Genomic DNA, 288,358 nt, shown 5'->3' on the forward strand with positions numbered 1-288,358 from the left:
CAACCTGGGTTTGATTCCCAGCATCCCATATGGTCCCCCGAGCACCGGCAGGAGTAATTCCTGAGTGCAGAACCAGGAGTGACCCCTGAGCATCGCCAGGTGTAACCCAAAAAGAAAAAAAAAAAGATCCAGAAACCGAGACCTGGTGGTGTGTGTGGGTGTGTGTCTGTGTGTCTCTGTGTGTGTGTGTGTGTGTGTGCGTGTGTCTGTGTGTGTCACCCATCTATAAACAGACGTCTATAGTCAAATTGTCTGTTTTCTGTGTGTGGAACACTGGGATGTTAGAGCCAGGTTGAAAAGTTTGGGTGTTTGGACCTTGTTAGATCAGGTTTAAACTGAAAGGCCTCTAAAATGAGTGTTGAGTACAAGGAGAAACTGAAATTCTCAATCTAGATGTTACTGGAAAAGGTTACTGGGTTCCTGAGGTAGGCAGGCAGGTAGACAGGGAAGCCCCGCCCCCCTCGTGCCCCCCAAGGCTATGGCAATGAATTTCCTGGGAAATAACAGTATCAATAGCCCTGAAATTGCAAAGAGTCAACTTTGCAGAAAACAAGAACTAAGATCCGAAAAGACTTTTCACTTGGCACCAGTAACATACCTAGAGAAGTCTGGACACCACCCTTCCACCCCCCACCCCACCCCCAAGAAGTTCCAGGGAACAACAAGCAACAAGCCAGGAAAGGAATTTCAAAGAAGGCCAGGGACCACTCCCAACTCCACCCCCTTGGCCACCTCCCTTGCTAAAGACTTGTACCTAGCTAGAAGCCTCAAGTGGGGGCAGCTTGGGAAAACCCTATAAAAACCACCTTGAACAAAGGATGCCGCACAAAATGCTGCCTGAGTCAATGTGATGCTTGTGCCCACATGGCCAAGCACATGTGTCACCCACATCTCCCCTCTGGAGATGTGTAACTTCCATGCTTCCGTAAATGCTGGGATGTGCATAAGGGTTCTCTCCACCTTTGGAAAAGCCTGTGTTCTCTCTTGAATGTGTTACTCTCTTTCTCTCCTTCCTTCCCTCCTAAAAGCCTCCAAATAAAATATAATTTTACTTCACAGCTCGTGTACTCCTGGAATTCTTTTCTGCGAGGCTAGACAAGAACCCAAAATCCTGGGTCCCGGGTGGCGGAGGTGGTTTGGGAGAAAGTGACCATCTCTCTCCTCCCCCTCACAGAAGCCACGTGTGGGGGCCCCCTGACTTCACTGATCCCTGAAATCCTCTCCGCTTTAGAAAGGGCTAGGGCCAAAGCAGGAGAAGTAAGTAAGAGCTTTGTGAGGCAGTGAAGATATAGTTTCGACAAGAAATTAAGCTGTTTTACAAATAACAGAGGTACAGAAGCCATCAAAAGTAAATCAAAGAAAGTTTTCTCATGTTTTTATGAACATGAGCAGTTGAAGTGTTTTCTGCTGATATCTAAGTTTGGTAGGAACCTAGGGCCTTTTCCTGTGTCTGAAAGCATATGGTTGTATTTTCCTGTGTGGAATTGTTAAAATATCTGGTGTAAAAAGCTCACGATTCGAAATGACTAAGGTACAAAGAACTACTGAAATTAAGTCAAAGATGGCTTTTTCGTGTTTCATAAAAATTCATACCTCCGAGTGCCATTTAAGTGCATCAATGGCACTTTATAATCGAGAAACTCAGCAATGAATTCTGGAAGGCAGCAGCTCCCCAGAGACATCTCCAGACCCCTTGGCAAGCCGATTTCACCGGGGCACCTCAGACAAAGCGGGGGGTCCCTTCTCCGCTCATTCCAAATGAACCCCCAGTGGCCGCAAACTTCCAGAAGAAAAACCCAGGTCTGTGGGATCAGGGACTGAAGATTCCAGACCACATGGCCGCAGGGACAGGGACAGGCGTCCCTTCCCATCTCCCTGCCCCTTCAGGGTCCTGGCTGTCACACACACAAACTGCCGTTTAAGCGCATTAAAGGCCATGATCCAGACTCATAAATGGAATGGATTAGATGGAATAGATTAGCTCCCTGCAGAGATGTCTCCTGACCCCATTCATTTACAGTTTGAGAATTCCAGAAGCACGCAGTCACTTTTGCAGGCGCGTGACCTCTCATGATATTCATAATAAGCAGTAGAAAATAAATTACCTAGGGGCTGGAGCAATAGCACAGTGGGTAGGGCATTTGCCTTGCACGCAGCCAACCCGAATTCAATTCCCAGCATCCCATATGGTCCCCCGAGCACCGCCAGGAGTAATTCCTGAGTGCAGAGCCAGGAGTAACCCCTGTGCATCACTAGGTGTGACCCAAAATTCAAAAAAAGAAAAAAAAAGAAATTATCTAGCACCTGCCTCTGGCGGGCAGGCTTGAGTGGTGGTGGGAAAATTCGAAATAATGGTGGTGGGAAAGCGTAATGGTGGTGGGGTTGGTGTTGAAATGTTGAATGTAATCAATTAATGTGAACCTTATGAAAATAAAATTTTAAAATTATAAAAAAAATTGCTAGAGCGGGCTGGAGCAATAGCACAGCGGTAGGGCGTTTGCCTTGCACGCAGCCAACACGGCCACCCCGAATTCGATTCCTCCGCCCACCTCGGAGAGCTCGGCAAGCTACCGAGAGTATCTCGCCTGCACAGCAGAGCCTGGCAAGCTACCCGTGATGTATTCGATATGCCAAACACAGTAACAACAAAGTCTCCAACGGAGACGTTACTGGGCCCGCTCGAGCAAATCGATGAACAACGGGAGGACACAGGACACAGGAAAAAAATTGATGATTCAAAAGTTTTTTTTTATGCTGGTATGTCTAAATGTACATATTTGTTTGGTATCTGCATTGGATTGTTAGAATATCTGACCTAGAAAATTTTGTGAGTTGAAATAATTGTGGTACATAAAAACAGATTCAAAAAGTAATGGTTTGGAGCTTACAGTGGGTAGGGCTTTTGCCTTGCACGCGGCCAACCTGGGTTCGATTCCCAGCATCCCATATGGTCCCCCGAGCACTGCCAGGAGTAATTCCTGAGTGAGGAGTTAGGAGTAAGCCCCTGTAGATTGCCAGGTATGACCCAAAAAGCAAAAAAAAAAAAGAGAGTAATGGTTTAGTTTAAAACATGAGTTTCTACAGTTATAAAATTGGCTATAAAACTTTTATCCTTACCAGTGTTTTATCTGATCTCAGATGTCAACCTGATAGTCCGAAGCCACAACATTGTGCCTCGGTAAAAGTTTTAAAGATAACCAGACTTTCCTCCTAGAATTCTAGACCAGCCTCACAACTTCTTACTGAAGGGGAAACAGAGGGGGTAGGAGCAGTGAGCCACTGAAGTGGCTAAGTACAGACCCTTGAAATAGGATAGTAAATTCTGAATATGGATAACTGGGTCAAAAATGCAGAGAATAACTAGTCAACAGTTCCAGACTATACTGTTAGTTGGCACAATACATGAAAATGCACGCTATTATTAAGATAATGTTATATCATGTAAGCTATGTCACCTTGACCTGACCTTAAGAGAGCTTTATGGAGAGGTGTGAAATGCTTACTGTTTCTTAGTAATCTTTATTTTAACCCCTTTATATCTGTTTTCCTAGAAATCGAAATTTTAAAGATAAAACTTGTTCATATATGTTGTCTAGTTAATTCCTAATATGAAGTGAACTTTTGCCAAGAGTAATATGTCATAAGATCCTCAATTGTGGTCACTGTAAACCTTTTGAGAATCTATAGAATTCATTAAATACTTTTGAAATAGTACTGCAGAGTACAGTTTTGTCATGCTAAATAAGGTATGATTAGCAACTTGTTTCCAAATTTTTTTGGACATCAAACTGTATTAAAGGTTAGTAAGATAAAGAAGTTAAAACCTATAGGATGTGACTATAAGGAGACTAGATGTACATTTTAGGTAAGAAAAATAATGATATTATCATGGGGAGGGAGGGAATCCTACTGTAGTGAAACTGTTTTTGAAATGAAAGAAGAAAAGTTACAGGACAGAATGAATGTAAAGGAACGTGTAGAAACTTTGAGGTTGTGTTTTAAGGAAAGAAACTATGATCAAACAGTATTGTTATATGAAACTCTTTAAATTATATCTGCAGAATTGTTCTAGTACCTTTTTGGTAAGATCTATGGAGAAGATATTAGATGATTTGGACTCCTGTTACAGTGCTCTTAGATAATTGGAAATCAAGGTTAATATAGGATTAAATGAATTAGATATGATGTTAAATTCTGTCCTTATCTTAATGCTCAGATCATAATGCTGGACTCCTGTAACAGTGCTCTTAGATAATTGGAGTTCAAGGTTTTCAACATGGGACTAAATGAATTAGACAAGATATTTAACTCTATGCTCTATCTCTATAGATCTTAATGCTGGACTCCTTTTACAGTGCTCTTAGGTAATTGAAGATCAAGACTTTCCAGCTGGAACTAATTAGACATTATATTGTTAGACTATATAATCTATCTCTACAGATCTTAATGCTTCTTTTGACTAGGACCCACAGCAAATGGGTATACTGCATCACACTGTGAGTAAAGTGAAATATTTGCTTTTCTCTCTCAGCCCCTTCCTTATGTTTTTGATACTTCCTGGCACTATGTTGATTTGCATAAATCCAGATAAAAGTCTTTCCTCTCTGTAACAGGGCCTAATCCTCATGCAGACAGAAAAACAGTTAAAGGAACTGGTCTAAAAAAACAGGAACAGATACTCTGCAAGAACCTGATCTTCACAGCTTCACAATGGCTAAGCCTAGGTAACTCTGAGGTGACAGGTAAACATTAATGGCATTATCGCTGTACCTCCTGTCTTTAGCCAACCCCCAGGACCTCTCAGTAAATAATAGGGAATCCTAAATGGAGAGTTCTCCAGTCTTGCTGTGTTTATTTAAAAGAACAAACTAGGTTTGTTAAGCCCTCTGGCAAACTTAAAGTGATGTTAGAGAGAAAACCATGTTTTTGTTAACTTGCCCTCTGTAGAAATCAAACTATAGTCCTACAATGTGACTGAACAAATGTCTTCTAATGGGCTTGATTAAAATAGGGTTTAAGGGGCTGGAGCAATAGCACAGCAGGGTGGGCATTTGCCTTGCACGCTGCCGACCTGGGTTCGATTCCTAGCATCCCATATGCTCCCCTGAGCACCGCCAGGAGTAATTCCTGAGTGCAGGGCGAGGAGTAACTCCTGAGCATCTCCTGGTGTGATCAAAAAAAAAAAAAAAGCAAAATAAAATAAAATAGGGTTTAATAAGCCTGTCTGAATTGTACCCCCACCCATCGGGCCGTTAATTTTAATAAGGGTATCTTTTCACTTAGTATCTGCTTGGTGTTTTTTTTTTTTCTTCTCTTAGCACCCAGCTGCTGAAATTCACCCAGGAGCCAGTGAGGGAAATCTCCAGATCCACCTTCAACAATTGCTCCTCTACCCTTCCTCCCAGTTGCCAATGTGAATAAACTGAGAAACTTCAAATGTGCGCAGAAACATTTACAATATTGAAAGTTAACTGTAACTTGATAATAACTCTGAGGTTATATAAAAACAGAACCCTTACTGCCAGTTGCCTCCCAAGCGAACCACCCCTGAAAATGGGACATTCTTCTTGCCACCAGAAGCAGTTAAGAGGGATCTCGCCGGACCCTTTTATCTAGCCCAAACCACTGGGATGCAAGGTTTGCCCCGGACCCGGGTCTCCGCACAGGGCAGTATCCCGCAGGCTGAATTCCCTCCACTCCTGTGCATAGAGGGATGCGGGAATAACCACACTCCTCCACTTCCCTCCTGCCAGAGAGCAGCTGTCCCGTCCTCCACTGAGAAACGACGTTGCTTTTGCCCCTTCGCCGCCAAAGAGACCTTAAAACCCGGCTGAGACCCTCCCCAGGCACAGCTCTAGCCAGACCTCGCTGGAGGTGATGCAGAGCCCGCCGGGGGCCGCCCGGAAATAAACCTGTCCAGTCTCGTCCCCTCCCTGGCCTCTGCCCCCTCGGTCAGCGATCTTCTACCTGCCGGTCTGCTTCGGGGTCCAGCAGGGGGGTGGCAGCACCCTCCGCCCTCCTCCCCTGGTATCAGCTCTGCCGCACCCGCTTTGCAACCCCTCCGTTCTCTGCGCTCCAGCCCAGCGCCTCCCCCAGCCTCCCAGCGGCACTCGGGCCCGTCACTCACCTCTCCGCGTCTCCCACACAGTCCCCAGCTCGTTAAAATCCTCCCTCAGCACCCCGAGGAGTTTCAGCCCACGTGGAGCCAGAGCAGGAAGAAAAGCAGCCAAGGGGGCGGTTTCCTTCCCCAGCGGAAGTAACTGGATGACGTCCCGAAGGTCCTTGGGAATTGTAGTGTGGGCGGAGCACCTTTCCCACAGCCTCTGCGCCCATCTAGAAGGGTCTTGGGGTTTGTAATGACTTGGACTTTTGCTAAGCTGAGTCCAGGGAGTCCAGGTGAAAATGCGGCAGCAGGTGCCAAAAAATGAACATGAGTTGGAGCCAGAATGATAGCACAGTGGGTAGGGTGTTTGCCTTGGATGCGGATGACCTGGGTTTGATCTGCATCTAACATGGTCCCCAGAGCACTGCCAGGAGTGATTCCTGAGCACAGAGCCAGGAGTAACCCCTGAGTGTTGCCGCCAGGTATAACCCAAAAACCAAAAAATTTTTTAAATAATAATAATAATTTAAAGGAAACTCAAGGGGCTGGAGCGATAGCACAGCGGGTAGGGCGTTTGCCTTGCACGCGGCCAACCTGGGTTCGATTCCCAGCATCCCATATGGTCCCCTGAGCACCGCCAGGGGTAATTCCTGAGCGTTGAGCCAGGAGTGACCCCTGTGCATTGCCGGGGGTGACCCAAAAAGCAAAAAAATAAATAAATAAATAAATAAATAAAATAAAAATAAAGGAAACTCAAAAATCAAATAAGAATATGTATTATTCAGTGAAGGTCACCAGGGATTCGGGCTCATTGTGAAACCCTCGTCTGCCCAATTTAAAAGGAATGTGAATGAACTGAGAAACTTCAAATGTGGGCAGAAACGTTTACAATATTGAAAGTTAACTGTAACATGATAATAGCACTGAGGTTGTATAAACACAGAACCTTTGTCTGTTTTTTCCAGTTGCATGCAAAGTGAAATAGGATGCCCTTATTTATGATCACCAATATGCCAGCATGTGAATTTATTTAAATTATTGGGTGGTGGAGGGGACAAACCCAGCAGTGCTCAGTATTTAGTCTTTTTTTTAAATTTTTTTTTGGGGGGGGGTCACGCCTGGCAATGCACAAGGGTTACTCCTGGCTCTGCACTCAGGAATTACTCCTGGTGGTACTCAGGGGACTATATGGGATGCTGAGAATTGAACCCAGGTCGGCCGCATGCAAGGCAAGCCCCCTACCTGCTGTGCTATCGCTCCAGCCCCTCAGTGTTTAGCCTTGCTCTTTCGTTGGGAATCACTCCTGGTAGTGCTCAGGGGAGCATATGCAGGGCCAAGATGGAACTAGTATCATGTGCAAGGCAAGTGCCTTACACCCATGCCTTACAGAAGCTGTTGTCTTCTCTGTACCTCTCTCCTGTGAGGCTGCTGCTGTTCATAAGTGCCATGAGACTGGGTGACACTGTGCCTTCTAGTTCTGGAGGTTTGGAGTCAAATGCACTGAGCGCACTCGGAGACTCTCGTGGAGCCCCTTCCTTGCCTCTTGTAAAGCCTGGTGTTTGCTGTATGAGCTCTGGCCCGTTGGCTTAGAGACGGTCCCTACGGTTGCAATACCCACTTCTCCCTGGAGTTCCCATCAGCATCCAATGTCCCCTTTGCAAAAGGACCCTGGTACATCTGGATTAGACCCACTCTAGCTGCCTCATTTTTTTTGGTTGTTAATACTTTTAATTACATGATTATAATTATACAATTTTCACTAGTCATATTTGTATAAAACCAGTTACAATACACAAAATGTCAGTGCAATAACTCTTTTGCTAAGTTGCTCATCGGTTTTGCCTGATCGATGTCGTTGTTGTCCCAAAATTCCAAACGGGAGTGGACCACAGTCTCCTTCGTGCAAAATTCTACTTCACAGAGCGGGGAGAAAGGGCTGCAAAGTTTAAGAAGAGAACTCCCAGAACGACCACCAACTGGGAGCTCTTTGGCACTATAGCGGCAACATGGGAAGATGACATTGTTGACAACATTGCGAGGAATATGATCGACTGGTTCAGCACCTCCATGATTGTGCGAGGAACACCAAGAGAGAGATAGCCACAAAAAAAAAAAAAAAAAAAAAAAAAGCTTGTCTTCGAAAACTCTTGAGCTTATTCGCCAACGTGGTTTGGCGCATGCCTCAGGCAACTGCAAGAGAACGTCGGAGCTCGCAAAGCAGTGCAGAGATGCGATCAAGGAAGACCTCAAAGAGAGAAGAGCAGAAGTGCCGGTAGATGCGGCAGAAGCCAGGGAATGTATTCGTAACGCCCGCCTGTCCTTCGCCAACTACAAGACCAAGATGACTGCCCTCTGACGTCCTGATGGATCTATCACATCTTCCAGAACGGCAATGGAGAAGATTATCCATGACTTCTACTCAAATCTCTTCGATAGCCATGTCCACCTGCCGACATACCAAATTCCACAGGATGGATATGTCATTCCCAATGTTCTCCCTTCTGAAATCCAACACACCATTTCGTCAGTAAAGAAACGAACAGCACCCGGCCCAGACAAGGTCAGACCTGAACACCTGAAGAATCTGCCGTCAGTACTCATCAATACGCTGGCTCGGCTCTTCACATGCACCTGTCTGAATGCAAGGTTCCATCCCAATGGAAAACCAGAAGGACTGTACTACTGTTCAAGAAGGGAGATATCCATGACATTGGCAACTATCGCCCGATCTGCCTATTGTCTGTCATCTACAAGTTGTTCACTCGAGTCATCCTTAATAGGATTAGCAGAACACTAGATGAAGGACAACCATGCGAGCAAGCTGGGTTCCGCAAAGGTTTCAGTACCATTGACCATATCCACACGATAACCAACTCACTGAGGTTTCTCGGGAGTTCAAGATGCCGCTCTGTCTAACGTTCATTGATTTAAAGAAGGCCTTTGATTCTGTTGAGACAGAAGCGGTCATTGAAGCCCTAGCCAATCAGGGCATTCAAACTCAATACATCAGGATCCTCCGTGAGCTGAAATACTGATTCACTACCAGGATCTCACCATTCTACAAAGAAGTGATCATCAAGAGAGGTGTTCAGCAGGGAGATATCATTTCACCGAAACTCTTCAGTGTCACCCTCGAGAACATCATGCGACGACTGGAATGGAAAGGAATGGGAGTGAAGATAGATGGTTGGCAACTACACCACTTCCGCTTTGCTGATGACATTGTTTTAATAACACCAAACATCAGCCAATCGGCACAAATGCTGGCCGACTTTGACCGTGAGTGTGGAAAGGTAGGACTACAGCTGAATCTTACGAAGACAATGTTTATGAGAAACAGCCTCGTTCCTGATATTCCATTTGCTCTCAATGGAACGACCATCTCCGAATGCAACAGCTTTGTGTACCTAGGTCTAGAAGTCAACATGACAAATGACCTGGCACCCGAGCTGCGCAGGAGGAAGAGAGCAGCTTGGAACGCCTTCAAGAGCCTTGAAGAAATAGCTAAGAGGATGAAGAACCTCCGGCTCCGGGCACATCTCTTTGATTCCACTGTTCTTCCTGCATTAACATATGCCTCAGAGACCTGGGCCCTATGCAAACAGGATAAGAACGCTGTTCAGGTCTCCCAAAGAGGAATTGAAAGAGCTATGCTTGGAATATCACGTTTCACTCAAATGAGAGAAAGAATCCAGAGTTCCGACCTCTGTCGACGATCAAGAATCAGGAACGCTGTCTCATTTGCCAAGGCATCAAAAATCAGATGGGCTGGTCATGTAATGAGATTTAGAGACGACCACTGGACTAGAGCCGTTACCGACTGGATTCCACGGGATGTCAAAAGACCACGTGACCACCCACCTACCAGATGGTCAGACTTCTTCATCAAGACCATGAACGATCGGTTTGAGGCTCTTCGTGTTCCTAGAACAAACAGACGCCATTGGGCTACACTAGACACGACAGGGACAAATGGAGATGTTACTGGCACCTGCTCAAGCAAATCGACAATTAACGGGAAGTCAAGTGATCAAGTGATCAAGTTGCTCTAGAAATTTAATTTACCAAAAATTGGGGGCTGAAGTGATAGCACAGCGGGTATGGCGTTTGCCTTGCATGCAGCCAACCCGGGTTCAATTCCCAGTATCCCATATGGTCCCCCGAGCACTGCCAGGAGTAGTTCCTGAGTGAAGAGCCAGGAATATCCACTGTGCATCGCCGGGTGTAACCCAAAAAGCAAAAAAAAAAAAAAATTTACCAAAACTTTTAGAGATCAGATAAAACAGTGGTAGGATAAAAGTTTTACAGTCAATTTTATAACTCTAGAAACTCATGTTTTGAACTAGACTCTAGACTATTACTCTTTGAACCTGTGTTTATGTACCACAATTATTTCAGCTCACAAAATTTTCTAGGTCAGATGTTCTAACAATCCAATGCAGACACCAAACAAATATGTACATTTAGACATACCAGTATAAAAACTTTTGAATCTTCAATATTTTTATAATTTAAAAACTTTATTTTCATAAGATTCACATTACTTGATTACATTCAATATTTCAACACCAATCTCACCATCATTACCCCTTCCCACCACCATTATTTCTAATTTTCCCACCACCACTCAAGCTTGCTTGCCACCGGCAGATGCTAGGTAATTTACTTTCTATTATGAATATCATGAATATCATGAGAGGTCACGTGCCTGCAAAAGTGGCTGCTTGCTTCTGGAATTCTCAAACTGTAAATGAATGGGGTCAGGAGACATCTCTGCTGCGAGCTAATCCAGTCCAGCTAATTCATTCCATTCAGTCCAGCTAATTCATTCCATTTATGAGTCTGGATCATGGCCTTTAATGCGCTTAAACGCATTAGTGTTTGTGTGTGTGACAGCCAGAATCCTGAAGGGGCAGGGAGATGGGAAGGGATGCCTGTCCCTGTCCCTGCGGGCATGTGGCCTTGAGTCTTCAATCTCTGGTCCCACAGACCTGGGTTTTTCTTCTGGAAGTTTGCAGCCACTGGGGGTTCATTTGGAATGGGTGGAGAGGGGACCCCCCGCTTTGTCTGAGGTGCCCTGGTGAAATCGGCGTGGCAAGGGGTCTGGAGAAGTCTCTGGGGAGCTGCTGCTTTCCAGAATTCATTGCTGAGATCATTAAGTGCCGTTGATGCACTTAAATGGCACTCGGAGGCATGAACCATCAATTTTTATGAAACATGAGAATGCCATCTTTGCCTTAATTTCAATAGTTCTTTGTACCTTAGTCATTTTGAATCGTGAGCTTTTTACACCAGATATTTTAACAATTTCACACAGAAAAATACAACCATATGCTTTCAGACTCAGAAAAAGGCCCTCGGTTCTTATCAAATTTAGATATCACCAGAAGAAAACATTTGAACTACTAATGCTTATGAAAACAAGAGAAAACTTTTTCTGTTTTATAAAATGATTAGAAATAAACATTTTTATTTTAAAAATCAGGACAATGATAGATCAAAATCTGCCTCATTTTAATTTAATTTCTCCATTAAGACCCTCTAAGGCCCTGGGGACTGGGACTGTCCTATCTTTCTGTTTTGTGGGGTCATCAGCCATGACTCAAGAAAGACCACAAGGAGAAGGGAAATAGAAATGTTTATTAGTCATAAGTCAAAGAGGTAGTGAGGATTCAAGGAGAGAAAACAGTGACATCTTAGAAAAGCACATGGTCAACCATGGAATTTCTTTTCCATGAGAAATAATCTGAGTGGTGACTAATGCTTTCATTTTGGTTGGGTTTAGCGGCCACACTCATCTGTGCTCAAGACTTACTTCTGGTGGCGTGCTTGGACATGACTCCTGGAAGGACTCCAGGAACATTATGCAGTGCCTGGAATTTTATTTCTTCTTTTGGGCCACACCCAGTGATGCTCAGGGGTTATTCCTGGTGGTGCTTACGGGATCATATGGGATGCTGGGGATTGAACCCGGGTCAGCTGCGTGTAAGGCAAATGCCATACTGTACTATTGCTTCGGCCCCGAGCATGAATTTTTATTATGAAAGATCCTGGGATGAACTTACATTTTGGGGGGGGTCTCTGCAGACTGCTATTTTGGCCGAATGCTTTTGAAAAGAACTGTCCATTCCAGTTCCTGGCAGCCCCTTAGACACATTCAATGGACGCCAGTAAGCAGTAACATGGAACCATTTAGCTAGTTCTTGACATTCACTCTTTCAGAACTTATTTAGAAGGTGTCAGTTCTATGAGTTAGAGAAATTGTATAGGAGGCAACTTGTTTCCCTAGTATGTAGCTAACTCAATTTTGATCCCCACGCACGTCTCCCCATCCCACCCCAAGCACTGCTAAGAATACACTTAAGCAGGACCAGCAGTAATCCCTGAGCACTGCTGTGTGACCCTAATTCCACAACCCCGCAAAAACACAATGTGTTAACTCTTCAGGCCTGAGAGATGGTTCAACAGGCTCCAAAAACTGCTTTTCAGTTGGAGGTTTGGGTTTGATCTCCTGTGGTGCATGGTCTCCTGAGTACTGCCAGCAGTGTCTCCCAAGCAGTGAGCCTCACACTGAGACTGTGGTGCTAATACATAAACCAAGAATGTCACCTGTTGGGGCTGGAGCGATAGCACAGTGGGTAGGGTGTTTGCCTTGCACGTGGCCAACCCAGGTTCGATTCCTAGCATCCCATATGGTCCCCTGAGCACTGCCAGGAGTGACTCCTGAGTGCAGAACCAGGAGTAACTTCTGAGATTCACCGGGTGTGACCCCCTCCCCCCCAAAAATGTTTTCTAGAGCCCTCTAAAGATCTGGGAACATTAATGGGCATACACAAGCACCCTGAAATTCTGGGAGCGAGAAAGGAGGCTCCTGACACACCATTAATTTCTGAGGACAAAAGAATTAACTACTGGAGCACCCTTAAAGTATGGAGATGACAAAATAACCTCCAGCACTGAGAAAATTGGGAGATGTCGGGGATGTCAAACAGGCCTCCAGGGGCACTCTGAGGGTCTGGGGATGAAAAAAACAGGCATCCTAGAGCACTCTCATGTTCTGGCTATGAACAATGAACATGAATGTCTGGGGACAACAAACAGGCTTTTTAGAGCTCTCTGAAATTATGGGCATTACAAAATGGCCTCCTGTCGCATACTGATGGGCTAAAGAGGACATCTGGGGCTCGAGGAGCACCCGGAAAGTCTGTTAAAACAAACAGACCTCTTGGAGCACTCTGAAGTTCTGGTGATGACAATTGGATCCTTCTGGAGCACTTGAAAGTTCTAAAGATGACAAACACTTCACTTTGAAGTTCTAGGGATGAATAAGGGGCCTCCAGGAGTACCCTGAAATTCTGAAGGCATAAAACGAGCCTCCTGGTGTACCCAGAGTATCTGGGCATGACAAAATGTCATCTTGGAACATCTGAAAGGTCTGGAGATAAAAAAAAAAAAAAAGACCCTAAATGTCTGGCAAAGTCAAACAGACAGTGGAGGATCCTGAATGTCTAGGGATGGAAAAACTGGCTTCCTAGTGCATTCTAGGAAGCCAGTTTTTGTGAAGAAAAATGGGTCTCTACGACCACACTGACAGTCTGGAGCAAGGAATGAGCCTCCTGGCAAACCCTGAAACTCTAAAGAGAAAAAATGAGCTCAGGGAAGATCCGGACATTAAGCCAGACTCCCAGAGCACCGTGAATGTCCAGGGGCAAAAATATGGACCCGAGTGTTGGATAACATTGGTTTGTCTTTTTTCTCCCCTCAGGAAGCTTAGGTTTATAGGGTTACCTCACCAGGTGCTCCTAAGGCACACCCAATTCCATCAGGCACTCCCCAATTCTCTGCATTTATCTTTAACTTCTCCTTCTCCTGTTAATCACTAACATCCCCAAATCAGACTCTGTGATTTGTAAAGTCAAATTCTTTTGAGGATTCTGAATGTTGTATATGTAAGTGAAATATTCCTTTTCTCTTTCCTTTATGTCCTTTGCATAGTTTACTTTAGAGCAATGTCCTTTATGTATAGACACAGGAAGACAATTAATGGTATGCCTTTGTTTGTAACTTGGGAGTTGACTCCGAATATTTATTCAGGGATATATTTACCTGACTTAAGCCCCGGTTGCCCTTAGTTCCTAACACCCCCAAACAGGGGTCCCTCGAAGAGAAAAGGATGGACCCAGGGCAAGCCTCAAGCTAAGTTCTAGAGATGACAAACACTTCACTTTGAAGTTCTGGGGATGAACAAGGGGCCTCCAGGAGCACCCTGAAATTTTGAAGGCATAAAACGAGCCTCCTGGTGTACCCAGAGTATCTGGGCACGACAAAATGTCTTCTTGGAACATCCGAAAGGTCTGGAGATAATAAAAAAGAGCCTAAATGTTTGGCAAAAAGGGACAGGCTAAGCACCATAAAACATGCAAGAGCATCATCATGGAATAAACTGTCATGACCCAAAAAGAACTAAGGACCCTGGTGGAGTTAGGAAAGACTAACCTGGTTTGAGGGTCGTAGCCTGGGATACAAAGGGATATGTCCCCAAGAAGAGCAACCCTTTAAGCTTATCTCTTACTGTTTCCATACATATGACTAGAAATATTAAGAAGTAAATTTCAGATGACTGTTTAAATGGATACAGGCTAAGAAAGGTAAAGGTAAAGGTAAAGGTAAAGGCCCTCCCGTTGATCGTCGATTTGCTCGAGCGGGCCCAGTAACGTCTCCATTGGAGACTTTGTTGTTACTGTGTCTGGCATATCGAATACTCTCAGTAGCTTGCCGGGCTCTCCGAGAGGGGCGGAGGAATCGAACTCGGGTCGGCCATGTTGGCCGCTTGTAAGGTGAACACCCTACCGCTGTGCTATCGCTCCAGGCTAAGAAAAGGAGAAAGTAATACACTTAGATGGAATTCTGCCCTGGGGCAGATCTCCTTACAGGCTGTGATTCTGTCCTTGAGTTAATCTCCTGGAACTTCCCCTGAAGGGAGGGCTTTAACATCTGTTCACTGTTTCTGGTAACATTCAACCACACCTTTGTGTACCCCCAACCCTTATGTGATTTTTCTCTTAACACTCTGAGACTTGAATAAACGGCAACTGATTACCAACCAGCCTGGTGGCCCCCATTCCTTCCATCCAATGTCCGGCTGGGGTGGGGAGGCGGCTCTTGACCACCAGATACACGCGTCACACACCCAGTTTGAACTCACATTCGTGGGGCTGGAGTGATAGCACAGCGGGTAGGGCATTTGCCTTGCACGTGGCCAACCCGGGTTCGATTCCAAGCATCCCATATGGTCCCTGAGCACCGCCAGGAGTAATTCCTAAGTGCGTGAGCCAGGGGTAACCCCTGTGCATCGCCGGGTGTGACCCAAAAAGTCAACAACAACAAAAAACTCACAGTTGAGGAGAGGCTGGAGCGATAGTACAGCGTAGAGCATTTGCCTTGCATGCGGCCAACCCAGCCGACCCAGGTTCTATTCCTCCACCCCTCTCGTAGAGCTTGGCAAGCTACAGAGAATAAAGCATGGCAAGCTACCCATGATGTATTCGATATGCCAAGCACAGTAACAAGTGTCACAATGGGGACATTAACTGGGCCCGCTAGAGCAAATCGATGAACAATGGGAGGACAGTTACAGTGACAGTTGAAGAGCACCAAATGTCAACTAAGACAAAAGAGCCTCCGGGAGCACCCTGGATTTCTGTGGAGGACACCTGGGCCTCCTAGAGTACCCTAAGGTTGTGGGGAAAGAAATCAGGCCTCCAGGGACACCTGAAGGTCTGGGAATGAGAAACAAGTCTCTTATTGCATGCTTGTTGAAGTCTGGGGATACAAAATAGCCTCCACAGGACTTGGTCTACTGATAACAGTTGGGAGTGATGGAGCACCCCGAGCGTCTGATGACAAACGGGCCTCTTTGATGGGGGGGGAGGGGTCTCCTTGCGTTAGAGTCCTGAGGTGGTAAGAGTCCTATAGGCTGTACCTGGGGTTGGAGGGTTAGCGAACACCTGGGTGACCTGGAACAAAGCCCTCTTAATTGCATCGGACCTGCTCCAAAGTCATTATTTTGCATTACCAAGAATAATATGCAAACTTGGGGCTGGAGCAATAGTATAGTGGGTAGGGTGTTTGCCTTGCACACAGCAAAGCCGGGTTCGATTCCCAGAATCCCATACGGTCCCCCAAGCATCACCAGGAGTAATTCCTGAGTGCATGAGCCAGGACTTAAACCCTGTGCATGGCCAGGTAGGACCCAAAAAGCAAAAAACATGCAAGCTTGGGGCTGGAGTGATGGTACAGTGGGGAGGGCATTTGCCTTGCATGTGGACAACCCAGGTTTGATCTCCAGCATCCCATAGGGTCCACGGAGCAATGCCAGGAGTAATTCCTTTCCTGCGTGCAGAGCCAGGAATAACCCCTGAACATCGCTGGATGTGATCCAAAAAAAAAAAAAATGCAAGCTTGAAAACCATGAGAAGGCAGATTGTTCTAAAAAAGTCAACCGTGGGCTGGAGATAATATAGTGGGTAAGGCATTTGGCTGAGCTGGGTTCAATCCTGGCACCACATAAGGTTCCCAAGCACCACCAGGAGTGATTCCTGAGTACAGAGCCAGGAATAGGCCCTCAGCACCGCTAGGGTTATGGCCCCAAAATAAACAAGTATTAAAAGAATGCAGAGGGGGCTGGAACTAGAGCACGAGCCAGGAGTAACCCCTGAGCATCGTCGGGTGTGACCCAAAAAGCAAAAAAATAAATAAATAAAAAGAATGCAGAAATGGGCCATCCACGTCTTAACAGTGGCACTTGAAGCTTCAGTATCTGTGCTCTCTGCTGTTTTTCCCTACAGATCCTGACAATGGCAGATTTGGGGTTTTCTGGAGCCACACACTTATTTCCAAGGAATGAGACTATTGGGACAAGAGGGACAGTTCAGGGCCAGAGGGGTCTTCTTCAGAGCCCAGGGTCTTCCAGTCCCTTCCAGACCCCGATGGCGTGGCTGATGTCATGGCAAGCCTAGTGAGGATATCTCAGCTGTTATCAGAGATTCTCCCAGTACTGATCTGGTATCACCATTCTCTTTATCAGAGTTGTCACTCCAGGACACACAAATCCATATAACAGAGCCTCTCTGGAGAACTTATATTGGGCTCAAAGCTTTCAAGGATGCCTCAAAAGTAAACTGTTCACTGCTTCCCGTGATATTTTCAGGATAGAAGTATCCCAGTTATAAAGGGGGATCCTGAGTTCAGAAGAAAAAAGAGGTACAGCTTACACTTTATTTTTTTTCTGATGTAAAGAAGCCGTATTTACACAATACATTCAGATTTTTAAATATGTTACAGTTCTCTGTAGAAAATCATTCCATTTCAACAGCAACATATGTGATCTAGATTCAATCTTTAAAACAGGAAGTCAAGTGAACATACTCTAATCAGGACTCCAATTTAATTTCACAGCCTTTCCTCAGAGGGGAACTCCAGGGGACCCAGGAATGAAGGGTGGGCGGGGCAGGAGGAGGGAGCCTACCTGTCCCAGGCAGGCAGCCTGGAGTCTCCACCATGGACTCGGCAGCTGGCTCTAAGGCTCTTGGGCCCTTAGGCCTTGGGGGAGGGGGGGGAGCAGCACGCTGGGCTGGCCCTACTTGCCACCTGCTTCCCAGGAGTCCACATCAGTACTCTCCCCGGGAGCCACCCTCCCAGGTCTTCTCAGACAGAGGACTAAGTTGGCTCCTCACCACTTCAACTAGGTGAGTGTCTGGCCAAGATCAACTGGCTGGTGTTTTCACTGTCCCGTGAAAGCCAGAGCTCAGAGCAATGTGCAAACTGGAACGCCCCTCGGACCAGCTAGAACGGTCTTCCTCCTCGGATCTGGTTGGCAATTTTCTCCTCTGGCGTCTCCTCTTTCTCTTTCTCCTTCTCCTTTTCCCTCTCTTTGTTCCAGTCCTTGAGGCCCTCGGGTAGCGAAGTGTCTTCGTCCAAGCTGCCGGTGCCTTCCACAAATTCCTCATAGGTAGATTTTTCTGCGAATGGTCGGGGTCCCAAAAGTTCCACCATATCATTCTTATCTAATACTTCTTTTTCTAATAATAGAAGAGCAACCTGAAATATGACAGACTCCCATTAGTTACTCAGGAAAGCCTACACGCTGCTAATAATGGTTTATTTAGAGCCTACTTGAGACCAAAAAATTATTTAAGACCACTGAAATACATAATACAAGGTCTCACCTAATTTTGGAGTAAAACAAATGCCCATCAGGAAGAGAACACACATAAGCAGAGAAAATCAATAACTCACATAACCATCAATGAGTATCAGGTCATGCTAAAGCTTCTGCCTTTTTTTTTGCAGTGCTGGAGACTGAACCCAGGATGACCGACAAGTAAGGCAAGGGCTCTACTGCTAAAACCCATCCCAGCAGAGAGCAATTTTCAGCTTAATCCCTTGCTGGGATTATGTAAACAATCCCAGATGCCACATAATTGTATTCACATATAGGTTTACCTTTATCTCTACAAGATAAAGGCCCTTTGTGTGTGCTAATCTTGCCACTGAAATTTTATTTGAGCACCAAGATTTAGTTTTAGGAATTCAACTTCTAGTTCCAAACCCACTACCAGTGATGTTCAGTGTCCCTCTACTGCATGGCCCCAGGATCCCCTCAGCAAATTTAAAAAAAATTAACCACTATGGTTTAGGTCACAAGCTTACACTGCTGATTCTAAGGTTTGATGTACATAAGTTACCCCTACCCCCACAGTGTCCAAGACCTTTGGCAAGGCCTTTGTGTTCTCACCAGCCCAACCAACTACTCCTTCCTTGCATTCTCATTTCCGTAATTCAGGGCCAAACGTTTGCTATCACTTGCTATGAAAGATAAGAGTTAAAAAAACAAAACAAAACACAACACCCAAACAAAAAAAGTGCTGGATAGGAAAGCAGGTAGTGCACTTGCCCTGAATGTGGCAGACACAGGTGTGATCCCCGCACCACAAAGCATCCTCCCATAGAGTATCACCATGAATGATCCCTGAGTACAGACTCAGGAGTAAGCCCTGAGCACAGCTGGGTGAAGCCAGGAAACACACACACACACACACACACACACACACACACACACACACACACACACACACACGGCTTGAGAATATATGTTGAGCAATGAAAGCTTGAGGATTATATTAGACTCATCTTTAATTTTCAATCTATTGCACAGATGTGGGTAACCACCTATATTTATTCAAGAAAATTACATCAACATTTTTGCTTTTTGGGTCACACCCGGCAATGCACAGGGATTACTCCTGGCTCTGCACTCAAGAAATTACTCCTAGTGGTGCTTGGGGGACCATATGGGATGATGAAAATCGAACCCGGGTTGGCCATGTGCAAGGCAAACGCCCCACCTGCTGTGCTATTGCTCTAGCCCCTCAACTTCAAAAAAATATTCATTATGAATATATGCCCCCATAGGAAATTTTCAAAGCCCCACCGATCTTGACCCTAGACTGAGCCTCTGGCCCTTGTGCTGTGACTCCATCTTCCAGCAGAGGCTGTGTCTGGAATCACCCGGGACAGTCCTCTCACTTCTCCCCATGGAATCCTTTGGAACCCTTGCAGGACTACCTTCACTGCTCTTTGTCCCCTGCCACCAGCTACACTGAGTCAGCTGCATTCATGATGGCTACTGAGGGCCCAACAACAAAACTAGTGGCTGTGGGCTGGGGCGGGACAAGGCCCAGCACTGGCCCGGAGCTCTGCTCTCCAGGCGTCCACGTGTATGTCCGCTCACCTGCTCCTCCCCCGCTGTACACAGACCACCCTCCAGCCCTCTCCTGCCTTAGAGCTGACTGCTCGGCCTCTCCTTTCCCAGAGCTCCTGCTGCTCTCCGCGTACCCCATGCCCATCCGGTGGGTTCTGCAAGTTCTTCCCCAGCAGGCTTGAGGACAGTGAAGCTTCCATCCAACTGTCCCAGGCTTCAGTGCTTTCATGCACTGTCCTCGTCTTGCTAGCAGGGATGCTGAGCTCGGCTCTACTGCACTGGCCTTTAATTACGAAGGACTAATATATAAGGAAATTTTCATTTCTATTTTTCTTGAGTATGGAATATCCAGAGACAAAATAAATAAATAAATACAATTTCTAATGTGGGTATTATGGATTCTGAGTCAATCCAGCGCATTAAGAACGGATCCCTCCCTCTGCAGGCACCAGAAATAAGATATAGGGGAAATCACACAGCAGCTCATCCCTAGATGCTCCTAACCGAGGAAAAGGCATCTCCCGGCGTAGGGGCGACCCACTCAGGGCCTTACTCTATGTTTTTGTCTTTGCCTGCCACTGTTGGCTACTCCAGATGTGAGAAATCGACAGTCCAATCAGTCCCCGTGCGCCTTAAAGGTACTTCCAGAAGTCCTGGAAACATACTTGGTGGGAAGAACATTCCGATCCAATGATGTTTTTTGCAGGTTTCCATGGGCTTATTTTTTCCATGGTGCCAGCAATGGAACCAAAGGCCCCAGGTCTGTGCTCGGCCACTGAGTCACCTCCTGGCCTCACCTAAGACACCTCTGATTCTGCGATTATATTTCTCAGGGCTGAGGATAGCATTCATGTATGTTCTCCATTTCCTCACTGCCTCAGAGAGGCAGCACCCAGAAACGTTAATGAATGAATGAATGAATGAATGCAGGGACCCAGGAGTAAATCCGGATGCTCCACATTTGGCCTGCTGCCCCCTGTCCCCCGCCATCATAAGAAAATCCCTCAGCACACCCCAGAACATCTGCTTTTATAAGCTTTGAAGAAAGATGAACCCAACTGCACCAGGAGTTAGCCCTGACGCCCCCGCCCCCCGCCATTGTTCCGGTAGCCTCTGGTGAGAAGGCTGTCTCTAAAACACAGCCCACCCCTTTCACGCTTTTGACACCACCCTCCCCCTTTCAGCCTTCTTAACATCTTGCAGCTTAAAAAGTTAGACTCATTTCTACAGCTGGTACTCACTTTCTCCACATCTGCTTTCTTCTCTGTGAGAAGTGCTACTGTTCTTTTATGAGCTTCATTGATAAGTATCCGAACTTCGTCATCAATCAGCCTGGCAGTGGCTTCGCTGTAAGGCTTCTCTAACACCATGTCCCCCTGACGGGGGAGGTCAAAGGAGATTTGCCCCACCTTCTCATTCATGCCAAACTGAACAATCTGAAAATAAATACAACATAGAGGTAGACATTCACTGAGACAAGGCCACCATATTTTGATAAAATGGCGATGTACTGACAATGACACTAAACTCACAAACTTCACTGTAATAATCTTTTTTACCTGAGCAGCTTTCTATGGCCACATAAATATGTTAGTTATTCTCTTTTCTAGTCCAGATGGTAGTAAAATCCATCCAAACTAGAAAAGTAAAGACCCATGTGAATGTGGGGAGCATGAGAGCTCAGGAAACTAACAAGTTGCATTTTATGAAGTTCATGGAATGAACTTCGGGCAGTGGAAGTAACTGAAAGACTGGAGCATGAGTTTTGCACAGGGGAGGTCTGGGGGCGCCACTGCACTATTTGGCCCCTGAGTACCAATGGGGAAAGGTCCCAATATTTAAAAAATATTTTCATGAAGATTCAGAAAAGGGAACTGTGAAACAACAAAAATTAAGAAAGTTATTCTAATTCCAACTCGGATGCTAAGGGAAACAGGTTTCAATAGAATCAGACAAACTTAGATAAGGTATTAAAATAGAGAGAAGGTAGACGTAAAAGAACTATTATTTTAAAAAGAAAATTACAGTAGAAAGAACACAAGAGCAAACAGGCACAACTAACAATGCCCTGCCAGAAAGAGCAGGCCAAGAAGCAGGTCACAAAGGAAACATCTGGGGACAGAGCGATAGCACAGTGGGAAGGGCATTTGCCTTGCACGTGGCTAACCTAGGTTCAATCCCCAGCACCCCATAGCACTGCCAGCAGTAATTCCTGAGTGCAAAGCCAGGAGTAACCACTGTGCCTCGCTGGGTGTGACCCAAAAAGCCAAACAAAACAAAACAAAACAAAACCCAAAATACATTTAAAAAAAAAAAAAAAGAGAAACAAAACCAAAACCAAAACCAAAAATGAAAGAGTGTGGGGAGCCAGTGAACAGAAGAGAGCTCAGGGAATCCATACCACCAGGTTGAGGACAGCCCGGCATATTGTCTGGGGGTACACCCAGCAGGGGAACAAGAAAGTGCAGGAGTGAGTATGGCTGCCATGCAGGAAAGGAGATAGCCTAGCTGCTCCCCTGGTTGAGTCCAAGGCCAGGTGCCTCATATGGGAGGAACCCCACGAGCTGACAACTGATCTCCCACCTAAATAGAGGCCTTCAGACACTCATAGGAAATAAGTATTAAATACCACCCGACTTCTGAAAACACCTTTTTGTTTGGGGCTCCCAGCCATTCCCAGCCCTCCCTACCCCCAACTCCTGGCAACTTGGCCTCACAATGCAATCCTAACAGGCGCCTCTCAGGCCTGTGGTGCTTGGGGCAACCTGGGTCATGACAATGTTCTGGGGAGCAAGAGAGGGGCCTGCATGAACCCACTGGACTGTTTTCTTTAAATTTTGAGACTGCTTTAAAAAGAGGTGTTTTGGTTTGTTTTTGTTTTGGGGTACACTTGGCAGGGCTCAGGATTTACTTCTGGCTCTGAGCTCAGGAATCATTCCTGGTAGGCTCAGGGACCAAATGGGATGCCAAGGATGAAATCTCGGTCAGCCATGTGTAAGGAAAATAACCTAACACTGTACCAATATTCTAGCCTCTATAATGGAATTTTAAAAAGAATGATTTGTCTTTGATGGTGGTATAAGTGCACCAACTTTGTCCATCAAAAGCTGAACCATTTGGGGCTAGAGAGATAGCGCAGCAGACAGGGCACTCGCCTTGGACACAACCAACAGGAATTTGATTACAGCATCCCATAGGATTTCCTAAGCAGTGCCAAGGACAATTCCTGAATGCAGAGCCAGGAGTAAGCACTGAGCATTTCTAGATGTTGCCCCAAGACAACACAAAATTGCAGGACCATTTAAATCATCTCAAAACTAAACATTTAAGCACATTGTTTTTCAAATAACAACTGTGCCCAAAAAATAGAAACATGTCAAAATAGCCTCATTTCAAAGTCACCAACAAATGTGCATTCCTGTATGAATACACCAAGAAGGGCAGTCAGGAGGGTTAAGGCACTGATCCCCAGCACAGCATGGCCCTCCACACTGAGAACGACCCCTGAAAACAGAGCCAGGAGTAGTCCCCCAGCATCATCACCTATAGTGGCGCACACCCTTCACACAGGACGCACCCTTCCTCTGAGCAGACATACCTGTGCATATGCACTCTGAGTGACCTTCCTCAAGTCATCCTGGGCGCCAGTTGTGATCCTCCCAAAGAAGATCTCCTCGGCCACCCGGCCACCCAGCGTCATGCACATCCGGTCCAGCAGCTGCTCCTTGGTGTACAGGTACTGCTCCTTGGGGAGGTACTGAGCATAGCCCAGGCCTTTGCCCCGCGGGATGATGGAGACCTGGCAAGCAGGAAACATGCAGAATGTCGAGGAGCTTTGAGCACCAGGTCTATCCTTTCCTAAACAGAAACACCGAAGAAAAGGAAGCAAGACAGCAGGAGGTACACTAGCCTTGGGAGGGAAGCCAGCAGGAGGCGCCGCGCAGGAGGAATTGCTCCTCTAAAGATAGCTTCACCCTGACACCAGGACCGTGCACACTGACACTCCTGCAGGCATGTAACCTAAACCCTAAGCTACAAAAAATATAGACACCTATCTAGCTTTCTTATGGAAAATTTTTTAAAAAGATGGAACTTCTCTTAGGTTCTACAAAGTCTACCACTGGGTGCGGCCCCAAAACAACACCAAAAACCAAAAAGGAAACCACACATCCCTGGCAACTTCCAAAGCTATCCAACTGTGTTCAGTGTACATCTTCTTTGTTACTGCTTCTACATCAGTTACTAAAACATGAGGTTACACATACCCTATTCCTATAGCTCTCTGTGATCATTTATTACTCCATATAAGCCTTACTACTTCTCGTTATGTTTCCTTCAGCCAACATCCTGCTTCCGGTGAAATGGACATTTTAACTAAGATTCGTAAGTTTTGATTGTACGGGTGTTTTATCTTCCCTGATTTTTGGCTCACACCTTGCAGAGCTCAGGACTTACTCGGCTCTGCCTCAGGGATCACTCCTACTGGCACTCAGGGGACAATGAGGTGTCAGGGACCAAATTCAGGACGGGTGCTTGTAAGGCATGAGTCTTACTCACTGTATCATCATCTTCCATTAGATTTATTCTTCAGTGTTTAATCTTTTGACCTACATAATTTTTGTTAGATCAACTTGTTAGCTGCTACTCCAAAAAACATGCTATAATTAGGAGAGGTTACATGAAACCTGCATACCAATTTGGGAATACTAGCCCAACATTCCATGAACATGATATATCTCTTATCGAGGTTCTATTATTTCAACATATAGGTTCTTCATAAGGTTTGAAAAATTTATTCCTATTATTTTATGGTTTGGATGCTGTCATAAAGGAAACTGAAAACAAATTCATTTTTAATGTTCCATGCTACTATTTACAAAAATACAACTGAGCGTCCAGAAGGATTTACAGTGAGAGCAGGGAGTGTGCCTTGCATGGTCGATCTGGGTTTAAGGTTCAATCCCTAGTACCCACTATGGTCATCCGGCATAGTCAGGAGTAACCCACGGGCATTGCCAGGTGTGGCCCAAACACACAAAAAAAGAATACACAATTGATCCTTATATACTGACACTGAACTGTACTGCTGAGTTCATGCACAGGCTTCTCTGCAGCTGTTCCATTTCCGCCCTCAAATCCCTGCTCATACAACCTACTGCCTCGCCATCCCTCCATCTCCCTGCAAAACTCCTTACCTTTAAGAGCGGGTCCGCATGTTCTAGGTACCAGCCAGCCACCGCATGACCCGCTTCGTGGTAGGCTACTGTCTTTTTCTCTTCGGGCTGCAAAACCTGGGTTTTCTTCTCCAAGCCTGTCAAATAACAAAACCTCTATAGCCGGCACTCTTTTTTTATTTTTTTCTTTCTGGGTCACATCCAGCGATGCCCAGGGGTTACGCCTGGCTCTGCACTCTGGAATGACTCCTGGTGGCACTTCGGGGACTACATGGGGTGCTGGGATTGGACCTGAGGCGGCCGAGTGCAAGGTATTCACCCTACCTGCTGTACTATCGCTCTGGCCCCAATATAGCCAGTACTTTTAATGAAACCGAAGAGTTATGTAATTCTACACATTATCTTACCTAAAATACAACTTCTTTTGTTATTTTTTTACTTTTCTTTTGGCTTTTTGGGTCACACCCGGCGATGCACAGGGGTTACTCCTTGCTCTGCAGTCAGGAATTACTTCTGGGGTGGGATGCGAGGATCAAACCGAGGTTGCTCACGTGCAAGGCAAACACTCTACCCACTGTACTATTGCTCCAGCTGCAAGTTACAATTTCAAGATGCCTAAGACCATAAAAAAATTCTGCCAATTGAAGTCAAGGGAAAAAAGGCGAAGAAACAACTTCAAAATATATCTATTCAATAGAAGGGCTGGAGTGAATGTACAGAAGGTAGGGTGTTTGCCTTGCACATGGCTGACCTGGGTTCAATCCCAGGCACCCCAAATGGTCTCCTGCGATTGCCAGGACTGAGTGATTTCTGAGTGCTGAGCCAGGAGCAACCCCTAAGGACTTATAGGTGTCAGTTCAAAAGGAACAGAACATAATACTTCATTTTTACCCCCCTTCTTGGTGTGAGGGTTTCCAAGCAGTGCTTAATGAACTATCTTAAGATATACTTTGCATCATATGGGAGGCCTATGGTACCATGTGGTTCTTCGGCATTGCTAGGGGTGACCACGGAGTAAGGCCGGAACAACACCCTCACCCACCACCAAAGAAAAATATATACATATGTATCCAATTGAGCAAACATACTTTCACTCTGCCTACTCTCAGGCTTCCTCTCCTCTTAACTCTTATTTCTGAGTCAAACGCGAAATAAAAAATACCTACGTCAATGTGAAGTACAGTTTACAGAAAATAAATCTGGAAAGAATCTGGAATGTACCTACATGGAATAAACAAAAATGCTGCAATAAGGGAGTTGTCGTGGGGGCTGGAGCAACAGCACAGTGAGTAGGGTGTTTGCCTTGCACGCAGCTGACCTGGGTTTGATTCTCAGCATCCCATATGGTCCCCCAAGCACCGCCAGGAGTAATTCCTGAGTGCATGAGCCAGGAGTAACACCCCTGAACATCACCAGATGTGATGCAAAAAAAAAAAAAAAGGAGAGTTGTCATGTATGTTCCTAACAATGAGAATGAAGCGGCAGGTCTGGAAACACCAGAGCAGCCAATAGCCCAGTGGCCCTCAAGAGCCAGGGAGAGCACAGCAGGGCAGAGACGGGGACAATAACCCCAGGAACACACATGCCGGGCTCACGGGGTATCACGGAGCTGAAGGGGCCCTACTCCAAGCGCATCTTCTCTGGCCTGTACACACGTAGGCAGTGTCCTTTGTTGACCCCTCGGTACCACGAGAGACACCTGGGGAGTCTGCAGGCACACTGGGACACGTGGGTGTGCTGCCGAATCATCTGAGAGAAGCTCCACTGATGACAGTGCATTAAGGAGCATGGAAGTCTTTAAAAAAAAAAAAAAGGAGGCCCAGGGGCCCATTTGATTTTGGCTGGTGGTTCAATGCAAGGACCCGAAGAAAGGAGGCAGCTCGGAGGGTCTCCTGGGCAGAACGTGGCTCAGGGGACCATGTGGATACTGCCCCTTGATCTGTACCTTATCAGAGAAACTTAGCTTGTGGCTTGTTTGCAGTGGCTGAACTGTGAACAGGAAGTGTTCATTCACCTTACTGCAAGGGCCTGCTGCCCTGCTCTCTCCCCCGCTCACCCTCACACTCCTCCCTGTGTCCCCCGGACTGAATATGGCACTGACAAGTTGCTTCTGCCTCCACACTGAATTACTTTAATGCTCTCCACAACGCTATCATCTGAAACACTTCTTTACTGGTGGGGGAGGGAACACCCAGCTGTGCTCAGGGCTTATTCCTTGCGCTGTACCCAGGAATCACCCCTGGCAGTGCTCGGGTGACCCTATGGAATGCTGGGATAGGCATTTGATAACCCAGATCAACTGTGTACCAGGCAAATGCCCTAACAGCCCTACCATTGCTCCGACCCCCTCAAAAGCTTTCCTTTGCCTAAAAGGCCGTTGGGGACACATTCACTAGGCACTTTTCCAGCTGGACACAGGCATCAGAGTCCCAGAGCCTCAGGGGAAACTTGAGGAATTGAATTTGTTACTTCCTATTCCACTGAAATGGTTGTGTCCAAGATTACAAACAACACACTCTGCTAAGACCAGAGGGATTTTTTTTTTCTTTTTTGGCCACACCCGCTGTGCTCAGGGATTACTCCTGGCCATGCTGGGGCGCCACATGGAATCAGAATTGAACCCAGGTCCTTTTGTTTTTGTTTTTTTGTTTAATTTTTTTATTAGTGAAACACCATGAGGTACAGTTATAGGCTTATAAATTTTTGTGCTTGGGTTTCAGTTATACAATGATCGAGTACCCATCCCTCCACCAGTGCCCATCCTCCACCACCACGGGTCCCAGCATCCCCCCCCCCCCCCGTCCCACCCTGCCTCTGTGGCAGGGCATTTCCCCTTTGAACCCAGGTCTTTTTGGGCCTAGAGATCATTCTCTCGAACACCCCTACAGCTCCTGATTCTACTGCAATTCCTTCAACACGTCCCTGCCCATCTCCATGACCTCCACTTGCCTGAGTCTCCATTACCACCACCTGTCTGGTCCTTGCTTACCCGTGAAGCACCCTGCAGGAATGTGGCCCACAGGCTCTGGGGACTGCACTAAGTGTGGGCTCCTCCTCTTCCAAGACTCCCCGCCCCCACTGCCCCCCCACTGACTGTACTGTCGCGGGCTGCACAGCCCGTTTGTTTCGCTGTCTGTGGGTGCACTCCCCGCGGCCCCTCACGCTGTCCTTTCCCTGCCCGCCCCCACTAGACATCTAGCCTAAAGGCTGGTATCTCACATTTACGACCATCTTCTCCCTTTCAAAGCTGGCTTTGCTAGATCACTCTATCATGCTATTTGGTGGCTTTGGAGAAAAAAAAACATAAACCACTTTAGTCCAAGACTAGTTAGAGAACATTAAGTCTAAATAACATTCACGGTTAAAATCTATAGATTCAGGCGCTTTTTCATTCTGCCTGACTCCTCACAGGAACTTGAGTCTGACTGACTTGACTTCCTCTTCCAGAGACCGTGGGAGAAACATTCCCACCTCCAAACCAACACCTGTCTACCCAGGCTCCATCCACACAGCAATCCTCTGCCTACTGATCCGGGATTCAAACCCACTTCTGCGGAGCCCCCACACAGATGGCTCTAACCTCCCTCATTAGTGACCAGTATCCTGAGTCGCCAGATATCTTGCTGTGACCACTACACTACATGATAAGTGCTCTAAGCAAGGGAAACACTGGATGGGTATCCCTCGGTGGGCTCTGCGGTGAGCATTTCTGGCTACACAGTTGCTACAGCTCTTTATATCTCCCTCCATCCAGCACAGACTCTCAGATACTCCTACATGAAATTTTTGGAAACTAGGATGTGAGGGCTTTTGAAAAAACCAAGCTAGTGTGGACTGTGGGCTGCCACCTTGGGCTCCCCCACACCCTTCACCCCTACTCACAGAAGGTGGCAGGGCCCAAGCAGAAATGGTGAGCCCCTAGGGATAAGTGGATACACCCTTCTTGGCTTGTAGATGGTGGCAAAAAGAGAAATCCCAGGTCACAATCATTCCATCAGCCTCTCGGCCGAGTACAGATAGTTGCCTTACCCCCAATCACCCGCTCGATTGCTTGTTCAAAGTGTTTCTCATTGATGGCATCTGCGAGGTGTCTCGCAGCAATCAAAGCAGCTTCATTACAGACATTAGCGACATCAGCGCCTGTGAAGAAACATAAGAACAGCGCACCTGTCAAATACTCACATTCATCACACATTCTGGTGACCAAACCCACAACCAACTTCTCATCTGGACCACTAAAGAGATTTTTGGTTTTAAATAAAAATAGTTTGGTTAGGAGCCTTCTAGCATTCAATAAGAGCCTGGTACAATCCTCAGAACTGACATGTTAGTATAGTAATTCACCGAAAACTACAGGAAGCTATTTACCTTTGGAAACAATACAGTTCTCGTAACAACAGACTAAGGGAGTATTTGAATATGTCCACTATTAAAGGAATTCTACCATGTCAGGAAATGACTTATATGTAACTGTATATTTAAGGGGTATGCTAAATATAATAAAAAATCTAAACATTTATATTACCTAGGTCATTGAATTGAACAACGAAATTAACCATGTGGGTGACTTAATAACTTTGAAGGACCGTGTAACTTTTTTCTCCTTAAATTAACTTTTGAGTTAAAGCATGCTGTAACAAAAATAAGCTACAATAGATGTACACAATCAATAAACAGGTACTGAAATGCCCAAGGACAACAAGTAAGAACTGAAGAAACTCAGGTACTAGCTGGGCCTTATGGGCTGTCACGATTCAAGAGCTGACATTTCCCGCGCTTCCCTTCTTTCAGCAGAGCAGCTATGGCTGCCAGCCCTAAGGGACACACTGGGTGACCAGCTTTTTCTTTTTTTTTTTAATTTTAGCAAAATAAGGCAAAGACTTTATTGCGCTTAATCACACATTCCATAAAATAGTATACATAAACAAATTCATTATTGGACCAAAGATACAAAAACAATCATCTACATATAATAAACATTAATAATTCAAGAAATGTTTATGGACTGAGGCAGTGAACTGTGGGTCACTGGTGGAGGGATGCTGACACTGGTGGTGGCTGAGAATTTAAACACTGAATGCCTAAAACCCTGTTATTAACAGTTTTGAAAACCAGGGTGCCAAAAACAAAATTTTTTTTAAAGAAAGAAATGGCTGGAGAGGTAACTCAGAGAGCTGGAATATTGGAGGCCTAGATTTTTCTCTGGTGCCACATGGTTCCCTAAACTGCTGTAGGTGACTCTGAAGCACTTGGTTAGTATCTCCAAAGCCAGAAAAAACTAACCCAAAAAAGGCCCGAGAGTTCAACAGGCTAAAGGCATGCACTGCATGTAGGAGGTCCAGTCTGATCTCTGATACTATATAGTACTGCAAGGGAATAGCCCAAAAATGGGGGGGGAAAAAAATAGGATTTAAAATTGAATAGTTATTTAGTTATTTAGTTATTACTATCACAGGTAACTGTACTAACATGGTACCTCAAAAATTTATAGGAAATATTAATATTCAATAAATAATAGGGTTGTTTCCATTGTATCCTAAGTTCAAATTTTATCTCCATGCAGATTTCAATAAAAAATATAAATTAAAACTTGGGGTAAGTTCCTACTCTCATTTTTGTCCTTTTATTATAGTAACATACTAAGATATTAAAACATTTAAAAACATGAAAGAGCTTATAGATTTCCTGAAGAATTACTGTTAATACTGGCGGTTTTCTTGTTCAGTATGCAAAATAGAAATCGTTTGGGCTTAAGGGACACACTGGGTGGTAGCCCGGAACCATGCAGTGGCAGGGATGGAACAAGGGGCTCTGCATGCCAACCAGAGACTCCAGCCTCTAGTCATCTCCCCAGCCCCAAATGATCCTTTTATTTCCCCAAATTTGATTGTGGAAAAAGCAAGACAGGGGCTGACAGAAAATGGCCAGATTTCACATGCAAAAATTCCGGAAATAAGTCCATAAAAGAGACTCAACATCACTAAATCACTTAGCACCCAAGGCTGACAGGAGCAGGGTTGGCAAGGATGTGAAGAGACTGGAACCCTCACACATTGCCGTGGAATGTAAAGTGGCACAGTCACTTTGGAGAGGAGCGATAGCACAGTGGGTAAGGCGTTTGCCTTGCACACGGCCAACCCGGGTTTGGTTCCTCGGCCCCTCTCGGAGAGCCCGGCAAGCTACCAAGGGTATCTTGTCCGCACAGCAAAGCCTGGCGAGATCCCTGTGACATATTCAATGTTTCAAAAACAGTAACAAGTCTCACAATTTGTTGTGAGATGTTACTGGTGTCCACTCGAGCAAATCGATGAACAACAGGAAGACAGTGCTACAGCACACTTTGGAGAACAGTTTGGCAGTACTTCAAAAAGCAACAAAGCAGGGCCAGAGATGCAAGTGGGTGGGATATCTGTCTTGCATGCCGCTGGTCTGAGTACGATTCCCAGCACCACATGTGGTCCCGAGCCCCTTCAGGCATGAAGCCTGAACAGAGACAGAAGTAAGTCCTAAGCATTGCTGGGACAAAAAGGTCAAACTATGCAATCAGCAACCTTCATGCTAGAGAGAAATAAGTGAAGCTAGTACCTGAAATTTGCCACTGTTTTAAGGAACTTAAAAACAGAATAGTAGGTGATGTGTGACTCACCTGAAAATCCAGGAGTTAAGGATGCAAGTTTTCTGGCGAGCTTCTCCTTTTCCAGGGCACTGTCCAATTTTAGTGGTCTGAGATGAACTTTGAAAATAGAGGCTCTTCCCTTTATGTCTGGTGGTCCTAGAGAAGTCAATTTTAAGAGCGGAGAGAAAAAAAAAAAATCAGCCGAACAATAGTTATAGCTTTTCTCAGGAGAACTACACTGGCCCCATGGAAATTATCTTACCAATAAATATCTGCCTATCGAAGCGCCCCGGCCTCATTAGTGCAGGGTCTAGGATATCTGGTCGGTTGGTGCCTGCTAGAATGACGACGTTTGTTGTTGTATTAAAACCTGGAAAGATAATGACAAGGCAATCATAATCACGTAACAGGAGACAGTAAGCAAGAGTGTTTCTGTCACGAATGTCCAGCACAGGGTCTGGAGTGACAGGACAGTGGGGAGGGCGCTTGCCGTGCACATGGCTGACCCAGCTTTGACCATCGACACCCCTGAACCCCACCATGGTGATCCTTGAGCACAGTGTTAGGAGTAAGCCCTGAGCACTGCCAGACATGGCTCACGAAAACAAACCAAAAAAGAAAGATGACAGGAATGTGGTCTGTGGCCAGAGACGTGACTCAGTGGGAGAGCACAGTTTTTGCATGCAGGAGAAGCATGGGTTCAATTCCAGCACCATACAAAAATATTTTTTGCTTACAATTTACATTTAATGCTTTTGGCGGGGAAGGGGGTTGGCCCACTCAGGGATCCCTCCTGAAGGAGCTCAGGGGACGATATACAGGGCCAAGGAACAAACCAGGGTCAGCCTTGTGCAAGGCAAGTGGCAAACGCTGTAACCTGTGTACTACTTATCCAGCCCCCACCTGGTGCATTCTAAGATAGAAACTTCCACAATTTTTCCCTTTGGTCATTAATTAGGACCTCCCTAACTATAGTTAGGCATATCTCACATTACAGATTTTTACTTTATTACAGTGTACAGACACTGCCTTTTGGGGGGGAGGTTGGGGGAGAGAGAAAGGGGTTGGGTCATACTAGTCAGCAGTGATCAGGGCTCAGGGGACCATGTGGAATGACAGGAACTGAAAATAAAATGGCCGTGTGCACGGCAAATGCCCTAACTGCTATACTCTCTCTCTTCACTACCCCCACTTTCTAAAACTGGAGGTCTGTCAACCCCTGTGCCTAACAAAATTAGAGGAGCAAATCTATCAGCACTCTTCCAGCTCAGCTCCTGTCTGTCCTAATTAATTATGCTATTGCTCCTTACAGCATTACTGCAGTTCACAGATACAGGATAACAGAAACACGTTACGCAACACCAGGAATGCACCCAGATTAATTTTCAGTGAAGTATCTGGAACTAAACCCACTGTATCTCATAGTAAGCCCTAGATGAGATAAAACCTTCGGGAGTCAATTTTCAAAAGACCAATGACTCCAATTTCACTAGAAATTCAGAACATTTTCAAGGCCAGAACCATAGTACAAGGGGTAGTGTCCTTGCCTTGCACGTGGTCCAGCCAGATTCGATCCCCAGCATCTCATATGTCCCCTGAGAACCGCCAGGAGTAACTCCTTAACTCAGAGCCAGGAGTAAGACCTGAGCACTGCTGGGTATGGCCAACCCACACACACACACTCAAACACACACAAAAAAGAAAAAACAAAGGAACTCAGAACGTTTTCAGTTTACAACATGTCTTAAGATCAGGTTAATTTTGTAAAAGAAGTTTCTAAACATTCTGGGTGGCAGGACAAACTGCTCATTGCATATTTGAAGACAAGTATCGACATCCTCCATCTTCAACCTTTTTTCAGTCTCAATTTGCTGTCTAAATTGAGCCTTTGTTGGACATCAATGCTAAGTGCCACAGAGCCTCCCACCCCAGGACCCTGACACAGATAGGTCCTGGTTTTCCCAACACAGCTATCCATGAATCATGGAGGGGAAGGAAGCTGACTTCTTTTTTGCTTTTTGGGTCACACTCAGTGATGCTCAGGGGTTACTCCTGACTCTGCACTCAGAAATCTCTCCTGGTGGTGCTTGGGGGACCATACGAAATGCCGGGGATCAAACCCAGGCCAGCTGCGTATAAGACAAATGCCCTACCTGTTGTGCTATCATTCTGGCCTGCTAATTTCTTTTCTTTTTAAACTTTTTTTTTTTTGCTTTTTGGGTCATACCCAGCGATGCACAGGGGTTACTCCTGGCTCAAGCACTCAGGAATAACTCCTGTCGGTGCTCGGGGACCATATGGGATGCTGGGGATCGAATAGGGTCAGCTGCGTGCAAGGCAAACACCCTACCCGCTGTGCTGTCACTCCAGCCCGATTTATTTTCTTGACAGTGCTTCCTGCCATGGTGCACACAGATTATAATTCAGCTCTGCTTTGCTTTCCAAAAACACGAGAGCATTCAGGGGTCTTACATGGGAAGGACACAGCCTGCCCTAAGAACTGGTTTTCTGAAATAAAGGGAAAAACCCAACAATTGCTGCTCTCTTAGTGAAAAAGTACTTGAGGGGCAAGAAAGATAGGACTGGGCTTATGCAACATGCTTTGCTTGCGCCTGAGCCGGGCTTGATCCCTGGCACCATAAGGTTCCCTGAACATCACCAGGTGTCGCCCCTAGCACCATCAGGGGTGGCTGTGGTGGCCCCCAGCACTGCAGGGCCCAAGTAACACCACATCCTAGACCCTAGCGTAGAGCCCAAAGTAACACCACATCCTAGACCCTAGTGTAGAGCCCAGTTGGCCAAGAACTGCCAAGAGAGGCCCCAGGACCTTCTGAACACTGCTTGGGAGAGTACCCTCCTCCCCATCAGTAGCAGTATTTGTATCCGTCAAATCCATTCTTAGTCTCCTGGTTTCCTTGGTTCTCCAGAAGCAGAAATCATGTTGAAAATAAGACACTAATTTTTCTGTGAACATTTCACCATTTCTTTTCTTATCCAGTATCACCTCAAAACACCAGCATTAAATTAAGACAGACTGCCTGGAAAAAAACTTTTGTTATTACTCGTACTCGTGTAAAGTCTTCAAAAAAAGGGTTGTTCCAAAGAATGCTTTTGGGGGCGGAGGGAGGGGTGTGTGTGTTTATTCAGTATCAACACAAGAATGCTCATTTGGGGTCATTTAAAATTAGAAACTATAGTTTAAACTACCAAAGACTTGAATGCTCACCATCCATTTCCACAAGCAACTGATTGAGCGTGTTCTCCTGCTCACTCTGACCCCCAAAGTTGCCTCTTCCTCTCTTTCTTCCTACGGCGTCTATTTCGTCAATGAAGAGAATGCAAGGGGCATTCTTCCGGGCAAGGGAAAACAAGTCTCGCACCTGGATAAAACGATAACCATTTGAGTCACCTGAAAATGAAATATTATTTGTCCTCTAAATACAAGTCAAGTTTTATCCCTTAGGAAGATGATTTTTTAAAGGAAAACAACGTCCTGTCCTCCCGTTGTTCATCGATTTTCTCGAGCGGGCCCAGTAACGTCTCCATCATGAGACTGTTGTTACTGTGTTTTGCATATCGAATATGTCACGGGTAGCTTGCCAGGCTTTTCCGTGCGGGTGAGATTATTTTGCCACACCCAGGGTTCTCAGGGCTGACTCTTGGCTCTGCTCAGGGGTCACTTCTGGCAGGTGTCAGGAGAAAATACAAGGTGCCGGGGATCGAATCCAGTCTGGCCATGTGCTAGGCAAGCAACCCCCCCCTCCTGTAATGTCTTTCTGGCCCTAATATGTGTGTGTGTGTGTGTGTGTGTAAATATATATATTTAAATGTCAAAAAATACTATATATTTTGGCTCAAAAAAACAGTCATACTGTAGGACTGTAAATTGTAACAGTTTAAATATTTAAACTAGTCTGTGAGTCACAATTCATGTCTGAGGCAGCTAACATACTAACAGGTTTAGACAACACTTAAACCAGCAAAGGCAATGTCCCACCCATCCAAGCCCCCACTGACTGCCCCAGAGAGGAGCATGGTACCCTACCCCCAGCCCCATGGCAGCAGCAGTTGCTAAGGTCACTTTATCCATATCTCAACCACCAGTCCATGTGGGTTTATGGAGCGGCAGTCAGAACCAGCATCACAGTAACTATTACTTGAGCATCTCATCCTCTCGACTACTCCTTTCATCCTATAGTGCTCTGAGGATGAGTATACACAGGATTCTCTATGATCTCACCCTCTTCAACAAATGCTTACCTCAATCCCTTGCCTGAGCTGACATTTGGCTAGCTCTAGAGGGGATTTCAGCTCTCCTGCCCCACCAACCCCAGGAACTGGGGCCCTCCTAGCACATGATTACCAGAGCCAACACAATTCTGGTTAGTTATTTTTATTTTGGGTTTTGAGCCTCACTCAGCAGTGCTCAGGGATAATCCTGGTTCTACATGAGTGGGGGGGGGAAGGGAGAGTGCAGTTGGGTAAGCCTCTTCTTTGTTCTGATTCGACAGTTCAAAGTGGTGACAGGGAAGAGTCTTAGAACAGAACAAAATACTTACTCTAGCTGGACCAACACCAACAAACATCTCTAAGAACTCAGAGCCACTGACGGTGATGAAGGGGACATTGGCTTCTCCAGCCGTGGCCTTCGCGAGCAGAGTTTTCCCAGTGCCTGGAGGACCAGTGAGAATGGCACCCTGCCGATACAAAGCAGAGAATAAATTTTACCTCAATTTCAGAAAGGCAAACCTGTGTGTCCACTGATATTTTACAGTATAAATCTTTCTTTAAATTTTACTGACATTTAGTAAATATCTCTTAAAACGTTTCAAGTGTAGTAGAACCTTTTCATATAACAACGGTAAAAAACAAAAGGTTTATTCATACAATCCCACTAGGATATGATATCTTAAATACTTTTCTCATTTTATTTTTACTGCTGTCTTTTTCAGACCTTTACCCCAAAATATATAGTAGGTAACTTATACTGGGTAATCTATTAATAAAACAGCTGAAGTTCAGCCGAAGTTTATGCTAACAATTCAAGGAGGCATAAAAACATAACACAACTTACGCTCTCCTTATTTTCTTCTTTCCCCTAAAATTTCACTAACGAAATAAAAATGACTAAAAACCTTAGTAAAAAGGATAATGTGCTTGCTTAAATACTTTTGGTATGCAAATGACGTAAAAGCAACACAAATTAAAAAATTACAAAATATGGACGTTATGGGGCTGGAACGATAGGACAGTGGGTAGGGTGTTTGCCTTGCACGCAGCCAACATGGCTGACACAGGTTCGATTCCCAGCATCCCATATGGTCCCCTGAGCACCGCCAGGAGCAATTCCTGAGTGCATGAGCCAGGAGTAACCCCTGAGCATCGCCGGGTGTGACCCAAAAAACAAACAAACAAACAAAAAAACACAAAAGTTTAAAAAAACATATGGACGTTATCTGTAGAGCAGTATATAAAAATGAAGGGGAAGATTCCCGGAAGAAGGGTATCACTATAGCAGCTCCGTGGGCGGGTTCCTAAAGCATTAGGCATTTCTGCCTCATTTGCTTCAAGACTGAGATATGTGAAAGGTTCAGGAAGGCTGGTCCACTTGCAGGAGTGGACGGGACGTTTACTGGGATGGCACGATGATAATGAATGGTGTACCATCTGTCTCTCCCCTGAAATCCAGCACTAGAAATTCCCGTGCCACTCCCAGTCCCTCCATTCCTGTGGTGGGGTGGGACAACTGGGTGGCAAGAGGGTGCTACAGCTCCTGAGAGATAGGGTATTTACCTCCGAATGAAGGAAGGAGGAAGGTGAACTGGGAGAGGCATCCAAAAAACACAAACCTCTTCAGAAACAGGTAGGTCTGGAGCAATAGTACTGCGGGCAGGGTGCTTGCCTTGCATGCAGCTGACCTGAGTTGAATCCCCGGCATCCCATATGGTCCCCCAAGCACCGCCAGGAGTGATCCTGAGCACAGAGCCAGGAGTAAGCCCTGAGCACCACTGGGGGTAGCCCAAAAACCAAAACCAAAACCAGGAGCATACACACCAGGTACACACAGAACACACATCTCCCATCACTCAGAACTGACCCAGCAGACTCACGTTCATCAGAGAGTAAGAGGTGAAGATACAGAAAGGAGAGAAAAGATCACCTGAGAGTAACCAAATTTCATAAAATGCAGATCCAGAAATAACTTCAAAAGACTTCAGTTATTGTTGCTAAACATGACCTTCCAAAATGTCCACGTACCTTTGGGATCTTTGCTCCAAGGTCTTGATACTGCTTTGGGTTTTTCAAGAAATTCACAAATTCCATTATCTCGAGCTTGGCCTCTTCACAGCCAGCCACATCTTTGAACTTCACATCTATCTCGTCTTTTAGGACCTTGGCAGTAGTTTCTCCAACGCTGAAGAGGCCCCCCATGCCCCGGCCTGATCGCCCAATACCAGCTGGCCCTCGCCGGATGGTGTAGAGTAAGAAAGCGATGATGAGCACCGTGGGCAACATACTCAGGAGAAACGAACTAGAGGGAGGGAAGCACACACAACGTGAAAGTGTTTTGAAGACTGACCACTATACTCTGACTTATTTCAAAATCCTGCAAGATTAAGATTTTTTGATAACTGCTTGGGATATACACACATAAATTTCTATTTAAAAAAAAAAACACACCTCTCGAGGGGCTGGAGCAATAGTACAGTGGGTAGGACATTTGCCTTGCACGCAGCCTACCTGGGTTCAATCCCCAGCAACCCATATGGTCCCCTGAGCACTGCCAGGAGTAATTTCTGAGTGCAGAGCCAGGAGTAACCCCTGAGCACTGCTAGTGTGACCCAAAAAGCAAAAAAAAAAAAAAAAAAAAAAAAACTCTCAACATTCTAACATTTGATTCAAAGGCCCAGAGTAATCTTTGATCTTTGTATGTATTGCTGAAAGAAAAACCTATTCTAAACATGTGTATATAAACTAACAATAGCCAACAATAACCTCTACTTATGAACAGGATAGAATCAGGATTCATTACTTACTGTACCTGAGTCTCATAGAAATTTCTTTCAAATTAAATTTTAACATAATCCTGGTATTAGCCTAAGTAGAAAGTTCTCTCGTTGGAATATATCGACTTACTCTGAAGAATGTTTCCAAAGCTGACGTTCAAAAGTGTCATAAACAGGTGCCAGAGAAACAGTACACGTGTTAAGCGCTTGCCTTACATGTGGCCAACCCATTTCATTCCCTAGCACCCTCAACACCTCTAGAAGTGATTCCTGGGCAGAGTAAAGAATAAGTCCTTGGGGGGGGGGGGGGGGGGACTGGAGCAATAACACAGCGGGTAGGGCATTTGCCTTGCTCGCTGCCGACCCGAGTTCAATTCCCAGCATCCCATATGGTCCCCCGAGCACTGCCAGGAGTGACCCAAAAAGAAAAAAGAAAAAAAAAAGTCTTTGGGGCTGGAGTGATAGTACAGAGGGTAGGGCACCTGCTTTGTATGCGGCTGACCTGGGTTGGATCCCCAGAACCACATATGGCCCCCCCAAAGCCCTCACCATAAGTGATCCCTGAGCAGAGTCAGGAATAAGCCCCGAACACAGCCAGGTGTGGCCCAAAAATAAAACAACAAGAAAAGAGTAAGTCCTGAGAATACAACAGGTACAAGAGGGTCCAACAGGTAGGGTGGCTAGAGAGATAATATAGCAGATAGGGGATACCTAAACAATCTCCTCACCAAAAACAAACAAGAACAAAAGATTACATTCTGAGCACTGCCTAGTGTGGTCCCCACAACCAAAAGTACATACACACATATACAAACATACAATGGAACTTTCTCTAATTTTTTATAACCTACAAAGTTAAATTATGACTCAGGGTCAAAAGATATATCATATATAATTTTATCACTATGGTTGTATGCATTTAAATACTGTAGCAAGATAGCTGACCAGCACAAATAAAGAGTAAGGAAGACACTATGTAAGTCATTTTCTTTTTTCTTCCTTTTGTACTTGGGCCACACACAGCTGTCCTCTGGGCTTACTCCTGCTCTGCACTTAGGATAACTTCTGGCAGGGGTTGGGGGACTACATGTGGCTCCAGGATAAAACCTGGGTTGGCTGTATGCAAGGCAATGAATAACTCTTATTGTCAACTATTTTTCTACTCTTCTTATAGAGACAATAAAATTAAGATATATTTCGGTAATAAAAAAGGTAAAGGTAAAGGCCCTCCCGTTGATCGTCAATTTGCTCGAGCGGGCCCAGTAACGTCTCCATTGGAGACTTTTGTTGTTACTGTGTCTGGCATATCAAATACTCTTGGCAGCTTGCCGGGCTCTCCGAGAGGGGCGGAGGAATCGAACTCGGTTCGGACATGTTGGCCGCTTGTAAGGCTAACGCCCTACCCGCTGTGCTATCGCTCCAGCCCAAGCTCCAATATTAAAATCAGTAAGCATAAAAAAAGATTTTGGAGATTGGAGACAGTGAAGCAGGGAGGATGCTTGTCTTACATGTGGCCAACTCAGGTTCAATCCCCAACACCCTTTATGATCACCAAGTCCCAACAGGAGTAATTTCTGAGCTCAGAGCAAGGAGAAAGCCCTGAGCACCACTGGTATGACACAAAAACCAAAACTAGAAATTTATTTCTTTCACCCTAGAACTAATAAAAAACTACAGCAGGCATAGTTCTGCACTCAATGCAAATAAATGAGAGATTTAATGTCGAAGATAAATACAATTTCAAATATAACCTATTCAAATCAATAGGCCGCTCTTAAAGACTCAGATTTGCAAGTGACCTTGTTAAATAAAGATACATGAATGGCAGCCATAGAACAGCAGGCAGGGTTCTTGCCTTGCATGCAGTCAGCCAAGAATCAAACTCTAGTACCACTATATGGTCCAATCCGGTCAGGGGCTATCCCTGAACATAGTGTCAGGAGTAAGCCCTGAACACTGCTGGGTGTTGCTCAAAAACAACAAAATAATAATAAAAAATATATATCCCTCAGGGATGAAGCAAGACTGCAGAGAGAGAAAAAAAAATTACTTGATGTCCTAAAAACCTGTGAAATAGAAATAGTAGTTAAAAGATATAACATTCTTTCAGGACAGAGAATTAACGATAAAATCAATACTACTAAAAAAACAGTAAAATCAAAGCATTGCTTATTGAAGCTAACTAACTAGATTGCAGAAAATAGTCCACAAGAAAAACTAGTAAATTACTATTGGGGAGGAAAATCATTTTTCCCTCTACCTGTAAAATCTTATCACGCCGAAGGTTGTGTGTTCACGGGCTCACTGGATGGCTCTTTCTCACTGCCTGCGTTCGGTGCTCTTGAGCCCTGTGTGTGGCCTGGATCAGGACGGCTGTTCTTTCTCTCAAGCTTGAGCCCCTCTCGCTCTGACTCTCCCTTCCCCAAGCTTACAGTCTTAGTTTATATAGCAATCACGTAAGGCGGTGACATAAAGGTGGGTTGAACATTGACAAATCAACAAAGAGAGGTAAGACCACTCCTCCAGGAGATTAACTCAAGGATAAAATCTCATCTAAAGAGATTACTCCAGATTACTAGGAGATCCACTCAAGGGTGGGATCCCAACAAGGGTGTGTTCTTCCCTCAGTTAGTAATCTACTTAAATAGTTGTAGTAAATCTACTTCTAATATTTCTAGCAATGTCATTTTGTATGAGCACAGTAAGAGATATAAACTTAGTTTGGTTCTTCCTGAGAATATCTCATTATACATTCCGCAGTCCTCAGGCCAGGTTAATCTTCCTAGCTCCAGCAGGGTCCTAGTCTCATCGTTACTTACTTTTGGATCATGACAGCATTTGTTCATGATCATGCCCTCAACTTATAGTTGAGTATCGTGGCATTTTGGCCTGGCCCATTTCGATGCCAGGGTAGCTCACAGCTTGCCCTGGGTCCATTCAGTCCCTCGTTGGGACCCTGCTTTTGGGGTGCTAGGAACTAAGGGCAACTGAGTCAAGAAATCAGATGCCCAGGAGTAAATATGATTCGGAGTCAATCAACTCCCAAGTTACAAAGCATAATATTAACTGTCTTCCTGTGTCCATACAGAACGGACATTGCTTACAATACAAGTTCAGTGTCCTTAGATGGGTGTGACCCAATAAACCTAAGCTACCTGAGGAGGGACAAAACAGTGTTATCCTACATCTACCTTCCTAGGTTCTTGGCTGAACCACCTCCTATAATAAGAGAAAAGTTCAACATAGTAGGTTCAAGGGTTCTCAAGATATGAAACAAAGAATCAGCCAAGGCAGGTGGTTTTATGCCTTTGTGGAACTTTCTTCTCAGTGTTGGGGATTAATCCTGGGATCTCACACACGAACCAAGTTTGCTTAGTCAGTCTTTCAGCTCAGCCCCCTCTATCTCTGGTGGTAAGAATGTCTCTTTAGGGCCTGGAGCAATAGCACAGCGGGTAGGGCATCCGCCTTGCATGCGGCCGACCCGGGTTTGATTCCCAGTATCCCTGATGGTCCCCTGAGCACCACAGGGGGTAATTCCTGAATGCAGAGCCAGGAGTAATCCCTGTGCATCACTAGGTATGACCCAAAAAGCAAAATAATAATAATAATAATAAAAATAATATCTCTAATAAAAGAAAAAGAATCTCTCTATGCCTCCCCCTCCCAAGGGAGGTACTTTTTCACTCAGGTCATCATGTCCTCGTATGTCCTTATATGTAATAATCCAAATTAATCAATATGCCAAATATCCTGATCTGGGAATATCTTATCTGAGGCTTCCCTGGACTCCAATATTAATGTGGTCTTTGGAAAAAAACCCTGCTCAACCGAGATGCCTGCTTGGGGTTGTAAGGTGAAACTTGCCACCTAGTGCCGGAACACACAGAGTGAGTTGAGTGCAAAGTGCAGACTTCCTCGCTGTGCTCAACCCCTCCCCCCCAGCACCCCCCCTTTTTTTAACGGAATTACCGTAAGATATTTACAAGCTTTCATGTTGGGTTACAATCACACAATGATCAAACACCCTTCACTCCACCAGTACACATTCCCCATCACCAATACCCCCGGTATACTCCCCCGCCTTTCCCACCCTCTCCCTGCCTCCATGGCAGACACCATTCCCCATAATCTCTCTCTACTCTTGGGCATTATGGTTTGCAATACAGACTCTGAGAGGTTACCATGCTTGGTCCTTTATCTACTTTCAGCACACATCTCCCATCTGACTGGTTCCTCCAATCATCATTTTCTTAGTGATCCCTTCTCTATTTCAGCTACCTTCTCCCCTTTGCTCATGAGACAGGCTTCCAGCTATGGAGCAATCTATCTGTCCCAGGTATCTACTGTCCTTAGGTGTCAGCCTCATGTTATGTTGTTTTATACTCCACAAATGAGTGCAGTCCTTCTATGTCTGTCCCTCTCTTTCTGACTCATTTCAAAACCTCTTACCCATCACTTTCAGCGATGTAGACAACGGGGACCCGGTTCTCCCCTTCGATGCCCAATTCCTGCTGCAAAGTTTCCAGATTTCGCTCAAAGGTGTCCACGCTGCCAATATTAAACCAGACATATTGCTATCAAAACAGAAAAACAAAATATTCTAAGAATAAAAAGGAAACAATGAATTCGCTGTTTTAATAATTTTGTTTTTTCAGAAATAAAGGCTTAAAACAAACAACAGTAAAAAGACTGGTTTTAGTGATATGGTGATATAAAATTTCATTCTGCAACACACATGGCATTACTTAGTAAGTAAGCATTTCTTTAGGAAGATTTTTCATCTAGATTATACAAACTCAAAACAAACACTGTCCTCCCGTTGCTCATCAATTTGCTCGAGCGGGCCCAGTAACGTCTCCATTTTGAGACTTGTTGTTACTGTGTTTGGCATATTGAATACGTCACGGGGAGCTTGCCAGGCTTTGCCATGCGAGTGAGATACTCTCGGTAGCTTGCCGGGCTCTCTGAGAGAGGCGGAGGAATCAAACCTGGCTCGGCCAGGCTGGCTGCGCACAAGGCAAAAGCCTACCGCTCTGCTATCGCACCATACAAACTCAAAAGAATTAAATATCACTTTTAAAAAGGTAATCTTGGGGGCTGGGGAGATAGCACAGCGGGTAGGGCGTTTGCCTTGCACGCGGCTGACCCGGGTTTGATTCCCAGCATCCCATACGGTCCCCCGAGCACCGCCAGGAGTTAACTCCTGAGCGCAGAGCCAGGAGTAACCCCTGTGCATCGCCTGGTGTGACCCAAAAAGCAAAAAATAAAAATAAATAAGTAAATAAAAAGGTAATCTTTTTCATAAATAACTACGGCGCTTTTCACACCCCAGGTACATTTCAGGTGCCTACTCTCAAACCACAGGTGAGTGCTAGGGAGCACCTAGGTCGCCCTGGTGGTGCCTGGGTGTCTCAAGGCCACACCAGTGACTCTTAGAAGCATGTGGCACACAGAACAGAACCCAGATTGAGCACATGTCCAACACTGTACTAACTTCTAGTCCCCCGTGATTCCCATTTTAAAAACTAAAACACTGGGGCAATTAAGGCACTTGCATTATACCAAGCTGACTAGGTTTGATCCCCAGCACTCTGCTGAGGCCGGCAAGAGTGAATCCTCAGCACAGAGCCCTGAGTACCACTGGGTGTGGCCCCAAAACAAACAAAAATATTGACAACTCTGAGGCCTAAAGGAGTTCACACACAAACCAATATAATATAGCTACTTTAAAGTCAAATCTGTCAGCTGGCAAGTGGGGGCGCACACACACACACACACACACACACACACACACACACGCACGCATGTGCCAAGTACAGCAGGTAAAGGTCTTGCTTTGCATACTGCTGACACAGGTTTGCTCCCCAACCAGGAGTAAGCCCTGAGCACAGCTAGGGAGAAAAAATTTTCACTATCTTTCAAGATCTCAAAAACACCCTTTTTTTTGAGACCATTTTTTTTTTTGAGATCATGAACCATTTTGAAATCAATATTAAACCTTAACTGTAAAGGAGAAATAAAAAATAAGGTGATGGGCATTGGTGGTAGGAAATGCACACTGGTGAAGGGTTGGGTGTTGGATGGAACATTGTATGACTGAAACCCAATCAAGAACAACTCTGTAATGATGATTCAATAAAAAATATAAAAATTAAAAAGAAATAAAAATTATACTGAACACTAGGTTTTGGTAAAACTAAAATCTAATTGTAAAAATAAGTGACGGACCAGAGAGATACTACGGGGGTTAAGGTGTCTGCCTTGTTCACAGCAGATCTCAGGTGGATCCCTGGCCCCAGACAGGGTCTCCCAGAGCACTGCCAGGGATAATCTCTGAGCACAGAGCCAGGTATAAGCCTTGAGCACCGCTGGTTGTGGTTCAAGCCCACTTATAAAGGTAAAGGCCCTCCCGTTGATCATTGATTTGCTCGAGCGGGCCCAGTAACGTCTCCATTGGAGACTTTGTTGTTACTGTGTCTGGCATATCGAATACTCTCGGTAGCTTGCCGGGCTCTCCGAGAGGGGCGGAGGAATCGAACTCGGGTCGGCCATGTTGGCCGCTTGTAAGGCGAACGCCCTACCCGCTGTGCTATCACTCCAGCCCACTTATAAAATAATCAAAAACATTAAGCTATAATGAACTGGTTCAAATTTCAACACATAAATGCCCATGCATACCAACACAAATGTAGAATGACTCCCTCGCAGCAGGAAGCTTTTCATCATAAGGCAAAGAGAAGGGGGCGGAAGGGGGAGGGAAGGAACTAAGACAATGAAAATAACTTTCTTAAGACTGAAATAACAGACCCCTATGGCTCTAGGGAGAGAATATTTCCTATGTTATCAGACAAGAGGCGGTCACCATGAAATCTAGTTTTCCTACACTGCTGCCCATGGTTAAACAAGTCCTAAGGAAGGATGAAGCCTGGGAAAGAGAACTGGTCCTGGGACCAGTATCTGTGGAGAGACTGAGGGTGCCCCGGGGTCAGCATGCAGCCCCGCCAGGTGGGGGAAGGCTGGGAGTACTTGACAACCACAACAGCCAGGTACCTCGTTCCCAGGGGATGCTGGAGCAGGGCTCCAACTGACTGGGCAGGGGAAAAAAGCAATTATTTCAAAATAGGAAAAAGAAATGGAAATGGATAAAATCTGTCATAGGGCTGGAGAGAAAGAGGCTGGTGTGAGCCTTAAACTAATGAGAAAAGACATCTCAAGACAAAAAGCAATTCAGATGCAAAGGCTTTTCCTAGGCAAATTACTGCTCTCCAGACCGGAAACAGGGATTTCACTCCATTCACTGTTTCCTAAGTGTTCAAACAACAATAAGGATTACCAAATCAGAACAAAAGCCACAAACTGGATCCTCCTGTAACAAATATACAGGTCAGTCACCTCGCTCTACCACCGTCTTGGTCTCCCAGTGGAGAGAGTTACGGAGGTCAGCTTCCAGCAGGGAAAGCTACAGGACAGTGAATTCATCAGTATCAGTTCACAAACTCACTTACCCCATCCACAGGGGTTTTTCCTGGTGTGAAAGTCACTCGAACAAAACGCTTGTTGACCACTTCCAGTCTGTCCACCTGAAATTGTAAAGTGAAACATGAAAACGTCAATTCACAGAAAACACTTGAGCTGTTCTGAAAAATTAATTAAAACATACAAAAAGAAATCCCAATACACACACACACACACACACACACACACACACACACACACACACCTGGTCTGCTTTGACAAACAAACTATGGGGCTGGCGAAACTGTGACAGTGGGTAGGACACTTGCCTTGAATGTGGCTAACCTGAATTCGGCCTCAAATACGGTCAACATGACACTCCATAGGGTTCTCTGAGCCCACTAAGAGTCATCTCTCAACAGAGGCAGGAAGTAGCCCTGAGCACCACCAGGTGTGGCCCGCCCTTCCCCCCCAAATCCAATATGAAAAAATGAAAAGCGTGTTTGATTTGTTAACTGTGTCTCACTTTGTTGATAGAAACTACTACATTTGACCTCTGGACCACTGTAGCTACCAATTCCATAAAAATACTTACGACGCCTTTGGAAAGATAGTTATTGACAAAGTCCTTCCACGTGATTTCTCTCCCAGAGCTCCTGAACAGGAAGTAAAACATGACTCCGCCCCAGAAGAGAGCAGTCCAGAGAAAGTACATCCTGAATTCCTTGTCATCCCATGGAAAGTCACCCTGGGCAAAGAAGGAAACAGTTGTAAATGAATGATATGTCACAATATGACCTATGCTATACCAGACACAAATCACTCCCAACACCATTAATGCCTCCCAATTTTTCCTGGGACCACCCCAGAGACTCAAAATACAGTTTGGGATCGAACCTTCTGGAACCTGGACCACCAATGAGAATCATCTTTCTTGCCACCTCGTTTTCCACCACCCCCAGCTCCTCCTCCAGAAGGGCGTGAGGTACCGGATGGCTTTGATTCTGTTCATAAGCAAAAAACATATAGCAACATAGCAGGATTTTATATCTCGTAATAAGGTTCTCGTCAATATGTTCTAATACTCATTGAAGAATACATTAGAGTACCTGATGAACAGATGACAATAATACACAGAGTTATTGTTCAGAGATGTACCAGTGCGTTACATACATATCCCAAGAAATCTCTGTAACAATCCAGCAAGTATACTAGTATTGCCCCATTTTACAAAGACACAGATATTGTGGTTAAATAACTTGTTGAATAACTTGCTGTTAAATAATTGTTGTAGCCTTTTGACAAAAACAGATAAGTCAATTTCTGAGTTTGCACTTCAAGGTAAATATTAAGTGTTCATAACACATATTCTCTTCTCTCTCTCTTCCTCCCTACTTCCTTCCCCCTCTCCTCCTCTCTCTTTTTCTCTCACCCCTTCTCTCCTCTCTTCTACTTTCCCCCACTTCTGGAAAAAAAGAAAAAGAAAAAAAAAAATAGGAAGTCTGTCCTCCCTGTCTGGTGTCTAAGAAATGAACACCGGGGGCCGGAGATAGCACAGCAAGTAGGGCATTTGCCTTGCACACAGTCAACCTGTGTTTGATCTCCACTATCCCATACAGTGCCTTGAGAATCACCAGGAGTGATTCCTGCGCACAGAACCAGGAGTAACCCCTGAGCACCGCTGTGACCCAAAAAAAGAAAAGAAAATAAAAAATGAACACAATTATTATCTTCTGTAAGGAGTCCAAGACGGAAAGTGCTATTAACAATCTCTTCTATACCCCCAGCAGCCACTTATTTCTTCAATCCAAAATCGTCGCCATACTCCCAGTCTGACTCCACTGTCTCGGAACGGACCTCACCAAGATAGAATCTGAAAATTTTGGGATGCGGGTTTTGTGACTGAACTCTCCAGGTTTTTTCGGGGTCAGGAAGGGCTACCTCCCCCCACCTCCCTGTACTTCTGGAAGCCTCAGCAGTCACATCTACTCCCCAAAGCTGTCACCCAATTGAAAAGCTACTCCAACCTTACTGTCCAAATACAAATACTGAATGCCCTGAACAAACACCATGACCTCTTAGCACCTGTACTGCAAACCATAATGCATAAAAGAAAAAGGAGAGGGAGAGAACAAGAAGGAACGTGCTTCCCATAGAGGGAGGCTGGAGGGAGGGAGGGGATGGGGGTTTGGGGGTTGGGGGATGGTGGTGGGGAAAAGGGGGACACTGGTGGTGAGAGGTGTGCATTAGTGGAGGGACGGGTACTGGATCATCGTATGACTGAAATCCAATTATGAACAGCTTTGTAATGGTCTACCTCACAGATATCTGATTAAAAAAAATTTTTTTTTAAAAATGTGGAGTTCATGTCCAGCTCAATCAGCTTAATCAATGGCTAAATAAATAGCAGTACACCTATATTAAAACAACAACAACAACAACAAACCCAATTATCTTCTATAAGGGGGCCAAGAGGGAAAGTGCTTGCCTAGCCTGCAGCCAATCCAAGTTCAAACCCCAATTCAATTCTCAGCACCAAATGAGGACCCCCCCCAAGTACTGCCAGGGGTCACTCCTGAGCACAGACAGTGAGGAACATCCCCTAAGCACCATCAAAGTTGATCAGAACTCCCCCACAAAGATTTCTTCTGTAGGAAATACATGATTTTGGTACTTGACTTGAATAACTCCTGAGCATCGCTGGGTGAGGCCCCAAAACCAAACCAAAATACAGCGGGAGAGCAAGAGAGTGTGAGAGTATCTGTAGGGTGAATTATGTCCCCTCTCCCAAATTCTGATGCTGGAGCCCTACCTTCCAATGATCTTAATGGGGGATGGGGTCTTTACAGAAAAGTCATGAGGGCATAGGAGTAGATCCTAACATTGTATTATTATACTGTGTACATATAAACATATTTGATGTATCTTTGCATCCAGGAGGGGAATTTGGATACAGACTCATGTAGAGAAAAATCAGCAACATAAGGAGATAGGGCAGAAGACTGCAAGCCAGTCGAGAGCCTGGAAGAGCTGCTTCCACCACAAACATCCCTGACACTGGACAGCTGCCCACCGGGGTCTGTGTGGCAGGCAGTATCCACTGCTAGACTGTGCTCTGGTAGGTTCAGGAAACAAGCAGCCTCTAACATGGATCCTTTGCTCCCCTCGCACACCCACCGTCACTGTACTGTCTTCAACTACTGAGAAGCCACTTCCACCAGGCGTGAGCAACCCCAGCAAACCATCACCCTCTGTGACCACACAAGGCTGGCTGATTTCCTGCTATGCTCCAACCAAAGTGGCAGGGCTAGGAAGATAACATATTTCTAAGGAGTTCCGAAGCACTCCAGACTCCTCACTCTCCATTCCTTCTCAGGGGACAAAGGAACACAGACACAAAATGACATAAAGGTGAACTGTTACAGTCTGCCTCAAGCCAAGCCTGAAAGCCCAGAGCCACAACCCTAGGCAACACTGGGGAGTTATATTCTCGGGGTCCATTTAGCCACTTTGGCCCTTCTCCACATGGTCCTGGCTTTTCTTTAATTCCCGGGGCATATGTCTCTCCAGCTAGATCCTACTTCACTTTAAGCAAGTGTTACAATCATGTGTTACATTAAATTTCCCCCACACCTCCCTAAAACAGAAAGAATGCCATGTGAATTCCAACAAGTGAAAGCACCGTGTTGACTGCCGTCACACTGGTGAGCAGGGGACAGGAGCCAGAGCCCATCCCCACAAGTCATTTTGCTCTAAGAAACCCTCTCTGAATCCCAGAGATAAGGCTCTGAGGAGAAACTGCACTCCGTATCATGAAATATGTGTCATGCCCCCATGGCACAGACTGCTTCTGAAGCAAGGTGACGTGTCATGGGCGAGGTGATGTGTCAACTCTGCTTTGGCTTTATCAGTTTATATCTACAGGATGACCTGAATTCAATTTGGAAAATGAAAAAAGCAAATATAAGAAAAAACTTCAGGAATGAAACAAGACCTGAAGAATCAAAATACTTGTACCCTACATTTTCAGAACTGACTCTGTACACTTTCTTTGTACAGTGAAAACTACCACCAACACATATTAGGGGAAAACAATAAACTCATAATTTTTTTTAAAGGTACCTTTTTTATCTGCTGTAACTTCTTTAGGCTCGCTAGGCTTTTTTCCATTTTTCCCATTAGGAAAATATTTTTCAAATCCTGTTTTTAAAAAAGGGGGAAAAAAAGAAAACATTAAAATTAAAATTCATCAGGACTTGAGGATGGACAATACAGCAGGTAGGGCACTTGCTTTGCAAGCAGCCAACTCAGGTTCAATCCCTGACACCCCATATGATCCCCTGAGCCCCGCCAGGAGTTATCCCTGAGGAAAGAGACAGAAGTATCACCAGGTGTGGTCCAAAAACAAAATAAAATAAAATATATAATAATAAATAAAATTCACCAGGATTTATGTTTTCTTAGTTTTAAATTAGCTTGAGACAGGGGCTGGACCAATGGTACAAGAGGTAGGACACTTGCCATCCAGGCTTTTTTTTTTTTCTCTTTCTGGGTCACACCCGGTGATGCACAGGGGTTACTCCTGGCTCTGCACTCAGGAGTTACTTCTGGCGGTGCTCAGGGGACCATATGGATGCTGGGAATCGAACCCGGGTCAGCCGCGTGCAAGGCAAACGCCCTACCTGCTGTGCTATCTCTCCAGACCCCATCCATGCTTCTAACCCAGGTTCAATCCCCAACACCCACTCAGGTCCCCCTGCAACCTGCCAGGAGAGATCCCTGAGTGCAGTGTCAGGAGTAAATCTTGAGTACCACTGAGTGAGGTTCCCCCCAAAAATAACCAAAACAAACCAAAAAAGTTGCTGACAACTCATTGAAAAGCATAAGCTAAGTATCTTATACAGGAATAAGTCAAAGTTCTAATACACAAACCAGAGTTCACAAATCAGAACAGTTAAAGTTTCATTTGTATGCCAATTTCATGACTTACAAAAGTGTTTCAGACTAAAGGTGACAAACTTTCTTGCCATCAAACAAAAGCTGGAGGTAGACTGTTACTGTCTCATCCAGGGCAACCCGGAGGGCAGGTGATTCCCACCATCCTTCCCAACAGAACATTGGCAGCCAAAAGCCTCCAGAACTCAATCACCACCATGCTCAGAGCCGACTTTTGTAGACTCGGACTAGCCTCATCCATGAGTGAACTTGATAAAACACCCAAGTATGTGGGACTTGTGAGAGAAATCTCCAGGCTCGTACGGAGTTGGAGATGGGTGACCTCCGCACATCTCCCTGTGCTTCCCGTAACCTGGCAGTCATGCCCACGAACTGTCTCTGGCACCATATAAGCTCATTAAGGCCATGATCCAGAGACAAATGAATCTCTCAGAAGAGAGCAACATGAGAGCATCACGCCACTGTGATGCCTCTGGACCCCAAAACTACCATCCAGTTAAAAAAAATTAAATTAACCTCAGCTGTATTTAAAATTTTAGAATTTCTGAAGTGACATTTCATACTCTACACCACTGATGTACCAAGACAAGGGCCTGATGGCTCCAGGGTGCAAAACAACAATCTTCACATACTTTCCTCTAAAGAAACTTTTTTGGATCATTTTTGGTGGATTATTCCTAACAAGCAATACAAAATAAATTATTTAGGCCCCACTATGGGGGTCAGGGTGTAAAGATTCAAATTATGGTGGTGGAATTGGTGTTAGAATATTAAATGTTATAAGTTATTGTACAGAAAAACCTGGAGGTAGAGGATGGATTAGAGGAGATGAAAAGACACCTAAAACAAACGCTACCACCTTGGTTCTCTGTGACCATCTGTGAGGGCATACCTCTCCTAACGAGAATGTACAGCATCAGTCTTTCTGAAAGGTTTACCTTTTGGAGGTCGAGAACAGAATCTTCGGTAAACAGCAATTACATCTGACAAAAGAGAGTTTCTGCTGGTTGTTGCTTGAGTCGTAGCATACTGATACAGCTGCAACATATGAAAGAAAGCAAGAAAAATATATTAAGATAAAGAATGTCAAAGAGGGCCAGAGCAAGAGTACGCTTGCCTTGAATCCAGGATTGGGTTCAATTCCTGGCATCCCACGTGGTTGCCCCAAGTGCCAAAAGAAATGATCCCCGACATCACATATGGTGCCCTGAGCATAACCAGGAGTGATTTCTGAGCACAGAACCAGGAGCATCAATGGGTTTGGCCCCAAAACAAAGCAAAAAAAAAAAAGAACCTTCGAGAAGCTTCATATCCTAATACCTATCACAAAGTGAATGTTACTCCCTTAAGAATGACCTCTTCAAGGAAGAATTAGAACCAGAAGACAAAAAGTATAATCCAGGAACAAGAACACTTTAAATTACACATAAAGAAAGAATTGCAGAATAGACCCCTGAGCACTGCTGGGTTCCTCTCCACTCACCACCATCAAGAATTGCAGACTAGTTCTGTCTCTACTAAGTAAACACTCATTTTGGCATTGTTTATTTCGTAATAGGAAAATCTGCTGTTTTCAGGCTTTTAATACTGCACAATAACTTACCTAAAGTGACAAAATGACATTGCTTGTAAATACAAAAATTATTTCAAAGGTAAGAAAATTAGGGCCAGAAAAATACTGGAGCTTGCCTCGAATGTGGCCAACCCAGATCGGTCCTGTATACCTGATACAGTCCCGCAAGGCCCACCAGGCGTGAACCCTGAACTCAGAGCCAAGAGCAAGCCCTGAGCATCAACAGGTGTGGCCCAAAACACAAAAAAGAAAGAAAAGACCCTGCTTTATAATCATCAAGTGATAATCATCAAGTACATAACTGGGCATACAGCATGTACTACACAAACATTTGCCAGTAAGTCCCCTGTAGATTCGACTTTCAAATCACATTGACCTGGAGGACCTGCAGCAGAAATCCTTGTGACTACTTTTAACAGTGGGGCTGTTTTCTATTAAAAAAAAAAAAATCCATGGTAACATTCTTTTCTACATATCTAATTCAAACCCATCCCATCAAGAATACAGGAGCCGGGGTTGGAGCAATAGTACAGCAGGTAGGGTGTTAGCTTTGCACATGGTCGACCTTGGTTAGATTCGGGCATCCCCATATGGTACCCTGAGCATCGCGAGGAACAATTCCTGAGTACAGAGCCAGGAGTTACCCCTGAGCATCACTGGGTATAAGGCCCCTCCCCACCCCAAAAAAGAAAAAAAATTAAACAGGAGCCGAAGATAGCACAGAGGGCACTTGCCTTGCACATAATTGACCTGGGGATCCCCAGCATCACAAGTGGTCCCCTGAGCACGGTCAGGAGTGATCCTAAGCACAGAACCAGGAGTAAGTCCTGTGCACAGCCAGTTATGACTCCCAAACAAATAAGAAAAATATATAAAAGAGAAGATCTATAAAGATTTAAGTTCAGGGACCTGAATATAGAGAAGTAGCCTTTATGTTTGACAATATGAGCACTTTAGGCTGCTTTGCCATCCACCTTCTTCTTGACATCTCACATGTCCATTCATTTCTCCCCTGGAAACTAATGTGCAACGTCTCTGATTTCTTTTTTCTTTTTCAGTTAGGCTTTGTGGCCTCTCTAATTAGCAGCAGCTGCAGCAGCACACACCTAAAAGGAAATCTGTGACATCAGATTTTGCCTAGATCTTCAGAGCAGGTCCAGGGAATATATGTCACAGATCTGCAAATTAGCTGGCCCTGGGAGCACAAAGGATTTCCTCAACCTTAGCGCCGATGATTCATAGCCACACTTTTAGATAATATTCCTGACATAAAAGCAAACTCCTTACAAGGAACATCACTATCCGCACAGTTTATGTCTGAGTCCAATATTCATAACAGGGCAAAAGGAGAAAGATTAGGGCAAGGCGAAATAGAAAAATAGATGCAATGCAATAAAAACATAAAATAAGACTTAGACGAAGACCTGAGGAAGGGCTTCCATGACAGGGAAAATCGCAATACTCGTTCTTGGGGCAAGAGACAGAACAGCATTTAGGGGACATGTTCCCCCAAGCATCTGCAGGGGCACAATCACATCCTCTAGTGCTTGCAAGCTTGGCAGAGACTCACCAGCTTCCTGAGGAGCCCAGGGTTTCCTGAGCACGGCTTGGTGCTACCCAAACCGTGACAGCAGGCAGACACTTGTTCCTCCCTTTCAAGGGGAGAAGCAGCACTAACTTCAAGGGCAAGGGGCTAATAAATGGCCAGGCCAGATACCTGGGACTGACCCCGGGCTCCAAACTATCCAGCAATCTTGATCTCGCCTCTGGATAAACGAGCTGCAAGGCTGGAATCTAAAGGGCCTGGAACAGGAAACTCAAAGAGGCCAGAGCAACAATAGGGTGCTCGCCTTGCATGAGGGCGATCCGGGTTCGATCCCGGCATCCCCAACTATGGCTCCCTGAGCACTGCCAGGAGTGAGCCCTGAGCTCAAAGTCCTGAGCTTCACCGTGGGTAGCTCTAGGGGCTCCGATACCTGTTTGCCACGGTTCTAGAAGACCCCAAGTCCTTGCGGGGCGGAGCTGGCTGTTTCCAAGAGAAAGCCCGGCACTGAGGTCCCTGCTCTCAGGAGGGGGCGTCACTCAGAACCCACGCGACCACACGCTGGTGCCCAGCAGGTGCCGGTCCAGCCGCAGCAGACACCCGGCCACAGCCCCACCCAACACACGGGGCCACGGCGACCCGGCGGGACCCCAAGGCCGGCCCCTCGGTGCCCCCCGCCCCCGCCGCCCACTCCCGACACACACACGCGCATGCGCGTCCACCTATCACGCGCGTTCGATTTCCCAAAGTCACGAAAAGGAGGCCACAGCCGCCCCACCCGCAAAAGGGGTTCGGTCCGAATCCCGTCCCACCCCGCCCCTCACCCCCCCCCCAAGTCCCGGGCCCCATTTTGGAGTTCCTGCCGCACACAGTTCCCGCCCGGGAGACGCGCGTCCCGAGCCGCCGGGCGCGCCGGGCGGGAGCGGGCGGCGCACGCGGGCCCCGAGGCCCGGCCCGAGCGCGGCGGGCGCCGGGGCAAGTGACCTTGACGCCCGGAAGCGGCCGGGGCCGGGGTCGGCGTGGGCACGGGGACGTGCGCCGGGACTCACCGTGCGGAGGCAGGGCCGCCAGTGCGGGCCCGCGCCGCCGCCAGGCACGAGCAGCGGGGGCAGGCGGCGGGGCCGGCAGCCGGCGCGGCCCCACAGCAGCAGGCAGCGGTGCGCCATGGCGGCCGGCGCGGCCCACCCCGGGCGCTGCGCAGGCGCGGCGGGCGGGCGCGGGCGGCGGGCGGCAGCGGCCGGCTCCGGGCAGCGCAGCGAAGGAGCGGCGCGAGCGGACGGCGACGGCGGCGGCGGCGGCGGCGGCGGCGGCGGCGTATCCCGAGGAGGCTACGCTCGGGACGCGCGCGTCCCCCTCACGCCCCGCCCCGGTCGGTGCCGGCGCGCTGAGCTCAGCCGTAGGGGCGGGCCCCGGGACCCCGCGCCGCCGCTCCCGCTCCGCGGTGCCCCCTCTCGGCCGGGACCGACGCGGCGTCCCGGGCGCGCTTCCGTGGAGGGCAAGGCGAGGGCGGTGGGCGGGGCCAGCGGGGCGGAAGGGCGGCCGGAGGGAGGTGGGCCTATGGGGTGGAAGTGTAAGAGGCCTGTGGGCGGGGAGTGGGGCGTGGCCCAGGGGCGGGGCGGGGCCTAGGGGCGGGGCATTGGCGGGAACGCTGGACCAACCCTTACAGGCGACGCAAACGCGTCGGGTCCCCAGGCAAATGAACTTTCTACCCGCTTAGAGTGAAAGGCCGCCTTCGACATTTTGGGCGTGTGTTCTAAATCGTGACTCATCAAGTATTTTATTACGTGTCTCTCCAGTTTGGGGCCTCCTTCGAGGTCCTGGAGACGCCAGAACGTATCTCCCCAACCCTTAGGAAAGGAAGACAAAGGATTCCAAACGGGCAGGAGGTGCTGGACCCATCAGGAACCGTTTTAGAAAGCAAGGATCCAGGGCCAGCAGTGATAGTACAGCGGGTAGGTGCTTGCCCTTGCACGTGGCTGGCCGGGTTTGATCCTCGGCATCCCTTATGGTATGATTCCTGAGCACCACCGGGTGTGGCCCAGAAACCTAGAAATTGAAACTAAAATCAAGGAGTAAGGTGAGTTCTCTAGGCAGTTGTTTCCCTTCAGTACCGTGGGCAAGAGAGGAGAGGCTCTTTGTGGTGAAATGGATGTTCTAAATGGTGGTTGATGCTATCTGTGGTACCCATGGGTACTGTAGAGGGGAATGGGAAAGACAGGAGATAAAGCTAAAGGATGAGTAAGAGATGGTATTAGAGGGGCCCAGGTTCCATACCCTGCAAACCTTGTCCAGAGCTCAGGAATGATCCCTGAGCACAGAGCCAAGAGTTAGCCCTGATCGTGGCTGTGTTTGGCCCCAAAACAAAACAAAACAAAACCATTTTTTAAATGGTATTAGAAATTTATTCACACATACACGTAGGGAAAAAAAGTGGAAAATTAGACAATTAAATGTTAGTGAAAAATTACCAGTCATAATGGCAAAAATCCAAAACTTTGACAAATTACCCTATTTCTCAGGTATTATCAGATGCAAGTTATGGATGCCCAGAATGGGACACACCTATGGAAGGGAATTTGCTGTGCCTACGTGAATGTTAAATGCATGCACTCTTTGCAACAAATATGCCCTTTATGGAAATATCCAGGGGCAAACCTGCACACATAATTGTGAGCTCCTCCCTTCCTGAGTTGTGTATGCACCAGCTCCAGTACATCATTTCTCTCCCTTTCCTCAATGGGATTCTTTCTCCGTCCTCTATTTCCTGAATAAAAGTATTTACCTCACATAAAATTGAGTAGAAAGTCAATATTGGTAGCAGCTTGCCTTAATCATAGAAATAAATCAATTGTCCTTCTATAAGGAACCAAGTTAAACTGCAGTTGATCAACACCATATGAAACTATACAGAAAAATATATATATATATATATGAGATACACTTCTGCACCCAAACAAAATAGTAACAGGAACTAAAATATCTGTGGGGGTAGTGGAGAAGACAAGATACATTGAGATACAATTCTCAAGATGGTTGAACACTGGGCAATGATACGAATCTCCCAGAGACAGGAGACAAATAAGAAATGATAAGGAATCTCCGAGAGACAGAAGAAACCTATTGAAGTCAGTGAGGCCCCACAAGTGGCTTATGTGAGGCAGAGGGGAGAGAGACAGCCACTTTCTCCTGATTCACCTCTGCCACCCTGGGACTGGCTAGGAAGGCTAGGACGGATAAAGTCTGCAGATGAGCCACTGCAGAGCATGGCCCAGAGCCCTGCGAGCTTGGTCTTGACATCTGCTTGGTCTTCTCAGCATGGGAGTTCATCCCCACCATTGGATCTCTTGGGTAGCTATGGACTCAGGCTAGAGCGAGAAATTGTTCTTTGCAGGGAAGGAGAGTGAGTCCTAGGCCTTACCCAGGTCTTTAGGGTCCTTGTCTTTCTCACAGAAAGGAATTTCAGGAGTAGAAAAGCAGTAAAGTAAAAACAGATTTTATTTGGAGGCTTTTAGGAAGAGGAAGGAGGGAAAGAAAAGGGAGAAACTAACGAATTTGAGGGAAAATGCAGGCTTCTCCAAAGACTGAGAGCCCCAGTACATATCTCAAGAGTGTAGATGTGGGTGACTCATGTGCTTAGGTGCAACGTGATGTACCTGGTCACTTGGGCACAAGCAACACATTGGGTTTGAGCGGCATGTGTGTGCCCTTTGTTCAATGTGACTTTTACAGGGTTTTTCCCAAGCTGTCCCATGCAGGGCTTCTACCTAGATGAGTCTGTTGCTAGGATGGTTGCCAAAGGGGTAAAGTTGGGAGTGGTCTTTTCTGAATTTTTTTTCCCTTGGCCTTTGTTCCTGCTGGACCCCCTTCTCTCTGAGAGGGTCCAGCCATCTCTTGGTCTCTTGGTGGCAAGTGAAGGTCTTATCAGACCTTAGTTCATGTAGCCACAGGTGGGTCCTGACAACTTTAGGACTAAGTGGCAATGATTCCATTGCCATGCTTTCCTGTCTACCTGACTATGCCACTATGATTTAGTGCAATACTCAGCCCTGTGGTTGAGCTATCGTTGATTCCTATGGCTAAGCTCAGAATATTGCAAGAGTATTTTCCAGACTATGGTGCATAGAGAGGGACCCAGGGACAGTCTGACAATATAGTTGTGACGAGTTAAGAGATGGATTGAATTGAAGATCTGAGAAGAAAAACTGGAAAACCAGAAGTGACCCAGCAATGACTCTGATAATAAAATGAGCAGGCAGGGACAATTCTTTTTTTTTTCTTTTTGGGTCACACCTGGTGATGCACAGGGTTTAATCCTTGCTCATGCACTTAGGAATTACTCCTGGTGGTGCTCAGGGAACCATAGGGGATGCTGGGAATCGAATCCAGGTCGGTTGCATGCAAGGCAAATGCCCTACCCACTGTACTATCACTCCAGCCCCAACACTTCTTAAAAGTAACTTTTTTCAGTATGTGCAAATAAAACTAAACCTAGTGAGTGGAAGTGTGAAACACAGGCAACAAATAATTGAACATCTAGAGATGAAAGGGCCACTGAATGGAATTAGTGGCATTACATTATAGAAGCAATAGCACAGCGGGTAGGGCGTTTGCCTTGCACGCAGCCAACATGGCCCGAGTTCAATTCCTCTGCCCCTCTCGGAGAGCCCAACAAGCTACAGAGAGTATCTCGCCCGCACAGCAAAGCCTGGCAAGCTGCCTGTGACGTGTTCGATATGCCAAACACAGTAACGAGTCTCACAGTGTTACTGGGCCTGCTTGAGCAAATCAATGAACAACGGGAGGACAGTGACAGTGACGGTGACGTTATAGAAGAAAAACTTAATGAATTTAAACACATAACAATAGAAAAGATTCAATTTAAAGAAAGGAAAAAATAGCTGAACAACCAAAATTAAGCACTGGGGATTTTTGATCTAATAGTGGTGTAGGTAATTAGATAGAGAAGGGCCCTTATAGCATTGGAATTCCTAGGAAGTGATAAAACCAATAGCCCCATGGCTACAGAGAACCCACCTTGTGAGCTCAGGAGCCTGGTTAGACTTCACCTGGTGCCAACAAACTCAGAGGAGGCTAGACCCCCACTTTGAAAGAAGCTCCAGCAGGAACAAAGGCCAGGAAAGGAATTTCAAAGAGCACCATCTACCACTTGCAACTCTAACCCCCTTGGCAACCACCTTAGCAATGAACTCTTACCTAGGTAGAAGCCCCATGTGAAAGAGCTTGGGAAAAAAAACGTATAAAAGGCACCTTGAGCAAAGGAAGTTTGCATATGCTGTCTGAGCCCATGTGCTGCTTGTGTCCAGGTGACCAAACATATGTGGTGCCTGAAACATGTCTCACCTTCATCTTCCCTCCTAAAATGTGTACTGGGGCTCTCTTTGTCTTTGGAGAAGTCCGATATCTCTCTCTCTCTGTCTCTCTCTCTCTGTCTCTATATCTTTCTCTCTCATTACTCTCCCTCCTTTTCTCTCCATCTTTCCCTTCCTCAAAACCTCCAAATAAAATTGTTACTTCACTGCTCATCTTCTCTTGAAATTCTTTCTTTTTTTTTTTTGGCTTTTTGGGTCACACCCATTGATGTTCAGGGGTTACTCCTGGCTCTGCACTCAGAAATTACTCCTGACCATATTGGGTAACCATATGGAATGCCGGGGATCGAACCTGGGTCTGCCACGTGCAAGGCAAATGCCCTACCCACTGTACTATTGCTTCTGCCCCTTCTCTTGAAATTCTTTTCTGTGAGAAGGATAAAGGCCTGGAAGGCCTTTGGCTAACTTTCCTTTTTGGCAAAGAACAATTCCTCACATGAACCTGAGTCCACAGCTCCTGGGTCTGTCAGGTCAAGTGGGCATCAGGTGTGGTTTGACCACCAACTAATGGGCCCATGTCATGCAGGGGCTCATTCCAGCCCATCCCAGGGTGGCAGAGACACGTTGAAAGAACAGTCTGTCTCTCTCTTCTCCGCCTCATGAAAATCAGTTGTGGGGAACCCCTAACTTCAGAAGGGACCTTACAGAGATATCTTGAGAACTCCCACAACTGTAAAAGTTAATGGAATTTCTAGTTGGGGTCATCTTTCCAGATAAAAAAAGTTTCATTCATACCAAGCAGTCATGAAACTCTGACAGAGAGCAGGGGACTTAATCCTGTGAATCTGCCAAAGATCTAAAACTTTTAAAGAAAAACTACAGAATACTTCTCTTATCAAAAGCTAAGTATTATGTCTTTTTATCTGAAACTGATTCTCGTAATAATGATTGGTGTGCAGCCAACAGAAACACATTCCTACAGTGGGCCCACCAGTATGCATGAAAAAGAAAGCAGAGTGCATGCTGGGTATGTGGGCTCATGCCCTTGTCTAGCACTTTGGGGTTATCCTGATGGGTGTCCCCATTACAAGGAACAGACTGGGCAGCTCTTCAGGATCTCATAAACCTTTATAAGAAAGTATTTCTTCAAACATCTCTATTACCAGATCCAATGAAAATGAATGGCCTGGTGTTTCTATGTCCATAAGAAAGCCTAGATTCAATAAATCCTTTTCTGTTAGCTAAGCTAAGTAGAGGCCAATGCCTATTCTGAACTGCAACCAAACGAGTCAAAACTTTTTTTGAAATTTTTATTAGTGAAACACCATGAGGTACAGTTGTAGACTTACAAATTTTTGTGTTTGGGTTTCAGTTATACAATGATCGAGTACCCATCCATCCTTTTAACTCTTCCCAAGAGAGTTAGATATACTGAAGAAGGGCTTTACCAGGTCGGATCAATTTATGTGGATGACTCCCTCTACAGGGACCCTAAGTAAAATAGCTTCAGTACGTTGGGAACAAAATTGGCCATCAACTTTCAAATACTATACCTGTTCCCTAGACATAGGGTGGCTCCAGCCATTCAAGTGCTACAAGCCACTGACTGGTTTGCAACAGATTGGACAAGAAGGTCAGAAATTAGATGGGTGGCACGAATGAACTCATTGTGTGGACAGAATCTGTGGTCCTGGTTTTCCTCATGGCTGGAGCGGCAAATGCAATTTAGGCTTTGCCTGGATGCAGGGAAGACACGCATTTGCTCCATCCCCATGAACCTGCCAGTTACTGGCAAATGGTTCATGACTGAATTAGGTCAGTTTTTCACTGGTATGATCATTTGAGCTTTTTCTTTGCCCCACAAATAGGAATAGAAGATATTGTTGAGCATAATGAGATCCTGACTAAGTGCATGCAAAAAGCACTGAGTGATACCTATGATGGTCTCATTAATTCAGAAATGTCTCAAATGAGAAAGGCTATCCTTGAAAAACCAAATGGCCTTAGACATACTCACTACCACTCAGGGAGGAACTTATCCTCTCATAAAGACCGCTACGTGTCCAGACTATACTGCACACATGTCTAACTTTCTATATATATGAAAGCACATATACAAGCTTTTGAGGACTACTCTCCAAGTTTATGGGATTGGATCAATTTCTGGTTTGGAGGAGGAGGACATGGTTAAAGAAATTATTTCTTTTTACTTTCATCATCATAGATTTTTATATTCCCTTCTGGGAGGAGCATCCTGAGTTCTGCAGCTGTGGCCAATGAGGAGATTATCTGGTGCCGGCAGGGTGTGGCTTATGGGTATGACTCCTGAGTCACCAGAGACTGGAGGAAGGAGGCAGAAGATCTTTGTTCCGGGGTCCCGTTGAGTCCATAAATGAGTCCATAAAATGAGGCTCCCAGAACCATGCCACTGGTCTCCGCGCCAGATTGTGGGGCAGGTGAGAGCCCTCCCTGTCCCAAGGGACCCAGTCCTGGCAGCCGACCTCCACTACCCAACCACTGCCACACTCCAGGCCACTTTCCAGACCATGGGGCCATGAAGCGGCCACACATTATAAGACACTTCCTACCCATTTTCCACTATTACTACACCATATCTGATGGGTTTCAGACAGTAGGCAACAAATCATAGAGAAAAATACATAAATATATGCCTCTCAGAGAGCCTGGCAAGCTACCAAGAGTATCCCGTTCACACGGGCAGAGCCTGACAAGTTCCCCGTGGCATATTCGATATGCCAAATACAGTAATGACAACAGGTCTCATTCCCCTGACCCTGAAAGAGCCTCCAATCGTTGGGAAAAGACGAGTAAGAAGAGGCTGCTAAAATGTCAGGGCTGGGAGGAATAGAGACATTACTGGTGCCCACTCGAATAATTCAATGATCAACTGGATGATGGTGATACAGTGACACATCATAGGAATAGTATGGAGTTATGTTGCTTTGGTTTTTGTTGCCTCAACTTTTGTCTAACCATATCAGAAATACTGTTTTCTAAAACAGCAAACCACTCTGTCCTTAATTGGTCAGAGAGGGACTCTTACACCTCCAGGGTCTAATCATTTCAAAGTGACATTCCTCAGCCCAATTGATCTAATCTTTCTCCTTCAGATGTTCATAACTTCAAAAACCCAACCAATTCATTGTCTGGGACCCATAAAAAATTAGGTAGCAAAAATTGGGTAGCATGAGATTTCACCCCTTTGGCCGTCAGGGTCTGCAGCCCTCTGTCAGCAGGAAGAAGCTACAGAAGATGTACTTTCACCCAATTTTCCCTCTAAAGATTTAAGGTGGTGAAATCCCTAGGGGGAGAGGTGGCAAGTCTATATCAATAGTATATTTGTATACCTGGAGTTCCAAATTAGAGGTTGGAAAGAGACATAAAATATATTAGGAGAAATAATGACTGAAAACATTTTCATATTTGATGGAAAGTATGAACCTACAGATCTAACATCAATCAATCACAAATCACAAGAAACAGGGAGAAAGCTACAGAAAAATACAACATAATCAGGAGCTGGAGCAATAGTATAGCAGGTAGGGTGTTTGCCTTACACAAGGCTGACAAGATTGGATCTTCAGCACCATGTATGATCCCCAGAGCCCTGTCAGGAGTGATTGCTGAGTGCAGAGACAGGAATAAGTTCTTAGCACTGCTGGATGTGACCTCCAAACAAAATAAAAATACAAAATAATCAAACAGGTTAAAAGGAGAGATTTTAAAAAATCCTGAAAGCAAATCAAACAGGAAAACATAGGTATAGAGTAACAAAAGTAAAGATGAAAGCTTTTATTTATTTATTTATTTATTTATTTTACCTGAGGATCTGTCTAAAGATGAAAGCTTTTAGAAAATAACAAAATCCAGAATATAGGGGCTAGAGAGATAGTACAGCAGGTAAGGTGCTTGTCTTTTTTTTTTTTTTATTGAATCACTGTGGGGAAAGTTACAAAGCTTTCAGGTTTAAGTCTCGGTCATGCAATCATCAAACACATTTCCCTTCACCAGTACTTTTTTGTCACAACCAAGAACCCCAATATACCCTCCCTCCCACCCTTCCCAAAGCCTGTGAGGCAGATGAATTCTAGTTAACACTCTATCTACTTTGATTAGATTCATTGTTTCGACAAAAGATGAGGTGCTTGTCTTCATGTGTCCAACTTGGGTTCAATCCTTGGCACCCCATATGGTATCCTGAGCCCAGTAGGAGTAATCTTTGAGCACAGAACCAGGAAAAGGCCCTGAACACAGTCAGGTGTGACCCCAAAATAAGTAAAGACAAAATATAGTAAAACATATTTTTTATTTGTAAGGAACTTTGGTTTATATCAATATATGTTTTAGGTATATACAAGGACCATAGGTTCTGTCCACACAACCAGTTAAAACCATTTGGCGCCAACCCAGCAAGGCAGATGCCCTCCCCACTGTACTATCACTCCAGCCCCTCTTTGTAGCTCTGTTTATCTCTGTAAGGCTGATAAAGTGGAGCTCTCTTTCTGATTCCAGCAATTTTTTTTTCTTTTCGTTTTGCGTCACACCCAGAGATGTTCAGGGGTTACTCCTAGCTCTGCACTCAGCAATTACTCCTGGCAGTGCTCGGTGAAACTGAGTCCAGCAAATTTGAATATCTGTATATTTATTTACATGTGTACATGTTTACTTGCTTTATACTTTTTAGGTTGTTTCCAGAGACTAGATCATATTCGGTGTTGGGCTTTTATCATTTTCACCAGTTTCATTGGTGAACTTCCATGGAAGTTCTCATTCTATCTTCCCTGACTGTGAAATTCTGCACTTTATACTTTGAAATTGGAGGGGGTATGGTGCTGCCAGCAGGTCAATCTGTACCTGTAGGGCGAGTACATCAGCATCCTGATGGCACCTTCTGACTTCCAGATACCCCAAAATTGCTGCTGTGCCTTTGGCCAGACCCCAAAAACTTGGGGCAGTTTACCAAGAAAGTAAATGGCCAAAAGGTAGGCATGTGGGAAACATACCCACAAACCACCTCCGGCTCAGCTATATAATTGAAAGCATGGCCTCTCTGGTTCCTGATTGAACTGCTTAATGGCCATGATCCCAGAGACTCAGAAACAAATCTCAGAACCCAAAGGCTTTTGGCAGAAATGCTTCTGGTCCCTGCAGTAGATTACTGGGTCACCATAGGTGGGAATAGGTTTCGTTCCTTGGCCTGTTCCCCCTGGAGGCCCGGTGGTCATCATCCTCCAGAGGCCACTGGACAGTCAGGTTTGGGCCTGCAGTGACGAGACACATGGGGCCTCACGGGATGGGGGTGGAGCTGGCCCTTTCCTTCCCCCGTCCCAACAAGACCCCAAGTCGCTCTCTGGCTCCTGATCAAGCTGCTTAATGGCCATGATCCCAGAGACTCAGAAACAAATCTCAGAACCCAGCGGCTTTTGGCAGAAATCTGTCTGGTCCCTGCAGTAGGTTACCAAAGCTGGGTCACCCTAGGTGGGAATAGGTTTCATGCCTTGGCCTGTTCCCCCTGGTGGTGCAGACAGCTGTGCAGTTGTTGAACAGCCATTGCACATATGCTCACAAGTGTCCTCCAACTGCACACAGGAAATGAACCCCATAATACCTCTGTTCATCCAATGTGCAGGGGACAGAACAAAAAGGACTTAGGATGATCTGTGATTGTACCATCCAATTCTTGAACTAAAAAGTAAAAGGAAGGGGGTTGGAGCAATAGCACAGTGGATATGGCATTTGCCTTGCACGCAATTGACCCGGGTTTGATTCCTAGCATCCCATATGGTCCGCTGAGCACCGCCAGGAGTAATTCCTGACTGCAGAGCCAGCAGTAACCCCTGTGTATCACCGGGTATGACCCCAAAAGCAAATAAATAAATAAATAAAATATCTGTTAAAAAAGAAAGAAAGAATATTTTCTAGCATACTATTGACTATCTCATGTAACTTATCAAAAGCTATACCTAAAATGAAAAACAGACAGTATGGGCTCTCACCATTTATGTATACATCTAAAAGTTCCCTGGATCCTAAGAGTGTTTGAAGGCTTGAACTAAAATTATTGCTACATGATCAATTGAGTTTTTTTCTCCTTAAGGGAAAAAGGCTTGAGAATCACTGATTTTAATACACTGTTGAGTATGTTTGTTTGCTCTCATGATGATGGAGGTTACTGGAAGCTGCAGCTAACTACAGTGAGAGTATATCACATAGTGCTAGCCTCGGAATAGATAAAATAGAAAAGTTAATAATTTCTACTAATTGAATAATCATTTTTACACCATTGTAAAGTAAAAATTCACCTATGTTACTAGCCTTTTAACTTTGTACCATATTTTGACAAATGAGAGGTTTTATTTTATTATTTTTTTTTACCTGCTATGGCTGGAGTGATAGCACAGTGGGTAGGGTGTTTGCCTTGCAAGTGGCCAACATGGCCGACCTGAGTTCGATCCCTTCGCCCCTCTCAGAGAGCCTGGAAAGCTACCGAGAGTATCTCACCCACATGGCAAAGCCTTGCAAGCTACCCGTGACGTATTCGATATGCCAAACATAGTAACAATTGTCACAGTGGAGACGTTACTGGGCCCGCTTGAGCAAATCAATGAACAACGGGAGGACGGTGACAGTGACAGTGATGCTTCTTTTATTCACTCCCAGAGATATACTTTAAAATCATGTATACAACAATATGAGCAGAAAGTACCATGAAGAATATTTCCATAGAAATAAGTTCTTAAGAAATGAACTACAAAGTACCTAGAAAGCAATGAACAAAATGATAAGTCCCTATCTTTCAATAACTCCTTTAAATATAATAGGCTAAATTCTCTGGTCAAAACAGAGTGGGGGCTGGAGTGGATAGTACAGTAGTTAAGGGGTTCTTGCATGCAACTGGTTTAGAATTTAAGGTTGTGGGTTTTTTTTTCTTTTTGGGTCACACCCAGTGATGCTCAGGGGTTACTTCTGGCTCTGCACTCAGGAATCACTCCTGACGGTGCTTGGGGGACCATATGGGATGCTGGGGATCAAACCCGGGTCAGCTGCATGCAAAGCAAAGACTCTACCCACTGTACTATCACTCCGGACCCTAGAATTAAAGGTTCTGAATTAGATTTCCTTTCTGAGTATCTTAATCTTATATCTTTTTATTGATTGATTGATTGATTCACCATGAGAGCAGTTAGAAATTTTTCAGTTTAAGTCTCAGTCATACAATGATGAAACACCCATCCTTTCAGCAGTGCACGTTTTCCACTACCAAAAACCCCAGAATACCCCCCATCTCACACCCTCCTCCTACCTGTGGGGCAGATGATTTCCACATTACTCTCTCTCTACTTTGATTATGGGCTGGAGCGATAGCACAGCGGTAGGGTGTTTGCCTTGCACACAGCCAACATGGCCGACCCGAGTTCGATTCCTCCGCCCCTCTCGGAGAGCCCAGCAAGCTACCCGTGACGTATTCCATATGCCAAACACAGTAACAATAATGTCTCCAATGGAGACGTTACTGGGCCCCCGCTGGAGCATGAAACTAACCCAGGTTGGATTCCCAGCATCCCATATGGTCTGCCAAGTTTACCTGAGTGCGGAACCTGAAGTAGCCCCTGAACATTGCCAGTGCCCAGAAACAAAGAAGACAAATAAGAGTTTTACAATGTATTTAGTCAAACCTAAGTTTTTTTAAATTAAGTTCTGCTCTAGGATTGTAATTTTTTGTATGTTTTTAAAACCTCATAAAAGCCAGTTTTTGAAACCCTATAAAAGCCACCTTGAACAAGGGAAGAGTGCACATATACTGCCCTAGCACATGTACTAGTGGTGCTAAGGGCTTACTCCTTGCTCTGAGCTAGGATTACTTCTAGTGAGTCCCAGAGGATCATATCTGGTACTGGAGATTGAACCCAGGTCCCCTGCTATACTAATACTCTGGCCTCAAGGCGAAATGTTTTCATAAAGGTGTTTTTCTAATGACTTCACTTTTTTTTTAAAGTTTGATTTGTAGTCTAGACTTTTTTTTGCAAATAAAATGAGGTCTTTTTAACTTAAAATTTAAAATTTTTTGCTTTTTATGTCACACCTGGCAAAGCACAGGGGTTACTCCTGGCTCTGCACTCAGGAATTAATCCTGGCAGTGCTTGGGGGAACATATGGGATGCTGGGAATCAACACGGGTTGGCAGCGTGCAAGACAAACACCTTACCCACTGTGCTATTGCTCCAGCCCCAAGGTCATTTTCTTTTTCTTCCATGTTTAAACCTATTTTCGGGGCTGGAGTGATAGTACAGTGGGTAGGGTGTTTGCCTTGCACGCGACTGACCCAGGTTAGATTCTCAGCATCCCATATGGTCCCCCGGACACTGTCAGGAGTAATTCCTGAGTGCAAAGCCAGGAGTAACACGTATGCATCGCCAGGTGTGACCCAAAAACCAAAGAAAAAAAAGCTATTTCTTTTACTAGGGATAAGTCTGAGACCCCACCTGACACAGAGGGACAGAGACAAGTACAGTGAAGAAATTTACTGGGGCTCTGCTGAGGTTGGGTATAGCTGTTCCCCGGGAGAAACTAAGCAGGATTTTAAATTGTGTGGGGTGGGAAAAGAACAAAGACCACTGGGATTGTTATGTTTGCTAAGAAAGCAGGTAGATAGGAAAGAACCCATGACAATGGAGTTGCTGGGAAATAATAAAATCAATAGCCCTGAAGATGCAAAAACCTTGCCTGTGAACGTAGGAACCAAGCTGATAGGACCTTCCTGGTGCTGCCACCCAGAGAAGAATGGACCCCCCTCTGAGAGACGCTCCAGCAGGAACACAGGACAGGAAAGGAATTTCAAAGATGACCATTGCCCACTCTCAACTCTGCCCCTTTGGTAACTACTCTAGTAACAGAAATATCACCTAGATAGAAGCCCCGCGTGAGGGCAGGTTAGAGAAACCCTATAAAAGCCACCTTGAACAAAGAAAGAGCGCATATATGCTGCCTGAGCCCGTGTGCTACTTGTGCCCACATGTCTGAGCACATATGGCGCTCCAGCACATGTGGTGCCAGCATCTCCCCTCTTTTGATGTGTCCTGGGGCTCTCTTCATCTCTGGAGAAGTCCCTATTCTCCCTTGAGTTTGTTTCTTTTTCTCCTTTGCTCTCCCTCCTTCCCCTTCCTAAAAGCCTCCAAATCAGATCTGTTATTACTTTGCTTCTTGTCTACTTCTGAAATTCTTTTCTATGAGACAGGACAAAGTACCCGGAAACCGTGGATAAGGCCTAGGACTGACTTTCTTTTCCTGCAAAGAGCAGTTGCTTGCTCCAGCCTGAGTCCATGGCTCCCTGAGGGGTTGGGTGGTGGAGATCCACCCCCCTGCTGAGAAGACCAAGCGGACACCAGATGTGGCTTGGCCGTCACCTGGCGGAGCTGGCGGGCCCCTGGCCCTAGGCGTGCAGGGGCTCAATGCAGACGTTACCATCCCAACTTCCCAGCCGGTCTCATGGTGACAGAGGTGGATAGGGAGAGAGTGACTGTCTTTCTGCTCCCCGTCTCACAGAAGCACCCATGGGTGCCCAACAACTTCATGTTGATAGGAGAGTTTCTTTCTTTCTTTCTCTCTCTCTTTCTTTCTTTCTTTCTTTCTTTCTTTCTTTCTTCTCTCTCTCTCTCTCTCTCTTTCTTTCTTTCTTTCTTTCTCTCTCTCTCTTTCTTTCTCTTTCTCCTTCCTTCCTTCCTTCCTTCCTTCCTTCCTTCCTTCCTTCCTTCCTTCCTTCCTTCCTTCCTGTCTTTCTGTCTCTGTCTTTCTTGTTGCTTTTTTGTCTTAGACTACTGGACCTCTCTATTTAGAATATGTCTGATAAACCTTTGGGACTCAATATTTAATTTTCTTTAATAAACATGTGCTGCCTTACTGCACCTTAATTCCTAGAGTCTGAAAACTTTTCTTTTTTATATGCTTTTCCCACTTTTCTGGTGCCTTTCAGGGTGAATTTTTGAAGCTTACCATCTTCACTGATTTATTCTTTGTTTGTTTGTTTATTGCTTTTTCCCTTTATGTTTCCAAAGAATTATAAGGTACAGGGAGAGAGAATTGAGTTCTTTTTGTGATATGTTGAGTGATGTTGTATGACACACTAGGACATCGGGAATCTTACACTGCATTTAGGAACCTAGGTCTTGATATAGTTACCGACTTAGAAATGGTAGTTTAAACTATTAGAGTAGGTAAAGTTGTCTAACAGAAGCATTTATATAATTAAATGACCAAAGAGATTCTATATTTGAAAAGATAATTGGCGAGGGGAAAAGGTCTTTAAAAATCACATTGTGCAAATTAATATCCTAACTAATCTCTGATATCAGCTAGACTGAGAGCAGTCTATCAATTCTGTCCTTTTTGTTCATTTCTTCAGTTCCTTAATATATAGTTTAATCTTCAGAGGTCAGAGTTATAGTACAGCAGGGAGGGCACTTGCCTTTCATGTGGCTGACCTAGGTTTTATCTCCAGTACCCCACATGGTTCCCTGAGCAACACCAGGAGTAATTTCTGAGTGCAGAGCCAGGAGTAACCTCTGAGCATCAACGGGTATGGCCAAAAATAAATAAATACATAAATAAATAAATAAATTCTTTAACTTACTTAAGTCTTTTTACCCTCTCACTTAAACTCCCAAGTCAGTATTACTCCTACTTTTCTATTTAAAGAAAATTTAAGCCTTGTGACTTTAAGATTAAATAAATAAACTGTCTTCCCCGTTGTTCATCGATTTGCTCAAGTGGGCCCAGTAATGTTTCTATTGTGAGACTTCCCGTTACTGTGTATGGCATATTGAATATATACTCTCAGTAGCTTGCCAGGCTTTCCGAGAGAGACGGAGAAATCGAACCCAGCTCAGCTGGGCTGGCTGCACGCAAGGCATGTGCCCTACCACTGTGCTATTGCTCCAGCCCTGACTTTAAGATTGTCAACCCTAATTTACTTTTATCCAGAAGTTACAATAGTGATTTTAGAATCCTCATGCAAAGATTCGTTTAGATATTATAGGCTGGCTGGTAAATAAGAATGTCCATGAGAGAGGAGGGAAGAATTAGAGGAATCTAGGGACTGTATTTGAATAACTGTTTTTTAGAACAAATCTAAAATAGATTTTGTAAAGAGAATTATACAGAAAGTTTCGTTATATTTACTTAGACAGTTTATATGTACTGGGACATTTGGTGGAAGTTATTCATTGAAACTGGATGTGTTTTTGACCTAGTCTTAGGGAGTGCCAGACATTTAAAATGGTCTCAGTAATGGATGGAATTGTCCCCTAGAAAGATGATGTTCAACTTCTCATTTCTAGTATCTGTCAGTATCATCTTTTGTGGGGAAATCTTTTTTGCAGAGTGAATGAAATGAAAAGGTTGAACTATACTAGTTTCTAGGAGTTAGGACCTAGTGGACACTGAATCTAATCTTTTATATCTTTCTAAGGAGAGACACAGATATAAAGAAGAAAATCTCTGTGAAGACAGAGGCAGAGACTGAAGAGATGTGTGAGGGGTGTCGGAAGTCTCCAGAAGCCAGGATTGGGCAAGAGATTCTACTCTGGAGACTTTGGTGGAAGTATTTTCTATCGCTAGATATATAATGTTCTATCTCTAGAACTGAGAGAAATGATAATGTTATTTTAAGTCATCTTGTTTGTGATATTTTCTTAAGAAAGCTCTAAGAAATAATATTCTTTTTGATCCTGAAACTAATCTTAGGTTGTAAGTATGAAGGTATGCTATCAAAGGGTAAATTTAGAAATAAAGTACATTTTATACAATTTATTTTAAGCTTAAGTTTGAGGGTAACAATTTTTTCCATGTAATGAACTTAAAAAAAGTTTATTTTATCAAGTAGTTCACAATATTTGATTACATTTAATATTCGAACACCAATCCCACCACCATTACAACTTCCCACCACCATATTTCAGATGTTTCCATCCCGAACGCCAACCGCTGCCCCAAAGCAGCACTGTAGCAGTCTCTGTAGCACTGTCCTCCCGTTGTTCATCAATTTGCTTGAGCGGGCCCAGTAATGTCTCCATTGTGAGACTTGTTGTTACTGTGTTTAGCATATCAAATACATCGCGGGGAGCTTGCCAGGCTTTGCCATGCTGGCGAGATATTCTCAGTAGTTTGCTGGGCCCTCCGAGAGGGGCAGAGGAATTGAACTTGGGTCGGCCAGGCCGGCCTTGTGCAAAGCAAATGCCTTACCGCTGTGCTATCGCCCCAAAGAAGAACCGAAATAATTTGTTTTGTATTGTTTGTTTTGAAAAACCACTAAAAATGCTCCAAAAAAGTTTCCTTAGAGGAAAGAGTGTGAAGATTGTTGTATTTCACCCAGGGGCCATTAAGCCCTTCTATAAAATATCATGAACATGTTGTTAAGAGTTGAGCCTTGTGTGCCTTTATATATATATATAGATAGATATGTATATATGTACATAAGTATCTACATGTATATGTATATATCTGGATTCCACGGGACGTCAAAAGACCGCGTGACCACCCACCTACCAGATGGTCAGACTTCTTCATCGAGATCATGAATGATTGGTTTGAGGCTCTTTGTGTTCCTAGAAAGAACAGACACCATTGGCACTACACTAGCACACAACAGGAACAAATAGAGATGTTACTGGTGCCTGCTCGAGCAAATCGATGATTAACAGGAAGTCAAGTGATCAAGTATATATGTCTGTAAAAAAATGTTTCCCTTTAAGATTGGTTGCCTCCTGCTTTAAACCCCATCAAATGTGGTGTGGAACTCTTGGAGTATGGATGTGTGAGGTATGAGTTGTTGCGCAGCCTCGAATATGGCCATGTGGTCCAGAAATACATTTACTTCTGGATGAGGCTCGGCCCCAGTGTGTGGAGAGTGGCTGTGAGCATGGTGCCCGATGGTGCCACAAATGAAACTGCCTGGCGTGGGGCCTGGCGGCATGTTATGGCGTGTGTCGTGTCATGTTCCTTTCTGGGAGAGAAGGAAAATGCGACTCTGGATTGTGGCTGATGATGAAATTATCTGGTACCACCAGAGGTGGCTTATGGGTGTGACTGGTGAGATGCTGTAAGCAGGGGGATACGGGTGGAGCATCCCATTCCTGGTTCCGTTCAACCAGAGTTTTCAGTCACAAAGTCCAGCATACCTGGGTTTTCTGTGGATTCACTTGTGGATGAGTCTCAGCCTGAATGTGTAGAGAGTGGCCACGAGCATGGCCACGGTTGAGTTTTGGAGGTTTTTGGCTGCTGAGGCTGAGTCCCTTGGGGCAGGAAGGAGTCTTACCTGCCCCTCAGGGTAACATTTTGAAGACAGAATTATAAGTAAACATATGACAGCAAGATAACTGGTTCTTGAGGGGTACTTCAGATAAATAAAAATGTTCTATTTATTCCAGTCATCCACCTAGATCTATGATTTCATTTGAATCTCGGTATTTTTTTTCTGAAAGTTACTGTTAATATCATGGTAGCAAGTCATTTAATACAGCTTCTACTTACATCCTTGTAAGGGTTGATTCATTTTTATCCTATAATATTTCATGGCTTTATTTTAGACAATATAGGCAAAAGAAGACACAATTTTTCTTAATTTATTAAAATAGTTTGGGTTATGTTCTTGAGATTTTCTTGAAAAAATGTTTGGAATTTGTCCTTGACATGCTTGGATACTTATAATAAAGATATATCGCGGAGTTTCAACCATACAATAAACTATGATTATTTTTCATTAACTGAATTTTTCAAGATTATCTCTTATGTAACTATTAACTTTCTGTTGCTGTCGTAATACATTACCACAAATGCTTAAAATAGCACATTTATTATGTCAAATTTTCTCTAAGAAATACTGCCATGGGTACTTTGCGTGGCATCTCACAAAGTTAAAATTGACCGGGTTTGTTTCTTATTGCATACTCTGGAGGAAGAATCTGCTTCCAAACTCCTCCTCCATGTTGTCAACCAGATTCTGTTCTTGCTATTTTAAGATTTAGATCCCTTTTTCCCCCGCTAGCTGTCAGCTTGTTGCCAGTGTTTGTTCTTCGAGTCTGCCACATTCCTTCTTACACTCCCTATGTGGGCCTACTAGCTACATCAGTTCAAGTCTCTTTCACACTTAAAAAAATTATTAAAACACCATGATTTACAAAATTATTCATCTTTGAGTTCTAAATATACAATATTTCAGCTTTGATCCCACCACCAGTGTCAGCCTCCCTCCATGAGTGTTCCCAGATTCCCTCCCTCCCTGAGAGGGAATCTTTTGCATTTTTTTTTTTTTTTTTTGCTTTTTGGGTCACACCCAGCAATGCACAGGGGTTTCTCCTGGTTCATGCACTCAGGAATTACTCTTAGCCATGCTCAGGGGACCATATGGGATGCTGGAAATCCAACCCGGGTCAGACCACATGCAAAGCAAATGCCCTATCCCCTGTGCTGTCACTCCAGCCCCCAATCTTTTATATTTATTAATCTCTGGTTTCTTCTTGTGCCGAATTACAGAAATTACATAAATCGGAAGCTTATAGAAGCTCTCCGCTTTTAAAAACCCTTTAGATTAGGTCAGACCAGGCACACCTAGATAATTGAAAATTATCCCTAAGATCTTAGAATGTCTTTGCCATGTAATATATTTTAAAAATTCCAGGAATTAAGACATGGGCCTCTTAGAGGTGTCTGCCCCCCATAGTAACTAATACCAGCTCTTTTGATAATTAGTTGTGTTCGTTATGAAAGGTGTTAATCTACCAAGAACAAATATAAATATGAAAAGTACCATTATATAGCCCGACCACTGTACCTCCTTGAGATAAATTTTAATGTTTTCTAATGATAAAAAAATTTAGGAATTGACACCACAGAAATATACTTCTCTATGAGAAAAAGTAGCACTGTTGTACTGTCCTCCCCTTGTTCGTCGATTTGCTTGAACGGGCGGGCCCAGCGATGTCTCCATTGTGAGACTTGTTATTACTGTGTTTGGCATATCGAATATGTCATGGGTAGCTTGCTAGGCTTTGCCGTGCAAGCAAGATATTCTTGGTAGCTTGCCAGGCTCTACAAGAGGGGTAGAGTATGCAAGGCAAAAGCCCTACCACTGTGCTATCTCTCCAGCCCATGTAATGAACAGAAATATCATTTCCCTAATGGCAGTTTAATTGTACAATGCAATTTATTTGGAGAGTTTAGCTAACATTTTTTTATTTTTTATAATTTTTTTTTTTTGCTTTTTGCTTTTTGGGTCACACCTGGCGATGCACAGGGGTTACTCCTGGTTCTGCACTCAGGAGTTACTCCTGGCGGTGCTCAAGGGACCATATGGGATGCTGGGAATCAAACCCACGTCGGCCGCGTGCAAGGCAAACGCCCTACCTGCTGTGCTATCTCTCCAGCCCCTAGCTAACTTTTATTGGTTGAAATTAATTGGACATAGACACCACTTAGGAGTAGACCATTTAGAAAATCCATTCATAAACTATGTGATCATTGTTTTCCATTTACCTAGTTTGACACTGAGTCGCTGGGAACTCTGATTTCTTTTTTATTGGAACAGATAACTTCAGATGCTTAGAAATAAATGTTTTTGGAGAATGAAAGTTTCTTAAAGTTACACTTGCTCATGTTTGTATCATGAGTACAGAACTTACTGTACTTATTTCACAAATACTTGAAGAATGATGGAGTTTATGAACATCACACTTAACAAATATTTATTGAATAACTACTATGTGAACAGACTGCTTATCTTTGAGTTAGTGCTAACTGAATGATCTCATGCCTTCAGGTTCTCATCACCTGACTTCTTTCTCTGGCAATTGCTGACCTTCTAGCTATACAAGGACAGATTACACTTCGTTAGAGAACATAAAAAGCCCAAGTTAGAAATAAGTGTCTTGAATCCTGCTATGACATTAATAAGTTGTTTGATCCTGAGGCAAATTAATTTTTGATAAAAATAAAATTTGATCAAAATTTTAATTTTATGTTAAAAATAAAATTGCAAAATAAGATAAGATTTTGCTTAACTTAAACTTGTGAACTGAGAATTATTTTTTTTTAATTTTTTATTTATTGAATCACTGTGAGAACAATCACAAAGCCTTCCAGTTTAAGTCTTGGTCAGTCATACAATGATCAAATACTCATTCCTTCACCAGTGCACATTTTCCACCACCAAGAACCCCAGTAAACCCCCCCCAACCCACCCCTGCCTGTGTGGCAGATTTCCACTTTATGCTGTCTCTACGTTGATCACATTTAATATTACGATTAAAAAAAAACCCACCATTATTATTTGGAATTTCCCAAACAATTAGACCTGCCAAAAAGACATCATTAGATAACTTGTTTTCTATTGTTGATTATGAAGAGCATATGATGCTGTGCAGTCGCTACCATGGCCATGCAATTTTGAATTTCTGATATTTTAGTAATAAGTCTGGAGGGATTACTGCCAAAAGCCACTGGTTTCTGAGATTGGTTTGTGTGCCTCTGGGATCATGGTCGTTCAGGAGCCGGAGGAGGCATTCATGGGTGGCAACTTGGGGCTCGTCAGGGAGGGGAGAAGGGCCGGTTCCACCCCACATTCCATGAGGTCCTGTGTTCTTCGTCACTGCAGTCTCATACCTGGCTGTCCATTAGGCTCTGAAAGATGGTGGCCACCATGCTGCTGCTGCCAAAGGGAAAAGGCAGAGGGACAAACACCCTTCCCCTCCTGGGGTGGCATGGTGCTGTAGTTTAATGCACAGTCCAGATGTATTTCTGTTGGGCATTATATTTTGCTCAAATTTTCCCACCACCATTCAAGCCTGCTTTCCAGGGACAGACGCTAGATCATTTACATTCCATTACTCACTTTGCATATCAGGAAAGGTCGTGCGGCCACATAAGTGGCCGCAAAAAAATAGTCCTGGTGCCCACATACCAGAGCTATGCTTGTAGGAGCTCATGGCTTCCATCTGGAGAAGGCGGGGAGACTGCACCTGTCCCATCTGGGACCTCCAGGTGATTTCGGCTCGATATGGGGCCCGGAGAATTCTTCGGGTGTTGTGGTGCCCGCTGGCCAGGTTTCTTCACTCAAGAATTAAAAGGTAAAGGCCCTCCCGTTGATCGTCGATTTGCTCGAGCGGGCCCAGTAACGTCTCCATTGGAGACTTTGTTGTTACTGTGTCTGGCATATCGAATACTCTCGGTAGCTTGCCGGGCTCTCCGAGAGGGGCGGAGGAATCGAACTCGGGTCGGCCATGTTGGCCGCGTGTAAGGCGAACGCCCAACCCGCTGTGCTATCGCTCCAGCCCCACTCAAGAATTATTTTTAAAATAACATGATGCTGTTTAAAGCTGGAAGGTAAAGGAGTTCGAAATTGGTCTTAAACTTAAAAGCATATTTAATGTACTTTGCTTTTACCAGGGTGACAGAATTCATGAAACTCACTTTATCTTTAAAAAAATTTTTTTTACTTTATTTAAATATCCTGATTGACAAAGTTGTTCATAATACAACTGTTTCAGGCATTCAGTGTTCCAACACCAATCCTATCATCAGTGTGACCTTCCCTTCACCATTGTCCCCAGTTTCCCACCTATCCCCAAGTCTGTCCCCCTTGGCAGGCACAAGACTTTAGTTGCTTGCTACAACACTCACTAAAAAAATTACTCTTATTTAATAATTCCCTTTGTTGTTACTTAGATGTGTGGGTTGGCACCTGCATGCTGGCTCTCTGAGGTTATACAGGTGCTGACTCTCTGAAACTCACTTTATCTTAATTGTCTTTACTTTTAATATTTTTGAGAATTCTGCCTAAATCATTTATTTGTGTGTTCATGTAATATTTCAAGATTGAAAGAGGAAAAAAAGACCCAGAAAGATACTGAAAATGCATAAAAAAAAACCCAAACAACTAAAAGCAAGCACATAAAGAAGGAAAATATCTGTAGTGGACAAACTTAAGCTTATAGATTTCTTATTTGTAAGTCAAAAGCAAGGGCCTGTAAGGAAATCAGCCAGATTCTTCTTACCCAAGATTCATTATCAAATTGGGAAAGTATTATTTCCTTACATAACAGTTTCAGAGAGAAGGACTGAAGTGAAGAGTTCATACATGGCAAACGTTATGTTATTCTAGTTAACCAAATTTTTATGTGTCCTATCTTTTATGCAGAAGAATGAATTACATTTTTTTCTTTAGACTGACTTTTATCTACTTTTTATTCTAACACATAGAGTTGTATTTTACCCAGTAGAATTTCTTTTTATCTTAGCGAAGCATGTCTAAGATTTGCTTATTATAACAGCCCATAGTTTGATCTATAAGACCTAAAAGTCCTATTAAATTAGAAATGTAGTAATTTACCTGACTGTCTCACCTTATGAAGAAATTCAATGCATTATTAAATAATTAACTTATTTTATTAAAATTAATTCTAAGATATTTTATGTCTCTATGCATTATAACCAGAACAACAGAGATATTTTGGTGGGATTGTTGGCTTTTGGTTTTGTTTTGTGTATGTATTAGAGGGTGAGGGGCACTAGGAACCATGCGGTGCTGGAGCTCAAACCAGGACCAGCAGCATGTAAGACAAGCACCTTAACCCCTTTCTATCCCTCGAGCCCCAGGTACGTAATCTTAAGGAAGACTGGACATGATCCTTGAACACATTATATATTATTATACTTGGAAGAGATTTTTTTTTCTTTTTGGATCACATCCGGCGATGCACAGGGGTTACCCCTGGCTCATGCACTCAGGAATTACTTCTGGCAGTGCTCGGAGGACCATATGGGATGCTGGGAGTCAAACCCGTGTTGGCTGCATGCAAGGCAAATGCCCTACCCACTGTGCTATCACTCCAGTCCCAGAAGAGATTTTTAAGATCATCAATTAGAAACTACTCTTATTTCTAGCCAGGGAAACTGAAACCAGAGTTGTGATTTTATTTGCTTTAGTTTTTATTTCTAGTTAGTTGTGTAGAATCAGGACTTTTAATTAGGACTTTTATTTTCGATAACATTGCTTTGCTCCTTCCTCCAATGTTTGAGTTATTTTGCCATAGTCACAAGTTAAAAGTATATATGCACTGTAGCACTGTCCTCCCTTTTTCATTGATTTGCTTGAGGGGGCACGAGTAATGTCTCCATTTTGAGACTTGCTGTTACTGTTTTTGGAAAATCGAATACGCCACGGGAAGCTTGCCAGGCTCTGCCGTGAGGGCTGGATACTCTCGGTAGCTTGCCAGGCTCTCTGAGAGAGGCAGAGGAATCGAACTCGGATCAGCTGCGTGCAAGGCAAACACCCTACTTGCTGTGCTATCGCTCCAACCCAAAAGTATATATGATAAAAAAAATTAGAAATTTAAAATATGTATATAAATAACTTGTTAACTATTTTTCTGGCTGAAAAGGGATTTGGATGTTCAGAATGTTCTAAAGGGTTATGAGGGGTTATCATCTTTCCAGACATATCAAAACACACCAGAATTAGAAGGGTGGTGGGACAGCTCTAGTCATTGTTACTTCCAGAGAATGGAATTTATCTGCTACAGAGGTTGCTTGGCTCCCTGAGAATTGTCACAGTTGCAGCCATTTCTCAAGATTCAAACCTAGCAACTCCCAATGTTTCCACCAATGTGGAAGAATTCTGAAAAATATCTGTACTAGAGACCTCTAGAGCTGCACTTAAGTTACACACCTTTGAAAATCTAGAAATGGGCTGGTCAAGTAGATTATAGAGTAGGAAATCATGTTTTCATTCTTGAGTTCTTTAAGTATTCCAGGGTTATGGGTCAGCATGTGAAGTGTTAAGTTTTTAAAAACACACACACACAAAACTGATGTACTGGAAACAGAAACGTAGTTATTTGGAAATATACTATATTATCTTATTATTATTATTATTATTATTTTGCTTTTTGTGTCACACCCAGCAATGCACAGGTGTTGCTCCTGGCTCTGCACTCAGGAATTACTCCTGGCGGTGCTCAGGGGACCATATGGGATGCTGGGAATCAAAACCGTGTCAGCTCCTCATGGTGTCTCACTAATAAATTAAAAAAAAAAAAACAGGTCAGCTACGTGCAAGGCAAATGACCTACCTGCTGTGCTATCGCTCCAGCCCCTACTATATTATCTTTAAACTGAATTTTTTGCTCTCTTTACATCATAAGCTAACATATTTAAAGATCTTAGCAGTTTGAGGCTGGACCTTATTTAGATTTATTTTCTTTGAAAATACTTTGTTATAAATTCAATCAGTAACAGCTTAAATAGATTTTTTGTGTTGTTTATGTTATTGTCCTATTGAAAGTAGTTTACTAAAAATAGGTATTGTGCTTTATTTCATGAGTTTAATTTCTGGAAAATGAGGTAAAAGTAGTTTGGGTCATCTTTTCTAAATGTTAGTAATTCTTCAGCAATTGTTGTAAGTTCCAAAAAGGGAATCTGAGACTCATCTCTAACATCTGCTGAGGCAGATGTTAGAGATAAACCAAGTGAAATGGCAATTACCAGTACATTATAGAAGTGTGTATGTAGACAGTCAATGAAGTTCAATTACTTTTCTCCATTTGAAGACACAGAGGAACTTAAAGATAAATCTTAGGTTAAATTTTAGATTGAAACCTTAGGAAAATAATGAGAGAAAAGTGATTAAAACAAAACTCATAATAGCTTCATAAAAATGAAATAAAACAATATAGAAAGTTTTAAAGTTAAGATTGATTGTATTATAGCTAGAATCCGGAAAAAAACGTGAATGCCCAAGAACAGATGACTGGTTAAAGAAACTTTGGAACATCTACACAATGGAGTACTATGTAGCTGTTAGAAAAAATGAAGTCATGAAATTTATATACAAGTGGTACTACATGGAAAGTATCATGCTAAGCGAAATCAGTCAGAAAGAGAGGGACAGACATAGAAAGATTGCATTCATCTGGGGAACATAAAGTAACAAAATAGGAGATGGACACCCAAGAATAGCAGAGATAAGTACCAGGAGGTTTACTCCATGGCTTGGAGGCCAGCCACACATGCTAGGGGAAAAGGCAGCTCAGATAGAGAAGGGAGCACCAAATAAAGGGTGTTGGGAGAATCCTTCCAGGATGGGAGATGCATGCTAAGGCTAGAATTTAGACCGAACATGATTGCCACTCAATGCCTCTTTTGCAAACCACAGCACCCAAAAGGAGAGAGAGAACAAAGGGGAGTGCCCTGCCACAGAGGCAGGGTGAGGTGGGGGGGACAGGGGGGTGGGAGGGATCACTACTGGGATCAGTAGTGGTGGAGAATGGGCACTGGTGGAGGGATGGGTATTCGATCATTGTATAACTGAAACCCAAGCACAAAAATTTGTATATCTACAACTGTCTCTCATGGTGTTTCACTAATAAAAATGTTTCTGGATGTTAACTTGATCTGGGACTTGATAGCAATGGATATTTTGAATCTCCACTTATTAAATGATGCTGGCATGTAGCATTGTTGATTCACGCTTGGCTATTACTTAATACAATTGCAGCATTGGCATTGAGGTATTAAATGCTGAGGCAGATGTTAGAGATAAACCAAGTGAAATGGCAAATGAAAAGCCTTATCCTTGCCTTCATATACTTGATGCATACTTAAAAATTGGTGGGGGGCGGGGCTGCAGTGGTAGCACAGTGGGTAGGGCGTTTGCCTTGCATGAGGCCAACCTGGGTTCGATTCCCAGCTTCCCATATGGTCCCCCAAGGACCGCCAGGAGTAATTCCTGAGTGCATAAGCCAGGAGTAACCCCTGTGCATCGCTGGTTGTGACCCAAAAAGAAAAAAAATTGGTGACGGACCAGGAAGGCATTGAGGGGATGCAGAGTGTGGAGGCTGCACTGAAACGTTTTTTGTTTTTTTTTTTTTTTGGTGAGAGCAAAAACATACAACTTTATTCATAAATGAAACATAAACAAACAAAGCATGTGCATAAATGAAATAAAAAAAAAGTCAAATTTCAGAATCTCAGGCCAAATTAGCCGTTTCCAGAATGGAAGAAGAAAAAGGGTGATTATATTTGATAAAAAGTGATTAATTGGTGAAAGTTGGAATGAAACTTTTAGTGGGGAATGTAATGTAACACATATCGATAATTTATAATGATGCATGATTGAAATATATATTGTGATGCATAATATCAATAAAATTTTTTTAGTAATTAGTATGTGAATCTTATATGTGGGTTCCTGGTATTATACAGTTGATACTTTATGAAATCCTTATTCATTATATTATCTTTTTTTTTCTTTTTTAAATTTTATTTGGGCATGCAATAAGCCAAGAATATTATCATTTATTGATTCTGGTTATTTCTCACACTGAAAGCTTCCTGAAAGTGACATCTGAACAAACCCTGAGGCAAGGAGGCAGGCCTTTCAAATAAGTGTCTCAAAGAAGTTGTGGGAGGAGGAATCCAGCAGAAAGGATGTGCCCCAGGACGACAATGAGGGCCCAAGCACAATCTTCTGCAGGACCCAAAGAAGGAGGAGCAAAGGAGGAGGTCAGAGCTGCATCCTGTCGTGCCTGAAGTCCTTGCCGCTGAAGTGTCAGGGTCGTCTCCCTACAATAGCAAAGGCCTGTCTCAGAGGTCACCAGCTGGAAAGGCAGAGGAGACCTTGACTCCTGGCTCAATCACTTGGTAAAAGCCACACAATCTTGAATGCAAAAGACACAGGGGCCTCAGAAGAGTGTAATTTGGGGCTACTTCTCCAGGTCTTTTTCAGTTTGTCTGAATGAGATAAATAAGAAACAAACACGTCGGTAGTGGATTGAAAATATTGGTATTGGGCTGGAGTGACAGCACAGTGAGGAGGGCACTTGGCTTGCAAGCAGCAGATCCAGGTTTGATCCTCAGCAACACTGAGATCCTGGAATCACATTCCTGGGATCACTATTCCAGGCACCGAGAATAGTGATTCCTGAGAACTGGATCAGGAGTAAGCCCTGAGCACTTCCAGGTCTGGCCCAAACCAGTAGAAGAAAAGAAAAGAATGGCATTACTTTCTTATTAAGTGTAAATTGTCTATATATTCCAGTTTAAAAGAAGCAATGTTCATTACAGCTAAAACAGAAAACCCCAGCTATATTCTGCTAACGAAAGTCGACTTCAGGGACTGGAGAGAGAGTAGGATATTTGCCTTATACACAGCCAACTAGGGATTGATCCCCAGTAACCCATATGTTTCCCTGCCAGGAGTGATCACTAAGCACAGAGCTAGAAGTAAGCCCTGGGCACTGTCAGAGGTAGCGTTGTGCCCAAAACAAAACAAAAATCCCACTTCAAATACAAAGTAAATAAATAGGCTTAAAGCTTGCCTTGCAGACACAGCCAACCCAAATGTCCAACGAAGGAACTAGTACAGCAGGTAGGGCACTTGCTTTGCATGTAACTGACCCGGGTTCGATCCCCATCATTCCATATGGTCCCCCAACCCCTGCCAGGAGTGATCTCTGAGCACAGAACTAGGAGTAAGTCCTAAGCACCACTGGTTATCACCAAAAAACAAAACAAGCAAAACCCGAGTAGAAAAAGAAATACCATGTTCACAATGACGAAAGGGAAGAGACTAAGCAAATTTCAAAGCAAGGAAATATAATACAGAGTTAAGTTCAGAACAAGGTATATTACCAGAGAAAAAGAGGCTTATTTTGTATGATAAGTAGGTAAATTCATCAAAAGGACATTGTAAACCTAAATATCACACTTATTTTTTGTTTGTTTTTGTGGCCAAACCCAGCAATGCTAGGGTTTACTCATGACTCTGCACTCAGAGGGGGTCACTACTGGTGAGCTTGGAGAACCATATGGGATGTTGGGGATCAAACCCAAGTCAGCCGTGTACAAGGGCAAGTGCTGCCCTACCCACTGTACTAACGTGCAATTTTCAAAAATGTTTAAATTTATTCAGTGATGTGCACTGCTGAAAGTAGAGTTTTAGGCACTCTGTGTCCCAACTCCAAACCAGCCACCAGTGCCAGCATCCAGCTGCCACTAAACCCCAGTTCCCTCCTCCCCACCCTGCCTCCTTAGCAAACTCTCTTATTTTTATTTTTTCACTTCCTTATTATAGTTTGGGTCACAGGCTCACACCAGTGTTGACTCTCGTGATGCTGATGTACATAGTTACTTCCGCATCCCTGAAATTGCTCAGAACCTTGAACAGTGCACTCTGTTTTTGCCAGCCCACTCCCTCACTGTCTCCTTTCCTTGGCATTCTCATTTCTATAGTTCAGGGCTAAAGGCTTGCCATCATTTAATACCCTTAACCCCTTGTGTTATTATTCTCTGTGCCACAGATAAGTGTGAGCATCTGGTGTTTGTTCCTCTCCCTCTGGTGACGTTGCTCAACGTGACACCCTCCAATCCCATCCAAGTTGCAATGAACAGCTTGGCTTCATCTTTTCTTATGGCTCCATATGATTCCATTCTATATAAATATAGCAACTTCATTTCGTGTAAATACCACAGCCGAGGTCATCCATATAGAAGGCAAATGCCTTACCTGTTGTTTTATTTCCCTGACCCTTATTTCCTTAAGTCTTGATATATGCCATTCTCACCTGTATGAGATCTCATTATTATTTTGATTTTGATTTTCCTAATAGTAAGTGATGATGGACTAGAGTGAGTACAGAGGTTAAGGCACCTGCCTTGTACATAGCCAATATGGTTTGGCTCTGGCTCCTAATTTGGTTCCCTGAGTACTACCAGGCAGACAGATCCAGGAGAAAGCCCTCTCTTTAACTCTTTGAAGCCTCTATAACTCTTTGCTTTTTGGTGTGACCCCAAAAAACAAAGAGTTATAGAGGCCAGAGAGATAGTACAAGAGGTAGGGCATTTGTCTTTCATGCGGCTAACCCTGATTTGATACCTGGCACTACATCTGGTCCCCAAAGACTGCCAGGGGTCACTCCTGAGCACAGAGACTAAGGACTGTCAGATGCGGCCCAGCATCTCCCAAGCTATATTATAGTTATTATAGTTATAGGTATATGGAGTATTGGTGGCTGGAGCGATAGCACAACGGTAGGGCGTTTGCCTTGCACGCAGCCAACATGGCCGACCCGGGTTCGTTTCCTCCGCCCCTCTCGGAGAGCCCGGCAAGCTACTGAGAGTATCTCGCCCGCACGGCAGAGCCTGGCAAGTTACCCGTGACGTATTTGATATGCCAAACACAGTAACAACAAAGTCTCCAATGGAGACGTTACTGGGCCCGCTTGAGCAAATCAATGAACAATGGGAGGACAGTGACAGTAACAGTGACAGGAGTATTGGTGGCACAAGAGACAAATAGATCCATAAGATGAAATATAGATTTCAGAAATGTATCCCACGGGTAGTGGTAAATCTAAAGACCACACACACACACACACACACACACACACACACACATACACAGACACACACACACACTACTTCCAAAACAAACCAATAACAAATAAAATCAGGTTGCCAGTTATAAAATCAACACAAAACTTTGTTGAACGTCTGGACTACAAAGAAATCTTAACTTGAGCACATGCTTTGCATGAGGGAGACCCAGGTTTGATTCCTGGTACTTGGTACTGCTTTGTTCCCTGAGAACTGCTGGACGAGACTATGATCACTAAGCCTGGAGCAATCCCTAAGTACTGGCATATGTGAGCCCAAATTACTGTCACTGTCACTGTCCTCCCATTGTTCATCGATTTGCTCGAGCAGGTCCAGTAACGTCTCCATTGTGAGACTTTGTTGTTACTGTGTTTGGCATATTCAGTACGTCACGGGTGGCTTGTCGTGCAGGTGAGATACTCTCGGTAGCTTGCCGGGCTCTCCGAGAGGGGCGGAGGAATCGAACTCGGGTCAGCCATGTTGGCTGTGTGCAAGGCAAATGACCTACCCACTGGGCTATCGCTCCAGCCCTACTTTTGTGAGACATATATACATATATACGAATCCTGGCAAGCTACCCGTGACGTATTCAATATGCCAAACACAGTAACAACAAGTCTCAAAATGGAGACGTTACTGGGCCCACTCGAGCAAATCGATAAACAATGGGAGGATAGTGACAGTGATAAAACATTGAGTTCAGCAATAACAAATCAATTACAAAATAACCCCATTAGAAAAGGAGACAGGGGGCTGGAGGGATAGCACAACGGGTCGGGCATTTGCTTTGCATGCGTCGGTTCCAGGTTTAATTCCCAGCATCCTGTATGGCCCCCTGAGCACCACCAAGAGTAATTCCTGAGTGCAGAGCCAGGAGTAACCCCTGTGTGCATCACCGGGTGTGACCCTCCCTGCCCCCCAAAAATGGAGAGAGGATGGGTTGAAGAGATAGTACAGTGGGTCAGGTTCTTGCCCTGCACGTGGTATGGTCCCCTGAACCCCACCAGGAGTGATCCCTGAACATTTCAGGGTGTGGCCCCAAAATAAAATAAAAAAAAAAGAAAACGTCAATCAAAAGTATAATTAAATACCACTTATGACTACTAGAGTGGAAGAGTAACTTTTTCCTTTTTAAACGAGGATGCAGAAAAACCAGAAGCGTCAATTAACTGCTAGTGGGAATGTAAAGTGGGGTCGCTATCATGGAAAATACTGGTGTTATGTCAAAAAGTAAAACATCAAATTAGCACAAAACTCAAAAATGTGACTATAAGCGAATTATGACAGTGGGCAGGGCTTATTCCTGGATCTGCACTCAGGGATTACTCCTGGGAGGGCGTGGGCGACCTTATCCAATGCTGGGAATCAAACCCGAGCCAATAGTGTGCAAAACAAGCACACTATTCATTGTAATATCTCTTCAGCACAGAGCTTTTACTTATTTATTTTTTACTTTTTTATTTTTTTTTTATGTAGGAGTACTGCTATTTATTCAGCCACTGATTAGCTGATTGAATTGTGCATGAACTCCACCTTACTTTTTTTTTTTCATCTTTTACAATTTTATTTATTGAATCACACCGTGAGAGCAGTTACAAAGTTTTCGGGTCTAAGTCTTGGTCATACAATGAAACACCCATACCTTCACCAGTGCCCATTCTCCACCCACAACAACCCCAGTATACCCCCATCCCACACCCTCCCACTACCTGTGGGGCAGACGATTTCCACATTACTCTCTCTTTACTTTGATCACATTCAATATTTTGACACCAGACCCACCATTATTATTTTTTTTAATTTTTATTAGTGAAACACCATGAGGTACAGTTGTAGATTTACAAATTTTTGTGCTTGGGTTTTGATTATACAATGATCAAATACCCATCCCTCCACCAGTGCCCATTTTCCACCACCATGGATCCCAATATCCCTCCCACGCCCATTCCCCCCATCCCACCCTGCCTCTGTGGCAGGGCATTCCCTTTTGTTCTCTCTCTCCAGACCCACCATTATTATTTGAGATTTTACCCCAACACTTAGATCTGCTGAAAAGGCAACTGTAGACAATTTGTTTTCTATTGCTGGTTATGAATAACATATGGTGTTGTGTGGCTGCAGTAGTGGCTGCGCGACTTTGAAATTCCAAAATTTTAACACTTAAATTTGGAGGGATATCTGCTAAAACCTGCTGGGTTCCGAGATTTGCTCCTGAGTCTCTGGGATCATGGCCGTTAAGCAGCTTGATCAGGAGTCAGAAAGGCCGTTCGTGGGCGATGACTTGGAGTCTCATTGCGGTAGGGAGGACAGGACCGGCTCCACCCCCATCCCATGAGGCCCAACAAGTTTCGTCACTACAGGCCCAACCTGACTGTCCAATGGTCTCTGGAGGATGGCGACCACTGAGCCACCAAGGGGGAGCAGGCGGAGGGACAGCACCCTTTCCCCCCTGGGGTGGCTTGGCGACAGTAACCTACTGTGGGGTCCGGACACATTTCTGCCAAAAGCCGCTGGGTTTTGAGATTTGTTTCTGAGTCTTTGGGATTGTGGCCGTTAAGCAGCTTGATCAGGAGCCAGAGAGGCCGTTCGTAGGCGATGACTTGGGGTCTCATGGGGGTGGGGAGGACAGGACCGGCTCCACCCCCATCCTGTGAGGCCTCATGTGTCTCCTCACTGTGGGCCCAAGCCTGACTGCCCAGTGGCCTCTCGAGGATGGTGGCCACTGAGCCGCCAGGGGGAACAGGCCAAGGCACGAAACCTATTCCCAACTGGGGTGGCCCAGCACCTGTAACTTACTGCAGAGACTGGAGGCATTTCTGCCAAAAGCCTCTGGATTTCAAGATTTGTTTCTGAGTCTCTGAGGTCCGGGCCATTAAGCGGCTTGGTCAGGAGCCAGAGAGGCCATGCCTCCAGTTATATAGCTGAGCCAGAGGTATTTTGTGGATGTGTTTCCCACATACCTAACTTTTGGCCGTTTATTTTCTTGGTAAACTTTGCCCCAAGTTTTTGGGGTCTGGCCAAAGGCACAGCAGCAATTTTGGGGTATCTGGAAGTCTAAAGGCACCATTAGGCTGCTGATGCACTCGCCTCACAGGTACAGATTGACCTGCTGGCGGCACCATACCCCCGATTATTTATTTTTTTTTCCCCAAAGTTTCCCTTTTTCATGCTGTAGAAAGCATACAGTGGGTAGGGTGCTTGCCTTACATACTGCTATTCGGGATTCGATCCCCAACATCCTATATTGTTTCCTGAACACCTCCAGGAATGATCCCTGAGCACAGAGTCACAAGTGAGGGCAGAGACAGGGGTAAACCCTGTGTGGCCCCCAAACAAAAAGAACTAACAAAAAGACATTTATAAGCAGAGTCCTGGATCTTGGGCAGTCGCTCAGTACTGTTTTGCACATATTTTACCACTAGGTGGCAGGAGAGGTCTATAAATCTCCACAACTGCCGAATTTAAAAACCCTTAAAATGTTTTTTAAGAAATGTTTTTAAAGGCACATGAGAAAATGCGCCACATCATTAATCATCAGGGAGATGCAGATCAAAACCACAATGAGATATCATTTCACACCACAGAGACTGGCCCATATCCACAAGAACAAAAGCAACCGGTGCTGGCGCGGATGTGGCGAGAAAGGGACCCTCTTTCACTGCTGGTGGGAATGCCAACTGGTTCAGCTCTTTTGGAAAACAGTATGGACAATTCTCAAAAAATTAGAAGTTGAGCTCCCATTTGACCCAGCAATACCACTCCTGGGATATATCCCAGAGAGGCAAAAAAGTATAGTCAAAGTGACATCTGCAATTGTTTGTTCATTGCAGCACTCTTTACAATAGCCAGAAAAAACCTAAGTGCCTGAGAACAGATGACTGGTTAAAGAAACTTTGGTACATTTACACAATGGAGTACTATGTAGCTGTTAGAAAAGATGAAGTCATGAAATTTACATACAAGTGGTACTACATGGAAAGTATCATATTAAGCGAAATGACTCAGAAAGAAAGGGATAGACATAGAAAGATTGCATTTATCTGGGGAACATAAAGTATCAAAATAGGAGACTAACACCCAACAAAGGCCGAGATTAGTACCAGGAATTATACTCCATGGCTTGGAGGCCAACCACACATGCTAGGGGAAAAGGGAGCTCAGATAGAGAAGGGAACACCAAATAAAGGTGTTGGGAGGATCCTTCCAGGATGGGAGAAGCATGCTGAAAGTAGACTATAGACCAAACATGATTGTCACCCATTGCCTCTTTTGCAAACCACAACACCCAATAAGAGAGAGAGAACAAAAGGGAATGCCCTGCTACAGAGGCAGGGTGGGATGGGGAGGATGGAGGATGGGGGGTGGGAGGGATACTGGGACCCGTGGTGGTGGGAAATGGGCACTGGTGGAGGGATGGGTATTTGGTCATTGTATAATTGAAACCCAAGCACAAAAATTTGTAAGTCTGCAACTGTACCTCTTGATGTCTCACTGAAAAAAAAAAAAAGAAAAGAAATGTTTTTAAAAGCCCTTCAAAACACAATGGCTTGGCTTAAAAAAATAATGTTACAATTGCTTATAGTTTATCTCTAACAATCCTATGACTAAAGGTTTTTTTTAAAGATGAAACTGGTGGTATTTTCCTTTAGTTTGTGATGTTCTTTCTTGTAATGTGCCTTAGGTTAAGCAAAAAAAGTCAAAATATTCATCTCTTAATGACAGGCACTGGTGGAGGGATGGGCACTTGATCATTGTATAACTGAAACCCAAGCACAAAATTTGTAAGCCTATAACTGTACCTCATGGTGTTTCACTAACAAAAAAAAAAATTAAAAAAAAATTCATCTCTTAGTATTGTCTAAGTGATAATGATTAAAAATTAATTATAACATCAATACTGGTGTGCAAAAATGCACATTTCAGGAATGGCTTCAGGAATGACTATAGGAAAGCATTTAGAATATTCATAATCACTTTATTTGATCATGACCAAATATTTTTCCAAGAGTCCAGTCAACAGAGTGAAATCATGAAGTGAATCATGAGGCACACAGATCCCTTAGTCACAAACTGTCTTTTTGGCAGTGACAGCAAGGGTCAGGGCAAGGGACTTGGGAAGTGGGGTTGGAGTGTGCGTGTGTGTGTGTGTGTGTGTGTGTGTGTGTGTGTTGCTGGGAGGACTTTAACCTAAAAGGGAGTGTGTTTTAGGTCTCCATGTAAAGAGACCAATACAGGAAGCTGGAGCAGGTAGGTTTCTAGCATTATACACAGTCAACTTGGAATCAATACTCAGCATCCCAAATGGTCCCCTGAGTACCACCAGGCGTGATCGCTGAGCATCATCAGGTATGGCCCCCCAAACCAAAAACGAGAGAGAGAGAGAGAGAGAGAGAGAGAGAGAGAGAAAGGAGAAAGAATATATTGATATATTGAAGAGAATGAAAATGTCTAGTAGCAAAAAAAAAATGGAGTAAAATATAAGATAGGTACTGGAGGGGCTGGAGGGATAGTTCAGCGGGTAGGGTGCTTACCTTTCATGGGGCTATCACAGGTTAGATCCCAGCACCCCATAAGGTCTCATGAGCTGCTAAGAGTGATCTCTCAACCCAGAGCCAGAAGTAAGCCCTGAGCATCACCATCTCACCAATTACAAAGTCTCTCAATTTACCCTGCAGATGACCTCCCCCAAGATTGTGGGGATCTGAGGAGCCTCAAGACAGATGGCTGTTTGGGATCACATATGGTGGGGCCCCACCCAGCCTCTGGGAGCCCCGCCCCTGGCTCCCCACTCTGGGAGTCACCTTTGACTCACTTCACAAGCAGTTGTCAAGTGTTAATTGTTTGCCAGGGCCTGGGATGAATCTTGGGCACACAAAGACCAGAAACCTCCCTCTCCTCCAGGCCCTGAGAAAGTGGGGACCCCTCCACTTCCTGGAGCATCTCTCCACTCCCACACTCCCACAGGGCATCTGATACTTCCTATCCTGGCTCCTTTTTTTTGCCAGAGATTTTGTTTGTTTCTGTTTTAGGGCCACACCTGGCAATGCTCATGCTCTGCACTCAGGAATCACTCCTGGGGGGACTCTGGGGATCATATGGGATGCAGGGGATTGAACCCGGGTCAGCCAAATGCCCTACCCTGGATACCATTGTTCTGGCCCCAGCCTGAGAATTTTTTAATGCAACCTCAGATATTTAAGAAATGCACTGTAGCACCGTCCTCCCGTTGTTCATCGATTTGCTTGAGCAGGCACCAGTAATGTCTCCACTGTGAGACTTTTTGTTACTGTTTTTGGCATATCGAATATGTCACGGGTAGCTTGCCAGGCTTTGCTGTGCAGGTGGGATACTCTCGGTGGTAGCTTGCCGGGCTCTTGGGGAGAGGCGGAGGAATTGAACCTGGGTTGGCTGCATGCAAGGAAAACACCCTACCCTCTGTGCTATGGCTCCAGCCCATTCTCATAAAACATCTACTGATAATAAACACAACCATGCTGAGACCACTCTCCACACGCATGAAGGTACCGGCAGAGGAACAAAGGCATGTGGGTCCCGGGGCTGAGATCTCCAAGCCTGCTCAGATCTCCACCTTCCCGTAGGCAAGGGTCACACCCACCAACTGGCCCCCCCAGCGCTGTGTAATCCCATCAATGGCCAAGACCCAGAGACTATAAAACCCAGCTCCCGGAAACCCAGCAAATGTGGCCGCGCGACATCTTATTACTCTTACTTTGGACAAACCGGCAGGCTACTGAATGTAACCTGCCCACACGGCAGAGTCTGGCAAACTCCCCGTGGCGTACCCAATATGCCAAATACCAGTAACAATGATGGGTCTCAATCTCCTAACCCTGAAAGAGCCTTGAATATGGGACTTTTTAAAAATCTCAGGGCTAGGATGAAGGAGACATTACTGGGGCCTGCTCGAGGCAATCAACGAACAACAGGATGGTTGTGGTCATGATAATAAACCATAATTTCATTTTAAAACAAAATTTTATGGCCCTTTCCCCCCCTCCCAACACATTCAATCATGTAATCTCAGGGGGTCACGAAGTTAAGAAGTTAGAGTCTAGATTGCTTCTTCAAAAGGCTTGCTTCTAGCTGGCAGCTCAGAGATGCCCAATTCAAAGGCAAGGAAGGTGGAGGCTGGAAGCTTCCTCTTTAAACAGCCCTAATCTAAATGGAGAGACAGAAACACAAACAAGCACAGTCAGCAGAGAGCAATGCGCTGGGGGAGGCTGGGAGCACGTGAGCAATTACTGAGGGGGCGGAGTGGGAGCACCCACGGGGGCGAGCAGATGAGCAGATGACGCTCTGGAGTGGGTGACAGGCAGCCAGGGCTAATGGCACAGGCCATAATTGTCGGGGTGTGGAGGTGGCTGGAGGCGAGGAAGAGCTGGGAGGTTGGGAGCAGTCAGGAGGTGTTTCAAGAGATCCACAATGAGGCCAGAGGTCAGAGGTCGGAGGGCACGGCAGATAGATTGCCAATAATGAGTGCTGTTGTTTGTGGTGTTTGGCCACCCACCACCTATGAATCTCAGAGACATTCTCACACCTCTCCTGGGAAGAAGCTTCCAGCAGGCCGTTTCCTAAGCAATAACACTGCCACTTGGAGAAGCAATAAGTGAGAAAGGTAGACAGGACCGGAACTTGCTCTGGCTCATGTCCAAGTTATCCTTTTGATGATGACTGGTAAACCACACTGCTTTGTAAGGGACAGAGAAGAGAGAATGGGTGAAAATGGTCCTAAGACACACAGGTGGGACCAAAGTTAACATCCACCTGCTCTGCAGGAGAAGCAATCTGGGAGCCTTTAAGAAGTCAAGTAAGGGGCTGGAGTGATAGCACAATGGTTAGGGCGTTTGTCTTGCACGTGGCCAACCCGGGTTCAATTCCCAGCATCCCATGTGGTCCCCTGAGCACTGCCAGGAATAATTCCTGAGTGCATGAATGAGCCCTGAGCATTGATGAAAAAGAAAAAACAAAGTCAAGTTAAGAGGGTCGGAGACATTTTGTAGCAGGCAGGGTACTTGCCTTGCACGAAGCCCACCTGGGTTTGATCCCCTGTGTCTCATCTATTTCCCCGAGCCCTGCCAAGAGTGATCCCTGTGTGAAGAGCCAGGAGTAATCCCTGAGCACTGCTGGATTGTGCCTCTCCTGCCCTCCCAACAACAACAACGAATCACGAATCACGACCATCCTGTTATTCGTCGATTGCCTCGAGCAGGCCCCAGTAAAGTCTCCTTCATCCTAGCCCTGAGATTTTTAAGAAAGTGCTATATTCAAGGCTCTTTAGGAGAATGAGACCCATCATTGTTACTGGTATTTGGCATATTGGGTATGCCACGGGGAGTTTGCCAGACTCTGCCATGTGGTCAGGTTACATTCAGTAGCCTGCCAGTTTGTCCAAAGTAGGAACGAGATAATAAGATGTCGCGCGGCCGCAAATGCGGCTGTGCAGTTCCAGGAGCTGGGTTTTATAGTCTCTGAATCTTGGCCGTTGATGGGATTACACGGCGCCAGGGGGCCAGGTGGTGGGTGTGACCCCTCCCCCACTACTGGAATTCGGAGGATCTGGGTGGAGGATGCCCAGTCCGGATCAGAGTAGGCTTGGAGATCTCAGCCCCGGGGCCCCGCTTGCCTTTGTTCCTCTGCAGGTACCTTCAGGTAACAAAAACAACAACAACAACAACAAAATCAGGAAGAGGAGCTGAAGAAAAAATATGGGGGAAAAAAACTTGAACATGACAGTGTGAGAATCAAAACTAATTATAGCAATTTCTGGTTTTTGTTGGTTACTACTTGACAGCAACAGATTGAGAAGGAAAGAGGACTCCAGTGCTGCTCCTCTCAAAAAATGAAAACAGAATAAACTACTTGGAATTAGGTCCTTAAAAAAAACAAACAAAACAAACAAAAAAAACCTTCAACGGGATATGGAGAGATAGCACAGTGGGTAGGGCACCTGTCAGCCAACCCAGGTTCAATCCCCAGTATCCTGTATGGTTCCCTGAGCACTGCCAGGAGTGATTCCTGAGTGCAGAGCGAAACTAAACCAGAAGGAAAATATCTGTAAGAGGGGCCGGAGACGTTGCACAGTGGTTAAGGCTCTCATCGTGCATCAGGCACATGTGAGTTTAATCCCCCACCCCCACCCCCGTATGATCCTCTGAGCACCACTAGGAGAGATCCTTGAGCATAGCATCAGGAGTAAGCCCAGACACCACCAGGTGTGGGATAGAGGGACTTGCTTTAGAAAGAAGACGATTGCCCTACCTTGAACGCCCCTGATCTGAGTTCAGTTCTTGACATCCCATATGGTCCCCCAAGCACTGCCAGGAGTAATCCCAAGTGCAGAGCCGGGAGTAACCCCTGAGCATCTCCAGGTGTGTCTCAAAAACCAAGCAAACAGAAAAGAAGATGACCAGCCTAGGGCAGACTGGGGCCGTCACATGTTGTAGGTGGGTGGTTGGTGGGGACTTGGGTCTGAAGCTTGGGTAGAAATGAGATGGAGATTTGAGCTCAGGAATGAGTGAACCCCCCAACACTCAGGAGGTTGCTCAGAGCAGGTGTAGAGCCAGGGGGTGGGAGGGCAAAGAAAGGGGAGAAAAGGAGAGAGAGAGAGAGAGAGAGAGAGACAGAGAGAGAGAGAGAGACAGAGAGAGACAGAGACAGAGAGAGACAGAGACAGAGACAGAGAGACAGAGAGAGACAGAGACAGAGACAGAGCTCCACCTTCTCCCCACTGGAAAGGGCATGGCGGGAGTGACTGGAACAGAGAGGCAGCAAGAGGGACAGGAAGAGACTCATGCTGGGTGGCTTGTCCTTAACAGCAGACATGCTTCAAGCGCCTAGCGTGTTTCTGTGTGTGTGTGTGTGTGTGTGTGTGTGTGTGTGTGTGTGTGTGTGTGTGTAAACCTCCTATCCCTGTTTCTGCTGTGACAAGGCCAATGACCCTGTTTCTCTAGTTGCAGGAATGCAAAAGAGGCATTTTCGGAGCGGGGTGACATCACCTTTCTGGGGACTCTGCTTAGCTCCTACCTCTTGCCATTACAAGATCTCGTCCCCAGCCACTCCCCACCCCAGGTCCCTCCTAGCTCAGTCCTTGTCCCTCCACTCCCTCCCTTGAGCACCCTGGAGAAACCACCTCACCCTATTCCTGCTTTCACCAGCGACCAGGTTTTTCTGACCCACAGCTTTCCCATCCTACAGAAACCACAGAACTGAAACAACAACAAGGAAACGGGTGTCCTGGGATCAGATTTTCGGGTCGCCAGGCGTGCACTTGCTCACCTGCTCCTGTTTGTCTTGGCTGCTCTGGGGAAGATACGCACTGGCTCTGTGGGGTGTGCCCCGGAACTCCAGCGGGTGCCAAGCCTGCCTCCCCCACTGCCCGGGGTTTCCCATGAGTCAAAAATATCGTCCCAGGGCTGGAGCAATAGCACAGCGGGTCAGGCATTTGCCTTGCACGCGGTCAACCCAGGTTTGATTCCCAGCATCCCATTATGGTTCCCTGTGCACCGCCAGAAGTAATTCCTGAGTGCATGAGCCAGGAGTAACACCTGAGCATTGCCGGGTGACCCAGAAAACAAAACAAAACAAAAAAGAATATCGCCTCACTTAGCGTTCAAGTAACCCGTCTTTGCTTACTTCCGGGGCAACCATTTAAGGATCACATCTTTGAGTTCTGCAAACCTGAGTAAGGACAAGTCAATTCACCTGGTTTCTCTGGGTTGCTGAAGCTTCTAGAAGGATCTCCCCCTCCCCTAACCACCACCCAACTTTATTTAAACACTGTGGCTTACGAAGCTGTTCATGATGATTTGTTACAGGCATTCAATATCCCACCACCACTCCTGTGATCTTCCCTCCACCATTGTCTAGGCAGAAACTTACCTTCACTCCCTCAGTGATTTCTGGGCTTGACAACCTTAGGGACACACTGGACTCACCCAAGGAGATGACTTTTTAGCTTGGCTTCCAGGCTCCACATTTGGTTCGTTACTATAACATGTCAATACTACGATATTAAGCCACATGCAAGCGTGAGCCATGAGTGAAACACATAGCATAATGAAAGAAAGAAAAAGCCCGTCCTGAGCTCCAGGCATCAGAACTTCCAAGGACAATTCAGGAGTTTCCTCTCTGCAGCCAGCACTATCCAGGTCATTCTACCTGTCCCCACTGTCCCTGCTAGCAGAAGGCGCGGGAACTGGTTCTTTCTGTTTGCTCTGAGATGAATATGGGAAATGCCTACCATTCTGGTCTGTATTCTAGAAGCTCCTTATTGTCATAAAATAAAAGACAAAAATGAGGACCGGAGTGAGATTCCAGCGGGTGGGGTGTTTGTCTTGCGTGCGGTTGACCTGGGTTTGATCCCCAGCTTTCCAGATGGTTCTAAGCCCACTGGGAGCGATCACAGTGTGCACAGCCAGGAGTAAGCCCTGAGCACCACCAGGTATAGGAAACCCCTACCCCCTCCTCCCCCCAGCAATAAAAGAAGAGCCCCCACACCCTTTGCTACATCTTCCTGGGTATAGCACAATGTCTTGACCCAGCAGTACAGAGACCGCAGAGCCGGGCCTACTCCTCATCTACACTTGGACATGACTTCCCTAAGAGGCCATTTCACAGCTGCCTTCTGCCGATCACCTAGACTCTGCCTTGGATTTCTCTGGAATTAGAAACAGTTTTGCCTCAGAAATTCCAAATCCTGATGGCAGGACACCTTTGTGTTCAGGACAAGACCTGACAACTCCTCTTGAAATTCCAGGCGCTTCCCACATGGCTCCTGCCCCTTCCCTGGGCACCCCCAGTCAGCCCCCACACAGGCGACTGAGCATCCTGCTATAAGCACTTCCTTCTCAGATTTCTGGGGGCTGGCTCTGTGCTCAGGGATCACTCTGGGCAATGCTCAGAGGACCTTATGTAGTGCTGGGGATAAACCAGAGTCACCCACGTGCAAGGTAAGTGCCTTGGACTATCTACAGCTCCCAGCCTTCTGTTTTTTGTTTGTTTTTGGTTTTGGCATTGCTCAGAGATAACACCTGGCTCTGTGCTCACTCCTGGCAATGCTTGGAGGAACATATGAGGTGCTGGGGATCAAACTCGGGTCAGCAGCTTACAAGGCGATCATTCTGTCCTCTTCTCTGAAAGATGCCTCTGGTCCACATGTGCTGGTTGATCCCAGACAGGCCTTCATGGACCACACAGGATGCTGGACAGGTGGACCAGGACTGCAGCCTCTGTTTGCCTCGGGGCTCCTGGCAGAGCCTGTGAACTCATTAGTGCCTGCTGCCCACTCAGATATTGTGAGGTGCGGTAGAAGCGGTCCTTGGATCCCAAATCTGCTTGGGGAATTCTGCTTATGGGCTGTCCCTGGGGTGATAGTGAGGAACACAGAGGGTGGAGATGAATGGAGAATGGAGAGTCTGTAGGAATTCCAGGAGGGAGGAGGCTTCCATCAATTCATGTAGGGTTTTTTTTTTTCTTTTTTGCTTTTTGAGTCACACCCAGCAATGCACAGGGGTTACTCCTGGCTCATGCACTCAGGAATTACTCCTGACGGTGCTCAGGGGACCATATGGGATGCTGGGAATTGAACTTGGATTGGACGAGTGCAAGGCAAACGCCCTACCTGCTGCTATTGCTCTGCTCCAGCCCCGATTCATGTAGTTTTATGGCTTTGTTGTGTACCTGTTCTGTTTGTAGCATGGGATATATATTAAGAATATGAAGAATCTAGTTCTGGTTTTTGTTTTTGCTTTTGGGCCACACCTGGCAATGCTCAGGGCTTGCTCTTGGGACTGCATCCAGGGATCACTCCTGGCAGCATTCAGGGGACTATATGGGATTCCAGGGATCCAACCCAGGTCAGCCACCTGCAAGACAAGTCCCCGCCCCATTATACTATGTCTTGGGCCCTTGACTCTACTTCTAGATTTCAAAAGATTGGGAGCCCAAGGGGAAGCTAGCAGGTGAGCACAGAGGGGAGCTAGTTACTACTAGTCTTTCACTATTTGGTTCAGTTCTTTCAGCCTCATGTTTGACAACTGTTTGCTGAAAATATAGGTAAAGGTAAGGTAAAGGCCCTCCTGTTGATCTTCGATTTGCTCAAGTGGGCCCAGAAACGTCTCCATTGGAGACTTTGTTGTTACTGTGTTTGGCATATGGAATACTCTCGGTAGCTTGCCAGACTCTCCGAGAAAATATAGGATGCACTTTTTGGGGCTTTTGTTTGTTTGTGTCCTTCCCGTGGTGCCAAGGACCATTCGGGTTATCCCCTCCAGTTTTCAGGAGGTCAGGCAGTGTTAGGGCCCTCAGGGCCCTGGTGCATGCCAGGCATGTGCTCCAGCTCTCTGAACTCTCTTCCCAGAACAAAATGTTACAAGGTTGCTTTTTTTTGGGAGGGGGAGAGTGGAGTGTGGAGGGGGTTTTCTACCTGGAGGTGCTCAGGAGTTACTCCTGGCCCTATGTCTGGTGTGCCTAGAGGACCAAGTGGGACGCCAAGGTTTGAACCCACGTGAAGGCGAGCACCCTACCTGCTGTACTACCTCTCCAGCCCCTGTTGCAGGTTTTTAAAAGCTAAAATTATTTTAGATTTTGGGTTTACTGGGCAGGAAGTGTTCCACAGCTGTCCCAGTTATAAGGGTGAATCATTGTCCTAGGGTGGGTAGGGAGAGTCTTGCAGACCTGAGCTCTCATCTTAGTGTGTGTGTGTGTGTGTGTGTGTGTGTGTGTGTGTATGTGTGTATCTGACCCAGGTCTCGTGTTCAGGGAACATGTTTTGCCATCAGGTTACAACTGTAAGCTTCCTCCAACTTAGTCTGCTCAGTTACAATAAAGAGTGAATGGTAAGTACTTCGGAAAACTGCTGAGAGGTCTTAGCATAAGTGGTAAAGGTGAGTAGATGGGAGTAGATGGGAGGCAGAATACTAACCCAGGTCTCCTGGCTGACTGTGTGCTCCATCCACCTCTTCAGCTCCTCGTATTGGTAGGGGCTAACGCTCACCCACAGTCAGACACTAGGTGCCAGGGTTTGAGAGAAGTTCGATGAGTTTTGCCCTCGGATCCCAATCTGATTCTGTAGGTCACACTCTTTTTTTTTTTCCTTTTTTTGCTTTTTGAGTCACACCCGGCGTTGCACAGGGGTTACTCTTGGCTCTGCACTCAGGAATTACTCCTGAGTGATTGTGTGAATGTGTGTGAGTGTGTGTCCAGCAGAGTTCATCAACACATGGGACCATATGGGAAGCTGGGAATTGAACCCCGGTCGGCTGCGTGCAAGGCAAATGCCCTACCTGCTGTGCTATCGCTCTAGCCCCTGTAAGGTCACACTCTTAGAACAGTCTTCTCCCTTTTTTTGCACTTGAATTTTATTTGTGTAGTGCAGGAACACATAAGGGCTGGAGCGAGGGTAGGGCGTTTGCCCTGCACGTGGCCAGCCGGCTGACCAGGATTCAATTCTTCCACTCTTCTCGGAGAGCCCAGCAAGCTATCGAGAGTATCGCCCACACCGCAGAGCCTGGCAAGCTACCAGTGGTGTATTTGATATGCCAAACACAGTAACAAGTCTCACAATGGAGACATTACTGGTGCCCGCTGGAGCAAATTGAGGAACAACAGGAGGACAGTGCTACAATGAGACAGTGCAGGAACACATGTAAATCTTAAAAGAAAGAACCCCAGGTTTTATTCCTCCTGAGGTAAAAGAGAGTCCCTGCCTTTCCCTTTCCTTAGACCATTTGCCCTAGGAAATATGCGCTGGTAGCATCTTTGATTAAGGCAGATGTATGTAAATATTTTTTTAAAAATAGAGCAGACCTTTTGCCATTCTTGGCACCCAGGAATGTTATTTTCCTCAAGGAACTGGGGGCCCCATTTTTTTTTTGGAGACGTTATCACTTGGGATTTGCTGTTTCTGTTGCTGTTTCTATTCTTTTCCTGGCTGGGTGAAACCAAACCGAAGCAGGGAGCTATCCACTCAACTCGCAAACTCACCTCCTGAGGCAACAACATAAACATTTTATTTCTCCTTTTCACAAAAAACACGAAGCTGACGCAAATGGTCACTCGGAGGATCCATTAAGTGAATTGACGATGAACTCTGCTCGACAAAGAGCGCCTCCCAGGCCTGTCCCGTGGGAAAACGGATGTGAAGGCGGCATCTGCGGGCTGCGACGTCTTGCTGTTTTAGTAATCTCTCCAGCGCAGAGCCTGGGATGCGCATCACATCCGATTCTATTATTATTCAATACTGAATCCGCTTTTCTTTTATTCCTGCGGAAGGCTGGGGCTGGGGAAGGTTTATTTATTTATTTTTTATAACCTAAGGGTAGAAACCTGCCTGCTGGGATGCCAAAAACTACGTCGCCACCAGGCATTTGCAGCAAGCGCTGTCTGCGCAACTCCCTGCTGCAGCAGGAGTCCCTGGACGCGGGTGACAGCTGGGTACCGCATGCCTATTTTTAGCTACGGCAGCCGGCCCGACTGCATGACGAAAAGGTGGGCGGGCCTGTGAGGCCACGCCCAAGCACGGCAAAACCCGCCCACTCCCAGGACGCCCCGCCCACCGTGCCATCCAGCCCAAAGCCCCCGCCCATTGCCCCGCCCACTACCGACTCTCCCCGCCCATTGCCCCGCCCACCCGCCTCCGCGCGCCCACGCCGCACCTTGCGGGAGCAGCGGGAACGCTGAGCTGTGGCCGCGAGCGGGTACCCGGAGGCCCGCGGCGATGAAGATCTGGAGCTCGGAGCACGTGTTCGGGTGAGGCCGAGCTGCAGGCCGCAGCCGGGGCAGGACCCGAGCGGGCTCCTGCTGCTCGGAGCGGCCGGAGAAGGCGGGAGACGGCGCTCGGCGTCCTGAAAAGGGACCCCCGGATGGTGGGGGTGCGGAGCCGCCGCGGGGCCCCGCAGTGCGGGCAGAGGGAGGCGCCGCGGCGCTGGGCTTGCCCCATCTGGGCCGACCAGGGGTCCGTTTTTGTTTTTTTGCGGCCCTTTGAGGGCCTCCGGGTGGAGGAGTCGTGTCGGGGCAAGATGCGGGGGTCGGGGCAACCGGTCTGCAGCGCGTCGGCCCCCCGGGATGTGCGTGCAGGCGGCCCGGGCTGGGGAGAAGGCCCCGAATTGACTCCAACCCCGGGAGCAGGCCCGGGCGCTCCTGCAGCTCGCTGGTTTAGGAGACCTGGAATCCTGCGGAGAGGTGGGGCCTGGCACGCCCGGGTCTGTGGCGGAGATTTTGCAGTTCAAGTAATCACCGGCATTCAGCATGTTTGATGAAGGCCACGGGGTGTGCGGGGGCGAGGGGAGTTTTGGATCCCTCCTGCCTAGCCTGGAAAACTTGAAAAGCGGGGAAAACCTGCTTGAAAGTGCTGCCTGATTTACGAGGTGTCTTCACCTATGTCTGAAATCGCTCATAGGTGGCATGCAGAATTCCTTACATGTCTTCAGGAACTTAGTAACTTAAAATAAATCATTACTTTTTAATTTATTGAACATTTTCTTTTTAGGGAGCAATAGTCCAGTGGGTAGGGTGTTTACCTTGAAGGTGGCTGACCCAGGTTTGATCCCTGGCATCTAGTATGGTCCCCCGAGCACGCCAGGAGTAATTCCTGGTGCAGAGTCAGGAGTAACCCCTGAACATTGACTGGTATGCCTGCCCTCTCCCCTAAAAAAATTCTTTTTAGGGGCTGGAGAGAGTACAGTGGGTAAGGTTCTTGCCTTGCCCGTGTCATCCTGAGGTTTTATCCCTCGCAACTCATATGGTCCCCGGAACACCGCCAGGAGTAATTTCTGACCGCAGAGCCAGGAGTAACCCCTGAGCATCGCTGTTGTGACCCAAAAACCTAAAAAACTTTATATTTTTAATTTTAGGGCTAGGGGCTGGGGATTGAACCTGGGTCAGTTGCTTGCAAGGCAGGTACTCTTCCTGCTGTATATCACTTCAGCCTCAAATCGTTACTTTTCAAAGGGACAAATAATTAAGAATTCGCTGAAACCACATAATGAATCACTTCTTTTGGGGAAAATATATTACAAGAAATGGAATTGCCAGGCTTTAACCTTTATGTGTGTGTGTGTCTGCGCGCGCGCGCACGTGTGTGTGTGTGTGTGTATAGGATCTTGAAATCATTTTTTATGAAATCTTCAGATTTGAATGGGGTTTTTGGAGGGCTTTTTGGGCCACACCAAGCAATGCTCAGGGATTACTCCTGGCTCTGCACTCAGGAATTACTTCTGGTGGTGCTTGGGAGATCACATAGGTGCCAGAGATCGAACACAGGTCTACCACATGCAAGGCAAATGCCCTGCCCACTGTACTATTATTACGGCCAGAGTGTTTATTTTTGTACACTCTGCATCCTTTGTCAGATGGGGTTCCTTGAGGGATCTCTTGAGGGATCCAGAGGGAGATGTCCTGGTGATAATGACCCCAGGGTTTATTTTCTCAGTTCTCCAAGTTGGGGCATGAATTGTGCATCTACACAAAGAGGGAAAGTGAAGTCATTTTTTATGGGTATGCCCACAGAAGTGGGACTCTTTTTTTTTTTTAATGAGCTATTGGAAATGTCTGCCTTATAGGTTCCTGAAACATCCGTTCACAAGTAGAAGTGAATGGTCAAGTGCTGAGAGGTCCCTGCTTACTCATTTGAACTGTTTTTGCAGTCAACAGCATTCATTTTCTTGTTTTATTAATGTATAGTTTATTTTTATAAAATTCTAAAATTCACCAATTTGGGGGGTGGGGTGTGGGCATTGTTTGGGCCACGCTTGTCTGTGCCCAGGGCTGACTCCTGGCTGAAACCTACCAATTTAAAGTGTCATTTTACCCAGTTGTGCAGCCAACATCCATCATCATAGATGCGTTTCAGAACATTTCCATCATCTGAGAAGGACTGTCAGCCCATCTGGACTCACTACTCATAACTCATGCCAACCTCTCTCTGGTTGTATACACTTTTCTGGACAGTTTTTTGTTGTTGCTGTTGTTGTTGTTTCTTTTATTTTTTATTTTTTTTGGGGGGAAATACTTGGTGATACTCAGCGCTTACTCCTGGCTCTGTGCTCAGGTATCATCCTGGCCAGAGCTCAGGGGACCATATGGGTACCAGTGATTGAACCTGGGTCTGCTGCATGCATGACAAGTGCCTTCACCCATGTACAACCGCTCTAGCCCCTTAGAATTTTTTATTTTCTTTTTGGGCCACACCTGGCAATGCTCAAGAGTTACTCCTGGCTCTGCACTCAGGAATTACTCCTGGCGGTGCTCGGGGACCATATGTGATGCTGGGAATCAAACCTGGGTTGGCCACATGCAAGGCAAACACCCTACCTGCTATACTATCACTCCAGCCCCAAGTCCCTTAGAATTTTTTTTTTAATTTTCATTTTGGTTTTAGGCCGCACCCGGTAATGCTCAGAGATTACTCCTGGCTCTGCGGTGCTTGGGGGACCATATAAGATGCTGGGGATTGAACAGGGTCAACTGCATGCAAAGCAAAGCAAGCGCCTTCCCTGCCATAATATCTCTCCAGGCCCTCTTTTCTTTTCTGAGGTTAATCCCTTGGCCAGCCTGTGTCCTGTATCAGCGTTTCGTTCCTTTCCTTCTTCATATCATGTCCCTGGCATCCTGCCAGTCCCTGGGACCTAGCTGGTGTTCAGTGATGGTTGAGAATCTGTTGAAGGCCAAATGTTCCTCCAGAAGTTGGGTGGCTATCCATCAGAGCAACTTGAATTGTCAGCTCTTGCATTGTTTTTGTTTTTGTTTTGGGGCCATATGCTGTGGTGCTGAGGGGCTATTCCTGACTCAGTGCTCGAGGGACCAAGTGGTCTGGGGACTCAACCCAGGCCTCCTGCATGCAGAACATGTGCTCAGCTCTTTGAACTATCTCCCAGTCTGGCTTTGATTTTTTTTTCTTTTTTTTTTTGGTGGGGGGGTCACACCCGACGATGCACAGGGGTTATTCCTGGCTCATGCACTCAGGAATTACTCCTGGTGGTGCTCAGGGAACCATATGGGGTGCTGGGAATTGAACCGGGGTCACTGCGTGCAAGGCAAATGCCCTACCCACTGTACTATCACTCCAGCCCCTGCTTTGATTTTTTGTTTTTGGGGGGGGGGGGCTACACCTGATTATGCTCAGGGCTAATTTCTGGCTCTGTACTCAGGGATCATTCTTGGGACCACATAAACCCAGCTCAGCAGCATGCAGGCAAGCACTCTACCTGCTGTGCGATTGCTCCAGCTCCTGGCTTTGATTTTTGTAATTAAAAGCAGAAGACCATCATGGAAGTTGACCAATGTGAATTGAAGCTATCTGGATATTGGGTAACAGTGGCCGCTGTGGTAGAGAGATTGCTAGTGACAGAGTCCTGTGCCGTGACCGTGGCCCCCCAGGACAGTGCCCAGTTGGAAGCCTGGCTTTCTGCCTCTGCCTATTGTGGTTTTTCCCCTGGAAATCCCTTGTTTCTCTTCTCTCTCTCTGAGGATTACAGTTTCTTCTCCTTCTGCTCCTCCTCCTCCTTTTTATTGTTATTTTTTGGGGGGAGGGTTTGGGGGTCGCACCCAGAAGTGTTCCAAGGTTACTCCTGGCAATGCTCAGGACTATAGTGGGTACTTGGGATAGAACCAGGGTCTACCTCTTGCGAGGGAAGCACCCCACCTTCTCTACTGTCTCTCTGGCCTTCCTCTTTTTTCTGTATTTGTTTCCCGAGTTCGATTCCTCCATCCTCCCAGAGAGCCCGGCAAGCTATCGAGAGTATTTTGCCCGCACGGCAAAGCCTGGCGAGCTCCCCGTGATGTATTCGATATGCCAAACACAGTAACAGCAAGTCTCAGGATGGAGACGTTACTGGGTCCGCTCGAACAACGGGAGGATAGTGCTAGTGCTAGTGCTATATGTTTGTTGCACTGACAGAATACTCTGTGAACAAAACGAATAAACTTAATCTTGAAAGGCAAGAAGTAATGAGGCACAAGAACTCTGGATGCTGCGCAGAGTTCTTCCTCCGGCAGAAAGCCTGTGGGACTGCGGGTCAGAAATAGAAGGCCCTCGGGGGAAGCCGTTTGAGTCAGTGTTTGTGTCCCTTGAGAGTCGAAGTGGTAATGAAAATGCACAGGACTGAAATGCAAAAATGAAGAAAGGGGCATTTCAGATAGCAGGTTAAGTAAGCGCATCCCTATGAAGAGGTTTCAGGTGGGCCTGGAACAAGTTTTCGGTAAGAGATAAATGCAGTGAGTTTTGGGACAGATTCACCCTGCAGATTCTGTCATTTTTTTTTTTTTTATCATTACTGAAACACCATGAGGTACAGTTGTAGACTTACAAATTTTTGTGCTTGCATGTTAAGTGAAATGAGTCAGAAAAAGAGGGACAGACATAGAAAGATTGCAGATTCTGTCATTGCTGGGCCATTCTCTAGAGCACTGGCCCTTCCAGGGAGGTTGGGGCATCCAGGAGGAGGTCCTGAAGCTGCATGCATTTAACCAGGACGAGTGGAAAGCTTCTGCTACCAACAATGTTTTTTTTTTTAATATTTAATATATATATATATATTTTGGGTTTTGACTTGGAGCCATACTCAGTGGTGCTCAGGGATTACTCATGGCTCTGTGCTCAGGGATCCCTCCTGGCAGGCTTGGGGACCATATGGGGTGCTGGGGTTTGAACCTGGGTTGACCGCATGCCCTACCCACTGTACTATCACTTTAGCCCCTGATCATTCAGAATTTTTTTTTATTAAGACACCATGATTTACATTATTCATAGTTGTGCTTTGTTTTTGTTTGTTTTTGGGGAAATGTCTGGTGATGCTCAAGGCTTACTCCTGGCTCTGCACCCAGGAATTACTCGAGTAGTGCTCAGGGAACCATATGGGATACCAGGGAATGAACCCAGGTTGACAGCATGCAAGGCAAGCCCTCCCCACTGTACTCTCTTTCCAGCTCATAGCTGAATTTTAGGCATACTATGTTCCAGCACTCGTTCCCCAACTCATGTTCCCAGTCCCCACTCCCCCCCTTGCAGCCTGCCTCTTTGACAGGACACTTTGAAGTGTAGTGGTTGTGGTTGGGATCTCTTGCTTTCACTGTTGCTGACTCTCTGGTCTGGATATATATGTATACTACTCTTCTACACCACAGATGTGCCTGAGGCTCTTGAGTTCTGCCCCGTTACTTCCTGCCCTCCTCTTCTGACTTCCCATTAAAATTTCTTCCTTCTCTTCCCTGGAATCAGGGGTCATCTGGGCATGCTTCAGCCCCCTTTACTTCATTGCATTCCCTTATCCATTTACTCTATATATCCTCAGAGAAGATCATCCTGTATCAGTTGATTTTTTTTTTTTATTAGTGAAACACCATGAGGTACAGTTGTAGACTTACAAATTTTTGTGCTTGGGTTTCAATTATACAGTGATCAAATACCCATCCCTCCACCAGTGCCCATTTCCCACCACCATGGATCCCTCCCCCCCTCCCCCCCCTCTTGTTTGTTCATTGCAGCACTCTTTTTTTTTTTTTTACAGTTGTAGATTTATAATTTTTTGTGCTTGGGTTTCGATTATACAATGATCAGATACCCATCCCTCCACCAGTGCCCATTTTCCACCACCATGGATAATATCCCCCCACCCCCATCCCCCCATCCCCCCCTGTCTCTGTGGCAGGGCAATTCCCTGTGTTCTCTCTCTCCTTTTGGGTGTTGTGATCTGCAAAAGAGGCATTGAGTGACAAACATGTTCAGTCCATAGTCTACTTTCGACATGCATCTCCCCTCCTGGGAGGATCCTCCAAACATCCTTTATTTGGTGCTCCCTTCTCTATCTGAGCTGGCCTTTCCTCTAGGATACCCGGCTGGCCTCTAAGTTATGGAGTAATCCTCCTGGTGCTGATCTCAGCTATTCTTGGGTATTAATCTCATACTTTGTTACTTTATATCCCCCAGATGAATGCAATCTTTCTATGTCTATCCCTCTCTTTCTGACTCATTTCGCTTAGCATGATACTTTCCATATTGTACCACTTGTATGTAAATTTCATGACTTCATCTTTTCTAACAGCTACATAGTACTCCATTGTGTAGATGTACCAGAGTTTCTTTAACCAGTCATCTGTTCTTGGGCATTCAGGTTTCTTCCAGTTTCTGGCTATTGTAAAGAGGCAGCACTCTTTACAATAGCCAGAAACTGGAAAAAACCCGAGTGCCCGAGAACAGATGACTGGTTAAAGAAACTCTGGTACATTTACACAGTGGAGTACTATGTAGCTGTTAGAAAAGATGAAGTCATGAAATTTACATACAAGTGGTACTATGTGGAAAGTATCATGTTAAGCGAAATGAGTCAGAAGGAGAGGGATAGGTATCAGTTGATTTTTTAAGAAATTTTTGGTTTGGGGCAGGAGCCATAATACAGCCGGTAGGGTATTTGCCTTGCATGCAGCCTACCTGGGTTCAATTCCTGGCATCCCATATGGACCCCGGAGCACTACCATAAGTGATTCCTGAGTGCAGAGCCAGGTGTAACCCCTGAGCATCGCTGGGTATGACCCAAAAAAGCCAAAAAAAAAAAAAAAAGAAATTTTTGGGTTTTTGGCCATACCTGGCTATACTCAAGGGGTTATTCCTGGCTCTGCACCCAGGAATCACTCCTAGTGGTGCTGTGCTGGGGATCAAGCCCGGGTCGGCTGTGTGCATGGCAAGTGCCCGTGGGTCACACCTGGTGATGCACAGGGGTTACTCCTGGCTCTGCACTCAGGAATTACTCCTGGCAGTGCTTGGGGGACCATATGGGATGCTGGGAATCAAACCCAGGCTGGCCGCGTGCACGGCAAACACCCGACTTGCTGTGCTATCACTCTAGCCCCAAACAGTGATTTTTTAAGTCAGAGAAACTGTACAAAACAGATGAGAATTGGAGCTGCTCCTCTCCTGCCAGCAGAATCCCTCTTTTTCTCTCCATGACTGTAGTAGTGGCTTGTGGCGTGGCATCAGTAGGTGGCTGGGGACTGTCCCCTGCTCTGCAGGAGTGCCAGGTGAGTGTGCGGCACCTTGTCAGGCTAGGCAGGAGGCCACTGCAGCCGCCGGCCTCCCTCATGGCCACCGAGCAGGCAAGGGGCAAAACTGTTTCAATCCTGGGTTCCTTTTATGGAGCCGCAGAGAGTCGGGACCAGCAAGGGGCCCAGAGAACATTGTGTCAATGCTGAGACGCCTCGAACATAAGGGTCTGTGGGAGATGGAAAGGGATCAGGCTGAGCCGTGGAGGGGCAGGAAGGAGAGGCTGGGGTGTCCTCTCCAATGTCCTGGACAGTTGGAGTCTGTCCCGAGTCCCCTGGGAGCCCATGTGCAGCCCTGCAGGGCCGAGGAGCTCGGCTCTGGGTCTGGAGCCAGACCCCTCACATCTGTTTGTCTGACGCTCCTTCCACTGAAGAGAACATCTGTGTGTCACCGACCTGCACTCGGCCTCTGGTTTCACTCTGGCTGCGGGTCCCTGGGGGCGCCCCACAAACCGGTGACTTGTCTTTTCCACAGCCACCCCTGGGACACGGTCATCAAGGCTGCCATGCGCAAGTACCCGAACCCCATGAACCCCTGCGTGGTGGGCGTGGACGTGCTGGAGCGGAGCGTGGACGGCCACGGCCGACTGCACAGCCACCGGCTTCTCAGCACCGAGTGGGGCCTGCCCGGCTTCCTGAGAGCGGTGAGTGGGGCCTGTGTCACCTGCCCCGGGTCAGCCGCCCATGTCACCTGCCCCCTCCCCACCCCCAGTCAGGCTCTGCCACTGTCACCTCACAGCCCTACATAGCCACTGGGTACCACCTGTGACACCCTAATGTCCCTCTCCTCCACATTGTTCCTGCACCCCCTCAGGCCCACAGTGGCAGTGATAACCATGTGACCCTGTCTATTCCCACCACACCCCTCTGTGCTAACCCCACCTGCGGGAAGTGACAGCTTCTCCTCAGAGGGCCACTCAGGATTTCTGGAGGGCATGATAGAGTTCTCGTCCCCCCCCCCCCCCCCCCGCCCATGGGCCCACCTGCTCCCATTTACGCTGTGTCCTGGTCTCTTCTGAGGAGGACCCCAGTCAGATTAGGTCATGGCCTACCTGACACCCGGTTCCCCTATCGCATAAAAAGACACAGAGCCATATGCAGTGGGGTGGGGGTGGGGGTCCAGGCTTGAACATGTAGATGAGGAGGGGACACATTTTGGTTTTGGGTCACACCAGTTGATGCACAAGGGTTACTCCTGGCTTTGCACTCAGGAATTAGTCCTGGTGGTGCCCAGGGGACCATCTCAGGCATTGAGGATCAAACCCGGGACGGTAGCCTGCATGCGAGCGCCCTCTCCGCTGTCCTCTGCTCTAGCCCTGGGAAACACATTTAACCTATGGCAGGATTCATTCGTGGAGAGGTCATCCACGAGGTGACTGAGAGTGTAACTTTGAGCCCAGCGGTGCCACATGCCCTGTCATCTGTCTCCTTGCCCTCTGTGGCCCCAAGTTACCACACTGGCCCAGGACCCTGCATGCTGACCTGCCCTGTCCCAGCTCTGCCCACCTTGGCCGTCCCCTGGGTAGTTTCTGGCTAAAGCATTTGTTCCCATTACACACTAGCACTCCCTGAGCCACTCACAGGGTCAGCGGGTGCCCACTGGCATGAGAGCACCCCAACAGGGCCCTGGGGCTCCCACTGTCTCTTTCCCATGGTGCCCGCACCAGGGAGATGAGCAACTCAGTCTGTAAGTCAAACAGCATCATGTGTTTGATGGTACAGAATGCAGCGTCAAACCCATTGCTATACCGGTTTTGCTTTGTTTTTTTTTTTTAGATTTTGGGGACCAGCAGGACTTTGACGTACATCAAAGAACATTCTGTCGTGGATCCAGTGGAAAAGAAAATGGAACTCTGTTCCACCAATGTAAGTGGTGGCCGGGTGCTTGCTTTCCTGGGCTTGGTGCGAATAGCCTTCATTTCAGTTTTTTTCTTCCCAGCAGACTGGTCTAAGTGAACTTTCTACTTTTTGGAGAAAGGCTGAATTTATTTATTTATTTATTTATTATTATTATTATTTTTTGCTTTTTGGGTTATACCCGGCAATGCTCAGGGGTTACTCCTGATTCATGCACTCAGCGTGCTCAGGAGGCCATATGGGATGCTGGGAATTGAACCTGGGTCGGGCCGCGTGCAAGGCAAACGCCCTACCCGCTGTGCTATCCCTCCAGCCCCAAGGCTGAATTTATTTTGCAGCATTTTGTGTGACTGTTTATTCCAGTGTAGTCAAAGTATAGAAGGTGAATGCACCTAGTGCTGATCGTCACCCAAGCAAACTTACCTTTGTAACCAGGAGGCAGCCGGGAGATAGCACAGCCCAGCCCCAGAAGCCCCTTGTCTCTTTTCTCCATATCCTGATTTCCAAAATCAGTATCAGAGAAGAGTGATAGTACAGCAGGTAGGGCACTCGCGTTGCACGTGGTCAACCTGAATTCAATTCCTGGCACCCCATATGTTCTCCTGAGTGTTACCAGGAACAATCCCTGAGCACAGAGCCAGGAGCAGCCCTGAACATCAAATTGTGCCCTCATCCCTCTCCCCACCAAAAAAAAAAAAAAAAAAAAAAAAAACAGACCCAAACAATTAAAATAAAAAATCAGTTTTAGCAGGAAACTTGTTTGTTTTGGGACCACACCTGGGAGTGCTCAGGGGGTACTCCTGGCTCTATGCTGGTCACTTTCAGGGTGCTCTGGGGTCTATAGGTGGGGCCAGGGACTAAACTAGGGTCAACTGCATGCAAGTGATGTACAGTAACACCTGGACTATCTCTCCGGTCTTGAGAAATTGAAAAGGCATCTTTCTTCCTTCACTGCATATTGTCAGAATGCACATTTGTGGGGCCAGAGTGATAGTACAGTGAGGAGGGTATTTGCCTTGTACGCGGTGGACCCAGGTTTGGTCCCTGGCATCCATATGGTTCCCTGAGCACTGCCAGGAGTAATTCTTGAGTGCAGAGCCAGAAGTAATCCTTGGGCATTGCTGAGTGTGACTAAAAAAGGAAAAAAAAAAATTTGTGGTACATTCTGGGAGGTAGCACAGGGGTTAAGCCACTGATGGCTCCCAGTTCAATGCCCCTGATTGGATTCCTTGTATCACATGGTCCTATAGGCTCTGAGTGGGAGGGTCACTCCTGAGCTGCTGCCTGATGTGACCCAGGGCAACCAAGATTGCACATTCTGTTCTTATAGTCTATGTAGATCTAGGGCACTGCTTTGTGAATCCCCGGGGCAGTGATCCCCAAAATCCAGGACTACTCTCAGGGAACGAGAAGCTTCCTGCTAGTTTACCAGGATGTTAAACTCAGTAACGTTTTGTCTTTTTCTACCACTGCTGATGCTTTGGCAATTGGAAAATACCACAAAAGCCAGACCCTGCTCAGTTTTGAGTGGGGTTGTGGAGACAGGGAGGTAACTGCAGTACCACCCATAATCCTGCCCTTTACCTGGTGGTGGCTTCTGGGCCCGAAGTGTGTTCTGGTTCCCGAAAGTGCTAGTTTGAGGATGGAAGGAAGGACATGGCAGTTGTGGTGGCGGGGGTGGGGCAGAGAAACAAGAGAGAACAGGCCCCCAAAGCTTCTTTCTTACAGATCACACTTACAAACTTGGTGTCTGTGAATGAGAGACTGGTCTACACACCCCACCCGGAGAACCCAGAAATGTAAGTCATTGTGCCCCGGGGTGGGTGCATTCAGCCTCGAGGTCAGGGTGGAGTGGGTCCTCCTCTTTCACAGGGCAGCTAAGCCCCTTTTGCTTGTTGCTTTTCTAAGGACCAAGCTCACGCAGGAAGCCATCATCACTGTGACTGGGATCAGCCTCGGTAGCTATCTGGAAAGTCTCATGGCCAGCACGATATCGTCCAATGCAAAGAAGGTACAGAGCTGGCCTCTGGGATGCATGGGCTTCCGATATAAAGTGGGTGGGGCGTGTCCTTCCCGAAATCCTGAGTGCTGGGCACACTGTCTCTAGCTGAGCTCGTAAGGCCACAGGATGCCCTCCTAATTAGACAAGGGACAGGGAACACTGGCCTAGGTGTGAGGGGACAGTGTGGCATCCACGTGGAACATAAACCCAGTGCAGGTCACTACCACTACAGAGAGTTGAAGTCACATTGACTTGGTAGTAAGAGAAACTCCAATACCAGAAAGAGCATCTGTGTTCTTATCACCAGGCAAGATAATTGAGCTCTCCAAAGCCCTATATTGGATTATATTTTCAGCAGTTCTGACTGTCGGATCAGCCTAGCTCAGTCTCCCCAAATGGTGTTTCCCTGTAGTCACTTTTGCTTCTCCCCTCTGGTGGGACTTGGGCGTAACCTTTGTGGGGGAGTGGGTGGCTGCTTATCTCCCAGGGCTGTGGGGCAGAGAGCTCGGCATTTGTGAGGAGAGATTTCTCACAACTCAGGTGCTCTTCTCCCTGGCAGGGTTGACGATTGCATGTGTGGAAGGAAGATGTTATGGGAGATTCAGTTGTTGTCAGAGCAGAGTTTTGGTTTTCAGCCTGAGCTTCTGACATGGACTAGTAGCCTCCCTCCACTGCCCTCCCTCCCCCCCCCCCCCAGCCTGGGCTCTTCCCCTCCCCTTTCTCTCCTGCTTGTTTTTCATCAGAAAAGATTGTACACTGGGGCCTGAGAGATAGCACAGCAGGGAGGGCACTTGCTTTGCATGCAAATGACCCTGGTTTGATTATCCATCACTCCATCTGGTCCCCCAAGCATCACCAGGAGTAATTCCTGAATGCTGAGCCAGGAGTATGTCCTGAGTGTCACTGGATGTGACCTCAAAATAAACAAACAAAAAAGATTCTGCATTTTGGGGTTAGTTGGATGGTGCCTGAATTTTATCTTTCCTCCTACCTTGCTTAGACCACAAATGATGGCTTGTGTACAGTCCAGTCACAGGAACAAGGAGCAGGTCTCTATTTTAAGGAAAAGTCCAGGTGAGAAATGTTAGCTGTTCTTAGCTGTTAGCGCAGGGCAAGCAGGGAAGAGCACCTAGAGTGTATCCACACCCAATGTTGAATCTATACCAGGCCTTCTGGGAGGACACAGAGCCCTACAGAGATTTGGGTGTTCAGTTTATGACTTAGGGTAGGCACCCTGTTTGCAAAAAGTGTGGTGTGTGTGTGTGTGTGTGTGTGTGTGTGTGTGTGTGAGTGATATGTGATGAGAGAGAAAATAATAAACTATTCAATGAACCAGATACATTTCAGACAGTATATCAGAAAAGTCAGGGTGAAGTCAGTGAGACCAAGTAAAATTCTTTCACTTCAACTTATGTTAGGGGCTGCCCTGTTGAATCCCTGTCCTTCCCTAGCTAGTTACCATCTGACAGCATTCCTACTCTGCTGGGAATATGTCCAGAGATAGAGGCCATCAGGGGGCAGGGGCAGGAGCTGTACATGATGGGAGATAACATATGATGGGCACCCTGAGGATGGAGATGATGGAGACAGATGATGGAGACAGTGGGGGGGGGGGTGGAGATGATGGAGACGGGGTGGAGATGATGGAGACAGCGGGGGGTGGAGATGATGGAGACCGAGATGGCAGAGACAGTGGGGTGGAGATGATGGAGACAATGGGGGTGGGGATGATGGAGACTGAGATGATGGAGACAGTGCAGGTAGAGTTGGTGGAGACAGTGGGGGTGAACATGGTGGAGACATTGGGGGTGGAGATGATGGAGACAGATGGTGGTGATGTTGGAGACTGAGATGGTGGAGACTGGGCATAGAGACGATGGAGACAGAGGTGATTAGCACAACTCATTGAGCAGGCCGTGAGAGTGGCTACCATTTCTCCAGCTCCCTGGCTGCACTCAGATGATGGCACCAATGTGGGTACCACAGAGGGGCACCAGCATCCATGTAATCTGAGCTAGAGTGACACAAATGACTATCGGTTCTGGTTTTGAGACACTGCGATCGTGTAAGGTGCTTGTGAGCACTACCCCACCTCTTCCCATCCCCACCCACTGTGCTGCCTCTGTCACGGGAGCACTTTCCTTCTGCGCCTCAGGCAGTGAAGTGTCATCTCTTACACGGGTCTGAAATCTTTGTCGCTCCAGGGCTGGGCTGCTATTGAGTGGATAATTGAGAATTCTGAGAGTGCCGTGAGCTAATGGGCGTGTACCCGGACCCCGAGAGCAGCAGTGGTAACCACAGTGCTTCTGAACCTGGTGGGGCATCACCCGGGAACCGTGTGCTTGGTGCGGGGCTGGGGGGCACTGCCACACACGCTGCACATGCGTCTCCCATCCTGCACTCACCTTTGTACCTCCTGTAGGTGCCTCCTCTTCCTGACTTGTCCCCTGTTTTCTGATAGGAGGTATTTCCCAGCAAGCTTCAACGCAGACCATCTGGTCTCTTGAAGGCAGTTCCATCTCTCCTGCAGGCTGCCTAGGAACGTGGTCACGTTTCCTGTGACTTCTTATGCTTTCTTGGTGTAGAGTGTTGGCTGACCTGACAGGGGGAGGTTTCTGCCTCGGGGGAGACTGACTTCTGCCCTTGGTCCTATCCAGCTTCTGTGCCCTGCCGGCAAAGTAGCAGGGTGAGGGGGTCAGCCCAGCCCCTCACCCAAAGGCGGCACCCGGGGACTGCTAGTGACTCCTTTCTTTCTGGAGCAAACACCTTTTGCAGAATCTCCCTGAGCACCACAAACATTCCTTGATTCCGAGGCCACCAGTGGCTTGACCAGCAGGAAGGGACTGGCCAGTGGCCATCTTCTACTTTAGAAGAACACTCCCACTTGCTTTGGTGCAGGGACCCTTCTGTTCCTGCCTTGAAACCCCTCTTCCTGGTGACTTTGCCGTGGGCTGTGCTTCTCAGGCCTGGATTCTTCTGTCTGTCTGTCTGTCTGTCTGTCTGCAGCATGCGGGGCCACCCTGGAGCCAGTTTAGCACATGGTCACAGTTGGGGCTTCTTTATGAACTTGCTGATTTGGCTTAAGTCACCGCAGCTTAGGTGTGCGCGAGACCTTCACTTTGCGCCCCAGGTCGTGTTCTGGGGCTGGTTTCTCTCCTTTCCCTGGGCTTGCTGCTGGGGCACTTACCTGGAGCTCGGGCTGCCTGCTGGGGCCAGCGGGGGTGCGGGCAGGGTGCTGGGTGCCAAGTGTGGCCTCTGCCCCCTTGTGTTGCCTGAGAAACGAGTGCTAAACTGCCTCCGTCTCCAACCAGATACCTCATGCAGAGTGATCCCAGAGGAAAGGAAGGATGGGACCAGCACGTCCGGGACATGCGTGCTGGGCTGGGAGCGGTGTGCAATGTGTCGGAGTCTGGCTGCCAGGTCACTACTTTCCCCCGGGGCTTCTCTGTCATGACCTTGCAGGACAGGAGGCAAGGTGCAGGGGGCGTGCTCCTCAGAGCCCTGGAAGGAGGAGCGCTGGAGGAGGAGGGGCCTGGGGCTGTTACTTGCTGCTTTGCTGACTTTGACACTGAACTTCAGCCCTGCAGCCCGGAGCACATCCAGTCAGATTGTGCTGTCCTGTCATTCCCCCTTAGCCATGCCTCTTCTTTCCCGCCAACTCCTAGCCTCTTCTGAGTAAGCTTTGTTCTTTCATAGAGCTCTAGGGTCTGCCCAGCCCCCAACTTGTTCCCTAATCCACAACCTTTTTTTTTTTTTTTGAGACCACACCTAGCAGTGCTCAGGGTTTATTCCTGGCTTTCTGCTTAGGGATCACTCTTGGTGGGGCTTGGGGAACCATATGCGACACCGGGGATGGAACCCTGGTCAGCCGTGTGCGAGGTGAACCCCCTACCTACTGTACTATCTCTCTGCCCCCACTTCCCAGTCTACTGTCTTTACCCTAGTGTCCTCACTCATACACCTGGCTCCCATCTGTCACTTCGCCTGTCGTCATTGTGCCCCTTGTTTGCCCCCACCCCCCAAATCAGGGTCTGTGCAGATCTAGAGGTGAATTTTCCATCTTTTTTTTTTTTTTTGCTTTTTGGGTCATACCCGGCGATGCTCAGGGGTTACTCCTGGCTCTGCACTCAGGAATTACTCCTGGCGGTGCTCAGGGGACTATATGGGATGCTGGGAATCGAACCCGGGTTGGCCACGTGCAAAGCAAACGCCCTACCCGCTGTGCTATCGCTCGAGCCCCTGGATTGTCCATCTTGATGGACAGTCCTGGATGGCTCTGCTGACCCCATTCCCTCGCAACCAGGCATCCAGCCCTGTGTCCAGGGCCATGAGCGGGGTTGGAGCCGGTCCTGCTGCCCCGGGTCAGAGCTGCGGGCATAGGCTCTGCACAGAGGCCCGTTAGGGGCTGCAGAAATGATCCTCCTGCTGTCCAGCACTTAGCGGGCCCATTGGGAATCTTAATTCTCCTATTTTCAAAAGTAAAGTGTAAAAATCTCTTTCAATGTATGTCAAGTGATAACTCTGTAAAGAAGAGTCCCCCTAAAGAATGAAGAATTGTAGAACATTTCTCTCCTATGCTTCTGCAATACTGCTTTTTCATTTGACAGTAGTACTCTGAATCCAAAGTGAAATAAAATTTATTTGTGTACATGGATGTATTTTTTTTTTGTGGTTGTTGTTGGAGTTCCCGGGAGCCCATGTGGTTCTGGGGATCAAACCCAGGCCTCCCACTTGCATCACTTGCCCTCAACCTGTTAATGTCTAACCCAGAGTTTAAAACATTTATAGCAGAAACAGCTGCCTTTTGTTGTTGTTGTTGTTGTTGTTGCTTATTGGGTCACACCTGGTGATGCATAGGGGTTAAAATCCTGGCTAATGCACTCAGGAATTACTCCTGGCGGTACTCGCGGGACCATATGGGATGCTGAGAATCAAACCCGGATCAGCTGTGTGCAAGGCAAATGCCCTACCTGCTGTGCTATGGCTCCAGCCCCAGAAACAGCCTCCCTTAATCTTTTTGCAGTGTAGGCCTCTATCATTTTGAGGGTACTCTTCATTCTTCGGAGATTTCTCAGTAAAGAAGCATGTCATGTGATTCCTTGACCCAGCGGTTTGGAGGGAGGATTGGTGTTGGGCCGTACTCAGTGATGCTCAGAGCTTACTCCTGTCTCAGTGCACAGGGTCCCTCTTGGCGGGGCTCAGGGAACCAGATGAGGTACCGAGGATCAAATTGGAGTCAGCTTTGTGCAAGGCAAACACCCTACCTGCTGTTCTCTCTCTCTCACTGGTCCTAAAACCACAATTTCAAAGAACCCATTGATGGTGTTAATAGTGAGGTCTATTCATACCAAATGGCCAAAAAGCACATTCAGAATTTCCTTAATTTTGAGACACAGCTGTTTATTTCCAAGCCCAACGGGATAACAGGATTACATCTCTCTTCTGGAATATTTTTTCCTCTTGAAGGTAACAGTTGTCTTTTCCCTATTTCATTTCATCCATAAATGCCTCCTGCCGAGGGCCGACAGTGCTTCACTGACTTCCTGTAGTGCCTGGCACTGGCCTTCCCTCAGCTCAGGCATCTCAGGCCTTTCCTGGTGTCCCTGGGCCAGGGCCTCAAGATGCAGGTCTGGCTTTGTTGACCCTTGGTTTCCCCACGGCCTGCCAGCCTCAGCAGCCCTTGTCCTGTGTCCCAGCCTTCCTCCTTCCACCACTGACAAGAAAGCACGGCTTGTGGCAGCTTTATAGTCTTGGCACATCTGAAAACATCTCATGCTTCATCCAGCCCTTGGCTGGACAAATAATCTAGATAAAAAAATATTTCCAAGGCATTGCTCCATTGTTTTTCAGTGATTCTTGATCCTCTGTATGTGGCTGTTTTTTTTTAACGTCCCAAAGCTTATAGGATCTCTTTAGCCCCGACATTGTGAAATTTCATGAAGCTCAGCCTTGTCTGAAATCATCCTTTCAAATTCACAATACCCATTTTCTGACTTTGTGCTGTATGTATTAAATTTCTGACTTTGGAACTATGTAAGATGCAATTATGTAAGATGTTATAGGGTGAAATGAATGAAAGGTACACGAGACATTCCTGTGAACTTATTATAGTGTTACAATACACACACACACACACACACACATATACGTGTATGTGTATATAAAAAAGCACTGTCACTGTCCTCCTATTGTTCATCGATTTGCTCAAGCGGGCCCAATGACATCTCCATTGTGAGACTTGTTACTGTATTTGGCATATCGAATATGTCACGGGTAGCTTGCCAGGCTTTGCCATGTGGGAAGGATATTCTTGGTAGCTTGCTGGGCTCTCTGAGAGGGACAGAGGAATCGAACTCAGGTTGGCCGGGTTGGCCGCGTGCAAGGCAAACGCCTTACCCGCTGTGCTATCGCTCCAGCCCTGTGCGTGTGTGTGTGTGTGTGTGTGTGTGTGTGTGTGTATGCATATACACACACACATGTGCCATCATGGAAAGTGGCACGCTGGTAAGTTGCCTAAAAATGAATTTTGGAGGAATTCTGAATCTGAACTAAATACTTAACCCAATCAGGGGTGCTTAATCAATCTCAGTTCACCTCCCTGTGGATTTTTCAGGTCCTGTTTTTCTGAAGAGCTCTGGTTAACACACTCTAAAAGCTAGGTTAGTAGTAATTTAAACTTTATTTGTATACATTTCAGATGTTAATTGTAATCATCAGGGCAGCCAGTGGAAAAATAACTAGAGGGGCTGGAAAGATAGTACAGCAGGTAGGATGCTTGCCTTGCACATGGCTGACCTGAGTTTGATCCCCAGAATCCCATATGGTCCCCTGAGCACCACCAAGAGTAATTCCTGAGTACAGAATCAGGAATAACCCTTGCGCATCACTGGGTGTGGCCCCACCTAAATAAATAAAACAGAAAATGCACTCAAGATATTTTATTTCCTAATGCACCATCATTTATATAAATTAGCTTTGGGTGTAAAATTAATTACCAAATCCTGGCAATTGCTCCACTCTCAAATAGTTTACCATCCTTTCTTAGATAAGGAATTGAATTTTTTGTTTGGATTTTTGAATTTGGTGACTACACTCAGTGTTAATCTGGTGCTATTCTTGACTCTGCTCAGGAGTGATTCCTCATAATGCTTGGGGTCTACTTATGGTGTGGAGTATGGAACGGGGTCAGGTATTTGCAAGTGTCTTAGTGCCTGCACTTTCTTTGGTTCCTAAATGAAGAACTGTTATGTAATAAATGATTGAGAAATCTCTCAAGCCTCAGAAAATGCCATGGTCATCCAGCACAGGTTGATAGCACCATGCCTATGTTATAAACTATAGACTACTTGGTAGGTTCTGGTAACCTTTGACTTATGAATCAAATCTAGACATTCCTGCTTTTGAATGGCCTTTGTCCTAAGTGTGATTTTCAAACCATTTTTCAAATTGTTGGATGGAAAAATAAAAAGTTAAATACATACAAGAGAAAACCAAGTGGGTGGGGTATCAAAATGATTGAGGGAAGAAAAGTCAAACACAAAAGAAATGTGGAAAAGATGGGGCCAGAGTGATAGTACTGTGGGTAGGGCACTTGCTTTGCAGTGGCTGACCTGGGTTCGATCCCTGCCATCCCAGTTGGACCCCCAGAACCATCAGGAGTAATTCCTGACACAGAGCCAGGAGTAAGCCCTAAACATGTGGTGTGGTCTGAAAAAAGAAGAAGAAGAAAAGGTAGAAAGGAAAGAATTTAGGAACAAAAGAGTATCTGAACTGGAGTGATATTACAGCGCGTAGGGCACTTGCTTTGCATGTGTCCAATCTAATTTTGATTCCCCAGCTCCACATATGGTCCCTGAGCCCCACCAGGAGTGACCCTGAGCACAGTGCCAGCACAGAGCCAGGAGTAAGCCCTGAGCACTGCTGGGCGTGGCCAAGAACAAAACAAGACAAATATAGAAAAGAAAGAGCAAAATAGGAGCAATGATTAGTAGTATTTAGAGGTAAGTAGAAGAAATTCACCAATTAAAGGAGAGGGGCTGGCAGAATAGATGAAATAGCAAAAGATCCGATGAGAGGGGCACTTTGATTTTAGGGACCACTCACAGCAGTGCTTGGGGACTTGAGAGTCACTCCCGTCCTGTTGAGGGGACCTCAGAGTGCTAAAAATATAAGGACCTTCCATGCTTTGGGTCAAAACAGGGAAAGTTTCTGTTGAATGAAGGCCTCTGTCAGGGAGCTCCCGATTTTGGCAAATCCAGAAACGTTTCGTGTATGTACACATCTGTGTGTGTGGCTTTCTTTTCTTTCTTTGATTAAAGAGGGGATCATGGGGGCTGGAGTGATAGTACAGCGGGTAGGGTGTTTGCCTTGCAAGCGGCCAACCCGGGTTCAATTCCCAGCATCCCATATGGTCCTCTGAGCACAGCCAGGAGTAATTCCTGAGTGCATGAGCCGGAAGTAACCCCTGTGCATCGCCAGGTGTGACCCAAAAAGAAAAAAAAATAATAAAGAGAGGATCATACTGTCTGTGGGGTTTTGTGTCTTTTTTGCTACCTCTAAGTATCTTCAATGCTCTTGAATCATTTCCTCTTGAAGATTAGTCTTAATTCTGGAAGGATCTGAGGGCTCCTGCAGATAAGCCTTCGGTTTGTAAGGGCAGCAGGGATGTGGACAGAACACCAGAGATTGTTCTAAAGGCGCTCCCCCACCCCCCCTCAGCTGTGCGTTCATGTGGACAGTCAACCCTCTCAATGTGGCTCTCCTCCACCATCAGACTGCTCTGATGGCGTCAGAGGGGGGATGCACTGTTGGGAGTGTGGCTCTGCTGGGAGTTTTGTTCTATTAGGAAACAGGAAAATTTGTGACTTTGGAAACCATGTCTTTGAAGCAGGGCTAGATAAAGTGTCAGATAGGGTTGATTCTCTTGATCCCTTTACGAAGGCTCTGGGATACAGAGATCTAGGTGGGGGATGGGGTGGGGAGATTGCATTTTTTAGGGCAAGGGTAATTGTGAATGTCATTTGGCCACTATTAAGTGGGAGGCGTATTAGTTTCACAATAAGCACACACCTGTGTTGGGATTTGGTTTTCCTGTGCATTCCAGTCTCAGTAAAATTGGATTTTGTTGGTCTGTTGTGAAGCTAAGAGAGCAGTACTGTTGGTTGGCATTTGTGCAAAAGAGTTTACTTTTTAGGGGCTGGAGCAGTAACACAGCCGATAGGGTGTTTGCCTTGCATACAGCCAACCTGGGTTCAATTCCCAGCATCCCGTATGGTCCTCCGAGCACCACCAGGAGTAATTCCTTCCTGAGTGCAGAGCCAGGAGTAACCCCTGTGCATCGCCAGGTGTGACCCCCCCACCCAAAAAAAAAAAGTTTACTTTTTAATTTCTTCCTGGTCTGGAAAAGGAGTCCACATTTATTTAACTAGCATAAAGGCAACTGTGGGGGGTGTGAAGAGTGTGAGAGCTGTGAGGAATCTAGCTGCCATTTCTAACTTGAGATTATAGGCCGAAGCTTAGTCTCGAACGTGATGGTGCTGGTGTGTACCACCCATGGCTCACACTTTATTGTGGCTACATTAGCACCGGGTTAGGTTGTCACTCCTGCAGTGTGCAGGACAAAGACTCTTTCCAGGGCCTTTGCCATCTCAGGGGTGTGGGTGTGGGTGCATGGCCCCAACATGAGGCCTGCTCTCTCCCTGCAGGGTCGCGAGGCCTTGGAGTGGGTGATCGGCCGCCTCAACGTGGAGCTGGAGGGCCTCGCCGTCCCGGCCTGCACCAGAGTCTGATGTCCAGCACCAGGGATGTGGATCCTTAGGAGGCCAAGTCACGGGAGTTGTCACCTGTCCCCTAACCCCGCTTGTGGGGACTCCCCGCACAGTGCTCTGCTCTTGGTTTGTCACAAGGAGCATTCCTGATTAGTGCATGTTGCTGGGAAGGAGTCATTTTGCTCTTATCTTAGTCTATAGCTTACTCTTACTTTTTTTTTTCTCTTTTTGTGGGGGTTGGGGAGGTTGGGGGGTAGGGTAGGGAAGGGTTTTGTTTTAAAGTCAGTTTCATTCATTGATTTACTGATCCTTTGTCCAGAAGCCTCAACATCAGAGTAAAAAGGAAAATGACTTCTCACTCTCTGCAACTGCCCAACATTCAAACAAGTTTCTTAGGTATTTTGCCTCTCACATCGGCTGCCATCCAAGACCATGTTTGGGGCTGGAGCAATAGTACAGAGGGTAGGGCATTTGCTCTGCAGGCGACCCAACATCCCATATGGTCCCCAGCACTGCCAAGAGTAATTCCTGAGTGCAGAGCCAGGAGTAACTTCTGTGCATTGCCAGGTGTGACCCCAAAAAGCAAAAAAAAAAAAAAACCCAAAAAACAAAAAAACAAAAAACCCACGTTTATTCCCCTGGCATCTCAGAATGGTGGCTAGTTCAGAGGGCCAGGGCAGGGTTGACCTTGGTGGGGCTGAGGATGGCCTAAGAGCTGGGAACATGACAGATTTCAAGCCATCAGCCCAAGAGATTTGGTGGATCAGGCTAGGCACCTCAGGGCCCCGGAGCACTGCCCATTTCTTGTGGGGCCTCAACCTGGGGCTGCAGCTGCCCTGCTTGTTTTATGATCTTCCACTGACTTCAGACCTTCAATTGAATCACAGAGAGAGGGTTTTTAGGACTATGTCTGCATTTGTTTGTCTTTGCTTGGTCAGTGGTGTTTCATCTTGAAAGATGCCTTTAGCTTCAATGTCATGGAGGGGTCTGCCTACATTTTCCTCCATGTAACTTATGGATTCAGGCCTGATACTGAGATCTTTAAACCATTTTGATCTGACTTTTGTGCCTGGCATTAGACAGGTCTGAGTTCTTTTTCTTTTCTTTTTTTTTTTTTTTGCATGTAGCAGCTCAGTTTTCCCAGCACCACTTGTTGAAGAGGTTTTCCTAGCTCCACTTCACATTTCTTTCCCCTTTATCAACAAATGGGACTGCATTAAACTAAGAAGCTTCTGAACCTCAAAAGAAGCAGTGACCAAAATACAGAGATAGCCCATGGAATGGGAAAAAATTATTTATCAAATATCTATCAGATCAGGGATTAATATCCAAGATATATCAGGCACTGGTAGAACTTCACAAGAAAAAAAATTCAACCCTATCCAAAAAATGGGGAGAAGAAATGAACAGAAACTTCCTCAAAAAAGAAATTCAAATGGCAAAAGGCACATGAAAACAAATGCTCTACACTGCTAATGATCAGGGAGATGCAAATCAGAACAACAATGAGATACCATTTCACACCACAGAGGCATACATAAAAAAGAACAACATTGTGTGGATGTGGGGAGAAAGGGACTCTCATTCATTGTTGGTGGAATGTCAACTGGTCCATCCTTTTGGAAAACAATATGGGATGTTCCTCAAAAAACTGAAAATTGAGCTTCCGTATGACCTAGCAATACCACTTCTGTGAATATACTCCAGGGACACAAAAACACACAGCAGAAATGCCATCTGTATTTCTATGTTCATTGCAGCACTATTTACAGTAGCCAGAATGTAAATCTAAACAACCCAAATGTCCAAGAACAGACAACTGGCTAAAGAAACTATGGTACATCTACACAGTGGAATACTACACAGCTGTTAAGGAAAAATGAAGTTATGAAATTTGCTTATAAATGGATGGACATGAAGAATATGGTACTCAGTGAAATGAGTCAGAAGGAGAGGGACAAACATAGAATGATGTACTCATTAGTGGGATAGGAAAAAAAAAACACCCATAGTATTAGACTATTACCCAAGGACAGTAGGAATATTGGTTCACGGTGGAAGCCTGCCTCAAGAGCTGGGAGAGAAGGCAGTTGAGATAGAGAAGGAACCACTGTGACAATGATAACTGGCAATGATCACTCTGGATGAAAACTGTGTGCTGAAAGTAGGTAAAGGACCAAACATGATAACCTCTCAGTATCTGTATTTCAAACCGTAATGCCCCAAAGGAGTGGGGTTTGGGGGAGAGAGAGAGAGAGAGAGAGAGAGAGAGAGAGAGAGAGAGGTCTGTCATAGCGGCAGGCTAGAGGGGTAGGAGTTGGGGACATTGGTGGTAAGAATTGTACACTGGTAGAGGGATGGGTGATGGAACATTGTACGACTGAAACCCAATCATGTACAGCTTTGTAACTGTATACCTCACGGTGATTAAATTAAAAAGTTTTAAAAAAGACTTGTCTACAGCACGTTCCATGTAGCATCCATATTTCATATTTGTTTCTGGACATACTCTGTCTTTGTGTCTGTTCTAACCAACTGGGTTTGTTTCTCAGAGAAGTATCAGGAAAAATGTGATCATTTTGATGGCACGCTATTTGCCCTATGGTGTTTTATTTTTGCCAAAAAAAAAAAAAAAGAAGAGAAGAAGAAAAAAGCAGAGAAATAAATCCAGACACTGATATCCTCTCCTTAGTTTCTGTCAGTTTATTAACGTGGTTTTGGAATCTGTCAGAAATGAAATCTGAGGACACAGAAGACCGCGCCAGCTCTTCCCAGGAACCACACGTGTGTGGGATGCTGTTGACAGAAACCTCAGGTTTGCTCACCGGCTCTCGAGAGCTGAGCCGGGTGGCCCACATCGGGGTGGTCGTGACATATTCTGCTTTGCGGTGTCAGCAGTTCTGGGATCGGAGAGAGATTTTTCCTTGCACGGCAAAGTGGTGGTACTGGGTAGTCTGAACTCCCTCTCACCTGGCATCAGAATGAATGATGAAGACAGCATCTGATTTAGGACGGTAAAATTTTGGCTTCTAAACATCTGTTGGAGGGCTAGGGCATTTGCCTTGCACGTGGCCGACCTGAGTTCGATCCCCAGCATCCCATATGGTCCCCTGAGCACTGCCAGGAGTAATTCCTGAGTGCATGAGCCAGAAGTAACCCCTGTGCAAGGCCACGTGTTACCCAAAATGCAGAAAAAAAAAAAAGTCTACCCAGCCAGCCTGGTCTCATTTGGAGAAAGGGATGGGCGTTAACTGCTTAGCCTGTCATGAACTCCTTGGGTCAGATTCTTTTTCTTTTTTCTTTTTTTTTTTTTTTTTTAACTCTCTGAACAGTCTTGCCTAGCCAAACTCTATTTATGGCTGAGGCTTAGTATTCATGAAAGTTAAATACAGGTTTCAGAGGCTGGAGGGATGGGACAGGGTTTAAGACATTTGCCTTGCATGTGATTGATTCCCGGCACCATATAGTGTTCCCAGAGCCCCACCAGGAGTGATTCCTGAGCACAGAACCAGGAGTAAGCCCTGAGCACTCCTGGGTATTGTCCCATTCCCCTTCCTATCCCGACCCCTATAAAAGAAGCTAGATGTCTCTGTCCAGGCTGAGCCCTGCACACCTCAAGTCCGTTGGACGACAAAGGACACTCTCCTTAGCCCAACCACCTCTTTCGATACTGCAGTTGGAATGAAACCCGGTTTTGGCTTTTTTGGGACACTTGGTTTTTTAACCTTGCCTGCTCACTGGGCTCTGTGTTTGTTTCCAGTTGTTACAGGACTATTTGCTTAGGTCGGGGTTGGCAAACTGTAGTTTGGGAGCTATGAATAGTTTTGAATATTTTCCGTCTCCCCAAGTACACACAGAATGCATGACAGGGGTTGTGAGAGGCCTACAAAGCCCGAAATATTGACTGTCTGGCCCTTCACAGAAAAAGTCTAAATAAAACCATCCCTTCCTTTTTTTGAGGGGGGAGCCACACTCAGCATTGCTCAGGTTACCCCTGGCTTTGTGCTCAAGGATTACTCCCAGCAGTGCTCAAGGAACCATATGGGATGCCACAAATCAAACCTGGGTTGGCCACATGCAAGGCAAATATCCTCCCTGTGTTACCATCACTCTGGCCCCTAAAACCATCTCCTTTTGTAAGAGATTCCATTGCCTCCTGGCCAACATGCAACTAACCTTGATCTCTTCACTTAACTTTTACTTCTTTCTAATTCACACTGCTTCTATTATCAAGCATGGGATCTGAGAATGATTGGGGCTCATTCTCCTAACTCTGAAAGAGCATTGAATATGACTCTTTTAAAATCTCAGGGCTGGGAAGAAGGAGACGTTACTGGTGCCTGCTCGAGGCAATTGACGAACAACAGGATGATCGTGATTGTGATCGTGGGATCTGAGTGGTTCACGACCCTTTTCTCCCAGTAGTCTTTGGGAAACCCTTTCCTTGGAAAGGTTTCAGGTCAGGTGTATGCCCACTCATTGTCATGGGGGGTTGGGGAAGGGGCAGCTTCCTACACAGCCCTGTCCTCCCTGTGATCAGGGAACTGTAGAATGTTTCAGGATGCCTTGTGACTTCCATACCTGGGGCATAAACAGTGCCCAGATTTGCACTTGCTTGCTCTGTGTCCCTTACCCGAGGTGTCCAACTGCCGTGTCCGAGGTGCCCGGAAGCGATCTTCTGGTCCTAGTGGAGTCTTTCATTAACTACAGCTTGCAGAGGTTCTTGGAACAGCAGTTCTGAGACTCCCAGCCAAAACCACCCACCTAAAGCTGCTCCTTGTTGCCTGACCCATGGAAAGGCCCAGGGTAATGTTATTAAGCTACAGTTTAGGGACAATTTATCATGAAGAAATACGCAATCAGCACCGTCTCCTTTGTGCTACTCTGTATTATCTCTCTGGCACTGTATTAATATATAGATACCAGCTGATCCTACACAGCATAGGACATCTAATACAAAACTTTCCTTAGTAGGGCTGGAGAGAGAGTGCAGTGCATAAGGTGCTCACCTACAATGTGGCTGACCTCAGTTTGATCCACAGCATCACAAATGGGCCCCTGAGCCCTCCAGGGGTGATCTTTGAGCTCAGAGCCAAAATTAAGCTCCAAACACCATTGGGTATGGCCCCCAAACAATTACGGCAAAAAAAATCTTACCTTTTTAGCATCCTTATTCTATTGACTACATTGATATGAGATAGTTTAATCATTTTAAAATTTCTACTCAGCTGACATGTATGTTGTGTTTGTGGCACAACTGGTGCTGCTCAGGTCTTACACGTGACAGCATTCAGAAATCGCTGCTGGCAGTGCTTAGGAAACGATATGGGTGCCGGGATTGAACCAAGGTATGCCACATGCAAGGCAAGGTCCCTACCTGCTGTTTTGTCTCTCCTGCCCTGACAAATATATTTTAACCAAACTGTTATGATTGCTGGTAAGAGTTAGTTATCACACTAGAGAAGAAGGACATAGTAAAAAGGTCATGAGTTCAGGGCCGCTGTCTCTCTTCATGGGGCACTGTTGTGGGGTGGTCAGTGCTGAGTGAAATGGATAAAAAGAAGATGCAGAGTCTGGAGATAGAACAGCAGGGTGCTTGGCTGGTGTGCTCCTGGGTTCGATTCCTGTCATCACATGGTCCCAGAACATCACTGGGTGCAGCCCTGGAGGTTCCCAGCACCACACCTGGGTGGCCAGAAACTAGCCCCCCCAACTCCCCCAAACTCCCACACTGCAGGGAAGAAGCTGCACTGCATCAGTGTACTCATGTGCTGGGTTGATGCCCAGCTGCCCAAGAATCACTGGTGGACCTCTTGGATCTCTTGAGTGCCCCAGGGGAGCACCCCCATTCTGCAACAGTTGCCAATGGAAGTAGGCAGTAGGAGGTATTAATGGAGCCGTGATCACAGGTAAGAGGCAATTTCAGTAGCCACTTCAGGGAGGGTAGGTACATTCTGTACACATGAGTCAGAATCTGAGAATAAATAAATGAGTGAATTCCATTTAGGTCCTTTCTGAATATCAGACTGGTCCAAAAAATGGAACTTTGCAGAGGGTGTTTGCCTGGTCTTGCAAATTAAACAGCTGAGAGCTGTGGATGGCAAATGACTTAAATGTCTTGGGTTACTTTCTCTCTCTAAGTCCTACTTGGCACAGATGGGGTATACACAATGTAGAAAAGATGCCTGCATGCCTGTGTTCACTGCAGCACTATTTATGATGGCCAAAATCTGGAAACATCCCAGGTGCCCATGAACAGATGACTGGAAAAAGAAATTCTGCCACATACGCACAACAAAATACTATTTGGCCATAAGAAGAGATGGAATCATGCAATTTGCTGCTATGTGGTTGGATCTGCAGAGTATGAGGCTGAGTGAAGTGAGTCAGGGTGAGAGGAACAGACAGAACAATCTCTGTCATATGTGGGATGTAGGGAAACATTGTAGGGGAATAACAAGTACCCAGAGATTACAGAAATGAAGAGCAGAATTGTAAGATGCTCACCCCTGGGGGGAGTTATGGAGGAGAGGTCAGGGAAGGGGACACTGGTTAAGGAAGAGGATGCCCTGGAGAGGGATGGGGTGCTGAAAGGAGGTATAAGGGGCATGTATGATACCCTATCAGGAACAGTTTTGTAAACCAAAGTGCCCAGAAAGAAAAGTGCTTGCCATGGAGGCAGTTGGGGAGAGCGGGGCAGAGGGTACTGGAGACATTGGTGGAGGGAAGTGGACACTAGTGAACCATTGTACGCCTAAAACAGTCATAAATTACTTTGTAATTTTGTACTTCACAATGACTCAATAAAAAATGAAAAGAAAACATGAATCTGAACTATAAGAAAAAAAAAGGAAGAGTCTTTAAAAGAAGTGCTAAGAATCAGAAAGGACAGGTTCTTACACCAGCCACCTCAGTACCATACACAGGAGGTATTGTTTGTCGTGGGACTTCTGTCACTGTGGCCAGGCTGGATGGCAAGAGCTGTCTGTATTTGCTTCCTTTTATAATGCAATGCAAAACGTTTTTACTTATTATGGCTCCTATAGCTACTTCTCTTCAGTCTTCCACAGAAATTTATACCACGTTGGGAGAAAGACTTCGGCCAATGCAGACAAGGTCTTTCCCTGTCTCCCAAATGGGCTTGGGAGATGAACCATAAACAGGCATTATTGGCACAAAATGACTGGCATAAAGGGATTTGCTTTCAGCATGTGAACTTGTGTTTCTGGTTTTTTGTTTTTGTTTTTTAAATTCTGGGAGATGAACGCAGTGCCTTACTGTTAATATTGTATTTGCTTGACTTCCCAAATCTCAAACAAGTGAAGCCTATTTTGTCTATTTCCTTGTGTTTATTGAATATACACAATCAGTTTTATTACCAACATTTTTAGAGTTTATCGATCATTTCTTTCTTTGGTGACAGGGTTGGTTAAGGTGTACAAATATCTGTGTCGGGGCTGGAGCTATCAATGGTATAGCAGGTAGGGCATTTGCCTTGCATGCAGCCAACCTGGGTTCGATTCCTGGTATCCCTTATGATCCCCTGAGCATCACCAGGATTCCTGAGTGCAGAGTCATGAGTAAACCCTGAGAATTTCTGGGTGTGGCCCCAAAGCAAAAAACAAACTGAAAAACCCTCTGTGTCAGTTTCTCATTACAGTTGGAGTCGTAATGAAGTTTTGGGTTATTCCTGGTCAGTCCTAGTGTGCACTTGTTTGATCCAGCATGCTGGACCTTCCCCACTAAATGTCACCTTGCAGGTCACTTCACCCAGTATCACTGCTTTAAAATTGAACCCCAGGAACATGCAGGAACTTTTCCATTTCTTTTTATTTTTATTATTATTTTTTTACTTTTTGGGTCACACCTGGTGATGCACTCGTGGTTCTGCACTCAGGAATTAATCCTAGCGGTGCTCAGGGGACCATATGGGATGCTGGGAATCAAACTCGGGTTGACTGCGTGCAAGGCAAACGCCCAATCCGCTGTGCTATCGCTCTAGGCCTGAACTTTTCCATTTCTGAGGGCTGTTTTGCCATTATGCAGGAGCACCATTTAGTTAGAGCCACTTCAGATACTTGAAACCAGGTCACTTCTCAGAGTCTGCCTTGTTACAGACCTCACTCATCTTTTTGGCCAGTGAATGCGACTCTGGAACAGAGAGGGGCCCAGTCACCTCTGTTCCATGAAGAAGGTGCTTCTGCGGTGGCTGCACCCAGAGGAATACTGTAAACTGTCATGTGAGCCAGCTGCCCGCGGTCTCCAGCTACAATCAAGTGAGTTTAGTGCTTGTGGATCATAAAAACAACCTTTATGATGATAGGCTGACCAAGGGACTTTTATTTATTTTTAATTTTTAATTTTTTTTTTACTTTTTTGGGTCACACCTGGCGATGCTCAGGAATTACTCCTGGTTTTGCACTCAGGAATCACTCCTGGCGGTGCTCGGGAGACCATATGGGATGCTGGGAATCGAACCCGGCTCGGCTGCATGTAAGGCAAACGCCCTACCTGCTGTGCTATTGCTCCAGCCCCAAAGGGACTTTCATTTTTTAATTTTTTTTAAATGTAGGAGTACAGCCATTAATTAAGCTGACTGAATTAAGCATTAACTTCACATCACTTTGTTGTTTTGTTTCGTTTTGCTTTTTGGGTCATACCTGATGATGCACAGGGATTACTTCTGGCTTATGCACTCAGAAATTATGCACTCCTGGCAGTGCTCAGGGGACCATATGAGATGCTGGCAATTGAACCTGGGTCAGCCGCGTGCAAGGCAAACATCCTACCCGCTGTGCTATCACTCCAGCCCCTCTACATTACTTTGACATTTTTATACATTTTATTTTCATAAAGTAGTTCACAATAGTTCATTACAGATAATATTCAAAAAGCCACCCAACCAGTGAGCATCTCCCCATCACAATAAGAGGGAAGTGTGTGAAGGTTGTTGTATTTCATTCTGGGGCCATTTAAGCCCAATAAGGGAATAAAAGCAAGTATGTTAAAACCAAACACACCTCCACTTTAAATTTTAAAAAAAAAATTAGATAGCTATGAGATAGACCATTACAAAGCTGTTCATAATTGGGTTTCAGTCATACAACGATCCAGCACCTACCCCTCTACCAGTGTACATTTCCACCACCGTGTCCCATTTCCCTACCACCTTCCACCAACCCTTAACCCCTACCCCCAGCCTCCCTCTATGGGAGGCACTTTCCTTTTGTTCTCTTTTTCCTTTTATGCATTATGGTTTACAAACAGGTGCTAAGAGGTCATGGTGTTTGTTCAGGACATTTGGTATTTTTACTGGGATGTTAAGGTTGGACTAGCTTTTCAATTGGGTGGAAGCTTAGGGGTGTGGATGTGACTGCTGAGGTTTCTGGAAGTACAGGAAGGTGGGGAGAGGTAGCCAGTCCCGACCCTGAAAATGTCTGGAAATGAACTATTGTGAACTACTTTATGAAAATAAAATGTATAAAAATCTCAAAATAAGGTAATGTAGAGGGGCTGGGCCGGAGTGATAGCACAGTGGTAGGGCATTTGCCTTGCACGCAGCCAACATGGCCGACCCGAGTTCGATTCCTCCGCCCCTCTCGGAGAGCCCGGCAAGCTACTGAGAGTATTCGATATGCCAGACACAGTAACAACAAAGTCTCCAATGGAGACGTTACTGGGCCCGCTCGAGCAAATCGATGATCAACGGGAGGGCCAGAGGGGCTGGAGTGAAATTTCAGTCACAAAACTCACATACCCAAATTTTCAGCAGATTATATGTTGGTGAGGCCTGTTCTGAGATGGTGGAGTCAGGCTGGGGGTACGGCGGTGATTTTGGATTGTGAAAGCAAGTGGCTGCTGGGGTCTCTGCTTGGGCAGACACAGGCCAACACACCTGCCTCCGACTTACCCCAGTCTGTTCAGCCATGTGGTGGTCCAAGCTTAACTGCGGCTTTTGATCTCTTTTGAGATTTATTTATGGGTCTCTGAAGCAAGGCCCATAGTAGAGCTTACAGGGTGGTGCTGGAGTTGGTTTGTGGGAGTGACTGCCAGTGTTTTCATGTGTATTGGGAAGTAGGGGGAGGTAGCCCACCCCAACTCTGAGAAAGCCTGGAGATTTCAGTCACAAAAATTGCATACCAGAATTTTTAGCAGATTATATCTTGCCCAGGGACCTTTTATAATAAAATCTCAAGCCTCATCTTCTTAGTGGACAAGCTGAAATCTTCTTAGACTTATTTTGGGAATGTCTCAGATACAAGTTTCTTCCCTCTAAAAAGTAGAAGTATTTTAGTTTCCTGTTTTTTGTTTGGGGGGCCACACCCAGTGATGCTCAAGGATTACTCCTGGTTCTGTGCTAATAGTAGTGCTCTGGGGACCCTATGCGATGTCAGGGGTCGAAGTTAGGTCAGTGGCATGCAAGGTAAGCGCCCTAGCCCCTATACACTCGCTCTAGCCCCCCGTTTTCTGTTTTCTAGTCTCCAGTTTCCAGTACCCGTTGTACTGGATGTACCCGTTCTCTGTCTTTCTCCTCTCTGCTTGCTTTCCCACACTGTTGGCTTAGAAACTTGATATTCAGGTTAGTCCTACAGAAATCCTCAATTCCTCTTTGGCATTTCGTTTTCCTAAACAGTACTGCTCCTGGGAGAGGTTGGGATATGACATTCTCTGCTGTGTCACCCGAGAATAAGGGACCGGGGTGATTCCTGTAGCCACAAGGGTATAGTAAAGCAAAGAATACACAGAAGGCTTGGGAGATAGTTCAAAGGGCTGGGGCATAAGGTTGCATTTTGGAGCCCCTGCACTGACCCTGCATGATCCCTTCTGCCTCCTACCACTAGGAGTGGCCCCAAAACAAGGGGTGAAGGCTAACTTGAAGTGAGCAAGTTTGCTCCTTGCTAACCACAGGGAATTCCCAGTTTTCTTCAGCTGACATATGCTCAGGTTCTAACAGCTGGCAGAGCTCTCCGAGCACGTTCTCAGCGCTGAGCCTCTGGGTAGCAAAAGAAATCTGAAACTCTGGTTGTGTCAGACAAGGCACAGGTTCAAGTACATAGACGGCTCTGTAGCTCTGAAAACTTAGGGATCTGAATGAACTTCCTGAAGTCTATTCTTCACAGCCCACTTTTAAAAAGCAGTGTTCTGGGGCTGGAGTGATAGCACAGTGGGTAGGGCGTGTGCCTTGCACGCGGCCAACCCAGGTTCGATTCCCAGCATCCCATATAGTCTCCCAAGCACCGCCAGGAATAATTCCTGAGTGCAGAGCCAGGAGGAACCCCTGAGCATCACTGGGTGTGACCCAAAAAGCAAAAACAAATAAAAAGCAGGGTCCTGTCAATTCTGATGTCCTTTTGTTTCCACGGCTTCAATATTATTCAAAGTTTTGTCACTCACTTAAAATCCGGCAGAAGAGAGCTGCCAAATGTTTTTATGTAGTAAAATCTAAATTTGAAATCGCACACATTTTAATGAGACGTCAGAACAAGGATACAAATTCAACTCCACTCGAAATAATTAGTGTAGGCATTTAAATAAAATAGTAGGTTCTTAGTTCTTAAATACCTTTTTGGGGGCTGGTGGGCAAAGGGATGTGTTTCTAGACGGCCCGCGGCTGCTCTGAGGGAAGATAGAGCAGGACCTGGGTGAACAGTGCAAGCATGGCTGTGGCTGCTCGGGTACAGGCACTTCCCTCAGAGAACAGAAAACGAAGTCCTGGAGCGACAGTGCATGCGGCTGAACTGGGTTTGATCCCTGGTACCCCATATGGTCCAGGGTGCCCACCAAGGGTGAGTTCTGAGTGCAAAGCCAGGAGTAAGCTCTGGGCATGCCCATGTTTGGCCCAAAAATAAATCCCCCTGACTCCCCCAACCAACCAACCAACCAAACAAACAAAAAACCCCGAAGCCCTGAGATTTGTGGAAAGTGCTAGGAAGTCCTTTCCTAGGAGTTCTCTTGTGAAACTTGGTAATGTTATGCTGTGCTTACATATATATTATATATATACATATACACACACACACACACACACACATATATATATTTTTTTCAAACGGAGCTGGGAAGCAAAAGATATAGCAAATGAGGGTTACCCAAAGTTTTGTTCTTCTTTGAATTTTCTGTCTCTGGTATCTGGGAGGCACAGGTCGAGTCCTTGGACTTAGAAAAGCATCGAGCATTTGGTTAGGAGCCAGATACACAGAGAAGTGGCATTACACACATTTCACAGAGGCATTTCAATGGAAGGAGACCCTCAGACACTTCCAGCAAAGAAAGGAATTGGCTGTGTAAGTGGATTCATGTTAGACTCCATACCACGTTATGTGTAATAGATGAAGAGGGCCAGTGGTGCTATTCAGCTAATATACAGAACTCTCCTAACTTCATTCCGAGTTTAATCTAATTTTACTTAAGCTTCTAAGGGTTACTTCAGGTAATTTTTTTTTTTTATCATGGGACATTTGAAAAATACAGCCCTTTTGCAATTCTTTTGATCTAGAAAACAAAGTCTATTTAGAAAAATAAAACATATCACAAAAGCTTTGCCTGTCTATACTTATTTCTCACCATGTATGTGTCTTGTATAATAAAATGTTATAAACTATATATAGAAATTGAACTTATTTTGGGTGGGTTGGGTTGGGGGGTCCACACCTGTTGATGCTCAGGGCTTACTCCTGAGCCATATGGGATGCTGGGGCATGCTCAGAGCCATATGGATGCCGGGGATTGAACCCGGGTTAGGTGGGTGGAAAGCATCCTACTCACTGTATTGTGTCTCTGGCTCCAGAATTTGATTTTCTTATGGGGGGAAGGGGAAAGAGAGAGGGAGCGGGAGGGGAGAGATGGAGATAGAGAGAAGCCTCACACATGGGAACCCTGAAAGGTAGAGTGACATAATAGTTCCATTTCTAGTTTCTTTTCAAATGTGGCCCTCATCAGATTATATTTGCATATTGATCAGAAGTTACTACAGGTTAAAAAAAAAAAAGAGGGGGTTATTGCCTTCCTAACCTAGACGATTTCTAACAGGAAGAGGGCAAGAGACACCACCATTTTACAATAGAAACTCCACACAAAGTATGATGGAAAGTCATTTTATTTTTCCCTAGACAAATTGGAAAGTCAAAGACTTTAACGGGAAGTGTTCAGTACCATCACGTCACTATGAATGCCACCAACGCCTGTCTTTCGTACACACAGGAACCCAGGTCAGAGTCCAGCCTGCATTACACGTTTCTCCAAGGCCTTTCCACAGTTTTGCCTGTACAAAACTTCCTGCTACTTTGCTTTCAGCAAATAGCAACATAATTAAAAAATTTTCACGTTTCCTTAAGTGGATACCTAAATCCAGCCCTATATTAATACAATTAGAAAAATAAAAGCCTTAAAAATTCATGATACGAGTTCATGTGCTATTCACACAATCTCTCCAAAGGTAAGATCATTTGTGAAACTCCTACATAACAACCTTCTGGTTTATTCTGACAGGCTTAAGACCTGTACTCTAGTAAGACTGTTAAATTAACGAAATTATGGAATATTTAATTTTTTACTTGCCTTGGGAGAGTTAGTTCCCATTATTCACTGAATACCTTTCAAATATTAATAAATATATTACAGTATTTACAACCTTTCTTATTCTGACACTGAAAATTAAGTCATGGGGGAGGGAAACAAGGACCCCCTAGCTGGGCAACTTTATGAGGTACAGGACACAGGAGTGTGCTGGGTCTAAAGGAAGGAGCTGGGGGGTCAGAGTCGGGGATAGCAACTGCTCAAGAGTGTACAAAAGCTCTAGGACACATCAGGCTCTGAGACCTGACAGGAAATGACAATGCTGTTGACGGATCAGACGAAAATGCTGAACAACTGCAAACAGGGACAAAGAGGAATGCTTCGAAGACATGTTAACTTCAGTAGTAAGGAAGGAGGAAGTTGTAAGGAGCCTGACGGTCTGATGCCAAGGATTGTAAAACCACATCCACAAGCTGTTCCTTAGTTGCCCTCTACAGTTCACCTATCTTGGGTGATGTGCTAGGTACACATCATGGATAATGCAGGTTTAATTGCTAGAATTTGTTTTGGCACTAAAAGGTGATGCTAAGTTGATATTTTTACAAACAATATTAACTGTGTTGTGTGGTCGTATACTAGTTTCTACAACTGGTCTCACGTAGACAGATACCTGCTTGGCCTCTTTAAGGTACGTGACAAACTTCACGGATGCTGCTGAAGGATTTCCTTTTTAATGCTCAGGTGAGTGGCAATACCCAGATCAGTCTATACAGTATCAAGACTGTGAAGAAAAGAGGCCACATATATATACACCAGATAGCTAAGTGCCTTGTGAATGAAATTCTCACTCTGGTGGTTTGATTTCTTAGGTTTTAACGACAATAGTAAACTCGCCAGTATTTGAAGAAACACACTATTCTATGGCATGTTTCTATATGGAGACTCAAATCTGGGGCCTTCAGTGGAGCTGGTTCCCACCAAACCATCTGGGGTACAGAATTCAAATCAACCTTTGTAAATTGTTTTCACCCACAATAATGTTAAAAGTTATTTTTAAAAGTCTTGAAAATAATTTAAACACTGTGTATAATCAGTAAGGGTTCTCTGGTGGCCCACTTTTACATGCAAATACAGAAGAACTGTTAACATGCATTATTTTAGTCAATTGGCAGTTTATTTCATAAATTTAAGTAATATCAAGCCATTCACTAAACTTTTAACTTTCAATCCATTAAAAACTACTACCAGAGCAGTTTTTGAGGTATTACTGTTAATTTAATATAGAAAATGTTCTTGATGTGGTATGAAATGTGATTTAAACGGTGCAGTCATGCTTTGCATGCAGGATGGCCTGGGTTCAATCTCCAGTACCGCATGGTCCTTCAAGCACCGCTGGGAGCCACCCAAGCATGGAGCTGGGTGAGACCCCCCCAAATTAAAAAAAAAAACTTTTTTAAATGGTACATAGTGTTGACTATGGATGTGTCTCATAGCTTTTATGAAAGTACAGTGCATGGCATCAACTGATATTCCAAACATTCATGGCAATTTGATGGGTCATTTCTAAGCATAACGAAAAAAGAACGTATTGGTCATGGTATGGGCAAAACCATCCCTAAAATTTTTGGGATACAGTGCTTTCCCTCCACACTATAGTCATCAAAAACCCACTGCATTCATTCAAGTCATTTACAAGGTGAACTTGTACAAAAGCCTCTCAGGAGGTTATGTTTTTCTGTAATTTTCCAAGAACTGGTAATTATTTGTCTTTCAAAATTCATCTATAAAAATAAAGTTTACTTTGAGACCTTACATACCAAATTGTGACTTAATTTCAATGCGAGGGCTAGAATATACACCTGTGAAAATGTAGCAGAAAATGTATGTGCTGCAGCCCAGCTCCTGCAGAGAGACACTGCCCTGGGTCCAGGGGCTCTCATGGCCCTCTACGGAGCTGAAGAGATGATAATCCAACTTGCTGACGAACTCTGAACCTTCCTTGATCTTTCCTGCAGAACTTTAATTCTCAGACCTGTGTTATGAAACGACTAGCGCCACAATACATTCAAGAGCGGGATTGAAAATCTGTTATCTGCCCAGGAGAATGTAGGGCAAACACAGCAGCTCAGAGGAAATGGTCACCCACTTGGGGTTACAGCTTATTCTGATTATTTTGTACCTGTCTGCAGGAACCAAGTCTCCCGGCAGCCCTTATCTCAGAGCAACAATAATTTAAAGGAAGTGTGATAGTATTAGCAGATCCACAGACTTGTGCGGTGAGAGGCTAGACTGTCTGGCCCCGGCTGCCTGCAGGTGTGCAGTGTGGAGGGGGCTGGTGGGATCACTATGTACATTAGCTAGAACACTGTCGCGTCAGAGTGCCAATATGACTTACTGCTCAGCTGTGCTCATATCGACACCTTTGTGAGGCTGCTTTCTCCCAGGAGAAGCTTTTGGCCTTTGTCAGGAAATTATGTGAGGATCAGTAAAGAACTGAACGAAGGGGGGAAAAAGTTTCTGTCTTCCAAACCCACATACACACAGAGGCAAGCTTCAGACCTGTCCTGTCTCAGCGTGAATGAGCAACGGAGACTCGGTCACACACCAGATCGGTAGGAACACGGCATTCAAGTCTGTGGAACACGGTGATGCAGCAAACGCCTGATCTAATGCAAATTCGAGCCCATGAACTAAAAGCCTGGCTGGGAGAGATGGGCCCGCCCAGTGTTCTCCTGCACTAACGGAGACGGAGACGCAGACGCCCAGGCAGCCCCATGGCGCAGGCTCAGATTTCATTGATAGTCCTCTCAGAGGGGCAGTACTCTGAGGGGCCTGCAGATGACATGTAGAAAGACTGCGTCTTCCTTTTTAACCGCGCTCTCTTGTTGGCCAACACCAGGCTGCGTCGGCTTGAGCTGATGATTTCCGAGATAAATTTTTTGCAGTCTACACACACCTCCATCACACTCCAGTCCTCCATTAGCTCTTTTGGGAACTGCAATTCTTCATCAGATTTGTCCACAGACTTCGACTTTGAGGAGAACCTGTGTGGGCGAGGGACACCAAGATGGCCAGTTACTTATATGTTTACCACAATACTAAGAAAGCATATGTGAAAAAAGTGAAAGTCAATTTGTGGCCACAACATTATGGAACTAGCCAGGGATTTAATCCTGTCACGTGAAGAATTTCTACTTTAAGACAAATTTCAAAAGTATTTTATTAAAAAAAAAAAAACAAGAAAGTTCTTTCATTAAAAGGTAATATTGAAAATCATTACCTCTCCCAGAGTTTTTGAAAAGTAGAATAGTCAAACCATGCATGGGCTTTAGTGAATGTTAACAACTAAAATGAAATGTACACCGCTGATGTTTTCTTGACATTCAGAAGGAATTTGAAGCCTTTTCTCCTGGGTTCTGACCAATGGGCATTAGTTGGCTGGAGACGGCAGGTGAGGCTACAGGAAACTGAAGCCAATTCATCTTAATCCTGTGACTCATCCTGTAGAATTGTTTTGTCCTGTAGTCCTGCTCTCTTGCCATTTTACACTGATCAACTGTGCCTCCTTCACCCCAACATCTCTCTCTCTTTGGGGGACTAGCTACAGTATCATAATGAAAGCTCTGGTCATATCTTGAGTTAAGAAGGAATCATCTACTCATCATTCACTGTTTTTATTAGGCTAAACGAGAATGTGGGTCAGAGTGTACAGAAGGAATAATTCTGTGTGGTCTTGAGCCCACTGACGGATGATGATCCACAATGAGGCCAAGACTGCTTCTGAGCAAGGCTGAAGCTCAGCACTGTTTGCTGGACTCACTCAGTCCTTTGACTCTGTCTCTGGGGTCGGGACATGCAAGGGCAGTTGCTGACAAGCTTTTGGCACCAGAATTCCTTTGTTGAGAGTTGAAGCTGGTGAGTGCAACTCCAACCAGCTCTGTCATCCTGTGACCCTAGTTGGCCTGACATACTCCTTCCTTCCCTCCCTCCTTCCCTCCTTCCTTCCTTCCTTCCTTCCTTCCTTCCTTCCTTCCTTCCTTCCTTCCTTCCTTCCTTCCTTCCCTCCCTCCCTCCCTCCCTCCCTCCCTTGGTCACACCCGGCGATGCACAGGGGTTACTCCTGGCTCTGCACTCAGGAGTTATTCCTGGCAGTTGCTCGGTGGACCATATGGGTTTCTGGGAATCGAACTCGGGTCAGCCACGTGCAAGGCAAATGCGCCCTACCTGCTGTGCTATCGCTCCAGCCCCGCTTTTGTCTTTCTTAAGGCCAGTGCTAACTATATTCTGCATCAAAGGCAAAGGCCCTTTTCTTTTGAAAATTGCTGGCTTTTGTAGAAATGCAAAGCTATATTTCTGCCTTTAGGACAGGGAAGTTAACTCAAAGATCTTGCAGACTGCTGAAAAGACAGAAGTAAACAGATTTTCTTTCAAAACTGAAAAGGAAAGATAAGACTGTGTTCAGGGGCCACTCCTGACATTGCTCAGGGGACCATGCAGTGCTGGAGTAATCAAATCCCAGCCTTCTGCTGGCAGAGCAAGTGCTCATATTTTGAGCTCTCTCTCTAGCATCAAAGTTATGTTGAGCTGTATCCTTAACTCCTAGAATTTCTTATAATTTTTTTTTGGCTTTTTGGGTCACACCCAGCGATGCACAGGAGTTACTCCTTATTTTGCACTGAGGAATATTCCTGGCGGTGCTCAGGGGACCATATGGGATGCTGGGAATCGAACTCAGGTCGGCTGCATGCAAGGCAAATGCCCTACCTGCTATACTATCACTCCAGCCCCTCTTATAAATTTTCAACTCCACTAAAAACAGGTTCAGTTTTAAAGATGACTTTTATTCATTTCTTCCTTTTGGGGTCAGGGTGTGTGTGTGGGCCCACACCGGGCTCTGCTCATGGCTTACTCATGCTCAGGGATCACTCATAGCAGGACTTGGGAGACCAGATGAAGTCACAGGGATGGAACCTGAGCTGGCTGTGTGCAAAACAAGAATCTTACTTGCTGTAGTCTCTGGCCCCTAAAACTGACTTTTAAAGGACCTGTTAATTATTTCTAAAGAAGGAGGGAAAAGTATTAAGGTACTAGTCAGACACTATTAATTCATTACCTTTAGAGAAGTTTCAGAAATTTGCGCACAACTGTATTAAGATAAACCAGCACCTCTATTTTTTCAGAGGTGGCTCTGGAGACCACCCCGTCCCTTACCTGGCAATACTCCGAAGGGGCCGATGGTGGCTGGAGGAGGGCTTTTCGGGCCTCAGAGAACTTTCCCCTCTTTGCAAGGTAGAAGGTCCCAATGTAAAGATAGGAAGAGTGGAATATGGCTTGGAGGGCAGCCGCATCTGTTATCCCAAATCAAACCGAGAATGAGCTGTGTTACCAGAGAGGCTGCCCTTTAAATCCATGTGACCGAGAATGCCAACAAGCTTAGCTTACCTTTTTGCAGCACTGTGAGCACACCGGCCTGTATTGAAAATCAGAAGGATCATTTAGCATAACAGTAGGGATGCCACGGAGGGTCAGAGAAGCTGCATGCTTTTGAATTTCTACAATAAACTGCAAAGTAACTCTGGTTTTACTATCTAAATGGAACAAAGTCATGCAACTGTTGAGTTGCCAAAAGGACAACCAGTCTATAAAACAGTTTTCTAAGAAAACTCTTTGAAATTTTCTTGTCTCTTGAGTAATTGAGTAAATAATTGAGTAAATTGATTAAATTGAGTAAATAATTGAGTAAAACGTCAATTATCATACCAAATACTGTTTTGTGTGAAAAATAATAAAGTAGTATCTGATGAAACAGTAAAGGTGATGAGTTTCTCTGACCACTGTTAATCTAGCTTTTAAACCAATTACTGAAGAACCTTACCTCTTACAGAACTGACAGGTGTACGACCAGGTGAAGAAAGAAAACCTTCTGGTTCGGCAACAAAAGCAGAGCTAAAAAATACAAATTTAAAACGAAGAAAAATGGCATTGCCAATGGCTATTTTTTTTTAATGTGCGTGTTTAAACATACTTTCTATTTATAAACTGGAGAAATTTAGTAAACTCCTGAGGAAAAAAATTCAGAAATCTCATTTTTCTATTTAACTTTGGTAATTATAGAGTGGTTATATAAAATTTGATGCAAATTTTCTCATAATTTTTGTAGTGCTGGGGATCAAACTCAGGGCTTTACATATATAAGATAAATATATGGTATATGGTATACATACATATACCCTGGTCCCTACTATTTTACCTTTAAAGGCGATGAGAACCAATGGCTCTCAGGGTTTCATGGTCATGGAAGCAACCCAAAGATCTGGGAGTCTGTTTCTCAAGTTCTTTATAGATCTTTGAAGATATGCTTATATATATACATATATATATATGTGGTTTCATAAAGGCATGTGATTACTATTATAGCTGTCTTTTTTTTTCTTTTTTCTTTTTTGGGTCACACCCAGCGATGCACAGGGGTCACTCCTGGCTCTGCACTCAGGAATTACTCCTGGCGGTGCTCACTCAGGGCACCATATGGGATGCTGAGAATTGAACCCGGGTCGGCTGCGTGCAAGGCAAATGCCCTACCCGCTGTGCTATCTCTCCAGCCCCTTTTATAGCTGCCTTAAACCTACCACAGCTATTTGTCTCTTAGAGACAAAATCCTGCTTCTGTGAGCCTGGGCAAAACAGGAACCAGCTCCCAGAGAATCTGCCTCTTATCTCCTAGAATCCCCACAAAATCTTGTACCACCTGGAGAGCAGACAGCTCAGCCCACACCTGACCGGCCCACTTCCCTCATCCTGCCATGGATTGACTTGAATCAGCTCTACCTTTCCTTTTTTCAGGGCGGTGTAGACATCTTTATATTGTTGGTATTTCTCCAGCTCTGCCTTCACCAGGACCTGACGAATATGCATCACTTCCTCCACAGTAAGAGCGAGGCATTCCACTGGGTAGCAGAATTCCTCCTGAAATTCAAAGTTCCACATGAATAAGACCCTTTCCACGCTCCCTTTTCTGGCACTGCAAAACTTCCCTTCAGATCAAATACTTGGTTAGTAGTTTCAGAGAAGAAAAGAGGTTTCCCAGTAACACTGGGAGCAAGCGGCTCACTCTGGGGACCACAGTTCCTAACTGCATTAAGACAACAGATGGCAGGAAACTCCTGAGGATGATGTGAACCACCGTAGGGTTTCAAAATTTCCAGCAAATGAAAGTTCTTTATGTCTGTTTAGACATTTTCCCTCAAGTATCTGTATTATATTAAGCAGACAATTTTTTCATCTATATATTTAAGTTTTGAAATGAAATTTATTGTTCTCAACCAAATTTATGTCAGCTTTATTCCTGTGACTACTCACAAAAACTTTACCTAATACTGGGTTATTTACTATATACGTATCACTTAGCATCTACACTTACTATATTTAATCTACCACATTGGTTGCTTTACTGATTTTTAAAAAAATTGTGTGTGGTTCCCAGAATAGCCGAAAGAAGGTTAGTAATTTATATTGAGGGGCATTATTCAGTGGCTTGTTACATCAGCACATCTTTAAAAATCCTAACAATCTGAGTAGACTGGAAAATGTAACGACTGGCACAGCAGACAGCCAAGAGGCTGTCCCTACACCCTGCCCGGCTCTGGATTTCTCTTATTACTTTTTTACAAGTGCTACATGCAGAGTCAGCACTGGAGAGATGTGGAAAAACTCAGAATTTCACAATAAATATTTATGTTGGCCCTTTCATGTTAATGGCTTCCCTAAAAACAGCTGAGGAAGATGTTGATGTAACCGATCCCACTGAATAACGCCCATCTGCTCCCCATCCGGCCCTGCACTTGATTGGCGGATCTAAGAGAAAGACAGAACAGGCGAGGGCTTCTGTACCCTGCCAGGCTTCACAAGGGCCATTGTGGTGTAGTGACACTGAAACTTAATGTTCTCAGCACAAACACATTATAATTCACTCACACACACACACACAATAGCACTGCTCACAGGCATTCGGGAATCAAAGAAGCCAAGTGAAAGCATATGACCATGAATGCAGTTTATGGAATTTTAACATTCAGTTCTGTCTTTCAATCAGAGAAAAACAAAAACAAATCTAGGTTGCAGATGTAACAAACATTAGCATTTACTAAAAAAATTTTTTAAAAGAAATAAATAAAAAAAAGGAGTTTGAAGAACTACTGGCCCTTACAACCAATCAATATAAAATTTACTTATTCAAGCTAACTTAAAAAAAAAAAAGAATTTGCTTTAAAATGCTTTCTACAAAAATCCTGCAATTGATTTTTAAGACAAAGGCTTTGTATATGTTGATTAAATCTTTTGTTCTAAGATTTTGAAAATATTTTCTAAAATATCATCATGCAAATTTTTCTCTCAAAGGCCAAAGTTTCAATCAATGTGTCCACTGTCTATTCTGTTTTGCAATCCTGAGAAGAGGGCAGTAGTGCCCAGTGGGAAAGATCATTGCCTGTGTGAAGGTCACACCACTAAAATCATGTGCTAGATTGGGTACAAAAATCTGACACATGGCTTTTCTCTGTGTTACACTTATTTAATATGTTTTTCTTAAAATTTATTTAATATGTTTTCCTAGTTGTTTTCATAAGAGAGTATGATTGTGGTAAGTTTTCAGGTAGCTATGGGACAAAACTGCTTAACAGCAACAAAATATTGTAGGAATAAAATAACCAACCAAATAACTTTACAACGGATGCCTGGCTGGTAAACATTTCAGGTAGACTGGAGTAGGAATCCTTTTTAGCTGCAGGATGTCTCCTGCACTCAGTGTAAATCTGTACATACTTATGCTTCCACACGTGGTCTTTGGTCACAAAAGAGCCTCGTCAAGCTTCTTTTCAACTTATTCTGAATCAAATGTAAATTCAGTATTGCACAGACCTCAGTAAGAAGTCAGAGATTTATTTTTTTTTTTTGGTTCCTATTATTTTCTGTTGTTGTTTTTAAAATTTCAAGCAGATTACTCTTTATTAATTTCCACCAGGTCAAATGCTAATGTTTTAATTCTGGAGCGTTTCCAAGGACAACAAATCTTGAATGCAACATGAAAGAAAAGGATAAACGATTGCTAGTATACTTTTCCTTATTTTTTTAAATGACAAAGACTTTACTTGAACATTCTTCCAACTAAATTAAACCTTAACAGATCTTACTTAGAAGCTATTGCTTCATGACGTAGAAAGCATCTGGAGTTTTAAAAATGAAAGTCCTTTTCTCATTATTATCCTGGACTTGGTTACTCCCAACCCAAGCACTAAAGGTCATTTTCACAGCCAGACACGAACTATGACAGCAACTCCCTTGCTTCGTGGTGCTTCAACATGACTCCCCAATTTAGGAAAGGGAAACTACATCATAAAGCATTTTAATAAAGGTTATAATATGTTCTAGGAGTACATCATGTGCCTCTAGAACTTATTTTTACAATGCTCCTGATTGGCAAAAACTTCATAAATAAGCAGCAGACATTTGAAAATTATCCAAAGAAAATGATCCAAAGTTGTCTTCTGAATTTTTAATGAACCAAAAGGAAGCAGGGGTAAACAGAAACAACTCCAGCATGCTGCTTTTTTTCTTCTCAAATTTAACTTAAATATGGACAGGGGATTCTTTAATATGTAGAGTTTATGCACAGGCACCTCTCTTTGGGGAGTATCAATAATAAAAATGAAACTGTTGGCAGATTTCTAGTGATGGCAGGTGAGTGATGGAGATTAAAGGCCATCCCTGCATCACCCTTGGACCACATCTAAAATGGCAAAACAATCAGAAGTTACCCTACATCCTGGGACAGAGAAAGGGATTTGTTGTCTATCTTACATTCGGAATCTCTCTTCTACACCTTGATGGGTTGGAAGGAATAACTAAGAAACCAGCCATTGGTTAATCATATGTCTAAGCTCCACTTGGGACCCTGGAGGCAGGCCTGCAACTGGGCAGGTGGTGAGGCTGCTGCCAGCGCTCTCAGGAGAATGCACGACACGGGCACAAGAGAAGCTTTGGTGGGATAAAGGGGGTTTGACTTCACCCGTGTTTGGAGAGATTATGATGATTTCTTCAAAAATAAGTCCGGTATGAAAAATAAAAATCTCAAAACCAACAATGAGAAATGCAGAATCATTTTAAAGACCCTAAATCCCCATATAAATAAAAAAAGAAAGTAGATTTTCCTCTACTGAGAGGTGGGCTAACAAGAAACCACAAAAACAGCCTCAAAAACACCATCACAGCTTTATGAGAGGTGCTGGGGGGGGGGGCAGAGCAAGTCGGTCTGGCCCCTCAGGGGCCAACATTGGAGACCCCAACACCGTGTACACCAACGCACAGGCCTGGAGGAGAGTGTGCGGGAGGCGGGCAGAGCAGGGCTTGGTGGGCAACAGAGTGTCCCCTGCGTCTGCCTGGCTGGCAGGAGGCCATGTGCCAGGGAAAGAGGGAGCTCATGCTCCTCCTGTATCGGGGGAGCCGTGGGGTGAAGGTCCTCCCAGGATCTCCACGTGGCCTGCACAAGGAGAGGGAGTGAGGGCGTTCCTACTGTTGCATCGTTGGGCTGTGCGAAGAAACAAATTTCTCTGGTCTCTCTGATCTAATGCTGCATTTTGAGTTTGTTGTCCTTTCAAAGTTATTTTCCTCTCGATTGAGATCTGGTGTGATCTATGCATCCTACAGACGATTGGAATCAATGATCAGAAGCGAAGTGCCCATCTAAGCTGTTAATTCTTGCAGAGTGCAATAGCTGAGGTATCACTGTCAAAGAGAGAAGGAGGTGATTCCCAGAACCAGTGGAAAGAGGCCAACCTTTGAGGAATTCCACCTGCTGGTAAAAGCTCTCTCACAGAGATAATACATAGCCCCTGCTACCCCAAACATGGCTGCTTCAAAAGGATGAGAGCTCAGCAGAGAAGCTGTTTGTATGGCAGAAAAAAGTGGTCGGAAAGGCGTCCGTGGCCATACACTGGTTATCCTAGGAACCTGAACAATAGATAAGGGAAAAAGAAAATGGCAGGGGGAAAAGAAAAGGAGAAAATAATACTGAACGTAAGAGACCTGAAAACAATGATCACAGCATGGAAACAAAACATAACCACAATGAAGAATGTGAATGGTAGATTCCACACCTGACGCATTTATATCTCCGGCCAATGTATAAACCAGCAATCCAACCAGGAAGTCATTCATAGAGAAGCTCAGAGTTCACACGCAGAGACATCCACTGCATATTCTCCTCATCTATTTATCTCCTACTCATTTATCTGTACTGTGAACACTGAATCTCTAATAACATGGGGTTTGCTGGGATGGATGGGGTCAGAGGCAACTGTGGGAATGCATCCCATGTGGTCATTTTCTTCCTCCAGCGAAAGACAAGTTGCCACTCACTCAGACGGCAAATTACCTTCAACCATTTCACCTCATTATGAAAAGGATTATATTTAGACTACCCCAACAAAAGGGAGTTGATAAAAAGTGAAAATGTAAAATAACAAAGATATTTCTTCATGGAAGGGATTATAAATAAATGATCATTTCCCCTAAATTCTCAGTTAACTTTTTAAATTACCATGCTTGAAAAAAACAATACTTACCAAGCTAGAGGAACACAAAACAGATGTGAATTTATGGCTACCAAGAAAAGCCATCCCTGGGGCTGGAGTGATAGCACAGCAGGTAGGGTGTTTGCCTTGCACGCGGCCAACCCAGGTTCGATTCCCAGCATCCCTTATGGTCCCCTGAGCACCACCAGGAGTAATTCCTGAGTGCAGAGCCAAGAGTAACCCCCGGGCATCGCCAGGTGTGACCCAAAAAAAGAAAAAAAAAAAAAAGAAAAGCCATCCCTCTGATCAAGAATGTGGCTCTATCTCAGCTGGTGACACATGGGGGAAGCAGGTCCAGTGGGGCACAACTACATTCAGTGCTGACAGAGGCCTCCGATTATCGGGTCACTGGGACCCTTCTCTGGGACTGCAGACTGATAGTGGGTCATCTCGAAATGATAGTGGCTCTGCACTCAGAGTTCACAAAAATGACTCACAACTCAACCACCAACAACTCAGAGTTCCCTTTTTGCCAGGAAATTTACATCAAGGGCCTCTGATGCGGGTATCTGTCTTTACTAACAGAAACGCTTTTGCAGTTGATCTGACAGTTCCTTCCTATATTTTGGGCTGTATTCGGTGGTGCCCAAGGCTAATTCCTGTCTCTGTGCTCTGGAATCACTCCTGATGGAACTTAGGGGAATCAACTGTGATGCCAGGGATCGAATCTGGGTTGCTGTGTACAAGGCAAGTGGCTTGCTCCTGTCCTCTCTCCAGCACTCTCATTAATAATACTAACTTCTCTTTGGTTGGCTTTTGGGTGACAACCAGCGGTGCTCAGGACTTACCCTTGGCTCTGCACTCAGAGTACATGCCTGGTAGGGTGAGGGGACTGCATCCAAAGGAGACGCTGGGGATTGTAGCCAGGTCAGCCATGTGGAAGGCATGTACCCTCCCCACTATGCTATTGCTCTGGCCCCAATAATTTTAACTTTAAGTCTAACCCTAAGAATGATGTCATGACCACAAGACCAGGAACATAACTGTATGGAGAACAGGATTTTTATTATTTTTGAAAAAAATAATACTTACCAAGCTAGAGGAACACAAAACAGATGTGAATTTATGGCTACCAAGAAAAGCCATCCCTGGGGCTGGAGTGATAGCACAGCGGGTAGGGTGTTTGCCTTGCACGCGGCCAACCCAGGTTCGATTCCCAGCATCCCATATGGTCCCCTGAGCACCGCCAGGAGTAATTCCTGAGTGCAGAGCCAAGAGTAACCCCCGGGCATCGCCAGGTGTGACCCAAAAAAAGAAAAAAAAAGAAAAGAAAAGCCATCCCTCTGATCAAGAATGTGGCTCTTGATTAGGAAGAACCATGTGAAAAGGAGGTTGTCTGAATTACTGAGATTATGGAAACAGAAGGACTTCAGAGACACTGGAGTTTTCAGGTTCACTTTGGCATGGAGCAGCACCGGAGTTTAAACTCAAAATCTCACACTTGCCAGGCTGATGCTCTAAGATACGAAGGCCTCTTAGACACTTTTATTTTTTATTTCTTATTTTGAGGGTGGGTTTGGGTTACACCTGGCAGTGCCCAGGGGATACTCATGGCTCTTTGCTCAGGGGTGATATCTGGCAGTACCCGGGGAGCCATATGTAATTCCAGGGTCTGAATTGGGGTCACTATAAGCAAAGCAAGTAGCTTAACCCCATGATTATCTCTCTAGCTTCTTGTATCCTGTGCTAAAGCAGTAACTTTCATATTACAAAAAGTCTTTGGATTTTAAAGCTTGAATTTGTTTCATGAGAGTTCTGTTTTCCTGTTGTTAAATCACTGACACTATATTTCACAAATAGCAGTATTCTGGTGATTAGGAGTCTGGGGAATTCTATCAGAGATACCATGACATATTTAGTTCTCATGTCACATTGTTGGGGGGAAAAGATGACTGATGAAACTTTAACACTCTAAGCTCCGCTCTAACACAGAATCTCTACAACAGTCACTCAATTTCCTTTTGCTTTGAGGAAGGGATACTGCCAATCAGTTATTTGTCTAGGTTCCATTATTACCAATCAATCAGTTATTTGTCTTGATTCCATAGGTATCAACATCCCAAGTTCCAAACCCGACCACCAGTGACTACCAATCATTAATCTAACCAGGAATTTCCAGGCACCATGTCCGGGTCCTGGAAGCATTCTCGCAGTTCAGCTGATCCAGTTGGTTTAGGAGCTTTGCTATCAGCAACTCCAACAGATTTCAGTTATTACTTTGCTTGAACTCCTGGTGATTCCTTACAGCCTATAAGTATGGATTAAATAAATTTTTGTTTCTTATTTAGATGACACTTAAACAAATTGGTTTGTTTTTTGGAGGGGGCCACACCCGGTGATGCTCAAGGGTTTCTCCTGGTTCTGCACCCAGGAATTATTCCTGGCGGTGCTCGAGGAAACAAATGGGATACTGGGGACTGAACCTCCGTGAGCTGCGATCAAGGCAAGAGCCCTACCTGCTATAGTATCTCTTTAGCCCGAAGCTGAAACAGATCAAATATTAGGTTGCTGGCAGAATTATCAACTGAAAGCCTCACATCTCACCTGAAAATATTTAAGAAGCCAACTGAGCCAACCAAAGAAATCTCTGCAGACTTCCTTGTCTGGCAACTTGACTGCCCCTGCAGGCCCTTGTGTTTTCTATCCCACTGTCCTGAGAAATGAGTAGCCACTACATAAATCCAGAAGTCTGAAAAATGGCAAAACCTGCCAACCAAACTATGCAGCAGGTTTGGCCGTAATAGTGCAAAAATACTTTCTTCTCTTTCTTCTTTTGGCCACATTCATCAGGACTTACTCGGGATGGGCTCGGGGGAACATATGGATGCCAAGGATTGAACTCAGGTTGGTCATGTGCAAGGCAAACGCTTACCTGCTGTAGTCTATCTCCACAATAAACACTTCCTTAAAAACAATACAAATGGTTTTAAAATATCAGTTTTCTCCCTAAGTATTTCTTCTTTGAAACAATTACAATCAGACTTTAATTTTTGATTCGTTTTAACATATTTTAACTAGATTAACATTCTTTGAGAGGAAGAAAGCACTTAATATTTCCCACAACTGAAAAGTCTTCTGCAAACAAAATGTACTTTTTAAAGGCACACAGTACAGTTAAATCTCATTTTGGTTGCTCTTAGGGTTGTATTTCCTTAGTTATTAAACCAGATAAGATAAATTCATTCTAACCTCTGAAAGATTTGGACTCTTAATTACCACCTCAAGAAAACTAGTGATTCCAGGTCAGCCGGTAGATATGAAAATGGCCGCACAGTCTCTGGATTACTTACGAGAGACCGAGAGCTCTGCTTGGATGGTGGCAGAAAGTGTCGCACATTAGTGGGGGTTTCCTTCTCAATGGAATGTCGCCTCTGGGGTGCCTGCCGCCTCTCAGGCTGAGGTGTTGATGATATGGGCAAGAACTTCGGAGGCTCTAGAGAAATGAATGAAATGAACCAAACCAAAATACACTTTCTTACAAAATAAAACACTTAGGTTTTTAATTTAATAGGAAACCCATTAAAATTTGTGACAAACACCACCAAGAAGAAGCACTTATTTCACTGAAGAGGTACACAAAGATGTCATCCCTTAGGGCTGAAGCAACAGTACAGTGTAGAATGCTTGCCTTGCAGGCTGCTGACCTGGGTTCAATTCCCAGCACCGCATATAGTCCTAGCTATATGTGATATATGTGACATATAAAGAGTGATCCCTGAGCAGAGCCAGGAGTAAACCCTGAGAACAGAGGGGCAAAACAACAACAACAACAACAACAAAAGGATTGTAGTTCCTTAGAAAAAGACTGTTGAGTTGTTATGGAACAATCTTTGCAAGGTAAATCTGTTATAGCTAAGAGAAGGTGAAAGGGGAAATAGTTGTGTTTTTATTTATTTTTTGGGGTCACACCTGATGATGCTCAGGGGTTACTCCTGGCTCTGCATTCAGGAATTACTCCTGCAATGCTCAGGGACCATGTGGGGTGCTGGGATGCAACCTGTGTCATCTGTGTGCAGGACATTTAAATACCCTACCCATTGTACTACTGCTTCAGCCCCAGTCCATGTTTTTAATAGTCAAATTCTTACATAAATATACAATATGAGTAGGTGCTGATTTCTGCATAAAAAAATCCCCTCACACTTCTTTCCCCAGAATTATCTAAAACTACAGTCTCAGACAGTACTTTAAAAACCATAGAAAACTATGCAATCTGGGGGCCGGGGATGTGGCACAGCAGTGCATTTGCTTTCATGGGTGGCTGTGGATTTAAGTCTGATTTCTAGTACTGACCCCCAACCCCTTCCAAAAGGAATCTCCCTTCCTCCCTCCCTCCCTCCCTCCCTCCCTCCCTTCCTCCCTCCCTCCCTCCCTCCCTTCCTTCCTTCCTTTCTTTTTGGGTCACACCCGGCAATGCACAGGATCACCCCTGGCTTTGCACTCAGGAATTACTCCTGGTGGTGCTCTGGGGACCATATGGGATGCTGAGACACCATCCCGGGTTGGCCGTGTGCAAGGCAAACACCCTAGCTGCTGTGCCATCGCTCCAGCCACACCAAAGGAATTCTGTATAACATAAAAGACTCCCAAATGACACCAAGGTTTCTCAAGTATACTGTCCTTTCCCGTGCTTGATCATTTACTCTCCCTGTCCTTTCCCTTTGGGGGCAGCAGACATCTGGTTGTATCGTTTGCACACTCAGTCATGGTACTCATGTACTCATTGAGAAATGGTACCCACACCAGAGCTGCCCTGGGGTTGGCAGCGCTAGGGTAGCTGCTGGGTCTGCACACAGGGAGGCTCACTGCAGGCTGCTGTGGTGCTCACACACAGGCCCATCAGGGGTTGCACTACAGGCTGCAATGCCCACACATCTGTAGATTGGTACTGGGACAATGCCTTGGGCTGCAGTGCTGGGCATGCCTGTCTGGTCCTGCACCAGAGACCATGAACTGTGCTGGATCGCCAGGACTGTGCTCAGGCAGTTGGCAGCACTGGGGATCAAGTTCAGGACCTCACACCTGCAAGGCAGCCACCTTCAGTCACTAAGCCACCCTCTGTCCAGTTCTTTTCATTAATTTTTGTTTGGGGGACCAGAGGCTACTCCTAGCTCTGTCTTCATGGATCCCTCGTGGTGGGGCTTAAGGACATGCAGTGCCAGGGAAGATATGTGGTCTTCCTACAGTTGAAATATGCCCTTAGCCCTTTGAGCCACATTCCCAGGGAGCTCTCCTCCTTTTAAAACATAAAACTTGGGGCTGGAGTGATGGTACAGCAGGTAGGGCATTTGCCATTTGCCTTTCATACAGCTGACCTGGGTTTGATTCCCGGCATCCCATACGGTACCCTGTGCACTGCTAGGAGAAATCTCTGAGTGCAGAGCCAGGAGTAACCCCTGAGCATTGCTAGGTTTCTAGGTCACAGCTGGCAGTTCCCAGGGACCATTTTCAGCAGTGGTAGGGGACCATATAATGCACATGATTGCTGGGAACACACTGAACCCCGCCTCCTGCAGGCTGAGCATGTGTGCAACCCACTGAGATGTCTCCCTGTACTTTGGTTTTCAACAGAAACATACTCAGAAGGGAAGAATCAGATGGTATCTCTCCTCACTTTTTGAGAACCTGACATACCGTTTTCCATAGCACTGCACCAATTTCCATTCCTATCAACAGTACACAAGGACCCTTTTCGTCCCATCATTGCCAGTACTTATTATTTCTCTGTTAGCTGTAGTAACAGCAAGTCTAACAGTTTGAGGAAATGTTTAATTATGGCTTTGATTTGTATTTCCCTGATGATTAAAGATACTAGATGAAAATTTTCATGTTAACTACTGGCCTCTTATCTTCTTTGGGAAAACGATCTAACATTCCTATCTATTTTTAAAATTAGGTTAGCTGTTGTCCCTGATGTCCCCTCTCCAACTGCCATGTCTATTTAATTAATTAATTAATTTATTTTGCCTTTTGGGTCACACCAAGCAATACTCAGGGGTAAGCTACTCCTGGCTCTGCACTCAGGAATTACTCCTGGCAGTGCTTGGAGGATCATATGGGATGCCTGGGATTGAACCTGGGTTGGCCGCATGCAAGGCAAAAAACTTACTTGCTGTCCTATCGCTCCGGCCCCGCCATGTCTATTTTTTGATGGTCCTCTAAGGGAAATACCTACTTCTGCTTCTGATCAGTGAGGTTACGGGGTTAGTTATTTCTATACCTAATGAAAAGATACTTTTGAATCTCCTGTGGTAGGAAAAGTGTTTTTGTTTTTGAGGTATCTGCCTGAGCACTTACTCTTCTTTGTGGCCATGGTCTCCAGCACAGGGTCTTCGAGGAAGGAGGGTGATACACTGCTGCTGCTGGTTGATTTGTGCAGAGTTTCTTCCTGAGGGAGGTGGGCAGAGAAACAATGTTCAACATTAGTGCTTCCATGCCAATTAATAACATTTAGATATTTATTTGTGACCTAAGGTGACAAACTGCACTGTCAAAAGTTTAAGGCGAAAAAAAAAAGTTTAAGGCGAGTAGAAGACAAACCCGAAGGAATCCAAAGTTAGACATGTCTGAGTTTGTGTCATGACTTTGTTCCTAATGTGATATAACACGGCAAATTTCTTACCATAGTTTCCTGTCTTTTCCATGGGATTAATAGGATTAGATGTGAAAAGACATTCAGAATGCTCTGTATTTTTCTTGGCATGCAATCAGCTGGCTAATATTATTATTAAGGGACTATTAAACACTTTTATAAACACTTATGATGCATACAAATCTAGAAAAGTCATCATTGTGCAAAATAAAATTTAAATTCCCATTAACAGTAATAAACCTTAATTTGTTTTAGACTATACCAAAATGAAGTACAATATTTAGTACACAAATTTTACTACCTGCTATATGATGAGAGAACATTTCAACAGTACCTTCATTTAAATATTTTTAAATACAGATGGAAACTATTTTAATGTATTAATTTATGAGTGAAAAATAAACAGTGAAAATTCTCTTTGACCTACTACTAAGGTGACCTAACAATTAGCTATCACTAAAAATTCACTTAGAACCTATGTTGGAAGGTATTAACTTGAAGTAAGTTATAACATAAATAATCTGGCCAAAGAACAGAAGAAAAAAGGCTGTGTAAACCACACAGTTTAAACAAGAAAGATTTGAACAAGTACATGTACTCACCACAAAGAAAAAAAAAATCAAGCAATGTTAGTAAAGCCTCTGCCCCAGGCATGGTGCAGGTCACATTAATCTATAGAAAATCTAGCAAGGAACCAGAGATCTCTTTCTGCTTTCTGAAGGTCAAAAGGAAGTAAGGTCAAGAATGTCTCTCTTGGGGCTGGAGCAATAGCATAGAGGGTAGGGTGTTTGCCTTGCACGCGGCCAATTCCCAGCATCCCATATGGTCCCCTGAGCACCGCCAGGAGTAATTCCTGAGTGTATGAGCTAGAAGTAACCCCTGAGCATCGCCGGATGTGACCCAAAAAGTGGGGGCAGGGGGGCGGGGAGAAGAATGTCTGTCTTTTTGTTCTGTGATGGTGGGACCCACACTTGACAGTGCTTAAAGCTTATCACAGCTTATTCCGGTTTCTGCGTTCAGGGATCACTCCTGGGGTCATATGGGATGCTGGGGATCAAAGATGGGTTGGCAGCACATAAGGTAAATGTCCTACCTATTGCACTCAAGGTCTGGACCCCTCAAAAGTATCTCTCAGGAAAAGAAAATGTAACCAGACATAATATTTCCTAAGTAATTCAGAGATCCTTTCTACCCCAATTTAAATAGCAGAAACCATACTTTAGCCAACCTTCCCTACAAGGCCTTTTTTTGGGGGGGGGAGGGGCCACACTCAGGATTGAGTCCTGACTCCGTGCTCACGGATTACTCCTGGTGGGCTCAGAGAACTATAGGAGATGCTGGAGATTGAACCCAGGTCGGCTGCATGCAAGTCTAACACCCTTCCTGTTGTCCTATCATATTGACCTTGCAAAATACATTTCTTAAGTCCAGTTTACAGAGATCTGAGACACATCCTTCCACCCACCTATGCCTCCTGATCTGCTCTTTGCTGTGAAGTGCAGAGAGCCTGTGCTGGGACAGTTGGTGAGATGCAAGTGATTCTGTAGGAGTGAAGAGTTCTAGATGGCTGCCTAGTTCCAGCACACACAGGATTCGCTTTCTCGGTCCTACCTATCCCCTCAGGCATCTGCAACCAATTTCCCGACTTCTTGAAAAAGAATCTTCAGGCAACAGTCCAAAGGGTTAGGGCATCTGCTGTGCACACAGCTGACCCAGGCTCGACCCCTGGCATCCCATATGATCCCCCGAATGCAACAGGACTGAACCCTGAGCATAAGCTCTCTGAGCACCACTGGGTGTGGCCGCAAAAAAGAGAAAAGAATAAAAACAAAGAATCTTCCTGGATTTGTATCTGACTCGGAGGAGTCCCAAAGACATCCAGAAGGGAAACACGGGAATTTTAGAGATCAGATCTCCTGAGAAAAAGTGTCTGTGAGTTCCTTCTTGGTAATCGCGCTGTACATCTATTCTCATCAATCTGATGAGATAGTTCTCTGATTTCTCTGGAACATCAGTCTTTTCCACTACCTGGTCTGCTGTCTGAAATTTGCTTGTTTGTACTAGCCTCTCACACGGAGTCCTTTTCTAGTTCTATGTCCTGACAGTAAAACTTAACCAGATCCAGTTGTAATGAAGTTGCCAAACTCCCGCTGCTTCTTTGCAAAGGTACTTCTCCAAAGGTGAATCTATCGCCGAAGGATGCCAGAACTCTCTCAGAGGTCAGACTGGGCACTTAACTCTCTTAACAAGAATTAAAATCTGTTTTTCCTGAAAGGAGGCTATTGACTTTCTCAGATATTATGCTTGAACAGTATCCAGAATAGAACATACGGTGGGATATGTAAATTAAAATCCTAGCAACTACCTTTTTTGATCATAACATAACATTATAAAACTAGAGAAATTAAGCTGGAAAACCTCAAATATATGAAAATAAAATAAAATACAGTTCAATAATTATTGGATCAATGAGAAAATTAAAATGTATCTAGAAATCAATAAGAATGAAAATTCAAGCAGCTAATCATCTGGCCCATACAATGGGGCTGAGCATTTCTGCATGTGTCTCCTACAAATTAAAGTAGGCATTATAGCTTTCTTGGCAAGACATATTAAGAACATAAAATATCATTCTTTCTCTTAGCAAAGGGACCACCAAGTAAAGGGTACTAGGAGGGCCCGCTTGAGATGGGAGATGTGGTCTGAAAGTAGACTACAGATCGAACATGATGGCCACTTAACAACTCTAATGCAGACCACAACACCCAAAAGAAGAGAGAGAGCAAAAGGGAATGCCCTGCCAAAGAGGCGGGGTGGGGGTGGTGGGAGGGATGCTGGGACCATTGGTGGTGGAAAATGGGCACTGGTGGAGGGATGGGTACTCCATCATTGTATGACTGAAACGCAAGCATGAAAGTTTTTAAGTCTATAACTGTACCTCAAGGTGATTCACTAATAAAAAATTTTAAAAAAATGACATTCTTTCTCTTAGCAAATACAGTTTCTGGAAGTACTCTGAAAAATAATTCCAAAGATGTTCACAACATCATTGCTCTTTGTAATGCGAGAAAACGATAAGCCAACTAAATGTTTAAAAATAGGGGTTGGGTTAAATAATATATGAAAATTAGAATGAAATACTGGACAAATAGTAGACATAAGAGTGGAAAAATTTACTTTGTAAGGTAACAAAGTGGGTTAGTTTTCAGTCTGGTAAAATAGCTGATTAGATAATCTAAGGACTAAAGAAAGGTGTGAAGTTTTTGGGTCACTGGTGACCATTAAACTTTTATTGATTGGGGGTGGCCCCAAACCCGGTGATGCTCAGGAATTACTTCTGGTGGTGGTAGGGGACCATATGGGATGCTGGGGATCGAACCTGGGTCACTGCATGCAAGGCAGGTACTCTACCTGCTGTACTATCTTTCCAGCCCCAAGTCACTATAAAAATTTAACAACTGAAAAAATCAAGACGATTTTACTTTGCAGTTAATTTTTAATATTTACTACATAGCTATTACTTAAACATACAAAGCTACTAGGTAAAGAAGAAAAACTGGCTTGCTGGCTTTACAACAGATGAAGTGATGTGATTGATAAAATGGACTTGCCTTGACCCGGCAGGGGCCTCACCTCAGAGTCGGAGCTGTCCAGTTCAGCCAGAGTTGGGGCTTTGAGGAGCTTCTTCCGCTGTCCAGGCACCTGTTGGGTTGCACTTAGCCCATTTTCTTTTGTTTGGGCTGTTAAACCTCCATTCACCACCGAGGAGTCCGCAATTTTCTTTGGAGATTCAGGGGTAGTTACATCTGGTAGGAAAAAGATGAATGCTTCTTAAAATTTTTAAATCAAGAAAGATAATCAGTGGACCAAATGGCCCTTTTTAAGGTCCTGACCTTGGATGATCAAGTGATGTGGGATACCCTGTCCTGTCTTGTCCTCCTGTTGTTCATCAATTTGCTCGAGCGGGCTCAGTAATGTGTCCATTGTGAGACTTGCTGTTACTGTGTTTGGCATATCAAATATGTCACGGGTAGCTTGCCAGGCTTTGCCCTGAGGGCAAGATACTCTCAGTAGCTTGCTGGGCTCTCTGAGAGGGGAGGAGGAATCGAACCCAGGTTGGTCAGGATACCTATGTCATATAAATACAACCCAGGAGTTTGACAAAGTAACTATGTATCTATGAAACATGTGTGCTTGGCATTAATTTATGATTCAATTAAAGAAAACTTTAAAATGAATAATTTACATTTGTAGATTTAGAATTCAAAATTAGAAAAAACCTCATGAGTAACTGACTCCAACTTGTTTATTTTCCAGAGGCCCAAAGAGGCTAGTAGTTGTACTTTTCCTCTGACAAGCCAGTGATAGGTGGATAAAAGAGATGACACAAAGATGTATTTGACATGTGATATAAGATTTAAACATACTTTAATTTAAAAGTCAAGAGTACCTAAAAGTCTAAGTTCTTATAGACGACATTTAGAGCTTGAGTGACAGTACAGCGGGTTGAATATTTGCCTTGCATGCAGCCAACCTGGGTTTGATCCTGGTATCTCAGATAGTCCCCTGAGTACCACCAGGAGTAATTCCTGAGTGCAGAGCCAGGAGTAACACCTGAGTATTGCCAGGTGTGACCCAAAAAGAACAAAAAATAAATCATACAGGCCTTTAACAAGAATTGCAAAGAATCTATAACACATTCCTTATGATAAAGCTGATTTAAATGACTTAAAGCTCATATGTGGATGGAAAGGCAATACAGAAAAAAAGATAAAAAAAATGTAGCAGTACAGAGCAAGAATTCATAGTTGAGAACCTTTAGAAGGTTGAAAAATACACCCTTTAAAGGTTGAAAACTATAGGTATAGAGTACAGGGCAGTGTATATAGTAAAGAATAGAGATTAGAGTCACAAAATACAAAAAAAAAATAGAGCTTACATAGCATATAGTAAAAAAGTACAGACTACAGAATATGATGTGCAGACAAAATTTCTTTTGGATCCCTTTTTGCCTGGGAAATGTAATATGGGCAAGCACTGCCCTGCCAGAAACATCTCTGTTTCATTATACAATTCACTTTAATCTTTGCGTGTTGCATGTTGAGAAACATTTTACTCAAGCTAAAATTTTCTACAACCCAGATTTTCAGTCACGTGACCCTTATGATTTTAAGCAGCTAGGATTTCAAGCTAGGGCACACAGTGTAGCACAGAGTAAAGTCCAGCACACATAGTCTGTTTCCCTGGACCTCTTGGTTAGTGATGAACTACACTCAGGAGTAGTGCCACAAGGCTGTGCCACACAGCACAGGTATACAGCAGGCTGTACCACCTCTGTTTATATAATTACACACGATGTTGGCATGACAGGTCACCTAACAAACATTAGGTGTTATCTTTGTCCTTAAGTGATTTGTGACTATACAGGGTAGAGTACACAGTATTACGGAATACAGGGCAGTGGTAGAGCACCACTATAAGGAATAGAGTAAACGGTATAGCATACAGAGTCCACTATAGTACAGAAGGTCTGAGCTCAAGGTCTTCCTCTACTTTTAATTGTTTTACCCAAGATGGTTACCGAACCTCTTTGTTTCCTTATACATTCAATGGGGTAATAGCAGTCATGAGCTTAAAATGAAAACTGAATTAAAAACTGCACGTAAAATACTATATACTGTGTGAAATAGGTTGGTCCAAAAAAAATGTTAGCAATCAGTAACACTGATTCTCATATCCATTTTCATGTAATGAATTAAAGCTCCGAATAATTTCACCAGTCACATTAGCGTGAGTTAGAGCTGAAGTGAGTATTTTCTAGTATTAACCCCAAAGGTTCCTCTTCTGTGCTATGTACAGTCTATAATCGTCCAGGAAGAAGGACTAATTTTCCTCAGTTTTTCAAATGGAGAAAGCTAAAGACAGATTAAGCTTAATAGTTATTAGTTAATATATTCTAATTAACACTATTATTATCAGGTTAATTCTTAATAAAGTGAAAAATGTGGTCACAGCAACACAAACTCATCTTTGTACACGGAACAGTCTATGTACAATGAAGCTTGTTAATTGGAGGTAAAGGTACACTAAAAACTAAAATGAAAAAGACACATTTAATGTTCCCTGAAGAGAAGCATTTTAATTGAAGCTATTGTAAAACCTATGAATATTCTATTTATTGTAACTTTCCTACCAACATATGCTGGATAGATGTTTAAAGTATAAGAAGTGGATTTCCAGGAAACAGTGTTATCAGTATATTCTAGTGTAGTCTTCCTTGACATTTTTAGAATAATGTAAACTTTTAAAATTTTGGCTTTTGGGACATGCCTAGAGATTCTGGGGGATACTCAGGCAGTGCTTAGAACGGTCTTGAAAACCAAGTCAGGGAAGCAGGTCACCCACAAGCCAATCAAGTGCTTTGACCCCTGTGCTACCTCTCAGGTCTATATAACAAAAATCAACATTGACATTTTTTCCTTATTTTTCAGAAATGGAGAAGTTGAAGAATATGCCCTTGTGTATGACTGAAACGCAAGCACAAAAGTTCGTAAGTCTGTAACTGCACCTCACAGTGATTCACTAATAAAAAATTATAAAAAAAAAAAGAAAAAAGAAAAAAGAATATGTCCTTGTAAAGGAAGGGTTTCATCAAGTAAGCTGGGAAGGAAGGAGGTAAGAAGGAAAAGAAAAGAAGATATTTTTATAATAAAATTCACAATTTTATGTAAAATTAACTAGAACAGTTCATAATACATACACATTTTGGTATTATTTTTCCATACTAAGCAATTAGAACAGATACACTAATCTTTCTTCTCTCTCTCTCTTTGTTTTTGGGACACACACAGCAGTGTTCAGGGCTTACCCCTGGCTGATTACTCCAGGATCATTTCTGATGAGCTCAGTGGACCATATGGGGTGCCAGGGACTGAACCTGGATCAGCCATGTGCAAGGCAAACACCCTAGACAATGTACTATCTATCTCTCTGGCCCCGAACATATTTTAAAGAGCTATCAAAATATTTAAAGTACTTGTATTTATCTGGTCTAATGAATAAATCCTTATTTATTACTCAATATAGCAAGAGATAGAAACATTTGAAATATATAGACCTCAATATGATAGCATTTGATATAAAAATACTATATATATATATTTGATAGGGGTCACAGCTCTTGGGCACTTACCTAGGATTCTTGGGGAATTTCAGAGTCTAGAGACACAAGCTTGGCAATGTAGTGCTTTGTACCTTGTGGTACTCTGGGGGGCCACTAGGGTAAACCCAGAGATACTATGGGGACCATCAGTACTGAGAGTTGAAACTCAAGGCCTTGCATATGCTATTTAAGTGCTCTACCAATTGTGCTAACTCCTTGGCCCAAAACTAGACCTATTTATAGCACTGTCCTCCCATTGTTCATCGATTTGTTCGAGCGGGCCCAGTAATATCTCCATCGTGAGACTTGTTGTTACTGTGTTTGGCATATCGAATACGTCATGGGTAGTTGCCGTGTGGGCGAGATACTCTCAGTATCTTGTTGGGCTCTCCAAGAGGGGTGGAGGAATCGAACTCGGGTCGACCGCGTGGGCCATATGCAAAGCAAATGCCCTACCCGCTGTGCTATCGCTCCAGCCCAGACCTATTTATATGTAAGCAAAATATTAAAATGCTAGACTGCGGAAGTCACATAAATTCATGTTCAAATTTAAAATGAATAACCATATAAAATATTTTATGGTATAACTTTGTTAGATAAACCAAATGCTACCTTATTTATTCAGAAAAATATGATGGATACATATTATAGTATATTTAATAATTACATTAGAAAAATAAATTATACTTACCTTAAATGTTGAGTAAGTTTTAAGGAGTTTCCACTGATAAGTAATTTTTTTAACACATATGTGAGTAGAACATATTTCATGATATCTTACTCTACACTTAAGTTTTGAGACAGTCCCTATGTTGTTTAATTTGTTTAAATGTTTACTATTTTATTTGTTAAATTTTCAGAATCAAAGGAAAAATGTAGTCCAATCTTTCTATTTAATTTAGAAAATATATCAATATTTTCCATTTATAATTAGGAACTTTTCAATTATTACAGTGCAAAAATGAAAACATAAAGTAGCACAAGAAGTTGAGAATAAAGTATGTGGAAATCATGAAGTATATTAAGGTACAAATTCTAGCAAATGATAAACAATGAAAGCAAATGAAAATTATCTGCTATTTCTTTACATCAAGGAGGTTAAACACCAAAAGCTTTCTTTCCAACATGGAACGTATCAAATAACCTACAAAAACACAAAACATACTTACATATAATGTTTATGTGAGCATGCAAACTGTCTAGATCAGCCATCTGTGTCTAATTTATATCAGCCAACAGTCAAAGTACTGAGGCAGTCACTCATTCCTGTACAGCCCAATGGATAAAAACATTTTTGATAGAAGAGATAGTCTATAATATAGACTTTAGAGATTGGAATAACATACTTTAAAACATTACAAGTTATTTCAGACTGAAAAATTTTTAGAAGGCTATTCTGCAAATGGTTGATAAAAAAAATTAATGGATAAAGAAAAAAGAAAAAGCTCTTCGGTGGTCAGTTAAAAATAGTGGACTATAAAATATATGATTATTTTTGAAGTATAAATATTAATTTATGCCCAAGACCTGATGAAATTTAAAAATACAGTTGGAAACTACTTTAGCACATGGAATAATTAGTTAGCACGCACAACAAGTTTTCAGAGTACAATATGATACTAGAACTCTCTGAATATTTTTTTGGTTTGTTTTTAGATCACATCTGGCAGTGTAAGAGGCTTACTCCTAGCTCTGCACTCAGGGATCATTCTTAGTGGTCCTCAGGGGACCATGGTGGGTGACAGGGATCAAATCTGGGTTAGCCACATGAGAAGAAAGTGCTCTATCTGTTGTACTATTGTTCTGGCCCTCTTTGGATATTAAATATGAACCTGTATGTTAAATATGTTGCTAATTTCTCAGTTTTAAAAATTATTATTTTATAATTTATTAAATTATTATTATGTTTTTTGAGCCACATTAAGCTGTGCTCAAGCTCCTGGCTCCGTGCTTAGGTATCACTTCTGGCAGTACTCAGAGGAACCATGAGGTATAGGAACTGAATCTGGCTTGGCGATGTGCAAGGTAAGTGCCCTACCCACTGTACTATCACTTCTGGTCCTCTTCAACCAACCCCCTCTTCCCCCAATCTTTTTTTTTTTGTGGGGGCGAAGGAGGAAGAAGAGTTGGGCCACATCTTCCGGCTCAGGGATCTCTCCTGGCAGTTCTTAAAACCAGGGTCAGTGTGCGCAAGAAATACGTTAATATCTCTGTACCTCTTTAATTTTTGAACTCTTTTTTTTAATTCTTTCATTCTTAAGAGACATCTTATGAATATGAGAAATTTTTTGTAAGAAAATATTATCAAATTTTACTTTCATCATAGTGGCTTCCAAAATAAAGAATTGTAAACAAAATATCTCTTGAAAAATTTACTCACAGCTTAAAAAGAATTTAGAAAAGCTGATTTTACAAATTATACCTAGTCATTAATAGTTACTTATAAATCTGTTGATTTAGGAGAGGTTGTCTAAATTTGCATTATTCACCTGGAGAACAAAATTAAATTTTGTTTAAAATTTAAAAAGGCATTATATTTTTTGTTTTTATGCTCTTTTTATTATGCTATAAAGTAAAGTAAAGGCCCTCCCGTTGATCGTCGATTTGCTCGAGCGGGCCCAGTAACGTCTCCATTGGAGACTTTGTTGTTACTGTGTTTGGCATATCGAATACGTCACAGGGAGCTTGCCAGGCTCTGCCATGCGGGCAAGATACTCTCGGTAGCTTGCTGGGCTCTCCGAGAGGGGCGGAGGAATCGAACTCGGGTCGGCCATGTTGGCTGCGTGCAAGGCAAACGCCCTACCCGCTGTGCTATCGCTCCAGCCCCACAGCTTCATCTTTGACATTATGCTATAGTAGATATTAATTATTACATTATTTTCAGTTATATGTCATAATGATTTGATATTTGTGTATATATTAAATGATCCCTGCAATAAATAAAATCACTATATTTAAATACTTTTTCCTGTGGTGAGAAATTTTGATATCTGTTTTTATACTCTCAATCAGCATTCAGAATCACTTGTAACTATCTCATTTACATTGAACAGGAATACAATAGTCTGGCTTATCAGCCAAGGCACAAGAGTCCTTGGAAGCAGCTGAAAGTTTTTAATTTAGCTACTTTAATCAAGGTACTGCTTTAGAAAATACTGCCCAAACTCTGTTTTTTTAAAAAAAATCATATTTATTTAAAAATTGTATTTATTTAAAAATTTTGGGCCACACCCAGTCACACTCAGGAGGTGACTATATGGGATACTGGGGCTCGAACCTGGGTTGACTGTGAACAATGCAAACATACCATACACTGTACTCTCTTCCGAGCCCCCCCTTTTTTAAAAAATTTTTTTCTATTCTCTTAAGGTAAAGGTAAAGGTAAAGGTAAAGGCCCTCCCGTTGATCGTCAATTTGCTCGAGCGGGCCCAGTAACGTCTCCATTGGAGATTTTGTTGTTACTGTGTCTGGCATATCGAATACTCTCGGTAGCTTGCCGGGCTCTCCGAGAGGGGCAGAGGAATCGAACTCGGGTCGGCCATGTTGGCCGCGTGTAAGGCGAACGCCCTACCCGCTGTGCTATCGCTTAAGGCATCCTTGCTTTGGAGAAGCAGACAAGAGGGATCACAACCATTATATGGTCAGGGAGACATACAGTCCAACTGTAAATATGATGTAATGAATGGTTTTCCACGACCGTGGTAGGCGACAATTTTAAGTTTTAAGAGTATAATGTTTTCAAGTAAGCAGACTGTTTTATTTTACTGACCATGGCTTAGAAGAAGCCTTTCAATTTTCTTTTTTTGACATGTGTGAACAAGCAGATGAAATGTATTTCACAGAAACCACAAAACACACGTCAGGTTGAATGTGTTTTTCTTTTTTTTCTTTTTTTGTTTTTTTTTTTACCTGACAAGTCAAAACTGTGAGACATGCTAAGTGGCCGCATTGCTGAAAAAAGAAAAACAATAAGAAGAAAATAATTCACCTTTTAGAAATATACAGAAAGGACAGAAAGAGGAAGATTAGAGAAGACCTGTAATGGCACATTTCAGACTTTAAGGTAGAAGGCAGTGAATAGAAATCCGAACTACAAAAAAACTATGAATCTTAATTTTACGTTTATCATTAAGACTCAAAATGGAGTAACAATAAAATTAAAAAATGATAACTTTGAAAAGAACATGTTAAAAATAAAAGCATGATAAAGATACAAACATTTTAAAGATAGAACTTTAAAATAGATTTTTAAAATATTATTTTTGGAAACACAAAATATTTATAAATTTTAGACTTCATGTATTTTTAAATAATTTATTTCTGAATGAAAACTTGGCTCTAAGCACAAAGGTGACTTTTATTAAATATACTAAAAACATCAAAATTATATAATTTAAAGGGCAAATTTTTATGGCAGATAAATTATACCTTAAAACTGTTAGAAAAGGTTATTATAAAAATTGATAATGTGGGGCATTCGGGACATGAAAATTACTTATTTCTATGTTAGACCCCAAGTCTGATCATTATTTTCATGACAGAGTCAGCAATGATAACTATGCTATGACCTATTCCAGTCTTCCCGTGATTGTTAAAAAGCCATCCACTCAAACACAGACCCACAACCCTTCAGATGTCAAGTGGTCTGTCTTTTTTTCCCGAGAACAAGGTTGTCTTTTTCTATTTTTCAAAAAGGTAATCCACCGGTATTTCCAAGATTCTCTACAACTGCTGAAGCCTATCTGGTTGGAAGAGGGTTAATGCCAACTCTACATTGAAGATGGAAGTTCTGGTGTATCAATAAGAATGACTCTCAGAGTTTTAGTATCCAAACTCAGTAAAATTTAAGTATTCCTTAATAAGTTTTTAGCAGATTTTAAGAAATATTTTATACTTATAAACCATAAATCTCAATAAATTAAAAAAAGTATCAGGTCAAATCTTTTCCTCAACATACTTTTTTTAAATTTATCTGTCTCAGACACAGTGAGATGTAGCGGTAGGAGAGGTGTTGGTGAAAAAGCAGATGAGTTCATCTATGGATATGCTTCTGCAAATTACAGAACATGATGAGGGCTTATTAGGAGACAGCTGGATGCTAGGTCTGTGCTTTTAGGGAAATCTGTGCTATGGACTGGGATCTGGAAGACAGCCAGAAGCACAAATCATGGAAAAGAGTGTGGTCGCTGAGGCAGAAGTGAGACCAGAATAGAAACATGAAACATCCATTTTTAAGTCTGCAAGAGGCAGAAAAAAGAGACGAGAGAAAGTCAGGGGAGTGTGAAGTCATAGAACTGGTTCCTTTCCTATTTAAACGCAGTGACTGACTTTCCTACATCAAGATTAAATGAATTTTCTCTGAAGTTTCTTTAGGCATCTCTTTTGTTTTGTTCTGGCTTTTTGTTTGTGTGTTTGGGGCGGGTGGGTTGTGGGTTTGGGGCAACATCCAGTGGTGCGCAGGGGTTAGTCCTGGCTCTATGCTCAGGGATCACTCCTGGAGGTGCTTGGGGAAATCATATGGGGTGCTGGGGATCGAATCTGGTCAACCTGGGTGGGTCGTGTACAAGGCAAATGCCCTATCCACTGTACTATTGCTCCAGACTCTGCCTTGAGGCATCTTTATACTTACAAATTGGAAGAAAGCTCTACAAACATAAATAATTATAAAATATTTCATAACGTAGTTTTGCTTTAATCAAAAATTTAAGTACTTGTGCTTAAAGTGTCATTAAAAACATTAAATATAAAGTCAGTTGGCAAGAAAATATTATATAATTGATGTTTTTAATCACTAATATCATATATTTAAGCCCAAAATTAAGACAACAGAAATTTTTTAAACTATGTATCATCTGTGTAGTATATAGATGCATATAAACATTTTTACTTTTATACATGCATTACAATTTTAAGAAGCATTTTGAACACAATCCTTTTAATCCTTACATGAAGCATTAAGAACTATTAGAGAAAAAATTAAAATGTTGGTGGCAGTTTTGCTTTTATTTTAAATTTAACTTTCATTTACTTATTTTTTACTGAGGTACCATGATTTGCAAAGTTATTCACAGCTGAGTTTCAGGCATACAGTGTTCCAATACCAGTCCCATCACCAGTATCAACTTCCCTCCACCAACATCCCCAGTTTACTTCCACCCGTCTGCGTCCCTGAAAGGCATATTTTTAAGTTTGGTTATTGTAATTTGGACCTCATGCTTTCAGTTTTGTTGGGTCTGTGGTTCTATGTGACACCTAAGAGGTATCAAAAGAATTGATATTTCCCTCTGCCAATGAAGAAAATGATACTCAAGAGGCAGTGAACCCCCTAAAACTAATAGACAATGAACTGGCAGAACTCACTCCATTTTGTCATAATCCTCGTGTAAAGGTTGATGTCCCCCTCATGGGAAGGGGGGCTTTGTGGGCCGTCCCCCACGCCCCACCGAGGTCGCCAGCTGCCCCCCACGAGCGGCTCTCCGGCACAGCCACGGCCCCGGAGGCACAAGGACTTAGCACAGAGAACCAGCCGCTTGGAGCAGAAAAGCAAATGGACTTGTGTTGATCCGCGACACCAAGCCTGCCCGGAGGGGGAAGGGCGTTGACCGGCCCGCCCGCTCCTCTCTGGAAAGAAAGATGGCGGCCGCACGGGAGCCTTGTGGAAAGCGGGTTTGAGCCGGACTCGGGGGAGCGGCGGGGACCTCATGGGAAGGGGGGCTTTGTGGGCCGTCCCCCACGCCCCACCGAGGTCGCCAGCTGCCCCCCACGAGCGGCTCTCCGGCACGGCCACGACTCCAGGGCACAGAAACCAATCTCTCAACTAGCTAACTTTTAATAGAAATTCTTCCAGGGTCAATAAGTAAAGTAGCAGAAATTCAAAACCGCGCGGCCGCTATTGCGGCCGCGCGACATCATTTTATTCTTAAACCAGGTTGTAGAAAGCAAATCATTTCACAACGCTGTTTCAGCATGTCTGATTGGGGGGGGGGGGGTGGGTCGTAAACTCTAAACAATAATTGTGCATCTTCTATCGAAATAATCTATCTAGTCAAAGTAGATATAGTATTAACTAGAACTCATCTGCCTCACAAAGAATTGGGAGGGGTGGGAGGTGGGGGTCTATTGGGGTTCGGGGTTAAAAACGAGTATTGGGAAAGGGAAATGTGTTTGGTATCTACATGACTGAGACCTAAACCGAAAGCTCTGTAACTTTTCCCACAGTGATTCAATAAATAAATAAATTACAAAAAAAAAAAAAAAAGGTTGATGTCCCAAGGGGGAAAATTCTTACTACTCAATCCATTTCAAGTATAGACTTAAAGAATGAGGGAATGAAGTCGGTGAAAGGAGGGGAGAGAGAGAAAGTAACAAGGAATGAGAACTTCATGCATCCTGTACGATTTTTACTGTAAACCGTTATGCCATTCTATTTCACTAGTCTGCTTGAATCAAAGACTTTTTTTTTAAATTGATGACTCTAGCCCAAGAGTGGAAAGCAAGTGACTCACCAAATCTGCTGCGTCTAATCTCTTCTGGTGAGACAGGGCGAAGTTTTCTTTCTGCTTTGATTTCTTCTAATATTCTTTCATGGAGGCTCCGTGGTCGTGGTGGAGTGGGTTTCAGTTTTCTGGCTGAGGCCTTGAAAAAAGAAAAAATGACAATAATAAAAGATCATGGCTAGAGACTTCAGTAGTTGTTCTTAAATGAGGTTTACTTAAATCAATTAGTTGAGAACATATGACCAAATCAATGAAAAACCTAATAATCTCCCTTTAAGGAGTTGACAATGATTTAAAAAATACCATCAAGCAAATGCTGCAACAATAACAGAATATCCTCAGGTTCCCTCCCCCCACCCCATGGCAGTCATATAACAAATTTATTTCATATTACTTGGTCCAATAAAACTTAAAGGAATGACTAATAGAATTAACAGAAAATAAGTCAATGAAAGTCAATTTGTGGTGATTAATGGCTCTATTTTTAAAAACTTTCTTAACCTTGTAGAGAACAATAACATGCATCATTGGTAAGTGCAATAACCAATGCCACATGATAGGAAGTTTTCCCTGTCATTTACAGGAGCACTTTTAATGTTTTTTGTAAAACTGGTTTCAAGGCTATAGATTCCCTAAACTGTTGCCTGTCCACGAAGCAGTACAGTTCCTTCAAATCTGAATGATAATCTAGCGGCATAGAGTATTTCTTGTTCATTTCACTGAGTTTTTGTACTCTATCTTTCGATATTCTTTTAGCTCATAGAGTCTCATTTGGTAGATCTGCTGTATCTTATGGGATTTCCTTTGTACATAAGTTTTTTTTTTATCTTGATGTATTCAATATTCAGTCTGCCTCTATCTTTGGATTTTGTCATTTTGAGTTTAATATGTGTTCAGATTTTTCCTAATTTGGTCTATTTTCACTGGGACTCTTCAGGCCTCTTAGGAACTTGGTGCCGTAATCCTCAACTCTGGAAAGCACTTATTGATGATTTTTTAAACTATTGTCTCTTTATCAGACTTGTATTTCTGTTCTTTAGGGACTCCAATGACTCTTATATTGTTTCTCTTAAACTCATCCCATAGCTCTCTGGGATACTGTTCGTTCATTTCTTTCAGACTATTTTCTACCTTCTGTTGTTTCCTAGAGGTTTCCTCCTTCTCATCTTGGAACTCCTGGATCTTTTACTCAGCTTCTGTTATTCTGCTATTCAGAGCTTCTATTAACTTTTTTTTTTTTTACTATCAGCTATCATGTTCCTTATTTCTGTTGTTTCTGACTGTGGTTGTTTTTAATTCTGACTCTCACACTTTCCTGTGTTTTGCTGACTACCGTGCTATCGTTTCTTTGAAATCATTGAACATCCTAATCATAGTGTCACTAAAGACACTGTCTGAGAATTTACTGGTGGTATTTATTATTTTGGTGATAAGGTTTTTGCTCATTGAGCTTGATGGGCTTTTACATGTTTTCCCCATTGGGTTTCTAGTGTTCTTGCTGTGTTGGGGTGAGTCTTTGTAGTTAGGTCCCCCCGGAAGATGCCGAGGGGTTAAGCTGGCGATTGCTCACTGTCTTCTCTGCCCATCCTCAGAGAATGATGGGAAGAACAACTGTGAGCAGCATGTTATTTGTTGTGTAGATCAGAGGCTGTAGTGTGATCTATAGTGTAGCCTTATTAGGACACAGGTCAGGTGTGGAGGTTGCTGGGGCTCTACCCAGTTGGGATGGGTTCTGCCTCTGTTCTGAAATAGGTGATATCAGTCAGAGGCGAGCCTCATCTGGAATTGTAGGGCAGCAAGCAGAAGGTCAGGGAGGAGCTGTGGTGTGGCCCTCAACAAGGTGCAGGTGGTGCGTGGAACCCACCCAGTAGGGAGAGTCAATTAATTAATTGTTTTGGCAGAAATAGGAATTGAACCCAAGGTCTCACACATTTGGGGCATAAACTCCACCACTGAACCACAACCACAATTCCATGTAATTGAATATATATGTGTATGCATATGTGTATGTGTGTGTGTGTGTGTACACGTGTGAGTGTGTGTGTGTGTGTGCGCGCGCTAGCGTATAGATATGGCTTTGGGGCCATTCCCAGTCAACCACAGGAGTCAGCACGCTTTCATCAAGTTTCGACCTAGAGGTACTGATCTGATGGGTTAAACTCTTGAGCATGTCTATAGTGTTGCTTGGGGGTGGTAGAACTCAGGGGCCATTGGGGCAGTGCTCAAGACACCATGTGATGCCAAGGATGGAACCTGGGACCTTGCAAACCACTTGCACAATCTCCCAGTCATTGTGCTCAATTAATTTTAAGGACTAGTTTTGCTAATAATTTTGTTATATTCCCTAGCGGCAAGCACAACAGACAATCAACTGAAATGTAAGCTATACTCTAATACTACCACATTTTTTTTTTTTTTTGCTTTTTGGGTCACACCTGGAGATGCACAGGGGTTACTCCTGGCAGTGCTCGGGGGACCATATGGTAATCGAACCCAGGTCGGCCACGTGCAAGGCAAACACCCTTCCTATGTACTATTACTCCAGTCCCCCATTATTACTTTTTTAAAAAATAACAAACCCTTTCTCTTCTCTTTTGTTATAGCTATAGTGACTAAAGGTTACACACATGTGGCTTGGCGTCTACATGCCTGGCTGTGTGTGCCAAACTGCACACTATGTGAACTCACAGTCTCAGGCTTGTAAGGCTATGGCTCTGCCACTGAGTCATCCCTATTCCCACCATTACTGCATCTGAAACGAATGTTTCTGAGTAAGCCATTACTTCCCCTATTTTCATTATATAAGCACGGAAATAAAGGCTCAGAAAGGCTAATGAAGTTGCCGAGACATAACAGCTGAACTGCAGAATTATTGCTGCAAATCCAGGTTCATTTGATTCTATATCCTTCTGCTCTACAATGACCTACTTTCTCAAAATCATTTTCCTAAACAGCCTCTTTCCCTTCTTTTAAATAGAGTTTTAAGATGGATCATTAATTATGTACAGACACTGGGGAAGGAATACCATTTCCTTTCTGGTTAATTAAGGTACATAGGTTGAGGAGTTTTGATAAGCACTGCCTCACAAGGAGGGAAAAAGAAGTAGAGAGGAAATGGGGGTCAGGGAGATAGCTTAAAGGGGCATGGGAGCATGTGCTTCGTGGACAAGGACCCCAGTTTGATCCCCACCACCACATGGTCCTCTTATTTTTTTTTTTTGGGGGGGGCGCACACCCAGCGGTGCTCAGCACTTACTCCTGGCTCTGTGCTTAGGAATCACTCCTGGCAGGACGTGGGGGCCCAGAAGGAGTGCCCAGGATTAAACTCCAAGTTGGCCATGTGCAAGTTAAGTGTACTATCTTTCTAGTTCTCCTCACATGTGTGGCCCTCTCAAGTGTGCTGGATTGGCTCTGCACCACAAGCCCAAAATGCCACAAAGCATGGAACTATCCAGGCTGATTGGCTGAATATTGCCTAGAGTGGTCACTAGGCTCCTCCACCTCCAATAAATAAATAAACAAATAAAGAGGAAATGAAAATCAATATTCAAATGATTACAATATTCTGATTCTACAGGTCACTAGAAAGAATCTATTAACAGAAAAGGAAAAATTAAAGGCGATGGATAATAGAGCGGCTATATTGTAAAAAGAGCAGAAAAGGAATTTAAAAAGACCATTAATCAAATAGGTTATTTAGTCTCATAAAGTCAATTTGAAGGGAAGTTTATATCACAATATCATACTGCTATTTAGTCTTTATTCTGTGAGGTTTTGGACTAGATTTTGGACTAGCATCAGACTGTTTTTGAGTTAAAACACTCTCTAAGGTTGTTCAGGTTGTTTTGCAGCCACACCTGCCTGTACTCAGGCATCACATCTGGTGGGCTCGGGGAACAGACGGGGTGCCAAAAATCAAACCCAGGTTAGCTGCATGCAAGGAAAACACCTTGCTTGCTCTACCAACTCTCAGCTCCCTCTAAAAGTCTTCACTGTCACTGTCCTCCCATTGTTCATCAATTTGCTCGAGCGGGCTCAGTAACGTCTCCATTTTGAGACTTGTTGTTATTATGTTTGGCATATCAAATATGTCATGGGTAGCTTGCCGGGCTTTGCCGTGCGGGTGAGATACTCTCGGTAGCTTGCCAGGCTCTCTGAGAGGGGTGGAAGAATTGAACCCGGGTCGGTTGGGTCAACCGCATGCAAGGCAAATGCCCTACTGCTGTGCTATGGCTACAGCCCTAAAAGTTTTGTACTAAATTATTTTAGGTATCTTCTAAGGCCCACATAATTAGTTTAGATCTCTTATTTAGAGAATAAAAACTCAGTGTCAACACTTTAAGAGCAGCGTTCTATATCTAAATTACAGAAACGAACTGTTTCACCAATGTAAGGGAAGAAAAATTTCTGTCTTTCCCTAGATTCTTTGGAGGATTTAACAATGGAAAAGACACAGGACATAGGAGGAAAAAATTAATTTTGTACATATTGGATCACATATAGACATGAGAGTTCCAAAGACATGGTAGCATGGTAGCACGGTCCTCCTGTTGTTCATCAATTTGCTCAAGCGGGCCCAGTAATGTCTCCATCGTGAGACTTCTTATTACTGTGTTTAGCATATTGAATACGTCAAAGGTAGCTTGCCAGGCTTTGCCGTGCAGGCGAGGTACTCTTGGTAGCTTGCCGGGCTCTCCGAGAGGGGCGGAGGAATCGAACCCGGCTCTGCCGGGCCAGCTGCGTGCAAGGCAAACACCCTACCACTGTGCTATCGCTCCAGTCTGTTCCAAAGAGAGTCATGTGAAAATTAAATTCCTATGCTCCCCTGAGCTGCTGAATAAGACAAGGGCCCAGGGCTTCAACAAGGAGAAAAATACATTAAGAAAAGCAGACAGGGGACTGGAGAGACAGCACAGCGGGTAGGGCGTTTGCCTTGCACGCAGCCAACCTGGGTTTAATCCCTGACATCCCATACAGCCTTCTGAGCACCACCAGGACTAACTCTTGAGTGCAGAGTCAGGAATAACCCCTATGCACATCGCCGGGTGTGACCCAAAAAGAAAAAAAAAAAAGCAGACAAACAGTAAATTAGATGCTTATCCTCCCATCAAACTAAGTTATAAAAATTTATCTGTGACAATTACCCTAATTCTGGGCAAGGTGACCTAAATTCTGTATTTTATGTGGGAACTGGGGGTGAGGGGATGCCAATGCAGAGTGCTCAGGGCACTATGCAGTGTAAGTTTTGAGCTCTCTCCTGCCCCTAATCTAAATTCTTTCTGGTAGTTAAAAGAGGGGGCAAAGTTTGTAGGGTATGAACAGACTTCATAATTATTCACATGCCAAAACGGCACATTTCAGGTAGACTTATTCTGAAATACATTACCAAATTCTCATTCAGGGTAAACTGGGTAGCAAACAAAAATTCCTGATTTAGCTTCATAACAGCATTAATTAGAAGTCATGCATATTCCTTGGTACAGTAAAGATAATCTTCAAAGACCAGAGAAAAAGTATATCTACGTCCCCCCTCAAACATAACTGCATAGGGAATCCATATATTTTTGTTTTGTTTGGGGCCACCACACCTTGGAAGTGCTCAGGGATCACTCCTGGCAATGGTTGGGGGAACAAAGGGAAGAGGGCTGGGGCTCAAATCTGGGTCGGCCATGTGTAAGGCCAGCATCCTGTCTGCTCCATCTTAGTAAAGGGATCTTTACTAAGCAGTTCACCTAATTCTTGAAAACTGGGGGAAGCAAAAACTCAGCTAGATACTTAGATCAGTAGAACAGGAATACCTGAGAACAGGAATACTCCTGAGTATTTGTAATCTGGGACTAGAAAACATATACACTCATAAGATACTTAATGACAGGGATGTGCTCTGAGAAATGCACTGTAAGGGGATGTTGTTTTTGTGTGTCACAGGGTGTAATTACAGAAGCCTAGATGGTATACAGCCCATTACACACCTAAAGTTATACAGCCAAGCCCTGGGACCACTGATGTCTAAGTGGTTTGTTTTTGGCTAAATGGCATTAAGTGACCCACAGGTGGACTGGATCTTGAAATGCCTTATTAAGACTATCTGTGACTTTACACGTTCCAATAAAACAGGCTGGTTTTTAACATGTTATCATTGATGTGTGATGGGTAAAGTATGATTCTGCCATGTCCCCACCCCAAGTGCCACCCAATAAAAACCATGTGCAATTGAAAAAGAAAAAAGAGATAATTCCATAGAGCAGAAAAATTCAGTTATGTAATCGCCAATAGAGAGGGATCATGTCAGATAACGTACCGGATTTAAAGGAGGTCTTGATCTGATGAAATCCAAGATGATTTCATGAGCACTTTTTTTTAACCGAGGCGGAATATCACCATTTACCTGAAAGGAGAAAAAAAAAAAGAAGATTCTTCATTAATGGCCATGATCCAGAGACAGAAATAAATCCCTCAAAGAGAGCAACACAGAACAATCATTGCCATAGGGATGCCTCCAGACCCCAAAGTCACCATCCAGTTAAAAAAAAATTAAATTAGCCTCAGCTCTAGAACAGTATTTAAAATTTTAGAATTCCTGGAGCACAGTTGCAAATGCGGCAGTGTGATATCTCATTCTTATAACAGGGGCTTAATGGTCCCAGGCTAAGATTAAAAAATCTTGATATACTTTCCTCTAAGGAAATTTTTTAGTTCGTTTTTAGTGGATTATTTATAACAAACATTACAAAATAAATTATTTAGGTTTGTTTGGGGGCAGGGCTTGGGGGTTGGGGTGGAAACATTTGAAATATGGTGGTAGGTAGGTGTAATGATGGTGGGATTGATGTTGGAATATTAAATGTAACAAATTATTGTGAACAACTTTATAAAAATTTTTCATTTTTTTTCATTTCATCATCCTGTTATTCGTCGATTGCCTCGAGCAGGCCCCAGTAACGTCTCTTTCATCCTAGCCCTGAGATTATATTCAAGGCTCTTTAGGAGAATGAGACCCATCATTGTTACTGGTATTTGGCATATTTGGTACGCCACGGGGAGTTTGCCAGACTCTGCCCTGTGGGCAGGCTACATTCGATAGCCTGCAAGTATTTTTCTTTATAAAAATAGAATACAATAAAATATATATAAAAAAGATTTAGGTGACTTTATGAGCATCATTAATGATTTCTGGTGAGAGTCATTATTTCAACTTATCTGGCTCTACCAAAGATACACTTCAAATCAATAAAACAGTAAATGGCCAAGAGGCTGAAAGCAAATATGACCAGCATTGAAGAAAAATCTAAGTCTGTTTTAGTTCTATCCTTTTTTTTGTGAACCACGAGATACATCCCTTTCAAAAGAAAGTTTCTATGATTATGAATGAGTATCGAATAATACTATATTCATGAATTACTTTTATCATTTAAAAACAGCTTCTACTTCTCATCTTCAATCCTGTACAAAACCAAGGTGACTGAACTGACAACACAATCACATTCTGTAGATAAAACTCAAGCTCATAGTAAGAAGGGTGGGTATCTACTTTATCACAGAACTATTAAGAAGGAAGTTTGGTGATGACTCAGTTTGTCTCTGACCTCTGCTTTACTGGTCTTACTTTTTATTTATTTGAGGGGAGGGCCCTGTGGTGGCCATTGCTCTGAGGACCATGTTGGGTGTGGCTCAAACCTGGGGTTTCTCCATATGCATCAGACAAGCCTACACTCCAGCCTGGTAAGCTGTCTCCCTTGCATCTGTCCTCTTTTTATTATTATTTTTTTTAAAGTCGTATCTGTTAATGCTCAAAATATAACATGCTGGGATTTGAACCAGGATTGCATGCTAGGCAAGCACCTTAACCTTTGTACTATTTCATTGACCCTGTCCTCACTTTTTAAAGTAATATGCTACCAAAAAAATGAAAAATAAATAAAAAATTTTTTAAGTAAAAAAAAAAATCTCAGAAAACTACAAAATATACCACCCTAAACTCACATTCTGATCATTTAGTTGTGAAATATAATATTCAGTTTCTGGTTCTATATGAAAAGAAAATAGGCATTAATTGCTGGGAACTTTTTGTCATACTTCTCACAATAAAAAATAATATTTAAAACTGACTAATGGGGCCAGAGAGACAGCACACTTGCCTTGCATGTGACTGACCTGGGTTCAATCCCCAGAATCCTGTATGGTCCCTGAGTCTGTCAGGAGTGATTCCTGAGCACAGAGCTATGAGTCAGTCCTGATCACTACTGGGTATGACCCCAAAACCAAAAATAAAATAAAATAAAATAAAAACACTGGAAAATACCACTAAGCTGCTCAAAATCCAGAAAATTAGCATACTATTTTATGTTAATGAGTTGAGAAACTCTATAATGCTTTCTTTCCCTCTTATTCTGGCCACCTCTAAATATTCTAGTAATTTTAATATGAAAAACAGATAATTTAGCTAGTATTCATGGTTAGGTTTTTCAAAAATTCAATGGAAATATTGACTCACAACTTGCTGTATCTGAATATTAAATTTTTTAGGTTTGTTTTTGTTATTTTTTATCACTGGTACTATTTTGGATAAGCTAAGTTTGATGTTTCAAGGTTTTTTGGGGGGAGAGGGGAATGGGGGCACTCCTGACAGTGCTCAGGGCTTACTCCTGGTTCTGCACTCAGGAATCATTCCTGGAAGGCTCAGGGGACCATATGGGATGCTAGGGATTAAATCTGGTCTGCTGGAATTCAAGACAAGTATTTTACCCTCTGTACTCTTTACGATCTCTCTAGCCCTGATAGTTCAAGTTTTATTTTTAAATTAAAATAAAACAATTTAAATTAAAAAAATTTTATTCAAACAGTGCCATCAACCTACATTAAAAACAATTTAAAAGATATTTCCAACACTGAGAAAAAAAAAACCTAAGTGCTGTTCTGTGGGCCAGTCAAATGTTGCTACTCTGACCAAGTTTGGAGCCTCTCATCAATCCGCCAGAGGCCTCCAAGTCGCCCCTTCTTTCCTGTGCCCCACTTCCCAACCCTGAATAAGTTCAAGATGACCTACTGCAAGATTTAGGAGAAATAAAAGGGGAGGAGGAGCAGAAAGATAATATGTCGGGCAGGGCACTTGCCCTGCATTTGGCAGACTGGAGTTCGATCTCTGGCACCCCAAACGATTTCTCCAAGCCCAGCACAAGTGATGCCTGAGGACAGAGCCAGGAGTCCTGAGCACTGCTGGAGTGGCTCCAAAATGAATAATAATAATAACAATAATATTCAGGAGTTAAACCTGCTTTTGCCAAGCCATGTTGTGAGTGCTAGTACTTGGTTAAAGGAGGTTGTGGATCCTAACAGCACAACTAGAGGTCTCATGTGCACCACTCACTCATCCCCTACAGCTGTTTGCTTTTGCTTAACCGTTCCTTCTATCGGTAGAGTGGGGAGAATGAATTAAATGAGGGCAAGGTCATAAATCTCACTGCTCAAAATACATTAATTTCATTTTCCACACTAGTTGAAACTGCCTCCTCGATTCCTGTTACTAATGTATGTCAATGCTCACAAGGGAAATATCAGGACAGAATGGATGAGAAGAAATTGAGCAAGCACCATTCTTCATTGATCAATGATATTATTTTCATATTAGTATAGAACACCTCCTGAAACAAGATCTCAGAGCTGCAAAGAGGAACAGAGGAATATAAATCTACTTATTGTAGAGCTATAAGCAAATAAAAGCGGTTATAGAACTTGGTTTTTAATTTTGAGCCACAACTGCTAAAACAAATAGCTTGGGGTTTTTTTGGTTTTGTTTTGGGGCCACACCAGGCTGTGCTCAGGGGATCATACGCAGTGTCAAACTGGAGTCAGCTGTATGCAAGGCCTTAAATCCTTATATTATCTCTCTGGCCCTAAGCAAAGGTAAAAAGGTAAAGGCCCTCCCGTTGATCGTCGATTTGCTCGAGCGGGCCCAGTAACGTCTCCATTGGAGACTTTGTTGTTACTGTGTCTGGCATATCGAATACTCTCGGTAGCTTGCCGGGCCCTAAGCAAATATATTTTATTTTATTTTTGCTTTTTGGGTCACACCTGGCAATGCACAGGGGTTACTCCTGGCTCTGCACTCAGGAATTACTCCTGGCGGTGCTCAGGGGACCATATGGGATGCTGGGAATCGAACCCGGATTGGCCGGGTGCAAGGCAACCACCCTACCCGCTGTGCTATCGCTCCAGCCCCGCAAATATATTTTAAAGAAAAGATGTTAAGTTCATACATCTTTATTTTTAAAGGTAAGTTATTCATTTTTAAAAAGAAATTAAGTATATTATTTAAACATTTTGGAAAAAATTCACCAAATATTTTACTTTTATAACTCAGTATCTGGATAAATAGCCAATATGACTGAGTCTTTTAAACAGTACCCCAAATATAAACACAACAGTGGTATATTTACATGATTTAACTCTAAAGGTTAAATTAAAAACATCTTTTTTGGAGGGTGGGGGGCACACTCAGTGGTGCTCACGGATCACTCCTGGTGGACTTGGGAGACCATAAGGGGTGTTGGGGCTTGAACCTGGGTTGGCTGCATGCAAGACAAGAGCCCTACCCACTGTACTACTGCTCTCGCCCCTAAGTAAAAAACATCTTGGCATAGCATTTCAGGTTCAGATAAACAGAAATGTATGAAAGTTGTGTTCATTTTTTAGAAAATATTTGCTAAAAAACAGTAAGTAGCATTATGTTCTTAAGAGTACATTTAAAAAAAAATCCAGTTTGAATTTTTCATGCTAAACACTGACAGGCATTTACACTGTTTCGATACCTTGACTATTGGTGACTAATGCCATGATGAACCTGGGAGTGTCTCTTTGAAACACTGATCTCATTTCCTTGGGAAATATACGCAGAAGCAGAATTGCCAGATCATATGGTAGTTCTATTCTTAGTTTCCTGAGGAACATCCATACTGCTTTCAAAAATAGCTGCACCAATTTACATTCCACCAACAGCACGCAAGGATTTTTCCTTTTCTACAGCCTTGCCAATACTTGGTAGCTCTAGGTATCTCTCACTCTTAAAATATATATATATATATATGCATATATATATATTTATCCATCCTAACAGGTGCAAGGTGATATATTGCTGTGATTTTCTTTTTTCGGTGAGGGACGGGAGCACATCCAGCAGTGCTAAGGGCTTACTTCTGGCTCTGGGCTTAGAGATGGTTCCAGGTGAGCTCAGGGGGCCATATAGGGTGCTTGGTATTGAACCCAGACCGACCGTGTGCAAGACAAACACCATATCTGCTGTCCTATGTTTATTTAGGTCGTTTCTCCATTTTTTTTTCTTTTTTGAGTCACGCCCAGCAATGTACAGGGGTTAGTCCTGGCTCTGCACTCAGGAATTACTCCTGGAAGTATTCAGGGAACCATATGGGATGCTGGGAATCGAACCCAGGTTGGCCGCATGCAAGGCAAATGCCTACCCGCTGAGCTATCGCTCTAGCCCCCATTTCTCCATTTTTAAGTTGGGTTCTTAATTTTTTTTTTTGCGACTGAGTTATATGAACCTTATAAATACTGAATATTAACCTTTTATCAGGTATTTAATTTGCCTAATCAAATTTCAAAAATATTCACTTTAAAAGAAAAATGTATCTATAACATTCATAAAAATCTACATATAAAGGATAGATACATAGGTCCCAGGCTGGCAGTGGCAGCTGTCAGCACTCTGAAAAGCTGGCTGATGGGGTCATAAAACTTCTGCACGAATGAATGGAAGAGCTCTTTAAATATTTACTCTAACTCAAAAAGAGTGCCTCTAAGCAAAACCAACCCAGGGCCAGCGGAGCTCCGGCAGGAGCAGGGCCGTGAAGACACCGGGCTGGCTCCACGGCCGACGAGCTACCACAGCTCTCGGTGCTCTGGGCTGCAGCCGTATTTGTGCAGGAATGACTAACACACCAGGTGCAGCCTGGCACCACTGCAGAAGCTGGGGGGCACTCTGGGCTCCCACCAGGGGGCTAGCTCGGGCAGCCCGTGTCATAGGAGGCCCCTACCAACTCAGGCAACACCTCCCCCAGATCAGGCCTCACCAATGCCAGTGCTGCCTGTAGCATATTACGGAGGAAAATCTCCCTGAGTGCCCACTGGCTGGATACCAGACCCAAAGATGGGGGTGGGTACTCCTTGGTCAAGTTCCGTGGTCTGGTGGTAGCTGGAGCTGCAGTAGCTGACCTGGCCCCGATCCTAGCTATGTCCAATGCTGCCATTACCACCGAGGCTAAGAGGGACAACCCGGTCCCACATGTGGTGAAAACATCAGTAGCCTGATGGTTTCCTCTGGCTTCCTGGTGGCCCAGAGCTGCTGCTGTGCCTTAGGCTGGACTCCCAACAACTCAGGACCAAGGTTTCCAAGAAATTAAACAGCAAAAACTTGGATACAGGGAGTCATGGCCACGGACCACCTCCAGCTACGCCATACAAGCTCATTTATGGGCCTTGTTCTAGAAACTCATAAAGAGATCAAAAGGACACAGTAGATCTTCTCAGATATGCACATGGCTGAATAATCAGGGTACATGGAGGGGAAGGGTCAGGTTAGTGCAGTGCCTGCCTGAACAGAGCCCCCTCCCCCAGCCACTTGCTCCCACAATCCAAAATTGCCACCAGGTCCCCAGTGGGACCGCACTGTCTCCAGGCATACCTCACTGAGAAAGTAACCCACTGAAAATTCGGGTATGCAGGTTTTGTGACTGAAATCTCCAGGCTTTCTCGAGGTCGGAATGGACTTCCACCTCCATGAACCAAGTCCAGTGCCACCATCCACGCTCGGCTACCAACCTCACTTCAGAGACCCATAAATAAATCTCGAAAGAGATCAAAAGCTGCAGTAAATCTTGGACCCCATGGCTGAATAATCTGAGGTACATTGAAGGGGGGGGGTTAGCCCAGTGTCCACCCAAACAGAGGCCCCAGCAGTTGTTTATTCACACAAACCAAAACCGCCACCATGCCCTGGGCCAGACTCCATTATCTCTGTACAGACCTCACTGAGGTATTAATCTGCTGAAATTTTGGGTATGCAGGTTTTGTGACTTGAAATCTCCAAGCCTTCCCAGAGTCAGGATGGGTGACATCCACCCACCTCCCTGTACTTCCTGAAGCCTGGGCAGTTACGTCCACACTGCAAAGCTGCTATGCAATTAAAAAGGCTACTCCAGCTGTACCTTCCCAATAAAAATACTGAACTCCCTGAACAAACAAGACCACTTAGTACCTGTATTGCAAACCATAAAGAACACAAGGAGAAAAGAGAGAGGGGAGGGGAGGGAAGGGGAGGGGAGGGGAGGGGAGAGGAGGGGAGAGGAGGGGAGAGGAGAGGAGAGGAGAGACTGCCACAGAAGCGGGCTGGGGGTGGAAGTTGGGGGGTGGTAGGAGGGAAACTGGGGACACTGATGATGGAAAAGGTACACCAGTGAAGGGATGGGTGTTAGAACATTGTATGAAACCCAATTATGAACAGCTTTGTAATGGTCTATCTCATGATGATTCAATTAATACATAAATAAATCACAGTCACAGTCCTCCCGTTGTTCATTGATTTGCTCGAGTGGGCCCAGTAACGTCTCCATTGGGGATTTTTGTTGTTACTGTGTTTGGCATATCGAATACGTCACAGGGAGCTTGCCAGGCTCTGCCATGCGGGCGAGATACTCTCGGTAGCTTGCCGGGCTCTCCGAGAGGGGCGGAGGAATCGAACTCGGGTCGGCCATCCTGGCTGCATGCAAGGCAAACGCCCTACCGCTATGCTATCGCTCAACCCACATAAATAATAAAAGAATAGTTACAAATCAACAAGACAAAAACAAAAAAAGAAAAATGCACAAAAATTAGGTTCCCATTAATAGAAAAATACTTACAATATAAGAACCTTTTAACTTAGAATAAAAAAATATTATTCTATTTGTTCCACACAACCACCGTGAGGTAATTTTTATTATCCCTGTCGCATAAAGTAATAGCATGTCCAAAATTGCAGAGCCGAGATGTAAACAAATCCCATTTCCAGAGTATACACATTATTGCCTAAAACATTAAAATTCTATTCCACTTCTCTCATAAAAAGATAAAAAACTAAGTGAGATCACAATTAAATTTTTTTTTCTTCAATCACAGTGAAATACACAGTTGCAAGGTTGTTCGTGATTGGGTTTCAGTTATATAATGTTCCAACACCCACCCCTTCACCAATGTACATTCCCCTACCCCACCCCCACCCCTGGCCTGCCTCTGTGGCTGCCACTTTTCTCCTTTCCCTCTCAAGGGAGATCACTATTTAACCTACAGATAAAAGTTTGATAACGTAACAGCACTAACGAAGAGTGGTGAAGGGCTATTCCTATACAAACAAAAAATATGAATAGAATTAATTTTTTTAATTATATGAGCAGAAGCATGCATAGTTTTTATTTCTGTACATTTGACTTCTGTTGTACACCATTATGTCCGTGAGATTCCATTACATTGCAACATGCAAGAGTGTTGATTTCTGTTCTATTATTCCTTTGATTTACTATTTACTCATTTTACTATTGATGGGACTTGAACTATATATACACATTGTGGCTACTGCCAATAATTTTAACTGGCTTATTCTTGCATACGTATTCTGGTGCTCAATGGTATATCTGTCCTAGTTAAAAAGTATTTAACGGGGGGGACCATATGTGGTTCTAGGGATTAAGCTGGGGTTGGCTATACATAAGGCAAGGGCCTTATTGTCTGTACTATCTTTCCAGCCCCCTTTTGTTTTATTATTAAAAAAAATTAATGTCAGGATGTCTTTGGCATATTTTTTCATATGTTCTGTATCTACTTTCTCTCTCTCCCCTCTCCTGCTAGGATTATTTTTTTAAGTGGTTGGGTTTTATTTTATTTTTTGCTTTTTTGGGTCACACCCAGCGATGCACAGGGGTAACTCCTGGCTCATGCACCCAGAAATTACTCCTGGCAGTGCTCGGGGGACCATATGGGATGCTGGGAATCAAACTCGGGTTGGCCACGTGCAAGGCAAAGGCCCTACCCGCTGTGCTATGGCTCCAGCCCCTCTCCTGCTAGGATTATACTGGCAGCATCCGAAAGGCCTTTGAAATTCTCCCTCACCCTGTTTTCCATTTTAAAGAATCCCTTTTCCTCTATAAAGTCTGAATCTTCTACCAGCTGAAATCTGCTGCTTTTAATTTTTAAAAAAAATTTTTTTTACTTTACTTCTAAAATTTTTATTCAGTACGTAGACCCAGAATTTTCATTTGGCCTTTTTCTTTATTATTATCTTTAAAATAATTTTGTTTTGTTTTCTGGGCCACACCCAGCTGTTCGCAGGTCCTGAATATGTGCTCATGAATGGAGCTTTTGGTGGATTCTGGGGTGTTGGGGATGAGACCCAGGTTGAGCTGCATGCAAGGCAAGAGCCTCACCCACTTTTGGGTCCCCTTTTTAAAAAACTATTTTTAATAATTTCCCCTTACATCTTATATAAACATAGTGTTCTACAAAGTTGTTCATAATGATTTGTTATAGGCAGAATGAATGAGCTTTCCAGACCTCAGGGCAAGTGGGTTCTTAGTTAACTGACTCTCTGGATTTTTTTGTTAAATTTCTGGCTGATCTATATATAGTTTTGCTGTTCCATATAGTACTGAAACAGCAGTTAATCTCCTTTGCACTCCCTTCACTCTCCATTGCTTTCAACAATGGTCTTGGGTATAGATTTCAATAACTACTGTTCTGACCTGGCCAGTGTGGGGAACTTCCAAGGTCTGAAGCTTGTGGGAATGAGTTGTGAGAACAGGCCCTGGAGTGCTCTGCCTGGAAAGTTGCATGAAACTTAGTGTATTTCCCTGAGTAAATGCTGTTCAATGTGCTGTGTGCCCACTGATAAATTTACAGGACTAGAGTGATAGCACAGCGGTAGGGAGTTTGCCTTGCACGCAGCCAACATGGCCGACCTGAGTTCGATTCCTCCGCCCCTCTCGGAGAGCCCGGCAAGCTACCGAGAGTATCTCGCCCGCACGGCAGAGCCTGGCAAGCTCCCCGTGATGTATTTGATATGCCAAACACAGTAACAACAAAGTCTCCAATGGAGATGTTACTGGGCCCGCTCGAGCAAATCGACGAACAATGGGAGGACGTTTACCTTTACCTTTTAAATATGTGAAATGGGGATGAATGGAGACATTACTGGCACCTGCTCGAGTAAATCGATGAATAACAGGGGATCAAGTGATCAAGTGATCAAATATATATACAGCTGGAGTGATAGCACAGCCGGCTGGAGCAAAAGCACAGCCGGTAGGGCATTTGACTTGCACTTGGCCGACCTGGGTTCAATTCCTCTGTCCCTCTTGGAGAGCCCAGCAAGCAACTGAGAGTATCTCGCCCACATGGCAGCGCCTGGCAAGCTCCCCGTGACATATTCGATATGCCAAAAACAGTAACAAGTCTCACAATGAAGACTGGTGCCCGCTCGAGCAAACTGATAAGCAATGGGAGGTCAGTGCTACAGTGCTAAATACATACACATTTTAAACTTTTCCATTTGATTATAGTGTTTTAGGCGATGCTTGGCTAAATCATTCAATAAGGCATGCTGCAAGTCACCCTCTTTTGCTGACCTTGATCAAATGCTTTTTCTGTATCTATTAAGACAATAAAGCCCTTTCTCCTTTATTCTGTTAAAGCGGTTAATTATTGGTTAAAACTCAAAAATTTCTCTTGCTTTAAAATCATGTTTACACCTCAGGAGTAATCCAATTCTATTATGATATAGTGTCATATATATATTTATTTATAATATATTTAAGATCACTTGTCATAAAATATAAAAAAATTGGCTCAGAAACCATATCTACAGTTAATTGTGGTATATATACGTCTGGTAAAAGAAACTTCTGTTCAGGACTAGTCAATTCATGCACAGAGGAATATGGTTTCAATGTGCCATTTTTACAGGTGTAAAAAATTTGAATTTTACTGACAATTTTCAATTTTGTGAACAAAATGAAATATACTTATGGCTTAGATTTTTCATTTGAATGATGGGTTTCCAACATTTGTGATAGGTCCCCAAATTTCTTATTTTCTAACTCTTTAAAAAAACAATATTTGGGCAACACCCAGGAAGCGCTCAGGACTTACTCCTGTGGTGCTCAGGGGACAATTTAGGGTGTTGGGAGTCAACCCAGGTTAGTGAGTGCAAGATAAGCACTGCACCCACTGTACTATTTCTCCAAGCCACCTTTTCTGACTCGTGCAGGTTATAAGGCTTATACGTGATGGCTGAGGTCACAATTTTCTTAATCTCTGGGCCTCTTCTCCTGCCCCTGACTGAAATTTCCTTATTCACAGGTCAATGAGGTTATGGTAGATGCAGTGCCTCGAATTTAGTCATTTTCCTTTCCACACCCAGTAGACAGAGCATTTATGTGGAAAATAGATTTTCCAGGGCTCTAATTTATTTAAGCTCTATTTTACAAAGAGGCTAATCAGTAATGTTTAACTGTGATGTGCTGCCTGAAGGACAGACAACAGAAAGAAGTAAACTGAACTTCAGCAGAATGAAGACCTTTTGTACATCAAAGGGAACATTATCAGGTGCAGGAAGTAAGAACACCTGCAAGACAGTAATCTGTCAAGGATCTATTATCCAGAATACATAAATAACTTTTACGGCTTAAGCAACATAATAAAAAAAAAAACTGGGCATAGAATCTGACTCAACATTTTCCCAAAGAAGATATGTAAACAGCCCACAAGCACATGAAAATATTCCTAACATCACTTGTCATCATGGAAACGCAAATCAAAGCCACAATAAAATCCCATCTCACCCTCACTAGGATAGCTGTACCCTAGGGTTGGATTGTTTAAAAACAAAAAAATGACACCAAGTGATGGCAAGGATTTGGGACCACTGAAACTTTCGTCCACTGCTGGTGGGAATCAGCCAGTTTGGTGCGCCTCAGGAAATTAAACATCAATTCATCATAGGTTTCAATTATTCTAGTTCCACTTCTACACTGTAAAGATTCAAATGCAGGTATTCAAATAAAAATGTATGGATGATTGTTCACAGCATCAGTACTCATAATGGTAAAATGGTGGAAAGATTCCAAATGCTGAACAGGTGACGAATGGATGAGCAAAATATGGTGTAAGCATGCACTGGAATATTATTTCACCATAAAAAGAAATAAAGTACCGCTTATATGCTACCATAGGACAAACTTAAATATTATGCTAAGTAAAAGAAGCTAGACATAAATAATAAAATTTTTTTAAAAAAGCTAGGCATAAAAGATTGTATGCTAAATGATTAAAGATCTGAAATATCTTCAGTAAGCAGAATCATGGAAATAGAAAGCCACTAGGGGATGCCAGGAACCAAGGAGGGGGATAATGGAAGTGACAGCTTCATGCATACAGGATTTTCTTCTAGTCAAGAAATTATTTAGGTTGTAGAGATAAGTACCAGGAGGATTACTCCACAGCTGAGAAGCCGGCCTCACATGCTGGGGGAAAAGGCAGCACAGACAGAGAAGGGACTACCAAGTAAAGGGTGCTAGGAGGGCTTGCTCTGGATGGGAGATGCGGGCTGAAAGTAGACTATAGACCGAACATGATGGCCATTTAATACCTCTATTGCAAACCACAACACCCAAAAGGAGAGAGAGAGCAAAAGGGAATGCCGTGCCACAGAGGTAGGGTGGGGTGGAGGGGATGGGCTGGGGGTGGCAGGGGGATGCTGGGACTATTGGTGATAGAAAAAGGGCATTGGTGGAGGGATGGGTACTCGACCATTGTATGACTGAAACGCAAGCACGAACTGTTTTTAAGTTTGTAACTACCTCATGGTGATTCACAAATAAAAAATTAAAAAAAAATTATTTAGGAACCGCAGATAGGAGTTGGTATAACCCTGTGACAATACTAAATGGCATCAAATGACTTATATAAAAATGAATAGCTTTATGTGAATATTACCTTAGTTTGGAAGTGAAAAAGGGGAGGAAACAATCTTGTCTTAAGCTCTCCCTCCCTTTACCATGTGGTGATTGGCAGGGACGGGGTTGAGGGGCAAATATAATTTTTTCCAACTTGGATGCAGAGTTTTTTGTTACTCTATCATACAACTATTTCTATTTACATAATCTTAAAGCCTTCCCTAGGATATTTTCTGGGGTGGGTTGTGTACCAGAATTGTAGAGTGCTTTTATAACCTAGATCTCAGTCGACACCTGTTAGATGAGCATCTACCGACAATCTTTCTAAGTAAAATTCTTAGTACCAGACAAGTTTGACTACTAATTGATGATTTTTCTCTGATAAAATAACATTAATTGTGATAAGCATAAGGCATTAGTGATAAATTAATACATAAATGTTAACAATTTATTTAAAAAACTGAAATTCTGTAGGGTTTTTTTTTCTTTTTTGGGTCACACTCAGCGAGGTTCAGGGGTTACTCCTGGTTCTGCACTCAGGAATTACTCCTGGCGGTGCTCAGGGGACCATCTGGGATGGCGGGGATCAAACCCAGTCAGCACATGCAAGGCATATGTCCTAGTCACTGTACTATAGCTCCAGCCCTGAGATTCTGTGGTTTGCAACACCATTAATAATGGTTTCTCCTGCGCATAATTCCAACACCACACCCATCACCAGTGTACCCACATCTCTCCCTCGAGGACCTCAATGCTCCTCTCTCTCAGCCAACAAACTATTTAGTAACAATGTTAGAGTAGTTAGTTATTGATCTTAGTGCTGGTGAGAAGGAAAAGACAGTGAGACATGGTGGAGGAGTTGGGGGTGTGTTTAGGGCCCACTAGGACTGGAGTTGGGACACGAAAAACCTTGATGAGAAGGAATGACTAAAGTCAGCACTGCCTCTTAGACCCTGAAGCATGAATAGACAGACCCAACTTGTGTCCTCAGTATACCTGCTTTATCAACCATTCATTATAATATGATCATCATTTCAATTCTACTCCCCCTTCCCCACTCATGGGCTTTTCTGCATTCCAAGATGGGCAATCTCAAGTGCATAAGCAATCTGGTTCTATAATCCATGCCTATCACTCACCTAAGTCCCACCTATAATCCCATCCCAAAATGATGTGATTGTCTACTCTGTCCTAAAGTTACATATAAAAACATAGTTGTTTAGGCATAGCAGGGTTACCTATAATTCTCATATTCAACCCACCCCACTCTTCTGAAATGTCCTGTATTTTAATAGACTTGCTTGCTTGGTTGTTGTGGAACCTGTATATAATCTTCAATTTTTTGCTTATTATACAAAAGAAACAAGAACTTTTTGTCACACATGCAGACCACCTGGTAGTACCACGGTGATGTCCCAATATACACATGTCAATCCTATGACATCACTGACTTGTGCTTATTTTAATAAGATACTAATTTTTGGATAATTCCTTTGGATAAGAAGGAAAAATCACACAAGATTAATGTTGAGTACTCACTTAAAGAAGAAAAGGTCTAAGTAGACATTTATAAAAAGATAACATTACTAGAATTGGAAGCAAGAATCCTCTTACATAAGTAGTATAATCCTTCTGGAAATTTAGCAAATATATTAAAATTATCAATGCGTATATCATTGATCTATCACACCAAATGGGAATAGTTATGCAAAATGCTTATTGGATGAAATAAACATGTTAGTCACTGAAGACTTAGTGGAAGCATCTCTTTATCTACAAATGAGATCACAGATCACAAAATGCATATTTTGTTAATGCCTAAAAGTTGTTTATCTGCCTTTTGAGGTGCGATATCTTTGAAATGTTTTATGGCATTTGATTTTTATGCTACCCTGTAAGCTAACCTCTGTTTGCACAACTAAGTGACAGCCTGTGACCAATCAGACTCCTGCAGAGCACTAATGACAGGAAAGGAGCGGAACCACCTGTCAAAGGAGAATGAGCTGAATGCTGCCAGACATAGGACCAATGCACCTTACTTAGCCATGGAGTTTCAGTGAAAATGGTTCAGTTGTCCTTCAGTAACAACATGCTTATCTTCTGGACATTTTTCCAATATTCTATCATTTCTATTTGCATGACTTAATGACTGTTTGAAGATCTGATGTCCCTTAAAGATAACATCAAAGTCCACCTGGTCCATTACTTACTCTTTATATTGCATCCCCAGATAACTTTTCATAGATGCCCTCCTTAGACATTTTCAGAAATATTGGTTGCTCCTTCTCTATTTCGCTATGCCTTTCTATTTGATTGTGAAAATATGACCATGCATTCATTTTTATACGACCAGTACTAGATATAAAACACTGATTAGAAAGAATTATGATAAATAAAATAAAGTATTTTCAAAACGAATATGGTTACTCTGGAAAACTGCTTGGCAGTTTTTTTTTTATATGAAACTAAACAGATACTAGGGATGGGGGTATCACTCAGGGGTGAAGCACAAACATCACATGTGTGATCCCCAGCATCAAAAGGAAACAGAAGAAATACAAACAGTAGAATTCAACAAATATACTATGAAAATTCAGTAAAGAAAAATTAAAATGTAGGCCTATACAAAACCTACATAGAAATGTTAGTAACACTTCCCAACTAGAATCCGCCCATATAGCGTTTAAGAGTTAAATAAGTAAACACAGTGATCTCTTTATCATACTATTAAATATTACACCATGATAAAAAGAACAAGTGATTTAACATATGCAACAACTTGAGTGGCACTTGAGTACCAAACTGGGAGAACCCCTAGTACCTCCAGGTATGGTACCCCAAACAACTAAAAATTAAACTCAAGTGATGTGCTGCATGAGATTCTTTTGCATAACATAATTCTTAATAATTCTTTAAAATGTGTGTTTCATTTATTCTGAAATTCTTTACTGAACATAATATTCAGCATTTTACTGCATGCTGGGCACATTTTCTAGTCACAGGGAGTTGTAATGGTGAGAGCTAAATCCCCATATCTACATGCTATACAGACAGTAAATCTGAAAATGCACAGCAATCTGAGCCACTGAGACACGCTCGAAGGAGAAAGGATTTTTCTAGTGGGATAATATCAGAGCACAGACTTGAGGGTGAAGAAAAAAAGGCAAAGTATGTAACTCTGTGGGAAGAAAGAACTGGAGGGACAGGAAATGCACAGGGCTCCGTTGCAGAAGCACAGGAAGCACCTTTCAGATGGCAGCACCAAGTACCTGGTGGCTGAGGAGAACTGGAAAGGGTGACCTGAGAGGTAACTTGGACCAGACCTGTGGGGCTGCTGGCCCAGGAGAGGGAGCGGGGTTTATTCCGAGTGTGCAGGAGAGCAGTGGAAAATTTTACATAGGGCAATAATATCAATACTTTTTTTTTAAAGAGGTTTGACTCTGGTTAGGGGAAAACAGGCTGATGGAGGGCAAGAGTGAAAGCAGGAAGCCATGGAAGGGCTAAATGAGAGATGGCAGCAGCTTGGCTGGAACTGAGGGCATCTGAAGTGGAGGTGGAGTGAAGGATACAAAAAGATGTGGCGTGGGGGGCATTGATGGAGGGCAGTGACCACTGAGGGAGGGACTGGTGTTGATCCACTGTATTCTGAACCCCAATCCTGAATAGTCTTTCAATTTCATGGAAACTAAAATTTTATAAACATGAAATGGAACCATAAAAAATAAATGAAGTAGACATAAGCAGAATCATTTAATAAACTCTGGCATAGTTCTACTTTTTAAGTCATTTTGAGACTGTTAACACTGAATACACAATAACTTGAAAAATTGTTTATAATGTTAAGTAAATATAACTCATAACAAAACGAAGTAATCCATTTTAAGCCAACTTGTCCAACTTGAATGTAGAGAAAGAAGACTATACAATAGCATGTAAGCAACACACATATCTCTGGGTTGTGAAATTAAACAAAATTAAATTAAATTATCCTTGAGCTTATTTTGTCTTCAAGTTTTCCGCAATTACAATGTGTTACTTAATGAAAATGAATCACTTTTAAATATTAAGAACATTTTCAACAACAAATACATTAGTGCAGAATAATCATTTGAATTAATAGTTTTATTACTTACCATCACTTTTCTCAAAGTATATCTTTTGGACCGTATGTCATCCATTAACATCTCATAAGGGGTGAGTTGATATTCAATGGGCAAAGGGTTGTATTGTCGCTCTTGAACCTTTTTAAGTTTTACTCCGTTCCTCAAATCTCTCATCACCTGTACCCAAAATCGAGCCTGAAAGAAGAAAGAGTGGAGTGGAGTGACATCAATGAATAAATTCACTAGTATTGTCCACATAGCTAGTCATCGATTTAAAAAATATATGAACTGCAAAACAGAGTAAACCAAACTTATATAAAAAATTAGGTATTTATGAGGCTTAACATGCTTGCCTGACTAATGTGAGTTCAAGCTCTCAAGAATTAGATTTACTTGAGATTTTTAAAATTTGGGCTGGAGCGATAGCACAGCGGTAGGGCATTCGCCTTACAAGCGGCCAACACGGCCGACCCGAGTTCGATTCCTCCGCCCCTCTTGGAGAGCCCGGCAAGCTACCGAGAGTATTCGATATGCCAGACACAGTAACAACAAAGTCTCCAATGGAGACGTTACTGGGCCCGCTCGAGCAAATCGACGATCAACGGGAGGGCCTTTACCTTTTACCTTTACCTTTTAAAATTTCAGTTAATGTGAATGTGCTTATAATGATGCTGGCATTTATGGTCTTCGAGTCCAAGGAACCCCCATTTGTCACCTCCAGTACACCATCCCACCATTCTGCTGTTCTCAGCTCTTATTCCAGTAGATTTTGTGGCGTTAAAATGAGGGAATCTACAAACACTAAGTACAGAGGCAAATCTGAACTCGCCCCTGTGGCAGCTGCTCAAGGGCCCCAGCTCTCCAGACCTCCTAGTATTTACACTCTATGAAGTGGCTTTGCTCATTTCAGAGGAAGCCTCCACATCCCACACCTTGAGGTTGAGTTGGGCTATACAATTTGCTTGCCACTAAGACAGTAGTGGATACAACTTGACCAAAAGTTTCAAAAGCGAAGAGACAACTAACGGGTCATATGTGACTCTTATATTGTCATGAGAATATCAGGCCTACGCTGGCACAATGCCCACTGTCATGATTCCCCAGGAGAAGGGAGACACATAACTGAAGTATAGTCACCACAACTAACGAGAAACTAACTAAATAAATGCTGTTTCAGTATGCAATGTCATTTTGTTGTGATTACACTATTGATGTAACTAATCCTCTACATACTACTTATCATTGAGGAAGTAGTTTCACCTTTCTAAACCTCTGCTTTCTCGTCAGTAAGAGAATATATCACTCTATAATTTCAGAATGTCAGAGCTGCTAAACATTTTTTTTATATTTAGAAAATGCCCCAAATGGCAACTTTGGAGTGGGTTTTTGGGTCACATCCACTGATGTTCAGGCTCTGAGCTCAAGAATCACTTCTAGTGGGTTTGAGGGACCATGTGGGGTGCTGGGAATCTAACCCGGGTTGACTACATGCAAGGTAAGCAGCCTACACACTGTAATATCTCAATGGCCCCATCCCAGCTTTACTTCTCTTACTCATTTCTTTGAGATCCAGCTCAAATATCACCTCAGGGCCAGAGAGACAGTACAGTGGCTGACAGTCACTCTAAAGAGTAAGGCTGACCTGGTTCCATCCCGGCACTATATATGGTCCCCCAAGCATCACCGGAGTGATCCCTAAGCACATAGCCAAGGCCTGAGCACAGCTGGGTGTGGTTCAAAAACCAAAGCAAGACAACATGAACTATTACCTGATCTTTTAAAACACAAAGTCTTAAAAAACAAAAACCAAAATAATTTTTTTCTTGGCCTTCAGAAAACCTGATATATAAAACTTTGAATTCTCAAGACACATAATTTAGGGGATTATTATTCACTTAATAAAATTTTGTTAATTTTTTAAATTTTATTTATTTAAATTTTATTGCATCACTGTGGGAAAAGTTACAAAGTTTTCAGGTTTAAATCTCGGTCATGCAATGATCAAACACATTTCCCTTCACCAGTACTTATTTTTCACAAATTTTGTTAAAATTCATGGGAAAAAAACTCATAATTTTTCTTTAGCATATTATTCGCACACTATGATACAGTTCTGCTAAGTATACTTTTTGCGCATACATGGTTCTAACATCATACTCACCACCAAGTGCTCACTTCCCTCCACCAATATTCCATGACGCCTTTGCTCATGCGCTGTTTCTTTTACTACATTTCTTTGAATCTCTCATAAAAGGTGGCAGAGATCTCAAATGCTTTTTAAAATATAACCAGCTCTTTATTACTGTTTGGGTAAAGCTTTAGGGGACAGAGTACAAGGGGTAGAATCTTGCACATGGCCCACTTGGGTTCAACCCCTGGCACCACATATGGTCCACTGAGCCTCACCAGGAATGATCCCTGAGCACAGAGCCAGGAGTAAGCCCTGAGCAAGCTGGGTGTAGCCCAAAGAAACAGCAATAAGAAATTATAGATGTCCTTTCAGAAAATTTTTATAAATTTTTATAAACTCACAGTAATTATAAAAAACAATATATAACAATCGCTGTGTGTATTCACAGATTGTCACCTATTCCATTTTTCTATTAAAGAGATTCTTAGATTACTAGAGTTTGCTATTTAAAGATATTCTAATCCCCTCTCTCATTCTATTTTTCATTTCATTTTACACTTTTAGGTACTTTATCTTAATGGTCTTATGAGAATAATGATAGTGATCTAGAAAGATAGAAAGTGAAGTTAATATAATCTCTTGTCAGTGACCATATTGTTTTATTTATTTATTTAATTGTAGTTTAGGTATCACACTGGTTTTTAAATAAGGTTGCCTAAAGGCAACATTTTAGCTCAAATTTTTATTAGCCATTTGCTAACTTATAACTGAAGTGTTTTATATATATATATATCACTATTTGGGTTATATATATATGTTATATACATAGTACCTAAATAATGTTATTCTAAAATGGCAGTAACACTTGTAAAATAATACAGGCAACTTTTTGTACATGATAGTAATCTAATATTATTAATTTGACAAAAAATTCAAAGGGGCTATTATAATGTACAAAGAACTAAAAAATCGTTAACTTTAAAAGTATAAATAATGTACATGTAGCTATAATAAAAGATGAAATCTGCCCTTCTCTGTAATTAAGCTAAGTGAAACAAATCAAAAGAAAGACAAATCCTGGATGATTTCAGTGTATGTAGTACACAAAGAAACAAATCAAGGGAAAAAAGACAATGTCCAGTGAAAATGAACTTTACACTCTGATGACAAAACCAGAAAAGTATTTTAAAACAATAAAAATCCATAGATATTGGGGAGGTTCTCATAAAATCAATTTTTTTCCCCAAACAGGAAAACAGATACTTCCTCAAATGTTAAATCTTAACTTTCAAATTAATACAATAACTAAGATTTAAAAAAACCGAGGCTTGGCTCGTCCTTCACACCCTTCTGAGGTCATGACTTGCCCCCCACAAGCAGCTCTCCAGCATGGCCATGGCTCCAGAAGCACAAGGACTTAATGCAGAGCCCGGAAGCTTGCGGCAGAAAAGTGAATGGACTATGCGTTAATCCACGCCACCATGCCTGCCCGGGAGGAAAAGGGTGTTGGTCCTTTCCACCTTTTTCCCTCTGGACAGCAAGATGGTGGCCACCTTGGAGCTTTTTGGAAAGCCAGGTATGAGCCGGTCGTGACAGGGCAACTGAAACCTCATGGGAGGGGGGGCGTTCCTGGCTCATCCTTCATGCCCCACCGAGGTCACGAGTTGCCCACCACGAGCGGCTCTCTGGCACGGCCATGGCTCCAGAGCCACAAAAACCAATCTCATAATTATCTGACTCTCGGCAGAAATACTTCCAGGCTTAATAAGTAAAATATCAGAAATCCAACCAGCTATAGAAAACAAATTATTTCACAATGCCTTTTCAGCAGGTCTGATTTTGGGGTGTAAACTCTAAACAATAATGGTGCATCTTTTGTCAAAACAATGAATCTAATCAAATTAGATAGAGAAGAGATAGAGTGTTAACTAGAATTCATCTGCCTCACAGGTATTGGGAGGGGTGGGGAGGGTATATTGGGGTTCTTGGTGGTAAAAAATAAGTACTGGTGAAGGGAAATGTGTTTGATGACTGTATGACCAAGACTTAAACCTGAAAGCTTTGTAACTTTTCCCACAGTGATTCAAAAAAAAAAAAAACCCCAACCAGGGCTGAAGTGACAGCACAGCTGGTAGGGCGTTTGCCTTGCATGCGGTCAACCCGGGTTTGAATCCCAGCATCCCATATGGTCCCCCAAGCACCACCAGGAGTAATACCTGAGTGCATAAACCAGGTGTAACCCCTGTGCATCGCTGGGTGTGACCCAAAAAGAAAAAAAAAAGATTTTAAAAAACCAACATACTGGGGCTGGAGTGATAGTACAGCGGGTAGGGCGTTTGCCTTGCACGTGGCTGACCTGGGTTCGATCCCCAGCATCCCATATGGTCCCCCAGCACCGCCAGGAGTGATTCCTGAGTGCAGAGCCAGGAGTAACCCCTGAGCATCACTGGGTGTGACCCAAAAAAGCAAAAATAAATAAATAAAATCCGCCAAGCTTAAAAATAAATAAAAGTAAAAATTAAAAAAAATTTAAAAAAACTAGGGATTTAGCATAGTGGGAGTGAACATACCTTCCCTGGATAAGACCCTGGGTTCAAATTCCAGTGACCAAAACAGAGGTTTTTTATTTTTCAATGCTAAACAGAACAGAGAAAAGGGCCAATAATGATCTTACCCAGTCGGCATTTTTCAGATCCTCCAGGTCCGTGCTGGGTTCATCGCTCTTTTCCATTTCTTGCATTTTCTTAAGATTCTACCAAATTAAAACAAAAAACCAACAGTTAGGCAACAAAAATTTATGAAGGGCTGGAGAGATACTATGGGGTGTTTACACTGCATGTGGCCAACCTCAGTTTGAATCCGTATATGGAACCCCAGCATTGCCAGTAGTGGTCTCCTTGCACAGAGCCAGGAACAAGCCGAGCACAGTCAGGTGTGGCCCCAAAACTGCCCTCCTAAAAATTCATTAGATGCATTCTCAAATTGATACTCCTAATGAACTTCCAGTTAAACCACATATGGAAGCATCACTGTAGTTAACAGTACTGAATCTAATCATCTGTAAAGCGTAAAATTTACCACTCAATTGTAAACTCAAAGTTCTGCAGAGGAATGAATTGAGAATGCTCACTCTAGTTTTCTTTTAGGTGTTGCAATTATAATATTCAGTCACAATATTATTTTTTGATGCTTAATTTCAACCTATAAAATGTCTTTTATTTCTGATACACAAATATACTGCAAAATAAAAAATGCTACAATAAATTATTCCTCTATAATCTCCCATAATTATCTTTGTGTGTAGTTTGAGAACCACACACAAAGTTCTATTGTCTAGCAACTTCAAGTATACAATATAGTACCATTAACCATAGTCAATACAAGATAGTACCTTAGAACTTAGCACCTAACTGGAAACATGTACCCTTTTAAATTGCTTTAAATTTGCAACTTTAAGAATATATTGATTGATAAGATATAGTCAAATTTTCATTAAAAGTTTATTATATTACTAGTGCAATAATTTATCCCTAATAAATTTATATTTTGCTGACGCTGTTAATGTATTTATTTATTTATTTATTGCTTTTTGGGTGACACCCAGCGATGCACAGGGGTTACTCCTGGTTCATGCACTCAGGAATTACTCCTGGCCGTGCTTGGGGGACATATGGAATGTTGGGAATTGAACCCGGGTTGGCCGCGTGCAAGACCAACACCCTACCCGCTGTGCTATCACTCCAGCCCCTGTTAATGTATTTTAATTGAGAGAAAATTTAAAACATAAAATCTAGCTTATTTTATATTAAAATTAATACCATAAAATTAATTATCGCTGGAGTGATAGCACAGCAGGTAGAGCGTTTGCCTTGGATGCAGCCAACCTGCGTTTGATTCCTCTGTCACTCTCGGCGAGCCTGGCAAGCTACCGAGATTATCCCGCCTGCACGGCAGAGCCTGACAAGCTCTCCGTGGCATATTCAAAATGCCAAAAACAGTAACAAGTCTCACAATGGAGATGTTACTGGTGCCCACTCAAGCAACTCCATGAACAATGGGATGACAGTGCTACCATAAAATATCTCTAAAACATTTATTCACCTTTTTGACATCTCAAATTATCTCTCCACAACATGTGAATAACCCCTAAATTATTAACAATTCTTATAATTTAGTCAAGATGGCTACCAGTTTAATATTTATGGTATTTATCTACAAAATTGCTGTACATCACCACCACCACAGAAACCTGATACGCTTCACCAACATCCTTATGTTACTTCTAGTCCATGTCATCAAGTCCCTTTCCATTTCCCCCACTGTTTGCTAATCAGTTTTATAATCCAAGGTCAAGGGTTTCCCACTGTTAGATACTACCTATTCCTCAGTTGAGTGAGATCATCTGTTTGTCTTTCTCTGATCTACTTTGCTTAACATGATGCTCCAACTTAATGCATGTGGAAATGCAAGGTTTCATCTTTATTACAGTCACACAGCATTTCACTGTGTATACACAACACAACTTCTTCACCATTCATCTAGTTTTGGGCATTTGAGCTGTTTCCATATTCTAGCTATTGCACTTACAGTTGCTATGAACACACGTGTGCATGTCTTTTCAAATCAATGTTATTGTGTTTTGGGGGTAGATGCCAAGAAGTGGGATCACTAGGTCATACAGGAGTTCTATTCTTACCTTTTGGAGGAACCTCCAATGTTTTCCATGAGGGCCTGAACCAGATGACATTCCCATGAATAGTGAATGAGGGTGCTTTTTTTTTTCTTTTACTTCATCCCTGCCAATACCACTCCCACCCCCCACCCCCGTCATTTTAATACATGCTATTCTCACTGGTATAATATATCTTGTTGTTTTTTTGATTTGCAATTTCTCTGAAAATAGGTGGAAAAAGCACTTTTTCATATACCTATTTGTCATCTGCATGTCTCTTTAGAGAAGTGTCTATTCATTTCCTTTCCCTACTTGAAGATTATTGGTGTGTGTGTGTGTGTGTGTGTGTGTGTATGTGAGAGAGAGAGAGAGAGAGAGAGAGAGAGAGAGAGAGAGAGAGAGAGTTTTCTGTATCTTAGCTTTCTGAGTGTTTTCTATATCTTGCCTCTGAGCCCTTAATCTGATGTAAATCCACAGCCAACATCATATTCAATGACAAAAAAACTGAAGCCTTTCCTCTAAGATAAGACACAAGGCAAAAATGTCCATTATCTTTACTATTACTCAGTACAGTTTTGGAAGTCTTCGCTTAACAATCAGGCAAAAAACTCAAGTCAAAGACATTCAAATTGCAAAAAGAACAAGTAAGCATGGGGGGAAAATACCCAAAAAACCTAAACTATCACCATTTGCAGCTGACAAAGAAATTCCTAATGTTTCCACTAAAAAATTTGGAAACAATCAGCTAATACAGCAAAGTAGCAGGCTACAAAACCAATAGACACACACACATACAAACTGTTGCATTTCTATATCAAATATAATGAAATATAGAAAACCACCCCATTTAAATAGTGTCCCAAGACCCAAATTCATAGGAATCAATAAGGCAGGATGTGAAAGACTTATGTTCACTATTGAAAGAAATAGAAAACGACACCAGGGAATGGGGAAATAGTCTATGTTCGTTCAGCAAAGAATGAACTCCATCAAAATGACCATCCTAATCTAAAGCATTATATTCAATGCAATCTGCGTCAAAGTTCCAATGACATTATTTTTTATATTAAAATATAAAATTTTATTAATATTACCAAATATATCAATATATTACCAAATATATCAACATTGAGGAATATTATCAATAAAATTTTACCACTATTTTCACTAGTTTTCTGTGATTTCTTTTTTTTTTATTGAATCACCATGAGCAACAATTACAAAGATTTCATGTTTGAGTTTCAGTCATACAATGATCAAACACCCATCTCTCCACCAGTGCACATTTTCTTCCACCAATGTCCCCAGAATTCCCCTCCTATCCAACCCCTCTCCCCGCCTCTATGGCAGACAATTTCTCCCATATTCTCTCTTTACTTTTGGGCGTTATAGTTTGCAATACAGATACTGAGAGGCTATCACGTTTGGTCCTTTATCTACTTTTAGCACACATCTCCCATCCCGATTGATCCCTATTGACTGGAAGTGTCTTTCTTCTAGCTTTTAACCATTCAGGTGGTGAAAAAATAGATTTAAGGAAGCAAATTATCTGGGGATACACTCTACAGGTGTGATATCTTATATCTAACCCTCCCATCCCCCAACTCAGAAAAGGAAAAAGCAGAATAAGTACCTCACTCTTTCTACCCACTCCAGCCTGAGGGCATCTGACCGGCTGCCTCACTAGAATGCTTTCCCAGCTATCACAAAACAAATTCACTCACATCCTTCTCATTTTTGTTCAAATGTCACATTCCTCAAAGGAACAACTTTGATCATTTGATGTAAATTCTAAGTCCCAGCCCCTGCCACCAGGAATTAGCCTCTAAGCCTTTTTAAGAAGCTCATTATGCCAAGGGTCTGTATTATTTAATGAATATACTTAATGACTATTTTCCTCTCCCTGCTAGCTTGTAAGCTTCATGAGAAAGTAATTTCGTATTTTTTGACTGCTGATAGACTTCACTAATCTTTACAACAGGGACTTGCATTTCACAGATTCCTAGTTTTTGTTGAAGAAGTTTATAGAGACTTTCAACAAAGAATGACCAAGTATTTAAATCTCCTCAAGTCAACTGTACTAAAAAATTAGTTCTTCCCTCTAACCCGGAATCCCTTGGATAGGGAAGAGAAACTTTATCTATTCCATACTAAGACTTTTGCTCTCCAACTCATAAATATGAAACCCTAGCTCACATTATATTTAAAAGTTGTGATAAATAATAAAATTATGTAAATAAAAAGTAGATATTTAATATTAGACTAAATTATTTAAATTAATACTAAATTGTAATACTAAAGAGGTCTGCAAGATTCAGTCAGCATAAAAATCAATGGGTTTAGAAACTTAATGTCTAAGACACATGTGCACATATGGACGATATTCTAACAATTCATCTTCCCCAAGAGTGCAGTGTGGCAGAGTTCATGCCCTCTTTCTTTCTTTCTTTCTTTCTTTCTTTCTTTCTTTCTTTCTTTCTTTTTGCTTTTTGGGTGGCAGAGTTCATGCCCACTTTCTTTCATTTTTGGGGTCACACCTGGCAATGCACAGAGGTTAATCCTGGCTCTGCACTCAGGAGTCACTCCTGACGGGGCTCGGTGGACCATATGGGATGCTGGAAATTGAACCGGGGTCTTTTTGCAAGGCGAACACCCTACCCGCTGTGCTATCGCTCCAGCCCCATGCCCACTTTCCTACGTTCTGTTTTAAATCTGTTTTGGGGTGCCAAGGTCTGCAGTGTTCAGGAACTATTCCTGGCTCTGTGCTCAGGAGGGACCTCACTGCAGTCCCTTTTCCAAACAACCTTAATTGTTACTACTTTTTAATTTACACAGGGGAACTTTATGATTAAATACACATATTAAGTATTATGCCTTTATACATCTCTACTGTCATTTATGCTGTGAAGCAGTCCACAGCTCCTTGCTACCAAAATAATCTGCTTTTCTCTTTGTAATACTGAAGCTACATTAAGTGAATGAATGGTCCAAGAATTTCATATTCTGAAAGTAAAACAAATTGTAGGTGTTTCCACACACTTCCTAGTTGCAAGGCTGAACAAGTTATGTAACTGCTCTAATTATCAGCTTGATTTTCTCATTGAGAAAATGCAGATACTATTAATACCTTATAGATTCTGTGAATTTTATATAAAGTAATGTAGAAAAATGCTAACATATATTAAGTACCTATGAATTATTATCGCAAGTCAGTGTTTATGAGGTTTGGCTATCTTTTTTTTTTATTTATTTTTTTGGCGTGGGGGGGGGGGTCACACCTGGTGATGCACAGGGGTTACTCCTGGCTCTGCACTCAGGAATTACTGGCGGTGCTCATGTGAATATATGGGATGCTGGGAATTGAACCTGGGTCGGCCGTATGCAAGCCAAACACCCTACCTGCTGTGCTACTGCTCCAGCCCCCAGATTTGGCTATCTTTTATTCGATCCCAGAAACCTTTCATTATTTTTAAAAACTGCCGTTTTGAGTCACACCCAGCAGTGCTCAGAGCTTACTCCTGGAGGGGCTAAGGAACCCAGGGGCTAAGGAACACCTGTAGAGTGTATCCCCAGATAATTTGTTTCCTTAAATCTATTTTTCACCACCTGTATGGTTAAAAGCTAGAAGAAAGACACTTCCAGTCAACAGGGTAATATGTGTGTGTGTGTATATATATATATATATATATATATATATATACTTTAAGACATTGAAGGGGGGAGCAGGGAGTGGAACCTGAATACTAAATACTAAACCCTCTTTAGTATTACAATTTAGTCAGCTGCATGCAAGGCAAACACCCTACCTGCTGTAGTATAGCTCCAGTACCAAACATTTTATTCTTTCACCAAATAAGACACTACCCCTGCCTCATGAGGTGAAAATCTACTCTGCAACAAATCAATTATAAACCTGAACATGCAACAATAAATATCAGGCTTTCTAATTGACAGCAAAAACAAATTATTTGAAATTAAATTAGATTCTTCTCATTTTAGACACAAGCTTCTATTAATTATTCTCTAGCTTCTGAAAATTTTTTTCTTTTTTTTTTTCACTTTGCACAAATGTAATAACAGATGCCAACCTGTGCTTGGAATATGGTGGGAAAATTCTAATTGAAAGCACCCACATGGCAATTAACTCTGCCCATTTCTGACATAACCATTCCCAAACTAGTAATTAGAACTACCCTCTGCCAATGTCTTTAGTTCCTGGCATCCTAAGATCAATAAAATCTATTCTGTGAATCGTAAGTGTATCAACCTCTCAATGATTTTAATTAATATGTGTAGACTCAACATCAACTCACTTATGTCTCTTTTTAAGTTAACCCATTATTTCTGATATATTCATAGATTTTTAAAAATGGGTAGTCAAAAAGCCTGAGAACCACACTGGCTAAAAGGCCAGCTGGTAACTGCTACAGTTTTCATCAGGTCTAGGAGTTAGTTTTGTTGGGGGTGGCCAGTAAATTTGCTTCAGTTATTTATATTTCAAATGAATGAAAACATCTGACAATGCCTTTCACATCCATACTTTCCTCACCTGGCATAATTACCTGGAATTCTGTCCAAACCACACAACTTCATCTCACAATGGCAGAGTAGTATTCCACCCTACCACAACTTCTTTATCTCATCATCTGCTGATGGGCATTTAGGTGGAATCCATGGAGTCCATCGTGACAAATACTACTCTAGTCTCAGGGATGGTCTTTTTTGAGGGGCGGCAACACTGATGTACAAGAATGTACATGTTTTAGGGGCCAGAGAGATAGCACAGTGGTTAGGGTACTTGATTTACCTGGGTTTGACCCCTGGCATCCCACATGTTCCCCTAATTAATGATAGAAGTGATTCCTGAGCAAAGAGCCAGGAGTAAGCCCTGAGCACTGCTGGGTATAACTCTAAAAACAAAACAAAACAAACAAACAAAGGCATTTACATGTTTAAATGTTTTAAGGGTACAATGCTAACACACCATGCCTACCAACAAAGTGACAATATCTCTCCCCACTGTCCTCATGCCCCTACTGTCCACTTTTCCCGCCCTTCCTTGGTAGCCACTGTTAATTCTTCCAATTCATGGGCATGGATAACTTTTTATTTCCTTATTTCGTCTTCTATTTTTTAATAGCTGAGTCATACTTCTATATATATAAATCTTTCACTTCTTTTGTTGGTTCCTGGGGTATTTTGAAGCAATTGTAAATGTGATTAATTTTTTTCTTCTAGTTCACTGTTGCATACAGAAACTCAATAAATTTTTTATATTGATTTTGTAGCTTGCCACCTAATGTACAGGTTAATTGCTTTTAAAAGTTTTTTTTTGTGGAGTCATATTTTGGTTTTTGATTTTTCCTCTTTTGGGGGGAGAGCTTTCCAAACAGTGCTCAGTGGTTGGGGGTAGGGGGGAAACTTTCCAATGATTTTTGGCTAACTAGGCCACTTACTGGTGTCCGGGTCCAAGGATGCTGTGCTGCTGAGGCTCTGTGGTGACAGGAACCTCCAGGGTGATCTCAGTGGTGCTTGGGGTACTCCAGGGCTACACCAAGTACACCAACCCTGGTACTTTCCTTGAGCCTTGTACATTATCATGTTAACTGCAAACAGTGACAGGTTAACTTCTTTCCTAGTTGAAATCTTTTTTTATTTCTTTTTCCTTGCTAATTGCTATGGCCACAACTTCCAATGCTGTATCAAAAAAAAGTGGTGAAAGTGAACATCCTTATTTTGTACCTAGTCTCAGAGGAAAAGTAGATTTGTTGTATGTGGCTCTCACTTTTTAAATTTTCATCATTTAAAATTTATTTTCTAGAGGAATTATACTGTTTTCCTGTTTTCCCACTGAAGTGGCACCAAACTAAATTCTATCTCAGTGTAGTAAGGTTTCTTTAATATCCTTTTATCTATATATCAAAACTACAATATATAATTTTACAATGTTGGGAATGACATTGTAAAGTTATATATTGTAGTTTTGATTTGTTTCCTTAATAAGTCATACTAAATTTTTTTATGCATTTGTGGACCACCTGAATTTTTTTTTTTTTTTTTTTTTGCTTTTTGGGTCACACCCGGCAACACACAGGGGTTACTCCTGGCTCGGCACTCAGAAATTACCCCTGGCGGTGCTCAGGGGACCATATGGGATGCTGGGAATCGAACCTGGGTCAACCGCATGCAAGGCAAATGCCCTACCCGCTAAGCTATCACTCCAGCCCCTGAATGTCTTTTTTTGAGATCTAGCTAACCCTTTTTTTTTTCCATTAAAAAAATTGGGTTGCCTGCTTTTTATTGTTGTGAAATTCTCTAAGTTCCTTACATATTTTGGATATTAACTTCTTGACATCTGTATAATGTGCAAATGTTTTCTCCCATTGCTAAGTTGCCCTTTTATTTCTGTAATATTTTCATTTCCTGTACAAAAGCTTTTTAATTCCATGTAGCTTCATTTGCTTGTTCTTGCTTTTGTTTCCCCTGCCAATGAAGTTGTGTCTCCAAATACATCTCTGATATTGAGGTCAGAGAGTGTATCCCTTATGTTTTCTTCTATGTATTTTGTGGGCTGAGGTCTAATAGCTAAAGTTTCTAGTACATTCTGAGTTAATCTTTTGTGCACAATGTTGGTGACCTAGTTTTATTTTATTTTGCATGTGGATGTCTAGTTTTCCCAATACTGTGTGTTGAAGAGGCTTTCTTTTCTCCATCATATGCACTTGGGTCCTCTGTCACAATTAGATGTCCATGTATGTGTTGACTTATTTCTGGATTCTTTATTCCATTCCATCATCTGTGTGCTATTTTTGTCTCAATACCATACTGCTTTAGTTACTTTGGCTGTTTGAGTTCTTTGATGGCTTCAAACAAATTTTAGAGTTGCTTACTCAAAAATGACATTGGCACTTTAGTAGGCATTGTATTGAATAAATAGATTGCTTCAGATAAGATGACCATTCTAAGTATTTTATTTTCCAATTCATGAACATGGATATCTTTCATGAATTTCTGCATTTAAAACTTTTGGTTTTCTCTAAGCTTCCTATAGTTAGTTCTATAGTTAGTTCTTTCATTGAGCTTGTGAAGTTTTCAGCTGTTATTTCTCTGTCTAAGCACTCTGTTCCCTATCTCTCTTCACCATTAAGATATTCCCATTATCCTAATATTGCTTCTAATGATGTCTTGTATTTCTTGAAGGATATTTTCGTTTTCCTAAATCTTATTTTCCTCTCAGCCATCTGCAATATACTGTAATTCATATCCTTGTTTTCACTTATCCGCTCCTCTGTGAGACTGAAATTTATTTGTTGCATTTTCCAGAAAGGTTTTTTATTTCATTCACTGTGTGTTTTCATATCAAGTATTTTGGGAATTTTTGTATAAATTACAATGCTGCTGGAGCGATAGCACAGTGGTAGGGCATTTGCCTTGCGTGAGGCCGGCTCGGCTGAGCCGGGTTCAATTCCGCCACCCGTCTTGGAGAGCCCGGCAAGCTACCGAGTGTATTTCCCCCGCAAGGCAAAGCCTGGCAAGCTACCCGTGGCACATTCAATATGCCAAACACAGTAACAATGAGTCTCACAATGGACAAGTTACTGGGCCCGCTCTAGCAAATTGATGAACAATGGGAGGACAGTGCTACAATGTTTCTGGTGAAGAACTCTGCGCCCATGCATTTGAATAGTTAACAGAGTTTTAAAACTTACTATAAGACTCCTAATTTCCATGATATTCTAGTTGATGGCTGAAGAGATTTCTTTCTCATTCATCCTGACATTGGAGTTATGCTTTTGGGGGCATTTGCTTCATTTTTTCCCACTAAGAGGTGCTGCAGTTCTTGGCTTGAAGATCTGTTGTGTCAGGAAAATAGACATATGGGAAAGAATCCGAGGGTTTGTTTAATTGCTGCCCTGAGTGGAATGCACAGGCCTGAATATAAAATTCCTTGCCATTCTGTTTCCTCTTGTGACCTAGACTGGTTCTTTTTTCTTTTTTTTTGAGCTCAACAAACTGTCCTAGAGCGTGCGAGTTTGATGGCCTTCATAAGAGTGAGGGCATATTCTAGTGACTAATTAGCTTGGATTTCCAATAAATAAGGAGTATATGAGTCTCAGTCTTCCAAGCCATGTCAGTTCTCCCAAAACAAAGCCTAATTTACAGAGTTAGTTTTTAAAGTCCAAGACGCTGAGATCCTTTCCAGAGAGGACTTAGGGAGAAGGATCTTCTGCCAGTTATGTCGGCTAAAAATTCTAGGACATTTGTCCAGTCATAGACCCTCCTGCTCTAGCAGTCACATGGTCCTTTCTCTCTTCCGTGTGTCTGCTGGTGCTCAGAGAATCGCACAACCCTAATACCGAGGCACTTACCCTGCTTTAACAGCAAACCAATATAGTTTGCATGAGCTCCTCCACGGGACAGAGAAATGTAGCCTAACCAAGGTTCTTACTTGGAGGCTTAATATGGATAGCATATGAGGAAAGAGAGTCTGTCTGCAACATTTCATCTGCCGAACAGCCAGCTCTCAGAGCCAAAGCACAGCACTCACTCTGCTGCCTACATGGCTTTTCCCTTGCCAAAGCCCACCTTGGTGCCCTAATCCCACAATTCTGTTGCCTCCTTAGCCTGACATTTTCAATACGGAAGCTTTGATTACCGCTGTCTGGGTGTCCCGGTTCCAACACCACAACAATTTACTGGCCAACCACTTTAAGAAATGTAGGGACTAGGCTGATTAGAAGTCCCCTGGTGTAAGCTGGTATTGTCACTGTCATCCTGTTAATCGATTACTCGAGCAGGTGCCCGCTCGAGTAAGCTGTTTATTAGTAGATGAAATATACACTGCATTGTTTTGCTTTTTTTTTAAGGGTATTTTTTTTAAGTCTATTTTTTTCATAATAAGTGGCCAAGGCTATTCTTAAACAGCCTTAGAGATTGGTTTGGTAGAGTAACAGAATGTTTCCCTCTGGAGGTTAGGCTCTCGTAGTTACTTCTGCCATGTTCTACATTCACTCCCGTGTCCCTGACTACACACCACTGGAATGGCTTATTCAAGACACTTCAAGACACTTATTCCTTGTTCACCATTGTCTCCACAAAGAAAATGGAGAACATAATGATGTAGGCAGGTAGATAGGGAAAGGCCCTTGGCAATGAAATTTAGGTCAACAAAACTTCTGGGAAGGAAAATTTTGAGATGATCCACTTGGTGGATAGGAAAACAAAGACCTGATAAGACTATGGAAGACCCTGAGGAGATTGGACTCCTCCCCATCCTCTGGACCTCTCCCTTAATCTGATGAACTTTAGTGATTCAACCCAGAGAAGACTCCAAGAGGTTCCTGACCAATTTTTGTTCTTTTTCACCATTTTAAACATTACAAAGTAGCACTAATCCTACCATTGTGGCCTACCCGTTTACTATAGGTCATTAAACTGTCCATCTGAAGTGGAAGGGGAAAAGTAAAGTGGGAGGGAGAAAGTGATACGACAGGAATATCTGGGGGATTATATATCTTTAAATGATCACTGAGAGACAATGGATAATGCCAAAGTCAAAAGGCCCATAGCCAAATAGATAATCCAAAAGGCCTGAAGTTAGCCAGACCCACCCTAAATTCCTGCATTTTCTGTACACATTCTTATCACAAAGACTCAGTTTTTCTGTAGAAGATCCACAAACCAAGCTATATTTAACTTAGGCCTATACTAAGCTCCTCCCAGCTGGAGAGTTTCTTTCTCTTCTATTTTCTAGTAGACCTTTCTATTTTCAAAACAAATATGTAGCACCATCCTCCCATTGTTCATCATTTGCTCAAGAGGGCCCAGTAATGTCTCCATTGTGAAGCTTGTCTCCACTGTTACTGACAAACAAACAAATAAATAAAAGCAACATAAATTGAGTTCAACCTTGCTGTGGGCGGTATGAGATCTTTTTCCCCCAAAAAATATATTATTTTTAAAAAAATCACTAAAAACTGGCCTAGGGATTTGGGTTTTGGCCCACGATTGACTTCTGACACTGCATGTGCCCTATTCCCTACACTGATCACTGAACATTTTTATAAATTAAAAATAAATAACAATTTAATCCCAACACTCTACAACTCTTAATATTTGTTCCCAATATAAATGTGAGAGGACAGGAACTTGAGTTTGATACCATTCTTGCTTTTTTTTTTTCAAATTAATATGGCAAACACTTAGGAAAGTCTAACTCTAGAATAAAATAATGATGTTTATTACATTAAAAAATGCATTTCAGGGGCCAGACCATAAGTGCAGCAGGTAGAGCACTTGCCCTGCATGCAGCCGATCTAGGATTGAGCCTTGACACTACATATGGTCCTTCCAGCCCTGGCAGGAATAATTCCTCAGCACAGTGCCATGAGTAAGCCCTGAGCACACCTGGGTGCAGTCCCCCCCAAAAGTATCATTTCAGTGATGAAGGGATAGCAAAGGAAACATTTTTTTTAAATAGACACAGTCTTGGACTCTAAATTCTATGCAGAGGTGGCAACATAAAGTCTTTCAAGTTCAGTCTAGTGAGGAGAGATAAATGAAAGTTAGAATATGTGATAAGTGGTTGTGAGTGCAGAATGCCCTCTGTCTAAACAGGAAAATAAATACACTTCAATCAGAAAGAGTTGTTCAGAGTCGTGGACTTTTGAATTAGGTCATAAGGATAAAATGGCATCTCCTACTTGTTAGAAGAAGAAAAAGACATTTCCAGCTGGTGTAGAGGTTGTGAATCAAAGGGTTTGAACGAAGTTCAGGAAGAGTGAAGGCAGAACCCAGAGACCCAGTGTGCTCAACTGCAAATGGCCTCTCACGTTGTGCTAAGGGGTCTAAACTTTCCACTTAGAAATAACAAGGACTCAGCAAGATCCTTACTCAAGGGGCAATCCTGGAAGTTAGAGTTACATGAATCTGTGAGGTAACTGTAGGCTTTGCCATAGCCAAGGCAAGAGATGCAGGAGGAAGGTACAGGCAGGGAGAATGTCAATACTGCATTTTGGCAGCAAGTTCAAGAGTGTCAGGAACCAAAAGTCAAGGTAGATAGTAGAAAATCAGATCTATAAATTTGACCACTGATTTTCTAATTCATTCCACATTGATCAAATATTTATAAAGCCCCTATCACACTAGGGACGTAGCAGTGAATTAGAAAAGGTGTCTGTTTTCAATGAGGTTAAAATTGGAGTATCAGTCATCAATAAGAAAAACCAAGACAACTACATACTGCGAAAGCTACTAAAAGAGATACTTCTTCCTTTCCTATCTGGATGCCCTCGATATCTCTTTCTTGCCTAACTGTTATGGCAAGTACTTCCAGTACTATATTGAATAGAAGTGGAGAGAGTTGGCAAACTTGCCTTGTCACTGATCTGAGAGGTAAGGCTTTTAGTTCTTCCTCATTGAGAATAATGCTTACCGTGGGCTTGTGGCAGATGACTTTGATTTTACTGAGGAAAGTTTTTTCACCTCCCATTTGTTGAGAATTTTTAATTATAAATGGTGCTGAATCTTTTCAAATGCTTTCTCTGCATCCATCCATATGATTATATGGTTTTATCTTTTCTTTTATTGATACAGTATATAATGTAGACTGACTTGCAAGTGTTAAACCATCCTTGTATGCCTGGGATGAATCCTATTTGGTCATGGTATATGATCTTTTTGATGAGTCATTGGATTCTATTTGCTAGTATTTTGTTGAGGTTCTTTGCATCTGTGTTCAACAGGGATATCAGCCTGTAATTATGTTTTGTGGTGTCTCTGTTTGCTTTTGGTATCAGAGTGATATCTGCCTCATAGAAACTGGGAAACTGAGAGTGTTTTCATTTCTTCAATTACCTGGAAAATCTTGAAAAGGATTGGGAATAGGTTCTCTAAAGGTTTGAAAGAATTCACTAGTGAAGCCATCTGGGCCAGGGTTTTTGTTTTTGGGGAGACTTTTGATTACCATTTCAATTTCTTCAATAGTAATAGGTCTATTCAGCTATTTCAAATCTTCTTGGTTCAGCCTTGGGAGGATATAAGAATAACCTAGTGTTTTTTTTTCTTTTTAAAGAAGAGTATGATAAATACAGATAAGTGTTTAGAGAAAGCCTGGAGTCATGTCTCTTTGTTTAAGACCAAAGGGCTCAAATGAAAAACCACACCCAAAAGGGTGAAGACAGATCTTAGAAGTTTAAAATATCAACAAGCAATTAATTAAGCATGCAAGTGCAGCCACACTTGAAAAGAGATCAGGGATGATTATAATCAGAAATAACAATCCACACTTGTAAGAGACAACTTCTGAAGAAATCCATGATGATTTAAGTCTAGCTGACATTTTATCCCTCAAAGACAAAATGTGTGAAATATTCTCTGTAATTCTACAGTTATGTGTACAATGTAACAAAGTGCAAGGGTACAAAAAACTTCCATCACTTAGAAAATAGAACTTACAAGTTTACATGCCTATCTGCATGCCTTACATTTAAATTCTTATTGCAGTAATATGAACAACTAATGTTTCATGAAGTTCAGTTATTTTACTTTCATTTATAAATAATGCTATTTTAGTATTACCAAGTACTTTTGTTTTTTGGTTCTTTGACAAGAGGGGAGTTGTATTTAAATCATGTAACTGAATTGTCAATATACACGATAAATATACACGATAAAAAACGGAGCCTCAAACCCACAGGTCAGCCCAGGGAAGATGCCCACAGTGTTGTGGTCCTAACGACTGTGTTCTGTACTTGTCTGTGACTTTAGGCTTCTTTGCACTATCTGCCAATCACCCACCAACCTCCAATTAGCAACCACTTTGAAATGAGATTTCCTACCAATTTTTTAAAATAAAGAATTTTATTTTTACTCAGTCAATGTAGTAGTAATGTCAATGTTAGGGCTGACTCACCAATGAAAAATATCAAACCCGTGTTTTTAAAAAGCTCTACAGCATATTGAAATTTGATTACTTCATCTATAACACTCAATTCTTTTCCTATGAAATCCATCTCAACATTCTAAAAAATAGTAACTTCAGAGAAGATTTTGCTGGACAATTTTATTTTTGTGTTTTAGATCACACCTGGTGATGCTCAGGGGTTACTCCTGGCTCTGCACTCAGGAGTTACTCCTGGCGGTGCTCCGAGGACAATATGGATGTCAGGGATTGAACCCAGGACATCCATATGAAACGAGGACAATATGGATGTCAGGGATTGAACCCAGGACATCCATATGAAAGGCAGGCACCTTTATTCGCTATATTATATCTCCAGCCTCTGGACGTGTATATTAAAAGTTTATTTGTACATATCTTGCCTATGTAACAATAATGTCACAAAATGAGGAAATAATAGTTAAATAATTTATTCTATCACACGAACTATGTAGAGAATTTTATCACAAATTGCTCCCTCATACCTGTTTTAACAGGCTCTATTTTTTCTTTTTTTTTTTTTTTTAACTGAGTTAACACTGTTTTACAAGAGAATAAATGCTTCTGTTTTAGGGGAACAATGCTACCACAACGTGTCATCCCCAAAGTGCTACTATCTTTCCAACCCGATCTTTTCAGCACCTCCCAACCTACCACATTGTCCCCTCTGTGACCCCAGTCTGTGGTCAGTCTAAGGGTGCGTTTTCATTGAACACTGTCTCTTTTAGAAAATGTTGTTTGAATTAAGATGTCACATAAATGATAAGTGGGAGAAAAATGATACATCAGTTAGGGAATTTTAAAATAAGACTAGGATTACTATTTACTAAAAAAGGTTAATGAGGGGCTGGAGCGATAACACACCAGGTAGGGTGTTTGCCTTGCAAGTGGCGGACCTGGGTTCGATTCCCAACATCCCATATGGTTCCCCGAGCACTGCCAGGATTAATTCCTGAGTGCAGAGCCAGGAGTAACCCCTGTGCATCGCTGGGTGTGACCCAAAAATGCAAAAAAAAAAAAAAAAAGGCTAAACTGTGTGCTACTCTAATGTATCAAGTTGTTTTCTATTGTAGTAAATGAATTTATACCTTGACTGTGCAAAAATGTTTTAGTGGAAAAATGAGAGGTGGGAAGTATACTAAACATGCACAATGTAGTTTCAACATAGTTTGAGCATGCTAGAAACCAGGATAACTGACTTTCCAAACTGAAAATTATTTTATCTCAGCCACTGACACTTTTTGGACACACCTGTCTTTTCATGACACACTAGTCTTTTTTCCATTTTACATATACCCATATCCCTATTATTTAAACCCGAACTTAACATAATACCTTTCTTCCTCCTATCCTGCCCTCAGTTGTATATATCTGACATAGATACACAGGTACTCGCATAAATTCTCTTTACCCCAAACTCCATGGTTTATTCTCTCTGGGGCAGGAGAGACAGTACAGCAAGTAAAGTACTTGCCTTTTATAAGCCCAATACCGCATACAGTCTGTATATTTAGGTTCAATCTTTGACACTGCATATGGTTCAAGTCCTGCCAGGAATGATCCCAGAGCAGATACAAGGAGAAAACCCTGGAAGCCATAGGTTTATAGCTCTGGCCACACAAAGCAAAAGGAAGCAAAACCAATTTGTATTATCTCTGACTCACTCTACTTTATAATTCTGCCCAGAATTATACTTCTGAGTATACGTCTACCTTCCCTTCTAGAACTCTCTCCAACTCTTTCTTATTACAGTAAATGGCATGAATAGCAAGGGAATAGTAGAGCATCTTGGCTCAGCTAAGGACAGAATCACTAGAAACAGAAGTGTAAAGTCTGGAGACTTCTACAGGTCTCCGAAATCTCTCTAAACTTCAATTTATTAATCTGTAAAGAGTTAGAGGACTGTTCATGAGGATAAAGTGAAGGGAGTTGGGCCAGAGATATATAGTACTATATAGCATCCCACACTGCCAGGAGTGATTACTGAGTGCAGAGCCAGGAGTAACCCTTGAGCATCACTGGGTGTGGTCCAAATAAACAAACCAACAAAAAAAATACCAAAATCAAAATAAAGTGAAGTGAGCAGAAAAGGTAATTTTGCAGCTGTTAGAAATATGGGAAAGTAGCAGGAATTAAGGTTTAAGGAACTGATACTTCAGTTAATAGAAACAAAACCATATACCAGTGATTAAAAAAAACTTGATCGGAAATGGATTTAAAATACACTACCATCTATGGACTGAACATGTTTGCCACTCAATGCCTCTTTTGCAGACCACAACACCCAAAAGGAGAGAGAGAACACAGGGGATTGCCCTGCCACAGAGGCGGGGGGGATGGGGGGATGGGGTAAAGGTAAAAGGTAAAGGCCCTCCCGTTGATCGTCGATTTGCTCGAGCGGGCCCAGTAACGTCTCCATTGGAGACTTTGTTGTTACTGTGTCTGGCATATCGAATACTCTCGGTAGCTTGCCGGGCTCTCCGAGAGGGGCGGAGGAATCGAACTCGGGTCGGCCATGTTGGCCGCGTGTAAGGCGAACGCCCTACCCGCTGTGGGGGGATATTATCCATGGTGGTGGAAAATGGGCACTGGTGGAGGGATGGGTATCTCATCATTGTATAATCAAACCCAAGCACAAAAAATTGTAAATCTACAACTGTACCTCATGGTGTTTCACTAATAAAAAAAAATACACTACCATGAATAACATTATTCCTCCTAAATAAAATTTTTACATTTGAAACCATCCATCTAAATTCTTTACTCTCCACTGTACATGCTCTTTATGTGTATGCATGTGGGCATGTGCGTGTGTGTGAAACAAAATAGTTTTTTTTGTTTGTTTGTTTCTGGGTGACACCCAATGATGCTCAGGGGTTACTTCTGCCTCTGTACTCAGGAATTACTCCAGGTGGTGCTCGGGAAACCATATGGGATGCCGGGGACTGAACCCTGGTCAGCTGTGCACAAGGCAAATGCCCTCCCTGTTGGACCATCTACTCCGGCCCCACAGAATAGTTTTTTTGAATAAAATTTACTTAGAAACTGTTTCTGATTCTAAGATAGAGGGGGGAGTGAAAGAGAGGAATATGTGTTCAAGAGAGAGCATGGGTTTCTCCAGAGTGGTAGGGGAAAGGCAGAGATACGTGTTCAAGAGAGAACACAGGCTTGAAAGAGCAAGCCTCCATGCTCTCCAGTGACAGGTAGGGTTTGGGATGGTGGTGCCAAGTGGGTAACTGGCAGTGGAGCTGGGTTGTCTCTTCTTTCATACAACCTAATGCACCAAATGGACTGCTTGATAGTTCCTCCATCTATACTTACATGCAAGGATATCAAATTGCTTATGAGACACAGTAATAAAACTTTCAAGGATATCAAATTGCCTCTGAAGCACAGTAATGGGAGGTTTATTCAAATCTTTGTCATTCAGAGAATAACCTTAAATGATCTCACTAAATGTCTAAGGAGGAAATCATCAAAATTAGACTGAATATATTTTGCCTTCTAAATAAAGAGATAATGAACTAGAAGGCCTTGTTTTTATAAACTAGCCAGCTTTCATAAATATAATTACCACTTTATAAAACTATAGTGCTTGGAAACAGATGATGGGTTTTATACTTTAACAAATTTCCAATTTAGCATATGTGAAATTTGATATAATCAAAGTAATTTTGGTTTACCAGCTATTATCAACAGCAAGTAGGGCATCTGCCTTACACGTGGTCAACCTGGTCGACCCGAGTTCGATTCCTCTGCCCCTCTCGGAGAGCCCGGCAAACTACTGAGAGTATCTCACCCACGCGGCAAAGCCTGGCAAGCTTCCCGTGACGTATTCGATATGCCAAACACAGTAACAACAAGTCTCACAATGGAGACATTACTGGGCCCGCTCGAGCAAATCGATGAACAATGGGAGGACAGTGCTACAGTGCTATCAACTATTAAATAATTAGCAAAATATTAGCTACTGAGTTTGAAATATCCTTATACAAAAATATCCAGATTTTATATATGGAGATAGATACAAGGTATTTAAAACATCACTGATGTGTGTGTGTGTATATATATATATATATTTGTTTCGTGTGAAGCAAGATGATTTTTATTTTTTCTTGTAAATTATATTTCATTAAAGCACTAAGAATTACAAGGTTATTTATAGTTGGGGTTTGACATATCATGTTCAAACGCAAATACTCCAACCCAGTGTCAACTTCCCTCTACCAGTGTTCCCTGGTTCCCTCTCTGAGCACCCTCTGTCCCAGCCTGCCACTTTGACAGGCATCTTTTAAATCTGTTTATTAAAGTTTGGGTCTCATGATTTCCGTGTTGTTGACTCTGTGGTTTGGGTATTTGGCTCTACCACTCCTGAATGAAACTGAGGTGCCTGAGTCCCCTTGCCCCCGCTGCTTCTCACCTGTCTCCCCTCCCTTCCCCTTCACTCTCTTCCTTCTTCTCCCTAGACTCTGGGGCCAATGGTGATGTAGGCATCCCCCTTTAAATCCTTGCATTTCCTCATCCAGTTACTCTAAGTACCATATGTAAGTGATAACAAGAGAGTTTTTGCTGAAAATTATTTAGAAAGATGTGAGGAGAAAGAAAGAGAGAGAGAGAGAATACAGGCTTCTCCAGAGTGAGAACAGACAAAACTGAGACAAGCAAGCAAGATACGCGTTTCAAAGGGAAAACACAGGCTTGAAGTGAGCCATATATATAATCTGACATTTTTATTGTGTTAACTTAGAAGTTACTATTTTGAAAATTCCACTAGACATACACTAACGCATAGGTAAAAAAGAAAGCTGCCTAATTCTTAAAATATTTATGATATTTTGAAATCTTCCAGAAAAAAAATCATCAAATGAACAGATTATTTTATTAGTAGGGTAAACTTAGTACTTTTGAGAAAAGGTTAAAATAACAAATTATTTATAAGAGATTTTTCTAAAATTTCAAGAAAGCCACATATAATGTAGAGGAAAAGAAAATCTACTTGAACCCTGAGATCTCAGTATTGATTGGTAAGTCCTACAACACAAAGTGTATAAGCAAAAGGCTAAAAACTACGTCCTTCAATGTCAGGACTTACACATTTTACAGTTTGTTTTATTATTTCAATTCAACTCCATTTCTAGAGTGCTTCCTCTATGCCCAGGCTGCATTAAGAATCACTAATAAGGGGCTGGAGCAATAGCACAGCGGGTAGGGCGTTTGCCTTGCACGCAGCCAACATGGCCGACGCAGGTTCGATTCCCAGCATCCCATATGGTCCCCCCAGCATCGCCAGGAGTAATTCCTGAGTGCATGAGCCAGGAGTAACCCCTGAGCATTGCTGGGTGTGACCCAAAAAGAAAAAAATATCACTAATAAAAAGATGACAAAATTTTATCTCAAGAAGCACCTGGATGAATAAAATGTAGAGAGTGTTACTACTGTTGGGTCAAGGGAGAATAATGAGTTCATACAGGAGTTAATACATGAGAAGGGTTTTAATAGGTAGATAAGTTTAACCAAGGAGACATGAGAAGTGAATTCCAGGTTAAAAAAAAATAGAAAATGCAAAGATCATAGATGTTCAGTTACATGTTATGTCTAGAAAAATATAAATGTTCTGACTGGATTGTGTAAATTGCAAGGAAGGTAGTACTGAGAAGGGGGAGCATACATAAAAGTGGGTGAAATATCATGAAGAACATTGGGAGCAATATAATAGCATTTAATTTTATTCTCCAGTTCTTGAGGATCCACATTAATCAGGGAACAACACGGTTCTGCAGAGCTATGGGGTGCCTGGTGCTCAGAAAGGGTTAACAGGCAGCTGACCTAGCTTTTATTCTCTCGTGGCAATGGTACAAAGGCTGAAAAGGAAAGTGCTGGTTCCTCAAGGTTCTGCTTTTTCTCAAGGTCAGTGGGCAAGCTACTCAGTGTAATGTGGGGAAATGGACTGCTGAGGATTAAAGGACAAAAGAATTCCCCCTGCTGTTCTATGGACCTGAGGGCCAGTGAGAGGAGCAGAGGAAGTCAGAAGGGAAAGTTTAAAGTCAGAGTGGAGAGTAGCCTGGCTGATGAATGGAATGAGCCTCAGCACGGCCCAGCCAGGGATGTGGAGTGAGTCCTGAAATTCCCTGCAGAGCACATCACTGGCCCTTGCACTGGACCACTGGCCCTGTTGGCCAAGTACTTCCTGGAGTGGTTGTTGGGGGTGGATAATGGGCACTGGTGAAGGTATGGGTGTTTCATTGTATGACCTACACTTAAACCTGAAAGCTTTGTAACTGCTTTCACGGTGATTCAATAAATAAAATTATAAAAAATGAAAAAAACAAGTAAGGTAGAGTTCATGCACAATTCAATCAGCCTAATCAGTGGCTGAATAAATAGCAGTACTCCTACATTAAAAAAAAAAAAAGAAAAAACTGGCTTTTTAAATTTTTTCACTGTGACCCTTTTAGCTGAGAATTTTTTATACCACCCCAGGTATCTGAGTATATAAAACTAGGTCTACAAACCAAACATTAACCAATAATAAAACATAAAAAAATTTTTTTAAAACGGTTTTTAAGTTGTGGACCCCTCCCCCCACTTCAGTGGCCCACAGTTTAAGAAGCTATCAAGATCTCTATGGGATTTGTGAACCTTAACCCCCAAGAAAATCACTTTAACCTAGTTCATGTAAGGCTGGGAGTGAATCGAAGAAGAATTGATAATCTGAGACAAAAATCTAGGAAACACAGGAATGCAAAAACAGTTTAGGAGGCAGTGAGGGAATGGATGCAAAGAGTGGGGATTCCAGAGAGAGTGGGGGACTTGAGCCCATGCTTTTTAGAAGTGATCGAGGGCTATAAGGTGTTTCAAGTATGGTACTGAAGTAGAGTGGAGGAAAATTAAGAGTTTGAAAATCGAGTTTCTTTATATCAATAAAATAACAAAGTTATCAGTGAAGTGTGACAAGGATATGAGGGAGACAGTTGGTGGCACAGCTTCGGGGAAAAAAAAAGAATTTTTGTATAAATATGACAAGTAGTTGTCTGGAGTATAAGAGGATTACCACACCCTCCCCAATCCAGACTTGGGGAGAGGGCAGTTTCTCACAGTGAGCTAAGAGAGCGTGTGGGACCCTGGGGAGAACCGAGCCTGTGGTACAGAGTTCATTTTTGAAATGGATGGGCAACTGTGGAGAAAAGAATGGAAAAGTTTAAATGACAGATCAGCAAGCAAGGAAACATAACAGGAATGAGAAAACAGGACTGAACTAATCAGGTCTACAAATGATGGGGTGACAGGAGGTGACAGGTGAGACGTGGCCAGAAGCCCAACCCACCTGAGCAGGGCTTGATCAGTTTCTGGGGGTTTCAGCACATAGGCAAACTAATGATTTCAGACACTATCCGTTATTTCCTCAAAAATCTTACTGAAATGACTTTGATAACGTTTAAGAATCGTCTCCTTAGAGGACGTGTTTATCTGTCAAAGCCACATTTTAATCTGGAGGGGGAAAAAAGTTCACTGGAGTAGAGCTGAAAACCTTATTAATATAGTTCTTTAAGCCCTGAAGTGGTTCTTAAGAATGTTTGTTAGGATTTTAGGAATTCACTTAATTTAGTTTACCAACCCTACTGTACTATGCTTATACCATAAACATAATTCTTGCAGGGCTGGAGAAATAGTACAGTGGGTAAGGTACTTACAATGCCTTACAATGGCCAACCCAGGTTCAATCCCTGGCACTGCATATGATCCCCAAATTCCTGCCAGAAGTGATCTCTGAGCACCACTGGGTGTGTGCCCCCTGCCCCTACATACTTGCTTCTCCTGATAAAGCAATCGCAATATAATAACAGACACTGTAGTACTGTAGCACTGTCCTCCCATTGTTCATTGATTTGATCGAGTGGGCACCAGTAACGTCTCTATTGAGAGACTGTTGTTACTGTTTTTGACATATTGAATACGTCACAGGGAGCTTGCCAGGCTCTGCCGTGTGGGCGTGATACTCTCAGTAGCTTGCTGGGCTCTCCGAGAGGGGCAGGCAAAGGAATCGAACCCTGGCCAACTGGGTAGGCCGAGTGCAAGGCAAATGACCTATCTGCTGTGCTATCGCTCCAGTTCTATAACAAACACAAAAAGTGAATTTTTATATTATTTTTAATACTAAACCTCAAAGCTATTTCCTCCAATAGCTTTCAATTGGATCCTCTATCTTCTGGTTCTTATACATTTATAATTATTCTTTAAATAACACAAGTTCACCCTTCCACACTGTTTAATTTCCTTTTGGATGCAATTCTATAAAACCTTTTTAAAAACCTAAACTTAATTTTTCAGTATCTCATCAGAAAAGGATGGACTACAAAGAGTATCCTGGCTGGAGCAGAAAAGAAATGCTTACAGCACTTAGAGCAGTCCCTGTGACGTATTCATGCATGAAAAAGGCTTCATTTAAGGATTATTTATTAGTGATCTGGCTTTGTTACTTACTACCAAAGCTGTTAGTTTTACATTTATGTTAAAGGTATTTTTCTTCTTCTGTACATATCTCACTTATGTCCCTCCCTGCACTATAAGCTATTTTTAGTTTTAAACTAGTTACAGGGGTCAGAGGGCTTGTACAGCAGTTAAGCTTCTAGGCAGCTGACCCGGGTTTGATTCATGGCACCGGATATGGTCCCACAAGCATTACAAGGAGCACAAAGCCAGAAGTAAGCCCTGAACAAGGGGATGTGGCCTCCAAAAAACAGTAACAACTAAAACGAACTTAAACTAGGTTACAGAAACTCTATGATTTTGTCATAAATAAATGTGACACCCACTAATTAGCATGTACTGGACTCTTACTATATACTAGACACTGCTGCTTTATATAGGTTTCATGAATTTTCACAACTTCACAACTATTGTGCAACAGAAAATATGGCAATATATACTGCAAGTAAATTACAATGATTGTCCTTGGATCTTCATATAATATTTAAAATTCCGAGATGATAAATAATAAATCACTGTCACTGTCCTCCCATTGTTCACCAATTTGCTCGAGTGGGCCCAGTAACGTCTCCATTGGAGACTTTGTTGTTATTGTGTTTGCCATATCGAATACCTCACGGGTAGCTTGCCAGGCTCTGCCGTGCGGGCGAGATACTCTTGGTAGCTTGCCGGGCTCTCCGGGAGGGGCGGAGGAATTGAACTCGGGTCGGCCATGTTGTCTGCGTGCAAGGCAAACACCCTACCACTGTGCTATCGCTCCAACCCCAAATAATAAATGAATTCGAAAAACCACTTTAATTATCTGAATTTTAATTCCAACCTTTTCTATAAAATGTTTAGTCAAATCTACTATAACATAGTTAAAGTATCAGATGCTTTAAGACAGAAGAGTACCAGGAAGAGGGTGAAAAGAAACTGTTGTGGAAAACTAATCCAACTACTTAACAACATTTCCTATCTGTAGGGAAGCTTTATGAAAAGTCTTGTTTTATCATACAAATTCACCCGCTGCATTTTATTTTTATTTATTTTTGGTTTGGAGGCCATATCCAATGATGCTCAGGGGTTACTCCTAGCCAGACACTAAGGAATTACTCCTGGTGGTGCTGGGGAACCATATGTGGTGCCATGGACTGAACCCAGGATGGCAGCGTGCAAGGCAAGTGTCCTAACCACTGTGCCATCTCTCCAGCCCTTACCAAATTGCATTTTAAAGAATTGAATGAATTTATCTAAGTTGCTTCTTTCCCAAACGGTTTCCAGAACTCATAAGAATGGAAAATATTTCCAATGTAATGGGAAAATTGACAACAGGTTCATCTTTCATGATGCCAAAAACGTGATGCTTACCTCCTTTGCACTTTTTATTTTAGTCAGAAATGTATGCAGCTCCATGGTTTCTGCAAACAGTGCACGACATACTGCCTGATAATGATTTGGTGCCTCGGATTCAGTTGAGAGATGAGCAGCACACAACTACAGAAAAAGAAAATAATGGTGCTTACTTACCATTTGGATGTTACAGTGACTTATAAACAGACAGACCGTATTTCTGTATCAGATAAAAAGGCAACTTCTATACCTAAAACTTAATGCATCATAATACCAGCAAAGTCTATACAATTATGTGGAAACTGATCCAAAGACAGATACCAGACAGATACCTAGCTTACTAGGACTAGTCAGCTTCTATTTGAAGGATAAAATATACTTTAAAGTTCTAGTTTGACATATTGTACACAGTATAACATCAATTACTCTTCAATATAACTGTGAATTATCTTTTTTATAGAAAGGAAACTGAAACTCTAAGAATTCAAGTGATTTGACATAGAGTTGACAAAAAAAGAATAAAAATCAAACATAGCCCTGTGGAATTCTGAAGCCAGGGCTAATTCAATATGTGCAAATGCTGAATTATATCATGTTAAAAAAAAGAACACTAGCAGGACATATGAATCACTGAGAAGATACTTCATCAGTACAAGGAATGAAAAAAAGACAATAGAGAACAAAATACACCCACTAATTATACTTTCCCTCATAAGATACATACATCTTATTGTATGGATTCCATAATTCTTACAAGCCATTTGTAAGTAAAAGATGTAATACTATATGCGATAATTTAGAAAATCCAATACTACTACAAGTCTAACAAAAAGAATAATTTCATCTTTCTACAAAATAACAATTTTGTATCCATGCACAAAAGTTATGTTTTAGATACTCCATTTGCACAAAAACTGTAAGTTCTCCATTTTTAGTACATGCTACAAACTTACTTTTTGTATTTAATTACTGAAAATTTTATATAAAATATAAAATATTTTAAAATATAAAATATATTTTATATTTTATTTATTTATTTTTAGATTTTTATTAGTGAAACACCATGAGGTAGAGTTGTAGACTTACAAATTTTTGTGCTTGGGTTTCAGTTATACAATGATTGAATATCCATCCCTCCACCAGTGCCCACTCTCCACCACCAGTGATCCCAGAATCCCTCCCCCCACCCCATTCCACCCTGCCTCTGTGACAGGGCACTCCCCTTTGTTCTCTCTCTCCTTTTGGGTGCTGTGGTTTGCAAAAGAGGCATCGAGTGGCAATCAAGTTCAGTCTAAAGTCTACTCTCAGCATGCATCTCCCATCCTGGGAGAATCCTCCCAACACCCTTTATTTGGTCCTCCCTTCTTTATCTGAGCTGCCTTTTCCCCTAGCATGTATGACTGGCCTCCAAGCCATGGAGTAAACCTCCTGGCACTTATCTCTGCTATGAAAATGTACATTTTATTTTGATAATTTCTGGGGCCTAGAAGATGACTCCATAGCTAAAAGCACTTGTTTGGCAAGCATGAAACCAAGAATTCAAACCCCAGGGCCCCCGTATGTTCTGAAGAAAAAGTATATAGCACTGCTGTTTGGGATCTTCAGCAAGAAAGGGTCCAAGATGGTGCAGTGGCTTGGAAGGGTAAGCATGAGGATGTGAGTTTAATTCCTGGTAAAGCCTCATTCATTCAGGGCAAACGTCCTACCCATTGTGCTACTGCTCCAGCTCCCAAGCCTCATTCATTCAGAAAACTTCTACACAGTACCCAATACAAGCAAGATCTGTGTTATCTGGAAGCATGAAAAGTAAAAACTGCACAGGGCTATCAACGCACAAAGAACAGAGTTTTTCATCATGGCCTCTCAGTATCTGTATTACAAACCAATGCCCAAAACTAGAGAGAGAGTAAGAAGAAAATTGTCTGCCATAGAAGCAGGGGGTGGGGTTGGGTGGGGGTGGCAGGAGGGATACGGGAGACATTGGTGGTGGAAAATGCGCACTGGTGGAGGGATTGTTGTTCAATCATTATATGACTACAATTCAATCGTGAAAGTTTTTTAACTGTATCTCATGGTGATTCAATTAAAAATTTTTTAATTAAAAAAAACAAAAAAAATAGTTCATCATCAGTTTTTTTATTTAAAAATGTTTCCAATACATCGATCATTCATCCATCATGACTGAAACGCAAGCACTAAAGTTTGTAAGTCTGTAACTATCTCACGGTGATTCACTAATAAAAAATTTTAAAAAAATGTTTCCAATACATAATTATCACATCTACAAATAAAATACAACTTCTACAACTTCTACCTCTAACAAATTTCATATTTTTATATTCCAATATAATGTGAACATGGCACAACCAATGATTTTCAAATTTGTCGCTAATTCAGGGTATGAAATACATTTTCTATGAGAATGCAAATTTATCGATGTATATATTTTATAGACAAGTATCATAAAATCTAAGCATCTGATGCCACAACCCACTCATAGGTTGTCTTTCACTATCCAACAGACAGGTGGTGGCAGAATATGAATTTGCTTGGGCCCAGAAGACAATAATTTCCCCATTACATTTTGGGCAAGCCATAAAATCTTGGGGGAGCTTATGGGTAACCTCCAGCTTTATGCTCAGGAGTTGTTCCTGGAGGTGCTGGCAGATGACAAGCACCGCCAGAGGCCTAAGTGGGGTTGGCTGCATGCAAGCTGAGAGCTGTAAAATTCAGTAAAGCATGAATTCAGTAACATTCTAATCTCTGACTAAACTTCCATTCCCAAACAGAACATGCTGTATCTGAAAAAAAAAAAAAACCAAACAAACAAACAAAAAAACAACCTTAAGAGACCCCTGGAAAACTGGACACAATCTGAGATTTAATGACCTTAAGGATGTGAGCATTAATATTATATTTTGCATACTGAAGATTACTAGGAGGCAAGTTGGCATTCCTACATCCAGCTTTTAACACTGGTGAAACTGGTGAATGGAGAAATAACTTGAAAAACGAGTGCATGACAAATAAAAGACTTCTTACAGAGTATTTTTTTTCTTTCCTTCTGAATTTCAGTTCACCTTATAAATTCCCTCAATAGGCTATTCAAGAAACATTTATTGAACAACTACTGCCATGAGCCAGATTCTATGAAAATGTTGATTCACTGAGGAATTTTATAGCTCTCTGAAGCCCATAGTAGGCCCTGAGCCCTGATGGGTATGGCCCTAAAAACAAAGAGAAAAAATACCATAAAGTGTCCAATAATATCACAGCAATACTGCTAATACAATAAAAACTAAGAGCAAAGATATTACAATGGTTAAAACATATTAATTCTACAAAAATGTTTATATATAATATGTCAAAATATACATTACAGAACAATCTGACTCCCACCCCTTCTCACCCTTTTAAAGTGAGGGGGGTGGGAGGGATACTGGGATTAGTGGTGGTGGAGAATGGGCACTGGTGGAGGGATGGGTACTCTATCATTGTATAACTGAAACCCAAGCACAAAAATTTGTAAGTCTACAACTGTATCTCATGGTGTTTCACTAATAAAAAAAAATAAAATAAAGTGAATCTGTTTGTATAGCCAGAGGCTAAAAAACTTTGGTGGTTATTTCCATGTCAATGAATTGCTTGTTTTTTGTTCTTACAGGCATGACCTCATCTAACTAATCCTTTTATAACAACCCAATTAGGAAGTTAAATTTTAGAAAGGGTAGTCAGTAGACCTGGAATTGAACCCAAGGCACTTCAACTCTAGAACTCTTGTTTTCCTGTATTCTAATGAATGTGTATTATGTTTATATTAAAGGAAAAAGCTTAAATCACATAAGTGCAGTGTGTGGTATCCAGTAAGCATGAAGTGTCAACTTTTACAGTCACTAAAAATTCAAACAAACAAATCTATTGGATAAGAAGGGGAACATACTTAGGAGGCCCTGATCCATATCTGTCAACACGAATTTATAGGACGTTAGACAATTTAACATTGTCAGTTTATATTTGAACAACTGAGGGCTAAGTTATGTAATCTCTTAACCTGCCTTCTCTTATTCTATGAACAGAATTTTAGTTAAACCAAAATATTGGTGCTTTCGGGGGTTCAATCTGGTATCATTGGGCTGTTCAATTCACTTTGCCTCCCCTTGTCTAAAAGCTGCTGAACAATGGGTGACTCCTTTAGTCCCACTCTCCGTCATGCAATTTTGTCAGAAAATATCTGGTTCACCTTTATTCTTTTTCTTAAAATTTTAAATTGCAGTATCATAGTTTATAATACTACGGAAGTCATTTTACAATTGCACAGCTTCTATACCAATCCTCCCCCCAGTGTTTAAAGATTCTCCCACTACTACCGAGGAACGTGGCTGCATTGGTATTGTCTAATTCCCTTATTTGTTTCTGCATGTATTTCTTTGTTTCTCTCTTTTATAGTCTGCATATAAGAGTGCACATCTGGCATTTATCATTTTCCTTCTGACTCAACATAATATTCTCCAATTCCATCCAAGTTGTACAAAATTGCAATCATACCTTCACAGGTTGGGCATTTGAGTAATTTCTAGGCCTTATTGTTAATAGTGCTGTGACAAATTTCTGTTTTACCTTTTTTCTGCTAGGTATTTCACTATAGAATTCTAGTTTCTTCGAACTTTGAAGTTACTTTCCATTTTTTACTGCTTCTGTTACAAAGTCAGTTACAGTCTAAATAAATGGCTTTCAATATTTTTACTCCCACAGACCAGTGCTGGTCTTTGGGCTGGCAGTTGAAAACCACTGGTCTGATTCTCCTGAAAATAATGAAATCGATTAACCTCTGATTTTATACTTTGTTTGAGGTGCTTATCAGTTTATAATAAAATTATATTCTTTCATATTATCTATTTTCCTCTTGGTTTTCTGGGCTTCATAAATCTATGACATGGTATTTCTCAAATTTAAAAAATTTTTTATATGTCTTGAAACCTTTCTTCCACCCTCTCTTTCTTCTTCTTTTAGGATTTCAATGACATGTACTGTCTCTGCCCATTTCATCTATTTAAAACTGTGTTTTAAAATACAAAGAGTGGAGACTTGTTCTGGGGAAATAAGAGCTAAGAGAGTGCCACTCACCTTCATGACGTCTCTGTATGACCGGATGGCTGAGACCTTTCTCTTCTCCTCTTCCTCCTCCAAGCCTTCATCGGCAGCCTCGTAGCCCTCGTCGTTACTGCCGTCAGCTTCCACCGTGTTGGCCATACGGTCGATGAGCTGCTCCAGTGGGGGGCTCAGTTCCCTTTCTTCATTCTCCTTCAAGCCATAGTCCAGTGCCTTATAAATAATGATTCCCAAAGATTCAATAACCTATGAATATTAAAGACGGTGGTTAGTCAAGAGGATGAAACAGATTTATAGAACTAGCTGTAAGGAATAAAATTTTTAGTGTGAGGTTTAAGCAACTAGTATCTTTTAGTATAGACCATATAACAAATTAGAATTTTTAAAGAAGATTCTCACCTATGCATTTTTTGGAAAAAAATTACAAATGAAAATTTTTGTGATTTCTTTAAATCATTATATAAACACAAACATGTTTCTTTTTAAACTTCTTTTTTCCCTTTTTACATTTTTAGATATATATGTACACTAAAAAAAAAGCTATGTACTTCATTCATGTAAGATACTAATTTGATTTTCCACATTCTCAAAATGTATTTTTGAGATGTGGCTATCAAAGAACATATAGTTTCGGAACTCTTGTACTCAATTTTTATGTAACTAGAAATTTAAATTTTTTGTTTGCTTTTTGTTTTGGGGCCATACCTGGCAATGCTTAGGGGTTATTTCTGGGTCTGCACTCAGGGATCACTCCTGGAGGTGCTTGGGAATTGAACCCGGGTCAGCTGTATGCAAGGAAGCACCTTACCCACTATACTATTGTTCCAGCCCCTAAAACCAGAAATTTAATAGGCTTACCAAGGATCTGTGAAAATTACAGTTATTGTTAGCAACTAATAAGCACAAAACAACACAAGTCATAACCATATTACACAGCGTTCCAAATAATAATTGGCTCAGGTGATGTTCAGGGAACAATATAGTACCTGGGATCACACCTGGGTCTCCTGCTGCCCTATGCTTAAAGCACATAGCCCAGGATTGATTCCCAGCACCACATGGTTGCTTGAGGATCACTAGGTCCCCCCTAAGGTCCCCTAGCAGCAACTGGGTGTGGTTCTGGAGGCACTGCTGTATCCCTGGCATGGCAGGGCCAAATATCTTTAGGCCCTTGTATGAATCAATGGCTTGGCTGGTACCATTCAGGAGTACCCCCGACCCATGGGGAGAGAAAACCTGGACCATTTGCATTCAAAGCTTGAGTTTAAGCTATTGAGCTTTTTTTTTTTTTTAAATACACTGAACCTACAATGTAGCACAAAGATAATTCCACTGAATAACCTACATCCACCACTATTACAAGCCAGGAAATAACTACATGAATATACACTGCTGATTTATGGAAACTGGGCATGTATTGCTATCTAATATCACCCTGAGAAATGCTTTGGCCAAATATAAAATTATACTCTATTCCTCAATACTGACAGAAAAATGACATATTTGATTTCATTTTAAAATGTCAACAGCTCACCCCACCTCGGGTTATTTTAGAGAGAGGAACAGAGACAATAAGTCAAAAATTTACCAATCAGCCCACAATGTACTGTTTAATTTTTTTTCTTTTCTGTAAAGTGGGTATTAATGATGTCTACACCTCACAGAATTTTGTTAGGATTTAACTGCACTGATTACACACAGAAATGCCTAGTACAATAACCAACTTATAATTATGCCTTTTTTTTTTTTTTTGGATTTTGGGGTCATACCCAGTGATGTTCAGACATTACTCCTGGCTCTGTACTCAGGAATTACTCCTGGAAGTGCATAAGGGGCCATATGGGATGTGGGGGGATCGAACTCAGGTCGGCCACATTTAAGGCAAACACTATACCTGCTATACTATTGCTCCAGCCTCCTAACTTACAATTAGGTACTGGATGTTTGTTGCCTTGTCTCTCCTAACTCTTCCAATGCTGGTCCAGTTGTACCCAATCGCTGTTTCTTTATTCCACTTCTAGCCATAGTCAGTGCTGTGTCCTTTGTTAAAGTGGTTTATATAGAGCCGGAGAGAGAGTAGAGGGGGTAAGATGCTTGCCTTCCGTGAAGTCAACCAGGAGTTGATCCTCAGCCTTGAGGATCACACAACCAGTACAACAGCACAACCAGTAGTGCTTTCTGAGTGCATCAGAAGTAAGCCCTAGGGTGCCCTCCACCACCCCTCCCCCCAAAAGTTTAATATGATAGGAAGGAAAAAGCCTTGCAGTTTGGGGACTGGAGCCATAGCACAGTGGGTAGGGTGTTTGCCTTGCACGTGGCCAACCTGGGTTCAATTCCCAGCATCCTCCCCTGAGCAACACCAGTAGTTTCTGAGTCAATGAGCCAGGAGTAACCCCTGTGCATCACCAGGTGTGACCCAAAGAAGAGAAAAAAAAAAACCTTGCAGTTCTGAAGTTGTTCTAAACACAATAGAATTGTTGTCATCATATACACTAAACTCTAAGGCATTAAAGCTCTGTAGCACTGTCCTCCCGTTGTTCATCGATTTGCTCGAGCAGGCCCAGTAACATTGTGAGACTTGTTGTTACTGTGTTTGGCATATTGAATATGTCACAGGGAACTTGCCAGGCTTTGCCGTGCAGGGGGGATACTCTCGGTAGCTTGCCGGGCTCTCCAAGTGGGGCAGAGGAATCGAACTCAGGGCCACATGCAAGGTAAACGCCCTACCCTCTGTGCTATCTACCTTATCAAGGAAAGAAGTATTTTTCTGAAAACAAATTTCAAAATGAACATAAGGCTGAAAAGTTCTCAATTTCCAGTTTTAAAATACCCCTTTATAAAAAACTATTTCTCACTGAAAATATATTTTCATTCAAATGGTCAGACCTATAGACAAAGCTGTTTTGTATCACAACTGATCTTCTGAGTTTCAAGTCACTGTCACTTCCCCATCCTGCCACCATCCTTTTTGGGGGAGGGTGCCTATCCTTAGTTTCTCCACACACACAGAACACACAGGTGTTATAGCACTTAATTCTTACCACAGGAAGGGATTGTGTTACTTACAACAAGGTTCTGAGCTTTCTTTTCTTTTCTTTTGGCCATATCTGGTCATGCTCAGGACTTATTCCTGGCTCTCACTCAGGAATCACTCCTGGCAGAGCTCGAGGGACCATATGGGATGCTGGGAATCAGATGTGCACATGCAAGGCAAGTGCCCTACTCACGGTACTATCGCTCCAGCCCCAGATCTAAGCTTACATTTCAGTTTTTACCCATTATAAAAGCTACACACACACACACACAAACACACAAATACACACACACATACGTATACACACATGTATTTTGAAGCTTTCGTAACTTGTATTTCTAGTCAAGAAGAATCTGTTGCCTACCCTTCCTGTTTCCATTTCCATCCATTTTATACATGATACCAAATTAATCTTTCTGAAGCAGTTTCAAACTACTTAACATAGCAGTGGCCTACCTTTATTAGGCACAATTTTTATCTTTCTATATTTAAAAACCTTTCAAAACGTCTAAAGTCCAGACTCTCCAAGAACCAACAGGATATGTATAATTTACACAGAAAGAGACTGTTCTAAGGAATTGGCTTACATAATTAGGGATACTGAAAGGTCTCGTGTCTGCAGGCTGAGTCAGCAGATTGGATACCTAAGAAAGTTGGTGGCATGGTTCCACATTGAAGGCCACAGGCTCAAGCCCAAGGGAGAGGGAATATTTAATCTGACTCCAAAAGAGGGATAAAGGCCAATGTTCAAAGGCCATCTGGAAAAACAGTGCCCAACTGACTGGTTGGCTTGAATGCTTTATTCAGGTTCTCAATGGATAAGGGATACACTATCACAGTGATCTGTTTTGCTCAGTCTATCAAATTAAACATTGATCTTGTCCAAAAATGCTTTTATCAAAATACCCAGAATAATATCTGATCAAATAACCGACAGTTCAAGGCTCAGTTAAGCTGATACACAAATAAGCCCTTGTCAACTTGGTACTCTTCATATCTTCTTTTTATGTATTTATTTTGATTTTTTTGAGCCACCTGGCAATGCTCAGGGGTTATTCCTAGCTCTATACTCAGGAATTACTACTGGTGGGTTCAGGGGACTATATGAGATTCTGGGGATCAAAACCAAGTTGGCCACATGTAAAGCAAGTGCCTATTGTACTCTCTCTCTAGCCCCTCATACAGATCTTCTTAAAGCTTAGACCCTAAGAAACACATTCTAGGGTCCCAATTCCACATAGAGAATAGTTATCCTGTCCTTCTTGTGTTTTTCTTTGGGTCACACCCAGTTGTGCTCAGGGCTCACTTCTGGTTCTACACTCAAAGGATCTTAAGGGGCTCCAGGGGTTAAACCTGGGTCTACTGTGTACAAGAGCCTTACCTTGTACTATCACTAAATCCCAGTTAGATTGCATTTAATCAAAAAATATAATCCTTCCCCCCAAATGGGTCAAAATAATTGAGGCTATTTAATCTCCTTTGATATCTCATGACCCTGATGTGAAATTAATAATACTTAAATAATATTCTATAAGGTCAATACATCATGAGGAATACACACATTCAACATTCAAAATAAAAAAGGGAGAAAATCCTTATGATAATTCCCTCTTTAAAAAAAAACTGGTCATGTGATTTTATCCGGTATTTATACTACTTTCCAATACCCTTACCTTTCTATATTTCCTTTACCTTGAATAAGCCCCTTAGCCGATCATGGTTTCTTCCTAAAGGGTGACCCAAACCTTCATTCCCAAAGGGTCTGGGCCATTTAGCAGAAAATAACACTGGACCTGAACTGTAATTATCCATTGACATTTACCTCAGAATGCATTATACCAAGAAATACCATATGTGAGCTTCTGTATTCCTAATAAATATTTCCTTAGCTCCATTGTAGAAGTTTCCCTTTGGTAGTCAGAGGGATCACCCCAGGAACAGCAATTCCCTTCTTTGCCTATTGATTCACAGGCAAGAGGAACCCAAAGCAGTCATCATCAGTCTTAACTTCCAATTCAAAGGAACCACTGTTTTGTCTTTGAGTGGACGCTCTCTCCCCTTTACAATGAAGAAGTCTAGGCAAGCAGTGTGCAAACAGTAAGCAAATATGTACAGGGGCCCATGTCTTGAGCCACTGGGCTCACTCTCCTGTTCTCAATCATTTATTGCTTAGGAATTCTATAGTCTACAATAATCCATCTAATTCAATACTATTGTGAAACATAAACCTGTCATTCTTGGCACGCTTTCTGAGTTTTCAGAAAATTGAACAGTATTAAAAGTTTAGTGCCGGGGTTGGAGCGATAGTACAGCGGGTAGGGCATTTGCCTTGCACAGGGCTGACCCAGGTTCAATCCTTGGCATCCCATATGGTACCCCAAGCACTGCCAAGAGTAAGTCCTGAGTGCAGAGCCAGGAATAACCCCTGAACATCACTGGTTGTGACCCAAAAAAGAAAAGTAAATAAATAAAGAACTTGCTGGTTTTAAAAAAAAAAAGGTTAATGCCAACTAAGTAACCTCTCAGAACACAGACATATTTTGCTCACCAATACTATAATTCTCCATCTTGCTCACAAGAGTATTTTTAAACATTTTAAATTTTTTTTATGTTTCTGCTTTTTGGGTCACACCCAGTGATGCTCAGGGGTTACTCCTGGCTCATGCACTCAGGAATTACTCCTGGTGGTGCTCGGGGGACTATATAGGATGCTGGGAATCGAACCTGGGTTGGCTGCATGCAAGGCAAACGCCCTACCCACTGTGCGATTGCTCCAGCCCCAAGAGTATTTTTAAAAAACTAATAAAATACTCTAGTAACTTCATATTTAATATATATTCCACAAATGCAAAATTTTTTATTAGTTTATATAGCTAATGTCCAATGTGCATTCATAGCTCCTTGTGTTTCATTCATTAGTTCAGTTAACAGATATTTACAAAGAACAAATGTATATGACAATGAAGAAATAGCTGAGAGCTACTTCTAACCTTCACAGAGCTTTTGTTTTGGGAAAAACAGATAATAAGTCTATTAATTGTGTTCAACTTTAGAATTAAAAAGAGAAGAGTATAAGAAGATCTTCTAACAAGGAGCCTTAAACAAATATGAGAATCAGGGAAGTCATCATTAAGAAAATAAATCTTAAATCAAGATCTGAAAAATAAGTAGAGTTAATCTGAAAAAAAAGAGGCTTAAAATGGATTTCAAAAGGATAAGTATGAAGACCATGATGTCAAGAAAGGACATGAACTGTGTAAAAATAATACCAATGACTAAAGGAAGGAGCAGAGGAAAGTTTGTGAGCTGGGAAGGACATATACACATCACATAGGTTCTCATATGGGATTTCTGTCAAGTACTAGCATTGGCAGGGCACTACAGTCTTTGAGGAGTGAGGTGATCTGATAATACTTCTATCATTAAAATATATTATCCTTCTTAACAAAACTGTATAGACTTCATTTCATTTTCATTTCATCATCCTGTTATTCGTCGATTGCCTCGAGCAGGCTCCAGTAACGTCTCCTTCATCCTAGCCCTGAGATTATATTCAAGGCTCTTTAGGAGAATGAGACCCATCATTGTTACTGGTATTTGGCATATTGGGTACGCCACAGGGAGTTTGCCAGATTCTGCCATGTGGGTAGGCTACATTTGATAGCCTGCAAGTTTGTCCAAAGTAGGAATGAGATAATAAGATGTCATAAAAGATGTCCTGATAAGATATCGCGGCCGCGCGGTTCCGGGAGCTGGATTTTATAGTCTCTGAGTCTTGGCCATTGATGGGATTACACGGCGCCAGGGGGCCAGGTGGTGGGTGTGACCCCCGCCTACTGGAATTTGGAGGATCTGGGTGGAAGATGCTCGACTCCAATCCGAGTAGGCTTGGAGAACTCGGCCCCAGAACCCGTGTGGCTTTGTCCCTCTGCCAGTACCTTCATGTGTGCGGAGAGTGGTCTCAGCATGGTGGTGGCTGGTCCTGGAGGTCTTCGGCTGCCGGAGCCCTGGTCGGGGTGGGGAGGAAAGCTCAACCCGCTCCCCTCCAAGGGGCCCCGGCGAGGAACAGCCAGGTGCGGGGGCAGAAGACTGCACTGTTCTCGTCCGTGTAATCCCACCAACGGCCAAGACTCAGAGACTATAAAATCCAGCTCCCGGACGAGAACAGTGCAGTGTAGACTAGAGAGCCCAGAAATAAACTCACAAAAAAATAGTCAGCTCAACTTTGACAAGGCAGCAAAAACAATTCAATAGAAAAAGGACAGGCTTTTCTTCAAATGGTGCTGGAAACCTACATGCAAAAACATGAATGAATCCAAACACAGACTTCCCACAAAAATTCACTCAAAAGAGATCAGAAACCCAAAAGTAAAATGCAAATTTTAATAAAGTTTCAAAACTAAAAGGATAAAATGCTGCCTTTGGTAATTTTTTTTAATATAACTTACTGCTGAAGTCACAATTCAAGAAAAAAAAAAGTTAAGTTGGACTACTTATAATTTTAAAATTCTGCTCCATGAAAAGCACTATTCAGGAAAAGTTTTCAAAGTCAAAGCTGGAAGAAAATATTTGCTGGACACATATCTGGTTAAAGACTGGTATCCAAAATACACAAACTCTTAAAACTCAATGAGAAAATAAACCCAATTACAAAACAGTCACAAGATCAGGACACCTCAGCAAAGAAGATATAAGTATGCCAAAGAGCATATGAAAATATACAAAGTTTTTTAAATTAATTTTTAATTGAATCACTGTGAAATACACAGTTACAAGGTTGTTCATGACTAGGTTTTAATCATACAATTTTCAACATCAGTCCCTTTACCAGTGTACATTTCCCACCACCAATGTTCCCACTTTTGCTCCCACCACACCCACGCCCCCCCGCCCCCCCCCCCTCTCCTGCCTCTCTCTCTCTGTGCCCCTAGGCCACCCCTTTTTGGACATTATGATTTACATACAGTCCCTTCTCTATCCTAAGTGCCCTCGGCCCACACACACTGTGGCAAAGCTCACAACTGTGGACTAGTTCTCTTGGCCCTGCTTTTTCTGTCCTTGGATATTAGTCTGATACTTTTCTTTTTTTAGCCAATACCCATCTGATAAGGGGTATAAAGACATACAAGGCACTGGCAGGACTTTACAAGATCATCCACCCCATCAAAAAAAAAATGGGGAGAAGATATGAACAGAAATTTCCTCAAAGTATAAATTCAAATGGCCAAAAGTACATGAAAAAGTGCCCTACATCACTAATCATCAGGGAGATGAAAACCAAAACAACAATGATACCATCTCACACCACAGAGACTGGCACACATCCAAAAGAACAAGAGCAACCACTGCTGGCACAGATGCGGGAAGAAAGGGACTCTCCTTTATTGAGGGTGGGAATGCCGACTGGTTCGGTCTTTTTAGAAAGCAATATGGACATTCCCCAAAAAACTAGAAACTGAGCTCCCATTTGACCCAGCAATACCACTTCTGGAAATGTAATAATATGGGGGCCCAACAACACACAGCAGAGACACCATCTGCACTTCTATGTTCATTACAGCACTATTCACAACAGCCAGAATCTGGAAACAACCCGAGAGTCTGAGAACAGATGACTGGGTAAAGAAACCATGGTACATCTACACAGTGGAATACTACAGAGCTGTTAGGAAAAACGAAGTCATAAAATCTGCTTATAAATTGATGGACGTGGAGAATATCACACTGTCCGAGTCAGAAGGAAAGGAACAGACATAGAATGATTGCACTCGTTTGTGGGACATTTTACACACACACACACACACACACACACACACAAAGTTTTTAAAAGGAAAGAATAAAAAATTTAAACTATATGCCTATTAGAAAAGTTAAATTCAAAACATTGTTGTAAAAGCTGGTAAGGGAGGATGTTAAGCAACAGGAACTCTCAGTACTGTTAAGAATGTAAAAAGGGAACCTGAGAGTACAGCAGGCAGAGTACTCACCCTGAAGGAGGCCAACCCAGTCAATCCCTGAGCACTGCCAGGGATTGAGCACTGAGAAAAACCCAACAACAAAACAAACAAAAAGAACACAAAATGGTTCAGTCACTGTGGAAGACACTTTGACAGGTTTTCATACATTCAAACTATTTACTCCTTGTTTATACAAATAAGCTGAGAATTTATGTCCACACAAAAACCTGTACAGAAATGTTTATAGGAACTTTATTCCTATAATTTTCAAAACTTGAAAGCAACTAAGATAAATTTCAATAAGTGAATGAGTAAACAAATGATGGCATATTCATAATGTAGTACTGTAGCACTGTCCTCCTGTTGTTCATTGATTTGCTCGAGTGGCCACCAGTAACATCTCCATTGTGAGACTTGTTACTGTTTTTGGCATATCGAATACATCACGGGGAGCTTGCCAAGCTTTGCCATGCAGGTGAGATACTCTTGGTAGCTTGCCAGGCTCTCCGAGAGGGGTGGAGGAATCGAACCTGGGTCAGCCGCATGCAAGGCAAAAGCCCTACCTGCTGTGCTATCGCTCCAGCATATGCATAATAGAATTTTAAATTCCGAAACAAAATGAAATTAAAGGAAAAAATAAAAAAGAAACAAAAAGAAATTAAATTAGCTCTATCCAACTACACTACATGAAACAAGTCAATGATAAATACTATAGCATTCTAACTATATAATAGTTAGAAAAGGCAGAACGGTGAAGAAAAAAGGAAAATTTAGTGGTGGTCAAGGGCTTGCGGAAGGCAAGAAAAGATGAAAGGTAGAGCACATGTTATTGCAAGACAGCTACTTTACACGGTAAGAATAATGATGGACACGCCTGCTACATCTGTCAAAACACAGAATGTGAGACACTACGAACATAACAAACTATAAACCTGAGCTAATAATTATGCTTGATAGCAGTTCATCAAACACTAACAGATGTAAACAATCAGGGAAACTGAGGGAGATGAAAGGAGTCTGCGAGAATTACTTTACAACCAAATTTTCTGTAAGCCTAAAAGCACTTGATTTTGTAGTGGTGGGGGTGGGGGGAGTGCTCCCGAGCAATGCTCAGAGGTCCAGAGTCAATCCCTGAAATACTAGGTCAACCATGCTGGATGGGTCAATGCTTAGCCCTGGCGCGATGCTACTGAGGCCCAGAGGAAGGGAGGGGGGACACTATTTAAAGTGGTGCTGGGGATCAAATTCAGGTCTCCCTCTGAGTTTAAATAACATTTATTTTATTTTTTTTAAACATTTTAAACAGACAGGCTGCCGTAAAAAAGAAAAACACAATACTAAGACTAAGAGGAACTCAGAGGGCTGACAACATGCTTTCCGCACTGAGTCAGAGCTCCAGCAGTGAATGCTCTTCCCACTGAGGACCACCTGGTGTGATCTTGGGCAGGGCTGGACACACAGTACCACTGAGTCATAGGTCAAAACACCAAACCATCAGGCTCACGGGTTGGCCTGAGTAAGGCTGGGGATGCCCCCCGAACATCATTTGAAAGTTTCCTTTAAAAAAAAATAGAAGTACAGGGGCTAGAGCAATAGTACAGTGGGTATGGTGTTTACCTTGTACACGGCCAACCCGGGTTTGATTCCCAGCATCCTATATGGTCCCCCACCACCGCCAGGTGTAATTCCTGAGTGCAGAGCCAGGAATAACCCCTGTGCATTGCCAGGTGTGACTCAAAAGCTAAAAAAAAAAAAAAAAAAGTTCCTTAAAAAAAAAAAAGTACAGGGGCTAGAGCAATATCACAGCGGGTATGGTGTTTGCCTTGCATATGGCCAACCTGGGTTCGATTCCCAGCATCCCATATGGTCCCCTAAGCACTGCCAGGAGTAATTCCTGAGTGGAGATCCAGGAGTAACCCCTGTGTGTCGCCAGGTGTGACCCAAAAAGAAAAAAAAAGTACAACACTGGATAATGAATGAGAAATGAGCCAGAGCAGACGTGGGAAGATTAGTAGGAAGGATACCATGGCAGAGTTTAAACTGGGGAAGGTATTTCTTGCACTAGGGTGATAATCATGAGTAAAGAGAAAATAGTGAGGATTTTGAAAGCTTGTAGTGGGTCGTAAGGGTGGCGGGGGGGGGGGGGGTGCTGTGACAATGAATTCAATGTAAGGAACAGGAATTAAAGTGATTTCTGGATTTCTCAGATGATAATAATTTGACAGAATGCCAGAATGATACGAATTTGTATTTATATATTTAACATATACTAATTTATAAATTTACTATCTAGAGGGAAAAAAAATTCTAGAGAAAGACAAGCTTAAATACCTGGGGAGAAACACAGTTACAGATGCTAGCTAAGCAGCTTACTAGGACTACAGCAGAGAACTATGAGCTGAGGTCAGACAGTGGGGTTCACTGGCACAGACCCGGTGAGCAGAAGTCATGGGAGCGTGTGAAAGAGCCTCAGGGAAGAAAGTAGATAAGAATAAAACTTGAACATTATTTAATGATTGGCCAGGGCATGAGACATCAAGAGACAACATTGTGAGGGAGAAACAGCATTAGGGAAGGGAGAGAAGGATGAGGTCAGAAGCTGATACCACAAAACCTGAAGAGAAAATATCTCAAAAAACAGGTATCCATATTCAATACATTTGCATTCAGTATGTATCGGAAATAAGAAACAGTCTAAAAAATAAAAACTGGATTTATCACTGGCAAAATTAGATAAGGACAGTCAGGGTAAGAAATAAGACAAAAAACTGCAAGTGTATATAAAACACTCAAGATTTTTATGCACAGGAGGAAGGGATGAAGGCTGCAGGAAGGCACAGGTAAGATTTTATCCTAATTTCTTTTGGAAAAAAGTTTTTTTTTTTTAAAGGGGAATAAGTCACACTTTTATTATTCAGAAGCCAAAATGACAAGTGGCTACCTGCCTTTAGAAAAGACATTAAAGAATACCAAGGTAATAACTCTCCATCTCATAGAGACAGCAGCTGAAGACAGACTATTGTCATGGAGCGCTACCCCCAAAGTCCTGTTAAATAAATCTTCGAATAGTATGATTTTAAGTAATCGTGAAATCTGTGAAGGGGTAGACGACGAAGGACGAAAAGGAAAACCTGGAACTCAACACAGACTGAGAATCTGGATGCAAATCAAGGCAGCCCAAATCCTCTTACTGTTTCTCTTAAAAAAAATTGTGGATATAGCTGTGTTTTTCTAAATATCTCATTAGTAATACTCAGTCTTGTAAGTCTGGTTCCATAATAATCTATGATATAGCTACTTCCATCTGACGGTCCAACAATCTGCATTGAAATAAGAATGAAATCAATTAGGCTCCCAATTCCACAAAACCCTACAGTGCAAAACTTTAATAAGCCTAAGGAAGGATATCCAAGGTAAAACCGATCTGCTCCCAACCATCCAAGAAAAAGAGACAGTGCAACTGCGACTTTATATGAATAGCCATTAACATTTCGGCAAGATATGGGCTTGAGAAAACCAATTTTATTTCCAGTAAAATGTGTTTCATTACCACCAAAATCCTTACAAGTTATGTTGGGTGGTGGAAAACATGGAACGTGAGCTGTGTAGTTTGTACAGTTAACTGGTTCTTGGGTCGCATCATTTATTTTGGGGTCTTTACAAATATATTGTCCCACTCTGAGATCCTCGCATTTAATCGTCTCCTTGCTGGACGCGGCGGCAGCTGCCCAAGGGCCCATGGGGATCGACACGAGCCACAGGATGCCCAGGAGCCGGGCGACCACCGCCTCTGGAGCAGCAGGCCCAGGGGCCCAGGCGGCCGCCATGCTGGGGACCGGGGTGAACCCCGAAAAATGTTTTTTTAAAGTATGCTTAAATAGCAATGAAAAGGAAACAGCAGAGAAAGTTGAAGATACTGCAGAGAGGTTAGCATTCACAATTATCCTATAAGCTAAATTTGGTAAATAAGACCCCTCTCACGTGAAGGGCTTAGCTACCTCCTCCCCTCATCCCATTGCCCAGATTTTCCCCTGAGATCTATATCGCATTTTTTTTGCTTTTATTAAGTGGCCAAGAGGTTCATTTGCATTTTCATGACTTATTTTTTCATTTACTATTATACATTGGCACTTTCTATGTGACATGTGCCATAAATTCATTAATATAGCACTCTAAGTCTTATCATGAAAAGTCTTACAATACGAAAAAAGCCATGTGATACTTCAAACCACACACTTTACCCATACTCCAAAATTACCACACCACATTCGGTAGGGTTCAAAGAAGAAGGCAACCAATCTTAGAGGGAAATATATGTTTGTTTTTAAAAATATATATGTATATATATATATGTATATATGTATATATAGCACACAAGGCTCAACCTTTACGAACACGTTAGTGATTTCTTATAGAAGGACTTAATGGCCCCTGGGTGAAATACAACAATCTCCACACTCTTTCCTCTAAGAATACTTTTTTGTAGCATTTTCACAATATAAAATATATTACTTCGGTTCTGCTTTGGGGCAGGGATTTGGGTTCAGGATGGAAACATCTGAAATATGGTGGTGGGAAGGTAATGTGGTGGGATTGGTGTTTGAATATTAAATGTAATGAAATACTGTGAATTACTTTATAAAATAAATTTTAAAAAAAGAAATTCCAATGGCCAAAAGCACATGAAAAAAATGCTCTAAATCACTAATCATTAGGGATATGAAAACCAAAACAACAACAAGCTATTATCTCATACCACAAAGACTGACACACATCCAAAAGAACAAGAGCAACCAGTGCTGGTGTGGATGCGGTAAGAAATGGATTCACCTTCATTGAGAGTGGGAACGCTGACTGGTCCAGCCTTTTTCGAAAGCAAAATGGACATTCCCCCCAAAACTAGAATTTAAGCTTCCATTTGACACAGCAATACCACTTCTGGAAACACCCTGGGGGCCCAACATCACACAGCAGAAACACCATCTGCACTCCTATGTTCATTGCAGCACTATTCACAACAGTCAGAATCTGGAAACAACCCGAGTGCCCAAGAACAGATGGCTGAGAAAAACAAACTATGGTACATCTACACAATGGAATACTACACAGCTGTTAAGGAAAATGAAGTCATGAAATCTGCTTATGAATTGATAAACATGGAGAGTATCATGCTGAGTGAAATGAGACCAAAAGAGAGGTACAAATATAGAATGATTGCATTCATTTGTGAGATATAAAAATAGTATGAGACTAACAGCCAACGGTAGGAAAAACAGGAGCCAGGAGAACTGGTCAATAATTGGGAAACTTACCACAACTGAATGGGGGGGGGGGGCAAAGGGCAGTTAGGATATAGAAGAGACCAGTATGACAATAATAGTTAAGAAATGATCACTCTGGACACAAACTGATGTTGAAAGTAGGTAAAGGGATATACATGATGACCTTTAAGCATCTTTGTTGCAAACCATAATGTCCAAAAGGTTGGGGGGGGGGGGGGAGAGAGAGAGGTGAAAGCGAGAGGGGGGAGGGGAGAGAGAGAGAGAGAGAGAGAGAGAGAGAGAGAGAGAGAGAGAGAGAGAGAGAGAAGCAGATGCAGAGGCAGGCAGGGGTATGGGGGCAGTGGGACGGAAACTGTGGACATTGGTGATGGGAAATGTACAATGGTGACGGGATGAGTGTTGGATTATTATATGACTGAACAATCCTGCAACTGTGTATCTCAATGTGATTCAACTAAAAAAAAGTTTCTAAATCACTGTAAGTTACATGCCTGTGAGCTACAATTTTATTTCCAGTTACCTATGAACTCATTTTTAATTAGAAGGGGGACTGAAAAAGTATCACACCTGCAACTATAAGAATGTGTGATGCTATAAGAATATTTGCCAATTACCAAATAAAAACAAGGTGATGCTCTTATAGGAGAAATTCTACCATTGTTTTCATATTAATAAAACTAAAATCTTTACATTTGAGTCATTATGACTTTAATAGCAGTGTAAGGCTCAGTTTTGCTTATTTTCTAGTACTGTATACTTCAGTACTTCACTGAGAATCTGGAGGTCTAGAACCTCACTTTAACTGTGAGTCAAACCCCATGTGAGACTGTGTATCTGGATGAAGGCGATGCAAAAAGTGGTCTTAAAATAAACCTATAATTTATCATCAATAAACATTTGAATTTTTTATATCTTTCCTTGTGGCTTTTTAAAAATAGCTATTTTACATATTGGGGATCATGTAAACATTACTCAGATGACAAGGGGACACAATCAGAAAAAGTTCATATTGTGAGTTTAGAAGCCTTGGTTAAGGAAACAAAATAAACTTATTTCTTCAGTAAAGTTTCATTAAAAACTAAGCATTTCAGGCCAGGGTACTTCAGGCCAAGCAGTTCAGCAGGTAGGGTGCTTGCCTTGCATGCAACTGGTCAGGGTTTGACCCCTGGCACCACATGTGATTTCCCAAGCCCTGCCAGGAGTGATACCAGGGGGCAGAGACAGGATTAAGTCTCATGCACAGCCACCTTGCGGCCCCAAAGCCAAAACGGGGAAAAATTTCTTTTCACTCTTTGGGGTCAGAGAAATAATATGGGGGTTAGGGCATTTGCCTTCATGAAGTAACCCAGTTCAATTCTTAGGACCCCAAGCACTACAAGGGCTTATCCCTGAACACTTGACAATCAAAAATCCTCAAATTGAAATTTTCTCTTTCCTTATTATTATGACAACTTCATAAGTTCATCCATTAATAATTTTATTAAAAACAAGTTTCAAAAACACAGAAATGGCCCACATATCCACCAAATGGTACATTTACAAATAAAAGGTGGCACAATCATGTAACAGCAAACCTCCTTCTGCTTATGATCAGTTAAGCTGTGGTGTAGTCCAGTGATAGAGCATTTGCCTCGCATATGTGAGGTCCTGAAATGTCAGCAATGTCTTATTCCTTGGCAATGCCTTGGCACTGCCTCAGTGTCATCCACAGTGTCACAAGTGCACCCACCCAGGGCCCCCTCCACTGGCACACGGCCATCAAATGTCATCCCTTTGCCAACACAATGGAAACAGAAAATTGACTGTCTCATATATGCTGGACATAAGAACACAAGTCTTTTGTGAGCATCCGTTGTAATTTACATGAAAATGACACATAAATGTAAAATATCATAATTTTCAAAAATTTTTACTCTGAATTGATTTGAAGACATGAAACAATGATAACGGGGAGTTCTCCGAGAGGGGAGAACTTCACGTATGTCTCATAATTCTATTTCGATGACAGGATAAAGACTGTGTTTTATTGGGCCTCTCTCTTCCAGTTCATACAATGCCTTGCTTGTGGCACATAGCCCAAGAAAGCCTGACCTACTAAACATACACTTTTTCGCCGAGCTTCTGAGCCAAATAATCAAAGAAATGGGCAAGAATAACATACAGGGGAAACCAGGCATCCCTGAGAATAGGGGACATGTTCCATGTCATCAAAGGATCACAAAGTAGTCATGACATTTAAGTCAATGATCCTATGTTAGTCATTTCCACAGAAAGTTCTCTAACTACTTATTTAAAAAGTTACTACTATATAGTACTTTGAACTAAAGTAACTTTCATCTAAGTTGCTTTAAGCATTTGATTAGTAACCATTAATTAAGGTTTCATACAGCACAAAGTATAATTTCCATCTTGAAAACAGGAAAATCAAGGCACAGAAAGGTACATAATAGAGCCAAGATTAAAAGGTAAAAACGTTTTAGAAGTAAAAAGCCATAATTTTCCTTTTTAACCTCTTCTGATTAAACTTGAAATATTATTTCCACTATTTTTCTGTATTTCACTGTAACTGTATTTACGGAATCAAAATTTGTATCAGGGACTAATTAATATTCTAGCTTAGCTTTGCTTCAAAGAACAGACAAGAAACTTGATGAACTACTTTCTCAATCACAGGTTTCAACCTTAAGAGATCTGCATTCCCACGAAGTTTGCTCCTTGAAGGCAAATGAATGTCCTAACTCCAAAGATGACTCAACTCACATAAAATAACATCATGGGTAAAACATAGCAAACCAAAATAAAAATCCAGTCCTTTGTATTACACCCAGTATTATATATCATTAAATATATCAAGTGCCATGGAGAAGTGTCTAAGAGAAACACGGGTAAAAAGTCTACAGTCCAACAATCCAACTCCCTCTAATCCCCTCTAGCTGAATGTTTCCAGTAACATATATTGTTGATATAAAAGTACAGAAGCATATTAAATTAAACTGTTTCTTAGAGAACATATGTTAAAGATATGTAAAAGCTTGAAAAGTGAGAAATAGGACTGGAGCAATAGTACAGTGGGTAGAGTGTCTGCCTTGAACACAGTGACCTGGGTTCAATCCTCAGCATCCCATATGATCCCCCGGGCACTGCCAGGAGTGCAGAGCCAGGAGTAACCTCTGAGCATCGCTAGGTGTGACCCCGCCAAAAAAGGGGAAAAATTTACATTTGCTTATTTGCTGTTACCAAATGGTGATGAGGGGGCGGGGGGGGCGGGGAAGGAGGGAGGTAAAATTGAGTATTTTTTTTACTTTAGGGGGTACACTAATTGAACAGATAAAATTATTATCCTTTGATCAATGATTTATTTCGCAATTATTAACTGTATCAAGAGACACATGTTGCCTCAAGAAAAATCTACAAAACACTGTCAAAATTAGAATAATTTTAGAATAAATCTAACTGATTAATCATGTTATCCATTATTCATATACTGCCTGATCTTGGAAAAGTGACTTCTCTATACCAGCTGGCTCATCTGTAAAACAGCAGTAATAGTGCAAATGCTTTATAAGATTGATACAAAGACTGAGATAATAACTAAGTATGCAAAAACTTAACACCCTGTCAGCTTTCCAAAGTGTTAGCAAGCCCCTGGGCCCAGTGAGCTCTATGCGCTTGCGTTCCATAACTGTCACGGCAACTCCATCCTTCCTTACACAACTGATAACTGTTCTAAGGTTTACCTTCCATACAAATAGAACCATACAATATGTGCTTTCCCCCCTCTTTTTCATTTCTTTCTTTTCTTTCTTTTTTTTTTTTCTTTTGGAGTGGGAGTTGACACCCAGCGGTGCTCGGGGCTTTCTCCTGGCTCTAAACTCAGGGATTACTCCTGGTGGGCTTGGAGGACCATAAGGGATATGAGATGCTGCGGATTGAAGCTGGGTTGGCCACATTCAAGGCTAATATACCCGCTGTACTACAGCTCCAGCCCCCAATATGTATTCTTTCATGACTGGTTTCTATCACCTAGGAGATCTCATTATAGGCTTCAATCTCAGTATTATTATTGCCAAATAACAATACATTGCATGGATACACCACATTTTACTCATCAATTCATGGACCTTTAGTTGTTTCTAAAATCATGTGGGTTTTTTTTTTCCTTTGCCTTGTTCTCCCTGCCCCCAAGGCACCTCTGAGAGCATCTTTTTTAAAAACATCTTTAAAAACTTCTCCAGGGGCCAGGAAGATAGCACAGGGGTAAGGTGCTTGAATTGCATGCTGCTGATCGGGGTTTATTCTGGTACTCCATATGGCCACCCAAACCCCTCCAGGAGTGATCCCTGAGCACAGAGCCAGGAGTAAGCCCTGAGCACCACCAGGTGTGACCCAATAGTGAAAAATAAAGAAAGAAAGAAATAAACAAATAAATAACATCCCCAGCCTTGGAAGGAGGTTCAAAGGGCTAGAGTGTGAGCCCCACGTCCGATTCTCAGCATCACACATTATCCTGAGCTCTGCTGAGAGCGAACCATCAGCAACAAGCCTTGAGCAGCCTCCCGGACACTCCTTGGTGTGGTCCCAAATCCAAAACCGAAAACTCTCCTCCTCCCACCCACAAACCTCATCTCTTTAGGTAGAGAAAGGACATGCTATACCACTAAGGTATCTCTCAGTCTTATTTTCATCATTGCCACCCCCTCCCAATGATATTTAAATTTAATTGCCTAATTTTAACACAGGGAAAAGGCAGACCCCGCCCCCCCCAACCCCCTGTACTTCTAGAAGCCCCAGAGGCTAGGCCCAGCTCCCACAGCCGCCACCAGCTTGACTCATCCAATGGCACTGTTCTTCCAATTCACAACTAACTCTCCGAGGAGATGCAAGCCAAGCAGCTAAATTTCCTGGACACACCAATCTTCCAGCTCAAAATTCTCAGGCGCCTGTGGGCAAGGGCCAGGCAGAGTCCCCACCCTGCGAGAACCCTGGCATCACACCCCAACTCAGGGCTGCAGTCACACTAAGGACTCAATGCCACAATTTCACTAATACTCTGCAGAGACACCAAACGAAAAATTTCAAGTACCCCAATGCCCAGACTAAGAAATCTGGGGTCTTCTGAGAATGGGGTCAGGCAGCCTCCCCTCACCCTCCATACTTTCAGAAGCCCAGCGGTCACATCCACCTACCACGCCACCACGACAACTCACTGGCCCAGATCACAGATCCTGAAGTCTCTGGACCATATGGCCACTTGACACCTCCAAATCCCTCAATATTTAAATGCCAGTACAAGCAAACCAATTGAGATAGGAAAGTATAAAATTCAATTAAACTCAACAAACAAACAAGCAAAAATAACACAAAAAGCACAACTAAAATAAAACAGTTCAGTAAATCCTTAAACTAGAACTTAACCCCATGGCGAGATATAACAATTTTCACATAAAAAAGTAATTTTTAAACTGATAGATTTTAATATTGGAGCTTTGTTACCTAACAAAATTGAACTTTAAAATTGTATCAATAGTGGTGGCTTTTGTACATTTAAAAAAGAAAAGAGGGGGGTTGGAGCGATAGCACAGCAGGTAGGGCATTTGCCTTGCACGCAGCAGACCCTGGTTCGATTCCCAGCATCCCATATGGTCCCCCGAGCACTGCCAGGGGTAATTCCTGAGTGCATGAGCCAGAAGCAACCCCTGTGAATTGCTGGGTTATGACCCAATAAATAAATAAATAAGAAAAGAATAGGGGAAAAAAAGAGAAAAAAGAGAACCTATAAAAAATATTCAACATTCTCCTATTTTGTTACTTTATGTTTCCCAGATGAATGCAATCTTTCTATGTCTATCCCTCTCTTTCTGACTCATTTCGCTTAACATGATACTTTCCAGGTAGTACCACTTGTATGTAAATTTCATGACTTCCTCTTTTCTAACAGCTACATAGGACTCCATTGTGTAAATGTACCAAAGTTTCTTTAACCAGTCATCTGTTCTCAGGATTAGTACCAGGAATTTTGCTCCATGGCTTGGAGGCCAGCCACACATGGTAGGGGTAAAGGGGGCTCAGATAGAGAAGGGAGCACCCAATAAAGGGTGTTGGGAGGATCCTCCCAGGATGGGAGAAGCATGCTGAAAGTAGACTATAGACCAAACATGATTGCCACTTATTGCCTCTTTTGCAAATCACAGCACCCAAAAGGAGAGACAGAACAAAAGGGAGTGCCCTGCCACAGAGGCAGGGTGGGTTGGGGGGATGGGGGGTGGGAGAGATTCTGGGATCCGTGGTGGTGGGAAATGGGCACTGGTGGAGGGATGGGTATTTGATCATTGTATAATTGAAACCCAAGCACAAAAAATTTGTAAGTCTACAACTGTACCTCATGGTGTCTCACTAATAAAAATTTTTTAAAAAGTAGAAATTCATATAAAAATATTCAATATTAAGATTTTCAGGCTGGAGTGATAGCACAGCGGGTAGGGCGTTCGCCTTACAAGCGGCCAACATGGCCGACCCGAGTTCGATTCCTCCGCCCCTCTCGGAGAGCCCGGCAAGCTACCGAGAGTATTCGATATGCCAGACACAGTAACAACAAAGTCTCCAATGGAGACGTTACTGGGCCCGCTCGAGCAAATCAACGATCAACGGGAGGGCCTTTACCTTTACCTTTTTAAGATTTTCAGGTAAATATACACACATAGTCAACTTATTACATATAGTAAATTGTTTTTGTTTGGGGGCCACCCAGCAGACTCAGGGACTGCTTGTGGAAGAGCTCCGAGGCCATATGGGTGCTGGGGATCAAACCCAGATCAGACGCAAGCAAGACAAGTGCCCTTGCCAGTGTACTACTGTTCTGGCCAGGAAGCTTCATTACAATGCAAAAAGTGTACTGCCCACATTTTATAACATGATTTCACATTTATAGATACTAAAGCAGGCTACTAAAATATCATTGATTGTCCCATGGTTTATATTTCTAAAACAAATCCTATTTCTTTCCAAACAAGCAGCTAAATTCTGATTCTGCCACCAGAGGTTAAGGTTTCTGTACTGGAAAATCACCGACTTCACTGTCAGTTCACAAGTACTCTCCTTGTTTCACTTTTTTTTTTTTTTAATCTCCACGGGCTTGTTCTAGTCTACTTATTTCTTCCTTGTCCCTTTAATACGTGTCTAATGCTGACCTACTAATACCTTACCAGCAAATCGGCCAGTTTGTGAAAGTACTTCTATTTAAAACTCTGGAAAACTACATGAGTTTCTTAAGTCTTTTTTGTAAAACTTTAAAAATTTAGTAACCTTTCAACTTTAAATTTTATTCCAGGTTCAATATAAATCCTTCTGTGTGGTTTAGAGTGGATCAAAGTTCTCGCTAATGAATGGCTAGTGTCTTTCCTACTGGACTCAGTGTGGAGGGAGTCACATCTGTTTTGATCACACTGTATTCTTCGTGCCCAGCAGAGAGCATTTATTCATTTCTTGTTCTATTCCTGTTGAAATGAAACAAATGCAGCTCAAAGCAGATTTCTGTACTATTTAATGAACTGATTCATATGTGCGAGCGTGTTAAATATTTTCCTGCACTAACTCTCGCTGTAGTACTATTGAATGTTACCATGCATATTAGATTCAGTTGAATGATTAGAGATTTTCAAGTGAGCCAGAAATCAAATCCAAACCACCTCAAAGCCCATGAACTCAATGAAGCACAGAGTCATGGGCAGGAAGACTGAGTGAACAGACACACGCAGGACCACAGCCCACACCACTTGTTACCAAGGGAGGGGCCTGGAGGCAGACCGCCCACCTTGGAGGAGATGGCAGGCAAAGTCTTCCCTCCAAACACCCACAAACACCGAGAGGACAGAAAAGGCACAAATGTTGCTCTACTATATAAAGCGGTACTACCCAAGTTGTTCGTATGCTCATCCTGAGTAGTTCATGGATCATGATTTCTGAAGCAAAAAGCTTCAATTAAACCAGAAAAGAGGGATGGGAGTTGGGGGTGGGGGTGGCACAGGGTAAGGTCACTGGGAATACCCAAGTGCCATTGTCCTTCTGGGTCTAATCCAGTTCCAAGGTCACGGCCTCCACCTCAATACACAGAACTGGGACACAGAACAAACTTTTTAAAGGACTGAATATAACCTTTTGCTGTGTTGATAGATTAATGTCAACAACTTGACTAAGTAATCAAAATAAGCTGCATATCCATTTTTATTTGTTGTTCACATACAATTTATCTTTAAAACACAAACCCATACTGATAAGAAACGGCAATTTATACTTTGTGTGTGTGTGTGAAGGAGAGAGAGAGAGAGAGAGTGTTAAATAGAGAGAAGCAGGGTGATCTTTATTGAAACTTATTTAGAATGATGAAAGAAAAAAGGGAAGAAGTGTTTAAGTGTGTGTTTAAAAGAGAACACTGCCTTCTCCAGAGTGGAAATAAGCCAGCAAATAAACATAGAGACAATCAAGTGACAATACATGTTCAAGGGAGAACACGAGCTTGAAGCCTACTTACACACTTTTTATCCTTACATATATAACAAATATGTTAAGTAGGACTAGTTGAAAATAGATAAAAAAGAGATTTTGTCTTTGTTTTTGGATCACACCCAGCAGTGTTCAGGGCTTACTCCTGGTTCTGCACTCGGGGATCACTCCTGGTGGGGCTCCCTACAGTTTGTGAAATGGACTATGCAACTCATTACTTCTTGAAGCCTCAAGAACTTCAATTTTACAGTATCTGTAAATAATATGTAAACCAGCTTTTTATCATCTTTATTTTTGCAGACAGGAAAACAGAGATCTGCAGACATAAATCACAAATATAGCAGTGAAACTATGCAGACAAAAATCCCTACACTCCCAAGCTAACATACTGGAAGAGGAAGAGAAATAATGAGGAAAGATCAATAAACTACTTACAGTATTATTAGAAGGTGTTATGTGCTGTGAAGGAAAATAAATGGCGAGGACTGGCATGGGGTGGTAGCAGCATGCAATTTTAAACAGGACAGAGTAGACCTTACAGTATATGGTTACACAGGAGATAAGAGGGCAGAATATCTGTAGACAGAGTTTCAAGAGAAAGCCAATCGACGGGAAATGGTTTGGATTGTACTCTGAAAGTACAACAAAAAGCATACAGTAAACTAAACAACAAAAAGCATACAGTAAACTAAATGTTTTACTTATTAGGACTCAAAGTGATCCCAAAATCTCTTTCTTGATCATACATTAAAGATTTCAAGATAGGTTTGGGGAGAAGATCTGGATTTCAGTCAGACCATGTAAATTTGAGATGCCCATTAGCTATTTCAGAGGGCCAGTAAGTTGACAGGCAACTTTGGGGAAGCAAAGCAGGGTACAGATATCAAGTTGTATATCAACACCAGACAGTTGATTTAAAAACAAAGAGGCCAGATGAGATCACTGTCCTAGATTCAAAAGCTTAAGTGTGTGTGTAGGGGGAGAGGGGAGGGGCGTGGAGGTAGAATTCACCGGGATTTTTCTTTCTTTTTCTGGGATGATGAAATACCAGAAATTTGAACTTGCTAAAGATCCTCTGAAGGGCTTTGAAATGTGTGATACTAATAACAATATGTCAAACCAACATGCTATACATAAAATAATCCCACTTTCATTCATATATTTCTTCTTCCAAGAGCAAGATTCTTTCTGCATGTTTAATCAACAGAACAATAAGCTCATTTAAGCTGACAGATTGAATCGAAATCCTCTGTTTTAGAATAGAAAGGAAGATGACAAAAATGTCTAAACTCACGCAAACATCAGTGGCAGATGGCAATCTTAAGCATGCAGACTATAAACCCAACATCCCTTTCATTCTGTCACTATGGATTTTTCTGATGAAGTTGTTCCCAGTCTCTGTCCTCAGCTCCTGGTCGTCACTACTATACACAGCAAAGCATGCCGGAGGAAGGTGAGGGAAAAGCAACTGGAAAGTTCCTCAGAATATTCCACATAACCATCCCCAATATATCAGTGTAAGTAGGAAATCAATGAGCAATGAGTCATTACAACAAAGAAAACTCATTTAATGGCAGCAAGAAGAGCCGTGGAGAATTCACTTTTCCTATCTCCTGAGTCTAATCAACTTATTTATTTTTACTTTGTAATAAACAATTAGGTTCCCTGATCCCTGTCCAAATATTTGTTGTATGGATGCTTTTCTAGTTACCTGATCAAAGCCTAATTTTTATAAGTCATTCATTAGCTACAAATAAGCAAGAGTTTTCAACTACATGTTTTAGTTTTAAATCAAGTTAAGCCACAATTACAAAATCTCAGCAGAGTTAATGTCTGATTATTACTTAGGACAGGCTTACAATAAAAATAAAGAAGTATAACCTATTATCTAAAAGTTGCTTAGGAGCCAAAATCTTTATTTTAAAAAAGTTAAGATATTGCAGAATTACCAGCATTATCAGTTGCTTATGAATCAAGACCACAACACTGATTAAAAGGTAGATCAATCATTCAATATTCCATAATGCTAAAATTTTTTAAACTAATAGTTTTGAAAATATTTTATGTCCTATATATCACTTTATAAAAAAAAAGATAATATTCTTTTTTGGGGGGAAGCACACTCAGCAATGCTCAGGGGTTACTTCTGGCTTTGCACTCAGAAATTACTTTTAGTGGTGTTCGGGGGGCTTGGGATGCCAGGAATTGAAGCCAGGTCTGCCACATGCAAGGCAAGTACCCTACCCTCTACACTATCACTCCAGCTCCTTATTTATTAATATTCTTATCTGATGAATCAATGAGACTGTTTAAGATCAACAATTAATGATAAACAATGGAAACCAATGGAGGTTTCGTTATTCAAAATATTAGTTACTAACTTTCTGCAATATGCAAAGTGCTGCACTTGGGGACAAAAACACAACAGGAAATAGGACAGAGTTTCTTTCCAAAAAAAATTTCTAGTCCAACAGGAGACACTTAAAAGCTTGCAATTGGTGCGGAGGGTGGGGGGTGGTGGTGAAGGAAAGCATACAAATAAAACAGAGAAGATTGTGTGTTTCCAATAATAAGTACAAAATATGACCAATGAGACACACTGAAGACAACTGATCAAATTTGGGAAAGACGTCAAGAGGGAAAACCTAAGTTTAGGCTTGAACATATGTATGATTAGGCGAAGAATAAAGTGTGGTATGAGCCTAAGGATAATATTGTAAGTGTCTAGGGGTGAAAGGGAAAAAAAGTTTCTAAAAATTTAAAACTTCATCAAAACTCAGGTATGCAGGTTTTGTGACAAAAATCTCTAGGTTCTCATGGAATTGGAGATGGGCAACCTCCTCCCAACCCATTCTTCCGGGAGCCTGGCAGTTACACCCATGAACTGCCTCTGGCACCATAAAGCTAATTAATGGGCCATGATCCAGAGACTCATAAATAAACCTCAAAAGAGATCAACAAGCTGCAAACTGGACCCCAAAGTCTCCATCCAGTTAAAAATTTAACTCCAGCTGAATCACCCTTTTCAAAATGTTAGAATTCCTAGAGCACACGGACATCTCATACTTTACACCTCTACTTTATACCAGGTAGCACACCATACTGGATGGTCTATAAAGCAGAAGGCAACCAATCTCAATTAAGAAAATATTAACAAGACTTAACCTGTAACAACGTGTTAGTAATCTTTTAGACAAGGGTTTACTGGCTCCAAGGTGAGATAGAATAATCCTCTAAAGAAACCTTTTTGGATCATTTTTAGTGAAATATTCATAACAAGCAATACAAAATAAATCATTAAGGGCTTGCTATTGGGGCAGGATTCGATGGTGGTTGGGCAAACTGGAAATAATGGTGGTGGAATGGGTGTTGGAATATTGAATGTAATAAATCATAGTGAACAACATTAACTAAGTAAAGACTGGAAGAGGGAAAGAAATAAAGCCAAAGATGTGTGTATAGCCAATTTGCTTACTAAGAGTAAAGAGCCAAAATATTAAGTAATGAGAGGCTGGCTAAATAAATTACAATATCCCCATATAATGGAATAGTATGCAAGCATAAAAATTATTCTAAAATACATCTGAAAACATGAAATATTCATTAAAACAAGTATCTGTTGGACACCTCTGAGATGTTAGGTAAAAGAGAGAAACTAGCTATAACTTAGTTCTCATATTTGGTATCTTACCAAAAATATATACATGTTCACAATAAAAAAATAGTTCCATTCTATTTCCAGTACTGCATGGGTTTTCCCAATCTCCTCTAGGAGTAGCAATCCTAAGCACAGAGACAGGAGTAGCCCGTGGGCCTAACTAACTCCTCTGCCTAAAAAACAAAGAAAAAAAAACCACAGAAGATTAATAGCTATTGTTGGGGGAAGTATTTGTACATAATAAGCCTTTTATTTTTTGCTTATCTTTATTTTCTAACCTTTCCCTTTTATTACAATGTTTAGAATTAACAAACCAAAGTAGATTAGGAACATTTTCCACAAAGCCAAGTGCTCTGAAAGGAAAACTATACATGTGATTCATCCATCATAGAGTGTGGTAAAAGCCTGACATATAGAGTTCTACCTGTTTTTGAAATGATTATGTGACTTGTGGATTGCTTCTTTTGGCTTGGCTTAGGGTCTTGCCAAAAAGTGTGCTGGAGTGGGGTGCTCACTTCCAGAAGGGCTAAGGGGATCAAAGCCAGGACACCCACATGTACTGCACGTTCTCTAGACACATTCTCTAGCCTTTCAAGCTATCTCCCCAGTCCAGATTGTCTGCTTTTTACCAGGTACTACAAAATGAATACAAAAATAAATGAAGCACAAGTCCTGGACTCACAAGTTCTGAAAGGGATGTAACAATCAAGCCGAGTAGACAGACATGTAAATAGAGATCATATACAGGGACGAACACGAACAGGCAGAAAATATTCTCCTATTCTCTCTCTACTTTTGGGCATTATGGTTTGCAATACACACAATGAGAGGTCATCATGTTTGATCCATTATCTACTTTCTGCACACATCTCCCATCCCAACTGATTCCTCCAGCCATCATTTTCTTAGTGATCCCTTCTCTATTCCATCTGCCTTCTGCCCTCCGCTCATGAGGCAGGCTTCCAGCTATGGGGCAATCTTCCTGGCCCTTGTATCTACTGTCCTTGGGTGTCAGTCTCATGTGATGTTATTCTATGTACCACAAATGAGTGCAGTCCTTCTATGTCTGTCTCTCTCTTTCTGACTCATTTCACTTAGCATGATACTCTCCATGTCTATCCACTTATAAACAAATTTCATGACTTCATCTCTCCTAACACCAGGGGGAGGGTGGAGAAGGGGGCTATACTGGGGAGATTGGTGGTGGGAATGTGCACTGGTGGAGGGATGGGTGTTTTTGATCATTGTGTGATTGTAACCCAAACATGAAAGCTTGTAACTTTCTCACAGTGAACCAATAACATTAAAACAACAACAACAACAACAACAACAAAACAGGCAAAAAATACTATGCAAGGGGCTGGAGCGATAGTACTGTGGGTAGGGCATTTGCCTTGCATGCAGTCGATCCAGGTTTAATTCCCTGCATCCCATGTGGTCTCCTGAGCACTGTCAGGAATAATTCCTGAGTGCAAAGCCAGGTGTAACCCCTTGCATCACCGGGTGTGACCCAAAAAGCAAAAAAAAAAAAAAAAAAAAAAAAAAAAGAAAATGCTATGCAAGGGCTGAAAGCTAAGAATCATATGACTATGTCAGTGATGTGTGACAAGAAAACTGCTTTCTGCCCTAACAGAAGTTGCCCATGAATAGCTTCCTCGTGTATTTTGGTGAATCACATTTATCCTACATCACCTTGACCTATTTGCAACAAGAAAAAAAAAAGGAGGAGGGGAGTGGAGATCTAGAAAGACACTGGACCAATTATACAAACTGGGCTCACAATGCAGTGTTGATGTACTAAACCTGCTCTACAAGGAACCAATTGTAGGAAACCCACAATGACCTGGCTGAGAGATGCATTATCACAAGGTCTCCCGTTCTTTGGCTCTCTGGGTTGTCAAGGGCAGATATGCAATTGGGTCTGAAATGCATGTGGAGATTAAAAAAATCTAGTTATTTGGAAAGTCTAATAGTTAGAAAAGAAAAGGCCCTAAAAACCTACTTCTTTAAGAAAATAATAAATGGCAAAATAAAAGCCTGGAAAGGAGAGAGTCTGCTCTTGTTTCCTCTGTCAAATAAAGCAAAACAATAATCTATTTTTCTCCAAAAATACGCATCAACTTTTGAAACAGTTGCTTTATTGTTTTACCCTCATTTTGCTTTTTTCCCCACTTCACAGACATTTCATTTTGATCTTTTACCATTATTACCTTCAATTTTCTAACTATAACACATCAATCTAACCACCTTGGGTATTTAAAGTTTTATTATACAAAAATTTGAAGGAAAATAGTTTCTCTACAAAGTTAAGAGAAGAAGCTTGCTCTTCAAGCCTGTGTTGTCCCATGAACACATTATCTCGCTTGCTTGTCTCTGTGTATCTTTCCTTTTCCCACTCTAGAGAACCCACGTTCTTTTTTTTTATTTTTAAATTTTATTTTCAAAAAGTTGTTCACAATAATTGATTACTTTGAATATTTCAACACCAATCCCACCACCATCACACCTTCCCATCACAATTATTTTGAAGTTTCCCACCTCCACTCAAGCCTGCCTCACAGGAAGATGCTAATTTATTTTGTATTGCTTGTTAGGACTAGTATAAGGTATCTGTAAGGGTGTATCTCACAGTGATTCAACAAAAAAGAAAAAAAAACAGTATAAAATATTTTTGGATTCTAAAAATTTAAATAATTGGGGTTCAGAGACATCCTTGCAGCGAGCTGCTTGGTTCTAAGATTCCTATGTGAGTCTGTGGATCATGGCTATTAATGAGTTTAAATGGCACCTGGAGGCAGTCTGTGGGTGTGACAGCCAGGACCCTGGAAGTGGGAGAGATGGGAAGGGATGGCCCAGTTCTGACCCTTTGAGGCCTGGCGTTTTCAGTCACTGGTCCCACATACCTGGGTTTTTCAGCAGATTTATCCTCTTTCGTGGTGGGTCCAGGATGAGCCTGTGAAGATTGACCGTGAGGGTGGTGGTGAATGGGTTCTGGAGGTCTGCAGCTTGCTGGGTTCCTCTGGGGCAGGCAGAGAGAGAGGATACCTGCTCCCGGCTGAGGTGCCCCAGGGAAATCAGTCTGGGGCATGGTCTGGAAGTCCATGCAGTGTGCAGTGAGCTGCTCGGGTCCAAGATACATTTGTGAGTCTCCCATGTTCTCTCTTGAAGATGTACTCCTCTCCTACTCTCCCGTCACATCTTTCTTCGAAAATTTCATTCAATAAAAACTATCTTGCTTCAGGTCAAAGAATGCGGGTTCCAGGACCAAGAATCCAGGCTGCACAGCTGCGGCAGAGGAGTCAGGCCGTCCCTCCCTGTATCCCTGCCTACTTGGGATCCTGGCTGTCACATCCACAATCTGCCTCCGGGCACCATCTCAACACACCAATGGCCCTGGTCCAGAGACACCCAGTTAAATCCCGAAATGGATTAGCGCCCTACAGAGATGTCTCTGAACCACAACCACTTACAATTTTAGAATTCCAGAAGGGACCTCTCCTGATATTCATAGTAAGCAATAGAAAATGAATTATCTAGCATCTGCCCCTGGCAGGCAGGCTTAAATGGTGGTGGGAAAATTTCAGCAAACTATAATGCCCAAAAGGAGAGAGAGAGTATGGGAAAAATTGTCTGCCATCGAGGCAAGGGGAGAATTGGGATGGGGGGGATACTTGGGACATTGGTGGTGGGAAATGTGCACTGATGGAGGGATGGGTGTTTGATCATTGTAGGACTGAAGTTCAAACTTGAAAGTTTTGTAACTATATCTCACGGTGATTCAATAAAAAATTTTTAAAAATTAACCTATCTTGCTTCACCAAAACAAAGCAAAGTTAAAAGAAGAATAGGATACAGAATAATGTGATACTCAGATAAGCAAGTTTAAAGTATTAACCCATTCTTGGGGGTATGGTGCCGCCAGCAGGTCAATCTGTACCTGAGAGGCAAGTGCATCAGCAGCCTGATGACGCCTTCAGACTTCCAGATGCCCCAAAATTGCTGCAGTGCCTTTGGCCAGACCCCAAAAACTTGGGGCAAAGTTTACCAAGAAAGTTAGGTATGTGGGAGACACACCCACAAACCACCTCTGGCTCAGCTATATAATTGAAAGCATGGCCTCTCTGGTTCCTGACTGAACTGCTTAAAGGCCTGATCCCAGAGACTCAGAGACAAATCTCGAAACCCCATTTCTGCTTTTGGCAGAAATGCATCCGTTCCCTCAAGTAGGTTACCGGCACCGGGTCACCCCAGGTGAGAATAGGTTTTGTGCCTTGGCCTGTTCCCCCTGGTGGCATGGTGGCCGTCATCCTCCAGAGGCCACTGGACAATCAGGTTTGGACCAGCAGTGATGAGACACATGAGGCTTCAGGGGATGGGGGTGGATCTGGCCCTTTCCTCCCCATCCAAAGAGACCCCGAGTCGCTGCCCACAAACGGCCTCTCTGGCTCCTGATCAAGCTGCTTAACGGCCATAATCCCAGAGATTTAGAAACACATCTCGGAACCCAGTGGCTTTTGGCAGAAATGCATCCGGTCCCCGCAGTAGGTTACTGTTGCCGGGCCACCCCAGGGGGGAAAGGGTGTTGTCCCTCCGCCTGCTCTCCCTAGGCGGCTTGGTGGCCGCAATCCTCCAGAGGCCATTGGGCATTCAGGTTTGGGCCCTCAGTGACTAGACACGTGGGGCCCTAAAGGATGGGGGTGGAGGTGGCCCCTTCCTCCCCTCCCCATCGAGATCACAAGTCGCCGCCCATGAATGGCCTTTCTGGCTCCTGATCAAGCTGCTTAATGGCCATGATCCCAGAGACTCAGGAACAAATCTCAGAACCCAGTAGGTTTGGGGAGAAATCCCTCCAGATTTAAGTGTTAAAATTTCGGAATTTAAAAAAAAATTACAAATTTCAAAATCGCACGGCCACTACTGCAGCCACACAACATCATATGTTATTCATAACCAGCAATAGAAAACAAAATGTTTTCTGTTGCCTTTTCAGCAGATCTGAGTGTTGGGGTAAAATGCCAAATAATAATGATGGGTCTGGTGTCAAAATATTGAATGTAATCAAAGTAGAGAGAGAGTGATGTGGAAATCATCTGCCCCACAGGTAGGGGAGAGGGTATAGGGGTGGGGGGGTACTGGGGTTTTTGGGGGTGGAGAATGGGCAGGTCAAGGTACGGGTGTTTCATTGTATGAATGAGACTTAAACCCGAAAGCTTTGTAACTGCTCTCATGGTGATTCAATAAATAAAATGATAAAAAATGAAAAAAAAATACACGGCAGAGTCTGGCAAACTCCCTGTGGTGTAACCAATATGCCAAATATCAGTAACAATGATGGGTCTCATTCTCCTAACCCTGAATGGACTTTGATATGGCACTTTAAAAAAAAAAATCTCAGGGCTAGGATGAGGGAGACGTTACTGGGGCTTGCTCGAGGCAATTGACGAACAACAGGATGGTTGTGATCGTCGTGATCATGAAAAAAAAATGGTGGGAGTTCATGCCCAATTCAATCAGCTAATCACTGGCTGAATAAATAGTAATACTCCTACATTAAAAACAAAAAAGTACTAACCCATTCAGATATAAATGTGAAATTTGATTAGGAGACATCTAGGACTGGTATAAAAAATATCCATAAATTATAAGGGTTGCTATGGAAGTGGACCTAATTTATATAATATTACTTTGTTCAGCCATGATTGCACTTGAAATTAAAACGGACAGTCAGATAAATCACAAATGTACTGTAAGAGAAATTACTTTTGTCATTTACTTTGTAACACTGTGTTATTCATCTTTAAATGTAAGAAAACCTCACACCAGGCCAGAGAGAGGGGACAAGAGGAAAGGCATTGTTGAACACAGCAAACGCCACTTCAATCCCTGGCACTACATATGGTCCCCAAGCACTCCACCCTCTAAAGAAAACCCTAATGCCACAGATACAGCATGCGCTGTACCCCCTTCTCTGTGCTCCTCTCCAACTCAGGGACTAGCACACTCAAGAGTCTGCTCCAAACACCCTACCCCGTTACTTACATTCTAGAAAATACAACAGTAAAAGCTCTTAACAAATACCTTCCTGTCTGTCTTACTTACTCCCTAACATAGCCAAAGTACCCCATTTTCATGATCTCTACCTCGAAAGCTCTTTTGATCACTCCATTTTTGTTAACTGTCTCTGCCCTAACCACCTCCTCCTTTTTCTCTCGTCAAATAACATCATATGTTATTCATAACCAGCAATGTTATTCCTCTCACACAACCTGGCTTACTTACAACTCCCCAAGCTAAAAGAGAGCGCACCCTTCCTGGTCATTCCCTCCTCCTTAAGACATGTGCACTGAGTGAGGCTGAAACTACCAAGTCTGGGAGTGGAGTGCGAGCCCAACAGGCGGGGGGACATGCGTCGCAAGAGGCTGTCCCCTGAGCACAGTCAGGGAGCTACCTCTGAGCACCACAGGGTGTGACTCCCAAACAAAACAAACCAAAACAACCCTGACAGACCTGCAATGCCAAAGCATCAGGCATCACCCACAGAGAAGAGAGGGCTGTGGTAGGGGCGAAGGTGATTCAATACTGCTCGGAACAGATGCTGAAGACTCACCCAAACAAGTATGGGTCAGAGCAGCTTTCTTCAGGTAAAACCTAAAGGAAAATCATGCAACCTCTGTATCTCTGAGACTGGCAACCTCTGGACATTTGCCAATGAATGACTTGAATCTCACAGCCCCTATCACAGTTCAAATGCTAAAAGGAATGTCTGGCAAGAAGAAAAGGAAATGGTGCATGGTAATAATTTCATAGTAATAACATGCTGAGAATTAAATACTAAACAATTTCTGTTGTTGGCTGCTTCTTCTACCAGAAGCGTTCAACAAGCAGAGCAGAGATGGTCCCTGCTGTTTCTGAGGCTGCCCACCTGCCTCAGACATCTGTTTTTTTTCTTTGCCCCTTTTTCAAGGGGACATACTTAACCATGCAGACTGAAGGAAGAAGGGAAAAGCAAACTCAAAATGGCAGAGATGACCACGTGACTGCATAGCTGGAAGTGTGGGCCCCTTCCCTTCCCCCAGCTGCCCAGCACCCACTCAAACCCAGTCAGGACTGGACAGCCCCGGAGAGGACGTGTGGGTAGGGAGCCTACCCGGGGCTGCACGGCCCAGCAATGCAAGTGCAGAGGCAGCAGAGATTTTTACATACTTTGAATTGTTACACAACAGACCAGTCTGAATCACCAACACTAAAAGGGTGTATTATCTCTGACATTTAACTATTCTGAAATAGATGGCATATAAGAAGTACATATAAGAAGAAGATAGTACTATCTAGACCATTTACTCCCAACTTTTTATGTTCCTTTAATTTGCTGTGATGTATTCCTAAATTTGCGCATTTACTTTCTATACAATAGATTTGTACAACCATTGTAAGATAACTCACATCTAAAATTCCTTTGGCATTATGCTGGAAGTCATGACTTATTCAGTCATGCACACCAATATTCTCGGAACTGGGGCGGACTGAATTCCCTCAACCTACCAAAGGAAAACCCAGCCAACACCCACCATTTTGCCACAAAGAAACAGCCTAGCGTCAATCTCCAAACAACATGATACAGCTGAATTTTCCCAGGTAGACTGGTCGAGGCTGAGAACTCTGTGGTCTTCTCAGGGTGGGTCAGCAGATTCCCCTTTTTGCCTGAAGACCCAGAAAATCCGCAGCTACAATCAACACCCTCCAATACAGAAACAAAAACAAGTCCAGCTCCACAACAGAACCTCATCAAACTGCCAAGCCACCAAATTGTTCTAGATCTATGGCTTCTGGACACCTTCAAATTTCATACTACTGTCAGCCCAGTAAGATCACTGCATATCTGATAGAAAATTGCAAAAAAAAAAAAATTGCACAGAAAACCACCAATCTCAATAAGCCGAAACAGTAACACAGAAGGCTCAACTAGCACTAACCAGCACAGCAGATCCTCAATGATTTTGGCAACAGCATTGTGAGATATAATGATTATCACAAATTAACTTTTAGTAATCTAAGTTTTGATAATTCCATTTGCCATTGTATTGTAATAAACAATATAATGGTAATAATAATGGTAATAGTGGTAATAATAATGGTAATAATAAACAATATAATGGTAAATTTGATTGTGTCTGCAAAGGGACAGGTGATGGGAAATTGGGATATCGGTGGGGGGAAGGGCACAGTGGTGGCGGGACTGGTGGTGTAACATTTAAAGCCTGAAACAACTGTATTATGTTCAACTTGGTAATGACCTGTTATAATACAACTTTTTAATTAAAATAAAATAAAAAGAATATACCCACATTCCTGATTTGTTTTACCCTTTTACAACAGTATGCAATCTGGGGGAGGAGGGAGCTCTAGTGAAACTCTGTCAGCATCACAGTCCACATCAAACTGTCATCAGCTACTTTTAGTGATCATTGGATTAGTGTAAGAAAGAGTCGATATAATTGGGAATCATGTTCTACTCCGCATTCTTTTCTTAACTAGTAGCTGGTAATTTAGTGGAATAGAAGAAATTTTACTTTTCCCACTTATATATTAAGTCTACTGACAAATAATTAGATCCAATAGCAGATATAAGCCATTATTTATTCTAATATTTCAATGTTGCCAGATTGGAGACAATGAAAGCTTGTTCAAGCAAACTCCTGAATCTGCTGGGAAAATCCCATGGTCTTTTTTAAACACCACTGTCCTGACCTATAATTTACTTTCTATAAATCCACCCATCTCAGGGGTGAGTCCATTTCCTGGATGCAGGAGGTCCAGGTTCCCTCTTGGGCCTACATGATCTCCCAAATGATCTCCCAAAATCAGGGAGCAAACCCTGAATGAACCACAGCTGGAAGCAGTCCTCAGCACTGCTGGGTCCTTGGCCCCCTGCACACAAAAAAGTACAGTTGAGTAATTTTAATGTTAGTGAACTAAAATTATGTTATTTTCACTGTGATTTGATTTTAGAGTTTTAATTGATTTTTTTTTCTCTCTCTCTCAACAATTTCATGTTCTCGGCCTTCTCTTCATGACCAAGTTCCCTCTTGGATACATATCTCTGTGTTTCTTTACTTGCCTATTTCCACTCTGGGGAAGCCTGTATTCTCTCTCAAACACACACTTCTCCTTTTCTTTCCCCTCACATCTTTCTAGACAGGTTTCAATAAAAATTTTTATGCTGCAACAAAACAAACAGAAACACCTCTTGCTCTCTCCTTTAACTATTTGTCTGTCTGTTTTTCTACAGGTTTACCTTTTTCAGGCATTTCATATAAATAAAATCACATAAAATGTGGTATTTTGTCAGAAAAAAATCATATCTATGTAAAAATACACATAAGCATAAAAAAGTTGAGCAGCCATGCTCTTCTGCTTACAGTAACAGCCTCTTACTACTATCACAGATAAGATCTTTTCCTACTTAAGTTTCATTATGCTTCACAACATATAAACCCCAAAGACTCTGCCTGCTTTTTCTCTGTTGTTGTTTTTGTGTCATAAAATCTATGTTTAAGTAATACACAAACACACACAAATGCATACACTCATGAATAAACAGAAAGGAGAATTTCTCGATCATGTGACACCATGAGTTCACCTTTCAAAATTGTTAGTCCACACCAACTCATTCCAAATGATCTAGCAAAGAAACAGTTGTGGTTCAAAAGAAAATTAGCTGTCTCCATGGACAGAAACAGAACAGAAAAGCACAGCAATTAAGGGTGAAATGCATGGTTTCCTGATTTCTTTATCCAGCAAGCAGTCAGGAGTTAGGGATGCAGGCACAGAGAGAGGAAGACTCGGAACCATGCTAACCATGTAAGCCAATATGTCCTGCCATGAGACAAGACTGACAAAATACTCTATGCCTCCTTTGACTTATAGTTAAGCGGCACAGCCTGCTCCAGAACTGAATCTATGGCCTCTCCATATCACTGTAGAATGGGCACTCCTGGCCAACACTGTAAATCAAACAACAGAAAAAGAATTGCATATTTATTTATTGATATTTCGATGGACACTATATGAACATATTGTGAACTACTATATAAAAATAAAATCTTTAAAAAAGAGACCATATTAACAGATTGTGAAGGTGAAAACGTAGCCTTAAGTAACGACAATTGTCTCAATAAGAATCGTCTCAATTAAAAAAAAAAAACCCAAGCACTACTAATTAAAATTGAAGAGTCTTATGTATGCAATGATATAATCTATTTATTAAATCACTCCTAGTTGAGGTCATTAATATGTATTAATATTCAAATAACTGCTAAAGAGCCAGGGATATAACTCAGTGGTAGATGACTTGTCCTGCAAACATGAGGCCTTGGTGTGATGCTGAAATAATTTTTTAAAAAGAATCTTTATGGGGTTGGAAAGATAGTACAACAGGTAGGGCACTTAACTTTGCACACAGTCAACCTGGATTCAATCTCTGGCTTCCCAGATGGTTCCATGAGTACTGGTGGGGTAATTCCTGAGTACAGAGCCAGGAGTAATTCCTGAGCACTGCCAGGAGTGGCTACCCCCAAACAACTCCCCCCCCCCCCCCAAAAAAAAGGATGTATGTGAGCTCTTTCGAACTGGTGAAAAGGTTCAAAGGGCTGGAGTGTGTGGTTGCTCTCAATCCCTGGCACTACAGGGTCCTCTGAGCACTATCCACAGCAACTTCCAACACCAAGCTGGAAGTAGTCCCAGAACTTGGTGCCCCAACCTCCAAAACCCACAAAAGAATCTTTTGACTACATAAGTCAGCATTAACTCTAGTAGTAGCTAATGCAGAAAGTGCACTTTTCTAGTTTCAAATTCACTTAGGGGCCAAGTTAAGTTCAAAGGGCTCGAGCACATGTTTTGCATGCAGGAGCCCCAGGTTTGATCCCCAGGACTGAATAGCTCCCTGAGCACTGCTTCATGTGACATTTAAAAAAAAAAAAATCCCTCAGGTTAATGCTTACTGTGACCAAGAGGACCCAACATGACCTGGCTCCCTGCCACCATCTGAGCCCGTCCACCACCTTTCTAAGACTCTGTTAGGTATTACACTGCACTGTAGCACTGTCCTCCGGTGGTTCGATTTGCTCGAGCGGGCACAAGTAACATCTCCTTGTAAAACTTGTTGTTACTGCTTTTGGCATATCGAATACGCCATGGGGAGCTTTCCAGGCTCTGCTGTGCGGGTGGGATACTCTCGGTAGCTTGCTGGGCTCTCCGAAAGGGATGAAGGAATCAAACCCGGGTCAGCCTCGTGCAAGGCAAATGCCCTATCTGCTGTGCTATTGCTCCAGCCCGATAGGTATTAAAAAAATAAAAATTTGGAGGTGGTTTCCCAGCAATACTGGAGACCCAGAGGCCACTCCCAGCCATACTTGGCCCATCACACCAGGCTGTTCGATGGCTGGAGATGCTGCTTTTCTGAAGCTGCCATGACAACCAGCCCTGTGGTACTCAAGGGCTTGTGCAGTGCTGGGGATCGAACTCAGGAGCATGTTCCCCACCAGCCTCTGACCTATCTCCTCAGCTCTGGGCGTTTTATTTTTTTAATATTTTACTGATTGACATTCTGTGCTTTGCAATACTGTTAATGATGGTCTCTCATGCACACAATTCCAACATCACACTCATCAAGCCCCGGGTGCTTTTAGACCACCCGACTCTCCGCATTTTCTTTTTCTTCTGTCTACCTTACTCCGTCACATCACTCAGGTCTCAGTTCAAATGTCAACTAGAAACAGAGATCATGATTTCTAAAAATATGTTCTCCTCTTCTTGCCCCCCTTTATTTTACTTCACATCACTTGTCACGATACAGTATTTCGTATACCTTTATTTATATATTGTATATAAACTAACAGATGTGAGCTCTAAGCAGAGATTTTTTTTTTTTAAATCCACTTAGTCCATTAGTATACTCCTGCTAAGTAGAATAGGATCTGGCACAGGTGTTTCTTTCTTTCTCTCTTAAGTAAAAATGAAAAGAAAAATGGGAAGAGGAGAGCAAGGGAGGAAGCGAAAGGAAGAGGCAAGAGTGTATGTGGGATGTCCTGGGATCAGTCTCCTGCCCTAGTTTGTTTCTAGGAGTGATCTCTTTGAAAAGTGAAACATTTCCTCTTAACTTGCTCATTTTCACAGTCAGCAATACCCATTTCCCTTTATCAGTACTGTATACATAATTAAAAAGCTGATCTGCTCTCACACCTGCTGGAAAATGGAATAAAGAATAATTGGAAGGGTATGCAACTTGCTTTCTACTTAGGCAAACAAATTCAGAAAATACCTCAATTATCTGAGAGGTCATCTAATGCCAGAACAACAGTGGATCTGACAGTTCTGTTACTATCCCTACTTAACTCTGACTCATGAACTGGTTTATAGAAGAGTAAATTTCCTGGTTTCTAATTGCTTGAGTAACATGTGACAATCACAAGATCCTGTTTCTGGAAAATGTATTGTGCTTATTCAACAACACCCTGAAATAGACTTAGAGTCTTTCATTTATATTAAATGGTTCATCATTTTAGAATGTTCTCAAACTGCTCATTTATCCTCACACCAAACAGTTTTTCCTTGAGTCATCTTCAAAACATCATTTTCGGCCTCAAACCTAATTTTATTTTCTCTCCTAGCTCATCCAGGTCCCTAAAAAGGCAAAATTTTATTGGAATCAGCTAAACCATACTTCCTTAATTTTGGACCAGGCGTCTTAAGCACTGAGCAGGGCTCTCTGCCTGCAATATCCCTAGTCAATCTTAGTCATGGGACAGGTTGGGTGTGGACACAGCAGGAAGCAGAGTGCTGGATAATCAGAAATGACTAATAAAAGCAAGACGTAGTTTCCATATGGCCACAGAAAGCTCTTCCCCTACCACACATGTATACATTATCTCTTTCATTGTTTTCTTATTATAAAATGTCATTTATAAACCTCAGAAAATAAAAGCATCTAAAATATAACCATTACAGGGGCCAGACACTGTTTTCTTAATATAAAAATGTTGTTTCTAAATCTCAGAAAATATAAACATCTAAAACATAAGTATTACAGGGGCTGGAGTGATACTACAGTGGGTTGAAGCAGTTATCTTGCACACAATTGACCCAGGTTTGATCTCTGACACCACATGTAGTCCTCCGAGCCGTAATCTCTAAATACAGAGGCAGGAGTAGGCCCTGAACATAGCCAAGTGTGGCCCAATATTCAAAACTCATAATAAAAAATAAAAGTACACATTTGGGCCATACCCAGTGGTGCTCAGAGGATCATAGGGAGCACTGGGGACTGCACGTGGGTGAGCTGCAGGCAAGGCAAGAGCACCACCCTCTGTATTATCACTCTCCCCTCTATCCACTCATTTTTAGTAATAATAAATTGAATGACAGACACTTACAAATTTGAACTTTTCTCTTTTTTAAGCAATGCTTCAAATGAATTATTTTCTTGCTAGATTTTCATAGTCTTAGTCCTATTCTTTGGGAAATATCCTAGATATAAAATCGATAGATTAAAGAAATTTTCCTAGATAAGTGACATATCCATTATTCTGCTTTCCAAAAAGGTCATTGTAATCTCTAATGCATATCAAAATTCTGGTATTTCATGGCCACGATCCAGAGACTCACAAGTAAACCTTGGAAGAGGAAGAGAGCAATACGCCACAGAGATGCCACCGGACCCCGTGCAGGCTGTCTAATCCGGGGCAACCTGGAGGAGGGGAGGTGAGTCCCTCCACCTGCCCCAACAAGCTCCAGCAGCTGAAAACCTCCAGAACTCAATTGCTACCATGCTCATGGCCGATCTCCAGAGGCTCAGACAGCCTCATCCATGAGTGAATATGCTGGGAAAATCCAGGTATGCTGGACTTGTGACTGAAATTTCCAGGCTCACATAGAGTCAGGAATGGGTGACCTCCCCCCGCATCTCCCTGCACAGAATTCTGGTAGCCTGGTAGTCAGTCACACCTGCAAACTGCCTCTGGCACCATAGATGCTCATTAATGGCCATGATCTAGAGACTCACAAAGAAACCTAGGGAGAGGAAGAGATCAACATGCCACAGAGATGCCACCAGACTCCAAAGTCACCATCCAGATAAAATTTTAATTCTACCTATATCAACCTATTTAAAATCTTAGAATTCCTGGAGCAAATGCAGTCACACAACATCTCATACTCGAAACAAAGGCTTGATGGCTCCAGGGTGACACAACAATCTGCACACACTTTCCTCTAAGGAAACTTTTTTCGATCATCTTTAGCAGATGATTCATAACAAGCAATACAAAATAATTTATTTAGGTCCTGCTTTAGAGGCAGGCTTTGGGGATCCGAATGGAATAATCTGAAATATGGTGGTGGGAATGTGTAATGGTGGTTGGACTGAAATATTGAAAATAATCAATTATTGTGAACAACTTCATACAAATTTTTTCTAAATTCTGGTATTTCAATCCTTTTACAACAACAATTTATATTAAAGTGATAACAAAAACAGTAACAACAGTATTTACCACTACAGAAAATTGTTCTGGGAACTTTTCCTACCTAACTTATAATTCACGGAACCATTCAAGGGAGAGAAAATTAAAGTTCAACAGGCAATAAGGCATAAAGACATTAAACTAAGGACTAGGCGCATTCTCTCTTGCCTGCAACAAAACCTGTGATGTGTACTTCCTCTCTCTCTCTAACATTCCTTACATTTTTCTAAACAAAACTATTTTACTTCATTAAAGACCAGCAAGATAGGGAGTGGGGAGGGTGCTTGCCTTGTACATGGCCGACCCAGGTCGGATCCCTGGAACTGCATTAGGTCCCCCAAGCCTGATGTCAGTGACTCCTCAGTACAGAGTCTGGAGTAAGCCCTGAGCATAATCAGGTGTGACCCCAAGACCAAAAAAAAAAAAAAAAACCCACAACTAATCTACTTCACTGAAAGAAAAACAAAGAATAGCTTTAGTACTCAGCTTTACCTAACTTGAAAGCTCCCTAATGCACTGTACCACTGTAGCACTGTAGCACTATCCTCCCATTGTTTATCGATTTGCTCAAGTGGGCCCAGTAATGTCTCCATTGTGAGATTTGTTGTTACTGTGCTTGGCATACTGAATACTTCATGGGGAGCTTTCCAGGCTTTGCTGTGCGGGCGAGATACTCTCGGTAGCTTGCCGGGCTCTCTGACAGGGGCAGAGGAATCAAACCTGGGCTGACCGGGTTGGGCATATGCAAGTCAAATGCCCTACCCGCTGTGCTATTGCTCCAGCCCCTCCCTAATGCAACAAGGCAAATTTAAAGAAAACAGAATCAGCTTTCAAACAACTGGTAAAGAACCCTGGTCAAGATGACTATAAATAGGGAGAACCTGGGCTCATCTCCCCAAATAACAGCAAAAACACACCAGAATTTTAACAAATCTACACAAAAACTGACCTGAAACCCTGACAAGCAAAATTTCTACACCTAGGGATAAAAGGACAGCATCCCAAGCACAAAAACTTGTAAGTCTAGAACTGTACCTCATGGGATTTCACTAATAAAAACTTTAAAAAAATTTTTAAAAATAAATAAAATTTTTTAAAAAGACATGTACGTGCAAAACAAAGAAAGAAAGAAAGAAAGAAAGAAAGAAAGAAAGAAAGAAAGAAAGACAGCATCCAGGTATCTAGGAAACAAGGACATCAAGGACATGGGCAGGTTACCCCACCTGCAGCAAACAAGCCTCGTTGCTATATCCAGCAAGTACCCACAGAACTAGCAAAGCACGGCAAGCTAGCAAAAGGGTGTCCCTCTGCCCCACAGCCTGGGGTGCCCGCCTGCGGGCCCTGAGCCAGGCAGACAACTTGCAGTGAACCCAAGTGTGTGACCCATCACCAGCTGCAGATGAAGGCGGTCCCTGGCTCTTTCCAGAGCTGCTCCAGGCTCCTCAGTTACCGTCCAGCGGCAGCACCTGAGTGGCAGGCTGCCAGGCAGGACAACCCTGACTCCTGGGCCACCAGGCGGGCTCTCCTGACCTTGACGCACCAATAGCTTCCGGACACCTGAGACTGGAAAAACCTCAGATGATGTCCACTCAACCCCCATGTAACAGCCATTGCCAAGCGCTGGTGACAGAGAGGTACTGGCAGCCACCCTGTCCTGCTTGACCTTGGTGCCTTGGCTGCTGTCAGGCACTCATACCAGAGTTGTGAGCACAGGCCCACACAACCTTGGCACACAGCTGCTTCTGGAAATTCTCTGCTGTGACCACTGGCTACTGGGTAAGTTGCTCAAAAATGGACCCAGAATCCCCCATTTAGGTCACATGGGGCACCAAACATTAACGAGGAACACAGCTGTACAGGTGAACCAAGACAACCCCCTAGGGTTGTTTTAGCTCTATACAACAGAGCTAAAAATTACCTGAGGAAGTCACTAAAACAGTTCTCACAAGGCTGGAGCCATACAGCATATAGCATACAGCATACAGCAGGTAGGGTGTTTGCCTTGCAGGCGGCCCACCCGGGGACCTGGGTTAGATCCTCGGCATCCCATATGGTCCCCCTAGCACCGCCAGGAGTAACTCCTGAGCATCGCTGGTGTGACTTAAAAAGTAAAACAAACAAACAAAAAAACCAACAGTCTTCACAATGCTTATGAAGTAAAGAGGACTTGAAGAACAGAGAACATACCAGAAATGCTAAAAACAGAAACCAAGAAGTCAAACAATCCAGTAGCTGAACTGAAAAAAAGAACAGTAGAGAGGGAGCCAGAGTGGCAGTACAGTGGGCAGGGGCTTGCCTTGCACACAGCTGACTCGAACTCAATCCCCAGCCTCCCCAGAAGGTACCTGAAGCACCACCAGGACTGATCTCTGAACACAGAGCCAGGAATAAACCCTGGTACTGTGGATGTGACCCAGAAACAAACAAATAAAATCCCACACCAGTCAAAACAAAAGGTTCAACAGCTAAACGATAAAAAACAAACCAATCAGTGAGCTTCATGGAGACAAAGCCTTTCTGTGGAAACCATACAAAAAGGCCAGAAAAGAGAATTTAAAAATAATGAAAAGAAGGTAAGAGATTTACAAAACGGCATCAAGAGAAACACCATTTGCTTTTCAGAGGTTCCAAAAGTAGAAGGAAAGAAGAATTATTTCCATTTGAAGAGATAACCGAGAACTTGCCCAAGTTGAGAAAACAGTTACAGACCAGATCCAGGAAAGCTCAAAGAGTTTCAAACAAAATAAACTCGGATGTACACCAAGACACAGTATTAAATATAATGGCAAAAAATTAAACCTCTGAAAAAATATCCAGAGAAAAACATTAAAATCACAGATAAGGGAACTTCCATAGAATATGCGCATATAAGACTTCTCAACAGGAATTTTACAAGTCAGGGCTAGAGAGTAGCACAGTGGGCAGTTTGCCGTGCACATAGCTAACACATGTTCATCCTAGGTATCACATCTGGTTTCCCCTGAGGAGTGATCCCTGAGCAGAGATCTGGGAGTAAGCCCTGACCACACCAAACCAAGAGTGGCCCCCAAACAAAAAAGAATGTATCTTTTCTCTTCATTTTTCAATACTTAGTCACTACTTAAAAAAATCCATTAAGTGGTTTAAAAATATTTAGATAGGCCAAGAAGAGAACTCAAAAGCCTGGACCACATGCTAGCAGGCAGGAGCCCCAGGTCATGTCCCAACACATGGCTTCCTGAGCACTACACAGGGAATATCTCTTGAGATGGCACTGTAGCACTGTCCTTCCGTTGTTCATCGATTTACCCGAGCAGGCACCAGTAACGTCTCCATTGTAAGACTTGTTGTTACTGTTTTTGGCATATCGAATATGCCACGGTTAGCATGCTCCATAAATTCTAGATGAGATTCATATTTCAACTAAATAGCAGTGCTACAACAGTTCCAAATTAAAAGACTCTTTCCATCCACTCCTTGGAACATACCCCAAGGATCCAAAAACACACTGCAGAAAAGACCTCTGCACTGCCTTGTTCATCTCTGCACTATTCACAATAGCCCAAATCAGGAAGCAACCCAGGGTGCCCAAGACCAGATCACTGGATAAAGAAACTATGGCATGCAGACACAGTGGAATACTATTTGGCCATAAGATAAGATAAGGTCATGCAGTTTGCTGCTACATGGACAGATCTAGAGAGTATCATGCTGAGTGAAGTTAGAGGAATAAGGACAGACACAGAATGATCTCTCATATGAAGAACACAAAGAAACATAGTTAGGGGATAACAAACTGCCCAAAGGCAAGAGAAAGGAAGAACCGAAGAACTGATTTCCACAGGAAGTGGGGTGGTGGGGGTTGGGGCAGGGAGAGAAATGTCAGGGAAAAGACTAGGACAGTGGTGGAGGGGGAAAGTGACAGTCACAGAGGCTGGCTGCGGGGGTGGGAGGGAAACTGGGTAGTTGTTGGAGGAAAGTGGACACTGATGAAGGGACCATTGTGGAAACACTGTTTACCTGAAATTCAATCATACATAATTTTGCAACTTTGTAATTTACTGTGATTTAAAATATTTTTTTCGTGTTCGAACACTCTTGAACTTATTCGCCAATGTGGCTTGGCACATGCCTCAGGCAACCGCAAGCGAACGTCCGAGCTGGCAAAACAATGCAGAGAAGCCATCAAGGATGACCTCAAAGACAGGAGAACAGTGGTGCTGGTAGATATGGCAGAAGCCGGGAAAAGCATTAGTAATGCCCGCCTGTCCTTCACCAACTACAAGACCAAGATGACTGCCCTCCGACATCCTGATGGATCTATCACATCTTCCAGAAAGGCAATGGAGAAGATTATTCATGACTTCTACTCAGATCTCTTTAATAGCCACGTCCACTTGCCCACATACCACATTCCGCACGATGGATATATCGTTCCCAATGTTCTCCCTTCCGAAATTCAACATGCCATCTCGTCAGTAAAGAAACAAAGAGCACCTGGCCAGACAAAATCAGACATGAACACCTAAAGAACTTACCATCAGTACTCATCAATACACTGGCTCGGCTCTTCACACGCTACCTACCTGTCTGAATGCAAGGTTCCATCCCAATGGAAAACCAGCAAGACTGTACTACTATACAAGAAGGGAGACATCCACGACATTGGCAACTATCACCCAATCTGCCTATTGTCTGTCATCTACAAATTGTTCACTTGGGTCATCCTGAATAGGATTAGCAGAACACTAGATGAAGGACAACCATGTGAACAAGCCAGGTTCCGAAAAGGATTCAGTACCATCGACCATATCCACACGATTACTAAGTTCATTGAGGTTTCTCAGGAGTTCAAGATGCCGCTCTGTCTAACGTTCATTGATTTAAAGGCCTTTGATTCTGTTGAGACGGAAGCAGTCATAGAAGCCCTAGCCAATCCGGGTGTACAAACTCAATACATCAGGCTCCTCTGTGAGCTCTATTACGGATTCACTACCAGGATCTCACCGTTCTACAAAGAAGTAATCATCCATGTCAAGAGAGGGGTTCGATGTTTGCCGCTCAATGCCTCTTTTGCAGACCACAACACCCAAAAGGAGAGAGAGAACACAGGGGATTGCCCTGCCACAGAGACAGGGGAGATGGGGGGATGGGGGTGGGAGGGATATTATCCATGGTGGTGGAAAATGGGCACTGGTGGAGGGATGGGTATCTGATCATTGTATAATTGAAACCAAAGCACAAAAAATTGTAAATCTACAACTGTAAAAAAAATAAAATAAAATAATGGGGAAAAAAAAAGAGGGGTTCGGCAGGTTGAAATGGTATCAAGTGATACGATTTCACCGAAACTCTTCAGTGCCACCCTCGAGAACATCATGCGACGACTGGAATGGGAAGGAACGGGAGTGAAGATAGATGGTCGGCAACTACACCACCTCTGCTTTGCTGATGACATCGTTCTAATAACACCAAACATCAGCCAAGCGGCACAAATGCTGACCGACTTCGACCATGAGTGTGGAAAGGTCAGACTACAGCTGAATCTTACGAAGACAATGTTTATGAGAAACAGCCTCGTTCCTGACGCTCCATTCGCTCTCAACGGAACCACCATCTCCGAATGCAACAGTTATATATACCTAGGTTGAGAAATCAACATGATGAATGACTTGGCATCTGAGTTACGCAGGAGGAAGAGAGCGGCTTGGAATGCCTTCAAGAGTGTTGAAGAAATAACTAAGAGGACAAAGAAGCTCCAGCTATGAGCACATCTCTTCGATTCCACTCTTCTTCCTGCATTACCATACGCCTCAGAGACCTGGGCCCTATGAAAACAAGATGAGAACGCTATTCGGGTCTCCCAAAGAGGAATCGAAAGAACTATGCTTGGAATATCACGATTCACTCAAATGAGAGATAGAATCCGGAGTTCTGATCTTCGTCAATGCTCAAGAATCAGGGATGCTGTCTCATTTGCCAAGGCATAAAAAATCAGATGGGCTGGACACGTAATGAGGTTTACAGACAACCGCTGGACTAGAGCCATTACTGACTGGATTCCACGGGACATCAAAAGATCAAGTGGACACCCACCTACAAGATGGTCAGACTTCTTCATCAAGACCTTGAATGATCGGTTTGAGGCTCTGCATGTTCCTAGAACGAATAGATGCCATTGGGCTACGCTAGCACGCAACAGGGATGAATGGAGACGTTACTGGCACCCGCTCGAGTAAATCGATGAATTACCGGGGATCAAGTGATCAAGTGATCAAGTGTATTTTTAAAAATTTTTTATAAAAAGCTGAAGCAATAGTCCAGTAGGTACCGTGCCTGCCTGAACAATGCCCATACAAGTTCAATCCCTGGTACCCTATATGATTCCTGAGCGTAGAGCCAGGAGTAAATCCTTGAGCACCACTAAGTGTGGTCCAAAAACCAAAAATACTTTTTAAAAATAAACTCCTTCCTTCTGGATGAAAGTTAATCTATTTAGGGGGAGTTGTTTATTTTCTGAACTGATAAAGATGGCAGGGAGATGTAACATGCAATTTAAAACAGAAACTAAAACTTCTGTTAAGCTTTTGAAATTACCACTTGACCTTCACATGAAATATAAACCTTTAAGATTCTTCTCATATATATGCACAAATCTATATCTACATCTACATGCACATACACAGTGTGTATATGGGAAAACATAGTAGTACTGCAGTAGTAGTAGTACTGTCCTCCCATTCGATTTTCTCAAGCGGGCACCAGTAACATCTCCATTGTGAGACTTGTTACTGTTTCTGGCATATTGAATATGTCACGGGTCGCTTGCCAGGCTTTGCTGTGCGGGCGGAATACTCTTGTTAGCTTGCTGGGTTCTCCGAGACAGGGGGAGGAATTGAACCCAGGTCAGCCGCGTGCAAGGCAAACACCCTACCCGCTATGCTATTGCTCTGGCCCATGGGAAAACATAATGGAATATATTTAAAATACATTAAAAATGACATCTGTAAAAATTCAAACTATAAATGATCTGTGTCCTTCTATCAGTCTTATATGTCACAAAATATTGTAAAATATGTTACCACCACATAGTTAATTATATTCACACCAAATGAATTGTGTTTAAAGAGTAAGAAGCTTCTTGCTTTTGCTTGCTCTCTAAAATGCTAAAAGATTGAAATAAAAATGCCCTCCTTTCCCTTCCTGCCTTAACAAGTCAGAGTTCAGAAACAGATCATTTAAATACTGCCCCTTCTCATAGAAATCTCCTTAGCAACCTTTCAGAAGAGCTTGTCATGAATTGTAGAATTCTCCCAATCTCCCATTCTCAAAGGCCTGTGTCCTGTCCAGAACAAAGACAGAAAACCTAACAAGCTCACTGAATAGATACTTTAAGTTTTCACAATCTCCTTCTATTCTTTCGCCAGCTCTTTCCCCTTAAGCATTCTGCTCTGTTCCCATCCAAGGTAAAGTTGTACCTAATAACCATGGACACTTTAACAGTGGTGGTCAGCATTAAATACCTACTGGGCATACCATGAAACAAACAAACAAAATCTTAAGCCTCTGAGTTAACATTAAAATGTTTCAATAGTTTCATAAGATAGTCTTACAATAATTTATTAGGGGCTGGAGTGATGCGAGTAGGGCATCTGCCTTGCACAAGGTCAAACTGGGTTTGATCCCGAGCATACCATAAGGTCCACTGAGCACTACTAGCAATAATTCCTGCAGAGCCAGGAGTAACCCCTTAACATCACCAGGTGTGACCCAAAACCTCCAAAGAAAGAAATAACTTAAAGAGTTTGGGGCATAATGTCACTTTCCAACTCTTACATTTTATAAAAACAACTTTCAAATATCAAGAAAAAGTAATAACTGAAAAAAATTGGGGCTGGAGAGATAGTATAGAGGGTAGGGTTCTTGCGTTACATGCAGCTGACCCAGGTTCAATTCTTGACATCTGCCATGAGTAACTACTGAGTGCAGAGTCAGGAGTAAACCCTGAGCACCACCAGGTGTGACCCAAAAATAAAAAATAAAATAAAATAAATTAAACCAAAATTGGAAGTGAAAAAGTAAAACTATCTATATTCACAAAAAAGGAAATCTACTAAAAATACTAAAATTAATAAATGGTTCAGAAGACATAAATCATGAGAAAAATCTATTGAACTTCTAAATATTTATAATAAACAATCTAAAAATAAAATTAAGAAAGCAATTTCATTCCAGACTTCGTGCAAAGCTGAGTCATCTGGGACACCCCAGAGGGAGGAAGGTGAGCTGAGTACCCACTCAAACAGTCCAGGCAGCTGAAAACTTCCACAGTCCACAATCTGAGGCCATGCCCCAGGCTGAACTCCACTGCTTGGGATGAGCCTTCTCCAGAAATTAAACTGTTGAAAAACTCAGGTATGTGGGTTTTGTGACATATCTTCAGGCTTGCAAAGAGTCAGGGATGGGCCACCTCCTCCATCTTCCTGCTCTTCCAGAAGTCCCAACAGTTACACATCCCAAAGTCGTCACCCACTTAAATATTTAACTGCAGCTGTATCTCCCTGTTAAAAATTTGAACTTCCGGGAGCAACATCTCACACTCTACAATGCCAATAAACCAGGACTAGCACACTAAACTGGATGGGATATAATGTAGGAGACAATCAATCTCGATTAACAAAACATAAAAACACAGAAGGCCTTCCCTGTAACATCTTAGTAATATCTTATACAAGGGCTTAATAGCTCCATGGTGAGATACAACAATCTTCACTAACTTTCTTATAAGGAAACATTTTTTGATCATTCTTTTAGCAAATAATTGGTAACAAACACTGTCACTGTCACCCTGTCGTTCATCAATTTTCTCGAGCGGGCCCAGTAACGTCTCCATTGTGACACTTGTTATTGTTTTTGACATATCAAATACGTCACAGGGAGCTTGCCAGGCTCTGCCGTGCGGGCGAGGTCCTCTCGGTAGCTTGCTGGGCTCTCCGAGAGGGGCGGAGGAATCGAACTCAGGTCGGCCATGTTGGCTGCATGCAAGGCAAATGCCCTATCACTGTGTTATCGCTCCAGCCCCAATAACAAACAATATAAAATAAATTATTGCTACTATGGGAGTTGCTATGGGAGCAGGCTTAAGAGTCGACTGGGAAAATTGGAAATAATGGTAGTAGGAAGGTGCAATTGTGGTAGGACTGGTGTTAGAATACTGGATGTCTGTAACAAATCATTATAAACAACTTTGCAAACAATAGTATTTACATAAGATGTAAGGACAAAATCAAATTTAAAAAAATAAATAATTTTTTTTAAAAAAGAAAAGAAAGCAATTCCATAGAAAACACATATTAGAGACTCCTGAACTTCAACTGCAAGAGTTTTTATTTGCCATTCACCTTCAATGGCAAAGGAAACAAAAGAAAAAAAAAAATAACAGATGAGATTACTTCAAGTTATACAGCATTGACACAGCAAAAGATATTAAACTGAAACCAAAAAGACAACCGATTTGGGGATGCAGTGCTGCTATCAGGTCAACCTGTACCTGTGGGACAAATGGATCATCAGCCTGATGGTGCCTTCAGGCTTCTGGGTATACCAAAATTGCCAGTGTGCCTCTGGCCAGACCCCAACAACCTGGGACCAAGTTTTCCGAGAAATTAAATGGCCAAAAGTTGATATGTGGTAGTCATGCCCACAAACCACCTCTGGCTCAGCTATATAAGCTCATTATCAGTCTTGCTTCAGAGACCCATATGTATCCACTTAGAAATTATGAAGATATATAGATATATATACACACACAAAACATAACAGTTAATATTACTATAAAACATTTAAAAATTGGTAAGAAGGAAAAAGTCTTCATCACAAGAAAAAAATTATAAGGTAACTGTTGTTTCCTAGACTTATTTTGGTGTTCACATATACATATACATATGTGTGTGTTTATATAGATATTTAACCATCATCTTGTACATCTGAAACTAATATGATGTAATATCAATAACTTCTATAAAAACATAACACTTTGGGATGGAAATGTAATATCAATAACTTCTATAAAAACATAACACTTTGGGATGGAAAGATAGCATGGGGATTAAGATGCTTGCCTTGCATGCAGCCAACCACAACTTTTTTTAAAAAAATTTTATTAGTGAAACACCATGAGGTACAGTTGTAGACTTACAAATTTTTGTGCTTGGGTTCCAGTCACACAACGATCGAACACCCAGCCCTCCACCAGTGCCCATTCTCCACCACCACCACCAGTCCCAGTATCCCTCCCACCCCCCATCCCCCCATCCCACCCTACCACTGTGGCAGGGCATTCCCCTCCGTTATCTCTCTCCTTTTGAGTGCTGTAGCCAACCACAACTTAACCTCTGGCACCACACAGGGTTCCCTGAGTACCACCAGGAGTGATACCTGAGCATAGGGCCATTAACCCGAGCAACACTAAGTATGGCTCAATGCCTGCCCCCCTCAAAAAAAAAAACAACCTTAGACTTCAAGAACCCTGAATAATTTTCACTTCCATCAGAAGTACAAGGGGATGCATTTTTCCTGTGTCCCCCCAATAATGTATACTATAGAGAACTACATGCCAGAGATACCACTGGACCTCACGCCAGGCTGTCTCATCTGGGGCAACCTGGAGGGGGCCAGGTGAGTTTCCCTCCCCAGCCCAACAAGCCCTGGCAGCTGAAAACCTTCAGAACTCAATGGCTGCCATGCTCATGGTCAAACTCCATAGGCTCAGATGGGCCTCATCCATGAGTGAATCAGCTGAAAAATCTATGTGTGTGGGACTTGTGACCAAAATCTCCAGGTTCACATGGAGTTGGGAATGCAAGACCTCTCGCCATCTCTGTATGTTTCTGGTAGTCTGGCAGTCACGCCCACGGACTGGCTCTGGTGCCATCTAAGATCATTAGTGGCCATGATCCAGAGACTCACAAATAAATCTCTCAGAAGAGAACAACACAGAATGATAGATCAGAGATGACTCCAGACCCCAAAGTCACCATCCAGTTTAAAAAAAAAAATGCAACACTCATACTCTACACCACTGATGTTACCAAGAGTAGCACACCACATATGATGGTGTGTAAAGTAGAAGGCAACCCATCTCAGGAAGAGAAAAAAAAAAGAAAAATGTATATGCGTGTGTGTGTGTGTGTGTGTGTGTGTGTGTGTTCCATAACATTGGGTTGTCCTTGCTCCTCCTGCAGGGAGCTTAGGTTTACTGAGTTACTCCCACAACAGTGCTCCTGAGGCACACCCAATTCCATCAGGCACTAATAATCCTATATTGCTTTTCTCTTTCCTTTATGCCATTTGTATGGTTAATAATGTCCTTTTTGTATATACAGGAAGATAGCTGATGCTACGCTTTTGTAACATGGGAGTTTACTGACTCTGAATAATAATTACTCCTGGGCATTCATCATATATACCTGACTTAAGCCTCAGATGCCCTTATTTCCCAACACCCCCAGGACGGTCCCAGAGAGGGACAAGGATGGGCCCACGGCAAGCTGTAAGCTACCTTGGCATTGAAAAGGGGAAAGCTAAGTGCCATAAGAAGTACAATAAGTTAAGAGCACGGTCATGGAACAAACTCTGTCATGACCCAAAAAGAAGTGACTGAATAAGGACCCTGTTGGCCTGAGGACTGTAGTTTGGGATATATAAAGAGATGTCCCTGGGAAGAGCCAACCTTTAAGCTTAATATATGTCTTACTGTCTTTATACAAAATGATTAGAAATATTAGTAAGAAGTAAGTTTACTATGATTGTTTATATGGATAACTAGCTGAGGAAAGGAGAAAGCATTACACCCAAATGGGATCCCACCCTGGAGCTGATCTCCTAGTAATAAGTGATGAACGCCCAGATGAGATTTTGTCCTTGAGTTAATCTCCTACAAGAACTTCCCCTGGAGGAGGAGCTCTACCATCTGTTTGTTGTTATGATAACGGTCAACCCCACCTATGTGTACCCTCACCCTTCATGATTTCTATATAACTATGCTGTAAGGAGGCAGGAGGAGAGATCTAACTATGCTGGGGAAGAAATAACTACATTGTAAGAGAGAAGCAGGAGAAGGAAGCTATCAGAGAGAAGGAGAGAGAGAAACAAACAGCCCCGATTACCAAATTGGGCCCAGTTTCACTGTTCCCCCATTCCTTCATTCATCTGTCTCCATCCATCAGCCTGGGGAGGCGGTTCTTGGCCACTGAATGCATGCGTCCCTGATGCCCATGCTTTTTGAACTCACATATATGTTTTTATATAAGCACACAAGGCTCAATCTTCAACAACATGCTAGTAATCTCCTATACAAGGGCTTAATGGCTCCAGGGTGAAATACAAGAATCTCCACACACTTTCCTCTAAGGAAAAATATTTGGATCATTTTTAGTAATTTTAGTAATAAAATAAATTATTTTGCATTGCTTGTTATACAAGCAATGGGGGCAGGGTTTGGTGGTCAGGATGGAAACATTCAAAGTGTGGTGGTGGATAGGTGTTACGGCAGTGGGACTGGTGTTGGAACATTAAATGTAACAAAATATTGTGAACAATTCTATAAAAATAAAATAAAATATTTTATTTTTGAAATAAAGGGGGAGAAAAGAATAAAATATTTTAGAAAAATATTTAACAACAGAAGTGCGGGGCTGGAGAGACAGCACAGCAGGTAGGGCGTTTGCCTTGCACGCAGCCGACCCGGGTTCGATTCCCAGCATCCCATATGGTTCCCTGAGCACCGCCAGGAGTAACTCCTGAGTGTAGAGCTAGGAGTAACCCCTGTGCACTGCCAGGTGTGACCCAAAAAGAAAAAAAAATAATTAAAAAAAACAACAGAAGTGCAAACACTTACTGGAAAAAATTAAAGACATAAATTGGAAGATATTCTGTGTTCATAAATTAGAGAACTTAGACCTCTTAAGTGAGAACTTGTGTGGAGGTTCTAGCAGGCAAATGCAGCTACTCAAATGCCCTAGACCAAAGATAGGGTCTTTGATATAAACATTTAAATATAAACGATCTGCCGCTATTCCGGGAAAGACTGTCCTCTTACACCGAGCACACGGCTTTGGGAGGGACATACATGGAGCAAGGAGGAAGAAAGAAGACACCCACCTGCCAGTCAGATCAGCCCAATCAACTCTGGCAGTCACTGGGGAGACAGATGCCATAGTCAGATTGCCCTCACATCCTTAACCCACTGAAATAATATGGCAGTATCAAACCACTCACAAAGTCAAAGCAATCTCTATTACAGTTCCAAATTAGTCTTTTTGTAGAACTGAGTAGCTCTTTCTAAAATTCATTTAGAAATACAAGAGACTCCAAAGAGCCAAAATGATCGTGAAAAAGAACAGTGTTTTATCACACTACCCAACCTTATACATAAGCCAACTAAAAATGGACACAGATTGGGGTAAAGGTAGGGAGCTTGTCTTGCACACAGCCAACCTGTGTTCAATAGCTGGCACTGCTAGAATTAAAATGTCAGATAGGAACTGTTGGCAGAGATGTGGAAATATCAGAACCTTTACACACTATTGTGGAAATGTCAAGTGATGAGTTAGCTGAGCATCTCCTCAAAAATTAAAACAGTTGTCCCAACAATTTCATTCCTATAAATACAACACAATACACCTAGGAGAAAAAAAAAACCTCTATTCATACAAAATCTTGCATAGGAATAAAGGCAGCATTATTATTCATGGTAATGACCAAAAAGTGAAACAACAGAATGTACATCAGTTAATAAGGGGGTAAACAAAAGATAGTATATCCATGCAACTGATTTTTATTCTAAGGGAAAGTCAGCCACTGAAGCAAAACGGTGGGCTAATTTAGAGAGACACAGCAAGAATGAGTTTGTTTATATTTTGATATTTTTACAAAGGCCACTCACAGCTATGAAGAGCTGATGGGCTGGATGGCCTTTAAACCTGATGATGAGGTGCTGCTCAGTGTCAATGCCGGGATCCTACAGTGCCGAAGAGCCGCTAGGGATGATACATCAGAAAGCCACTCAGGACCAGAGACCGAAGGCACGGCCTTGCCTCTGCTACTCATGTGCTCTACCATTTGAGTTATCCTTGGCCCCCAAAAGGAATGTTTTTCAATGTTATACAGCGTTAAAGCAAATACTACCTTTGGCAGTTCCTGGTTACTCAGAAAACACTGGGGATGGGGCATTAGTACAGCGGGTAGGGTCCTTGCCTTGCACGCAGACATCTGGGTTAGATCTCAGCACCCCTTATGGTGCCCAGAGCCCACCTGGAGTGATCCCTGAATGTAGAACCAGGAGGAAACTCCGAGCACCATTAGGAGTAGCCCCTCAAAACAAACCAAAAGTATCAAAAAATAAAAAAATTCAGGTAGTTCAATTTGAGTCAATAGTGAGAACTGAAAAAGTCTAAGATACGCTGATTTATTTCTTGGCTCATTCTCAAGATCTTTGGGTTCCACCACAAGACAGATTAATTCTAGGTCTAATTTCCCAGAAGGTTTAAATATATAGAACAATTCTTGAATTGTTCAGAGCAACTTAGAATCAGGCCACTTCACAAATCACCACAGCACAGAATCCTCTGTTCAACTAACCCGCGGAATTTAAGCGAACCTAAAGTTTCCTGGACTTTATCCCTTAGCCCACTTTGCATCTGGCAGGAATAATTACCTGGCTACAGAATGCTAGCATTTGAAGCATATTACAGGTAAGAAGCATATACAAAACAGAAGAGACACTCACCCATTTTACTGTCCCACTAACTTGGTAGCACAATGCTAATGTCCTTACAGGAAGATAAATGAAGACACACATAGAAGAGTAAAGTGAAGTGATTCTGTCACATCCTGGAGATACCTCTGACCTCTCTATACTGCAGTGTATATCTCTAAAATAACATTTATTCACTTCATAAATGTTGAAAGGCTTAAACGGGTCAGTTCTACAGTATTATTCAACACCTAGTAACTGCTGACATATTTTTAAAATGTGTACAGGAAGGGGAAAATATTCACCCACTTTACATATGAACGTTGTGTGGAAATGAAGCTGGGAGGCAGCTCAGAGGGCAGGGGCGGCTATTTTTTAAGCTAGAAACCAGCGGGAAGGAGTGGTATAAAAAAATAAGGAGAACTAAGTAAAATTAAGTGTAAACATGAATTTTTTGGAAACTCTCTCAAAAAAAAAAAAAAGCCAAAATTTTCCATTTTACAAACCACCTCTACCTACGGTACTGAAAAAAAAGTTAAAAAAAAAGTTAACTTCAATTTATATAATACTTCAACCTATTCCACTTAAAATACAGCGAAGCCACCAAGGGGAACGGCAGGGTTGTTCTAGTTATTCATTTAACCTTCTTTTCTGCTAAAGGGAAAGGGCCTCTGAGCGCTTCATAATTGGTGGTGGTTAATAGAAGACAGGAATGTGATGAAATTGGAAAAGCTGAAAATAGGGGAAAGTCCCAAATAAAATAATAAAAATTCAAAGAGTTTCTGTTTCTGTATTTTTAGGTCCTGAGCAACTTTCTTAAAATATAAGAGTAAAAAACAGAAAAATTATTTAAATGGAGACAGGAGTGAAAGTCAAAACTCCCTCCAAATTGGGGAATCCGTTCTGGTCCTCCAGAGGCAAGCACCCATGAGAGCAGATCAGTCATTAAGATTTAAACCTGGTTGGAGCTCTGAGCCTCTCGGAGAGTGGGAGAAGTTTACAGTAATGTCCTTTTCATGAAGGGAAAAATATAGTCTGGGGTTGCAAGAGATGGGCACAGCAGGGAGGCATGGGGGACATTGGGAGATCATGCAACTTGAATATCCAACGTAGTTGTCAAAACATGAAAAATTTTAAATAAAAAGATCATTTATTCAAGTAAATAGCTTTTTTAAAAAATGGGCTAAGAAAGGGGAAAAGTACCCACTATGATATACAAACATGCACGTCTTTTTTTTTTAATTGTTTCTACATCATGAAAAATACTAGCAGAATCAAGTACATTAAAAAAAATTTTTTTTTCCAGTGAAAAAGTCAGACTTCAAAGAAACATTCAGCTAATTCTGAGGTTCAAGATGATATAAAATGCCTATGAATGCCAAATGCCTATGTATGATCTCCCTGTTTTATCTAACCTCCTAATTTTATATTATTATGACTATCATCAAAGCATTTAAAAGGGTATTTAAGTAATAAGATCTATTAAACTAAAAGGCAATCATTTAAAGTTATGTGGTCATGTTAGTGCTGGTCTTTTTTTGGTTTTGTTTTTGTTTTTGTTTTTGCGGTCACACCTGGTGATGCTCAGGGGTTACTCCTAGCTCTGCACTCAAGAATTACTCCTGGTGGTGCTCGGGTGCATCTATATGGGATTCTGGGAACTGAATCCGTGTCAGCTGTGTGTCAGCTACGTGCTTATACTACAGCTCCAGCCCCAGTGCTGTTGTTTTTTTGTTTGTTTTAATGCTTTCACTATTCCTTTTGCCCAGAATCAAGGCGGAGACCCTCTTCCGGCATGGAAGGAAGCCACTTGTGGCATGTGTCAGCCAAGGTGTGGGGGCTGGAAGAAAAGTTTTCCCCAAAGTCTGGCCATTTCTCTCCTTCCCTGACACAGGTAGAAAACTGAAAACTTTTTTTTTTTAAGTCCAAGTTCTTTTGGCTCCCCCAACTTTCATTGTCATGGAAAAATGCCAAACCAGGTTCCAGTCAGTACACAGACCCACCTCAGACAGCCAAGGCTACAGAGGGTCACAGAGGTCACTGCCTGCTGCTTTGCTGTCCTTCTGAGAAGCCTTCATGGGCTTTCCTGGTTCTCTCCTCTTCCTCTGGGTATAGGAGAGAAACAAACCAACTTTTGGCAGGGAAGGGCCACTAACCTGTAACTGTTGTGTTGTCTGGGGTACTGCTGATCAGACTATGTTGCGAGATAAGGGATCCTATTTTTCCCCAGCGGACCCCTGAGGCTCTAAACAGATCTTGATCTCTGCTTGAGAACTTCCCAGGAAACCCTATGCCTCCAACTAAGAATAACATGTTATATACTTTAAGCAATACTCTGTGGCAAAGATTCAACATTCACAACCCATTTTTGGATGAGGATCTGAGACCATGATTAAGAAAGAAAGGGTGGTACCGGGAATCAGAGCTCAGACATTCCTTCCCATAGAAACCCGACCAATCCTTGACTCCAAAGTCAAGGACAGTTGGATTTACTTATCTTACTCTCCCCTCCACCCCAAAGGCTGAACAATAGGGAAAGTTCTTCATTCTGTAGACAAGGTGAGGTGTGCCAGAGACAAGAAAGAGTTCTAGGAAGGAATTCATTGTTTCGGAGCCCAGAGGTCTGCAACCCAACCATCATCCCTCATCTTTTTCCTGTAAAAACTCCTTGGAACCACACAAGGAAGATGATTTTTTGAGGACTAAAGTCCACCATACTCTCAAATTCCTAATACCTGAAACAACTTTTTTTTTCACATTAACTCTTGTCTCAAGAATTAAGCCTTCAAGGGAAAAGCATCCAAACTTGGGTTCGGTAACAGTCTCACCCCAAACACAAATTCACGTTACCTCCTGTCAACAGCACCCACTCCCAGCCAGAAAGGCCCAAGTTTGCATTATGACCCAGAATAATCCCTTCAACATGACGAGCTCACCCAGGATTCTTACCACCTTACCATTTACACAGCTGAGGAGCTAGACAAGTTTTTTTCTTACACAGGGATTTTCTTAGAGTCTACCAAAAAAAAAAAATCATTCAAGTGCAATTCTAGTGCAAGAGACTCAAGCATAAAGTGCAAGCAATCTCACCTTCCTGACCCTGTATTGTCTCACACCAAGAAATGACCGGCTCTGCTCACTTTCAGAAAGTCTGGCTTGACTCTGTACGTTAAAGCTTCTTGATCTACCACTGGACTTGGGTTTCATCCAGGCCCGCCCTCAAGGTATTCTTCTCAGGAAGAAGCGCCTCTCCTTGCCAGTCCTAGCCTCAGTTTCTCTTTTTGGCTGAGGGCGCTTTTACACTCTAAAAATATTAAGTTCAAGGAGCTTTTGTTTGTGAACTTATAATCTACAAGTTTTCACTCTATTCAAACTTGAAAAAAGTTTTTAATTGAGGTATTTAAATTAAATGGAATCATTTAAAATAATGGTGGGCCAGAGATATGACTAAGTGGAGTCAGGATGCAGGCCTCCCATGGGAAAGACCTTAAATTTAACCTCTTGAACCACAAAGTACAATTTAAAAATAAGTAATAACATTAATACAGACAACATTTTTAGAAAAAAAATTAATAGAAATAGTGGTATTGTTTTGCACGTTTGCAAAACTCACAAAGGCCAGATTTAATAAGAAGCCGGGCAGAGTGCCTCTTGGCTTCGGCAGTCTGGTATAACAAGCACAAACCCGCAGGCCTCTGCAACCCCACTGTACACTCTGGAGCAGAGAAGGCAAAGGCAGCAGTGTCTTGGTATTACTTCAATATTAGTTTATCCTTGGAGCCAGGGCGATAGTACAGCAGATAAGGCACTTACCTTACACACAGCTGGCCCAGGTTCAATCCCTGAGATAACTTATGGTCCCCCAAAGCCCTGCCAAGGGTGATTCCTGGAGCAGAGCCAGGAGTAACCCCTGATCTTCACCAGGAATGACCCCAAAACAAATAAACAAAAAATTAGTTTGCCCTTCAATGGGTCTCAGGGAACTCTCCAGACCCTCCCACCGCCCTTTGCTGAAACTAGCCCAAAAGAAACTACGATTTTGGGTCAGGGAGATGACTCAAAGGACTGGTGTACATGCATGGCCTGTGGGTAGCCTGGGCTTGATCCCTGCTCTGCAGGGTCCCTCAAGCCCTGCTGGAGGTGGGCCCCGGCCCCCTTAGCCCCTTCGGCCCTAGTATTAAGAGTTTGAATTCAAAATTAAAACTATGTCTCTATCTTTCCCTCTCTTCTGTTTTGTTCTGAGAGCACACCCAGTGATGCTCAGGGGTTATACCTGACTGTGCACTTAGGAATTACTCCCGGCAGTGCTCAGGATCATAGGGATGCCAGGGATCAAATCTGGGGTTGTGGCATACAAGGCAATGCCCTGCCCACTGTACTATCACTCTGGCCCTGCTCTCTTTCTCTTTCTCTCTCACTCTCTCCTTCTTTCTCTCCCTCAATGCATTAATAAAACTATTTTACTATTTGTCTTCTTCTGAAGTTCCTTGCTGTGAGATAGGGACAAAGCTAAATATATATATACATATACACATATATATTTTTTCCACAAAGAGATTAACCTCAGCTCAGCCTGAGAACCACAGGCCCTGAAAACTCAAGTGTTAGGGACCAGCTTCCACGCCATGTAGACCAAGTGGGTCTCAGCTGCTCGGCAGGGCTTCAGGATCTGAGCAGTACAGGAGTCCCAGCAAACTTACCCCAGACCTGACACCAGCCTCCCCCCAACAGTCCACACTCACTGCACCAAGCAACACCATCAAAGTCACCCAGGAATCAGGTAGCACTCTTAACGTATCTATCTGCCCCTTTCCATTCTGTGTACCTCCTTGCCTTGCACCAACATTATTTTTGGCCAGCCAGTCAGCCAGGAATAATTGAACCACTGGGGAATGACAACATTTTAGTGAGCCAGTCGGGAGTAAGAGTGAAGTAATCTCACCCAACAACAAACCAATGATGATTTCATGGCAATATAATTTAATAAGACAGAGTGAAATTTAAAATTATATCCTGTGAGAAAAATCTTCATATTTCATTATCTGGAAGCAGATGAGTGCTGACTGCATATAAAACATTTGCAAAAGCATAACTATAAAAACCATGTTACCTCAATAATAATTTTAAAACTTTTAAAAAATTATACATACATTATCTTTAATATTTCACAACCCATAAGTTTAATAGGGACTATAATTGGCCTTTTATATATTAAAAATTCTAACTTCTGGGAGAAAATATCACTCACTCAAAATTGTGCAGTCAGAAAAGTATGCCACAGAAGCCACAGAAAAAAACTTATAATCTAAAAACCCAATCAAATTCCACTTCTTTATATTAAAGAGTACATTAAAAATTCTCACAATATAAAAATGAGTCACTGACTATTTTTAAAGCTTTGAAAAACTTTAACTCGCCTATCAAAATTGAATAGAAACTACAAAAGTGAATTTTACAACTTCTAAATGCAAAAGCAAATTTTTTGCTTATCATGTAATTTTGAACTTAAAGAAGCTTATATTTCACTTAAAATAGATTAAAATTTACTGAAACCAACAAAAATATGCAAACATAATACAGAAGTTAAAATAATTATTTTATGTGGGTATGGCAGATAATAACATAATAAATAAAAGACCACACAGACATAACTCAGGGAAGCAGTCCTCAGAATTCAGAGATAATACCACTAAATTCTTAGAAGGAGCACAGAGAAATTTGTGGAGAATCCTTAAATTTTACAATCAGAATTTTACATAAGTTATTTAATTTTTTGCACAAATAAACAACATATAATTCATTTTTAACTTTCCTAAAAAAACTATTTCCAAATCCCTAATTTTTTTTGAAACCAAGTTAGCTCCAAGAAGTCCTTACATTTAAATGACTTATTATAACACACTGGATTTTTAAATATGAACATAAATTATTCTTTATTAGGAACACCGACTCCTAGTTAACTTAAATTCACATATAATAACACAAAAAGAAAGCTACGGAGAGTATCTCGCCCACACGGCAAAGCCTGGCAAGCTACCCATGACGTATTCAATATGCCAAAAACAGTAACAAGTAAACTGTGATGAAGGTAATTTTTTATAACAATATGGACACTTTTTTCATGTATAGGGGTATTCATGAAAGATTTAGACCTGCTTTGAATACATACTTAAAGAAGATCAAGAACTTTAAATAAGATAGTTTATTGCTCAAACTAGTTTTAACAGAATATAAAACTGGTTTATTAAGAAATATTTGAATATTTCTCTTACCTCTGTTTCTGTACAATGTGAATATCCCATTTTACCTGTAATAAAAATTCAAAAAGTTACTTTTAAAGAATTCTGACTTATTAATTTTAAAGTATAGTGGTTAAGGTGCTTGTCTTGTACATAGCTGACTCTGGTTTGATCCCCAGCATCCCATATGGTCTCCTAAGCCCCACCATAATGATCCCGGAGCCCCCAGTGGATGTGGCCTAAAACCAAATAACATGATCATTTCAATGAAAGGAGCAATGCTTCATATTTATTTTCCCTAATATATTTCTTTTTGTACGAAGTCCTTCGAGCCGGAATCGAACCAGCGACCTAAGGATTGCCACGGCTCCACCACTACAGTCCTCCGCTCTACCAACTGAGCTATCGAAGGGCTGGAGCGATAGCAAGCGGGTAGGGCATTCGCCTTACAAGCGGCCAACATGGCCGACCCGAGTTCGATTCCTCCGCCCCTCTCGGAGAGTCCGGCAAGCTACCGAGAGTATTCGATATGCCAGACACAGTAACAACAAAGTCTCCAATGGAGACGTTACTGGGCCCGCTCGAGCAAATTGACGATCAACGGGAGGGCCTTTACCTTTTTTTTACCTATTTCTTTTT

The 288,358-nt window shown here is 43.0% G+C and overlaps 4 protein-coding genes and 1 non-coding gene across 8 annotated transcripts; 1 reads left to right on the forward strand and 4 right to left on the reverse strand.

Annotated features, from left to right (window-relative positions):
• Positions 1–17,366: 17,366 nt before the first annotated feature.
• Positions 17,367–55,374, reverse strand: AFG3L2 (AFG3 like matrix AAA peptidase subunit 2). Its single transcript, XM_056126852.1, has 17 exons — positions 55,239–55,374; positions 52,012–52,111; positions 50,240–50,317; positions 47,015–47,121; positions 46,713–46,865; positions 46,168–46,242; positions 43,112–43,236; positions 37,914–38,187; positions 36,215–36,352; positions 34,882–35,035; positions 31,918–32,025; positions 31,686–31,811; positions 29,069–29,179; positions 25,061–25,176; positions 23,464–23,664; positions 21,107–21,301; positions 17,367–18,202 (listed from the first exon to the last, which is right to left on the reverse strand). Exons 1-17 carry the CDS (start codon positions 55,353–55,355, stop codon positions 17,948–17,950), a joined length of 2,433 nt encoding a protein of 810 aa, XP_055982827.1. The 5' UTR covers positions 55,356–55,374; the 3' UTR covers positions 17,367–17,947.
• Positions 55,375–100,605: 45,231 nt separating this feature from the next.
• On the forward strand, positions 100,606–121,818 carry PRELID3A (PRELI domain containing 3A). Its single transcript, XM_056127524.1, has 6 exons — positions 100,606–100,727; positions 108,487–108,655; positions 109,788–109,877; positions 111,597–111,667; positions 111,777–111,879; positions 121,575–121,818. The coding sequence occupies exons 1-6, from the start codon at positions 100,696–100,698 to the stop codon at positions 121,656–121,658; spliced, it is 549 nt and encodes a 182-aa protein (XP_055983499.1). The 5' UTR covers positions 100,606–100,695; the 3' UTR covers positions 121,659–121,818.
• Positions 121,819–134,717: 12,899 nt separating this feature from the next.
• SPIRE1 (spire type actin nucleation factor 1) lies at positions 134,718–226,032 on the reverse strand. Of its 4 annotated transcripts, XM_056126684.1 has the most exons (16): positions 225,813–226,032; positions 220,707–220,832; positions 195,932–196,009; positions 191,157–191,321; positions 174,330–174,416; positions 168,038–168,167; positions 164,442–164,483; positions 157,004–157,176; positions 153,076–153,166; positions 150,069–150,211; positions 145,982–146,155; positions 141,980–142,117; positions 141,028–141,098; positions 140,595–140,622; positions 140,364–140,500; positions 134,718–138,196 (listed from the first exon to the last, which is right to left on the reverse strand). In XM_056126684.1, the coding sequence occupies exons 1-16, from the start codon at positions 225,936–225,938 to the stop codon at positions 137,938–137,940; spliced, it is 1,968 nt and encodes a 655-aa protein (XP_055982659.1). In that variant the 5' UTR covers positions 225,939–226,032; the 3' UTR covers positions 134,718–137,937. The 4 variants fall into 4 exon arrangements, with proteins under 4 accessions (XP_055982659.1, XP_055982660.1, XP_055982661.1 ...); XM_056126685.1 differs by lacking the exon at positions 164,442–164,483; XM_056126686.1 differs by lacking the exon at positions 145,982–146,155 and having other exon boundaries at positions 225,813–226,031.
• Positions 226,033–237,680: 11,648 nt separating this feature from the next.
• On the reverse strand, positions 237,681–238,630 carry LOC130035162 (TM2 domain-containing protein 1-like). The gene has a single exon (XM_056126688.1). The coding sequence runs from the start codon at positions 238,613–238,615 to the stop codon at positions 237,956–237,958; it is 660 nt and encodes a 219-aa protein (XP_055982663.1). The 5' UTR covers positions 238,616–238,630; the 3' UTR covers positions 237,681–237,955.
• A 49,412-nt stretch (positions 238,631–288,042) lies between these two features.
• TRNAY-GUA (transfer RNA tyrosine (anticodon GUA)) lies at positions 288,043–288,131 on the reverse strand. Its single transcript is given in 2 exon segments — positions 288,043–288,078; positions 288,095–288,131. It is a non-coding gene; the product is annotated as a tRNA-Tyr (tRNA).
• Between the last annotated feature and the right edge of the window lie 227 nt (positions 288,132–288,358).

Source organism: Sorex fumeus, unplaced genomic scaffold (assembly GCF_029834395.1).
Source record: "Sorex fumeus unplaced genomic scaffold, SorFum_2.1 ptg000063l, whole genome shotgun sequence".
NCBI lineage: Eukaryota > Metazoa > Chordata > Mammalia > Eulipotyphla > Soricidae > Sorex > Sorex fumeus.

Excerpts from the sequence above, each read along its gene's own strand:
- AFG3L2 (XM_056126852.1), bottom strand. The coding sequence starts at position 55,355 with ATGGCGCACCGCTGCCTGCTGCTGTGGGGCCGCGCCGGCTGCCGGCCC. Across the intron at positions 38,188-43,111 it reads TACATCGCTGAAAGTGATGG|TTCGTTTCTCCTGAGTATGT; the intron begins GTAAGAGGTTTT and ends CCCTCCCTCTAG. Across the intron at positions 25,177-29,068 it reads AATCGAGCGGGTGATTGGGG|GCTTGGAGAAGAAAACCCAG; the intron begins GTAAGGCAACTA and ends GTTATTTGACAG.
- SPIRE1 (XM_056126684.1), bottom strand. The coding sequence starts at position 225,938 with ATGGCCAACACGGTGGAAGCTGACGGCAGTAACGACGAGGGCTACGAG. Across the intron at positions 157,177-164,441 it reads TCACAGTTTTGACTTGTCAG|ATGTAACTACCCCTGAATCT; the intron begins GTAAAAAAAAAA and ends TTTTCCTACCAG. Across the intron at positions 150,212-153,075 it reads GACCATGGCCACAAAGAAGA|AGCCTCCGAAGTTCTTGCCC; the intron begins GTAAGTGCTCAG and ends TCATTTCTCTAG.
- LOC130035162 (XM_056126688.1), bottom strand. The coding sequence starts at position 238,615 with ATGGCGGCCGCCTGGGCCCCTGGGCCTGCTGCTCCAGAGGCGGTGGTC.
- PRELID3A (XM_056127524.1), top strand. The coding sequence starts at position 100,696 with ATGAAGATCTGGAGCTCGGAGCACGTGTTCGG. Across the intron at positions 108,656-109,787 it reads TGCCCGGCTTCCTGAGAGCG|ATTTTGGGGACCAGCAGGAC; the intron begins GTGAGTGGGGCC and ends TTTTTTTTTTAG. Across the intron at positions 111,880-121,574 it reads TATCGTCCAATGCAAAGAAG|GGTCGCGAGGCCTTGGAGTG; the intron begins GTACAGAGCTGG and ends CTCTCCCTGCAG.